Below are 253,650 nucleotides of genomic sequence, written 5' to 3'. Positions count from 1 at the left end.
TGGATAATAGTACTGGTTTCTTTGGAATAAGCACAAAGTCAATGAAAGTGCAAGTTACATTTGTATCTTATTTCTTTTTTGTTTTCCATAATAGGCTTGACTAAATGGAATTCACAGTAATGTTTTCCTCATGGGCAGTGACTAAATGTTTATACCACTGAGGAAAATGACTTTCTTTTGTTTTCATTATGCTCATCAACAACAGACTTCCATCCAGTTGGAATATGCATTATGGAGGGGAACCAAGAAGACGTCATGTCGCAAGGTGAATGAACCACAAGGCAAAGGTGATTTGAGGAGGACCGGACACACGGGACACAGCTATTGAAGTCAATGGTCATTTTATTCAATTCACTATCAGTAGCAACCATTTTTGTGAAATTCCTATATTTTATTCACAGAGACTGAAGATAAAGGTCTGTAACATGGAGGCACTTCAATGACGGGGCTCTGACATGTGACTTTGGCTCACAACATCTTGTAGCATGTATCCACCATGGACTTCCAGAACAATAGGCAGCCCAACATACAATACAAATTGTAAATTCTTTAAGTACACATTGGTAAATTGACACCCCCCCCCCACACACACACACACACACACTCACATCCATATACACACACAGCTTAGAATTGGTTCAGAAATGGTGCTTCTCTAAGTCTACATATGGCAGGGTACTGGGACTGGACTGGCAAAGCCCGTGCACAGCTGCTTGGAGAGGGCTTCTTGGTGTTTTTGTGTCCGTGTCCTCTCCCTCTCACACACACACACACACACACTCACACTGGGTGCATCCTGGTAACACACAGCTCCTGATTGGTGTTCCATCCGTGTTTTCCCTTATTGACTTATTTATATATTTATTAGGCATCACGGGAAGAGGATTTTGGCTGGCGGAGGGAGCGCAGGAATGGCGTCGGACAGACAGTGTGACCCAGGGCTCAGGTGGCAGCTGTGCTACGACTTCTCTGCCAGGTCATGGTGGATGGTAGGGATACTCCCTGTCTATCTCTATTGCTTTCTCCATCACTCTCGCTTTCTTCTCTCTCCATTGACCATCTCTTCATTAAATTAAAAAAATGTATTTAATTAAAATGACATTTGGGTGGAGGTTGTTGCTCAGGTATAGGGCATAGAAAATGTTTTGTTACTGTGGGTATCTACTTTTAAAATGGCAAGTTGATGGTCAGGAATCAATTGATTGAATGTTTGATGAAGTGATTTCTGGTGAGAGGATGTATTGTTGTGCGAGGGTCTGGTTGACTTGGGTGAAAGTATTCCTGTAGAGAAGTTGGAGTCGCCTGCATCAATTGATATTGGAATGATGGTGTAGTCATCAAAATCCTGATGACAATTGTGATCATTTTTTGTTTTCAATAATGCTTTTTCTTTGGGCTACTTTAAATGGTAAAAATCTCAGTTGTGTGTGTGTGTGTGTGTGTGTGTGTGTGTGTGTGTGTGTGTGTGTGTGTGTGTGTGTGTGTGTGTGTGTGTGTGTGTGTGTGTGTGTGTGTGTGTGTGTGTGTGTGTGTGTGTGTGTACAAAATGAGGCTGCTGCCCTGAACTCTACTTTCATTGCTAGTTTTTGTAAGTGAAAGTTGGTAGATGCTTAACGCCACTCACACAATTATTTAACATAATTCGGTGCCAGATTCAATATTTCAATTGCCGTGGAATAAAGACTCTGACTGTTATTAAATACAATCTTATCTCTGTTGCTATCCTATTACTCTCAGAATATTGAAACTTCAAATGTTTTGAAAATGCTTGTTACTTTTGGCTTGCATACATTTATCATATCATATCACCTACTGAATAATAAATGATCTCATATTTGAGATTAAAGATAATACCAATGGATGTAGTTTCAAACTGTACTTCATACTTGTACTTAATATTCAGTGTTTTCCCCACAAGTCTTTGAATAAAAATGGACAGATTACTGTTTCTAATAAGGATTGATTGGAGGTATAATTAACAACAAGCATAACGTAATGATTTTAGGTCATATTTTTGCGTCCACATAGCCTACATTTTTCACCCATATAGATCATATATCCTGCTTTATACACATACAAAACAACTAGAACAATTTTTGCATCCTCAGGTTCAGAACCAGATGCCAGCCACCAATCATTTGACCCCTTACATCAGACCCCTTTATATTAAATAGTACATATTGATAGCATTGATCATTCTGTACCACTCTTGTTTGCATTGTATTGATTGTCCTTTGCATGTTGGTACACAGCGCAGAGGTGTCCTGAGGCCTGACACAGTTAGAAAACCCCAGGCTTCCCTGCAGTGCCAGCCTGCTGCGCTCACTGCTATGTAGGGCACCACAGGGCCTGCTGCCTTGCTGAGAGGGGGAGAAGGAGGAGGAGAGAAGGATAGGAAGGCCAGCCAGAACTGGGGCCCCTCGTAGGGGGGTGGCAGGGGATGAGGCGACTGCAGGGTGCTGGGGCACAGGGGTGGGCAAGGCTAGGTTATTATGGCTGGCAAAGGAACTTTCTCTCACCCTGTGGAGAATCACCAGGCCCTGCTAACCGGAACGTACGTGTCAGCAGATCTAGTATTGTTCTAGCACTCTTACTATCATTGCTAGGGCCTGATTCTGTTTCTTCATTAGTTGCGTTTCATGACTGCTCATACGTATGTATATAAGTCTGTAATAGACTGTTCCTTACTGTATCATTCCATTGAAACCTCACACTCAAATGTGCTTAAACACATTACAATGTCACATTACAATGTCTGTGTCTGTCTGACTGTCTCACTTTCTCCCCTGTTCCTCGACCTGTCTGTCTGACTGTCTCACTTTCTCTGCTGTTCCTCAACCTGTCTGTCTGACTGTCTCACTTTCTCCCCTGTTCCTCAACCTGTCTGTCTGACTGTCTCACTTTCTCCCCTGTTCCTCAACCTGTCTGTCTGACTGTCTCACTTTCTCTCACTTTCTCCTGTTTGACTGTCTGACTTTCTCCCCTGTTCCTCAACCTGTCTGTCTGACTGTCTCACTTTCTCCCCTGTTCCTCAACCTGTCTGTCTGACTGTCTCACTTTCTCCCCTGTTCCTCAACCTGTCTGTCTGACTGTCTCACTTTCTCTCACTTTCTCCTGTTTGACTGTCTGACTTTCTCCCCTGCTCCTCAAGCTGTCTGTCCTCTTCCTCTCCAGACAACTACCCCGCCGGTGCCCTTATCCCTCTGTCTGTCTGTCTGACTTTCTCCCCTGTTCCTCAACCTGTCTGTCTGTCTGACTTTCTCCCCTGCTCCTCAAGCTGTCTGTCCTCTTCCTCTCCAGACAACTACCCCGCCGGTGCCCTTATCCCTCTGTCTGTCTGACTTTCTCCCCTGTTCCTCAAGCTGTCTGTCTGTCTGACTTTCTCCCCTGCTCCTCAAGCTGTCTGTCCTCTTCCTCTCCAGACAACTACCCCGCCGGTGCCCTTATCCCTTTGTCTGTCTCACTTTCTCCCCTGCTCCTCAAGCTGTCTGTCCTCTTCCTCTCCAGACAACTACCCCGCCGGTGCCCTTATCCCTCTGTCTGTCTCTTCCACTTTATTTTCACCCAGATGACCCTGCCTCTGCCCCTTTCCTTCTGTCTGTCTATCTGTCTGGCTCTCTCTACCCAGATGCCCCGGCCACTGCCTGGCGTTCTCTGTGTCTCCCTCTCCCACTGCACAGATGCCTGGCTTGGCCTGCAACAGCTGTCTCGCCATGTGCTGCTACCAAGTGTTGCCGCCGACAGTGGGGGGGTGGGGGGTGAGTCATGAATATTCATATTCTCTTGGATCCACTCTACCAAACAGAGCCTGCCACTGCTAAGGAGGCTCTACCCATCGATGGGGGGGGGGGGGGGGGGGGGGGCGACTGCAGGGAGGAAAGAAGGAGGGATTGAGATAGAGAGGGAGAGGGTACTGGACCAGACTGTATGGCCCGGTTCCATAAAACAACGCTCTCCTCTCAGAGGTGTGAAAGAGTGAACACAGGAAGCAGAGGGATGGAGCGAGGGATGGGGGCAAGAAGAAAGAGGGGAATGGGTATCACAAAATGGAGAAGAATGCAGACAATTACATTGGTAGAAGCCACAATCTATTTGCAATATTAAAGCTGATCCATCTGCTAATTTATTTATTTATTTTTAAATCACAATATGGAGAAAGAAAGAAGTTAGAGATTTTAGGAATAATATGAAATTACTTTTTTGTTCAATTGCGGTCAAATATGAATTGTGCTTTCAAGGCATCCTTACTGTACAGTTCTAGGATAGAATTGTAGCTACATCATTGTTTTCTTGTAGTAGCTGAAACCCACCCTAATCTAAATAGACTAGAATATTGGCAGTTGCTGTTCTCAAGTGAATGGATGTACATAATGACAATGATTTCTTCATCTTTTATTAATAATATGAATCCATATTTGAAATTATGTTTAATACAAACGTAGATACCAAGAGATACGTTTAGATAAGAATAAGGAAACGTTGACACAACGACATCCGCTAGGAAAAGCAAATGGATGCTTGTGCAAGCAGAGGGTGGACTGGAATGGAGAGTTAAATCAATAAATCAATTTAAAACCAAGGGATGGACAGAATAGCAGATGAAGTGGATAATTAGAGAAAGGGAACGAAAAGAAGCTTTGGAGAATATAGCGCGAAAAGGAGAGCTGGAGAGAGGTATGGAGAGATAGCAGATGAAGATAGACAGTAGGGGTGGGGGGCAGCCGATCTGAGAGGGCCAGTCTCTAGTGGGTCTCACTCCCTCTTTCATGGAGAGCCAGGAAAACAGATTATACCAGTGCTGGTCTCTCCTGGGGGAGGACAACCCTACTCTCCCAGAACCCCCTTCCTTTAAACCCCCTTGCAGCTACTCCTCTCCATGGTACTGGCTGGAGCCAGACCTGAGTAAATCACAGAGATGAAGAAGTGTATTTCCAATGAGGCTCTGAGATGTGGAGCCACACATGTACTCAAATGACAAAAAATGACATAATTTAACGTCTTTCCACACAGGAATGAGATGTTGGTGGCTTGGTTTTGCTTGCAGTTCATCAGCCTGAGAAAACACTGCATTGTTTCCCGCTCTGTGTGGAGAGATAACCTAGCGGATCTAAACGTATACACACTGAACACTTGACCTTGTTTAAGAAAAAGTCTTTGTGTTCCCTTTCAGTGGCTTTGAAGAACTGAAGCTTTAACTGAAAGAGTGGGAGCTGGCACAGAGAGAAGTGTGTATCATCATTTACTTTATTCTTGTCATGATTAACAGCATATCACCAAGCACTTCACTCATGCACACATGTGCAAACAATACACACACATCCAAAAGCCATACACTCATGCAAACATTTACTTTTCTCATAAAAACATGCATGCGCACGCACGCACACACGCACACACACACACACACACACACACACACACACACACACACACACACACACACACACACTTAGGCAGAGTTAATAAGGACCTCTAAACCCTCCTTGCTGGTGGATGATAAGCAGTATGCTAGTAGCCCTGCCCTCCTGAGACATGCCTTCCTCTAGCGGTGCCGTGTAGGAGCCTGATAAGGCTGGGGAGTGTGGGATAGCCAGGGACCAGGGACAGCTCCACTCCAGCAACCTGCAGCAGCCACCCTGGCCCCAGGGCCAGCCAATCACAGCCCTCTGTCACATGCTATTTATCTCACCGCTGGGTACCTGGAGGTGGACTCTATACCTGGACTGGTTAGCTGTCTGCCTTTGTTACATACAGGGCTGTGGTAATAGGCCTAATGCATTGTGTGTGTGTGTGTGTGTGTGTGTGTGTGTGTGTGTGTGTGTGTGTGTGTGTGTGTGTGTGTGTGTGTGTGTGTGTGTGTGTGTGTGTGTGTGTGTGTGTGTGTGTGTGTGTGTGTGTGTGTGTGTGTGTGTGTGTGTGTGTGTAGATATGTGTTCTCGTATACAGATGTTTTAACTCCCTCTATCTCCTCTGTGGTTTCAGAGGCTTGATAGTCCCACTCCAACAGAAACTCATTAGGGGTGCAGTGTTAATTAAGCAGTGAAACTTTAAAACTGACATACTTTCAAAGCACCTTTTTAATTTAAAAGTCCTTTTCTAGATGAAATGTACAATCTGCTGGGACACAGAAATGTACACCTTTAAGATGAAATATCCTTTGAAAAAGCAATTTTGTTCAGGAGATTGATGGTAAGGCCTACCTAGATGTTCAAGATGCAACTTATTATATGTCTTTGAAGCTATAACCAATTTATGTTCTGACATTTAGATCATGAAAGAACTATACCCACATGAGGGTATACGGTCTGCTAACAGCAGGCTGTTCAAACAGTATTGCGCACAGGTTATAGGTCCGGTTGCCTACGCTTGCTTTGCCGTGAGCTATGACAGACAGACTGAGGATAGGGTATGCATGAGAGATAACTGTTGCATTGCTGTTTTAAAGAACTGTGTGGGAATAGGTGAAGCGAGTGTGCGTAAACAGCCATTTTTTGTCCTTCTGTATGGGAAGTTACGGGCCTACAGTACCTTTTGGGGGAGAAACAGAGGCGGTGAATTAGGCTGCCGGTCTGCCGCCCTTTCAGCCAGTGCCTGTTCGCAATGCCAATGTCAGCATTCCTAGACACGCCGTTGCCTAGTGGAACTTTTGTTTCACAGTTTTTGTAGAGCTCAAGCCGAGAATACTGGGCAAACTGTAGAGAAATAGAAGGGAATCGAAGTAAAGTCCCTGGATAGTGCAGCGAGAAGGAATTGAATAATGGAATTGGGAAATAAGGGCTTACACTTTACAACGCTGCCTGAAAATCCATTTTCATTTTAATGAGAATCAGATAGCCTATAGTTGTAGCTCATGCAACCTCAAGAGAAACACTGTTTCGTTTTAATTTTAGGCCGGGAATGGATTGTGAATAATAGTTTGACGCATTTGGGCTCCATCAGAAACACATTTTCATTTCTCGGCCGTGGCTGTGCAACGAGAACAGTGGCTCTTTAGTTTTTGGCCTGTGCTCACTATAGGCCTACAGTACTACGACTCATCATGCACGCTGTGACCTTCTTTGTGTTGGGCCTAAATCTTTTGTAATTGTTGTTAGAAATGATAAACTACTTTAGAACATGCTTAAAAACTCTTAAATCACAACTCTTCATTTCTATACACAGACATGTGGGTTCGCGGGGCAGGTGAGAGTGCGGAGAGCAGGCTTTATCACTCCGACATGAAAGGTTGAGTAATAAAACGAAGCAGATGCATCAGGCCCAGACCCTACTTCAAGGTTTGGCCGGATTGGTTAAAAACTTGTTCATGTTCATTTGAGTTGATGTAGGTCTATTTATTTCGCCAGAAATAGAAGTCTACCTATGTATTTCTTATTTATTTATTTTGACTTAATTATTCTATTAACCGAAAACTTTTGGATGAGTTTTTGTTATGCACTCATTAGTGTGCCGGCATGAGTCTATCTGCTCTGCAAGTCATATAGTGAACACAGTAAATTTGTTGTTAATAACATATAAAGCTTATTTGTATTATTCTATATCAGTGTGCAAAAATGCTGTTTTTATATTTTGAATAATTTCACAGGCAGGGAAGTGAAGATTGACATTAAGCTATATGAGAAATCAGACAACAATGGTTTGTCTTCAACAGAAATAAATAATTTTCTGATATTACATTGCTGCCTATGTATAATCGTTTAGATAAGCAGGCTTATCACGAATTCAGATTGCAGAGGCATTGAGAGCCTACATGTGTAGGGTGACACAGACAACTATAGATGAGGAAGATGTGGGAAATCAGGATTGGATATGCAGCTGATACAATGCTTAGCTTTACTAAGTTGCTTATCCTATAGGCTATATCATAAACGAATAAAGTGCTAAATTAAAAAATATATACAATTGGTAAAATAATAGAGAAGTGTAATTTGCTGTTATATGCTACACTTCCGGATGAAGTAGTGGCTGCCTGGTATCGATGCTGTGTGTTTGCCGACAGCATCGTCAGACAGAGAAATGCATGGTCAGGCACTAATATGTAGCCTACTCCCTTATTTTTTTCTGAACTATACTGAACCTTCTTGTCCAAGCGAATACCAAGGTTAGGATGATGATCATAGGCTTGACGTCTTGTGTGATGTTTGCACAATGACAAAAGGCTGAGAATAGCCATTATGTCACAAACAGGCCTAGTCAATATGACATGTTTTTCTTTACACATTTGATTGTATAGAGATATAGGTCTACTTGTATCATATCTTCTGCCTTATACAATATGTCTTATTCTTTAGGCCCAGAACAAAATAATCATTAGTCTGAAAGTTAACTGCCTAAACTGATAATTGGCACAAGTTTTGAAACAAATTATAGCACCCATTAATTTAAATAAACGTTTTTCTTTTTATAAAAAAAGTTCCTAAAAATAATAACTTTGAAGCAGATAATAATGAAAAAATCTTTAGGCCTAATATCAATACAGCTTAGTTAAATGTGACAGACATGTTTTAACACGTATTCTGTTGCAAACCACACTAATATGTAGATGTAGACCTATGACATAAAACATTCAAAGAATAAAACAAATGTGTATTTTTGTGTTTTTTCCTCAATGCTTAAATGACATTAAAATGACTATGGCAACATACATCCCGAAATTAATATCACTAAAGCTAACCTGCGGGTCTCACCTGAATTCTGGAGGATTTTAGATTATAGTTTGAATTGGATGCAGCCTATTATTGGACTTGGAAACTATCTGTTGAAGTATCTAAAATGTCATGCAAATCAACCACTTTTTAAATCCATGAATACACTTTTAAAATAGCCAGACTGTGTCATTGGGGGGGATACGCTGCATTTATTAATGTAATCCATTTCCGTCTAAAGCAGAATTATATTATGGTAAATGTATTTTCTCGTAGAAATTAAACAAGTGTCATTCTGATCTTGCCATGTCCAGTCTCGTTAGAATGAAATCTTATTTGTTTTCTTTAAAAGTTACTGTATTCAAGCAATTGCAGGCTTCTGACATTATATGGCAGAGCATCATTGAGTCTGTGAAATTACAATGCAGGAATTTCGACTGGGGAGGCAATAAATTAGTACTTCCCAGGATGATTAGTGGTGATAATAACAATAATTGAATACATATATTTATTTTAATCAGTGTCTAATAATAGCCTAAAATTAATATTACAGCAATTGAAATAATATTGGTATTATGGTTTTCTTTCTTATTTCTGTTGTTGCTGTATCTTTATCATCATCATCATTATCATCAACAACATCTGCATTTCTCCAGCTATTAGATTCTCCTGAAGTTATAAACCTGCAGGAGCCATAATACGCTCTGACACTAAATAACAGCTTGTGTTTCTCATGGGTCTTTCTAAATATAAGGTCATAAACTTATATTGTGGAAGAGGAGATGAACAACCAGTTAGCATATTGGAATCCCTTGGGCACGCTCATACTTTGTGGCATCACAACACTTGCATATTCTTACCTTAAAGGTCAACGCAGAAATGTGTTGGAATAAAGGAATATTCTATTAAAGTCAAGTCCTATTGAATGTCAAATGAATTTCATTGGCCAGTATTGTTTGATATGAATAACATCACAGTGATTTGAACAGGGTACAAAATCCGTGCACCTGTCCGGGTCTTGCTCTAGGCTGAGGATACATTAAGAAATAATAGTTTGCTTAGTTGGCTAAATGTGGATGAATTCTGTAGAACATTTAGTGGAAGTAATTCTGCAGCCTACAAAACTGGTGGTAAATCCCCGTTTAATCTCGTCCTTCACTGCAAGTCTGAGAAAGTTATTCCAAACCTGCTCTGTTCTTACTAAAACGCACAAACAGGACCGTGACGGCCATACATGAGCTATATTATTATGTTGAAAAAAATGTCCGTTTGTATTAATCTAGACTACAAAATATTTTCCTATAGCCTACAGTGACCTAATAACAGCTAGGCCGTTACTGTCAAATTCTCATCGTTGTATATCTGGCATGACCAGCCTAAATATCCATATAAAAACCTAAGAAACATCCCTGCACGCAGTGTGCACTGATTACATCTTTGTTTTGGATAATGATTAAATGTTATCTAGGCCTAATACCGTTAAGAGAGGTTTGTAACTTATAGCTTATATCATTGACCAATGTTTAAATGATTTGGATTTTATCATACCACCTCCCCCTCTGCTCTCCCTCCCTCCCTGCGTTCCCGCTCTGCCTCTACACTGTAGCCGGTGAGTGGTAATCCCCTGCCGTCAACGGTTTACTCTGAGCCCGTATTTAATTCCTCTAAACCCCCAGCTGCCGTCCTGGTTACTCACTGAGCACGACAGACTGTGAACCGCTCCGTTTATTAATAATTCACCAGCCCTCCGCTTCTCCGGCCGCGATCCACTGCTGCGCCTCCGCGCGCTCTGGACCACCACTTCACTTTTTCTGGGTTTATTACACTTTAACAGCCGTTAACGCCAACTATTTAATACACTCGTCATATGTAGAGGGATTAGCGTATACATATGCGCGTTCTCGTGAAGTCGCCTGGCATAGTGGTATGATCAAGTATCACCTCTCTCCCAAACTTGCAACATCCATGGTGCCAGATCTGGTACTAGTTGTTGTCTCCTTTTTATCTCGAGTAAATATGGGCATTGAAGAAAAGGTGAAGAAGAACCAAAGGGAATTCCATTTTTGTATTGTTTTTTATTAGGAGGACCAGAGGATGAAGATAACACAGAGTTCCATTGAGGCACACAGAAGCAACAGCTGATTTGTGAGCGCGTAAGTAGAGTCTACTTACTGCCGGTTCCTTGCAAAGAGAGACCTCTGCTCTGTTACTTGGGAGCTGACGATACGCTAGCATCGTGCACGGATTTGCCTCACTGGGTATTCGGTGAACAGAGCGGACGGAAGGGATGGCGCACTGACAGGCGAACAGAGCAAGTCCTCACAGCCCCGACAACCGCCGCCCGTGTTTTCATGGAAGTCCCACGCGTGAATAGCGGACATAAACACCCCGAATGAAGCTGGGAAGTGGTTGACTTGGATAAGCCGTCTCCCTTCTCTTTCCCTGTTGGAGGAGAACAGTAAAACTACAATTTAAAAAATGTTCACCAGGCCACAGGCCGTCCCGTATTAGGGTTATTTTGCTTCCGGTATCAGAAGAAACGAGTCGTTTTCTCTCTCCCACACTTTTTTTGGAAGCTGAACTTTTTTAGAGTTGAAAATGGGTATTTGAGACTGTTGGCACATTTCCCTGCTCCACAATGGTACGTGCTGTGTAAATCAATAATTTGCTCTTTTATGTATCTGAAAGCTTGTTATCATCTTAATGTTTTTGTTTAAACAGGAAAAACATCACTCTAGTACATCAAAAACTATTAATGATTACCCCAAAGTTATCTTGTGAGTGGTTTAAGGAGTAATACCGTACTTTAAAGTTAACTTTGCACTACCCAATCTCATATTGATATTGTATAGGATTTTATGGTAAAACATATATGGAAGTGGGTTATATTTGAACAAGGATAACGCTGATAATTTATCTTCCTTTATCCTCCACTCAGCTACATTCCCGGGGCAGTTGAGCTGCTTCCAGTCGTTGCAGCTCGTGGTCATGCTGTCGCCCCCTTATTGACAAGCAGAGCAGGGCACTCCACCAATCAAGCGCCTACTTTGATGTATCTATATTCCACACAAAGTCAAGGCAGCGTTGCACAATCCAAACGTGAAAGAAATTGAATAAGCAGTAACATAAAAGCCGAGTTCCCCTAATGTGAATTGTCAACGGACGCATTTACTTTTTGGTTTACAAGTGCATTTTGGCTACAGTTTATAGGGGACGTTCCTCTAAGAGTTGGACTTTATTTCTGAAATCAATGTTAGTTGTGGAAGATAATTGGCGAGACTGCTTTCCTCTCGTGCTCTGTTGCTAAATATTATCTACCGGTATAACTTCTTACCGACTGCTGCGTATTTACGCATAGCTGTAAAGGCTATTCACTGAATTCAGGGCAGTAAGGAGAGCACAAGGCCATTCTAATAACAACTAGGCCCACCAAGTCCACAGCACTGGTCATTGTGATGCTGCTTGTGATTGCATGTTATGATATTGTAATGGAGAGTTTAGCTCAGTAGAGGTTAATTTCCTCTATGACTTGAAACATTTAACATGAGTTTCTTGAGAACAGATAATATTGCTGCGCTATAAGTAGGCCTAAACCAAAACAAAGTTTGATACAATCTTTACATGGTAAAGCAGTGGAGTGAATCATGTCTCTAAGACTGTCAAGTCAAACTATCTGACTCCGGATTAAATGTAAGCACAAAGGACATCTATTCTGGTCCTTTATTTGTTTAGTGTATTTTCCCAAAGTAGTCCAGTTGTGGGATATTGGGTAGAAGTGGACTGCTATTAGGTTCTAAATTAGTCATGGAAAGTGTTATTTAATGAGTTATAACTTAGCTGTCAGGTTCTTGATCTTTAGTTTGATCTCTTGGCATAGGATCAGTTCAGTTGGCCATTTTGTGTGCATTGCCTATTGAGGAACCACTGACATATACAACCTTGAAGTTACTGATAGATTCCTACAATTCTATTTGCACATGAATATGGAAAATGATTTGTATGAATAATTATGTGTTTACTTGCAAACTGAAATGGCACTAGTCCAAGTAGTTCAACAGTAACTTAATATAAAAACAAAATTCAGGACAGGCCTCACATGGGATTATGTTTATTTGTTGTTTGTTTTTTATGAAAAGCTAGACAGAATTTCTGCCCAACATATTCTACACATGTAAACACGCATAATCGGTATTTAAGGATGCTAATGGCAATCTTTCAAACTCACCCTGTTCATTGAGTCCTTCACTTATCAAATATATTGTAGTTTAGGAGTGCATAAACATATGCATGTATTGAAGAATAACATATGCTTTATATGCTTCACAAATTAATGTATGCTCTCTTTTCTAAGTATTCTATAATGCCATTAACTCTATTGACTTCAAGCACTAAAAGTTGTCTTTTTTGGAGTGCTCCATGGTCTGGCCCAGGGTCAGGATGTGTGTGATTTGTATGAGGAGGAGTACTGTATCATAATCTCAAGGAGCTGTGTAAATTGTTAGGTAATTGTATATCCCACTCTGTAGATGTTGATGTGTATGTACAGAGGGAGCAGCTCACCACAAGATGATCAAACAGGCGGTTTCCAGGCCATATGTTTTCTGCAGCTCTTGGCTGTCGCTGCCAGTGATGTCATCTCTCAATGTGTATATGGGTCCTCCTTCGCCCTTTTGTGAGCTGTGGTGTAGAGGCTACCATATCCTTATTGGCGTTGCAATCCAGATGAATGCTAGGGTTTGTCTTTGTTAAATAAACACTTGGGAGGTGGTGATGGCATGCATATATGTCATATTAACCCCTGGTTGTGATCCTATAAAGGGTGCAGAGAGTTGTCTCTCAGTTCTGATCCGAGGTCAGTTTCTCATTTCATTTTATAGGTTTGGTGTCATGTAAGGTCATCTTAGATTAGCAGTTAGGGTAGACTCAAATCAAATCACATTTTATTGGTCACATACTGTACACGTGTTTAGCAGATGTTATTGCAGGTGTATGTGCTAGTGAAGCCATAACCTATGAGGACTATGTACATAGACTATGAACATGGATCAAGTTTTGGTAGCTGTCCATATGCTGCAGAAGTTGTGTTGCATTTTGAGCCATCCTGATTCTTCAGAATGAGGCCCCCTGTTTTAGAATGCCAGCCTCAGCCCTTAAAGGCATCTTGCAGTGCCCACTACAGAGAGAAGAAGATGTCCACATCACACCCATTTTTACATTTTAGTCATTTCGGAGATATTCTTATCCAGAGCAACTTACAGGAGCAATTAGGGTTAAGTGCCTTGCTCAAGGGCACATCAACAGACTATTCACCTATTTTTCACCTAGTCATTTTAGGGATTCAAACCAGCGACCTTTTGGTTACTGGCCCAATGCTCTTAACTGCTAGTCAACCTGCTAGGCTACCTGCCACCCCTCCCTAACCTGTTGTCCCGCTCCCTTGGGCACACATTAAATATGCATTCTAATGTATTTTTAGAGTCAGACCAAATTGAGATGACTGTGAGCAGGTCATCTACATGGTATTCAAAATACTGCCTCAAATGTTAAATATAGTCCAGACTCAACCTTAGTATTATGACCAATGCAGACTGCACACCAACACTTAATGAGTCATTTCATTCTATTTAGTTAGGAACTGTTTTACCGTGTTTTCTGCCCTCCTAGTTTAATTTGAAAGAATGTCCCAACGATAGATGTCTCTGCCTGCTCTCCAGTTGAGGGTCTCTAATGAAGAATTAGAGCCAACTCTATTATTCATTCAACTGAGCTCACAGGCTATTTATCAGTCGAGTTGTATTTGCATATTTAATATTTCTACGTTTCTTCTGCATTTAGAACCAGGTTGAGCAAACATAATAGACTTGCACCAAATACATTATCCACACCTCAGACTTAAAATGGAATGCAAGAGAAAGAACCAAAGGCAAACCCCAAACAGCCCTGCAACAATAAGCAATCTCCAATCCTACACACACCCTTCTAATTATTACCCCCCCCCCCCCCCCCCCACTCCTCACCTCCTGAGATGCAGGTGTAAAATATCAAATTTTTCCAGAATTTTTCCCCGAGGGGGCTCTGGCGTGGACTCACACAACGTACATTTCTCCTTTCATATTTCTCCCCCACATGTTTTAACAAACAAGTTCCCCCTCCCTGTCCTCTATTTGATCTGCACAGGTTTGTTAGCTTGTTAGTGAGTATACAATGAAGCCCCATGCAGCCACTGAGTGGGACTGGGAGGATATCAGTGATGCTGTAGAAAACTAACTGGCACTATTGATGACAATGTCCAGTAGGGATGAGGAGTGATAACGATGATGATAACTGTCTGATCAATAATGGAGATGACTGTTCTTATGGATTGTTGTGAGGCCAGAAAGACTGGTTTGGAAATTAGTACGGGAAGTTAGGTGCATTTACAATGTGTGTGTGTGTCTGTGTGAGTCTGTGAGAGAGAGAGAGAGAGAGAGAGAGAGAGAGAGAGAGTATATGTTTTAATTTATCCTGTGCCATGAAAAGATGCCAAGTGGGGCAACCCCCATACATCCATAATTATTGGCACCCTTGATCAAGATGAGCAAAAATGACTGTATAAAATAAATAATACAAATACTGAGCAATATTGTATACTAATACAATTGCTCAGAGAAAGATGTTAAAAAAACAAGTTATTACAAAAAATCTGAAAAAGATAGGGATTAAAATGATTGGATTCCTTGTTTTCAATACTCTAGAACCCTTCCCCTGTTTTCAATACTCTAGAACCCTTCCCATTTTATCAATACTCTAGAACCCTTCCCCTGTTTTCAATACTCTAGCACCCTTCCCCTGTGAGGATAGCCACACTGAGCCTTTTCCTAAAACGTTTTATGAGACGGAGAATACGTTGGTAGGGATCTTAGACCATTCCTCCATACATAATCTTTCCAGATCCTTGATATCTTTCATCTGCTCTTATGGACTGCCCTCTTCAATTCAAACCACAGGTTTCCAATGGGGTTCAAGTCCAAACACTGAGATGGCCATTACAATGTCATGTCATCTGACCATAGAACCGGTTCTAATCCAAGTGCCGATGGCGTTTATCAATCTCCAGGCGGTGTTACCCATTGGCCAAAACCTGGTTGAATCAACGTTGTTTCCATGTCATTTAAACAAAATAATTAAATGTGATTGAGTTGAATCAATGTGGAAAACTGATTGGATTTGCAAAAAGTCATCAATTTAAGGGAATTTCATATTTTTTCCTACAATTTTGAGATTTTTATTACTAAATATCTTTCTCTGAGTAATTAGTATAAAATAATATAATTTCCAAATTTTTTTGACCATGCAACATAGCTCAGGGTGCCAATAGTTATGGACCTGACTGTATATAATTTTGATGAGAGAGACTGTGTGTCTGCGGCATGGAAAAGAAAGCATTTCTGCCTTTGTTTTAGCTGCTGGTCAAACCCACACAGTTGCATTGAGCATTCAGTGTTCACCAAACATGGGAATGTTAAGAGATCAAATCTCAATCAATTGCATTTGATGAACATTTGAATTCTGTAAAACAGCACATCTAGGTCACTCAATCACAGACATCAAATCATTTTTTGTAGCTTTTTAAGTGTTAATTAAGTGAGGCCTTGATACTATTTTCGCTCAAGGCTGGCCATATGGACCAGGCATATGTTACATATATATAGAAAAAGGGTGGCATATATAATTGACAACATGCTCCATAAAAACACAGAGAAAAGGGAAAAGGGGGCCAGTGCTACAGGGAGCTACATCAAACAATCAGTGCCGCCTCAAACAAATGATGCCCCTTTTCAAGTGTGAAGGCAATCCATGCAGCAGAGAGGGAGAGAGAGGTTTAACTCTGCTATCCCTTCATCCTTCCACCCCTTCATTCCTCCCTCCTTTCAGCAAACCACTGGTCAATCCAACTGCTTTTAGTACTGACTGTAACACCCTCAGGCCTGAGAATAAGCCTCTTTCTCTGATGAAGAGACCGGTATCATTATCACAGCAATAGCCAATATGTGGCAAGCAGAACTACTACTGTAAATGCCTTTGTTAGGACGATATGCCTATGTCCATTAGAAGAGTAAAGGACATACTACAGATGAACCTTGGTCTTCAACAACCTTTGAAGAGCTGAGAAACAGCATTTCTTGTAATGGAACAACTATTTTATGGTTTCACTCTGTTCTCCTCCATATATATTAATGATGGCCGGTACGAACATGGTTGTTGAAGCCGAACGTCATGAATCGTCTAATTTACATTTTCGGTTCTTTTGGATGACTTGCACTCACATTTCTTATTCGGAAATCTAACTTGAAGAGTAAACATACAAAAGTAAGCAATGGATTTGCATTAAATGATTAGTTTATACAGCGTACACAAACACACCAACACATACACACACAGGCACACACACAGGCACAGATGCCCCTTCAGTGTTAAAAGGGAAAGGGAAAAGACAAGAGTGCTAACCTCTCATTGGGTGGGATATGAATAGCCTGTGTTTCTAGCCACAGCTTGGTTAGCCAAAGTCTGGGACTTATTATAGTGTTGTGTGTTTATGCATGTGTCTGTGTGTGTAAATATTCCTTCCAGTATTGTTCCTATGTGTGTGTGTATGTGTGTGTGTGTGTGTGTGTGTGTGTGTGTGTGTGTGTGTGTGTGTGTGTGTGTGTGTGTGTGTGTGTGTGTGTGTGTTTTTGTGTATATAGTGTATGTTTACCAGGTACAAGTTAAGAGTAGCATGCATTCAGAGTTGGCTTCGAACAGTGTTTGTTCCTGTTTTGTGAAACTTGAGAAATCAGGATTTAAGGTTCTGGAAAATAGGGTTTATCCCTAGCTCTCCATACCAAGGTTTCCTCCCAGCTATGTTGTCTGGGCTGGCCTGCCTCAATTGACGGCAGAATTGGAATGGATGCTCATTCAGCGCTCAAGGCCCAGCTGGTGTGTTCCACAGCATACAAATGAACTGTGCTGAAAGGAAACAACACTTAGAAAAATACCTTTGCTGCATCGATCAGTGAATGTATGCCCCGTGTGAATGTTTTGTGCTGAATCAGTCACCGCTGTGGGAGAAGTCACCAGGTGACAACCAGGGACAGGAAATGCCATTGTGTCAGTGTGTATTGTGTGGTGTGTTCCAAAAGCAGCTGAAACGGTCTGGTCTCCATTCTGGTTCTAGCACCGGAGTTCAGGCCTGCATCATATATGAGTTGGCTAGTGCACATTATGAATCATGCTTTGTGTGTGAGTAGAAGAGGGGTAGGGATTTACCATTAGAGGTTCTGTACAGGATGCTGATGTTGCTTGACTAAACTGTAATTGGCACATAATATCTGACCAATAATAATAACAATAGTAATAATTATATTTATAAGAACAATAATAATAATAATAATAATAATAATAATAATAATAATTAATACACAATAGCAATAATATTATAATAATGTTATTATTATTCAAATTAAAATGATGTTGTGTTGTGTGCTGTATTTGTTAAGGAGTTGTTTAAAGGATGGTAAATGCATTGATACTATGAATGATTGTTGTGTTACGTTTCAGGCCACCGAAACCTTTCTGGTGAATGAAGACCCCTCCAGAGGTCCTGGGATGCCTGAATGCTTTGTAGTATCAGATTCCTACAGGGTATGCATTATTATTGTTATTATTATGATTATTTAATGTGTTATTTGAGTCATTAGTCATTATTCTGACTGATGGTCTGCTTTCATGCTCTTGGTAATTACACCACAATCATAATGTCACTCACAGCTCCCTCTCCTCAGCTGCAAACCATTACAATCATTATTTCCACACACACTTTAAGAAAAGGGCCTTGCAACTCCGCCGAAGCGCCCTTCCCTCGTGGGAAAGAAAATTATAACGATAATGTGCAGCATGCAGAGTTGTATAAAATGAAAAAAGGACAAAAAAAAACTAGAAAAAAACATGCAGCTTTAAAAATTCCACCCAGCGAGCGCATTGGATTTACAGAGATCGGCCTGAAATGAAATGGTAATAAAAAGAGAATTGCGGGATCGGGGGAGTGGGAGTCTGTGGATGACTGAAAATGTGATTGTTAATGAGGTGGGAGCCAGTTTTCTACTCTTTGTTTCCAGCTAAAGCCTTTTGCCAAGTTATAGAGAATCTGGGTTGCTACAGTGTATTGTGTGTCCCGGGGTACAGAAATGAGCCATAATGGGAGGTAATTGAGTATCATGGTTGGTGGAGAAGTTGGAGAGGGGAGAAGCATTAATATGACCATATTAGATATCAGGGCCAGTGAGTTCAAGGCCATCCAGAGAAGGGTATCTGTACTCACCTCCTCATAGGGAGGTTATGCCCCACACATCGCATGGCTACCATGACACATCACCACTCCAGCTACCTCAGATTCCTCTGTCTGTCCATTTTGTCTTCATATATGAGGGAGTCATTGGTTGGGATCCTAATCTTAGAGCACAAACTTTGAACCCTGTGAATTCTGTGCGTAACTTCTGAGTCGTATATTTGAGTTGTTCCATAGATTTTGTGTGTTCGTGGTATACAAAACAACCCTTGCAGATGCTGCTACAGTTCTTCATTATAACAGCAAATCCATGATTGACTTTACCACAATGAGTGTTGTAGCACAGCAAATATGTATATTCCAGCGTGTGAAAAGGAGAGACTCAACAACCATAGCATATGGCTCTACCATGTGTTACTTAATGAGCGATTTACTCCCATAGACCACTAAATGTGGGGCTCATTTAAGGAGCGATGCTGGATGAGTGTTTGCGTGTGTTGCAGTCAACTCAACTCTATAAAGGAGGAAAACAGTTTTTGATCCCCTTCGAACCCACTCTCTGTAACCTTTCACTTTTGTGGTCCTGTGTGCTTTTTATGACTTCAGAGAGAGAAAGATAGAGAGAGAGAACATCCATGAATACACTGAGTTAGACAGAGACTACAACTTGGGAACAGGATTCATTCCACCTGCTGTTACACAACTGCCCAAATTATATGTATGTTTGTCACTCTGAAAGTTAGTGTTTATCAGAATAATTTTGGTATATAATTTTTAAAATATCAAGGTAACGTTTGTCATTTCAGTTATTTCATATTCACGTATGGAATCAACCGGTATGGAATGCTGTGAGCATGACCTTGTGTGGTGAGAAGGGGAGGTTACAGTTATGTGGTCTGCACAAACCCCTGACCACACACTTTCCCCTCCCTCCCTCCCTCCCTCCCTCCCTCCCTCCCTCCCTCCCTCCCTCCCTCCCTCCCTCCCTCCCTCCCTCCCTCCCTCCCTCCCTCCCTCCCTCCCTATATCTCTCTATATCCCTCCCTCCCTCTCTGTCTCTCTCTATATCTCTCCATATCCCTCCCTCCCTCAGTCTCTGGCTCCCCTGGTTGTGTGCAGTATAATTGGCCACACAGAGCCCAGATCTCTTTGTTTCTCCTGCAGAGGCTTGCGGTGTAAATGCACAAGCAGTAGGCCTCATAAATCTGAGGGACTCCAGTGGTCTGATCAAAATTTCAGCTCCACAATGACTTTACCCCCACAACACTATACCACACTTAGGACCTGGTCCAAAACTTGTTTTATTACTTTGTGAAAAGCGTGTGTGTGTGTGTGTGTGTGTGTGTGTGTGTGTGTGTGTGTGTGTGTGTGTGTGTGTGTGTGTAATGTAAACATATGTTTCCCATGCCAATAAAGCCCTTTGAATTTAATTGAAGTGAGAAAAAGACTTTGTCTGTGAGAGGGTACATGCCTCTGTAAATTGTTCTCAGTATGACCAATATTCTGTGTTTTCTAATACACTCCTCCTTCCTTGGGACACTATCTTGTTTTGGTAGCATACAGTATGTTCTTGTCAAGCAGTCCTCAGGTTGGGCTGTTTTTCAGTTTCAAGTCAACTTCATTGTAGTAAATGTCCCAAGCCAGAGCAACAGTGTGGCTCTGCTGTTTCAACTGCAGTCACCATTACAGGTTTCAGTCTGGATCGGATGTCTGATAGTGTTCTATACACTCTGCAATGAAATGTCTTACTTGTACATCGGGCTGGAAGTGTGCACTGAAATTCAGTCAACATGCTGAAAGTGCCTTTGTATCAGGGGTAACACATAGAACACAAAACGTGCAGAACACTGACAAATATTTTTTACATTTGTTTCACAAACTAATTTATGCAGAGGCAGTGTAACTGTAGTGTAATAACAATGTCATACTATTGTAGGTATACCCATTCATTTTCATAGCTAGAGTAAAATGTACATGGGTCTAGATAAAATGAATCCCAACCAAGACCCCAGTTTCGTTCATTTCCAATCTCATTAAATGTTTCCTCTACCTTCTCTTTCTCAGATGGAAAACAAATGACATTTCCAATATTTTAAGTCAACCTCTTAATATCAAGTCATTATTTATCAACATTATATGTCTTTATGGTCGGCCATAGGCCCCATATGAAGCTTCACCTTTGACCTTAAAGCAATCATATTCTTATGATTGCATGGACTTTACTAACTGGTACGCCTAATAAGCCTATAATAATATTTCATAGAAAACACATCAAAACAAAATCACATCGTAGCTATAGCAAATGTTTAGCTCATTGCAAAATACAATGCTCAGACTGGAGGACCTTCTGTAAAACATTTTACCTTCTCGTTTAGGATATAGTCTACTCTACACGTCGTACTGATAAAACGCTGGATATTACGCATTCGGCGTTCCTATTCATTTAACCCTCGTAATAACATATTTGTTACCCTAAAGAAAAAGAGCGGTGTATTGTCATTATGCATGGTTACTGAGTATGAGCTGAAACGACCGGATTAAACAGAAGTTTGCCGCCGCATGATTTACGAAGTTGGGAGATTCATGTTAATGATATTATGTTGTATAGCAAACACCGTCGCCCCTGATCAATCCCCACCCAAAATATCCGTGCGCACGAAAGGAGAATCGGTGGAAGAGGGTGGGAGACAAAACTTTTTTCCCCCAAAAGTTTGTGTAAGCTTTCACTTTCAGCCTTCTAGGCGGGGTTACAGTACAGCATGGAGTGAGCGAAACAGGACGGCGAGCGATTGCAATGCAGCACTACAGCGAACTTCCATCCAACTTAAATAAGCTCTCCAATTTTCATTTCTAAAAATAACCATGTACTCCCCGTACTGCTTGACACAGGTAAATGCCATTATTTCATTGTTATTGCTTAGTATACAGTCGGTGTTGCGGGTTAGATTAGTGCTCCCACCATTTGCAACTATGTAATAGTTTAATTTGAGCGTATTTGTTATTCTCTGTTCCTTTCTGATAGCATTTACCTTGTATCTCTGACACTTTTCCTTCTTAGATGGCATTTCTTCGCAGGGCTTTCTTATGCGTTTCATTACACATGGTTTTGTAGAGAAAATGGCGCTCCTCCCGAATCTATTTAATATAAAAGGAGGGGAGAAGTGGAGGAGGAAGGAGTGAAATGTAGAAAACTGGACTTGAAGTTTAGTGTTACATGTGATGGATGGTCTTACATTGACATTTTCCAAAATGTTGATCTCGCAAACGCTTGGCAGTGAGAGAGGCTACATGTGGAAGCGTGGCCGTCAAAAAGCTTTATCCGCTAACGGTTGAATCTGTGACAGTCGAGGACTTTAGGTCGGTGTGTGCTGCCGCCAGTTCTACAGTAGCCTACACTTGTCAACCGTGCTCGATTCTGATTAACATAACGTACCTATTTAGTGAAAGTAAATGTTCGGGAATATAATGTTTAGACTATTTTACGCACGAGTATCTCACTGCATATATGCGCCATAAGGATTATTTTCAAGGTTCTGGTCATGCCCAGTTGATATTAACCTATTTTAGCGACTCTGGTCCACTGTACCTAGCACAAATGCTGTATTTAATCTGCTATTATAAACTCTTGACCATTTCTGTTCATAGTAAAACAACCATCCCAAAATGTACAGCCAATAAATATTCCATAACTTTGAATAAGAAACCTACCTCTGATGTTTTACTCTGTGCTGCTTTCCCCTAAATGTATAACCTACTTTCAACTATACAGTGGATGTCCAGACCCCACAACCTGGTATATTTGGTATACATACACCATGCATTGTAAAGTTCACTCATATTCAATAGGGAATTACTCTTGTACTTCCACATGCAATATTCCACATTTCTGAGGACAGTTGGGCAGATAGCTTATGAGTTGAACAGTTTATTGGCACTAATTGGTAATTGATAAGGTCCTACCCAAATAAAATGTACTTTTGTAAAGCAATATAGAATCTCTTGCTATATAATATAACTAAATACATTATTGTTCAATATGCTCATTAAATGTCAAATCTGTTTTGATATATTGTATTTGTTAAAACTGGAGAGTTGATCAGGTAACAGTTTCAGAATCTACATCTACTTTTTTTAAATCAATACTTTTTGGAAAATATATATAAAGCTTCTCTTTTTCTATTTTATGAAATTATAGTCTATTTGTCCTGGAGAAAAGAGAGTGTTGACAAGTATTGTAGTGCCTGAGATGTGGTCAATGGATTGTAACAAAACAGTGCATTGCACAGTCATAAGATAACTTAAACAGTTAGTTATTTAGTTTATGGATGTGTTTACTTTGAAAACATCATGTGTATTAGTAATAGTCCTATAACTTCTCTGTCAAATGAACAGTGATTTAAGGTCAGGCTCGATTCTAAAATGACCAAATGTCACACATCATTGCTTAACTTTTTTTGACTCACCAAGAACCCTAACTCTATGAGGTTCAGTAACTATTCATTTATGACTTATGTGCAATATCATTACTCTTGAAACTGGAATTTTCCTTAGCTTAACAAAGTAACTTGGAGGGAAGCACCAGAGAAAGCTCTGCTTGAAGTTGTACTGTCAACAGTATATGTTCACAGATAAATGTGACATACAACAGGGGTTTTTGAGCCCACTGACTGAAATATTTAACATATTTTAGCAATATAATCCACATAATATAAACCTACAAAGTTCCTTGGCCTAAACTGAATCGTGAGGCACCCATCATTTAACTCTGCATCAATATATTCTGGTTCAGCAAAAACATTTTAGTGGTCTGCTTTTATTCTTTCTATGCATTTCTGTGTAGATGTTTTGTTAGTTTATGGATTCTTTAAAAAGCCATGCCTTTTTCTGGGTCCAAAATAGAATGGTTGTTGATATTATCTGCAATTCTATGACTCTCCTAACCAGTGGCATAACTGTTGTAAATCTATTCCTATAAAGCAAACTTGTTTATCCCTTGGTTTCACTGGACAGTAGACTGCCAAGGCCTGTGTGATGTGTAATTCATTCCTGATTTTACAGTGTTTTATTAAAACAATTTTACTTCCATGCCTCTGACTCCTGTTACAGAGGCAGAGAGGGTGTTTTTCTCAGTTGCAGGCACGGCCAGTAGTCTGTTTTCATTTAAAACTGTAGAATGATCATATGTTGTTCTCTGTTCTATTCCCTGATTGACAGAAGCAAGACAAAGCTAATTTTAATACTTTTTTAGAAGTGGATATTTATTGGAAGAGAGTGTCTTGTACTTTTTTAGGCCACACGGGTCTAAATGAAATTTTACTGAGAAAGAAAATAGGCCCACATATTTAGACATTATGGAATGGGACTTTATCAGATGCACAGAGAGGAATCTCTATGTAGGCTCGAATTTTTCTCTCCAACAGTTTAGCATTGAGATTTTGGTAGGCCTATACACATATAGCTTAATTTGCTAATGCATATTTATTTCCAGGGTTTCTGGAATTTATAAATGTAATATTTTTACTAAAGCGGCAGTATGAAAAGAAAATTAAGCTTGCATAGAGCCAGAGATTTTTTTGTTGTCCGTTAATTAAAATGAATTGGCAACATAACTGACTGCACATTCCGCACGTGCTGCACATTTGCAGAAGAAGGCCTATATATTAAATAATTTGGACTGGATAAACTATATCATTATATTATTTAAAGTTATACATTGACTGTATAGAGTTTGGTATGTTCATGCATTTTAGGGAGATATTCAACAAGAGAACAGCTTTGTGCATTGCACTCGTCCAGCGTGCGTGGAGCTTGCGCCTCTCTGCCCAGCCCAAGCCTCCTGTATTCCCTTCACTTCTGATGTGCCTCTTGTCTGCAGATGTAAACTCACATTTTTGTTTATTTAATTAAGGTTAATAATTAAAAAACGAGTGTGGACCTCGGATATGACAACACAATATAAACAATCGAATAAATGATTAACAGTGGTAAAAAGCCTTTCTGGAGAGTGGCGAGATGGATGGGGTGGAATAGAGGCAAATTATGGAAAGCATTCAGAGGTCCAGATAGACTTTATTCGTGTGTTGTTTCTAGTGGGCATACATGTTTTATGATGTTATAAACATTACAATGTAAGCCCATACCAAAGTTATCTACAGTAGGTATGGAAATAGACTATACCAAATTCACCGTGTTGTGTGCCTGGCTGATATAGGCTATTGACTGAGTTTTTAGATAGCGTTGCCTTTTCCAGTCTTGCAGCACTACACTCTTAGAATAAAGGGTGCTATCTAGAACCTAAAAGGGTTATTCGGCTGTCGAGAACCCTTTGAAGAACCCTTCTGATTCCAGGTACCAGCCCCTTGAGTTGCATTTAGAACCCTTTCCACAGAGGATTCTACATGGAACCCAAAATAGTTTTACCTGGAACAAAAAAAAGATTATCCTATGGGGACACCCGAATAATCCTTTTGGGAACCCTTTTTTTGTAAGAGTGTAGGGCTTTTTCATTTATGTCATAGGTACGATTAATCAAACCAGATTAGATCAGTAAAGCAGAATTCAACACTTTTCTTCTCTACACAGTGGAGTATCCGTGATATTGAAAAATACACATGACATTGTTATTGTTGTTGTTGTTGTTATAGTCATTGTTAGGCATAGCCTATTATTTGGCTATAACACGGAAGCATGGCATGCTTGGCTTGTTTCCATAAAGCCACCAGGTCATAACCATTTTCTTTTCGCATTTGCCTAAGCCACTTCATGCTAATGATTTTGTTTATGCTCACAAGTTTATACAATAAATGAAATGTGATCACCCTATACTATTCTTACTCGTACGACATTTTAACATCCTCTTCTCTTTGCTCTCCTGCTCGCGGGACGGTGACCCCTGCGCGGGAATGCTTTTCACACCTCTTAACACCCTCGCGACACTAAAGTATTGCACTACTCACCTTCTAAACAATCCATTAGTGGTAAGTGTTGCCCTATTATTTATTTTAAGGCATATATATTTTAATGTGTGTTATATACATTTTATTAGGCATTGTTACCATATGTTGTTGTAGCCCATATTACTTTTTTTTTAAATACTAAAAATAAAAAAACGTTCGTTTAACTTAATCTCATTGAAAGGAAGCATCATTTGCTAAATGTATTTCCCACACGTTCGGACTTTGTTGAAAAGCAGTCAATGTATAGGCACAAGGTCCAAAAATATATTGGCCTGTTTTTTTAGACAACTCACTGCTAGTCAATCACTTTTGCCTTCGGCCTAAAGTCCTACTAAGTTGTTTAAAAAGCTTAACATACATAAACCAAAAGTTAACTGCGGAGAAAGAACAAGATGGCTATTTAATACAGTTTCGTTATGGGCCTAATTTCTGCAGTTTGTAGCCCCGCAGCACCGATTGGCTGAAAGTAGCCTACTAGCCGTCTATTCAAGCAGATAGGCCTAATGTTTAGCAAAAGTAAGTCACATAATTTCAGGATGTCATCTAAAATTTGCAAACTTGTTGCCTTGAAAATGTATCTTGCTTTTCCCATTTTCATGCAATTAACCCTTGAGTGGCAAACCCAAAATGTTTTATCATAAACCCATTATTTGCATGCATATTTGAGACAGAAAGACTAAACAGATATTTGTAATATTTTGAAACAATTTAGTCCTAAGGAACATATTTCTTGTTGCAAGTCATCTTTGTATTGCAGATCATTAAATAATTCACCTTTGTCTTAATTACCTTCATGCCTGCATTTGTGGCTTAATCAACTGCCCTTAATGATCCTAAATTAGGTTAGGCCTAAATGAGTATGTATTACTGTGTGTTGCTGCATGAAGAGAGACACATATAATCTATGTCATTATCAGTTGTTATCAGGCATGGTGTTTTGAGTTTAAACATATTCCACTGAAACCTCCATGTAGACATTTTGTGAGGTGGCCTTCCAAACTCTCCTCACCCATCCCCTTCCTCTCCTCTCCTCTCCTCTCCTCTCCTCTCCTCTCCTCTCCTCTCCTCTCCTCTCCTCTCCTCTCCTCTCCTCTCCTCTCCTCTCCTCTCCTCTCCTCTCCTCTCCTCTCCTCTCCTCTCCTCTCCTCTCCTCTCCTCTCCTCTCCTCTCCTCTCCTGTCCTGTCCTCCACTCCCTCCTACTCTCCTCACCCGTCTCCTTCCAACCTCTCCTCACTCCTCCCCTCCTCCAACCTCTCCTCACTCCTCCCCTCCTCTAACCTCTCCTCACCCCTCCCCCCCACCCCCCTCCTGTCCTCTCCCCTCTCTCTCCCCAGGCCTGGAAAATGAGTTGGAACAGCTGTTCAGGGGATTAAAATCTGATGGAACCACAGTCTGAATAAACAGAAATGTTGGATTTTTTGAAGTAAAGATACACACTCATACAAACAGCCCCATGCACTCCCCAACCACACACACACACACACACACACACACACACACACACACACACACACACACACACACACCAGAACCTTCCGTCCTACGTCCGAATGCGATTAGGCCACTGTGTGGTTATCACTGGATCAGGATCCACATTTTTTAGGCTGAATGGCAATGATGTTTTATACTGATGTTTAAGAGGCACTCGGACAGCACTGACTGTGGTTAATCTATGGGGCAAAAACAAATACCCAAAGTGTAGTGCTCCAAAACACAGAATTTCAGTGGGAGGAAAAGTAGGCTTTCATGACTTTTATAGAATTTCAATGGCGGATATTTTGAATTATAATATTACTGTGCTTGAGTTCAGTTGTGCGGAGAGCAAGCCCCCTGCCCTGCAGTAAAGCCAATCAGGATGATGCAATGAATGTATGTAGTCTGATAGTGCTTTTCTGATTGGTGTGGAATATAGCCATTGGAGTGAGCCAGTAGAATAATAACCCCTGTGTTCCAGACAGCCCAAGTCAGTAATGAATTTAATGGATATGTGAACATTATTATGTTCTCCTCCTCTATCCCTTGTTGAAGGTTGGAGTTACGGTGAAACCGGAGTCCCCCAATGGCCTTGTAGGTGTCTCGTGGCAGCGGGTGGCTCTTTTCCCATCATGTAATGGGGACACCGGCAGGCCACAATGCCAGACGCTCACAAGGACACTGTGTTCCCTTTACTTATTAATTCCTACCAGGCCACCACCACCACCGGCGGCCTCAAGTCTCCTTTGGTGGTTGGTTGGTGGTTGGTGGAGTTGGCAAATTCAAACAGCCATAAACAATGAGGTGGCAAAGCCCTGGTCTCTGTAATCACAGATATGGGCTGGCTGGTGGCTGGTGCTGTTATCTATTCCTCAGGGAGGAGGTACTGTGTCCTGGACCTAGAGATGCCCCGACTTGTTAACATTTAATGAACATATCAAGAATATTTAAAGGACATATCAAGGTTTTGTTGATAAATGTTTTTGGAACATTTTCCATCAGACTTTGTAAGTCCATGATGGGGGCACTGTTGTATCTCCAAAAAATGTCTGTCTATTTTATGTAGAATTCAGTACACTGTGTGATGGGGAAGACAAAGACTGGATGAATTGGATGTATTTTGGCAAGAGGGAATATAGATTTGAATTAAGTACCATGTAGTTTTTATCTCAAGCTGCATGCAGAAAAGGCCAAACCAACTGAGTCTCATTCAGTATCTGCACAGCTGTCCTAGCATCCGTGGAGAATGGATTCCTATTGCTATTGCCATGGGAGTCTCCAGCCAAGAAGAATAGGAGGATATCCAGTGTGTGTGCAGAGAGAGTGGTGTGTGTGTGTGTGCGCGCGCATGCATGCGCCGCACTGCCGTCTCCACCCTCCTGCCTTTCCCTTCGCTCATGTCACCCCTGGCATGGATTATGCTTTGGCAGAACCCTGGCAATGCCTTTAGCCCCAGTGCGGTTCCGTGGTCGCTGATATGTTGTGCTGTTGCCATGGCTACAGAACGCACACACACACACACACACACACACACACAAGCACAAATGACATAATTGAGCTAGAATATACATAGGCACACACAAATACGTCTGTACAATATGGGAGAGAGAAGGGGCTAAAGTGAAAATGTGGCTTTCCCATACAAATCAACAGAGGGAAGGAGGGAAGGATCCCAGCTCTGTAGGAGCTGTGGGCAATAAGGCAGCTTCATGGGATGGACTGACACGTTGGTACAGTGTGTGCTTTCCATGATTAGTCATGAATCTAAAGAGTGGAGCACCTATTATCACCTATTATCACCTATTATCTAATATTTAGACCTTTTTAACTGTCTGACAACTAGTTTGTCTGGAAGTGAGAGGATATGGTGAGGTTGGTGGTATTTGTGTAAGAGAGGGTGTGGCTGCTTGGGTTTGCAGAGATAGGCATGCCATGGTGTGTTTTGACAGTTAAAAAGGTCTACAGTATGTTGGTCTTATTTCCTTTGCCATTTATTTCTCACCATGCAACATTCTCTCTGTTCTCTACCCATCCCTTGTGGAGTGTTAGTGTGGGAGAGATGATAAGTCCTAGTGTTTTTTCCTGATGGGCCCTATCTCAGAGGGCATCGGTGAGATATGCAGACCTCACCCACTAGCACTCTGTTACACTCCACTAGGTCTGCAGTGGGGTGTAATGGCAGTGTTTGAATTGAAAAGTGCCACACAATTCAGAATTGAGGGGATTGTATGGAGCTTAACAACATGGAGGGAGTCTGTTCTAGACAGAAATGTAGACTCCTGTGTCCCAAGTCTATCAGTAGTAATGCTGTAATGGATTTATAAGTGATTTATAAAAGCTGGTGGATGTGCTCTTAATATCAAATACCTCAACATGTTTTGGGTTTGTTTGTTTCATACGGAGCATAAACTTCACATCAAGTGTGTGATTGGTAATATGAGAAAGAGCATGAAGATCCATTGTTTTGGCATGTCACAGGTCTCTGCTGCTGCTCATTGACACCCCACTGAAGGTCACTGCAGTATGAGCCTGTTGTTTGTTATGGAGGTGGGGACAGCAGTCTGGTCTCTGACCTCAACTCCCACTGATCTAAATATATAGACCCCTCATTACATTGCTGCTGGATTCATCTGTATGAAATCTGAGATCTATCTGCCCCTCTTCCTCCCTCTTGCTCGCTCTCTCTCCCTACCAGACACAAACACACTCATAACCAAGCATGCACAAGCTCACACAAATATGGCACAATCTTACCTCTGAATCAGTAATATCTCCACATCTATTTCAACACACCCATCCAAAACACACACGTACAGTATGCGAGTGAAAACCGACACACATACATGCACATTCAAACCCTCTCAGGCTTTATGCATTATGCATTAATGGACACATACACCGGCAAACACACACGCTCAAACACTTCCCACACCTGCACACACTTAAGCACGAGGCGCAGGTGTGCATTCTTGACTCTCCCTTGTCAGTCTGGTGCCGACCGTCAAAATTACAGCCAGCACCACTAGACCAGAGTGATGATTGGGGAGGTGGTGTTGGTGGGGTGGAGGGGGGCTGTTGTGTTGCCAGCGTACCATGTGTGCCAGCTCCTCGACTGACTCCTAACCCATATGGCACTTCACTCCCTAACCTCCCCCAAATCTGACTGTGGAAACATACTGCATTAGCACTTCTCCCTGCACCTGGCTGTGGCTGAAGAGACAATTATGTACATTAGCAGACAACTGCAAAATACCTCATCTCACAACAATGAATGTGGGGAGTGGTGGTGGTTGGGCGAGGGGGGAAGTTTAGGGTAGTTGTAAAGTGAAGACGTCACCCAATGACGTCACATATTGTTCTCATGTAATGTTGCCATTTTGCAACTCTTTCTGATGATCAGGTGAATCAAGGTGAAAGTTGATTTGTGGGTTTTGGCTCAATTAATGACACTACTTTAATCGTGTTTCCTGTTTGTTATACCTCATTGAGTTAGTGTGTTGAAATAGAATCGGTTTTGTTTTTCTAGCCTAGGGTGTGATGAATGCAGCCGTGAGTTGGAACCTGATAACTCTGATCCTGGATAAGATTACCAATCTGAAAATTATCACTTTATAACTAAAAGTGTACATCGAAGTAAACAATATATTTTGCTTACATATTTTAATCAGGAATGAGAATGATCTACACCGGGTTAAATGGAGCATTTAATGGGTTAAACTTGGAGGGAAGAAGTTTTCCTGTCTTGGGGACGGGTGGTGGAGCATTGCCGTTTGGATGCTAACAAATCCTCAAGTCAAGCTGTAACAAAAGCACTTGTAACCTTATTTCAAGTGCTGAAAAAAAAACACAAGGTAAAAGGAAAATTAGAAGTTGGAGAGACAGGGATCATAAACAACAATATCAGTATCTTAGGCTGGCAAGGCTGCACATCTGTTGGTCTCAGTTTCTCCTTTCTTTCTTTCTTTCTTTCTTTCTTTCTTTCTTTCTTTCTTTTTTCTTTCTCTCTCTTTCCTTCTCTCTCTAGCTCTGTCTGTCTGTCTGTCTGTCTGTCTGTCTGTCTGTCTGTCTGTCTGTCTGTCTGGTCTGTCTGTCTGTCTGTCTGTCACTGTCTCTGTCTCTGTCTCTGTCTCTGTCTCTGTCTCACTCTCTATCTCGCTCTCGCTCTCTCTGTCTGTTTCTCTGTCACTCTGTCTGTGCTGTTTGGCCACCCGGTCCAGCGAGGATTCGCTATTGCCCTGGGAACAAAGCACTGCAGCTCTCTCCTCAGAGCAGGAAGTTGGGCCCTGGCCAGTGGTGGAAAATCTATACGCATAATATAACATATCTTTACCTTACATGAACTCTGAGGAGGACTAGCAGCTATGAGCAAACACAGCAAGGGTGTGTGTGTGTGTGTGTGTCCTGAGATTCTTGTGAGGGTCTGCTGGCTGTGGCTATAGGCCATACTGAGAGTAGTGTGGAGAGCAGGGCAGAGCCCTTGGTAGTAGTCAAACACAAATAACTGCTGCTACTCAATGTGGAAAAGGTATCCACAGTACTCTGAACTGAACTTCACTGTTGGGGCTTTGAAAATGACTTCAAGCCAGAGTGTTGCTTTGGACATGGAAACCTTTCAATTTGAGTGGAAAATGTTACCCCCTTCAGTGAATTTTTTGTATTTTTTAAATGTGCAATACTTTAAGGTTTACGTTAAGTAGGCTACAGCCAGACATTCACGTCACATGAAGTTTATTTCTGTCAAAAATACAGATTGTATGTAACAACAATGCATGAAGAAAAACAAGGTCAAGCCTACATATGTCACCACCAGGTTCAATGGGGGACTTCATGACATCACTGTTGAAGCTCAAGGAACTGTGTCCCAACTCGCACAATGTTTTCACAAAGTGGGGAAAAGCTTCTCCTTCAAACATATGCAGGAGTTTAGAACACCAGCGTTGCTTTGCTCCTTGATCAGCCCTTTCCCATACTTAATAAGACGTCTGCTTGTTTGAGGTATCATTTCTTTTAAAGCACTTTCTCATGTGACCACTCACGATCTGAATGGAGAAACAATGTGCTCTTGTCATGGTCTCAGTTTTTAGTGCTTTGTTGAAAAGAGAATGAGGAAAAAACTACAACCCCTGTCTAAAGTGTCAAGTTTATGTCAGTCTTTTTGGCACAGGATGTCTCGAGAATAACCTTGTAAAACCCAAACACATATCATTATCGTCATCAGTTAAGTTACTTTTTGCCATCTGCAGCATATTATGGGGACTGTCAAGTCTAGACATGATGGACCATCAAATGGTGTTGAATATCTACATCAAATCCCTACACGTTTGTTTTCATTTGTCATGTCATGTCTTTTCCATTACCCAAATAAGGATAGTTCCCGACTTGGAGTTAGGACTCTTGTGGGGACCGCAATTCCCTGTATGTCCCGGTCATGCTACTAAAATGTATGATAAAGTAGGAATGGCTTAGGCGGGTGCAGATGTGTACATTATAGTGGGGTTTTAAGTTAGAGATTTATGTTCATCATCTTTAGACTAGACGGAAGAGCTCCTGACCTAAAGACATGTCTGTAGTTGATCTGCTTTGTAGGATGTGCTTGAGTTAACTGTGTGTGTGTTTGACTGTGTAACCGGGGTCAATGTGCTGCTAACAGCCTAGCTTCCTCCGACTGCCCCATACTGGGTTCGAACCAGTGATCCTCTGCTTCACAACACACGTGACCGCCATTGACAATGCTCCAAAGGGTTGAGCCACTCAAAAGGTTCCAATTGAATGGCTCCTTCCGCGACATTTCAAGCTAGCCGTGGAGTGAGCTTACAGCACGTCCTTAAAGCCACTACATTTCAAGCTAGCCGTGGAGTGAGCTTACAGCACGTCCTTAAAGCCGCGACATTTCAAGCTAGCCGTGGAGTGAGCTTACAGCACGTCCTTAAAGCCACTACATTTCAAGCTAGCCGTGGAGTGAGCTTACAGCACGTTCTTAAAGCCACTACATTTCAAGCTAGCCGTGGAGTGAGCTTACAGCACGTTCTTAAAGCCGCTACATTTCAAGCTAGCCGTGGAGTGAGCTTACAGCATGTTCTTAAAGCCGCGACATTTCAAGCTAGCCGTGGAGTGAGCTTACAGCACGTCCTTAAAGCCACTACATTTCAAGCTAGCCGTGGAGTGAGCTTACAGCACGTTCTTAAAGCCACTACATTTCAAGCTAGCCGTGGAGTGAGCTTACAGCACGTTCTTAAAGCCGCTACATTTCAAGCTAGCCGTGGAGTGAGCTTACAGCACGTTCTTAAAGCCGCTACATTTCAAGCTAGCCGTGGAGTGAGCTTACAGCACGTTCTTAAAGCCGCTACATTTCAAGCTAGCCGTGGAGTGAGCTTACAGCAAGTTCTTAAAGCCGCGACATTTCAAGCTAGCCGTGGAGTGAGCTTACAGCACGTTCTTAAAGCCGCTACATTTACATAGAACATGTTTGAGCCTGTGTGATTAAAGTATATGTTTCAGTGAGCATTCAAGGGCAATGTGCATCCATCTTTAAAATCTAAAACATTTGCAGCAGCAACTGCTCGAAGTAAAAATAATCATGGAGAAGAGAGTCTGTGTTTGGGAAATACAGTAGGTCGGTTAGCGCTCCAAGCCATTCTTTTAACCAATGTGATTTGTTAGATCCCCCCCCCCCCTCCCCCATCAATCAATACGGTGCATATTTACTGTAACTGAGCTCTATGTATATTTGAGAAAGACTCTTCATAGCCATGGCTGGTTGTATTCTCTCCTTGGAAGCGGAGTGTGATTACAACAGACAATATAAGCGTATTGTATTTCCTAGGGGACAGGAAGGAATGTGAATGCATCATAACCATATTACTCTAGTTAGGAACTGTTTCTGTTGCCAAGTCAGTGGATACATGGGATACCCTCCCTAACAGTGGCTCTGCACAGACAGAACCCAACCCAACTCCAACCAAAAACAGCCACCAGAAAGATGTCTGCCTCCTCCGAATCCATCTGACATTTTTTGTTGTGAGAGAGAGAAGCATGTCGCTGGTGGGACTTTGGCCGGTACAATCCCTCCACTGTTAAAACAATGCCGCAGTTGTCTTCCATAACCTAATTACTCCCTCCAGGGGGAGAAAGGCAACAGCACAAAATCCCAGAGTTAGGGGTTCTGATCTCCACTCTGAAAGAAAAGGCCTCATTCATTTCCCTCCACCACACAGACGGTCTGTTTTTCATTGGTCTAGGATTGGGTTGAGTTTAATAGTTTAATTACAAACTATCATGATATTGGAGTATAAAAGCTCTGTTTTATTTGGAGTCTGCTCCGTGATCTCTTATGAGAATGAGGAGCACTTTCTGTATTACGCCTGGTAAAACTAGTTGGGGTTTTGATTGAGGTCATTTTAACACATCTGACCTCTTGTCCTATGCCCATAATGTGTTGGAGCTGGAGATTAATCAGGATATCACTGTTATCATTCTCTTGTTGATACAGGCATACAGATACTGTAAAGGCACACAGAACTAACATGTATTTTAGGTGCAACTTTTCTGTACAGCAGGCTAGGGAAAAAATAAAACATTGTTCCCTCTTTGTTTTTCATCACCTCCATCATGTACTAGCACTGGAAGGTTGCTGAAACGTTATTACAGTAATTGAACACAAGGAAGTCTCTACAGGAAGAAGGGAAAGGGATGTGGGCAGTAGCATTTACCAATAGGAAAACAGTGTTCATGCCTCTCACTCCCCACAACATCACCCACCTCCTATTTTATTTATTTGTTTATGCGGACTGAGAAAATCAGAGCTGCCATTGTATGACACATGGCAAGTTTACCATTGGATAGCCTTTTTTGTCAATGTTTATTGCTAACTTAGTCTGCTTAAGGAAGTCTCTGCATTTGGTTATCTGGGGCTTTTCCTTCTACTATGTGGCACAGGCTTATAAACACAGAATAAATGAGTCATCATCTTTACATTCATTGACCAGAAGCCTTTATGAGGATTTCTTTGGTTGACATTGGCATGAATACAATTCATCTGTATATTAGTTCAGCCCTACACAAATTGAGTTTAGTAACATTAGCTTTTTTGCTTAAGTTTTATTTGTTGTCAGTTGGTTCATGTAAATATAAGGGGTATGCTCTGATGCAGTGAGCGCCTGCACAGTATGTCCATGTAGGCCTACTCTATGAACAGGCCACACAAGAAGACCAGACAGTGGTGCGTCTCTGTGAGTGTTTCTGTTAGCCTGAGTTGCTTTCCTGTGTGTGTGTGGCTGTGTCCGGCGTGTGTGGACCCCGGCCCTCATTGTCGGCATCCTCAACGTTCTTCCGCTCTAGAGGGGACGGCAGCAGAGGAAGCTTAACTTTGCTGACATGAAGGAGGCTCTTCCTTCAGTCTCTCTACTGGTTGATTAACCCTCTCTGTCTACCTGTCTGGGACTAACCACTGGGACTAACCATGAAGCACGTCTGGGGTTCTTATCTCATGTTTGGTTCACTGCAACAACGACAATGATGACGATAGTACCATTATTACACAGTTACCATTTTTTTCAGATATATAGACATTATGCTTGAACGTAAATCGCATTAATGCACTTTCTTGAACCTCAAAGAGAACATTATTTATTTATTGATTTACATCTATGAAACAAGAAACAAACAAGTACCTGTCTTGTCTATTAAAATAGCTTCCATACTTTCTCCTGGATGATGAAAGGGAATTGAGTCATTATCACGTCAATGACTGCTAGATAATGGTACCTGTGGGTTATGTGAAGTGGCTCTATTTAATATCATCACATGAATCATTTTCATCTCTTCCCTCCCTCTCTCTCTCCTCCATTTTAACCTCTCTCTCTCTCTCTCTCTCTCTCTTTCTCTCCTTTCTTTCTTTCTTTCTTTCTTTCTTTCTTTCTTTCTTTCTTTCTTTCTTTCTTTCTTTCTTTCTTTCTTTCTCTCTCTCTCTCTCTCTCTCTCTCACACTCACACACACACACACACACACACACACACACACACACACACACACACACACACACACTTTCTCTCTTTCTCTGTCTTAGCAGAGGCAGTCCTTTATTGGACCTATTGCAGACACACCTACAGGAGTGTCCATGAGCTGCACCTCTATTAAACATACCCCCATTTGTGTAATTTGCCCTCAGCAGCAGTAAAACAAAGTACAGGGTGTTTTGGCCTTACTCAAGAACCGTGCAGGTGTGACTGACTGCAGATCAGCAGGCCTCATGGAGGACTCGGAAGCAAGAGTCTAATTGCTGGTTCTCAGTTTCCTCATGTGAGAGAGAATGGTAGAGAGATAGAAACATAGAGACAGAGGGGGGAGAGAAGGGCACAGACATGGAGGGTGAGACAGTGGGGGTTGTGAGTTTGGGATGGTGGCAAAGCATTTGCATAAAGGACAGGGCAGTGTGCCCGGCTGTGGAAAGGGTTGGCATCACGCCTCACCGACTGGCAGAGGGAAGACTGAAGAGAGAGAGAAAAAAATGAGAGATGGAGAAAGACAGGGGGGGGGGGGGGGTACATTTAGTCAATAGTGCATCCCTTGTTCAGAAAGAGGAGGGCCCTGGCTGTTGGCAGGAGAGCTGGATAAATCTCTAGTTTGATTGTGTGCTAGATTGCCCCTTTATTTCTTTGATTGCAAAGCGTTCAACACTCTGCAAGAGTAGTGTGCTTCCCTGTTTGTGCATGTGTGAGTTTTTTGTTCAAGCCATGATTGTCTCCTCGCATGTTTCTCAGTCTATACTTATATGTAATCAGTACATCTTGCAATTTAGAGTGGCTTGTAAAATGCTAACTCTTCCTAACCCTAAAGCACATTATTAGTAAGCTGTATTATCCTCCATGGGTTCACAGCAGACCCTGGTCCAGACAGTTCTACTGCCTTACCCATACCTAGCCAATGCAATACTAAATGCTAATTTACTGCATAGGCATTAATATATCCTCAAGACAAATGGACCACAGAACAGAGAAGGAGACCGAGCCATTTGCTGGTGGCCTCTTCCTGCCCTCCAATCAAAATACACCCAGTCAAAAGTGGACTCCGCCCCCACAGACAACACTCCACGGGTCTGGCTCAATCAGAGAGGACCCCAGAGTCACAATGCTGCAGCCGCACTGGCTGCACTACTGATGATGTCATAATAGTAGAGCGTGAAAGGGACGATTATCTAGCATGGGCTTGTTATTTCTGTCCCTGGGTATGACTAGCTTGTTACCCATAAAGCCTGTAGTTACGACGGAGACTGTAATGATGCGTCATACTGTACTCTCGGGGCATATGTGTTTTTTAATTACTAGACATCCCTTTGATTTCTCATCCTGCACTGTTTGAAAGTGGAATAAAGCCCTTTAGCTTAGTTAAGCAGCAAGTTAACACATGAATGTGAGATCCCTCTTTTCATGTAGTGTTGAGATTCTGAATCAAAAGGACATGTAGTGGGTTCTTTTTAGACTGTGGAACGTTGTTCAGATCTCTGAGCTCTGGAATGAGTCACAATGCTCATACAAATTAAAGTTCTCCCAACTACATGAATTGGGCCATAGAGATAACAAACAGTAGGCAATGTGCTATGAATTAAATCAGGCCCTATCAAGTTAAAAAAATACTTTAGATTTCTGAAAACAACATTGCTTTTTGTGACGGACATATTCAGTGAGCTGCCAAGTAAATTGTCATTAGCCATATATTTTAGCCTCGCAGACCATCGTTTGTGGGATTGTTACCAGGGTTTAAGGAGATGAATTGAGATTTAATTGGTGAATGGAACTGTGGACGTTATTTTCTGTGATGAATACATTTCAATTTTAATTCACAACGCCAGAACTGATTGCTAAACAGTCCTTCCTTTAGTGTAATCATGTCCTCCAGAGGTTCAGTGTTTCTTAATGGAGGTCGACAGACGCTGGGTAGCTGCGGCCCATCGACGGCTCTCTGAGGAGATAAACATGTTATCTGGTGCAGAGTCAGCCAGCCTGTCACAGCACGGCGAGCCGCCAGCACCGTCACTGAAAGCAGGGCGGTGGTTTCCCTATTCAACTAAACATTCTTTCTAGACAGCGGCGTGGGGCTAGGGGGAAGAGGAGGGACGGGAGAGGAGGGGGGGAGGGCATGTGATGAGGTTCAAGTGGAAACCTCAAGTGCTACTACTGCTACCCTCATGAAGGCAGACCTTGTGGTGATAGGCCTTGTCCTCTGTACAGTAGCCTTCTCACCTGTTTTAAAGGGTCTACTCACTAGTATGACATCATTAGCCATCATCAGTATTGTTCTCTATGTAAACATACTCATGTGTTGCTAAATTTGTTTAAAATATTTTCCTGCACACCCTGTCAATAATATCCCATCGTTTCTCTGGAACACGAAACAAGTTTCAGCCTGCGTTATAACTAAAGGCAGAATAATATCAATTTGATATCTCTGTACACCATTACAAAAACAAAATGGTTTAGATCATTGGGTTCACCTGGATCTCAATGTTTTCAGAAAGGTTTCAGGTCTTGACATGGCACACAAACGTTTTAATGTTAATTCAGGCCGGTGCTGTTTGCTTAATGATCCTTGGCTTGATTTGTTCTTTAAAGTTCAAGATAAATCTTCTGGGGAGTCTATTGGAACCATACCTCGATATCTAACACCGCCTCATGAGTACTCCAGTCAACTATGTGGTAGTGCAGTGTGATATAGATGTCAGTGGTACTGTGGAGTGGGATGGGGAGAGGAGAGGTGGTGGTAGTACTAGCCCCTGCAGCAGCGTGGCGTGGCTGTGAGGTGACAACCCTGCGTGGGGCTGGAATGTGCCGTTCGTGCCTCCCTCTGATGGCTCCCCGGCCAACCCTGGGCCTGTGAGCACGCAGCACCACAAATTGCTTGCAGATTTTTCACACATAGTAACGCGCTGGTTTGTAAACTGAGATAATTACAACGAACGCTAGCGCTGCGCTTCAAAAGCCTTTACACATCACTTGCTTGCCCACAGAGAGAGTAAGATTGTGGGGAGGGTTTTGCTTTTTTTCCCTTTAGGTCGAATTTTCACTCTCTCCTTATTTTTCTGGTTTAATGGTTAACATAATTGTTTACGCTGATTACAATGGAGAGTTACGAGGCTGGCACTGTACTCTCACTGTAGCCTACACTAATCACAATGGAAAACACTGGAGGTAAATGGGGGGCTCAGTAGAGCTTTAGCCTATGTCCTCAATCCCGACAGAAATAGATTTTAACCCAGATGCGACAGCTGATAGTGAGGTATTGGGAGGTGAATGGATGGCACTGGTACTTACAGACATGAATGTGTTAAAAAAGAGGGTTGACAGGACTTCGGAGGAGATCAACAGGAAAGTAGGGGTGTGGGTGCGTGGGAGAACGTGCTGACTGACAGTGTGCCAGTGTCACTGTTGGCATATGCAGCCTTTGTCCCTTACTCACCTGCACCCTCAGAGCCATGTAGAGACTGAACCCAAGGAGGGCATGCCAACGGGGGAAGGGGCAGACCAGACTGACACGCTTACCTGTGGCAGATGCCAGGCAAGGACACACACCTACTACCCACTGTGAATGGCAAAGCCTGTATGAATGGCAACTTGAGTGTATATGCCACTTTATTTATATGACGTTCATGTCTGTGGATGTGTTGGTCATTTAGGGTCTATATGTTACATGTAAGTAACGGCCCTAATGGGCCGTTCTGGCTCTGACAAGGCTTACTTACTTACTACTTAGGTTACATGTACATATTTGCACATAAGTCTGTGCACATAATTTGGATGTCCCTGAAGTGATGGTGTGTTAGTACACTGGCATGCCTACTTGCCTGGGCTGGCATGGCATCCCCCTGCGGCCATGTGTCTCTCACTCACCCAGGAGCTGCTGCATGTGTCTGCCTGGCCTGGCTGACTAAGCCTCCACTGCCGCCCACCCTACCTCTTCTACTCTGTGTGGCCCGGCAGGGTCAGGGTCTGCCAGCATCCAGGGTCAGGGACACTCAGCTGGTCAGGGGAGGACAGCAGTGAGCCACACCAGGCCCACATCTCTCTAATGAAGAGACAGGCTCTCAGGTTATCCAGACAGACCATGGCATAATTGGTCTAATGAGATGAGAATGAGGCCTGTGCTGCTCAGGTATCTTTCTACCATGGTTAATGGATTGTCTGGTTGTCTGACGGAAGACTAAGTTGTTGTTTGTATGGTCAGAAACATTTCATTTTCATTTTTATGCATCATCATTGATCCTAGACAATTGTATTCTGTTGTAAAACGTGTAATACTGCAATGCATCTATTATCAAAATATAGACCTATTCGCCTAATGTTGTTAATGCATTCAGTTGAATTGTACATTTTTGAAAATGATTTAGAAATGTCATATACAAATGCATTTTGGGCAGTATTTTAGGGTCCGCCACTCCTTCGTCAGACGCAATTATCCTTGGAAAGCCTATTCATTTTAAGCAAGACCATTGTGAAATGATGGCATAGAACACAGTAACGGAAAGTTGATGATTGCATTTTTACCACAATGTTTTATAGAGATTGCAATCAATTTCCTTTACTCTGCTATTGACCTATCCCACTGTGCAAAATCTGGTTGAAAATCTGGTTGAATCAACGTTGTTTCTACGTCCTTTCAATAAAATAATGAATTCAATGTGATGACGTTGAATCAACGTGGAAAACTGATTGGATTTGCAAAAAGTAATCAACGTAAGGGAATTTCATATTTTTTACACCCAACTTTTACCCTATATTTTTTGGGGGTTTAATAGAGAACTCACGTACTCAACCAAATGTAATTTAAAATTAGACGTTGAACTGACGTCTGTGGCCAGTGGGATGGGCCTGCCTGAAGTATGAGACAACCGCATATCTTATCTGGCCTTGACCTTAGTCAAGTGTCCATTTAAAATGTCGGATAATGAGCCCGATATTGCTATTGGAAACACAGATACACTGTTTAATTTCATTGTTTGATTACCTTTATGAATTTGTATTATTCACATGTCGCTAACGCAGGATCACTGATAGGCTACATGCCCCTTCTGTAAATGCTTTTAATGTAGAGTCCCTCCCCGTCGTCAACTCTGCTAATGGCCATCTCTAAAGTAGCAGAGGTGTTCATTGGAGACCTCTCCATACCACTCTCAAGTTGTGAGAGAAAAACAAACGTTGTGTTTCAAGTGGATGATTCACCATATAGGTATCCAACAAGTAATGACAATGACACCACTCGTCTGTCCTCAAAGTTAGAGAATAGGCTGCTGCAAACTGTTTGTGCTCACCTCTGCTCTGCGTACAGGGACTCGCACGCCCTGTGGAACAAATCACCCCTTGACATCGCTGTCCATGTTTCCCTAAAGCCAACGAATAAAACCCCTTCTGTATCCGATGCACACAAATGGCATCCAAGTAGGCCTACTAAATGTTTTAAACGAAAAATGGATGGTTGTCAAACGCGTAAATTCGCAAAGGTTTAATTTCACTGTAGTTTACTCAACGTTGTGCTGCCTGCACTCACTCTATTCGTTTTCAAAGAACGTTTCATTGCTGTCTTGGTGTAGGTTTGCACTAAATCAGACAATACAAAAAAAACGTCTTAACGGCTTAAAGGCTTATTTGAAACTTTTTCAATTGACACTTTTTGTTGGAGTTAATTGGAAAGGAGTGCTTAGAGGAGATGTGAGTGTTTTGCTCCCTTTCCCCTAGTTTTGGATATATTGTGTCAAGAACTTTTACAAGAAGTTCAGATAATGATTATACAAAAGCAAATTCCACATTATGTCGCTGAACAAATTCTTTAAATGTTTATGCTAATGAAGTTTCTCTTCAGGTCCGTACAAAATTGGGTGAAAATGGGGTGTAAACCTCATTTACATTTGTATTGAAGTTCTGTTATTCTGTTATTGTTAATATTTTGTCACCATAGATTATGCTCATTTGCACACACTGTATATAGACTTTTCTATTGTGTTATTGATTGTATGTTTATTTATTCCATGTGTTGTTTGTGTCGCACTGCTTTGCTTTATCTTGGCCAGGTCGCAGTTGAAAATGAGGACTTGTTCTCAACTGGCCTACCTGGTTAAATAAAAGTGAAAAAAAATGCTTAACTCATAAAAAATTGCGGATTTGAAGATAACAGCGGAAAAAAGGTTTAGATTTTGAAAAGTGATATGAGTATAAATGATATATTTTAGTTAGGCTATAAAGGAGTACATTCTGGGATTTTAAAGGTGTTAGTTGTTTTTTTCGATTATTAGCCTTTATCTTTTAAATTTCCCGCTGTATGAAGAAATCAAAATCGAAAACATTTGTTGAAAACATAAGGACTCTTTTTATTATTTTACAACAAATGATTTCATTACCTCCATATTCATTACCTCCATACCTCCATATCATATCCCTAAACCTAAAGGTTTTTCTCTGCCAGTGAATTTGCTGACTATGTTCATATCAACGAAAGTCGCACACTTGGTCTAGACATAGGCCTATACATTTCCTAAGCATTTATACTTATGAATTTCCGTATCAAAATTAAATCAAATCAAATGTTATTGGTCGCCTAGACATATTTAGCAGATGTATTGCAAGTGTAGCGAAATGCTTGTGTTACTAGCTCCAACAGTGCAGTACTATCTAACAATTCACAATACACACAAATCTAAAAGTAAAATAATGGAATTTAGAAATATCTAAATTTTAAGAACAGCAATGTCGGAGTGGCATTGACGAGAATACAGTAGAATACAGTAAATACATATGCAATGAGTAAAACAGTATGTAAACATTATTAAAGTGACCAGTGTTCCATTATTAAAGTGACCAGTAGAGTACAGGTGCTGGCGTTCCTCAAAATAAGTGAAATGTATAAGCAACACACGTTGAAACAACTTTCTGGATTAAACTTCGGAATACTTATCCAAAGTAGGCCTACTGATGTATGAAGAAAATAGACAAGAAATTGGAAAAACTGACACATAGTCCTGACCTAACTAAAACATCATAGAAACTCCCAATCCATGCAGAAAGCCTATATTCTGTCTGAAATAAAACCAGGCATATGGTTTTTTTTTTAATGAAAAAAATGTACCCTAATTTATACAGCAGTCTAATTTATCCAATCCTGAGTTCAATGTTTCCTGATTTTCCATATAGACTTGTGTAGACCTTCTTTTAAAATGCCAGTGAAAGAGTTAATCTGCACTTGGCAGGTCTCCTTCTGTCATCCAGACGCAAAAAGAATCGAGAAATACAAGTCCAAAAGTGTTTCTCCATGGATGTAGTCACGTTGAACATTTTCTGTTATGTTAATATAATACACATTGTTTTATTTGTTTAACTGAAACACTTTATTTTTGTATAAATTGCATGTTTAACTTGTATGAGGCAACAGGTAGAGTTGCCTATAACACGTGCTATGTGAGTGCAGACTCTTCGCCTCTGCTAAAATATTATATTCGCACAACTTGGAACTAAAGTTTTTGAGTAGGTTAATGGGCTACATTTGGTGTCTATGCTATTGATTAACATGTTTTATGTCAGGTTTTTGAATAGGGCTAAATATATAGGCAATTGCTCTCCCATGAAAGGGCACATGTCCCAATCAATATTCTCTTGAATTAACAAATCAACACATTTCAACTGGCCTATAAGCACACTGAAGTATTTGCATACACTATTCCCAACACTTACAGGGGTAAATATAGTTTACTAATGAGTTTGGCCATTCAAGAGATTTTCCATCCGTGAATTAATCACTTTCTATACAGCCTAGGCAAGGCCTAGGCCTATACATATTTATGCAACCAATTGTATTGTAAAATTTAGTCGATTTTAGCCTGCCAGTTTGGATTTTTAGCTACATTTATTTGTAGGTGCTTGGGTTTATTCTGCTATTATTAATTGAAACTGGATTTTACTGACGGTGACAAAGTGGCACAAATGGCTCGCTGGCGGGAGTGCCAAAAAGTCTTTCCAACTCCTTCATTTCCATCGTCCTCTTGGCAGACTCCAATGATGATGTCTTCACTCTTTAAGCATTAATATTGTAAGTGCCGCGTGAGGAAAAAACAGTGGCAGCATATTTAATTGTCTTGGCCAAAGTCTCAACTTCACTACTTTTAATGAGTTTGAAATGTTTTTCAATGGGCTAGATCATCATATTTTGAAATGTAGTCTACTGTGAATATGTGAAATCACTATAGTGGCATTTGGCCTATATCATACCATGGCCTGTCCGCTTGTTGTAACACAAGGCATCGTGGTGTGGTTAGTTAAGAGTTCACACTAGTCTGTAGGCCTGATGTTTTTCGCGGTCTTTTAGGAACAGTCACGAGGAAGCAGGTCTAGGTGGGGTCAAGTCTTCGTTGGATGAGAGCGTGCGCACAGCATGTTTCTGCTTCCTGTCAGTCCAGACATGTTATTGGAAATGATGACAAATAAATGAAATGAGAGACACAAAGGTAGCCATTTGAGACACTGGTTGAAAATAGCGATAAAAATGTCAGGGCTTGCTCAAGCAATTCAGCAGGTAGCCTGAGAGGAGCCATTTAGACGTTATTTGATTGAGTAAATAAATTTAGGCCAATCATGTAAATGAACGAAAATGCCTGTATGATAACACATTTAGCAATAATTGATATCCATAGACTGTACCTTGGCTCATTGGAGAATGTAACATGGTGCCAATGTGAAGGAAGAGGCCTATGCCCTAAGGTTTCAAATGGGTACAATTGCCCTTATTTTAGTGCCCCATAAACGTAATACTTCCAGATCAACTGTAATGTCAATACAATTGTAAAGCACAAGTTCTCCCCTTTCCAACAAAATCAATTACATGACCTAAACACTGCCTGTTTCTGCATAATTCAAGCAGGCAATGAGAGCGTGATAATGAGAAGAAGAGATGTTGTGTGGGAAAATTGCTTTTTTTCACTCGATCTGTCCAACTTATCACCTTATCTCCTCTAAAATGAAAATAAAACACTATAAAGAGTTTATATAATGTGTCATTGCATACCTATTTGAAGGTTTGTGTCGAATTTGAATCGGGTTTTTAGGGCGGTGCTAAAGTGATCTTAGAAGTAAACAGGGGCTTTGATGATTGCATGCAATGAAAACGCAAAAAAATACCCTTACCCGTCACTGTCCATTTCTGGTTTTTAAAGGATGAGAGAAGTGCTACACCTGGTGGAGAGAGATTGTAAGACAGAAATAGTTGCTTTATGCGTGTTGTAAATTACGACATGACATGTCTAGATGTAATGAAAGGTCAGTTTTTTCAACTTTTCTCCAATACTATAGAGTAGAGGTCGACCGATTAATCAGATTTCAAGTTTTCATAACAATCGGAAATCTGTATTTTTGGGCGTCGATTTTTTATTATTATTATTATTTTTTTTAATATACCTTTATTTAACCAATCTTGCAACCTTAGAGTTAACTTGTCCAACGCAATAACGACCTGCCTCTCTCTCGTTGCACACAACAAGGAGTTGTTACGCGAATGCAGTAAGCCAAGGTAAGTGGCTAGCTAGCATTAAAGTTATCTTATAAAAAACAATCAATCATAATCACTAGTTAACTACACATGGTTGATGATATTACTAGATATTATCTAGCGTGTCCTGCGTTGCATATAATCTGACTGAGCATACAAGCATACAAGTATCTAAGTATCTGACTGAGTGGTGGTAGGCAGAAGCAGGTGCATAAACTTTCATTCAAACAGCACTTTCGTGCGTTTTGCCAGCAGCTCTTCGTTGTGCGTCAAGCATTGCGCTGTTTATGACTTCAAGCCTATCAACTCCTGAGATGAGGCTGGTGTAACTGAAGTAAAATGGCTAGCTAGTTAACGCGCAAATAGCGTTTCAAACATCACTCGCTCTGAGCCTTCTAGTAGTTGTTCCCCTTGCTCTGTATGGGTAGCGCTGCTTCGATGGTGGCTGTTGTCGTTGTGTTGCTGGTTCGAGCCCAGGGAGGAGCGAGGAGAGGGACGGAAGCAATACTGTTACACTAGTAATACTAAAGTGCCTATAAGAACATCCAATAGTCAAAGGTTAATGAAATACAAATGGTATAGAGGGAAATAGTCCTATAATTCATATAATAACTACAACCTAAAGCTTCTTACCTGGGAATATTGAAGACTCATGTTAAAAGGAACCACCAGCTTTCATATGTTCTCATGTTCTGAGCAAGGAACTGAAATGTTAGCTTTCTTACATAGCACATACTGCACTTTTACTTTCTTCTCCAACACTTTGTTTTCGCATTATTTAAACCAAATTGAACATGTTTCATTATTTACTTGAGGCAAAATTGATTTTATTGATGTATTATATTAAGTAAAAATAAGTGTTCATTCAGTATTGTTGTAATTGTCATTATTACAAATACATTTAAAAAATCATCCGATTAATCGGTATTGGCTTTTTTTGGTCCTCCAATAATCGGTATTGGTATCGGCGTTGAAGAATCATAATCGGTCGACCTCTACTATAGAGCCATTACCATGTCGATCAACGCTTGAACAGAAACCTAGTTCGCCCCCGATTTTGAAGTCAACACAGTCGCTACAGTCCCATTAGTTTCCTTTGTAGCCTCGTTTGAATGTTGCGGTTGCGCACATTTGTATGGAATGGGGTGAGTTGGCAATTTCTCGCATGGAATAGCCTTCATTTCTCAGAACAAGAATAGACTGATGAGTTTCAGAAGAAAGGTCTTTGTTTCTGGCCTTTTTGAGCCTGTAATCGGGAGTTGTTGAGAGTAGTCTTCTCTTTTCACCAACAGCCGCAACCAGCCATAGAAATATAATCCATATATGGCTGTTCTCATTCAAGTCAGGACTGGAAGCCATTGCTAATTTATCCATGAGTTTAACAGTCAAATTGCCAGAGTAAGAGGTTCCGAAACCCTTCTATGTCTATGGCCACAATGCAGCAAGCTGCATATTTGGCACGCATGCTGCACAAACTGCGACCTTCCCGATTGTAGACATACAGAAAACTGCCAAAATAATGGAAATGCTTGAGTAAATGAGGGATACAAAGTATATGTTATGGTGTGCAGTGCATTTTCCTGGCATGGTTTAGGTCCACTTGTAGAATCTATCCCAAAGCGCATTGAAACTGTTCTGGCAACTCTTTGTGGCCTAACAACCTTTTAAGACATGTTATGTTGGTGTTTCCTTTATTTTGGCAGTTACCTGTATGTGCTTGTGATAACACTTTATACACTGCTATTTTTTTTAGAAACTATTGATCCTCTGTGGCTAAATTATGCTCTCTGGTGTATTTTGAATATTGAGAGTGGACCCAGCCCCTGACTCATACACTTGACCAGTCACATGTATTTATTATGCAGTTTATTTGTATTTTTTTTAACTAATCAGTTACCCAATCAAGTCAGGGCCCCCCAGTTACCCACGTGAGCCCCCTACGTGCTGTGATTGATTTACTTTGAAGATATACCATAAATCACCAACACAGATTTGCGCTGCCTACTTTATTAAGAGTCTGAAAATAGGACTTGCTTATTTTTTATAGAGAGGTGAGGTAGGCTGCAGTTTTCAAAATTCCGCTACTAAAGAGAGAAATGCATTGGGAGCAGTGGCTGGCTGGCATAATTGATTATTGAATAACAAAACAAGAGATGGAGATACTGAAGATATGTAGGAAAGGAATATAGCTAATTACTGAGGGTTTATTTGTTGTTGTATGTGGGTAGGTAGGAAGGAGATCATCATTGAAACAGAGCACTGCTGACAATGAAGGTGGTACACCTTAAAGGACAAGTGCAGTAAAAAAATAATCAGTGTTTTAGATATATTTCCACAATATGTGGAATAATACTGTGGAATTGTGAAAATAATGATAATGCCCTTTTAAGTGTAAGAACTGTTTGGTGAGATAGAGTTTTGGCCTGCAATGTGACATCACCTGGCGGTAAATTAGTTAATAGTCCAATAACAAAACCACTAGGCACAGACGTCAACTCAACGTCTATTCCACGTTGGTTCAACATAATTTCATTCAAATAGAATGGCAACAATGTTGATTCAATCAGTGTGTGCCCAGTGTGAAGACAGTTACAAACCTCTCTGCCAATAATAGCTAGTTTTCAGTTTTCCGCTCCTCACTTAGACCACTCGCAGGCAGCCCTAGCAAAATTATTGCATGAGAAATTGCTCTTTGCTAAGAAGCAATTGAAAAATATATATTTTTACCATTTTAATTGAAAACAATCACAGTAATGTACTTTATATAATATTGAGATAAAAACAGCTTCATTGGACCTTGAAAACCACATCACAGTTTTGAATGTGGGATATTTGCATGATTGAATTGTATCTGCTGTAGTGCTTCATAGGATGATTATGGTTTTTAACAAACATTTGCAGGTAGTCTAATTTGCTTAGGTCCCTGTACTGGAAACCACTCCTTTCTTTCATGAAGGTCTAAACCGTTATTGTCTTGGTTTCCAGATAGTGTCTCATCTTTTGTTCTCCCTGTATCAATATCCTGTTATTTGTGTGTGTGTGTGAGTCTTTGTATTTTATGCACGTATGCAGGTACATTTGCTCACCACTCTCTCTCTGTCCCTCTCTCTTGCTCTTTCTCTCTCTCGCTCTGTCTCTCTCTCTCTCTCTCTCTCTCTCTCTCTCTCTCTCTCTCGCACACAGACTCAGACACAGACTCACACACACTCACCCTATAAAGTATGTGTATCTTCAATTGAAATGTTCCTCTTATTTTAATGTCAGTTGTCTGTTTTTTGTTAGATGCTCATCGTGTTCTGCAACAATGGGTATTAGAGAAAGCAACAGAAATTGAACAGAAACCCAGGGATATATTGTCCTTTATTGTGCATTGTGAATGTTGATGGGTGTGAGCCAGACCATCTTGAAGCCAACTACTAAATGCTGGTGTGATTCTGTCTTCATCGTTCTAAGATTAAGCAGAAATAGTGCATGATACTGCAGCATATTAACTAGAGATTAGATTATATCGGTAGTACAGAGTGAGCGTGCACTAATACAAATGTGTTTTACATCATCTTTGTTGCAAATGGTGGACCAGAAATAGAGACGTTCTTCCATTTTACGGCAATTACGAACCCTGCAAACTCAACCCAAAGAACAATAAGACATCCACTTATTCAGACCGTTACAGATGCCTCTGCAAACTGTCCAGCAATTGTAGAAGAAAGAGATGCATCATGGAGGCAAGGCACTCATTATTAGTCACAAACATTGACGACACAGCCATTGGAGGCTTTTGAGAAATCAAGCTCAATGATTTATCTGCAGACTCTCCTGTTTTTGGACTGGTGTTGATGAGATTGGGCTGAAAGCGCCATAGCGACAGTTGTACCGGAACAGTACCCATTTCCCACAATTGTATTTCTCGTTTGCCTATTCGATATGTTGGTGTTCCTCCTTTTACCCTCCGTAAGACATGCAGTGTACTGTATATGCTTTGGTTTTAAAGCACCCAGCGTTACATTGATGCATCTTCTCTCAGGGTGGGAAAAAGGGTGGGTTTGTTTCCCCCTCTTTGTTCCTGTGGTAAATCCAAGACCAGCTGCCGGTTGTGGGGTCTGGTGGGATTTTGGAGCTGTGTGTTTTCTCTTGCCATCCTGTGCCAAGGTGGCATTACGCAAGCAGAAAGAGAGGGTGGGGGTAGTGAGATGAGGCAATGGCGGCCATACTGGAGATGGAAGCAGACTGAAGGTAGCTAGGATTGGTGTACGAGAAATACATGTCCCCTGAACTTTGCCTATGTGTCAGATAGGAACTTGGCGATTTGGCAAAGTGTGCACTGTCGGACAGGACTGCGTACACTCTTTCTCTCCCGCTCTCCCTCTCTCGCTCTCCCTCTCTCATTCTCTCTCCGGCTCTCTCCCTCTCTTTGCCACTAACCCCCCCTCCTTTCTCCTTTCCCTCCCTTTCAGCTCTTGAAGCTAACGCATTGGCTGGGCTACAGGCATCTTGTTGCCAAATAGGTGGGCCCTACTCGTGTTGGCAAAGACTCAAGCAATGGTTAGGGAAAGAACGCGGAGAGGACGAGAGACGGCGAGAGAGAAACAGAGAGAGAAAGAGAGAGAGTTGGAGAGAAAAGGGGAAAAAAGAAGCAGCACTCGGCTTTGCCAGCGGTCGTACGCGCTCGTCCAACATTGATTCGGTTCTCTCCTTTTTTTCCTATTCTGTGCTCTGCACTCCCCAGCCCCCCCGCCTGTGTGTGTCTCTCTGAGTCGTACACGGGGCCCACAGATCTGAGCAAACACCACTACCAATTACGCTTTGCCAAGGATTTTTTTTTGCTTTATTTCCTCCTTTTTTGGGGGGGAAGCGCAAAAGAAGAGTGTTTATTTTAAGTGTGTCTATTCCAGTTGTTATATTTAGATAATTTTTGTTCTTAAATACCATTCACCATTTCTTTTTATTTTTTTAACTATATTTCCATTATTTCTCAATGTTAGTTTTCTTCTCTTTAAATTGGGGTATTTTGTCTTTCCGTCCCAGATTTAACCAGCGATCCTTTGCGGCATTACGCTGTGACCCCCAGAACACCCGGGGGGGTATCTTGTTTTGTTTAACTTTGTTCCACTGCTTACTGTGGACAACTGGAGATTCCTGAGATCTTCTGCTAATTATCTTTTTTACCCTCAAGTATTTTCATCTGCACATTTTTTACACCCTGTCAAACCAGCACTTGCTGTACATTTGTGAGTGCGGGGAAAAAAGTGGTGTTGGAGAATTCTTTTTCATTTTGAACGTTGTGCCAAATTTATGATGAGAGTGCAAAATGGTAACTACCAGACCGTCTGTCTTCCTATTGCAGTGTGTTTTTGTGGTAATTTCTGTCCTCTTTCAATTTGTTGTTGAAATGTGAGTCTGGTTAGACTTCTTTTGCATGGCAGCAGGAGAGATAGGACATGGTATGGCAGATCTTTTAGCAGCACATTTTAACAGTGGTCTTGTGGCGGCTAAGATTGGCGGTGAACGACCGGTGTGTGGCAACCCTGGCACAGGAACACTATGGCGAGATCTAGGCATTGTCGCTGAGCGATGTGTAGTGAAGGTATTATGGTATAGCTGAATAACTTCTCCTTCACAGTGGATGTAAAAAAAAAAAGAAGAGTTTGCTCACTTTGGCTTGAATTTTTTAAATCTCGTTTGTCTTTTAAATTTAAATGAATCTGTTATTACAGTTTAATATAGTTTTTAAATGTGCTTTCAGGTTATATTTTTTTGTAAGAAGGACAGGACCAGTAATTTACTATTTGCATTGTAATTGTATGTATGTACCTACATTATTATTACATTTTGGATATGATTATTATGATTATGATTATTATTATTATTATTATTAGCATTATTATGTCAGTTAGTGGTATTGTTGGTAATGCTAGCCCTGTCTAAGTAAGTCGTTTCTGAACTGTATCCCCTCTATTGGCAGTGCATTAAAATTCTATCAAAACAGGAATTATTTTGGGGTAAAATGTCAGTAAATTGCCTCATCGCTCTTCTATCTTCAATAACTGATCTTCAGCTGCTTGCATGACACCATATTGCATGAGAATAACAGAGCACCCTCTCTCTCTCTCTGTCTCTCTCTCCCTCTGTTAGGATGAATTTCATCCCTTCATCGAGGCCCTTCTCCCCCATGTCCGTGCCTTCTCCTACACCTGGTTCAACCTGCAGGCACGCAAACGCAAGTACTTCAAGAAGCACGAGAAGAGGATGACAAAGGATGAAGAACGCGCAGTGAAGGACGAGCTGCTGGGTGAGAAGCCCGAGATCAAGCAGAAGTGGGCGTCGCGGCTGTTGGCCAAGCTCCGAAAGGACATCCGGCCCGAGTTTCGTGAGGACTTTGTGCTCACCATCACAGGCAAGAAGCCCCCCTGTTGTGTTCTCTCCAACCCCGACCAGAAGGGCAAGATCCGCCGTATCGACTGTCTCCGCCAGGCCGACAAGGTGTGGCGGCTGGACCTGGTGATGGTCATCCTGTTCAAGGGCAGCCCCCTGGAGAGCACGGACGGAGAGCGGCTGGTCAAGTCGCCCCAGTGCTCCAACCACGGCCTGTGCGTCCAGCCCCACCACATCGGCGTGTCCGTCAAGGAGCTCGACCTCTACCTGGCCTACTTCGTCCACTCACCAGGTCAGTTGGTGAACGCCTTACAGCTTTCTCTGTCTATTTCTCACACACACACACACACACACACACACACACACACACACACACACACACACACACACACACACACACACACATACACACACAGGTCAGTTTGTAAAGCCTTTTGCAGCCACACCCTAAGCCTTGCCAAACCCTGCTCCTCCCCGTGCACCACTAGACCAAATGCCTGTGATGAATAAAGAGAATCGCCTCCAAATGTAACGCCTTATCAACATTACAATTATAATACAGCACATTACAGAACACATTTGACACCACTGACACACCGTTTAGTTTGTGTGTTGTTTTTGAGTTGTGTATGTGTCTTTAAATGTGTGCTTATCCAGAGATAAAGTCTGTGCTGGTAAATTTGTTCAGGTGCTTGTGTGCAAATTTGTCTGAATTTAAATATGCATGTTTAGGGGTGTGTTGTCTGTAAACAAACACATCTGCAAATGTGTTTGTCTCTGCGTGTGCTAATGTGCACAGTAATTGTCTGGCTATAAATGAGTGTCTTTAAGGCTGTTTCGTGTGTGTGTGTGTGTGTGTGCGGTGTGTGTGGCGTGTGTGTCGTATGTGGTGTGTGTGGTGTGGTGTGGTGTGTGTGTGTGTGTGTCAGTAGCAGTCTGTCGTGTGTCTGTGGGCTGAAGAGCGTGGTGACAGCTGGCCCAGTCCCAGGTTGTTTGGGAGGCAGGCGATTGAGGCAGGGAGAGCCGCCCCGTCTCCAGCCTCAGCCTCCCGCGCTCTACTCTCTCTGGCACCGCAGCCCACCTCACAGTCAGCCCTGCTTCGGTCGCTTCGTCAATACACACTCGCTCCCGCTCTCTCACACACACTCTTATAGCTTATACACGGAGACTCCCATACACTAATGCAAACAAACACACACACACACATGCACACTGCATACAGAGACAACCCTTCTCTATATTAGCTCGTCAGTTTGGTTTAGTTTGTTTATGCACTTTTTTTTTGTCCAAATTCAACACAGGTGTTTCCTCAACAAACTTTATATGATACTCTATAAGCAGTCCTTTTTCATCAGTTACTTGTATGGAACATGTGGATACTTACTTTGGAATGGAAAATGTAATGTTGAAATAGAGGAGACCCCGGTGTCACTGAAATGTATAGAATATACTGAATTTTACGTTTAGTCTGGTGGATACACAGAGCCCCCCATGTCGGAGGTCAAGTGTTCCGCAGAATTTTAAAGATGAATTTGTCGTTTATTATATATTAGCTGTATAGATAGCTTGTCTTGGGTATCACATAAATAATGCCACACTTTGTTTTGTAAATTATCTTAAATAATAATAGTAATAATAATATTATTTTTTCAATAATACATTTGAACCTGTCTCTGATTACACAAGTTAATTTATCTTTTTCTATTCCATGACTTTGATCATGAGAAAAGCAATAAGGACTGCATGAAATAGTTTTGAGTCTTGACATAGCACATTTTTCATGTATATGAAGTAACCTTGCAATTTCTGTCTGACAATACATTTGCTCTTTGAAGATTTTGCTTTTGGCGTTCGTCTTTGTCTATAACTGAACAGTCCACTGAGATCGTGCTGAAACAAATCTTCCATTTGTTTTCTGTGTTTCCTATTGTCGGTTAGCAATGAAACACTCAAGTGAAAAGTGTTGTCAGGTATGCTGTGGGTGTAGTTAGTTGATTGACTCACGTATGGGCTGATGGAACCCTCACGTACATAGAACCCTCTCCTGCGTTGGTTATCCATTAGTATAAGGCTAAAGAAACGTATTGTCTTACACCAGGCAAGCGTACAGTTACAGAGCCCTAATTCTGCTTCTTGGCACCGTGATGCTGCAGGCCTCTGTGACAGAGTACCCCATGCCGTGTTCTTTTCAGCACAGTGTGTAACTCAGCGTCAGTTAGCTGGGCCTCTGTGAGCTCGTCTTCCTGTTTCACAATGTGCTGCCGCTAACCCAGGCTCAGATTAGCTCCCTGTGAAGCCGCCCCTTAGAGCTTAGCTCTTTTACCCTGTGCCAGTATTCACCAGTCATCCCGATACTGTTTTACCCTTCAGTGTGTTTGTGTGTGTGTGTGTGTGTGTGTGTGTGTGTGTGTGTGTGTGTGTGTGTGTGTGTATGTATATCTGTGTGTGTGTGTGTGTGTGTGTGTGTGTGTGTGTGTGTGTGTGTGTGTGTGTGTGTGTGTGTGTGTGTGTGTGTGTGTGTGTGTGTGTGTGTGTGTGTGTGTGTGTATGTATATCTGTGTGTGTGTGTGTGTGTGTGTGTGTGTGTGTGTGTGTGTGTGTGTGTGTGTGTGTGTGTGTGTGTGTGTGTGTGTGTGTGTGTGTGTGTGTGTGTGTGTGTGTGTGTTTACGTATGTCAAGATTAATTTATTTTCTGAAACTTAAATGGTTGCTGCAGTTCGGCTAAATTAAATATACTATTCCTTCACTTCCCACTGGGCACAGATGTCAGTTCAACGTCTAGTTTTGGTTTACATTTGGTTGAGTTGTCAGCTAACGTGAATTCAACTGACTTTTTTTCCCACAGTGTCATTGGATTTTGGTTAAAAGATGGGTAAAATAGGAAATTCCCTTACATTGATGATTTTTTGCCAATGCAATCAGTTTTCCACTTTGATTTAACGTCATCACATAGAATATTTTGGTTAAATGATGTGGATACAACGTCAATTATTGTACCTTTGTGCCTCTGTACAGGGTGGTATTCCATCATAAATCATTGTTTTTTGTTACCTTTTGTTGAAATCGTTGTTTCCCTGCATCTTTGTTCACACTCATGTCAGAGAATAGAAAGTGTTTTAAAAGCTGGGTCTAAGCTGCCCTTGTTGGCAAATGCACAAGTCTTTCAGGCCTCCTCACTTCTACAGAGACGGCATAGAACTGTCGGCTGACAGCCATAGGCTCCACCTGGTTCTCCTGCCCATAAGCTTCACCACCGTAACACCTCAACAGCAGCCCACACTCCCTCCACTGTACACTGCAAGAATAAAAAGTACCATCTTAAAAAGCATGAACCAGTAGAGCCTCTGAAGGAGCTGGGGTTAAAAGTCCACTGAGTGTAAGGGAGAGAGGGGGAACAGTGAGTGGTTCCATTCTAACCTTTGGAGTGGCAGCGTTACCGTTTTATTCTTAGCTCCCAGGGTGTCTGTGTCTTTCAGAAGGTATCAGAGTCCAGGCCTTATCAGTGCATCTGAGCCATCGGTGTGCTGCAGTTCTCCTGCCCACTGATGTCACCGTCGCCAGCTGCAGGTTTTTCCACCGCAGTATGAGTGACAGGAGACTCCTCTCCTCCTCTGCAGTAGTGCTTTTGTCCAATTATAGACTTAGGCCTTATGGGCGGGGCAGTGAGGGCTAGCTATTATTGATCAAAGCAGCTTACACTGCCGCTCCACAGCTGCAAGACCCCTTATCAAAAGTATTTTAGACAAATACCTGGCTGTTCACCCAACGTAATGCTATTGCATTTAACCTGTAAGAGTCAGTCACCCAGGACTGGTTGTCCTGAGGTAATTCCTGATGCTGCTGATGATAATGGTTCAGGGATGTGGAGGAATGGGCTGAGCTCATCTTTGATCAGATGTTGAATAAAGCACAGCTCAGCCAGTCAGGCCCTGCCAAGGCCCAGCTCAGGTCACTGCGCGATGGGAAAAGTTCATGTTTTTGTGCGGTGTGTTCCATATTTGTCAGTCTGATGAATCGCCGCTGTTCCAGTATTAGTCATGTTTGGAGCGTGCTCCCTCTCATACGGCTCTCATTACTGCTCTGTTATGATAAAAATATGTTTCTGAGTGCACCCCTAATCTGTCCACCATGCTAGGAGAGATCTTGTCCAGGGATGTGCATTGTTGGGTCGCTGACCTATGCCAGCTCCACGGTGCGGAAAAATCTGGCGCTGACCCGCCGGGACTACGAGCCCATCTCCATCTCCCAGACTCTCCATCTCGCAAACCACGGGAGAGAACAGAGAGAATGATTTAACCAAACCGAACAAAGAGAGTGAGAGCCTTGGAGACCAACAGAGACTTAAGACTTAACACCCTGTCAACCTTATCTATCGTACAGATTTAATATGATTTGCACAATATCCTGAGCTTTAAAATGAGATAATGGTATTATCAGATGTTTCGAATGAATATGATGTTGCCAAATATGACGCAGTATTTTATTTCACAAAAAAATACAGCCAGCCCTTTGCGTCTTTGTCTTTGTCTATTATGAAGGCAGGCCTGGGAAGGTTTGAGGGTTGTGGATGGGCGTTGGTCCTATGTTCTCTGATTCTGCTGTTGCACCATTCTGTCTCATTCTGTCTCTGTCCCTGTGCCCAGACACAGAGAGAGTGTGGATGGGACCACACAGTCATGTGGATCCTTTAAGTCTGGGTACGTCATGCTTTGGCCAAGAGTGTTTGTCTCTCAGATATAGGGTGATGAAGGAAAAGCGGTGGACGTTAAAAGTATTTTAAAAAGAACCATGAGTTTTACAGGAAAAAATATCTGCTCTTTTCCTTGGCCGATAAACAAACTGAACTGCAGACTTCTGGAAGAAGAACAGAACTGTGTTCCTCCAATGTTCTGGCATGGGTCTGTAACCCGGGCCGACAGAGAAATACTGAGAACCGGCGTGACGGGGGCCACATTCATCTCGTGTGAAAAACACCCTGTGAACGCTCTCAATGGAAAGTTTATATGCTGTTGTCATTTGAATAAATGCACCAATAATGTTTGAACGTCGGCGAGCCACTCATGACATAACAGTGTCATTGACACAGTGGCGTTTTTAATATGCAAAGGGTGCAGGGATCTCAAACAGCCTAGCTTGGCCCGTCTTCAGGGCCCTAGTTTTCCCAGTTCCCTTTTTGTGTGTGTGTGAGGAGCGCAGAGTGTATGGAATCCCTGGTAAACAGATTATTCGAGGGTGATAGGAAGTCTGAGGAATAGATGAAAAGACTCAACCCGTTAGGCGGTTAGGATTGCAGGGACACTGTGCGCTCCTTAACCACTTTTACCCATAATTCCTCCATAATCACAGTGCATTTACTGGCTTGTTAGTACACGGGCATACTTTATCACAGTATCCGATTTTCTTTATAAAAACAATACATTCACAGTGTCACTGTTTCCTTTAGGCATCTTGGTTTTAGCTGTCCCAAGAAAAATGGTGTTTATTTTTTAAATTTCGTATTACAAATAATTCATTATTTTTTCAAAAATGTTATCTACAGTGACTGAGGATTTTAACGGTATACCCTTTTGGTCACATTTTTTTAATTTTATTTTCTCTTAATTATGATTTTGTGCTTATCATTTTATTTTTACAGATATAAAATGGACACATATTTACCGGAAATACTTTAAAAAACAGTTATCGTAGTTAAATAACACATTATAGCAAGCACAGCATCATGGGCACGGAAACATATATAATTGTTTAGTTGTCTCAGCCCTCCTTAAAATATGATTTTGTTCATCTTCATCTGAATGAAAAGAGGGGCTACAAGGAGGATGAGCTGGGATGTTTGTTTTTGTATTCTTTGTATAGTTTTTTGTCTCTACTGCTGTGTCGTCTCACTGCTTGATTTCTTATAGCCTTTTTGTACAGACGCCAGGCATGAAATCTGTCTGTCCCCAAAAACATATACCCACGCAGGAGGGGTGGACTGGCCTTCCTCAGCTCCCTGTGCCGCGGAGCGAGGGAGCGAGAGAAGGGATGAGAGCTGCCCGCCCAGTTCCCAGCCAGATTCTGATCCGCTCGCGCTCGGCCCAGTAGAGCAGAGCCGGGGAAAGGCTGCCCTGTAATTGGGACAGCTCTTTCCGTACGGAACCCGGGACAGTGGAGGCACAGACAGTCTGGGAATACTGATACGGAATCTCTATGTTATTTACTCCCTATCAAATTCTGCCATTTAAATAGAGTAGCAACATAGTTTCCCCAAAAAATGATTTATGAGAACTCTAAATACTTCATTCTATATCTATTATTATGATCTATTGTATTATTGTTAGTGGTATTATTAGTAGTAATTGTGGCCGTAGTGACATCACTCAATCTAATGTAATGTAAAAGAATAGCTCTAAATACAGATGATGCAAAATGCCATGGTGAAAACAAAGAGAGGCAGGGCAGAACTCAGTGTGGCTGGTTGGCAGCGTTTGGCACCCAAAGCTGCAGCTCTGTTTGGAAGGTGCCAGCTTTTCAAACTGCCGCACAGCCTCTGCCAGCCTCTCCTTCTGATCCTTTCTTTCTCTCGTTTTTAACCTTTTTTCAATGGTTTCGATGAACACTTCCCCCCCTTCGCGGCCTCATCTCCCTCCGCCATGTCTGTGGCTTTTTTAGCGAGCCGAGGAAAATATCAGCGCTAAAATGTAGATGATATAGTATATTATTTTATATTTATTGACCTCTTTATGTTTCATAATATATTAATCACCATTTTATCAAACAGTGATACATTGTGAGAATATTTTCATATTACTTTTTAGTGTTGATACTTTCAGTGTGATTGTGCTGTAAGGGATACATACTGGTCCAAAACAAAATGGAGGCTCATTCTCAGATCTTGCCCAATGAGAAAGGAGATTGACTTCATGCTAAATAACAAAATGGTATTTACTAAGTAACAACAGTAAACTGCATAGTAAACACGCTGTAAAAATAAATCTATATTCAAAATAACATAAAATAGTCATTCTTTATAGATTATTTTCCCAGCTGCTATAGTATTTTTTCACATCTCGCAGCTGAACAGGGAGAGAGAAGATGTCTTGTGAGGGGGCGTGATGAGGGTTTGACAGGCACACCAAAAAAAAATAATCACAATTGACGTGTGTTTGCATCTGCAAGCGAGCCTCAAATCCGTTTGGGCAGAGACCTGGGCCTTCATTTGGTCTGAATGATGGGAGAGCGTAAAATGATGGTTGTGGGGGTGGCTGGAATGACTCAATAATGATCAGAAAATTAGGCCCATTATTGACTTAGAGTAAACAGGCCTCTCTAAGTGTGAAAGGGCCCATTCAGCAAGGACCAGGAGCACTGCTTCTTTCTTCCTTTTATGGATCCACCCACGGCCTCAAGAGCCCCTCTTTTGTTCATTGAAATAACAGGGAAGTGAGGGAGAGAGAGGTAAGGGCATCACTCCCTTTGGAGGACATGGTATGGGGGCACTAACATACAGTAACAATACAGCTATGTCTGTGTATTTAGGCATTCTACATATGGATATAGCCTACAAGTGCAGTATGTATTGTAGAAACTGTAACTGCATGTAAAGTTTTTAATAGTTGGACATGCTAATGCTACAATTACATTCCTAGCCCTGCAGACAAACACAGTTCTGTTTTAGTACAATATTAACCGCCATTCAGGGATATCATGATGTTTAATGCTGTCTGTGTTGATGAGCTGAGATTCCCTGGCGGTCTCAGACCCTCTCTGGTTCCGCATCACTTAAAGGCGTGTGCGTCGTCAGAGCTCTGCCACGCCAGCTGACAGCCAGGGGACGCAGGGTGTAAACTAGGTGCTAATGCGTCTTTTTGCCTGTTTGTCAGTGCAAATGTTTTAATTAATGGGAATTGAATAAATAAATAAACTCGCTACGCCTCTGAGCAGCTGAAAAACAAACAGGCCTTTGCCGAACCAACAGAGAGAAGGAGACATGGCCACTTTGAAACAGCACTTTTGATCATATCAAAACAATAATAGTATTTCCACTAGTTTTTTACTCTCTATATGAATTAGTTAATAAACAATTGCCATTCTTTTAGATACAGTAATTTAGTCATGATAGCATTGTGAGACTTGCTACTCAAAACTTACTTCTAAAACTCAAATGAGGAGAAAAGTCTTCAGAAATGCTTCATGCTGATACTATACAGTTGTGTACAGTTATGAATGGGCAACATTTGACCAAGTGGCAACTGTCTATTTAATTTAGACTGCTCAGTTTCTGAACATAACTGTTATGATAATTATTTTCTCAGAAATGTAATCATTGTGGGAGAATAGTATACAATAAAACACATGCACACGCACACACACCTTTTATTATTTAGTTGAGTCTGTGGAGGAAGATTCATGCTATTCTACTGGGTTCTGCTGCCCAGTCCAGTCATTCCCTCCTTAAAGAGGAAGCAGGGCTCAGCTCGACTCGGCTCTGGGCTCCGGCACAAAATCACAAAATCAGCTGACACTTTCACTTCATTATGCCGTCTGTTTGCTTTTCATATGGACTGGAGGCTCCATTTCACAGGCATAATTTGGGATGGTAACATTCTCATTATAACCGTCAACTGTCAACACTTCTGCACTCACCTATAATTTCAGACTCATTTGAATTCTTATTGGCAGTTCCAATGCATGCATTTCATAAAATAATAAAAAAACAACATGTTTCTTTCACAAGCAGTAAGAAACTATGGAGAAGATTAAAGCAGGAAGTAGCACGTTTATGAGATTGCTCAGGTTTGTTTGGCCGTGCATATTGGTGTATTTACTTATGAGCTTTCACATTTTGAAAGTCACCTCATTGTGTTTTGGGCTATTTAGTGTCTGAGGCTGGTGCCTGGCCTTTTGATGCACACAAACATACCTGTGCTTTGAGTAATTGACCAGAAAGCCCCTGCAAGGGGTTGCCATGGCACCTACCCCTGTTCCCTGCATACCTTTGCTGGGCGGTATCCAAGGTGCTTCTAGGACAGCTCCTATTGGCACACAGAGTGTGGTGCTGGGCTGTTGCTGTGGCCCTCTGACCCGTAACGTAGGCAACCGCAGGGCACAGAGCTGCCAGAGGAATCCACTCCGATCTGTTTCACCCTATAGACAGAGCATTACTAACTTGGATAGGTCTGAATTCAAGCAGAAATGCCAATACAGGAATACATACTCAAAGAGAAGATTCACTCCATCTTGGTCTCCTTTAGTCAAACCTATCTGAGGGATCTCTGAGACCCTGGTTCAGAGATTAGCTTCAGTGGGCCTGTTTACAGACCTACGTTTGTTAATTGAATAACTTCTAAAGGTGCAGTAGTGGTGCAGTAGTGACTATCCTTGGTGTCCCATCCTGTGCACACAGGAAGTGTCTCCGTGTTTTGATGGCCCAGTTATGAGATTAGTTCAAATGGAGGGCCTATGAGAGAGCCTCTTCTCATGGGGCAGAGCTACTGTAGCGTTCAGAGCCATCCTTTGAAAATATTGTTATACTTCATAAACATGAGGCTACATCTCTTTCCCTTTCATTTTTCAAACGCAATCTATTTTGCCCTTCAAAACAACCAAGAGATCCCCAAAGATCTCAACTCCTATGAGTGAGTCTATGTATGTTTATGTGTATGTGTGTATGTGTGTGTGTGTGTGTGTGTGTGTGTGTGTGTGCGCATCTTTGTGCATGCGCACATGTGTGCAATAGTGGCAGAGCGAGCGACAACAAACGGCATCCGTAGCACAGCATATGTGTGCCTTCTTCTCTCCACAGTCTCCCAGTGCTCCCACTCACCCACCCAGCACCTGAACCCCAGTTTACACCTGGTGCCACACACACACACCACAACACACACACATAGCAGTGCACATATGTGACCTTACAGTCCCTGGGTAGGCCCAGGACCTGGGATTCACCTCACTGCTCATACTGGGTGCCCCTGCCCTGAGTGGAGGGTGTACAGAATGGTTACAACAGGCCCTGACTTGGTCCCCTCCACCGGTCCTAGACTGGGTGCAATCTGTCACCACACTGGGCTGGGAAACTTGGATTTGTTGATTTAGGTCCAATAACATATGGTATGTTTTGTCAGAATTCACTTTGAATTCGAATGGCCTTAGGGATGGTGTTCAAAAAATGGTCAAGCCAGGGATTCTTGACGTGAGATGTTTGCAGATCTCTTTGCCTTATAGTTTTTTTGTGCTAACATGCGCTAGTTGCTGTATGATCTGACTCAGACCACCCTGCTCCAGAGTTGTACTCAAGTTTCCATTATACTACTTTGTTTAATATGATTGAGGCTCTCCTCCAGCAACCCAAACCTACAGGGGAGCACCCAAACGGAATTACCTGAGCCTGAGTCCCTCTGCACATGCTCCTTAGCAGCACAGGCGGAGATTTAGAGGGTAATCCAAGCCGCTGTGTTTATTTTAAGAGCTGATGATTTAGAGACTGACATTAAAAGGAGAGGGCAAACAATTTAAGAGACATTGTGAATGGAAGAGAGGAGTAGGTGTGGGCCGGAGAATCAGGACTTCTCTCTCGCTCTCACTCTCTCTCCTGGCTCTGCTGTAAAAAAGCAGAGATGACAGTGAATTAGAGCAATCTGGCCTCCATTCTGCGGTTAGATTTTTATCTGTGGTTTTGGCCCCAGAGAATACAGAGTCGATGCTTACTTTATTTGCTTGTACTTTTATTGTTGTTTCTGCTCCTTTCATCAGAGTTTATTTTATCTTCTGCTCTGGCTGCGGAATGGGTTCTAGCGAGAGCCGATTCACGCTGGTTCAGGAGTGACCTGGTGGAATATTCCATACCTCGGTCAGAGCTTTCTCTTTTACATGCAGCAGATACTCTACAAATGCTTCGGCCAATTTTGGTTGCCTGGTTACCCAGACTCATTACTCTGGCCAAACGTTTGTTTCTTCTCCTCTGAATTTGACTCCCTCCCGGGCCCTTATAGCAGGGGTATTCAGCTCTGACCCTACAAGGTCCGGAGCCTACTGGTTTTCTGTTTTACCTGATAATTAATTGCACCCACCTGGTGTCCCAGGTCTAAATCAGTCCCTGACTAGAGGGGAACAATGAAAAGACACAGTGGAACTGGCTTCGAGGTCCAGAGTTGAGTTTGAGGGCCTTACAGAATGCGAATACATTCGAACCGTCTGATTGGTCCCAGAAACCACTGGGTTGGGCCAGAGCCAGAACACACATGGATAAAGCGATGAGTTGAAAATTCATCATTGGCTTTGATACTGTGGGTAGAGTCGATCCAGTCGCTATTTGTATTTGAATTCATTAAGGACCCCCATGGTGGCATGTCTTGGCATGTCTTGTAGGTTATGCATGGGTGTCCGAGCTGTGAGCTAGTAGTTTAAACAAAAGCTGATGACATTGTTTTGTACAACGCCCCATGTGACCAAGAACGACTTCAATGATGGCAGATTCAGACTGAAGTATGTACAGTAGCGATCGATATAGCAGCCGAAGCATTCTGTGTGAGTCATCAGGCAAAAATGTTGGGTCTCATTCTGACCGTTGGAAGACCTGTTTTGATCTTTGGGCAGGAACTCAAATCCACAACCCTGGCAGCCTCATAGGGAAATCCTTCTGATAAGAGACATGATTAACCTAACAATTTGAAGCCCTAGGTTCCTCACAGAGAGGACTCCTGTCTGGGCTCTCTGACTCAGATACCTACGTCACACTCCAATCTCCTAGTTACATTCTATTCTGCTCAGCCAAATTACAGTGCATAATATGGTGTGGATTATGTCAAATCGGTTGACATTGATTGAAGACATCTGCTTTGACATCATGTTTAAACCATCTTGGTTAGACACATTTGATATGTTTTCCAAAACCCACATTAGAAAAAGAAGGCTCTATTCACACATCTCTTTTCAGGGGCTTTCTATGTGTGATATTATATAGCCTAATGCAAAACAAACAGTTCCAAATTACACACATTATTTTCCCATACTGAATCTTCCAAGGCGTTAATCAAATAAACCTTTCTTTCTCTCTTTCTCTCTTTCTTTTAACCAGTCTCTCTCTCTCTCTCTCTCTCTCTCTCTCTCTCTCTCTCTCTCTCATCTAATTTTTTCTTTCAGTGAAGTTGTCCTGGCCAGAACTCTAACTGAAATGGCCTTTAGTACAGAGGCTCTTTTGTGGTGGACTAGCTGTTTGTGAAAAATACCAGGGTTTTTCTCTGCGCCTCAGGTCCGTAGCTGTGTTTCTTTTCGGTCTGGTCCGGTAACACTCATGTCCTACACACACTGGGGGCTAAACCTTCAGATTTGATTTTGGTTTGGTTTGGCTTCGAATGTCTTTCCGCTTATTTTAGATTTTTTTTAAACTTCCCTTGTTTTCCCTTGGCGTTGTGTAGCTTGAACGCCAGCTCTGAGCCTCTCCCCACTCGCCCTGATACATGCAGGCCAGCTGCACCGGACGCGGCTGTGTTGTCTGTGACATTTCGTGAGAGGACATCTGCTCACAGCCCAATCCCTGGCCTCTGAGCCGCCCCATCTCACTTAGCATGCTAACCGTTGTGTCCGCTCTAACATGAGCTCACCAAGGACAGGGAGACGGCGAGAGTGCAATGTAGAATAATCGATGAGATGCGCTGGACACATTTTTTCACTAAGAAATTATGCAACGATGCTTTGACGGCGGGTGTGAGGAGCATGTTATGCATATAGTATGCATACTGGTTGTGTATTATTTTGAAATCTGTGTGTATGTTGACAAAATGGCATCCAATAAATTGGGTCATTTTTCAGCCTTGACACATGGGCACGTGTGTCTCACACACAAATACACAAACACGCACATGCACAAACACACGCGCACACACACACACACACACACACACACACACACACACACACACACACACACACACACACACACACACACACACACACACACACAGACAATCGTTGGTTTTACTATCGAAGTGGGGATTTAAAAATGTTTTCCCATTCACAATACTATTTTCCCTAACATTAACCCTAACCTTACCCCAAACCCCTAACCCTAAAACTAAACCTAACCCTAACTCCTAACCCTAACCCAAATTCTAACCCCGAACCTATCCCCTAAGTTTAAAATAGCGTTTTTCCTTTTGGGGACCGACGAAATGTCCCCACCTTTTTTCTATCTTGTTTTACTATCCTTGTGAGGACTAGTAAAGTTAGACCACACACACACACACACACACACACACACACACACACACACACACACACACACACACACACACACACACACACACACACACACACACACACACACACACACACACACACACACACACACACACACACACACACACACACTCCCTCATGTGTTCTGCAAGCCCTGTCATTACTGCTGTCTTGATGCGGTCAGTGGGTGGCACAGAGGCCTCTCATTATTGTCATTTTATGACAACTTTCACTCTCTCTCAGCAGCACTCCCTCCCTCTCTCATTTCAGCTCCCTATCTTTCTCTCCCCCCTCTGCAGCACAGCCCTCCCTCCCTCTCTCCCAGCCCTCTGGAAACCCACATCCATTTCTCTGGCTGCTGGAATGGGAGAGTGTTTGTTTTTAGTGTGTAAACCATACTGAGACATATCCCCAGGGCCGGTCTCATTTGAAGTGTTTTGGCGAGGGGGCAGACAATTTGGTCTCGATTGCAAAAGTATGAAACGGGAGATTGAGCCACGGCATTGTTCCGCACTTTGACAGCGGCTGACAGTTATTGTGTTTAGTTTTGAATAACGGGGGTAGCTCTGATGTGACCCCGTGCCCCAGTGATGTGTGTATTCAGCGGGAGGCTGGTGTTGTACCATACGTTAACAACGACTAAAGACTCTGTGTCATTAGTGACGTGTCTATGTGGGGAGAGAAGACACCCTCCACCAGTCCCTCGCTGTTTAGCTCCGAGGATTTATTACATTACCTCCGGTTTATTATACACTGTCATTTATTATCTTACCGACTGCAGTTGAATAAACTAGCCGGATTGAATTGCGACTTTCACACCTTCTCAGAGAGCTATGGGGTGACAGGGTTTATGGTGCTGTTACAGAGGAGTCTCTGTTAACGCCAGGGATTGAGGGAGAGAGGGAGAGTGGAGCGCGAGACAGAGTTAGGAACGGCGGGGCCAAGATACTGTAGAGAGAATGTTGGAAAGGAGAGTGAGTGACAGAGTGAGTGAATGTGTGTGGGAGTGTGAGGGATTGATTTAGAGATAGCGTGTTATGGTGAGCAACATAAAGAAAAATAGAGAGTTACATAAAGAGAGAGAGAGAGGAATGGAGAGAAAGAGCGAGAGAGAAGGAAAGAGAGAGTGTTTAGAGGAAGGCCCTGGGGCAGTGGGGGAGTGAGAGCAGGCTGGTTTACCTGAGGACAGGCGGCAGATAAATCCAGTTTGAGCTCAGCCCCTGGGGCCTCACTGTTCCCGGGGTGTGAAAAGATCCTCTCTCCTTCTCCACCCCTCTCCTCCTCCTTTTACTGACACAGGTGTGTTTTAGGAGGGGAGGTGTTTTAGGTGGGATGGGGTGAGGGGTCTGGGTCATCCAGGTGAGATAAGGGCGGAAAATTAGGGAGGAAATGGGAGGTGGCACTGTGACAGGGAGCTGGAGGAGGGCTCACATGAACATGGACCATCAACATAGCAGACTGTACCATGTACCCGTTGGGCCTCAGGGATTAGACTTCCTTTATTCAGTTCCAGTGTCCAGTGGACTGTGTAGCTGTAGCACCGCTAGAGAAAGAGTATGGGAGTAAGATGTAGTAACTTCCTCTCTTGCTTTCCCTCTCCTGTCCCTGTGCCGCTTGGGCCCAGCCTGTTAGCATGAGGCTATAATTAGCACTTCTAACGTTGTTAGCCTCTAATTTCATTTCGTAGGAGAAGCCCCATGACTGAGTCTGCTGGTGATGCAGAGTTGACTCAAAGTCACAGAGTTTCCCTATGTGGCTGCTTCCAGGTTCGACCAGGGCCGTAAGTTCATGTGCATGTTCCGCTGGCTAATTAGGATAAAGCCACAGTGGGGTAAATGCTCCTTTAGTCAGAGCCTGACCTCCCCCAGGCTTTAGCAGTGTGAAAGCACGGCCTGTGCCCTCCCTCAATGGGAATTGTTCTTCAGTTTAATTATTTTTCACACACTCTCCTCCAGGCCTGCAGTCAGGAAAAATCTCCAGGCCTTGTGATGGGATTCCCTGCTTGTAATGGGTGAATAGGTTCAAAGCATAAACCAACCAGGCTGAGTGTGTGTAAGTTTAGGTGTAACGTATTATCTCTGCTTTTTGTTCTGTGCGTCTGATAGTAGGGAAACTCTGAGATCATGTCAGGTGGTGTTGAGAAGAATTCTGAGGTCAAGTAGACAGTGAGGAGGCTCATAGCAGGACTTCAGAGGCAAATCAAATTAGGAATCAGTCAGGACCATTCAGAGAGCCATGAAGAGCTTTTAAGACTGTGCAGGAGCCAATCAAAGAGTGAGAAGCACATTTTGGAATTAGGCTGGACCAATCTGAGGTGGAGGCCAGGTGCAGAGGCTGTCATGGTCCATCTGTGCTCCTCAGCGCGGTGGGTCTCCTGAGGTCACGGAGCTGAAAATCACAAAGACATGTGGAATGCTGAAGCCTCGCCAACACAAACACGCATTAGGCCCGGCCGACCAGGTCCCATGGACCGTCTCTCAGGGGCAACGCTGCACATTGGGCCGTCCAGTCTCCAGCCCAACTGAGCGCTGTTCCCCTGACGAAGGAGAAGGAGGACAGGTAGGGAGGTTTAGGGAACTGGTTGCACAATCACTCTGAGAGGAAGACACTAGAGGCCACCTTCAACCTGAAAATAGTATGTTCACCTTCCCTGAGTCTATCTTCTCAGGTGAAGTTGAGGAAAAGAGAAATGCGCAGTTCTATGAAGAAGATGTAGCGTTTTATTATGGGATATTAAAGGAGCACAGGGGGCTGTGAGCTGGTCTATTTGACTTAACCATAAAATGGTCTTTTAAATTTGGTCTCTTTTACAAAATCCTAATGGTAATGATTATGGTATTAAACAAATAAACAAAGGGTTTATCCTGGCTGGACCAGTGCTGAGGTGCATTTTCTTCCTATATTCGTAACAGAGGCCATTTTGGTCCAGCAGAACTCTGTTGGCTGCAACAATAGGAAGGGAGCAGTTAGGGTTTCACTTGCGGAGAAAAAAAGGATTGTTGAATTATGGGTAAAGACAGCTGAGGCTAACCAGGTTTGGTTGTAGGGTAAAGTGGGGGGCTTATTGAAAAACAAAAGTCTATGACTCAGACACGCACTCAAAGAGAAATTTAGGCTGCAGGCTTTTCCCCCCACCAAAATTCAATGAAAACACATGGAGTCAAATTATATAAAAAAGAACACCTTCAAAAACATAAAACCCAGGGTTCATTACGGCCAAGAAAATGTTCCACGTATCCTCAGTGTTAATGCCAGAAGAGGAGGGGGGAGGGGATCCATCCTCACATTTGCTATCAATTTAGGGCACTGAAAATAAGCACCAGGTTTCTCTGGAGCCGAATGGAGGAGGAATGTTTTCTCTATATAAAAAAAATGAAATGGGGAGGGAGGGAGAGAGTGAGAACGGGAGAGGGGTTGAAGGGAGAGAGAGGGGGTGAAGGGAGCGAGAGCGAGAGAAGACGAGAGTGGGAGGGAGGGAGGGAGGGAGGGAGGGAGGGAGGGAGGGAGGGAGGGAGGGAGGGAGGGAGGGAGGGAGGGAGGGAGGGAGGGAGGGAGGGAGGGAGGGAGAGATATGAGGCGAGAGCGTATAGCAGTGTAATAATAGCAACCTGGGTAAATGAGAGGGCGCTGGCTGATTTGACCTCAAAGTGACCTGGGTCTGGGCTCAGTCAAGCCTCTCTCCACCTGCTGACCACACATGGCTACAGAGGATCACTCCTGTAGCTATAGTTAACACACAAACAGGCCAAATGTATACATGTCTTCTTAAATTGTATAGACGCTATGCACACCTACTAACACTACTTCCCAACTGCATGACAACAGGAGATATTCCCTGTGATGTCTCTGCGTATTTGATGAAGAGGATGTATTTTGAGAAGACCATTTTTGATTTGAATGACATGCTCCCCTCCAGTAGGTTAGGTATTTTAAGGTTGCCTCCATTGTAATATCTTAGAATGTGCTGTAATTCCTAAAGGATATTTTTGGTCTTATACTGTGTGGTGATGCTGTAATGTTACATGATCGACCTCACCTGATCAGAACTGCATGTCAGCAAACAAAATGGACAAAGACACTGACTCCTCTCACACAAACTCCTCCATCCAAATGTTTCTTCCCGGGACAACATGTTGCTCCTGTGTTGGAGAAACAGACGAAAGAAGAGGCCTGGAGAAAAAGCAGGAGGGAGAGCAGAGAAGGAAAGGGAGAATGTGAGAAGGAGGGAGGGAGAGTAAGAGAGAGACCAGATGTGTCTTTTGTTTAGATTTGAACAGGGTGGAAAGGAAGGGTGTAGGAGTTAGGGCTGAGTGGTGGAGGGGGATTGGAGGAGTGTTATGAAACCAAACCATTCATAGTTGAGCGGCTGCATGTAGGAAGGAGGCTGTACAGTACGGTATGCATGTGATTACCTACCAGCAAACCACATTCATTATCCTAATTGCTACAATGGTGCCGGCGGTCGGGACTGAGAGGAGCGACCGAGAGTGAGCCACGCTGTTAACATTTGTTAGCCTCATTGACTCAAGAATTCACTGTCTCTGTCATTTTAGGCAGTGCAGAGTGGTGGTGGTATTATCATACTAGCCTGTGGCAGTATAACAATGAAAAGGGATAGGGATTGTAAGGCCATTTTTCCAATGGAATACTGTAGATGTTTTTTTCATGTGGGATCTGTACAGTTGGAGCTAAGCAGATGAACGTGCTGACGGTTTTAGCTTAGCACATGTGTGATCGTGAGCAGACAGAGACACACAAAACGCAAGCTGTTTTCCACCAAATTGAAATCAAACCCATTAGGAAATGGTGCCAATTGTGACCACCCTTATGGTGTATTGTACAGTCGTTTATGAAACACTGTTGGCCATCACCAAATGAGGTCCTAAGTTGCTGAAATCTCTCCATCCCCCTCACTCTCCAGCTGTGTTTGTGTGTTTGTTTACTCTATCTGTCCTTAATCTGGATTTGTGTCAGATTCTTTATGAGATAAGATAATTTCAGTAATATGATTGTGATAAACAGTCCTGGGCTCTCTAGCTCCACCTCTGCATATTGTGGCTTTCCTCTCCCTTAACTACATGCATCATGTGTTTCTACGTTTTGGCCAGAGGAGCTGTGTTCTTCAAACAGTGGAGAAAGCCCTGATCAGGACACAGTCTGTTAGTAGGTGGTTGGCAGGAACTCTCTCTCTCTCTCTCTCTCTGGTTGTAGTGTGGTGTAGGGCAAGGGGACTCCTGGGAAGACAAGCCATCCTCTCTGCCTGTCCAAGGTGGCTGCTGCTGAGGCAGCCAAAGTAAATGACTCTCTTCCTTGGACGACTGTTGACTGTAGGGGAGGAAATTCTCTCTGTGTGTGAGTGTGTATGAGTGCAGACTCCATACATGTGTGTGTATGTGTGTGTGTGTTTGTATGTTGTATTGGATGAGTACCCTTTGTATAATAATATATGTGTGTATGTGTGTGTGTGTTTGTATGTTGTATTGGATGAGTACCCTTTGTATAATAATCTGTGTGTGTGTGTGTGTGTGTGTGTGTGTGTTTGTATATTTTACTGGATGAGTACCCTTTGTATAATAATCTGTGTGTGTGTGTGTGTGTGTGTGTGTGTGTGTGTGTGTGTGCGTGTGTGTGTTTGTGTGTGTGTTTGTATGTTGTACTGGATGAGTACCCTTTGTATAATAATATATGTGTGTATGTGTGTGTGTGTTTGTATGTTGTATTGGATGAGTACCCTTTGTATAATAATCTGTGTGTGTGTGTGTGTGTGTGTGTGTGTGTGTGTGTGTGTGTGTGTGTGTGTGTGTGTGTGTGTGTGTGTGTGTGTGTGTTTGTATATTTTACTGGATGAGTACCCTTTGTATAATAATCTGTGTGTGTGTGTGTGTGTGTGTGTGTGTGTGTGTGTGCGTGTGTTTGTGTGTGTGTTTGTATGTTGTACTGGATGAGTACCCTTTGTATAATAATCTGTGTGTTTGTGTATGTTGTACTGGATGAGTACCTTTTGTATAATAATCTGTGTGTGTGTGTGTGTGTGTTTGTATGTTGTACTGGATGAGTACCCTTTGTATAACAATCTGTGTGTTTGTGTATGTTGTACTGGATGAGTACCCTTTGTATAATAATCTGTGTGTGTGTGTGTGTGTTTGTATGTTGTACTGGATGAGTACCCTTTGTATAATAATCTGTCTGTGTGTGTGTGTGTGTGTGTGTGTGTTTGTATGTTGTACTGGATGAGTACCCTTTGTATAATTATCTGTCTGTGTGTGTGTGTGTGTGTGTGTGTGTGTGTGTGTGTGTGTGTGTGTGTGTGTGTGTTTGTGTTTGTATGTTTTACTGGATGAGTACCCTTTGTATAATAATCTGTGTGTGTGTGTGTGTGTGTGTGTGTGTTTGTATGTTTTACTGGATGAGTACCCTTTGTATAATAATATGTGTGTGTGTGTGTGTGTGTGTGTGTGTGTGTGTGTTTGTGTTTGTGTGTGTGTTTGTATGTTTTACTGGATGAGTACCCTTTGTATAATAATATGTGTGTGTGTGTGTGTGTGTGTGTGTGTGTGTGTGTGTGTGTGTGTGTGTGTGTGTGTGTGTGTGTGTGTGTGTGTGTGTGTGTGTGTGTGTGTGTTTGTGTGTGTGTTTGTATGTTGTACTGGATGAGTACCCTTTGTATAATAATCTGTGTGTTTGTGGATGTTGTACTGGATGAGTACCCTTTGTATAATAATCTGTGTGTGTGTGTGTGTGTGTGTGTGTGTTTGTGTGTTGTACTGGATGAGTACCCTTTGTATAATTATCTGTGTGTATAGCGAAGCTTATTTATTGTGGTTGGTCTTTTTACGAGGGCCAGGAATAGCAGTAATGCTATGAGAGGAATGGGGGCTAGCGCGGCACAGCGGCGCTGCGTCAGGTCGCATCGCTGGAGGTCGCATCGCTCATGGATGATATCAAATTACCTCATCACATCCTCATTGGCTACACACACCCAGCCCCCCACATTTTCTTGGGGTCACCACAAACACACAGGATTGAACCAGACCACACACAAGGGGAAAGGCTGGGAGAGAGGAGAGGGACAGAGAGCCAGACAGGGCTTGTAGTTGGATATTTTACAGCGAGCGTGTCGACTGGGGAGGAGGAACAGAAGAGTGGAAAGATGAGGTTATGGATGAATGTGGGGTCTGGACAGCTCTAGTGGTCATGGGGAGAGCACCCAGAGAGAAGGAAGGAGAGAGATATAGAGTGAGAGAGTGGGTAGAATGAGGGAGAATGAGAGAGAGAGAGACTTATCTCAGAGGAGAGAGTGGTAACTGGAGATGAGGAGCTTAGCAAGTCTCTGTTGAACCCATGTTAAATGGAGAGGAAATAAATTGATGAATGGAAGAATAGATAGATAGATGGATGGAGGGATGAAAGGCTTTGGTCTGTGGTGGCCTGTTTGTCTGTGGTGGCTGTATCTGTGGTGGCTGTGTCTGTGTCTAGGTTACATGAACATGAGAGAGAGAGAGAGAGAGAGAGAGAGAGAGAGAGAGTGTGTGTGTGGCCACCTCAATGCCACACGGTCTATTTGACATGTTTTAGTTGACTAACAGGCACACACATGAAGAGCCTCATTCAATAACAGGCTAAATGTTTTTGTGTGTCCTTGTGTCTGTCTGTGTGTGTGATCCTATGCATCTCTGTCTCTCAATTCAATTCAATTAAAGGGGCTTTATTGGCATGGGAAACATGTGTTAACATTGCCAAAGCAAGTGAGGTAGATAATATATAAAAGTGAAATAAACAATAAAAATGAACAGTAAACATTACACATACAGAAGTTTCAAAGCAATAAAGACATCACAAATGTCATATTACAGTGCCTTGCGAAAGTATTCGGCCCCCTTGAACTTTGCGACCTTTTGCCACATTTCAGGCTTCAAACATAAAGATATAAAACTGTATTTTTTTGTGAAGAATCAACAACATGTGGGACACAATCATGAAGTGGAACGACATTTATTGGATATTTCAAACTTTTTTAACAAATCAAAAACTGAAAAATTGGGCGTGCAAAATTATTCAGCCCCTTTACTTTCAGTGCAGCAAACTCTCTCCAGAAGTTCAGTGAGGATCTCTGAATGATCCAATGTTGACCTAAAAGACTAATGACGATAAATACAATCCACCTGTGTGTAATCAAGTCTCCGTATAAATGCACCTGCACTGTGATAGTCTCAGAGGTCCGTTAAAAGCGCAGAGAGCATCATGAAGAACAAGGAACACACCAGGCAGGTCCGAGATACTGTTGTGAAGAAGTTTAAAGCCGGATTTGGATACAAAAAGATTTCCCAAGCTTTAAACATCCCAAGGAGCACTGTGCAAGCGAAAATATTGAAATGGAAGGAGTATCAGACCACTGCAAATCTACCAAGACCTGGCCGTCCCTCTAAACTTTCAGCTCATACAAGGAGAAGACTGATCAGAGATGCAGCCAAGAGGCCCATGATCACTCTGGATGAACTGCAGAGATCTACAGCTGAGGTGGGAGACTCTGTCCATAGGACAACAATCAGTCGTATATTGCACAAATCTGGCCTTTATGGAAGAGTGGCAAGAAGAAAGCCATTTCTTAAAGATATCCATAAAAAGTGTCGTTTAAAGTTTGCCACAAGCCACCTGGGAGACACACCAAACATGTGGAAGAAGGTGCTCTGGTCAGATGAAACCAAAATTGAACTTTTTGGCAACAATGCAAAACGTTATGTTTGGCGTAAAAGCAACACAGCTCATCACCCTGAACACACCATCCCCACTGTCAAACATGGTGGTGGCAGCATCATGGTTTGGGCCTGCTTTTCTTCAGCAGGGACAGGGAAGATGGTTAAAATTGATGGGAAGATGGATGGAGCCAAATACAGGACCATTCTGGAAGAAAACCTGATGGAGTCTGCAAAAGACCTGAGACTGGGACGGAGATTTGTCTTCCAACAAGACAATGATCCAAAACATAAAGCAAAATCTACAATGGAATGGTTCAAAAATAAACATATCCAGGTGTTAGAATGGCCAAGTCAAAGTCTAGACCTGAATCCAATCGAGAATCTGTGGAAAGAACTGAAAACTGCTGTTCACAAATGCTCTCCATCCAACCTCACTGAGCTCGAGCTGTTTTGCAAGGAGGAATGGGAAAAAAAATTCAGTCTCTCGATGTGCAAAACTGATAGAGACATACCCCAAGCGACTTACAGCTGTAATCGCAGCAAAAGGTGGCGCTACAAAGTATTAACTTAAGGGGGCTGAATAATTTTGCACGCCCAATTTTTCAGTTTTTGATTTGTTAAAAAAGTTTGAAATATCCAATAAATGTCGTTCCACTTCATGATTGTGTCCCACTTGTTGTTGATTCTTCACAAAAAAAGACAGTTTTATATCTTTATGTTTGAAGCCTGAAATGTGGCAAAAGGTCGCAAAGTTCAAGGGGGCCGAATACTTTCGCAAGGCACTGTATATATATATATACAGTGTTGTAACAATGTACAAATGGTTAAAGTACACAAGGGAAAATAAATAAGCATAAATATGGGTTGTATTTCCAATGGTGTTTGTTCTTCACTGGTTGCCCTTTTCTTGTGGCAACAGGTCACAAATCTTGCTGCTGTGATGGCACACTGTGGAATTTCACCCAGTAGATATGGGAGTTTATCCAAATTGGGTTTGTTTTCGAATTCTTTGTTGATCTGTGTAATCTGAGGGAAATATGTGTCTCTAAAATGGTCATACACTGGGCAGGAGGTTAGGAAGTGCAGCTCAGTTTCCACCTCATTTTGTGGGCAGTGTGCACATAGCCTTTCTTCTCTTGAGAGCCAGGTTTGCCTACGGCGGCCTTTCTCAATAGCAAGGCTATGCTCACTGAGTCTGTACATAGTCAAAGATTTCCTTAAGTTTGGGTCAGTCACAGTGGTCAGGTATTCTGCCATTGTGTACTTTCTGTTTAGGGCCAAATAGCATTCTAGTTTGCTCAGTTTATTTTGTTAATTATTTCCAATGTGTCAAGGAATTATCTTTTTGTTTTCTCATGATTTGGTTGGGTCTAATTGTGCTGCTGTCCTGGGGCTCTGTGGGGTGTGTTTGTGTTTGTGAACAGAGCCCCAGGACCAGCTTGCTTAGGGGACTCTTCTCCAGGTTCAACTCTCTGTAGGTGATGGCTTTGTTATGGAAGGTTTGGGAATCGCTTCCTTTTAGGTGGTTATAGAATTTAACGTCTCTTTTCTGGATTTTGATAATTAGTGGGTATCGGTCTAATTCTGCTCTGCATGCATTATTTGGTGTTCTACGTTGTACACAGAGGATATTTTTGCAGGATTCTGCATGCAGATACTCAATTTGGTGTTTGTCCCATTTTGTGAAGTCTTGGTTAGTGAGCGGACCCCAGACCTCACAACCATAAAGGGCAATGGGCTCTATGACTGATTCAAGTATTTTTAGCCAGATCCTAATTGGTATGTTGAATTTTATGTTCCTTTTGATGGCATAGAATGCCATTCTTGCCTTGTCTCTCAGATCGTTCACAGCTTTGTGGAAGTTACCTGTGGCGCTGATGTTTAGGCCAAGGTATGTATAGTTTTTTGTGTGCTCTAGGGCAATGGTGTCTAGATGGAATTTGTATTTGTGGTCCTGGCGACTGGACCTTTTTTGGAACACCATTATTTTGGTCTTACTGAGATTTACTGTCAGGGCCCAGGTCTGGCAGAATCTGTGCAGAATATCTAGGTGCTGCTGTAGGCCCTCCTTGGTCTCTCTCTCTCTCTCTCTCTCTCTCTCTCTCTGTGGCACGGGGGCTCTCTGGCGGGCTGTGTTTGAAGTGGCTTCTTGGGAGCCTGTGGAGCGTGCTGAAGGTCAGGGGTTACAACAACTGTGCCTCCCAGACCCCCCTACCCCCTCCTCTTCCCCAAACCCCCTCAGCCCCGCTTTCATGTCACACACAGCCACAGATCACTTCCAGATCCCCCCGACAGGATAAGGGGTAAAACACTATTGCTTTTTGCTGCCTGCTGTTCTGATTAGTTGAGATATGAGACCCCTTCATTTGTATGTGGCGTGATGAAAAGTCACAACACATGTTTTTATGCCCTTAAAGGCCACACACACACACACCGTCTGTCAACTGGCCATTGTGTCTCTGTCTTGGTGTATTCCGTAAGTATGTGTGTATGGTGTATGGTCTTAGTAGGAATCTGGTCTACCACAGAGAAATCTGTCATTTGCTCAGTGAGGTGTGAAATTGTAACGTTGTTTGCATTCACTTGTCTGGAGCTCAGATATTTCTGATAGTTTAAGCATCCCTCGCCCCTTTTCCTCCTGTCTATCTCACTCTCCCCTTTTCTCCCCCTTTCCTCCTGTCTATCTCACTCTCACCCTTTCCTCCTGTCTATCTCACTCTCCCCTTTCCTCCTGTCTATCTCACTCTCCCCTTTCCTCCTGTCTATCTCACTCTCCCCATTTCCTCCTGTCTATCTCACTCTCCCCTTTTCCTCCTGTCTATCTCACTCTCCCCTTTTCCTCCTGTCTATCTCACTCTCCCCTTTTCCACCTGTCTATCTCACTCTCCCCTTTTCCTCCTGTCTATCTCACTCTCCCCCTTTCCTCCTTTCTATCTCACTCTCCCCCTTTCCTCCTAGTCTCTCAGTCTCTCAAGCGTTGGTGTCTCCTTCCCATATCACCATTCCCCCTCTGTAACATATGTTTCCAGTGAGGGGTAGGTATGTTAAACTCTTTACAATTAATTAGTGTTTCCAAGCTATCAGGACCCCCCCTCCTATCCCAGAGAGCCAGTAGATCACCCAGGGAGAATTAAAGAGGAAGTGAGGTCAGTGGCCCTCTGTCAGGACTCATCAGCTCCCACGTCACCTGACAGGGGCCACGCCACCCCTCAGCTTAGCTTTACCCCAGGAGCACTAGCAGCTTCATGTCATATGGTACTTAGTCACGCTTCTCTTAGTCCCCTGAGTTAATGGTGGCTCGCGACGCGTGGGCTTTCCTCAGTGGGTGTGCTGCTGTGGTATCTGTGTGTGTGTGTGTGTGTGTGTGTGTCTGTCTGTCTGTCTGTCTGTCTGTCTGTCTGTCTGTCTGTCTGTCTGTCTGTCTGTCTGTCTGTCTGTCTGTCTGTCTGTCTGTCTGTCTGTCTGTCTGTTTGTAAACTTTTGATCCTCTACCCTTGACTAGTCATCCAGGCACTGATTTAAAGAATGCTTCAAAATAACATCAAATACAGCTCCAAGCACCTGTTTTATAGAAGCCCAGGATACACTACACTACTGCAGCCAGTGTGACATTAACCACAGTCCCTCTCTCTTTTCTCTCCTTCCATGTTGCTGCCGTGACTTCACTGGCTCTTCACTACTGCAGGTAAGAGACCCTTGCTTTCCACACTAGTGCACTGAGACACCCCCCCTTCCCCCTGTTTCCATCCATAGTTCCCATGTTGAGAGACCATTGTTAATTACGGTAATTAGCTAACTAATTAATTCATTGTTATGACCATTGCATTGTTAATGTTGGGATAAAAGTAAAACAAACAAATACATGACTGGTATCAGTTCAGTTCAACACCTGAAAGTACAGTGCCTTGCGAAAGTATTCGGCCCCCTTGAACTTTGCCACCTTTTGCCACATTTCAGGCTTCAAACATAAAGATATAAAACTGTATTTTTTTGTGAAGAATCAACAACAAGTGGGACACAATCATGAAGTGGAACGACATTTATTGGATATTTCAAACTTTTTTAACAAATCAAAAACTGAAAAATTGGGCGTGCAAAATTATTCAGCCCCCTTAAGTTAATACTTTGTAGCGCCACCTTTTGCTGCGATTACAGCTGTAAGTCGCTTGCGGTATGTCTCTATCAGTTTTGCACATCGAGAGACTGACATTTTTTCCCATTCCTCCTTGCAAAACACTTCGAGCTCAGTGAGGTTGGATGGAGAGCATTTGTGAACAGCAGTTTTCAGTTCTTTCCACAGATTCTCGATTGGATTCAGGTCTGGACTTTGACTTGGCCATTCTAACACCTGGATATGTTTGTTTTTTAACCATTCCATTGTAGATTTTGCTTTATGTTTTGGATCATTGTCTTGTTGGAAGACAAATCTCCGTCCCAGTCTCAGGTCTTTTGCAGACTCCATCAGGTTTTCTTCCAGAATGGTCCTGTATTTGGCTCCATCCATCTTCCCATCAATTTTAACCATCTTCCCTGTCCCTGCTGAAGAAAAGCAGGCCCAAACCATGATGCTGCCACCACCATGTTTGACAGTGGGGATGGTGTGTTCAGCTGTGTTGCTTTTACGCCAAACATAACGTTTTGCATTGTTGCCAAAAAGTTCAATTTTGGTTTCATCTGACCAGAGCACCTTCTTCCACATGTTTGGTGTGTCTCCCAGGTGGCTTGTGGCAAACTTTAAACAACACTTTTTATGGATATCTTTAAGAAATGGCTTTCTTCTTGCCACTCTTCCATAAAGGCCAGATTTGTGCAATATACGACTGATTGTTGTCCTATGGACAGAGTCTCCCACCTCAGCTGTAGATCTCTACAGTTCATCCAGAGTGATCATGGGCCTCTTGGCTGCATCTCTGATCAGTCTTCTCCTTGTATGAGCTGAAAGTTTAGAGGGATGGCCAGGTCTTGGTAGATTTGCAGTGGTCTGATACTCCTTCCATTTCAATATTATCGCTTGCACAGTGCTCCTTGGGATGTTTAAAGCTTGGGAAATCTTTTTGTATCCAAATCCGGCTTTAAACTTCTTCACAACAGTATCTCGGACCTGCCTGGTGTGTTCCTTGTTCTTCATGATGCTCTCTGCGCTTTTAACGGACCTCTGAGACTATCACAGTGCAGGTGCATTTATACGGAGACTTGATTACACACAGGTGGATTGTATTTATCATCATTAGTCATTTAGGTCAACATTGGATCATTCAGAGATCCTCACTGAACTTCTGGAGAGAGTTTGCTGCACTGAAAGTAAAGGGGCTGAATAATTTTGCACGCCCAATTTTTCAGTTTTTGATTTGTTAAAAAAGTTTGAAATATCCAATAAATGTCATTCCAGTTCATGATTGTGTCCCACTTGTTGTTGATTCTTCACACAAAAATATAGTTTTATATCTTTATGTTTGAAGCCTGAAATGTGGCAAAAGGTCGCAAAGTTCAAGGGGGCCGAATACTTTCGCAAGGCACTGTAAGTACGTTTCAGAGGTAAGCATTATGAATGGGCATCAGACCTGGGGATTCCAGTATAGCTTCAACACAGAACACACACTTATCCTGTCACTGAAGTCACAGGTAAAGAGTGCTAATGAACACACAGACAAACAAATCTGCCTTTTCTGTACTGTACCTGTTCTCACCTCCTGTGTTAGTGTGTGTAGAGGGAAACATTTGATCTTAGTGTACTGTTGAGTGTGTGGCTCCTTCTCTCCCTCGCGCCCCTCCTCCCTCTGTCACTCTTCATAACATTCACGTGTCCTCCTCCTCCTCGTCAGCCCAGCTCTGTGCATGTTTACCTCCAGCTCTCTACCAGATGGTTTCTGTTAAGACTGTACGTTTGACAGCTAGGGTTTTTTATAATATTATTTGAAGTAGTAAGGATTGCTTAGACCTAAAGGAATGAAGAAGGACAAGTGGGGGGTAAAAGGAAATTAAAAGAGGGGTTGAATAAAATCCCCAAATGTATTAAAAACAATTTTTCCATCACTTTTCGAACCCAAGATTCTGATGCTTTGGTTGGGTTCTCTGTGTTTTAAATTTTTTTCTAAATAAGGGACATATAATGTAATATTGATTTAAATCACATCTGTTAGGGTGATTTCATCCACCCCCTCTCCCTCTGCTCCACGTCTCCTGGAAAGGACCAGGGGCTCGGGCTGCCAGAAATAATTGCTTGTTTGCTGCTATTTACTTAAAATCTGTCAAAGCCGGAGAGAGAGGCACAGAAGCTGGCAGCCGTGGCCCTACGCAGCGCAGTCGTTGTCTCCTGGTAGCGGTCCTGCCCGCTGACTGAGCTCTGTCTGTGTGCCTGTGGGTGTGTGTTTGTTTGTGCATGTGTGTGCCTGTGGGTGTAGGTGCGTGTGTGCAAGTGTGTGTGTACGCGTGTGTTTGTTCCTGTGTGTGCCGTACACACATTCTTCCCTGGCTGACAGCAGTAAATGATACCTGCCCATTAGTAAACTGAACAATGTGGTCCTCGTCATGTGTTTGTCCGGAGGGTGTTGTGTCTGTCTGTTAGTGTTTGAGATAGTCTGGAGGTGACCTCCTTTGAGCACTGTGTTTAATCCAGTGTCATTGCTGTTTAATTTCCACTGTGCTGCTGGTCTGCTCTTTAGTAGCATTAGAGTGATTATGGTGTTGCTGTTTACAGGGCAGAGTCTGGAGTCTGGCTGAGCTGCTGCTCTCTGCCATTGCACTGTTCCCTCCCTCCCTCCCCCCAAAGAATCACAAACAATAAACCCTCTGTTACTTTTAACCTCACGTGTTTTCCTTTCTCCTTCTCACTCCCTCCCTCATGCTGTCTCTCTCTCTCACACGGCTGGTCTTACAACATTATGGTTTGTTTGGGTTCTGTCCTCTGTCTGTTCCCTCTCTCAGGCCTTTGGGTCTTCTGAGCTTGTGTCATACTCTAGGACAAAGGCACGCACACACACACACACACACACACACACACACACACACACACACACACACACACACACACACACACACACACACACACACACACACACACACACACACACACACACACACACACACACACACACACACAAACTGTCAAATGTAACTCAGTCACCACCACTATACTCCTATCATGAATGACTCATTCAACTACATCAGAACTAAACCACTATACTCTTATCATTAATTACTCATCCAACTACATCAGAACTAATACCACTAATGACGATGATGATTAGTATCTAATAACAAAAGCTGTGAGTGTGTGGGAGAGGAGAGCCGTGTGTGTTACAATGGCCTGGCACGAACACTTCATGGTGGGGCTGGGCAGCAGCAGCGGCGATGGGACAGTAAACAGATGTTGCACTAATCTTCCCCTAATGACATTTGTCCCTCACTCCTCTGTCTTTATGGGAGAGCGGCACACTAGTGACTCCACAGCAGAGGGACACGATGTGTGGCCCAGACACAGGCTGAGAGGAGAGGACAGGGACAGCAGGATTGTAGTTGACCATATGATTACCTTAGGTTCGTTAGGTTCAGATCAGGGTATTACACCAGACTACACATATGACATACTGTATTTCAATGATAAATATGAAGTTAATAACTTCAAATGAATGTATTGTTTACATTTACTGCACATTACATTTTCATAAATTAATAGCACATTTAACATCACCTCAGGTGCAGTTTCCAGTGATGTTTTCAGTTCCAACCAATATTGAAGTGGGTTTGCCCTGGAAATAGAGACATAAGGATGAACACAGTTTGGCTGGTAGTAGAGAGACAGTGTAACCTGGCCGTGCACCTAGTAGAGGTGAGGTGGCCTCTGTCACAGACCACCCTGCTGGCGTGTGGGGACACCTGCTGGCATGTGGGGACACCTGCTGCTCTACATTATTGTTATTAGTATTACACCCAGCCAGTAAGGCCCCTTGTTGTTGTTGTTGTAGAGAAATCTTCAGATATATTGGTGCTTGGTTCCCTGTATTATATGCACACACACACTCACACACGTATCACCAGCCATGTCAGGCTGGATTATATGTGGGGGACAAGGCTCATTCTTATAGCTTCACTGCTGGGCAGTGTTTGCACAGAATGCTAGCATATGGGCAGTGTTTGCACAGAATGCTAGCATATGTGTAACTTCCTTACTTTATTGAACTTAGACCACAGCCTGAAACTCCCTGCAGTTCCACACAGAGCTGCAGAAGACCCAGAATGGCCCAAAGTAGAAAAAAAGCGGGGTTACTTGGTGCCTTCTCCAAAGAATTACCTCACTTAAGCCATTAGGAGCTGCGAGCGGAATGAAAAGCAGACTTGTAGCTCTGCTGTGGAGGAGGAGTGCAAAGAGAGAAGGAGAGATGAGAGAAAGAGAGAGAGATGTGGAGAGAAAGAAGAGACGAGAGAGAGAGAGCTTTTGAAATACTTTTATACATTTTTATTTAACCAGATGGGTCGATCGAGAACCAGCACTCATTTACTGTAATTTCCTTGAAATTACTAGGAAACAACGTTGATTCAACCGGTGTGTGCCCAGTGGGGGGCCAGTGGGTTCTGTGGTCTGTGTGTCCTCAGGGCTCCAGCGTTGGAGATGGATGGAGGTGCTGCAGGGACACCAGAGGCCCACTGTGGCCCCAGATAATCTCCTCTCCATGCACTGTTTTACACCCCATTGCCCTGGAAGAGAGAGTTTCGCTCCACTAACACACTCGTCCAATACTTGCTCTCTGGGATGGGGTAGTGGAGGGATGGGGAGGTTAGCAAAACAAGCTCCACATCCTTTAACTCCCTAAATTAACTCCCTAAATTAAGCAAATAAACCAAGTAATAAACTGCAGCGGACACTGCGTAAGCAGAAGTAATGCCTTCTGTGAAGATGAGATTCCCCATGATGTTGTTAATGATACAGTAGGTCTGTTCTATAGATTCCCCATGATGTTGTTAATGATACAGTAGGTCTGTTCTATAGATTCCCCATGATGTTGTTAATGAGACAGTAGGTCTGTTCTATAGATTCCCCATGATGTTGTTAATGATACAGTAGGTCTGTTCTGTAGATTCCCCATGATGTTGTTAATGATACAGTAGGTCTGTTCTGTAGATTCCCCATTATGTTGTTAATGATACAGTAGGTCTGTTCTGTAGATTCCCCATTATGTTGTTAATGATACAGTAGGTCTGTTCTGTAGATTCCCCATGATGTTGTTAATGATACAGTAGGTCTGTTCTGTAGATTCCCCATGATGTTGTTAATGATACAGTAGGTCTGTTCTGTAGATTCCCCATGATGTTGTTAATGATACAGTAGGTCTGTTCTGTAGATTCCCCATTATGTTGTTAATGATACAGTAGGTATGTTCTGTAGATTCCCCATGATGTTGTTAATGAGACAGTAGGTATGTTCTGTAGATTCCCCATTATGTTGTTAATGATACAGTAGGTATGTTCTGTAGATTCCCCATTATGTTGTTAATGATACAGTAGGTATGTTCTGTAGATTCCCCATTATGTTGTTAATGATACAGTAGGTCTGTTCTGTAGATTCCCCATTATGTTGTTAATGATACAGTAGGTATGTTCTGTAGATTCCCCATGATGTTGTTAATGATACAGTAGGTCAGTTCTGTAGATTCCCCATGATGTTGTTAATGTCCTATAGACATGAATACTGTAGTTTTACTGAAGGATTGTCTTGCTCGCATGTACACACACACACACACACACACACACACACACACACACACACACACACACACACACACACACACACACACACACACACACACATACTCCTTTGCCTTCGACTTGTCACTGTGTCTTAAATCTGTTTCCGCTTCATTCTGGATGTGAGGCGACAAGAGGAGGCCCGCTCTATAGACAAAAAGGGGCTGAAAATAACTGCTATTTGTTTGCATATATCAGACAGGCTTAAAAGGCACCCGCTCCTCAACTCCCTCTCAGAGCAGGAGAAGGATGAAATATCCCCCCACTCTGTGAGATAACTAACCCGTGGGAGGTGAGCTAGGTACAGTAAGCCGTGAAAGGGGGAAATGAATGGCATAAATGCCTGTTTAAAACACATGTGAGGAGTAGATACATTAGAATAAGCCCACTTTCCTTCAAAACCTCTCCATGAAATATGTGTTCCTTTTCATTATACAGGAGATATGTGTTTACACCTCGTCAAACTCCATAACTACGGTAACATACTGCACATTATCTGTGTCAATGTGTGGGCACTATTGTGTAATGATAACGACAGTGGGTGTTGAGTTCCATAATGTATTGTTAAGGTTGACTGTTGTGGTGGATACAGTGGGGCAAAAAAGTATTTAGTCAGCCACCAATTGTGCAAGTTCTCCCACTTAAAAAGATGAGAGAGGTAATTTTGATGTAATGATGTAATTTTCATCATAGGTACACTTCAACTATGACAGACAAAATGAGAAGAAAAAATCCAGAAAATCACATTGTAGGATATTTAATGAATTTATTTGCAAATTATGGTGGAAAATAAGTATTTGGTCAATAACAAAAGTTAATCTCAATACTTTGTTATATACCCTTTGTTGGCAATGACAGAGGTCAAACGTTTTCTGTAAGACTTCACAAGGTTTTCACACACTGTTGCTGGTATTTTGGCCCATTCCTCCATGCAGATCTCCTCTAGAGCAGTGATGTTTTGGGGCTGTTGCTGGGCAACACGGACTTTCAACTCCCCCCAAAGATTTTCTATGGGGTTGAGATCTGGAGACTGGCTAGACCACTCCAGGACCTTGAAATGCTTCTTATGAAGCCACTCCTTCGTTGCCCGGGCGGTGTGTTTGGGATCATTGTTATGCTGAAAGACCCAGCCATGTTTCATCTTCAATGCCCTTGCTGATGGAAGGAGGTTTTCACTCAAAATCTCACGATACATGGCCCCATTCATTCTTTCCTTTACACGGATCAGTCGTCCTGGTCCCTTTGTAGAAAAACAGCCCCAAAGCATGATGTTTCCACCCCCATGCTTCACAGTAGGTATGGTGTTCTTTGGTGCAACTCAGCATTCTTTGTCCTCCAAACACGACGAGTTGAGTTTTTACCAAAAAGTTATATTTTGGTTTCATCTGACCATATGACTTTCTCCCAATCTTCTTCTGGATTATCCAAATGCTCTCTAGCAAACTTCAGATGAGCCTGGACATGTACTGGCTTAAGCAGGGGGACACGTCTGGCACTGCAGGATTTGAGTCCCTGGCGGCGTAGTGTGTTACTGATGGTAGGCTTTGTTACTTTGGTCCCAGCTCTCTGCAGGTCATTCACTAGGTCCCCCCGTGTGGTTCTGGGATTTTTGCTCACCGTTCTTGTGATCATTTTGACCCCACGGGGTGAGATCTTGCATGGAGCCCCAGATCGAGGGAGATAATCAGTGGTCTTGTATGTCTTCCATTTCCTAATAATTGCTCCCAAAGTTGATTTCTTCAAACCAAGCTGCTTACCTATTGCAGATTCAGTCTTCCCAGCCTGGTGCAGGTCTACAATTTTGTTTCTGGTGTCCTTTGACAGCTCTTTGGTCTTGGCCATAGTGGAGTTTGGAGTGTGACTGTTTGAGGTTGTGGACAGGTGTATTTTATACTGATAACAAGTTCAAACAGGTGCCATTAATACAGGTAGCGAGTGGAGGACAGAGGATCCTCTTAAAGAAGAAGTTACAGGTCTGTGAGAGCCAGAAATCTTGCTTGTTTGTAGGTGACCAAATACTTATTTTCCACCATAATTTGCAAATAAATTCATTAAAAATCCTACAATGTGATTTTCTGGATTTTTTTTCTCATTTTGTCTGTCATAGTTGAAGTGTACCTATGATGAAAATTACAGGCTTCTCTCATCGTTTTAAGTGGGAGAACTTGCACAATTGGTGGCTGACTGAATACTTTTTTGCCCTACTGTATGTGTGTAGGACAACATGTTGACCACAATAGTATTAAACATACCAATATGTCCCAATGAACACACCCGAGCACATGCAATGCGTATACACACACACACACACACACACACACACACACACACACACACACACACTCACACTGCAAACTAACACACGCTGTGGTGTCCTGTGCCTGTGTGGCCCAGTGCTGGGATGCAGAGTGAAGCAGGAAATGTGTGAGCCGTGAAGGCATGTGTTTATGCTGGCTGCAGCCGGACATCGCCAGCCAGAGGGAAAACAGACACTAGCAGCGCTCTCCCCTTCTCCTTTCTCCCTAGTCCTTCTAGTCAGAGATGACCTGTTCCCTTTTTCTCTTCTCCCTTCTCTCTTAGAAATAATTCTTATTTCTTCATTGTCTTCACAAAATAGAGGCCATCTGGTTATATAGATGAAGCTAATAAAGCTGCAGTTGCATGGCCATGACACATTAGTGACTGTGTAGTAATTACAGCCATTGTTTTGTTTTTGTAGGAAGTGAACTTGACTCTTTTGGCCACCTCACTCACTGGTGTTGGCCACCACCCTGCATTAACAACAACACACTTCCATGGTGTCTCGCTAAACAGTTGAATGGGTTTCAGCGTTTCTCCGCTGTAACACGCAGCAATAAACATGACCTGCTGTTTCCCAACACATCTTCTGTGTAGTGATTTTACCCAGGGCCAGTGATGGTGTGAGATGTGTCTGGGTGGTAGAGCTCAGCAGAGTGTGTAGAGGGGAGGGGAGGAGAAGAGAGGCAGTGTGAGAAAGGCATGGAGGGGGGCAGCGTGGTGGTGGGACTGGGGGGCGGCGTGGGCCAGCTGGAAGTGTGCAGTCAGCACAATGTGGTTTTCCAGTTCAGCTCAGTCTGGGAAAATCCATTGCTCTGTTTCTCGTTTAGCCACTAAAGGAACGGCGCTCTTAGACACCCGGCGAGGGAGCGAAAGAGAGAAAAAGAGAGAGGGAGGAGATAGAGAGAGAGAGAGAGAGAGAGAGAGAAAGGCAGCGATGAGGTTATTCTATTTGATTCTGTGTTTTAATGAAACAGTTTATAAGCTGCTGGCAGAACAAAGTGTTGTCGTTCAGTAAAGAAAGGAGGAGGGGCTTGAGGGGCCTATTAGAGGTAATGACGCTGATTGAACGGTTTGATGGTCATCTAAGTTGAATGAAAGAACAGACCGTCAGGATACAACTGGAAAGCCCCCAGTAGTCTACTTCATCCTAAGCACATGCACGTTTTGACCCAAGTACTCCCTTGTTCTTCTCAGAATCACTAACACACTGCTTTTCTTATTGAGTACGTCAAAGTGAGGCGCCTCTCATCCACTGCCATCTTGCTCTAATAGCGTACACCCATAGCAGTCAGTGGGAAGTTGGTCCATACACCGGATCCCTTTGGGGGTCAGCTGGAGAGGAGACAGTCTGCGGACATGCAGTGGTGGTCTAAATATGGTCTGTATGGTCAATGTCAGTGGGGTCTGTGGGGCTAAGTCTCACTGAGCGTGTGGATCTGTGTGATTGAGTGATTGAGTGCTTAGTGTTTGAGCTGACAGCCTCAACATGTTAATCCTCCACCACTCCACACAGCAGCTCTTCCACAGCAGAGTAGGGGACAGCTAGGAGGATTTCAGTAGTGATTCGTCAAAAAGCTCCTTAATGATTTAATCAGTTGAGATTCATTTGCTGTAATACTCAGGGTCTGTACACACTCAGGGCTGATGTGAGAGTCGTGATTATGGCGTTGGATTAAAGGCAGGGTTGTGCTTTTCTGATTGGGGGCAGGGTCTGTGGTGGAGGTCACCAAGGCTTGTTTGGAATTAGATGATCCTTTGGGTCTGAGAGGGGATCCAGGATCCACTCTGGCCCAGGCCCTCTTGCACGCAATGTTATGAATTACCTTCAGTTTTTGGAAAGGCAAATACCCACTTGCTGTGATTTAGGGTGTTGATGTTCGAAAAGTACAAATGTACAAAAAAACTGATAATCTCATATAGCTCAGTCACACCCCTGCCTCATATTATCTCTCTCCTCTCTCGCTCTCTCCTCTCGCTCTCTCTCAATCTCTCTCTCTCTCTCTCTCTCTCTCTCTCTCTCTCTCTCTATATATATATATATATATATCATATCACTCTCTCTTCCTCCCTCTCTCTCTCTCTCTCTCTCTCTCTCTCTCTCTCTCTCTCTCTATATATATATATATATATATATCTCATATCTCTCTCTTTCTCTCTCTCTCATATATATATATATATCTCATATCTCTCTCTCTCCCTCCCTCCCTCTCTCTCTCTCTCTTTCTCTCTCTCTCTCTCTCTCGCTCTCTATATATATATATATATATATATATATATCTCATATCTCCCTCCCTCTCTCTATATATATATATATATCTCTCTCTCATATCTCTCTCTCTCCCTCCCTCTCTCTCTCCCTCTCTCTCTCTCTCTCTCTCTCTCTCTATATATATATATATATATATATATATATATATATATATCCCTCTCGCTCTCTCTCTCTATATATATATATCTCATATCTCCCCCCCCTCTCTCTCTATATGTGTATATCTCATATCTCTCTCTCTCTCTCTCTCTATATATATATATATATATATATGTATATATACAGTGCCTTGCGAAAGTATTCGGCCCCCTTGAACTTTGCGACCTTTTGCCACATTTCAGGCTTCAAACATAAAGATATAAAACTGTATTTTTTTGTGAAGAATCAACAACAAGTGGGACACAATCATGAAGTGGAACGACATTTATTGGATATTTCAAACTTTTTTAACAAATCAAAAACTGAAAAATTGGGCGTGCAAAATTATTCAGCCCCTTTACTTTCAGTGCATCAAACTCTCTCCAGAAGTTCAGTGAGGATCTCTGAATGATCCAATGTTGACCTAAATGACTAATGATGATAAATACAATCCACCTGTGTGTAATCAAGTCTCCGTATAAATGCACCTGCACTGTGATAGTCTCAGAGGTCCGTTAAAAGCGCAGAGAGCATCATGAAGAACAAGGAACACACCAGGCAGGTCCGAGATACTGTTGTGAAGAAGTTTAAAGCCGGATTTGGATACAAAAAGATTTCCCAAGCTTTAAACATCCCAAGGAGCACTGTGCAAGCGATAATATTGAAATGGAAGGAGTATCAGACCACTGCAAATCTACCAAGACCTGGCCGTCCCTCTAAACTTTCAGCTCATACAAGGAGAAGACTGATCAGAGATGCAGCCAAGAGGCCCATGATCACTCTGGATGAACTGCAGAGATCTACAGCTGAGGTGGGAGACTCTGTCCATAGGACAACAATCAGTCGTATATTGCACAAATCTGGCCTTTATGGAAGAGTGGCAAGAAGAAAGCCATTTCTTAAAGATATCCATAAAAAGTGTCATTTAAAGTTTGCCACAAGCCACCTGGGAGACACACCAAACATGTGGAAGAAGGTGCTCTGGTCAGATGAAACCAAAATTGAACTTTTTGGCAACAATGCAAAACGTTATGTTTGGCGTAAAAGCAACACAGCTGAACACACCATCCCCACTGTCAAACATGGTGGTGGCAGCATCATGGTTTGGGCCTGCTTTTCTTCAGCAGGGACAGGGAAGATGGTTAATATTGATGGGAAGATGGATGGAGCCAAATACAGGACCATTCTGGAAGAAAACCTGATGGAGTCTGCAAAAGACCGGAGACTGGGACGGAGATTTGTCTTCCAACAAGACAATGATCCAAAACATAAAGCAAAATCTACAATGGAATGGTTCAATAATAAACATATCCAGGTGTTAGAATGACCAAGTCAAAGTCCAGACCTGAATCCAATCGAGAATCTGTGGAAAGAACTGAAAACTGCTGTTCACAAATGCTCTCCATCCAACCTCACTGAGCTCGAGCTGTTTTGCAAGGAGGAATGGGAAAAAATGTCAGTCTCTCGATGTGCAAAACTGATAGAGACATACCCCAAGTGACTTACAGCTGTAATCGCAGCAAAAGGTGGCGCTACAAAGTATTAACTTAAGGGGGCTGAATAATTTTGCACGCCCAATTTTTCAGTTTTTGATTTGTTAAAAAAGTTTGAAATATCCAATAAATGTCGTTCCACTTCATGATTGTGTCCCACTTGTTGTAGATTCTTCACAAAAAAATACAGTTTTATATCTTTATGTTTGAAGCCTGAAATGTGGCAAAAGGTCGCAAAGTTCAAGGGGGCCGAATACTTTCGCAAGGCACTGTATATATATATATACACTGCTCAAAAAAAATAAAGGGAACACTTAAACAACACAATGTAACTCCAAGTCAATCACACTTCTGTGAAATCAAACTGTCCACTTAGGAAGCAACACTGATTGACAATAAATTTCACATGCTGTTGTGCAAATGGAATAGACAACAGGTGGAAATTATAGGCAATTAGCAAGACACCCCCAATAAAGGAGTGGTTCTGCAGGTGGTGACCACAGAGAACGTTCTGCTTCCTGCAACATCCTCCAGCATGACCGGTTTGGCGGTGGGTCAGTCATGGTGTGGGGTGGCATTTCTTTGGGGGGCCGCACAGCCCTCCATGTGCTCGCCAGAGGTAGCCTGACTGCCATTAGGTACCGAGATGAGATCCTCAGACCCCTTGTGAGACCATATGCTGGTGCGGTTGGCCATGGGTTCCTCCTAATGCAAGACAATGCTAGACCTCATGTGGCTGGAGTGTGTCAGCAGTTCCTGCAAGAGGAAGGCATTGATGCTATGGACTGGTCCGCCCGTTCCCCAGAACTGAATCCAATTGAGCACATCTGGGACATCATGTCTCGCTCCATCCACCAACGCCACGTTGCACCACAGACTGTCCAGGAGTTGGCGGATGCTTTAGTCCAGGTCTGGGAGGAGATCCCTCAGGAGACCATCCGCCACCTCATCAGGAGCATGCCCAGGCGTTGTAGGCAGGTCATACAGGCACGTGGAGGCCACACACACTACTGAGCCTAATTTTGACTTGTTTTAAGGACATTACATCAAAGCTGGATCAGCCTGTGGTGTGGTTTTCCACTTTAATTTTGAGTGTGACTCCAAATCCAGACCTCCATGGGTTGATAAATTTGATTTCCATTGATCATTTTTGTGTGATTTTGTTGTCAGCACATTCAACTACAGTGGGGCAAAAAAGTATTTAGCCAGCCACCAATTGTGCAAGTTCTCCCACTTAAAAAGATGAGAGAGGCCTGTAATTTTCATCATAGGTACACTTAAACTATGACAGACAAAATGAGAGAAAAAAAATCCAGAAAATCACATTGTAGGATTTTTAATTAATTTATTTGCAAATTATGGTGGAAAATAAGTATTTGGTCACCTACAAACATGCAAGATTTCTGGCTCTCACAGACCTGTAACTTCTTCTTTAAGATGCTCCTCTGTCCTCCACTCGCTATCTGTATTAATGGCACCTGTTTGAACTTGTTATCAGTATAAAAGACACCTGTCCACAACCTCAAACAGTCACACTCCAAACTCCACTATGGCCAAGACCAAAGAGCTGTCAAAGGACACCAGAAACAAAATTGTAGACCTGCACCAGGCTGGGAAGACTGAATCTGCAATAGGTAAGCAGCTTGGTTTGAAGAAATCAACTGTGGGAGCAATTATTAGGAAATGGAAAACATACAAGACCACTGATAATCTCCCTCGATCTGGGGCTCCACGCAAGATCTCACCCCGTGGGGTCAAAATGATCACAAGAACGGTGAGCAAAAATCCCAGAACCACACGGGGGGACAAAGTAACTAAGTAACTAAGCCTACCATCAGTAACGCACTACGCCGCCAGGGACTCAAATCCTGCAGTGCCAGACGTGTCCCCCTGCTTAAGCCAGTACATGTCCAGGCCCGTCTGAAGTTTGCTAGAGAGCATTTGGATGATCCAGAAGAAGATTGGGAGAATGTCATGTGGTCAGATGAAACCAAAATATAACTTTTTGGTAAAAACTCAACTCGTCGTGTTTGGAGGACAAAGAATGCTGAGTTGCATCCAAAGAACACCATACCTAGTGTGAAGCATGGGGGTGGAAACATCATGCTTTGGGGCTGTTTTTCTACAAAGGGACCAGGACGATTGATCCGTGTAAAGGAAAGAATGAATGGGGCCATGTATTGTGAGATTTTGAGTGAAAACCTCCTTCCATCAGCAAGGGCATTGAAGATGAAACGTGGCTGGGTCTTTCAGCATGACAATGATCCCAAACACATCGCCCGGGCAACGAAGGAGTGGCTTCGTAAGAAGCATTTCAAGGTCCTGGAGTGGCCTAGCCAGTCTCCAGATCTCAACCCCATAGAAAATCTTTGGAGGGAGTTGAAAGTCTGTGTTGCCCAGCAACAGCCCCAAAACATCACTGCTCTAGAGGAGATCTGCATGGAGGAATGGGCCAAAATACCAGCAACAGTGTGTGAAAACCTTGTTAAGACTTACAGAAAACATTTGACCTCTGTCATTGCCAACAAAGGGTATATAACAAATTATTGAGATAAACTTTTGTTATTGACCAAATACTTATTTTCCACCATAATTTGCAAATAAATACATTAAAAATCCTACGATGTGATTTTCTGGATTTTTTTCTCTCATTTTGTCTGTCATAGTTGAAGTGTACCTATGATGAAAATTACAGGCCTCTCTCATCTTTTTAAGTGGGAGAACTTGCACAATTGGTGGCTGACTAAATACTTTTTTGCCCCACTATATGTAAAGAAAAAAGTATTTACTAAGAATATTTCATTCATTCAAATCTAGAATGTGTTATTTTAGTGTTCCCTTTATTTTTTTGAGCAGTGTATATATATATATATCATATCTCTCTCCCTCCCCCTCTCTCTCTATATATATCATATATATATATACCTATATCATATCTCTCTCTCTCACTCTACGTATCTCTCTCTCTCTCCCTCCCTCCCCCTCTCTCTCTATATATATATGAACATATATCTCATCTCTCTCTCTCTCCCCCCCCCCTCTCTCTCTCTCTCTCTCTCTATATATATATATATATATATATATATATTAATATCATATCTCTCTCTCGCTCTATGTATCTCTCTCGCTCTCTCATATATATATATATAAATATATATATCTCGCTTTCTTGTTCTATTACAAACACACACACCGACTCATTGGATCAGCTGGTTGCTCTCTGATAGCTGGTCAATAATCTGTTCTGACCCCATGTCCTGTCACTCTGAACTCTAAGCCATAGGTCTTAAAGGGCCTCTGTCTCTCTCTGTGTCTGACCCCAGGTCTTAAATGTGCTCATCTCCCTGGGGCTTTTGTCTCTCTCTGTCTCTGACCCCAGGTCTTAAAGGTGCCTCACTTCCTGGGGCCTCTGTCTCTCTCTGTCTCTGACCCCAGGGCTTAAATGTGCTCATCTCCCTGGGTCCTCTGTCTCTTTCTGTCTCTGACCCCAGATCTTAAATGTGCTCATCTCTCTGGGGCCTCCGTCTCTCTCTGTCTCTGACCCCAGGTCTTAAAGTTGCTCATCTTCCTGGGGCCTCTGTCTCTCTCTGTCTCTGACCCCAGGTCTTACATGTTCTCATCTCCCTGGGGCCTCTGTCTCTCTCTGTCTCTGACCCCAAGTCTTAAAGGTTCTCATCTCCATGGGGCCTCTGTCTCTCTCTGCCTCTGACCCCAGATCTTAAAGGTTCTCATCTCCCTGGGGCCTCTGTCTCTCTTTGTCACTGACCCCAGGTCTTAAAGGTTCTCATCTCCCTGAGGCCTCTGTCTCTCTGTCTCTGACCCTCCTTGGGGCCTCTGGATCTCAGCCAACTCTCAGAAATACAGACTGCTTTGGCCTGGATCATCAATACCCCCAGTTTACTATGTTAGCAGTACGTGGTAAATGTTTCAGTCAACTCCTATGGAAAGTCTTGCTTCAGTGTTGGCTGTGTAAAACCACCTGTGAAGTGTGTTTTTCCTGTCTTCCCCTCTGCCCACACACTACCAATCTTTGATCCTGTTGGTCAGGATAAATGTTCCCTGCCCTGTGTTGCCATTGGACTGATTTATATATGTTGAATGTAAAGGGGCCCTGCTGACATAGAAGAGAAGAGTGTACCGTTTGAGTCTCATTCACCACTATTCTAACGTTGATCAAGTGAACGGTACAGAGATTTGGAAATGATGGCCAAAAACATTCATTGAGGTGTGAGAGAAGAAGAGGTGAAGAAAGAAGAGAAGAAGGGAGGAAGAGCCTGCATGGAAAGATCCAGCTTCTCATATCGCGCCAATTAAAGGAACATTCAGGAGCCGGTTTCTGCTGAAAGCATTTCCAGACCTTCCTCTCTCTTTTTTTCCATTTCATCTTACGATCCCAGTGGGGTGACTATCGGTGAGGTATTTCCTGCAGTAAGTTTTCTTCAAGCTCTCTCTCACCCTGTCCTGGGAGCTGTGAACCGGCGCAGGCGCCCAGACTGCTATAGGAACAGTCTCCAGCCTAGAGAAACACAAGCTCTCTTCACTCACGTCCTGAACCCTCCTCTCCACAACCAGACAGAGACACAGCCAGTCCTCTCATTCCGCCACGCTAGAGAAGGACCATGAGATGTGGTGTGGTCCTCATTGGTTTGGAGATTGGGAAGTGTATGATTTATTCAGTTCCAAATGAATAGATCCTCTAGTCTCTTGCTCTGGCTCTCTGTCTAGTGCTGCATGGGAGGAATCACTTCAGCTAAAATCATCTTCCCCTGCTGTGAGACTTTTGTTGACATGAGTACAATATGTGAAAAACATACTGTACTTGCCTTAATGCCAGTACTTGCTTGTAATTTGTGATGTGAAATCCCCCCTACATTCTCCCATCTCCACTTTTCATTCAGCAAGTCTGTCAAAAGAACCCAGTTGACCTATGGCCCCCATGGGTTGATGAATGCTCCAGATGCATGGAGATCTCCCAATGAAACCGTTTTTCCACGGCTCATAAAGGCATAAAGGGATAACAGGAAGTGAATTGGAGAGCGGAGGACAGCGGGACTCTTACCATTGAATTGATCTAAGTGCAGATCCCTAGCGGCCCCAACATAGAGCCAGGGGGGACACCAGGTTTTTGTGTTTTAGTAGCACTGGCTGATATGTTGGATCCATCTCCCTCCATATGTCCTGAAAGTGCCTCTGGTTTCCACTCTCTCTGGGAAGAGGACCACCAGCCTCCCTGTTCACCTTGGTCACAGGCTCGGCCTCTGCGAGGAAGGACAACTGATTAGCTATCAGTCATTTGTACTCAACAGTTATTTATTTATTTTATTTATTTTACCTTTATTTAACCAGGTAGGCAAGTTGAGAACAAGTTCTCATTTACAATTGCGACCTGGCCAAGATAAAGCAAAGCAGTCGGACAGATACAACAACACAGAGTTACACATGGAGTAAAACAAACATACAGTCAATAATAAAGTATAAACAAGTCTATATACAATGTGAGCAAATGAGGTGAGAAGGGAGGTAAAGGCAAAAAAGGCCTTGGTGGCAAGGTAAATACAATATAGCAAGTAAAACACTGGAATGGTAGTTTTGCAATGGAAGAATGTGCAAAGTAGAAATAAAAATAATGGGGTGCAAAGGAGCAAAATAAATAAATAAATTAAATACAGTTGGGAAAGAGGTAGTTGATAGGGCTAAATTATAGGTGGGCTATGTACAGGTGCAGTAATCTGTGAGCTGCTCTGACAGTTGGTGCTTAAAGCTAGTGAGGGAGATAAGTGTTTCCAGTTTCAGAGATTTTTGTAGTTCGTTCCAGTCATTGGCAGCAGAGAACTGGAAAGAGAGGCGGCCAAAGAAAGAATTGGTTTTGGGGGTGACTAGAGAGATATACCTGCTGGAGCGTGTGCTACAGGTGGGAGATGCTATGGTGACCAGCGAGCTGAGATAAGGGGGGACTTTACCTAGCAGGGTCTTGTAGATGACATGGAGCCAGTGGGTTTGGCGACGAGTATGAAGCGAGGGCCAGCCAACGAGAGCGTACAGGTCGCAATGGTGGGTAGTATATGGGGCTTTGGTGACAAAACGGATTGCACTGTGATAGACTGCATCCAATTTGTTGAGTAGGGTATTGGAGGCTATTTTGTAAATTACATCGCCAAAGTCGAGGATTGGTAGGATGGTCAGTTTTACAAGGGTATGTTTGGCAGCATGACTGAAGGATGCTTTGTTGCGAAATAGGAAGCCAATTCTAGATTTAACTTTGGATTGGAGATGTTTGATATGGGTCTGGAAGGAGAGTTTACAGTCTAACCAGACACCTAAGTATTTGTAGTTGTCCACGTATTCTAAGTCAGAGCCGTCCAGAGTAGTGATGTTGGACAGGCGGGTAGGTGCAGGTAGCGATCGGTTGAAGAGCATGCATTTAGTTTTACTTGTATTTAAGAGCAATTGGAGGCCACGGAAGGAGAGTTGTATGGCATTGAAGCTTGCCTGGAGGGTTGTTAACACAGTGTCCAAAGAAGGGCCGGAAGTATACAGAATGGTGTCGTCTGCGTAGAGGTGGATCAGAGACTCACCAGCAGCAAGAGCGACCTCATTGATGTATACAGAGAAGAGAGTCGGTCCAAGAATTGAACCCTGTGGCACCCCCATAGAGACTGCCAGAGGTCCGGACAACAGACCCTCCGATTTGACACACTGAACTCTATCAGAGAAGTAGTTGGTGAACCAGGCGAGGCAATCATTTGAGAAACCAAAGCTGTTGAGTCTGCCGATGAGGATGTGGTGATTGACAGAGTCGAAAGCCTTGGCCAGATCAATGAATACGGCTGCACAGTAATGTTTCTTATCGATGGCGGTTAAGATATCGTTTAGGACCTTGAGCGTGGCTGAGGTGCACCCATGACCAGCTCTGAAACCAGATTGCATAGCAGAGAAGGTATGGTGAGATTCAAAATGGTCGGTAATCTGTTTGTTGACTTGGCTTTCGAAGACCTTAGAAAGGCATGGTAGGATAGATATAGGTCTGTAGCAGTTTGGGTCAAGAGTGTCCCCCCCTTTGAAGAGGGGGATGACCGCAGCTGCTTTCCAATCTTTGGGAATCTCAGACGACACGAAAGAGAGGTTGAACAGGCTAGTAATAGGGGTGGCAACAATTTTGGCAGATAATTTTAGAAAGAAAGGGTCCAGATTGTCTAGCCCGGCTGATTTGTAGGGGTCTAGATTTTGCAGCTCTTTCAGAACATCAGCTGAATGGATTTGGGAGAAGGAGAAATGGGGAAGGCTTGGGCGAGTTGCTGTTGGGGGTGCAGTGCTGTTGACAGGGGTAGGAGTAGCCAGGTGGAAAGCATGGCCAGCAGTAGAAAAATGCTTATTGAAATTTTCAATTATGGTGGATTTATCAGTGGTGACAGTGTTTCCTATCTTCAGTGCAGTGGGCAGCTGGGAGGAGGTGTTCTTATTCTCCATGGACTTTACAGTGTCCCAGAACTTTTTTGAGTTAGTGTTGCAAGAAGCAAATTTCTGCTTGAAAAAGCTAGCCTTGGCTTTTCTAACTGCCTGTGTATAATGGTTTCTAGCTTCCCTGAACAGCTGCATATCACAGGGGCTGTTCGATGCTAATGCAGAACGCCATAGGATGTTTTTGTGTTGGTTAAGGGCAGTCAGGTCTGGGGAGAACCAAGGGCTATATCTGTTCCTGGTTCTAAATTTCTTGAATGGGGCATGTTTATTTAAGATGGTTAGGAAGGCATTTAAAAAAAATATCCAGGCATCCTCTACTGACGGGATGAGGTCAATATCCTTCCAGGATACCCCGGCCAGGTCGATTAGAAAGGCCTGCTCGCTGAAGTGTTTCAGGGTGCGTTTTACAGTGATGAGAGGAGGTTGTTTGACCGCTGACCCATTACGGATGCAGGCAATGAGGCAGTGATCGCTGAGATCTTGGTTGAAGACAGCAGAGGTGTATTTAGAGGGGAAGTTGGTTAGGATGATATCTATGAGGGTGCCCGTGTTTAAGGCTTTGGGGAGGTACCTGGTAGGTTCATTGATAATTTGTGTGAGATTGAGGGCATCAAGTTTAGATTGTAGGATGGCTGGGGTGTTAAGCATGTTCCAGTTTAGGTCGCCTAGCAGCACGAGCTCTGAAGATAGATGGGGGACAATCAGTTCACATATGGTGTCCAGAGCACAGCTGGGGGCAGAGGGTGGTCTATAGCAGGCGGCAACGGTGAGAGACTTGTTTTTAGAGAGGTGGATTTTTAAAAGTAGTTGTTTGGGTACAGACCTGGATAGTAGGACAGAACTCTGCAGTTAACTTACCAGGGCCGTTGGTTTCAGCCCCGCCACTCCTCCCCAGCCAGAGAGAGGTAGAAAAAAAGACACTATTAGACTGGAGCCCATCCTGTGTTTACATGAGATGGGAAACAGCTATGGACTTTTTTCTCCTTTCTTTTTCAGCTCCAGCATTTTTGTGTAGGTGTGGTGAGAAGACCACATCTGCAGTTTTGAGCGGCGGGATTTGAAACTCAAGCAAAATATACAGGAGGGTTCTTTTCATCAAGAGCGCTTCCACAAACAGAAAAGAGAAAGATTCAGAGAGATGACCATTAGTCTGATCTTTCCTTAATTCCACTGGAAGATAAGTGAAATCACATGTTGGCTGTGGTTGAGGAAAAACAGAGAAAGGAGAAAGGAAGGAAAGATCTATTGAAGAGCACGATGAGGAGGAAGATAAGATTGATGAGGGGGAAGTAGAAGGTTTGATAGGTAGTCGGGATTGGGGACAATGCAGAGTCCATTTAATTTAATTGCATCATCATCGTCATCCCAGCATGCATGTACCTGCCGATTCTTTGCTCATAGACTGTACACTCTTAGAAAAAAAAGGTGCTATCTAGAACCTAAAGGGGTTATTTGGCCATCCCCGTAGGATAACCTTTTGAAGAACTTGCTCCCAGGTAAAACTATTTTGGTTACAGGTAAAACCCTTTTGAATTCCATGTAGAACGCTTTACACAGAGGGTTCTACATGGAACCCAAAAGTTCTAGCTGGATCCAAAATAGTTTTACCTGGGAGCAAAAAGGGTTCTCCCATGGGGACAGCCAAATAACTTTTGGAACCCTTTTTTCTAAGTGTGTAGCATCCCTCTCTGTTCATTTTATTGGTGGTCTGTCCCCAGCCACAGTGGAGCCAACCACCACCCGTTACATATCCACAGACGCCTCTACAGCGGTTTTACACGACCACTCCAGCTATCAAACCAGTGCATATGATGATCACTCCTTTCGCCGTCCTTTTGTTGATTGGCCACTCCTTGGACGGCAGCCAATGGGAGCGATAGGGTGGTCCAGGCCACAGTGAGAGGAATGATAAGTTAACCAACCACAGTGAGTGGCAGCCCGTGTGCCGCCCTGCTCTCCTCTTTGCCCATCCTTGAGCATGCCCTGCAGGCGGCCCTCTACTCCAGAGCCAGCAGTAGTACGGCTCCTGGTGCCAGTGGTAATGAAGTCCTGATTTGATTATGATGTGTAATGGGCATAGCAACAGACTGTGGCCGGCTTAGTTTGGGCTCCCCTTACAGAACTAGAGCCCTGATGTTCTGTTGTTACACTGAGGTCTCGGATCACACACAAACCACAAATCCACCCACACACACACACACGCACACCCACCCACCCACCCACCCACACACACACACACACACACACACACACACACACACACACACACACACACACACACACACACACACACACACACACACACACACATGCACAACCATCCTCTTTCACAAGTGGTGTATCAAGCAGTTTGAAATGGTTTTAGCTGTAGACTACACACTCCATCCTCTAGTGTTCACACCATGAAATGGCTGTGTGTTAGTGTGTGGTATTGTGTTGAGTGTATGCTCATGTCTCTTGTGTGGACATCCAGTATGTTTGTGTTTTGGCCCAGAGGGTCAAGCTTAGACCGTTGATGACCGTTGTAATGGACTGTTGATAAATCCAGACAAGGTTTTCTTGGATTTCCTTTCTCCTCCATGGTTTGGCCAGCAGGGCGTGTCCTGGGCCGTATCCTGGGCCGTATCCTGGGCCGTGTCCTGGGCCGTGTCTATATGTGGAGGGAAAGTGGGTCACCAACACTAGATCCAAACCTGGGAGGCTGGTGAGAGGAGCTATTGGAGGACAGGCTCATTGTAATGGCTGGAATGGAATAAATGGATCAAACGCATCAAACATATGGAAGCCATTGCAGCCAGTAAACACATGGAGTGATGAGCCAATGAGCCCGTCCTCCTATAGCTCCTCCCACCAGCCTCCACTGCTCCAAACACACTGAGAACTACAGAGGAACAACAGGGACAAACCTGTTGTGTCTTTCTCTCTCCCCTTCATCAACTCTCCTCTCTTCAACTGCCCCCTCCTACCTTCTTTCTCTCCTCCCATCCCCATTTCTCGCAAGTCCATTTAGTCTGTTTTTCTTTCCCCTCCGTATGTTCTGTTTTTTTCCTTTTGCAATTACAGTAATATGTAACATCAGGCGTGGTGAGATTTAGGGCTTTACCTTACATAACCCATGGATTTAGCTGCAGGGTTTTAAGGCTTCTCTGAGCCGCTGAGCTTGGGGCAATTGGGCCTCTTTCAAATATTTTCAAATGGCTGAAATCCCCAAAGGGCCCATGAGCATGAGGGATAGGAAGGCTTTGAGGGCCATGATACAGAGGCCATGATTATATTGTATTACCGCCTAGCCTGATCCATTTGCCCCGCTGCACTCCAAAATAGAGTACGCGGCATCACCTCCATAGTAACACACACACACACACACACACACACACACACACACACACACACACACACACACAGACATAAGCAGTAAGCAGCAGTGATTGATGAGCGGCGGTGAGCGAGTCTAGCTAGCCTAGCGTTTCTACAGCCCATCTCCATCCACGTTCTCTACACTTTTCATAGACACTTTTAAAAATACATTGGCCCTGATCCTGGTAAATACATTCCACATAACTTAAACATTGTGCTAAAAGCATTTCTCTCTCTTTCTCTTAAACACTCACATACACTCACACACACTTTTGCCCAGAGAGTGCCGAGGGTGTACAGTTGTATGTGTGTGTAGAGTAGGCCTACATATGTGTGTTTCACAAGTGTACAGCTCTTGGCAACTTTTTTATTCATTCAATTTAATTTGATATGACTTTATATTCAACTGAAGTTGGGAAGGGGGGTTCGGGCTTGGCTCTGGATCACCACGCCAACCAAAGCCTGTTTTTATTCCTCCGCTAGGGAGTCCAAACCGGACAGGCCGTAAATTTGAAATAATGAACCACCCGAGCAAACGTGGTGAATCGAGTATGGAGGGAAGGGCACCAAGGAGAGGAACACAGCTGAAGCTGATGGAGAGAGAGGACTGGAGGGATAGAGAGAGAGAGATGAAGGACATGTCAGGGTGTTGTGCGGGGATGGTGGGGAGGAGATAGAGGGGGGAGATACTCAGAACTGCATGGGCGTTATAGGGGATGTAATGTTATGTCACAGGGGGGTTAGTGTTATTTAGCAGGAAAAAGCCTTCGTCTTCAGGGGAATTTTAATTTCTGAGATGCGAGGTCCTGAGCTGGGGGAAGTTTTAAGATGTAAAGCTGTAGGGATTACGTCTGTAAGAGGGGAGGACAGGAGGGGAGAGAGACAGGGAGCGAGGATGAGGCCACATGGGTTGCCCTCAGAGATGACCCCGGTCAGCGGGGCTCTCAGCCGGTCAACACGGGGCTTTGGACAGGGGAAAGTTGTGTCTTCTTACTTACAGTACACGCCATGGGAAGATGATGTGGAGATTAGAACAGCAGGATCACTGGGCAGCAGCAGCAGAGCTAGGCAGGCCAGAGCATCTTGAGCCACTGCTGACAGAGCCAGGAATATACTGCAGTAGAACACATAGGTAATATACTGTAGTAGAACACATAGGTAATATACTGTAGTAGAACACATAAGGAATATACTGTAGTAGAACACATAGGGAATATACTACAGTAGAACACATAGGTAATATACTGTAGTAGAACACATAAGGAATATACTGCAGTAGAACACATAGGTAATATAATGTAGTAGAACACATAGGGAATATACTGCAGTAGAACACATAGGTAATATACTGCAGTAGAACACATAGGTAATATACTGTAGTAGAACACATAGGGGATATACTGCAGTAGAACACATAGGGAATATACTGTAGTAGAACACAGGGAATATACTGTAGTAGAACACATAGGGAATATACTGTAGTAGAACACATAGGGAATATACTGTAGTAGAACACATAGGGAATATACTGTAGTAGAACACATAAGGAATATACTGTAGTAGAACACATAGGGAATATACTGCAGCAGAACACATAGGGAATATACTGTAGTAGAACACAGGGAATATACTGTAGTAGATCACATAGGGAATATACTGTAGTAGAACACATAGGGAATATACTGCAGCAGAACACATAGGGAATATACTGTAGTAGAACACATAAGGAATATACTGTAGTAGAACACATAGGGAATATACTGTAGTAGAACACATAGGTAATATACTGTAGTAGAACACATAAGGAATATACTGTAGTAGAACACATAGGGAATATACTGTAGTAGGACACATAGGGAATATACTGTAGTAGAACACATAAAGAATATACTGTAGTAGAATACATAGGGAATATACTGTTGTAGAATGCATAGGGAATATACTGTAGTAGAACACATAGGGAATATACTGTAGTAGAACACATAAGGAATATACTGTAGTAGAACACATATGTAATATACTGTAGAAGAACACATAGGGAATATACTATAGTAGAATACATAGGGAATATACTATAGTAGAACACATAGGGAAGATACTGTAGTAGAACACATAGGGAATATACTGTAGTAGAACACATAGGGAATATACTGTAGTAGAACACATAGGGAATATACTATAGTAGATCACATAGGGAATATACTGTAGTAGAACACATAGGGAATATACTGCAGCAGAACACATAGGGAATATACTGTAATAGAACACATAAGGAATATACTGAAGTAGAACACATAGGGAATATACTGTAGTAGAACACATAGGTAATATACTGTAGTAGAACACATAAGGAATATACTGTAGTAGAACACATAGGGAATATACTGTTGTAGGACACATAGGGAATATACTGTAGTAGAACACATAGGGAATATACTGTAGTAGAACACATAGGGAATATACTGTAGTAGAACACATAGGTAATATACTGTAGTAGAACACATAGGGAATATACTGTTGTAGGACACATAGGGAATATACTATAGTAGAACACATAGGGAAGATACTGTAGTAGAACACATAGGGAATATACTGTAGTAGAACACATAGGGAATATACTGTAGTAGAACACATAGGGAATATACTGTAGTAGAACACATAGGTAATATACTGTAGTAGAACACATAGGGAATATACTGTTGTAGGACACATAGGGAATATACTGTAGTAGAACACATAAGGAATATACTGTAGTAGAATACATAGGGAATATACTGTAGTAGAACACATAGGGAATATACTGTAGTAGAACACATAGGGAATATACTGTAGTAGATCACATAGGGAATATACTGTAGTAGAACACATAGGGAATATACTGTAGTAGAACACATAGGGAATATACTGTAGTAGAACACATAGGGAATATACTGTAGTAGAACACAAGGAATATACTGTAGTAGAATACATAGGGAATATACTGTAGTAGAATACATAGGGAATATACTGTAGTAGAATACATAGGGAATATGCTGTAGTAGAATACAGTAGAATGCAGTTTGTACAGTATTAGTGTGATTCAGTGAAAGTGCTATACACTATGCAGGTATCACATTACATACAACGCACAGCCTAGTTTTCTCACTTTTTGGAGCGCTTGGGATGTGTTTTTGTTCTGGTTCTCTATCAAGATTTCTCTCTCCTTCTCTTCCCTCCCTCAAGCCCAATCCCTCCTACAGTTTTTTTCCTGATTTGATTTTTTTCATTTTTACTGTTCTTCCTGTGTTTTAACAGGCTTTTGTAGGTCTGCAGCTGCAAAAGAGAACGAGAGCAATGGAGGGAAAGGGGTAGTTAGAGAGGCAGAGAGAAAGAGAGAGAGGTTGAGGAGGAGGGAAAAGGGAGGAAGCAGGAATCGAATCATGAAATGAGGACCACATTTCCATACCGACTTGAAATGTGGACTTTTCATTTTTTATAGTAGTGGTGCGCTCTCTTTCTCTCTCTCATTCTCTCTCTCATTCTCTCTCTCTTTCTCTCTCTCTCTCTCTCTCCTCTCTCCTTTCTCTCTCCTCTCTCCGTTCTCTCTGTCATATTGAAGCGCTCTATGCAGCTGTTAGTCAGTAGTTTTCTGTTTGTTTGTCTCTTACTCCCTTCCCTCTGGCTCTCCCTCTCTCTGCCATTAGCTCATGTAAACTTTGCTTTTCGTCATGCTTTTTTCCAGAGAGGAGTGCCTCTGCTTTTCATTAAAGTCAAAAAAGCAGATCCCCTTTCACCATGCAGAGCAGACGCCATTTTACCTTGCCTCTCTCCCCCTCATCTGAGAGCCACGGTGTCCTGAGCCGTTTGTTTTGTCCACGCGGCCCTGAGCAAACTTTCCCCCGCCAGTGTTTGTTGAGCTTTCCTGCATGAGTGTCTTGAATTGATAGGGGTCCCTCTGTGTTGTGGCCATTACGACACACACTCTCTCTCCTCGTATGATAACATAGCCGACCGCACGGAGGCCCAGACCCCATCCAGCTCCCATCCAGCTCCCATCCAGCTCCCATCAGGCGCTGCAGCGCCCGCCACATGTGTTTACTGTGTGCATTCCACAGCATGAGAGAACGCTGCCCAGAAATGTCCCACAGAAACACCAGGCAGGCTGGCACCCTCTGGCTGGGCTCTCTACAGGGAAGGTCCCTGAGTGGTGAAAAATACGACAAGCCATGCAGCTCTGACTGAGGAGGCTCTCTGTGTGATCCCAATGTAACAGAGTGGCAGGTGAACTCTTTATGCCCCTCTAGGTCCCCTTTACTTCTCCTAACAATCCCTCACTAGTGAAATACAAAAGACATGATTTTGCCGACTATTGTGTGGAAAGCTTTCCTTTGCTGTGCCCTGTTATGCAGTGTAGTGCCGTCCTGTGCAGACTAGTGCTGTGCTGTGCCTCAACTCCACTGACAGTAGACAGTGTGGACACTCTGACAGCCAAGATTGAGACCAAACACGGGCTCATGGGAAGGCATGTTGAGACCTCGGGTGACTGAAGGCAGGGCTGGCTGTCACATGTTATTTTGAGGCCTCAAAACAAACAAACACACACACGCTATGGGTCCCTGGTGATTGTGCACAGTGTGGACCTGGCACAGGTTGTGTGTAGCGCTCCATTGCACTTGCTCCTGACCTGAATACACAGACAGCTCCAGGAGCCCCCCAGGGTCCACCAGGCTCATCCGGGCCACAGGAAGTATAGCAAGAGACCAGGCAGAATGGAGTTATTTCATCTCCTCTGGATTCTCTTGGTTCCTTTAACTGCCTCTCCCTTCCTCTCTCCCTTATTGTCATCTACCGTCATTTTGTCTGCTCCCTCCCTCCTGCCTTCCCTCTCTTTCTCTTTCCTTCCCTCCTGCTTTCTCAAACTTCCCCCATCTCTCCCTCTCTCTCCTCATATAAAGCTGTTTTTCATAAACCCCTGGCTGCAGCAAAGATCCCAGAGGCGTAGTGTGAAACACTAGACTTTTCTGAGCTGTTGCCAGACAGATGCTGGCTCCTCAGGTCCTCACTAGCAGTTCCTTCATGCTTCTCCATTTGACATTTAGGGTTAGCCTAGCTCTGCCCTACCCTGCCCCGCCCTGCCCTGCCCCGCCCTGCCCTGCCCCGCCCAGCCCTGCCCCACCCTCCCCTGCCCCGCCCTGCCCTGCCCCGTCCTGCCCTGCCCCGCCCTGCCCCGCCCCGCCCTGCCCTCTCACTGGTACAGTACTGTTTCTCCCTCCTACAAAGGAAAACTATGGGATCCCTCTTTTGTTATACGAGAGAGGCTCTCTAATCTTTCGTTCACAGCTTTTCTTCCCTTCTCTTTGTCTCCATCTCCCTCTTTCTCTCTACAGTTGAAACATGGTAGAACATGTCTGATTTGAAGATGAAGTGGTTCAAGAGATGATGATGGTGATGATTGATAATGATTTGTTATACGTATTATAGTGTTAGTGGATTGTCATTGAAAATCTCTTATTATTGAGGTGATTTTCTGAGACCGAGGGAAGCAGGATGGTATTACAGTCTTATCTTGGTTAATAAGTTAATAGATGGATTGATAGATGGAATAAATCTCCAATTATTGGCTTTACAATGAGAGCAGTTGAGTGCTTCCATAAGCTGAATGATATGAACTAAGCCTTGCAGCAGTACTTCATGTCACATCACTTACTCATTCAGCTATGCATACAGTATACCCACACACAGGCCCCACTCAGTCACCATTGTTGTTATGTCAGCAACATAGCTTATCGAAATCCTACTCAGCTTTGGGCCTGTGCTCTCTGGCTGAAACCTGGGACTTGACTGTAACCCCTGTCCCAGCACCATTGGCCCTGATCCTGGGCAACAGCTTCATGTGAGGGCAGTAGGCCTGGACACCTGTCTGTGTGTGCAGCACTAGGCTAGGTGTCCTGGCTGGCCCACATAGCATTTAACCCTGAAGGAAGTCCAGACAGATTGTTTATTCACCTTATCTGCTGTGCATGAGATAAAGCCAGTATTAACACAGATAGCAGGAGCGTGCGCAACACACACCCTCCCGCTGACTCAAAGTCAATGACCCTGAGGTCGGGTCAGTTAAGGACAGACAGACAAATGGCGGCTGGGCCCATGACTCGCAGACAGCTGGTGGTCAGAGGTTGATTCTCTATCGGTGCCCTCATTTGTCTGATTGTTGTTTCTCATGGGCTCATCTGTTTCTCGGTTGGCGCTCAATTTTTTCACAGGAAGGTTGATTTCGCTCCCTCCGTCGTGTTTGCTGGGAAAAGCCCTTTATGACGGGGACTTGAGTTCCCTGGATCAGCCTTCAGTGTTTGGCCGCTGTTTGTTACTGCTGTGTGTGTGTGTGTGTGTGTGTGTGTGTGTGTGTGTGTGTGTGTGTGTGTGTGTGTGTGTGTGTGTGTGTGTGTGTGTGTGTGTGTGTGTGTGTGTGTGTGTGTGTGTGTGTGTGTGTGTGTGTGTGTGTGTGTGTGAGTGAGTGAGTGAGTGAGTGAGTGAGTGAGTGAGTGAGTGAGATAAGGGGCTGTCACAGGCCTCTCTCCTACAATGAGCTGGCATCGACTCACGAAAGCTGCACCAAGCTCCCTAATTCAACACACTCATACAAATTGACATAAACACACACAGTCATACACTCTGCAGGGCAAGAGAGAGGAGATGAGAGGAGACACACACATTCACACAAACACACTTTGGCACTCAATATGTAGATAAGCGTACACAGACAGATTCATACACATACATACAGACGCACGCCTTTGGCATCATCTAGACAGGATGTGGATTTTTACATGTCCATTCATCACTCTTCTAATTCATTAGTCAGAAAGAGCATTTATGCAGCGCACACATTATTTTTACAGGCATTTATGTGTTTGTGTGGAGTTTTACTGCCCTCGTTAAACACGTCCTCCAAGCCCAGATAGATTTGGGAGCATTTATTTGCATAGTGCACAAACCCGAAATAAATCGTTAAATATTTTTGGCCTGGTGTCTCACTGGATTAAACTAACGCCCACTGGTGTAAATAGTGTGATATAACAGGCTCTTAGAACGTGAATCGAGGGTTATAATCTCATGTTATAACCTACATGGCGTGGTAGACAACCTGGCAGATGACTGCTGTTATGGTCTCTCTGGCAGAGCTGCACTGAGGAGCCCAACACCTCACCACATAATGTCCCTCTGGCAGAGCTGCACTGTGAGGCCCACATTGTGTTATCCAAACATTTTCACAAAGGCTAACAGACATATGCCCCTGCTGGAAGAGAATGGAATATTCAATTCTAGTACTTTCCTCATGCTTGTTGTTGTTCCTACTGGTAAGACTTTGCCCTGTGCCCGAGGGTAGACTGGCACAAGATGGCGCTGGAACTGCTGGCCAAAAGTTCGCAAGTTCACACTCTAAATGCTCTCTGTGTGATCCCCCCCCCACCCCCCCCCACCCCCCGCCAATCCATACACACACACACACACACGCACACACACACACGCACGCACGCACACACACACACACACACACACACACACACACACACACACACACACACACACACACACACACACACACACACACACACACACACACACACACACACACACACACACAGCCTGAGTGGCAGGTCAGTCTCTGTGTTCTCTTCTTGATTGATAGGCCCAGATCAGAGCACACCGCTTCATGCATGTGGCCCCAGACACAGAGTCAGAGTTGGCAGATTATGACCCTAACACCGGGCCTGGCCCTGTCTCCTGGTTGCTGTGTGTGTGTGTTTTCCTCCTCTCCTCTCCCCTGCAGAGAGAGTTTTGATCATGATACAGCCATGGCTGTACTCCCTAGGAGCTTCTCTTCACGGGTGCCCACTGAACACTAAACCCACTCTCCTCTCCTCTCTCCTCCCCTCCCCCCACTCTCTGCCAACAAGTCTCTCTTTCTTTCTCATTCCTTTTATTCTCTCTGCTCTCCTTTTTCTTGGCAAGGCCTGGTGTTCCCACAGCTCTCGCGACCCCCCTAGCCCCCCTTCTCTCTCTCTCTCTCTCTCTCTCTCTCTCTCTCTCTCTCTCTCTCTCTCTCTCTCTCTCTCTCCTCTCTCTGTCTCACTCTCACTCTCACTCTCACTCTCTCCCTGGCACAGAGGGGCATCACATGACCCTCACTCCCACTAGCAGACCCACACACAGGCTGTGCCCACACACACCACTTCCCTGTAAACCACACTTTCTCATGTCTATTATATAGGCCTGCTGCTTCCCTTCTCAATACATTCCACTGGGTCACACACTCATACAGTATGTCCATGTAGATTCTGTACACTGTCTATAGGTCTGTGTGTGTCCCCTCCCCCTATTGCTCCTGTTTTCACAGAATGCAGTCACATATTTACCTCTCTTAGCAGATTTCTTTAGCATGTGTTCTGTGCCCACTGCCCAATGCCAGTAAGTGACATCTGGTGGCCAAACACAGTCATTACACTTTACCTTATAGTAACAGTATGTGAAAGGAAACAAGGGGATCTCAGAAAGTCAGGGTCATTTGAATCAACACAGAGGTCTATTTATCTGTCATATCAAATTAAAACCAATACATCAATCAATCAAGTTAAATGGTCTATGCTGCTCTGTGAATTACTGTCACACTGTGTATCTGGCTCTGTACACCATGGTTGATCAGCAGAGGGACAGATAAAAGATGAAAGCGTCAGAGAGAGAATAGGGAGCGGGTTATACATGGGCAGGACGCCAGCCCCTTTCCTCTACCCTCACCACCCCCCTCTGCACTCTCCCATGGTTGAGTCCCCTTAGGCCTCACTCACCCCCTCTCGCCCCCTGGCTCCCCCTGCTCTGTGTGGTGTTGGCACGGTGTGGGTGCAGGCGGCACACAGACGGGCACGCAGATGGGCACCGGGCTACACAGGGCAGCCTCCCCACACCTGCTCCTCATTGGCACAGGGCTGGGGCCGCCACGCAGAGCACACACACATACACACACACACATGCACACACACTCACAGGCACACACACACAGGCACACACACAGGCACACACACAGGCACGCAAACTCACATGTACTCAGTGCTACACTCACTCACGCACACTCACACAATTTACATGATTATCTCCTACTATACACACATGAGGAGGAAGTATGATGCATATTTTATACACATTAAGATACAATCTCATATAAATATTCATGTACAGTAGATATATTTATATTCTTACCTACACCAAAACGGATACATTGTACACCCTCGCAATTAATCACACGGCAACATGCTGTGCTGGCACACAGAGTTACACTCCCAATATTCACCTTCTCCCATTTGCAGTACATACTATTCTCAGCTGTGTTTCATTTGCCCTAATACTGATCTAATACTGAAGTCCTGTAATATATCGGAATCTATCTACACTGGCTAATGTCTCCTCTGAACCTGATGCCCTCTTTGCCCCATGGGGCTTAAACTCAAAGGATCCACCACGGGTGTCCAATGACAATGCCTGCCGAAATATGAGGTGAGAAAGGGGGGGAGGAGGGGGTGTGTGTGGGGGCGGGGGTCAGATGATGATGTATGGTTTTATAAGATAGGAAATGAATAAATAAGTGGGGATTTTTTTTAAATAACGTCCAATAAAAGAGCTGAGTGAACATCTGTGTGGGATAGCCTGGGGGATTGGGAGGGGTTGGAACATTTTAAGCGCATTAAGGATTAAAAAAAAGGTCAGAATGTTTAGCAACATACCGATAAACCTCTTAAGAGAAACCCAATTGGGGAGGCTGTGGGGGCTCTTTATCCAGGGGTGGGGGTGGAGGACGGGGGGATGGGGAGGCTGCGGGGGCTTTGCCATTCTTCTGTGCGGGGAGGGGAGACTATGTACACACACACATAAACACACGTGTAGCCTATGTACGTTCATGCACTCGAAACCCCATGTGCACGCCCACTATCATGAAGTGAAAAGGACTGCTTCTGGATATCAACATTTTTGGGATATCGACACGATATACAAGCTTGCATGTATACATATTTGGTCAAATACCTTTACTCCACATATATCTTTTACGCTAAAAAAACATATAGATCATATACTGTAAACCTACGTGCTGCTCAAACACATAATCCTACTACTGGTATGTGTTTACATGGCGATTAAGGAAGTGTGCTCACACCATGCTAGCAAAGATGTTTAGGTCTCTGGGAGCCATAGCTAAACCTAACGACCCAGACTCACACTGTGGTATTGACCTATTCTAGCTGTATTTGATGTTCGGATTTAGGGAGTGTGTGTGTGTGGTGTGTGTGTACATGTTTTACTATACTTTTTTGTACCAGAAGTCCTCACAAGTATAATAAACCAACACAAATTCAGAGAATTGAGGACATTTTGCCAGTCCTCACCAGTAAAAAAAGCTAATTTAGGCTTAGGGTTAGTATTTAGATTTAGGGTTATTGTTAAGGTTAGTGGTTAGTTTTATGGTTAGGAGTTAGGGTTAAGGTTATGTTTAGGGTTAGGGGTTAGGGAAAATAGGATTTTGAATGGGAATCAATTGTTGGTCCCCAGAAAAGTCCTTAGTATAGTAAGACATACATTAGCTGTGTGTGTGTGTGGGTGTGGGTGTGGGTGTGGGTGTGGGTGCATGCGTGAGTGCGTGTGTGTGTGTGTTCGTCAGTATGTGTATGCATGCATGTGTGTGTGTGAGGAATTCCAGCCGGGCTGCTCCTCTCGTGTCCGGCCTGAGATATATGGGTCCACCACATCTGGGTTCCCACATGCGGCCAGAGCCACGCCGGCCCACACAGTTTACCGTCAATGACAGGGTTAGGGCCTGGACGCGAAAAAACCCCAGTGTGATGGTGCTCATAGAGAGAGAGGGAGAGAGAGAGAGAGGGAGAGAGAGAGAGAGAGAGAGAGAGAGAGAGAGAGAGAGAGACTGTGGAGTGTTTGTCTAAAGGCCTCTCGCAGGCGTAGGAAGAGGGCCCTATCATTTCACTCTGAATGGAACCATGGCGCTCTATCCTTAAATGACACAGCACCCGGGGTGGGAGAGGCATGGCCCTCGGCCACTGGGAGAACACACACACGAGCTGGCCTCAGATGAGGAGTTGTTGAAAGAGAGAGAGACTGCTGTTTGCCAGCATGCTGATTGTTTAGATTCAGACGCACTATCCTGATTTACTCATGGCCTTCTGTTCTGTAGCCTGCAGCTTTGTTGCTCACTGTTGCACTCTATTACAGAGAGCATTATCAGCCTTAGTTGTAGTACTTACTTGTAGTTAGCATGTTAGCTTTACACTTCACAACAGCATATGACAGTAGCACGTTACTGTTGATATTTATACTTTGCATGCCTCCTCTGTGCAGTACCATGTCACACCAACCATTCATCAGCTATTCCCAGCCGTCACCACACACACACACACACACACAATGGCAGTGAGCCACATCTGGCCAGCTGTTATGTATGTGTACCTACTTCCTGTCCTCCATCTGGCTATAATATTTGTGTGTGTGTGTGTGTGTGTGTGTGTGTGTGTGTGTGTGTGTGTGTGTGTGTGTGTGTGTGTGTGTGTGTGTGTGTTCATTTTTTCATTTGAACCGGGCCACTGTGTGGCAGACAGAAGCAGAGGGCAGCCGGGTCAACCGAGTCTAATCCAGGACTGTCCTCCCAGAGAGGGAGAACGTGAGAGGGGGAGAGATGGGCAGAGAGAGAGTGTGAGAGAGAGAGGGAGCGAGAGAGGTCATAGAGAGAGCAGAAATATCTGAGTCAGAGACAGTAACAGCAGTCAGAAACAAAGCAGAGAGAAGAGAAAATAAATAAATACAGAGAAAAAGAGATGGAATCCAGGACTGTTATTGTACTTTAGAAGGAGAGAGAGAAAGGGAGAGAGGTGAAGAGAGACAGAAGAGAAGAGATGGAGCTGAGCCCTGGCTCAGAGCACAGTAGCCTGCTGAGAGGCCATCCACACTCCTGTCGTCAAGTTTGACTGTGGAACCATTGGCTTTATCTCTGCCATTTGACTCAATGTTGATCTTTCACTGTGCCATGTAAAATCCCCTTCCAGTTGATGCACATTACATTAAAACATGCTGTTTGCTCATGTGTGCCTGTAATGCATAAACAAATGCTCTAAGCCGGCTGGTAAGTAGGCAAAAAGTGCCTATTTGTATGTACGAGCGCATTCATTTATGAATATGCGCATGGCAAATTAGTCTATTAGACCTGGCACAGTGAGAGTGTGTTTATCATATATTGTTGTGTGTCTTTATGATGCATCCAAATCACAGGTGTGTTTGATTAGTATAATAATGACACCTACTGTATGCTGGGTCCTGCTGAAAGCATGTAGGCCCATAGAAATCAGAATGAATAGAAGGGCCTTGGAACCCTCTAACCCTGGCAATTTGACTGATGAACTCATGGGTACGCTCGCAATGGCTGCTTGGTATTGTGATGCAATCATTTCCATGGTAATGTAGAATGGTCTTTTAAATTATGTTAACTGATGTGGCTCATGCAATGTAATGTATTTTTTGTAATGTCAGTTGAGCTGATTCAACAAATCACAGCACAGATTGATGGGTACACTTCCTGCTTTTATTTTCTGCTTTGCTCCTATGGGTACACTTGCAATGACCGTTAGTCCACCCATTATGTCATCATTGTCTTGAATGGGGACACCCATTCTATTCATTCTACTTCTGTGTGTAGGCCTACGTTCAGTGATAGGGGTATAGTGGGGTATAGTGTTTTAAATGTATTTAGAGTGTTGTAGCCAGAATGTCAGTACACTGAGTGTACAAAACATTAGGAACACCTTCCTAATATTGAGTTGCACCCACTTTTGCCCTCAGAACAGCCTCAATTTGTCAGGGTATGGACTCTACAAGGTGGTGAAAGATGTCCACAGGGATGCTGGCCCATGTTGACTCCAATGCTTCCCACAGTTGTGTCAAGTTGACTGGATGTCCTTTGGGTGGTGGACCATTCTTGATACACACGGGAAACTGTTGAGTGTGAAAAACCCAGCAGTGTTACAGTTGTTGACACAAACCGGTGGGCCTGGCACCTACTACCATACTCCGTTCAAAGGCACTTAAATATTTTGTCTTGCCCATTCACCCTCTGAATGGCACACATACACAATCCATGTATCAAGGCTTAAAAATCCTCCTTTAACCTGTCTCCTCCCCTTCATCTACACTGATTGAAGTGGGGTTAACAAGTGACATCAATAAGGGATCATAGCTTTCACCATCACCTTTCACCCAGGTCTTTCTAATGTTTTGTACACTTAGTGTATATGTACTGTATGATGAGAAGACATAGTGACAAATGTATGTAGTGTGTATGAATGTGATGGGAGTGAGTCTGTTAATGTGTATGTACTGTATGTCTGTTTAATAGAGTGTGTGTGATGCATTATCTCTCCAGGATGTGTACAGGGGCCCTTGGGGCGACTGTGTGCTGGAGATAAGGGTGAGCAGTGTAGGGCTGGTGTGTGTGTAACCCTGGGAATGGTGGCGTGGTGATAAGCGGCGTGGTGGCAGTGATTCTCCTCCCAGCCCTGTTGGCTTGTAGAGCAGCAGCACTAATAATGGGCAGCCTCTCCATTGTCTCAGAGCATCTCCTCTCTGTTTGATGAGCTCTCCCCTGTTCATCCCCTGTTCATCCCTTCATCATCCTCCCGTTGTTCCTCTCCAGCACCCTGGGCCCTCCAACACACTCAGATCCAGCACCAGGAAACTAACCCTGCTAATGTGTCATGCAGTAGGATTGGAGGTTCATATACTGTAGGCTACAGTAGACAGCAGCTATTAGAATTTAACTGAAGCTGTTAACACTCCACCAGACCACCAGGGGGCCTCAGTTAGATTAGACTGGTGATCTAACAATGGTCTGATTTAAGGACTGTTTTTCCTGACCACATGACCTGACAAGGAAAAACTCTTACCTATGGACCATAACAAGGACCCAGGGTTTTCCCTGGCCAGGTGAGTAGTCAGGAAACCCCCTGGCCCCAGTCTGATTGGGTGTATGGTCCCCGGGGGGCCCGCCGGTGTAGAGTTGTATTGATCACAGCTGGTATGTCTGGGGAGAATGAATGAGGCAGATCTGGGCTGTCAGGTTCTATCAGAGTCAGTGTGACTGCTGTAACTGCTCACCCTCTCATTAACCACCTGAATGGAGGGGTATCCCTACTGTTGTTATGATGACCCAGACTCTTTTTTTTTTACTGTTTCAAAAAAGAAGGTTCAAGTTCAATTGCATATTAAGATGTTTTTACATAGTGGGAGTATGCCCACATTAGGTTGTATTATTTTCTAAATGGCCTCAACAGACTTAGATGATCCCCTCATACACCATCCGACAGTTGAAATGTTGGCTTGCACTCTAGTTCACCTTATTTACCTCTTACAGGAATGTAATAATGGTCTCTGTCTGGATGTTTTCCTTATATTTCCTCCTATTTTCCTTGATGATTTGTCAACGCGGCTCTGCTGCAGTCGTCCAGTCTAGCTTTTCATTTAGCAGCTTGCAGAGGTCCAGCAGCACGGCAGACAATGACTGGAGACAAACACCCCGGTGGTTTTATTTTCACTCCATCTGCAGTGTATATCCTCTGTAGATCTTTTATCTTTCATACCACTGGGTCTGTGTGGGTCTGTGTGAGAGTGTGTGTGCTAGTGAGTGTGGGTGCGCCATCAACTAGCAGGAATGTATTGGTACCGCCAAAGCTAAGATGGCTGCCAAATGCTAAAATGGCTGCCAGGATTCCACAGAGCGACAGCGTGAGTGAGGGAGAAGCAGAGAGAGTAGAGAGAAAAAGCGAGCGAGGGACTGAGACTCCATTCAGGGAGAGGGAAAAAGAGACTCCTTTTAGACCAAAGTGATATGGCGATTCTGTCCTTTTGTTTTGGTTTTCTAGTCTTTAGCGGTGGGGTGAATGGTGCGGCAGTTTGCTGGCACGTTCCGCAGGACTAGCCTCCCCAAGATGAGGATGCTGAGGGGCTTAGATGGAGCGGAGGGAGGGAGGGGCCTAGTAGTAGGGGTAATGGGGATACTTGGCCCACACTGCCTTAAACCCTACAGTGCTGTGGGGGTAATTGGCTTGAATGGTATATATGATCCAACCATAAAGCTCTTCAAGGTTGCATTACGCAGCAGAGAAAGAATGGCACCAAGCGGGGCCAAACCAAACTAGCACAGGCCTCTCTGTGCACAGTCGTTAAGGTAAAGAGCTGAGTGAGACGCAGTCCCAATGACGCCTCGCGGACCCGGGCTTCACATTTACACTCCTCAGCTTACACTAGTCATCAGTGTGGAGGGAGAGAGAGGCTGCAAGCTGGGGTTACATGGGAACTTCACCTGCCACACTGTGCCAACGGCCTGCACTCAAACAGGACTCTGTGTGTGTGTGTGTGTGTGTGTGTGTGTGTGTGTGTGTGTGTGTGTGTGTGTGTGTGTGTGTGTGTGTGTGTGTGTGTGTGTGTGTGTGTGTGTGTGTGTGTGTGTGTGTGTGTGTGTGTTCATTGTGGCTCCCTGGGATTGAGAGAGAGGGATGCTGAAGAAGAGAGTGGGGAGAGTAAGGGAGAGAGAGAAAAAAGAGAAAAGGAAGGAGTGCCAGAGATACAATGGGGCAAGAAATGTCACAAACACACAGTTGTTTCATCTCTCAAACTGGAACACCAAACCATTCCTCTTTGATACTTGATGCTCTCTGGAGAGAGTATTAGTAGTGATTCCTCTACTGTGAATGGCTCTGGAAAGTAAAGTCTTTGGTGTTTGATTTGCCATTTCATGACTCTAATGTTAAACCTTTAATCTAAGACCCAATTCTGCCTCTGGAAAGAAGGGGTTTTAAAATACCTTCCAAAGTGTTCCTATGCTGTCCTCCGCCCACTGCCCCCTCACCTTGGGTACCGTCCAGGCATCTGTCTCCTGCCTAACCTCCACCTCTCTCCACCATCTCTCTCTCTGTCTCTCTCTCTCTCTGTCTCTCTTCCACAGAATCCGGACAATCAGACAGCTCAAACCAGCAAGGAGACACAGACATCAAGCCACCGCCCAATGGTGAGTTCACAGTGTGAACATACACAGTCATTTATACATGCAGATGCATGTTTAAACGCTTACACACACACACACACACACACACACACACACACACACACACACACACACACACACACACACACACACACACACACACACACACACACACACACACACACACACACACACACACACACACACACACACACACACACACACACGCACACATACATACACACACACTAACACAGGCCAGTATAGAGTGTATAGTGTGTCCCAGTGGAGTTGGGCCTGGGTTTATTATAGTAAGGTGAGCTGATGTTGCTGGGCCTGGCTGTGAGTGTGGCATCCCACTCATAAATCACCCTGACGTTATTGGAAGATGGGAACCACATGGCCGTGCTGCCGACTGGAGCTCTGACCTCATACAGCCGGCCCCGCTGCGGTTAACCCAGGCTGAGGCAGGCTGAGGAGAGGGTGTGGAGTAGGAGCACCACTAACCATGGAGAACCTGGACATCCTACACTCTTAGAAAAAAGGTGCTATCTAGAACCTTAAAGGGTTCTTCGGCTGTCCCCGTAGCAGAACCCTTTGAATAACCTTTTTTTATTGCCGGTAGAACCCTTTTGGTACCAGGTAGAACCCTTTCTACAGAGGGTTCAACTGTACATGGAACTCAAAAGGGTTCTAGCTGGTACCAATAAGGGTTGGTGTATGGGTATAATACACATTATATGGGTGTGTATACACAATCCTTTACACCCGGCCAGGGACTTATAGACTGAGTGGACACTATAGACTCTACACTACACACAGCATTGTCTCTTAGTCATGCTCCTGGGGAGCCAACTGGGCACATTTTGACCTAGCACTACACACCTGATTCCACTAACTAAAGGTTTGATGATGAGTTTATTAGTGGAATCAGGTGTGTAGTGCTAGTTCCCCAGGAGCAGGAAACACTACACTATAGCCTTAGATAGAGAGCCTTGGTCACTCTATACACTGCCCACTGCCAGGGCCTGTACACACAACATACACTAGGGCTCTTAGAAAATTTAAACACACAAATACAATCCAAAATCTATAGCAGTAATGACATCATACATGTTGCAACAAGCTCTAACATACTGGATGCCCACTGGACACCATGTAAACAGTGTGTGTGTATGCATGGTGTGTATACAGCTTACACAGGGCACAATCTGTGGAGCACATTAAGGCCTCCTGCTGGACAGTGTTTTGACACGCTTGACTTGAAGCAGTCATGACGTGAGTACCTGTCCATAGGGCTTTTGATAAGTGTGTGATATGTCCAACCATAGCCATTTCCTATCTTATAGAAAACACATGCTAGTGCCTTCTACTGTGGTTTATCTGTTTTTCTATGCTCCCTCTGTGTGTGTGTGTGTGTGTGTGTGTGTGTGTGTGTGTGTGTGTGTGTGCGTGCGTGCGTGCGTGTGAGCGTGTGTCCTAGCATCTTCTCATCACCCTCATTGCTCTCATCTCTGTTTTCCCAGGGCATTTGAGTTTCCAGGACTGCTTTGTGACTTCAGGGGTGTGGAACGTGGCCGAGCTGGTCCGAGTGTCACAGAGTGAGTCACTGCCTCTCCTCTCTGTCACTCTCACTGTCACTCTCACTACACATTCACCAGTACACACAAACCTCAAGGTTCTCACATGCATTTTCTTACTATACTCTCTGTTTGAAGAGTTGTGTAAGAGTCGCATGTATCTGTGTGTATGCTTCAGCTCCAGTGGCCACAGCGTCCGGCCCCAACTTCTCCCTGGCCGACCTGGAGAGTCCTGGCTACTACAATATCAACCAGGTGGCCCTGGGACGCCGCTCCATCACTTCCACCCCCTCCACCAGGTACACACACACACATTACCTGATTATTTTGTAGCCTACTAATACTAGCTTCTGTACGCTTCATTCTATGCTGTCTAACCTTTGTGAATGCTTTCCTCACTCTGCTATGATTGCGTGATGGGACTTTTCTTCTCCTTCCTCTCTCTCCCCTCTCTTCTCTGTGAAACTTTCTTCATCTGGTGTTTTTTACACCTATCTGTCAAACTGTCTGTCTGTTTTCTCGGTCTCTTTTTTCCCCCTTTCCTCACTCACTCTCTCTCTCCTTCTCTCTCTCTTCCCTATCTCTCTCTTCTATCTCTCTCTTTCCTATCTCTCTCTCCTATTTCTCTCTCTCCTTCTCTCTGTCTCACTGTTTCTCTCTCTCTCCTTCTATCTCTCTGTCTCACTGTTTCTCTCGCTCTCCTTCTCTCTGTCTCACTGTTTCTCTCTCTCTCACGCTGCAGGACTGAAATGGAGCTTTATGCAAGTCTCCCACGGAGGTAGTTATATTCACTCCACTATATTTCCCCTGACACTACTTTAATATAGACACATTCAGCCAGGCGGACAGCCAAAAACACATACAATTCTTTATTTGGATCCACTTATGAAACATTGTGCATTTATTAAGGACCTATGTTTTTACAGGTCTCGTATGGACTTGAATCCAAGGAACACTCTCACTCACTGTACACACACTTACGCTCTACAATACTTTAGTCTAAGCCAGGGGTAGGCAACCCTGTTCCTGGAGTGCCACAGGTACTGCAGGATTTTGTTCCAACTAGGCACCACACTTGACCAACTGAGCTAATTGATCAGCTCGGTGATTGTCTAAATTCAACACACCTGGTCTTCCAGGTGGGTTAAATCAAAAGCAGTACCAGAGTTGTCTACCCCGGTCTAGGTACACAGTCTAATCTGAGGGACTGTAACAAACATTGCCATGTTCAGATAAAGGATGGTGAATAAAGCTTCTAGCCGCACTTATCTGTCTCTCAGCAGACTGTACTTTGTCTCCCAAGTAAATAATATTCCTGCCTCCACACCCATTAAGTCCCTTTCTCTCTCCCTCTCTCCAGCTCCAACAAGCGCAAGTCCATTGACGACAGTGAGATGGAGAGCCCGGTGGACGATGTCTTCTACTCGGGCCGCTCCCCTGCGGCCGGCAGCAGCTCCCAGTCCAGTGGCTGGCCCAACGATGTGGACGCAGGTTAGATGCCCCCATAACCCCCCCACCCCATCTAACACCCCCCCTGCTGTGTTTTATGGCACTGTATCCCCCTACTGTCTGTCAGACCTGTTTTCCTCCCTCTACCCTCACTCCTCTCCTCTCCTTCCCTCACCCTCCCCCTCCTATCCACCTGCTCTGTAGGCCTGTGTTTACACCTTTTCTAAATACTTTCAATGTGCTCTGCAGTAGTATGTAGTAGTATACCAGTGTGTCTGGTGCTCGGCTCTGTGCTCAGTAAAAAAAGTATTAGATTCAGGCTCCTAGATTGTATTTCTTTAACCTTTATTTAACCAGGCAAGTCAATTAAGAACAAATTGTTATTTACTATGACGGCCTAGCAAGAGGCAAAAGGCCTCCAGTGGACGTCATGTTCTGTGGTTAGAGGTTCTTTGACTGGGTGATGTGTGTGTGATGTGACATGTGAGTCACAGAGCCTGCTGACAGACTTGACTTGTTAAAATTATTATTTTATTTAATTGAACGTATTCAACTAGGCAAGTCAGTTAAGGACAAATTCTTATTTACAATGATGGCCTACACGGACGTCCCCCTATAGGACTCCCAATCACTGCCGGTTGTGATACAGTCTAGACTTAAGCCTCTATGAAAAGCTTTGTATTAAAGATATAATGTGGATAGCTTTTGGCATAATATTTTCCAAGAAAATATCTCTACAACCCCCCCTTTCTTGAAATCACAAATTCTCTCAAAGTTGTGACTCTACACAGACTCCCATAGACGCTCTACCCTCTAAGCTGCACCCTCCAAACCTCCCTGTCTCCTTATGGTTTTACCCTCCAACTCCTCTGTTCTATAATAGATCATGTTCATGAATTCATGTAAGGTATGCATCCCTTTCCATCCCCAGCCCTCACAGAAGCCTCCTATTCTAATGGTAGCCATTGGGAAAGGTGGAGGGAGAGCAGTGAATGTATTTGTAAAATGTGTCTGCCTTAATGTGGCCTCTATATGGACGCAGTTCATTTACAAACACGTTATAACTACATAATATTCCTAATTGTGCCACTGTTCTTATTTCATTACATGTCGATCATTCTGTACTTAGCTCTCATGTCATCAACTGCGTGGATTGTGGTTAACGTTCCACCCTGCTAATTACCCCTCCTCCGTTGTTAACTGTGCCCTTCTCTCCTGTTTGGACTTCCAGTGCAGCACCATTTGGCCAGTGTGCAAGAGAGGAAGATAAAGCATGAAAACGATGGCGTGCAGTTTCCTTACCATGGTTAGAAAACATTGCACTCATATATATGTATTATAATCTATAATGTACATTAACTCATGCTGTCCTCAACTTGTACTGTATGCATCTCTCTGTCTCTCTGCTTGTCTATTTTTCCATACTTCCTAGCGAGTGTTCTCTCCATCCCTCTCTCTGTCCCTCTCGCCATCCCTCTCTCCATCCCTCTCCTCTCTGCTGCTATTGGGTTGTTCTCGTTTCTCTCCCAGATATCTGTTGTGGTTTGTGGAAGTACCAAAGCCTTTTGGTAACCCAGTAGCTTCACCAAGTCTATTACTACCTCTCAAACACTGTGTCCACTTGCTCAAGGTAGAGGGCTTGATTAGGGTTGTATATTTTCTGATTCAGGCTGCCAAAAAACTGTAACCTATTGTGCATTTATTTAATTGATTTCAATGTTTAATTGATTTTAATGTTTAATTGATTTCAATTAATTTTTTGCACTCTTTTTGCATTCGCTCATTCAAAATTCAAATTTCAGTTAATTTACATTGCAGAAGAGTTTTGGATTGCAGTCATTTAGTAATTTAGTCAGCAACACATGCATCAGTGGTATAGCCCTGTGAGAGTGGGTAGAGATTCCAGAGTGAGGCCCTGTCTCCTGTTGAGTTGCTGTGAGATGCTTCACCCAGTCAGTTACTGAGGCGGTGCTGTTCTGCCCCCCCCCCCCCCCCCACCTGTCATAGCCTCCTCCAACAGGCAGGACAGGAAGAGGAATACAACACAAACAAACAAGACTAAATGCACTCAGGTGTGCCGTCAAGGCACACGGCACCGTCTGTCTCTAAAATATTCCACATACACACACACAAACGTGTACAAACACACACAAACGTGTACAAACACACACACACACACACACACACAATCTGGAGAGTAGCAGCGTTCCGGTCCAGATGGTACTTCCATGTGTCTACAGCAATGGGAGCTACTGGGTTACAGCAGACATCTGTTCTGGTGGTGGTGGTGGTGGTGTAGGGGGAGGAGGGGGGAAGAGGGGGAGAGGGTCTCAGCTCCCCTCCAAAGGTGATTCACTACCTGAATGGAAGGCTCTGAGGCATATGAGGTGATCATGTAATTCATCATTACTTTTGCTGTCTCCTGCTCTGCTGTCTCCGGTGCCTGCTGAGGGGACATTGATACGCCTCTATGCATTTTCATTGGTTGTTTCCTTCTCCTCTCTCACTTCATTGCAAGCTCAGCCCATCACTGTACTGTAGTCATCGTATTGGTCTGAGATAGCTTGTGGAAGGAGATATGTGTAGTAGGGAACATTGTGTTTTTGATGATGTGTATGTGTGTTGATGGGAGTGAGCGGTATGTATATGTGTTTGTATGTCTGTGTTCCTCTTTCTGGTTGTGGGGCGGGGGGGGGGTCACGGTCCTCTGACAGTTAGGTTTTTTTTGTGGCAGCCAGCTTGTTAGCGTGACGAGGCTGAAGGGTCATGGGAGCAGTTGATTGGCTGCCAGTCTGCCCAAGCCGTGTGCCAGGAGTTGGTCTGAGAAATAGCGCAGAACAATCGATCGTGCTCGCTCACGCATACAAACGAGTGCAAGGAAACACACAGGCACACACACACACTCACTCAGAGAGAAACAGAAACTGGAAGAGAGAGATCAGAGTAACTTCTGTTAACTCTAACATGCAAATCTTTCCTTGGGCATCTTGGCCTTGTTCTCCAGCCCAGCTCTTCACCCAGACGTCACATTTGTTACGATAACTAAATGAAATCACAGAGTGCCCAATCCCCCTTTAGCCTTGGTGGTTATATTCAGCATGTCCACCCTGAACATTTGTCTCATATAGCCAGTAGCGGTTCACTGGGTGAGACACATTCCTATTTTAATGTCCCAATCCTCTTAAAGTGCCTGAGTGCCATGCTGTGTTTTTATCATCATTAATACCATGCCACCAAATGGATCATCACACTCCCCACTCCCACTTGGTGTCACACATTCCTGCCTAGCAGAACATACGTGCCCGCCTACCCATTTCTATACTTACCAATGCCCACGCAGGCCCAGCTGCAACGCTGCAGTCAGAAGCATTGTGGGTAATTGTTGTGATCAAATGTTTCCCGAAGTAACACTTCAAAAACGTATTTCAGAACGGTTGCCTCGTTAGAGTTTATATGCTCAGCTTGTAAAAGCTATTTCAGCATCTCCCGAGGCCGTACTGAAACTATCCCCTTTTTATTTCATGTGTTTGTTTTATTTGTGTGAATATGTGTCGTTTAGTCGTTTATGGGACTTCTTGCTAGTCAGGGTTTTTTTCTGTTTGTGAATTTGTTAAAAATGATTTTTGTGTGCGTGCGTGTGTGTATGCACATAATGTCACAAACTGTGCAGTATATGTTTGTGACTCAGGGCATGCATGTAGAAAAATGTGTGTTTGAGTGCAAAATTATTTTTATTTCTTAATTTGTTAATTATTCTCTCCAATACTTGATTTCATTCTTTGAGTATCGTGGCTCCCTGAGGTCAAACACACCACTTGGCAATGGTCACAAACCCTACAATTCTAAATTGCCTGTTCCGATTACCATACATCAAAATAATTTCCCTCAAACCCTGCCTCACGAGGCCTTGATCATAAAACAGTCTCTTTACTCTGCAGCTCTTACACATTTGGCCATGTTTCTGGGCCAGTTGGTAAGCCTGGCCTATCATTAGTGTGCCTGTTTTTACCAAACTGGGGAATAGTTCATAGTCCTGAAGCCTCAACTGACATTTATAGAAGTAGGAGGACACATTGATAAGTTGTTAAATATATGTGCAGGCTATGCCGTCACTCTTCCACTCCCTTACTTTCTCTCACTCTCTCTCCCCTTTTCCATCCATCCTTCATTGGCATTGGGCCGTCTGCTTGCCACCCTGACTGAACAGCTTGTGTGTGTGTGTTCTGTATCTACCATATCTGTAGGAGATGCATTAACACAAGGCAGCCGAGTCTCCCTCCCACCAGCCCAGAGTTACATACAACTGACAGACTGACTTACAAGCAGTAGGCCACTAAATTAAAGGACATATTGATATATTTGTTGGCAGGCTGCAGCTACAATATATCTGAATATAGCTACACACAATCAATGTGCCACTTAAACACATTCTGGCCAGTCAATGTGCCACAGAAACACATTCTGGCCAGTCAATGTGCCACAGAAACACATTCTGGCCAGTCAATGTGCCACAGAAACAAATTCTGGCCAGTCAATGTGCCACAGAAACACATTCTGGCCTAGCTGTGATGCAGTCCAAAATCACACTCCTTGTAAACAGGCACGTTAACAAGTGCAGTCTGTAGGGTGTGTGGGAGGGAGGATGTATTCACAGTGTTGTCATATAGCTGGAGGTCCTGCTGTCTATAGGGATGCTGGGTGCTGAGATCACTGCTGGTGTGGGATGGTGGTGGGATGTTGTGGTTTTTTATTTGATTTTCCTATACCCTGAGACAAGCCCTACCAATGGTGAGTTTGGGAACTGGATGCTTGCTCATGGACTCCACGCAGAGGACCAGTTACCAGTTACCAGAGTAGAATGCCAGCGATCAGAATCCTGTCTTTCGCTCATATACTCCAATGGTGGCAGCAATTATAATGCCATTGCATTTCCCAGCTCTCTCTCTCCCCTCTGACACTGTGCCCCAAGCCTTCCTCTGAACCCCCCCCCCACCCACCCCACCCTGCGCCACTTCAAAACAACTCCCTCCCCCCTGGACCCCCACTTTACTCTACCCTGGTTCTGATATGCTACAGCACAGAGACCGTACACTAACCGAGAGATATGGAGAGAGAGAGAGGTTGATCCATCGGTGTAATCAATCAATTGATTTTAGTAGATCACAATTATAAAACCCATTACATTTTTTTAAGTAGAAGTCTTGAGTCTAAATTTAAGTCTTCAGTTAATTTGATTTGATAGAGCAAATAGCCGCCTGTTCATTAAACCCAAGTCTCTGTTCTGCCATTTTGTTGATCCCATTTTTGCCAGGACTCTCCTCGCCTGGTTCTCTTAAGAAGCCGGGGAAATTCGATTTCAGCGCCCTGTCGCAGCAGACGAGGTCGCCTCGCATGGCGTTCACCCACCACCCGCTGCCAATGCTGGCGGGAGTGAGACCAGGTGAGACCCCCCTGACAGCCCTCCCAACCCCCTGCCCATCCCCCATCCCCTGACCCAGACCCAGTGGAGGGGTGGCAGTGAGTGGTGTCCATAGGGGAAGGCTCTGCTGTCCCACCCTGTGAGGAACAACGGCAGTAGAGTTATGTTTTTGAAAGAAACCTGAGGCACAGAATATACAGTGCATTCGGAAAGTATTCAGACCCCTTGACTTTTTCCACATTTTGTTACATTACAGCCTTATTCTAAAATGGATTCAATTGTTTTTCCCCCCTCAACAATCTACACACAATACCCCATGATGACAAATAAACAACTGTTTTTTAGAAATGTTTGCACATGTAAAAAAACTGAAATATCACGTTAACATAAGTATTCAAACCCTTTACTCAGTACTTTGTTGAATCAAGTCTTCTTGGGTATGACGCTACAAGCTTGGTACACCTGTATTTGGGGAGTTTCTCCCATCCTCTGCAGATCTTCTCAAGCTCTGTCAGGTTGGATGGGGAGCGTGGCTGCACAGCTATTTTTAGGTCTCTCCAGAGATGTCCGATCGGCTTCAAGTCCAGGCTCTGGCTGGGCCACTCAAGGACATTCAGAGCCTTGTCCCGAAGCCATTCCCGCGTTGTCTTGGCTGTGTGATTAGGGTTGTTGTCCTGTTGGAACGCGTACTTTCACCCCAGTCTGAGGTCCTGAGCACTCTGGAGCAAGGTTTTCATCAAGGATCTCTCTGTACTTTGCTCCGTTCATCTTTACCTCAATCCTGACTAGTCTCCCAGTCCCTGCCACTGAAAAACATCCCCACAGAATGATGCTGCTACCACCATGCTTCACCGTAGGGATGGTGTCAGGTTTCCTCCAGACGTGACGCTTGGCATTCAGGCCAAAGAGTTCAATCTGGGTTTAATCAGACCAGAGAATCTTATTTCTCAGCTGGCTGTCATGTGCCTTATACTGAGGAGTGGCTTCCGTCTGGCCACTCTACCATAAAGACTTGATTGGTGGAGTGCTGCAGAGATGGCTGTCCTTCTGGAAGTTTCTCCCATCTCTACAGAGGACTTTTGGAGCTCTGTCAGAGTAACCATTGGGTTCTCGCTCACCTCCCGGACCAAGGCCCTTCTCCGCCGATTGCTCAGATTGGCGTGGCAGCCAGCTCTAGGAAGAGTCTTGGTGGTTCCAAACTTCTTCCATTTAAGAATGATGGAGGCCACTGTGTTCTTGGCGACATTCAATGCTGCAGAAATGTTTTGGTACCCTTCCATAGATCTGTGCCTCGACACAATCCTGTCTCGGAGCTCTATGGACAATTCCTTCGACCTCATGGCTTGATTTTTGCTCTGACATGCACTGTCAACTGTGGGACCTTTTATAGACAGGTGTGTGCCTTTCCAAATCATGTCCAATCAATTGAATTTACCACAGGTGGACTCCAATCAAGATGTAGAAATATCTCAAGGATGATCAATGGAAACAGGATGCACCTGAGCTCAATTTCGAGTCTCATAGCAAAGGATCGCAGCAAAACCTCAGGTTTTAAAAAATACATTTTTTAACTGTTTTTCTTTCTTCATTATGGGGTATTGTGTGTAGATTGAAGAGGAAAATAAGGCTGTAACATAACAAAATGTGGAAAAGGGGAAGGGGTCTGAATACTTTCCGAATGCAAATTAGGCTAGAGTATAACATACAGTTGTTCCTTCCTGCTCCCTGTAAAGAGATCAGTCTCTGTCAGTCTGTGGTTGGGTGCTTAGGTGACTGGGTGAAGAGCCTCCATTCTGTACCTCCATTTCTCTGACCACCACCTTCCCTGATCACCACCTCCCCGAGCCACACTGCCCCAACCCACAACTATAGTCTTACAACCGGTACATGTAGTTAGTTCACGAAGTGCACATGATTCATTGGCTTCAGAACATTATTATACAGAGCCTGATAGAAACTTGGTGTACAGCCCTAACATTCTCATGAGTCCTGTATTTTTAGAGAAGACATTTGTTCTTGTTCTGTTGAGTATTTCTCCTGGCTCACGGCTGACAATGTCTTGCCATTTTCCCTTAAAATGCTTTATGCTTATGCCGTTCACCATCAATTATTATAAGTCATCTATCTCTTTCTTCTCCTCTCTTTCTTTTCTCTTTCTCTCTCTGACTGAGACGCCTATGGTCGGGGAACCCAGGGAGTGTGTGAAGAGCTTACTGTTATTGTATCTGGCAGTGGAACAGAGTCATTGTGTGAGCCAGTGGTTATTTCAACCCCCTGGGGTCATCGACAAAGATCTCATGATAAAATCAGATATCAACAGTTGCCACAGGGCTGTATAACTGGGACATTTGCATTCTCAATCGTATCATCACTATGAACCAGCAGTTCTGAAGTCATTTCTCAAGAGCTCAAAGCAAGTCATTGTGAAGGGTGAACAGTTCACCATAGATAATGAGTATCTGAACTTATCTGAACTCCCAACTCAAAGATAAAAGTTCCTAAATTGATCAGAAGCAGTGAGGTTGACCACCATGTAATGACATCTACCTCAGAGATGCTGAGATTGCCTCCTACACTCTTAGAAAAAAGGGTTCCAAAAGGGTTCATCACCTGTACCCATAGGAGAACCCTTTTTGGTTCCAGAGAGAACCCTTTTTGGTTCCACGCAGACCCCTCTATTGAAAGGGTCCTACATGGTTATCCAATGGGGACAGGATAACCATGGGGACAGGATAACCATGGGGACAGGATAACAATGGGGACAGGATAACCATGGGGACAGGATAACAATGGGGACAGGATAACCATGGGGACAGGATAACCATGGGGACAGGATAACCATGGGGACAGGATAACAATGGGGACAGGATAACCATGGGGACAGGATAACCATGGGGACAGGATAACCATGGGGACAGGATAACCATGGGGACAGGATAACCATGGGGACAGGATAACCATGGGGACAGGATAACCATGGGGACAGGATAACCATGGGGACAGGATAACCATGGGGACAGGATAACCATGGGGACAGGATAACCATTGGGACAGGATAACAATGGGGACAGGATAACCATGGGGACAGGATAACCATGGGGACAGGATAACCATGGGGACAGGATAACAATGGGGACAGGATAACCATGGGGACAGGATAACCAAAAGTATCCTATGGGGACAGCCGAAGAAGCCTTTTAGATAGCACCTTTTTTTCTAAGAGTGTACTCTGCCTCTGGAGCAGTTAGGCAACGCTCCCTTGACAATACTGAAAGGAGCACATGTATTTTGTCTCTTCAACAAACTAGTTATGTATGTCATTCCCATGCCTGTGTGAAAGTGTTTACTGCGTTGTTGTTGTTGTTTTGTGCCGTAGATCCAGGCGGTATGGGGGTGGGGGGGTTGGGGTATAGCTCCCCCCCCCCCCCCAGAGAGCTTGGCCCTAGCCCAGTCTCTAATGGGATTAAGGGGGACTAAGGGAGCGGGGATACGGCTCCACTGGGGTAGCATGGAGCCTGGCAGGGAGCGATGTGCTGCTTGGCTGGGGGGCACAGGGCCCTGTCTGGGGGTAACACACTGGAGTTGGCAGCCTCACGCGGGCAGCTGGAGGCCCTGCCGGGTGGGGCAACACTGAAGGGGGTAGACTGGCACATCAGAAGAAAAAGGGAGAGGGTGCGCCCCTCTAATACAAATCAAGGAGATTTGGTAATGGATATACATCTGACAGAGAGGGCTTTGTGTCCCATTCAAACGTTCATTCACACCTCAGTCTCCATATTCAGCTCAGCTGGGTGACTTAAAGCGAGATATTTTCTCACCCTCTCATGCAGGCACAAAAGAGAGCTTCTGTATTCCCTTACAGACGCAGCAACACAGGGACATTTAACCCCCCCCTCACCCCCCCCACCCCCCACCTGCACACAACCAAATAGATATCATCCATGTGTAGACCACTAACACATGCACATAAACTCACACGTACAGTGTGAACATAAAGATTAGTCTTGTCATAGAGGATCGTTGGAAAGCAGCTTGCCTATTTAAATGCCAAATTGCTGTGGCGCCTGTGAATCACACCCACAAAACAGCACACAGACGCACAGGCATTAAGACATTCTAATTTAAGACGATGCTCAATGATCTCTTTGTGCTTTTTATTTTTTTGTGTGGTTTGGGGACTGCTTTTGTAATGTAGACCATTGCGTTTGTGTGCTTGTTTATGTGTAAGCATTTCCTGTAAAGCCTCATTCTTTCTTGTAATACATTTTCACCCTCAATCTAATATGATTTAATGAAATGAAACTCCTATTTGGACCGATGTCACTCAATGTTCCTGTCCCTTGGTCTTAAGATGTGGCCCCTGTTGACTGTTAAACTAAAAGCCCAGTGAGTGTTCACTGCTGAACTGCATGTCTCGCTGTTAATCTCTGTTGATCTCTTATTCACTCTCCCTCATTTCATCTATCTAACTAACGTATGCCTCTTCTCAGGGAGCCCCCGTGCCTCAGCCTCTGCCCTGCACTTCCCCTCCCCCTCCATCATCCAGCAGTCCAGCCCGTACTTCACCCACCCCACCATTCGCTACCACCACCATCCTGGACAGGACCCCCTGAAGGAATTTGTGCAGTTTGTCTGCGCTGATGGTTCGGGACAGTCTGGCGGCCAGGTAAGGTTTGATGTAAGAGGAGAGTTCAGGGGCTGAGTGACACCAACCACTTGTACACAAATATAATCACACATGGGCACAACAAAAGACAAATGAAGGCAGTAAGAATAGAATTCTACGATCTAATGTGTGGCCATGCAAACGACACAAGCATGACTAAATGAAGTGGTGATTATTAACACTGTATAGATATGTACTGTGTTTCCCTGTGTAAACACTACACTGAGTACAGTACTGAGATAGAGACCACAGGTTTGTTTGTGTTTCATCACTGCGGACACCATTTGCTGTTAAGTATAGATACAGTATGATGATAGAGGAGTGAAACTATAACAGTGAAAAACATGAAAACCTTTAAGTTATGTAGTATGCAAGGTAAGGAAACAGGGTTGACTTTCTGATTCTTTCTTTTTTTTTTACTTTAACCAATTGCCAAACTTTTGCACCAGTGAGGAGAGAAAGCAAAATACTACTATTGACAATTTCCTGTTGGTCCAGGGTTTTCTGTACTTAATCTTTTTTCCTTGTCCTGTGCTCTTCCAGACCCTAAGGTTCCCTTTTTTCTTTTGCTCCGCCCACCCCCTCAGATTATGTAATCATCAGCACGAAAGCCTACAATCACAGCACATTTCAATCGAGCATACATGTTCTGTCTTCCGTTTTTATTGTAATTATTATTTTGCGTGTTGTTGGTGTCATGTTTTCTTAGTGGAGTATTTTTCCCATGTTTTGATTTGTTGCCATGTTATGGACAAACCCCACCACCAATTGTGCTCTCACCCCACTCACCCCTCCACCATGGACCACCCCAGAACTCCCCTCTGCTCCAAATCCCCTATCAACCCTTGTGGTGATTATTATTTTGTACACCTCCATAAATGACGCAATGCACATACATCATTCGTTTGGCTGTTGTTTCCAACACCCCCACCTCTCCCACCACCCATCATGGATATTTTTTGGACCTGGTCTCTGGAGCTGCGTCCTCTCATGCCGTGTGCGGGTTGTCACATGTCGCCCTCCTGACCCTGTTTGTGTTGTCCGCAGCCAAACGGGAGCGGCCAGAGCAAAATGCCAGGCTCCTTCTTGCTGCCTCCACCTCCCCCAGTGGCCCGCCCAGTGCCCCTCCCCATGTCCGACTCTAAATCCAGCAGCACGCCTCCCGACGGCGGACTGACCTCGCCCACATCTCCGTGTAAGTGACCCCACAGACCAAGTCAGAACCAAAACCAAAATCACCCAATAATTATTTATTTTTTACTGGAGCTGCCCCTCCTCTGTATCTTAGGGCCCCCATCCTCTGCCCACTCCCATAGTAAATACCCCCCCCCCCCAGCTCACCTCTCACCTCCTTCACCGTCTGGGATCATACTGACCCTAGAGTTATGACAGAAGCCTGTCACCATTCTCCTCTGATGACCCTTTTGTGGTGTCCTCCAGGGCTCTATATTAGGCCCATCCTCTTTCTCTTAGAACACCCATCCTGAGCCCTGCCTTGAATGACACTAACCCTTCCTCGATACCCCTGTGCCTCTGCGCTCACAGATGTTAATGCAGAAGATTGCCATCCTGGTTTTCCTCCATTTATATGTTTTATTTAACTCATTTGGCCAGCCCCCGAGATGTCATTTGAGATCGGAAGTAGTCTAAAATAGAAATAGAGTTTTCATTTCCTTTTTGTCAATTGCTCACTCTAAATTGCTCACTCTCACTCTTTTTTTTTTTACTAGTGGCACATATTTAGGGCAGTTTATGTGGACTCCAAAACATCATGCTCCAGTTATTCTGCCATTTCCCCCAAAAATATCCAAACATGAAAATAATATTTAGAGTTATATTTTACTTTTTAGTTGAATTGATATATATTTTTTTTTATCTGAGTTGGTGGTGTTGTTGCTTTGAAGGTCAGACTTGGAGTTCTGCTTATGTATGTGCAGTTTTAGACTGAAGGGGTGTGTCCATTAGAAGGGTGTGTCTAGCTATGGGGCGTGTCTGCCAAAACGCTTCTCACCTATGACAGGAGGGGCACTGGACGGAGCACTTTTTTTTCTTTTTTTTTCCTTCTCTTTTTTATATTTCAGATTTTTGTATTATTGTGTTTTGTTTTATACATTTTTTTCAACCCCCTCAATCAATGTCTCAAAGTCTTTTATGTATTTTATCTATGTTACTGATTCTCAAACACGAGGGTTCCAAAAGGGTTCTGCATCTGTCCCCATAAAAGGACACTTTTTGGTTTCAGCTAGAACCCTTTTGGGTTCCATGTAGATCCCTCTCTGGAAAGGGTTCTACTCCATGTAGAAAAGATTTCTACCTGGAAACAAAAGGGCTTCTTAAAAGGGTTCTCAGCAGAAAAAGCCTTTTTGGTTCCAGATAGCACCTTTTTTTCTCAAAGTGTACTTAACGTTTGTGTATGCTGCTAAATAATACAGACTTACATACACTACACACACACTACACACACACTACACACACACTACAGCAATTTTCCAGTATCAGATTCTTCACATGTTAGAAGGGTTTGTAATAACAACCTTTGTGTTGCAGTCCATATTGACCTCAAACTTCCCTTAATTTGCTTCAACCCCAATGGGACCAGGGTTATAGTTTGGAGATGTCCGGCTCAGTTCAGTAGCCCTACTCTATGATGCTTAGGGGGACTTACAGTAACAATTATGTGTGTGATGTCAGGTTGAGAGCTTAAAGCAGTATTTTCATTTCAGTATTTACTGAAATTGTTATGAAACTTAAGTACGATGCTCCGTAATTTTCTTTTATTGATCACAGGCTGTGGTTTGACCATTTCTCCTTTCTGTGTCTGTCTGCAGCTTACTCCACGTCAGGGGCCCCAGCTCCCAACAGGTTTGTCAGCATCGGATCACGGGACAACAACTTTCTGAACATCCCGCAGCAGACACAGGTGAGCAAACAGCTTTAGGGCTCGATTCAATCCATGACTACAGTCTCCGCTAACTCAGGAACATTGCCTTTACATTTCTATCGTGCTGTAGCACAGCTCTTCAGCGTTACCATGACTACAGTCTCCGCTAACGCAGGAACATTGCCTTTACATTTCTATCGTGCTGTAGCACAGCTCTTCAGCGTTACCATGACTACAGTCTCCGCTAACGCAGGAACATTGCCTTTACATTTCTATCGTGCTGTAGCACAGCTCTTCAGCGTTACCATGACTACAGTCTCCGCTAACGCAGGAACATTGCCTTTACATTTCTATCGTGCTGTAGCACAGCTCTTCAGCGTTACCATGACTACAGTCTCCGCTAACGCAGGAACATTTCCTTTACATTTCTATCGTGCTGTAGCACAGCTCTTCAGCGTTACCATGACTACAGTCTCCGCTAACGCAGGAACATTGCCTTTACATTTCTATCGTGCTGTAGCACAGCTCTTCAGCGTTACCATGACTACAGTCTCCGCTAACGCAGGAACATTGCCTTTACATTTCTATCGTGCCGTAGCACAGCTCTTCAGCGTTACCATGACTACAGTCTCCGCTAACGCAGGAACATTGCCTTTACATTTCTATCGTGCCGTAGCACAGCTCTTCAGCGTTACCATGACTACAGTCTCCGCTAACGCAGGAACATTGCCTTTACATTTCTATCGTGCTGTAGCACAGCTCTTCAGCGTTACCATGACTACAGTCTCCGCTAACGCAGGAACATTGCCTTTACATTTCTATCGTGCTGTAGCACAGCTCTTCAGCGTTACCATGACTACAGTCTCCGCTAACTCAGGAACATTGCCTTTACATTTCTATCGTGCTGTAGGACAGCTCTTCAGCGCTACGGATTTAATCAAGCCCTTACTCTCATCAACACTAGTACCAACACTACCAAACTTCTGCATTAGCACATTAGCACTTTCTGCTGCTTTCCACAGTGTGTGAGTATGTGTTTCCGTGCGTGTTTTCATGTGGTGTGCATGCGTGTATGTGTATTTTTTGTGTGTAGGAAACCTGTCTGTTTTCATTGAGATTATCGGCCCAACTCAGGAAACTTACTTAGGTGAATGGATACATGCCAAAATATTTCTTATTCCCAAACTGCCTAACTACTCCCTAAATCTCACTGGTGTATTTCCCCTCCCTCTCCTCATCCCATGATTTGTTGTGAATGTGTGTTTTACCGTGTGTATGTTTTACCGTGTGTGTGGTTTACCGTGTGTGTTAAACTGACCTCTCACTGTTTATTTGGCCCATCTGGAGCCTGCCCCTCAGGCAGCGGGCTCTCTCTCTCCACCGCACTGCCTCTCGCTCATATGCCTCCTCCATTACCCACTGCACTTTTCTCATTAGTGTCCAACCACACCCGCCCCGAGCCAGCTCTGCTCCACACTCCTCCCCACCACATGGAAACCATCTGAAGCCCTCTGCTGCTCTCACCCTCCCTCCCTACACTCCCTTGCTTCACTCCCTCTATGCTCTCCCTCAGCTCACTCTCTCTCTCCCTCCTACCGCCCCTCTTCTTCCCTCTCTCTCTCCAGCTTCGTAACATGCCCTGTTTGACTAACCCACCCCGCTCATGAGGCTCACCTTACACCACCGTGCTAACCCTACGCCATTTTGTCCCTTCTTTACCCTCTCTTTCTGAACAAACTGAGAACTACACACACACACACACACACACGTACACACACACACACACACACACACACACGTGCGCACACACACACACACACACACACACACACACACACACACACATACACTTCCTGTGTAGCCCTCCAGTGCTCTGTGCTATTGAGTATATTGTGTTTACAGTATGGTTTTAGTTTGCACTGGAGAAATGAAATTGTATAGGGAGCTTTAATTGGTTGCATATGTAGCTCAGAAATGACATTGTTAGCATAATGCTCTATCAAAACATTAATAATGTGCAAAGGCCTTGTGAAAAGTCTGTTTGCTGTGACTGCAGGGCCTGAATAGAACTCTCACTCCCAGAGCATAGATATTTGGTCTCCAAGTGCCCTCTGATGGCAGCAAGGGGGTTCTACGGCCGGAGGAGAGAGGAAACAGGAGAATGAGGGAGGGAGAAAAATAATGAAAGAGGGGGAGAGGGAGAGTTTCAGCACAGCCCTCCTCAGAGAAGTCACGTCCCGACTGTCTGGTTGCCCGCAGCAACCAGACATGATGTCATAGCCACTTGAACTTGAGAGGGGATGCTGGGGGGAGGAAGGCGTGGGTAAGGAAAGAGGGTGGTCACTACTGCCAAGGATTCCAGAGAGAGTTTTAGAGGGAGATAGATGGAGAGAGAGAGACAGAGAGATAGTGTAACTGACAGGGGAAGAGTTACGAAGCCCGTAGGCTGCTGGGACAGAGCCTGCGGCAAGAGGGGGGAGGAGGGAGGGCAAGAGGCAGGAGTGGGGGGGTATTCAGGCGACCTGTTAGAGTCAAACAAACAAACTGCACCTCCCCGGAGGCCCAGAGTTTCCAAGGCTCCAGAATGTTGGCCAGTGTTGAATGGTGCCAGATCCCGGCCGGCGACCCAGTTCTGCTCTCTTTTCACACTGAGCGGGAGAAACTCAATCTGAATACAGGGAGCGCCAGCCATCTCTCCCCCCGCTGCCTGTGGACTCCAGTCCAGTCAAGAATAACAACAGCCTTTAGCAGCAGAGCCACACCATACTCTCACAGCACTATAGTACAGTACACTACACTACAGTACAGCCATGGACAGTCAGTCAATATAGCTGAGAGTATTTCCTCAACATGACAAGGGGCTGACAACTGTTGACCAATGTTAGTGTAAGGAATGTGTGGGGGCCTCTAGTGGTCAATTGTGGAACTTAGTGTTTACTTATTTTCAATGGTACACATTTTAACTTAAAACTTCTTCAGGATCGGTAGGTCCCCCACGGGACGGTTGAGCTAACGTAGGTTAATGCGATTAGCATGAGCTTGTCAGTAACAAGAACATTTCCCAGGACATAGACATATCTGATATTGGCAGAAAGCTTAAATTATTGTTAATCTAATTGCACTGTCCAATTTACAGTAGCTATTACAGTGAAAGAATACCATGCTATTGTTTGAGGAAAGTGCACAGTTATGAACTTGAAAAGTTATTAATAAACCAATTAGTCACATTTTGGGCAGTCATGATACACAATTTTGAACAGAAATGCAATGGTTCATTGGATCCGTCTAAAACTTTGCACATACACTGCTGCCATCAAGTGCCCAAAATCTAAATTGCGCCTGGGCTGGAATAATACATTATGGCCTTTCTCTTGCATTTCAAAGATAATGGTACAAACAAATACAAAAAAAACGGTTGTTTTTTTTCTTTGTATTTTCTTTTACCAGATCTAATGTTATATTCTCCTACATTCATTTCATATTTCCACAAACCTCAAAGTGTTTAATTTCAAATGGTATCAAGAATATGCATATCCTTGCTTCAATGCCTGAGCTACAGGCAGATAAGATTTGGGTATGTCATTTTAAGCGAAAATTGAAAAAAGGGGCGGATCCTGTTAACAATGTCCTCTTTTTTTTCTATTTAACAGTCTTGGTTCCTCTGACATGACCTGTCTGCAAACCAGCGTCTAGAATCTTTCATTACAATTGGGAATTGAAACATGGAAAACAGAAAAATAACCCACAGGAAATTGCCCAACGATCCTTATGTCTCACATAAAAAGTAAAGCAACCCAGGAAATCTTAGCATGATACTAGTAGAGGAACTCTGGACCCAATTACCTAAACAGAGGGACCCCCCCCCCCCCCCCCCATTTTTAAGACGGGAGGATCATAGGATTTGGGAGAGGCAGAGGACAAGTCATCATCTCTCAAAACCACCGAACCAGCAAAACACGGCAACACAAAAAGAGGAACCTGAAGAGAAAAAAGGTCACCTTCTACTTCGGAACAAGGACACATTGTGCAATGGCTGGGAAAAGCAACTGTTCAACAGTCAAAAAAACGGATGTAGGAGTGGGGATTGAAATTGAAGGGAACATCCAATCACTCTCTTGAAGGCACAAAACACGCCATAATTTAAATGAGGTACACTCCCCACTGTCAAATCACCCACAAAACAAACCCATTAGGTTCCAGTGAAATATGTAGCAGTCCATGCTAATGTGATGTCTCCCTGTCACTCAACACACTGTCAATTGACCAATATTTCCCAGTCTTATAACCATTGACCTAATCAGCCCCATTACTAACAAGACAGAAACCATGCCAAAACATATCCTAAAGGTTGCACTACAAGCTGAATTAACACAAATCTCATGTCCACTATTACACCTACATGGCATGGGGGAAAAACAGGCTTACCTATGATTGTATTGTTATTATTAATGAAAGAGAAAAAAACATGATATGAAAAGTCTCAGCCTACAGTTCAGCAACACAAGGCCTCCACTCTAACCAGCATCCCAGCAGAAGAACCCAAACCCAAGTAAAGCAAAATGCAATTGCCCAGTTCACTCTTGCAAAACTACAACTGCGACAATAATCAAGTGCTAAGTATACCCACTTTCATTTGAATGATGAATGCCATTTGTAACACACATATATACACACACACACCGGGCCCAAGTGGTGTTATTACGTCTATTACACATGCTATTCACACGTTTCCAGTACACTCTTTTTGCCCCTTGTTGTAGACACAGAACCCAACACACATACTTAGTTAAAAATACAGGCCTCTGCTTTAACACCCAGAACTACACAGCTGTAGTAGTAATATTCCCTTTTGCACAGAATTGTTTTATTTTTTGTTTCTTCTCTTATTGGACTTGTCCCTCTGAATTTGTCCGCTTTAAAAAATGTGTTTGAATGACAGCACCTTATTGAGAAATACAGCGGGTGGGAGCGAGACTTCGAGTGGTATTGCCAGGAAGGGTGATTCTGTCAGTGTTCAGTACCATGTAGTGAAACAGTGACATTAGGTTGCTGAGGGCCCAAAGTCCACCTCCCTCCCATCTCCCTGAAGTTGACCCTTTTTGTTTACACTCCCAGACTGCCCCTGTTCCAAGAGCAGAGAGCCACGCTGCGGAGCAAAATGATGTGACATGTTTGTTCCCATGTTTGGGGAGGAGAGCCTAGGATGAAGTCAGAGGCCATATTGAGATGGTCTGGCAGGGTGCTATGGTCGCCTCTTTTCCCTGACACGATCTCAGCTCCCCATCCTATCCAGCATGTTCGTTCTGTTCAATCAGCCCTTATAGATCAAACTGCCCTAAAGATACCTTACCAGCCAAAAGTTCAACCTTTTGAAATCAAGAGGGACAAATTAAATGAACACACTTAGCACAGCTCCACTTGACAAACTCACACACTCACATGCAAACTTACAGTATAAGTAGCAGTTACAACCACCCAGCCCAGGCCAGATTGACTGTAAAGGGAAGTCTTAACATAGGGAAATCTCTGAGGAAACCTTTTGTTTTTAATCATTCACTTTTTATTTGAATTCCTAACATTACTAAGATTCAGTTCAACATCAGCTCAAATCACCAACCTCACAAAATAACTGGACTGCCTGGCCATGTACTTCACTGCAGGGAAACAATGTTGCCAGATGGCAACCATCTCATCAGCTTGATAGAGAACTAGCACTGCTGAATAAGAATTATGATGGCTATGGTGATTTCTTTTCTAATCTATGGAAGTGCCTCTGTATTCCCATTATGCAATTTGTTAAACATGAATTCAGGTTCTTTTTCTCACATATAAGCTAATAGTGAATGGTGGTGAAATGCTATGTCTGGGGAGAAAAACAGTGACAGCTCACTGAATAATTGCAATCATCTTTATATATACACACATATATATTTATAGATATATACATTTTTTTATTTGCAAAATAAGCTCTGTGGCAGTCTAGTTATTTTTTGAAGCATGGCACAGTCAATTGATGCATCTTAAATATCTGATTAGAGCAAAAGTACCAGTCCCTACACCCACACCTACATCTAATAGCAAAAAGTTTCCATGGCAAATACTATAGATACATGATTTATATAGCAAACAATAAAGTGACATTGTAGTCAAGGAAAATAACAGATTAGATTTTGGTTATTCTTTCTTGTTTGGGAAGTATTGTTGAAAAAAATGTATGTATGTTGATTGAGCCATGTGCAATGCCTTGGGTAGATAAATTGTGTTTGTCTGTTAGAGATTGTTTGAGGGTGTCACGAGAAAAGAGAGGCTAAACCCTCTATTTTTTTTGTTTTAAGTCCACTAGCTCCGGGACTCTAAACACGAGGGCAAACAAAAAAAATCCCAGTCTTTGTAAATTGAAAATGAGTTTTATTTTTTTTCCTTATTCATTTAAAAAAATGTATTTGTAATGATTTGTTTTCTAAATCTGGGAGGGCTGAAGGAACAATTTAGCAAAACAAAAATATATATCACTAAATGAAACTGGTGCTTTTTACGAAATAAAGTACATTCAAACTCTATTATACATAAATAGTAATAAACAAAATTAAGTGTTATCATAAAGCACATTTTAGGAAACATGCATTATTCTATTTCTCTTTTTGTATTTACCAAGGGGGGAGGGGTTCATTATATGAAAAGGTTGTGACAAAAGGCATTTTTCTTCAACCTTTATCCCATAGCAGGAAGAGGACCGTTCTGTTTAGTTTGATTAGATGGTTATCCTGACAATGGGATGATGAACTAGTGGGAAAGGCCTGATGTAATGGACATCTGGGCCATGTCAGTATCACCAGAGAACTGACTAAAACATGACCTATTTAACACATAAATTGCAACTTGCATCCAATTTTCTAAACTGTGGACATGTTTAAAACTGGCCAACCAAAGTAATCAAGTTTGGGACACAGACAAGATCTTCCCCATTTTGGGAGATGCATCAGATATGGAATCCATTTTTCTAAGTGTTAGCTCAACCACAAAGTGATTAACAGCGTTTGGAGAGATGGGAGGTGTAATGTGAAATACATTTTGGTAGGTTTAGTTGATTAGTAGACTCCTATCTCAAACCCAAACAAGAGGTGAGAGAGTATAAGGTGTATTTTGAGCACAGAAAGGATGAGAGCAGGTTTAAATCAAAGAAGTGAACCCTTCCCCCTTCCACTCCCAATCCGCAGTGTAAATGATTCTAAATATTTGTTTGGTGATGTAGTGTTAGAATCAGAGCATCTTAAAGGTTGTCCCTAAAAAGTGCCTTTTGTTCACAGACTCCATCTTGTAATCCTGAGTGCCCGTCTCAAAAAAGTCCCCTCCTTCATATTTCTTCTATATCCTCTCCTTCAAGCTTTTCAAAGCAGTATATATAGTACTAAAGGAAATTGGTGTGATTTAGTTATTTTTATTGTTGAATAATTAAGAAAAGCAAAAAAAAAAAAATCTGTCTTGCTTGTCTTCCTGTATCTTGTCTTCTGTCTCTCTTGGACACTGGAGTAGTCTGTAGCTGCGTTACCCTCCTTATCCCTCCCCAAACCCCTTTTCTCTGAATGGAGGGGTAAAAAAAAAGCTAAACTTTGTCTGAGCAGAATGCAGTTAGCTCACATGTTATTCTTGTCTGTATGCTTCACATTGTATACCATACCGATCTCTTCAGCTTCTCCATTGAACAGCTAATGTAAGTGAACAAGTTACACCGGGTGGGCTCTTGGGGTGTGGCGAGGAGAGGGTCTGTGAGGGTGCCTAGTTTTTCACTGGGATGTATTTGATAACATATCACAACGTGGAGATAAAATACACATAGGAATGTCCCTCTGAATGGGCAAGGGAGCTGCATGGCAACTGGGGTAGAATAGGCAGGTTTTTAATTCTTGTTTTTATCAATTATTTTTTTTACAGAATTTGGATTTTCATATCTTATGCAGCAATGCTACATTGAGACCATTTAATGATGCACCTTTCTAGTGGTTGTATGAGACCAGCTATTAAAACAAGTGAAAAAAGTACCTGAAATGACTAAGCACCTAAATAACAGAATGGTTCCAGCCCAGGTAGACTGGCAGGCTCAGATCCACAATCAAGAGAACCATTACACCCATTTACTAGAACCCCAAATGAACAGTGAGAACAATTACAGACTAAAGTCATATGGTTCTATACACTGTATGTGACATGTGGTACAGTTAAAGCACCTTGAAATTCCACCAGCAAAATCAAGAGTGGGCTTGATAGAGGGCCTACTCGTTTCCTACAAGAATATGCATGTTTTTATTGTAAGTGATTGCAGCCAGCAGCAGTATTAGCCTTGACAAGTAAAGCGGCAGTCGAGAAGCCAGAGTGACAGGTTTCAGTGTGTGCTTTGCTTGGGCAGAACATTGGACCCTACCTATCTTGCCCTGCAGCACCAGAGAGCTGTCTCTCCCTGGCCCTCCATTTTTTTTTTTTCCCCTTTGGGTTTATTTTTAAAAGTGTGTAGGGCCGTGTTTCGTGTTGTGTAGAGTGAACCCCCAGCTGGCCTTGCCCCCCACCCCCTAAGCTCCCACCGCACCCCTCAGTGCAGCTTCCCTCCCTCAGGAATACACCTCCCAGAGCCCATGGTGAAATGCATGTGTTAATTACAGTTTCTTTTCCATAATAATAAAAACAGTTTGAAAAGAGCAACACTTGAATAAAAGGATGTTCTTGACTGTAACTCACCTGTTTCTGTCTGCTTATTTTCAGATTGCTGTTTGATTGGTTAGGTGATTTGCCTGTGCTGGGGATGAGAACCCTAGAGTTGCATCATGTTATAGAGTGGGGTAAGAGGCCAAAATAGTTTCACTGCTTATCAGAAAATCTACTTACCAATACTGATAATGAAGGGTCAAGTCCACAGGAGTAGCACTACTCATTCCCACATGATACCGAAATGCCTGGACTTGAACTGGAGTGTGTATAAATTACATTTCCTGTAATACTGTGTATTCCATAAGATCAAGTTGAGTTTCATTTCATTTGGCCTCAGTCATTGTCAAGACCAAGAATGTGATGCATACGGGAGTGTTTGGCATGAAATAAAACATAAGAAGCAATGATATATTGATGTTTAATGAAGCTGAGCATTGAAGCGGATCATGTTGATGCTGTAAAATGCCAGTGTCAGTAAAAGCCATGTTCACAAAAACAGATGCAGTCAAACATATTGTCATGATCACTATTCCTTTAAAATAAGTTGAGATTGAAAACTTTGTTCACATGTGTATTTGTTTCAAAGGTCCAATAAATAAATCAAAACTGAAATGTTTCACTTAAGTCAAAAATGGCCTGAACTAAATGCACAATGAATTTGGTTTGAGTGTAATTGATCCTACTTGTGGCATGTTGAAGGTGCCTGCAGGGTAAAAATAGCCATTCAACCAGTTTTGAAAAGAGAAAACAGGAAATTCTGTGCAAGGGAGTCAATACATTTGAATGCATCTGTTCAATCCAAACTCATAAAAGCTTGTCTCTTCATAGACCCATTAAACTCCTGCCATGTTAAGTTAAAGAGAAAACATACCTTGATAAAAGTGAGTATTGATAAAACCACACATTTCTTGGTACCCTCCGTTCCCTCAGAAAACTCACAATAGCAACATCTCAAAACACTGAGAATCCTTAGTGTAATAAGGCATGTGTCAACCAAGCCTCATGTTTTACTATCTCAGTTGGAAACAGGTGGTTAAAGCTAGGCGATAGCCGGTTTAAACTTCAGATTCACCTCATCACTAAAGACTGTTGAATAGTCTGAATAGGCTCATTCAGGCTGTGGATGATGACAATGATTGGCTATGACTGGGTCCTGGTTTAATAAAGACTTTATACGGACAACCTTCATGTGGACCCTTGTTCTTACTGGACATTTTGGGCTCTATTCAATCCGTAGTGCTGAATATCCGCTTTATAGCGCTATTGACAATTTAAAGGCAATGTTCCCACAGTCGCCGAGACTGCATTCATGGTAAATGCTGCATATGTCGGCTCAACAGGGAATTACTCTTACATTTTTACACGATACGGGCTGAATCCAGCCCTTAGTGTCTCAAGACCAGCTGGTCCCGTTGTATTTGAGCTGCCCTTCGTGTGTACTATTAATCAGATCCTATGAGAAAGGTGGTGTGTCTACTCCTCAGCCTTGGGAAAGAGGTAATTGAGTAACTTCAGCATCCCAGGACTGGTCCCTGCCATCTCTCTCTTCCCCCCCTTCAGAGGATTATATGTAAAGGTAAGGTCAGAGTTGGTCAGCTCATCAGAGACGTAACACTAGAGAGGACTGTGCACCTTTCAGCAAAACTTAATTTTCAGACACATATCCACACAGTAATGTACCTGTACCTGTGAGCATACACACATCCATTTGTCATTTTGGTTGTTCTATACCACTCGATTTACTCAGGATGTTGAGCATTTCCACACCCAGAGAGATCATGGATATCTGAGTGAAAACTAAAAGCGCTAGCTTTGAGGTGTAGTGAGGGGACCCCATATATAACATAGCCTGGCCACTGGTGAAATGTACTTGCCTATATGACAATATCATGGGATGAGAAATGTGTTTTGCTATGTGGTTGGTTTTTGAATGGCAAAGGAAATGTGAGGGACTGGTGCAATCAAGTGAACAGACCACAAGCGGACTCTTCATGACCGTCAGTTTAGTTTCTCTTTCCCCTCTTGCCTCAATACACCAACATTGTAGAAGTGCATCAAGGAGAATGTGCTTCCATTACAACCAGCTACAGCATTAACAAGCTTAGATATGCATATCAATGACTTTGCACCTTAATTGAATGGCATCCACCTGTACACACACACACACACACACACACACACACACAGAGACATGTACACACACTCCGCAAAGCCTTCAGCCCCCTCCTTCCCATTCCCAAAGCTCTTCTAAAATCTCAATATACATCTATCTGCCCTAAACAAATCCCACACATTCCATTGGAATTCAAGTGGATCTCATTATTCCTCTTTCACCCTTAGATCAACATATACTTTGTGTAGCTTGTAAGACCCCCCCCCCCCAAACTAATAACTCTCCCTCCCCCTCTGAAATGACCTGAAGATCGTTGCTCTACAGTGGGGTGCAGTCCTTGTGCTGGGCTGGAGAGGAGGGCAGGCCAGCGCCTCTCATTCATCCTCAAAGCCCTGGTTCAGGAGGAAGTTGGCCGCTAGGTTCTCGTTCTTTTCACAGGCAAAGTAGGCCTGGATCACCAGCGCCTCGGGGAAACCCAACGCTTTTAACTGAGACAGGAGAGAGAAAAAAACATAACATTTCATTACTATTTCTCACCAGAAAGGTCACAATGTATGCATTTCTTAGCTAGTCTTCTTGTCAGTTGAAGCCATCTTATGCCCTAAACAGTGCATTGAGAGGTCTTTAGCTCCCCTCACCCTCTCGATGGCTTCTTTCTCCTGAGGTGTGACCTGAATGTAGTTGACTGGAGCTCCCTCCTCCACTGCAGCACCCAGGTCCCCCACCTCAGGCACGTCTCCTACCTCCCCCGCCGGCTCATTCAGCATCTGGATGAACAGCTCCTGGTACTGGCTGATTTGCTGTTGTTGATTTTTATCAATAGGGAAAGATAGGTAGACAGCAATCAGCAACAGGCAGAACATACATTGTGAAATCACAAAACATGGGAGGTGTCACTATAGGGAGTGTGTGACGCAAGCTAGTATGAGTGGTGGTGCCATCAGTGTGTGTAGTGCATGGTGTATGTGTGTTACCTGTAGGAGCTGTGGGTTCTCCCGGCCCAGCTGTTGGAGCAGAGCTGGCAGCAGTGAGGGGTTCTGCTGGATCACCTGCCTCATGCTCTGGAACTGAGGCTGGGAACGCAGGAACTCCAGAGGGTTTTCTCCTGCAACACAAACAGAATATTTACAGAAGAGAACCCGTTGATACATACAGTAGATATAGATTACAACACTTACTAGGGAAAATGCACATAAACCATGCCCATCTTTCCAACAATCTCATCTGATATGCAGTGCATTTGGAAAGTATTCAGACCCCTTGAGTTTTTCCACATGTTGTGTTACAGCCATATTCTAAAATTGATCAAATGTTTTCCTCATCACTCTCCACACAATACCCCACAGGTTTTAGAATTTTTCTGCAAATGTTTTATTTATTTCAGACCCTTTGCTATGAGACTTGAAATTGAGCTCAGGTGAATCCACTTTACATTGATCATCCTTGAGATTTTTCTACAATTTGATTGGAAAGACCTGTCTAGATAAGGTCCCACAGATGGCAGTGCATGTCAGAGTAAAAACCAAGCCATGAGGTCAAAGGAACTGTCCGTAGAGCTCCAAGACAGGATTGTGTCGAGGCACAGATCTGGGGAAAAGTACCAAACAAGTTCTGCAGCATTGAAGGTCCCCAAGAACACAGTGTCCTCCATTCTTAAATGGAAGAAGTTTGGAACCACCAAGACTCTTCCTAGAGCTGGCCGCCCGGTCAAACTGGGCAATAGGAGGAGAAGGGCCTTGGTCAGGGAGGTGACTAAGAAACCGATGGTCACTGACAGAGCTCCAGAGTTCCTCTGTGGAGATGGGAGAATCTTCCAGAAGTACAACCATCTCTGCAGCACGCCACCAATCAGGCATTTGTGGTAGAGTGGCCAGACGGAAGCCACAACTCAGTAAAAGGCACATGACAGCCCACTTGGAGTTTGCCAAAAGGCACCTAAAGGACTCTCAGACCATGAGAAACAAGATTCTCTGGTCTGATGAAATGAAGATTGAACTCTTTGGCCTGAATGCCAAGTGTCACATCTGGAGGAAACCTGGCACCATCCCTACGGTGAAGCATGGTGGTGACAGCATCATGCCGTGGGGGTGTTTTTCGGTGGCAGGGACTGGGAGACTAGTAAAGATCAAGAGAAAGATGAACAGAGCAAAGTAGAGAGATCCTTGATGAAGAGCCTTTAAACAGCTTGGAAAATTCCAGAAAATGATGTCATGGCTTTAGAAGCTTCTGATAGGCTAATTGACATAATTTGAGTCAATTGGAGGTGGGACCACGCAGCCGTCATACCGCTCAGGAAGGAGACGCGTTCTGTCTCCTAAAGATGAATGTACTTTGGTGCGAAAAGGAAAGGACCTTGTGAAGATGCTGGAGGAAACCGGTACAAAAGTATCTATATCCACAGTAAAAAGAGTCCCCTATATCAACATAACCTGAAAGGCTGCTCATCAAGGAAGAAGCCACTGCTCCAAAACCCCCATAAAAAAAACAGACTATGGTTTGCAACTGCACATGGGGACAAAGATCGTACTTTTTGGAGAAATGTCCTCTGGTCTGATGAAACAAAAAAAGAACTGTTTGGCCATAATGACCATCGTTATGTTTGGAGGAAAAAGGTGGAGGTTTGCAAGCCAAAGAACACCATCCCAACCGTGAAGCACAGGGGTGGCAGCATCATGATGTGGGGGTGCTTTGTTGCAGGACAGACTGGTGCACTTCACAAAAAAAGATGGCATCATTAGAAGGAAAATTATGTGGATATATTGAAGCAACATCTCAAGACATCAGTTAGGAAGTTAACGCTTGGTCACAAATGGGTCTTCCAAATGGACAATGACCCCAAGCATACTTCCACAGTTGTGGCAAAATGGCTTAAGGACAACAACGTCAAGGTATTGGAGTGGCCATCACAAAGCCCTGACCTCAATCTCATAGAAAATGTGTGGGCAGATCTTAAAAAGTGTGTGCGAGTATGGAGGCCTACCAACCTGATTCAGTTACACCAGCTCTGTCAGGAGGAATGGGTCAAAATTCACCCAACTTATTGTGGGAAGCTTGTGGAAGGATACCCGAAACGTTTGACACAAGTGAAACAATTTAAAGGCAATGGTACCAAATACTAATTGAGTGTATGTAAACTTCTTACCCACTGGGAATGTGATGAAAGAAATAAAAGCTGAAATAAATCTCTACTATTATTTGGATAATTCACATTCTTAAAATAAAGTGGTGATCCTAACTGACCTGAAACAGGGAACTTTACTAGGATTAAATGTCAGGAATTGTGAAAAACGGAGTTTAAATGTATTTGGCTAAGGTGTATGTAAACTTCCGACTTCAACTGTATATAAATGTGATCTTTTTATTGTATTTATTAAAATCCTGTTTTTGCTTGCTATTGTGGGGTATTGTGTGTAGATCGATCAGGGGGAAAAAAACATTTAATCCATTTCAGAATAAGGCTGTAACGTAACAAATCATGGAAAAAGTCAAGGGGTCTAAAAACAGTTCCAGAATGAACTGTACAGTAGATGTAATACTATAGCAGAGATATAGGCAGATGGACTCACCCTCAGCTACAGTAGGGGTCTCTGTGCCTGTGCGGGCAGATGCAGGAAGCTGTGCTGGGGGATTAGTCTCTTGGACCGGACTGCTAGGAATGCCCTGGAAACACACAGCAGCAAATACTCAGCACATTGTACATGCTGCTATGTTAAAGTTTCATCAAATATGGTGCCATGCTGTACAGTGTAATTTTACATTCATGGTATTTTTTGGGGCTATTGTTCAGTGTCATTTTGCAGAGTCATGGTGTATGGTGCCTGGTTGCACAGTATTGTGTATCCTAGGTAGTTGTGTGGTGTGTTGACGGCTCTCACAGTGAGGAGGTACTCCACGGCCCGATGGGGGTTGTTGAAGCTGGCCCGGAGAGCAGCTACCACTCTCTCCCTCTCATAGCCCATAGACATGATCTCTGTCAGCATGGTCTCATACTCCGCTCCTGTCACTGACCAAAAGAAACAAGTTGATAACTATTTACCCGAGTTACAATGGACAATATTTACACACATAAACACACAGCTGCTAGAAGGCATCTTACAAATTCCCATGCCCATACTACATGCTATCATCAATCTAGCAACACAGCAGATACATTCCACACTGACACATTAATCACATAGCCAGGTCGAAGTCCATCACTCACCCAAGGCAGAGGAGGCATCTCCCCCCTGAACCTCCACACTGAGGTCTGAGCTGCAAACAGAACGACAGGGTCAAAAATCCAGTCAACCCATTCAGTGGTATATTGTGGCCGTAAATAATATATGCCATTTAGCAGACGCTTTTATCCAAAGCGACTTAGTCATGTGTGCATACATTTTACGTATGGGTTGTCCCGGGAAATGAACCCACTATCCTTGAGTTGCAAACCCCATGCTCTACCAACTGAGCTACAGGGACTATTCAGTAAGATGAAAAAACTACAAAATGTTGCAGATAGAAATGTAATAAATGTTGCATGATGTTTAGGTCATATTTGTCCTACACAAAATGTGTCTATGCAAAGAGTTCTGTAACGCTCCACCCTCCTGAACAGACCTCAAGCTTACTTTATTACTCTCTCCAATTTGGCAGACTGTCTAAGTTAATATCAGTTATACGGCTGTCTTCTGTCTGCCTACCTGGCTGGAGCTGGGGGCTCTGCGACTGTAGGTGTGGGCTCCTCTGGGGGGATAGGGATGGCTGCAGGGGCCGGGCCCGCAGATGACGAGGACCCAGAGTCCTGGACAGGGGCCTTGGGTGCCTCTGAGGAAGGTGTTGAAGCAGCTGTGGCAGACTTTGCCTAGATCCAGAGGAGATATAAACAGGCTATTACTGTTATCTATGTAGACAATCATGTAACCCCAAAACATGCTGATGCAGCTCATTAAGAGTCCAAGTAAAATGGATTAGGGAAATGTACCTTAGATACCATAACTACAACAAAATTCTTCTCGTCAATTTTGTAGTCTTTAATAGGTGTGTCATCTTGCAGGATTTTGCCAGCATATATGAGCTTCTGTCCAGACACTGGGAAGTTATCTTTTCCCCTCTCTGCTTCTATCTTCTCCTTCAGTGCCTTCACCTGTAGAAACCAAAAAGAAGCTGTTCAGCCTTGCTTTAATTGTTAAACACATTGCGACCTAAAAGTTGCTCGCTAACATTGACTGTTTGAATTGCCCAACTATTTACATTGCGGTTTACCTATCATGATGTAACTTAGCTAGCTAGCTATTTCCACTCTTTATGACCCAGCTAGTAAATGTCTGCTAGAATATTGCTAATTAATCATCCAACTGGACATGCATCACCAATAACTAAAATAGATAACGTAGCTAGATAGCTAGTAATATGGCTGTCTAGCTAACGCTAGATAGTTAGCTAAAGCTAACGTGATGAGGGATAACTAACGTTAGCTAGTCATGTAGCAAGCTAACTGATGTTTTAGCGGATAATAACTTACATAGCTAGCTAATAATGAGACTCAACATTGGGTTAGCAAATTGATACACATTAGCTTGCAAGCTAACTAGCTAAGAACTAGCTAGTTAGCTAATGCTAGGGGTGTCAATAACATCTAGCTAGCTAGCATTAGCCTATGTTAGTTGTATTATCCGAATTGATAACAATCTGGGACCAATTAATTTGGTCTTTCGTGCAAATAACAAAAAAGATAGTTAGCCAAGCGGGCTAGATAAAACACACACAGCTGGCATTATTATGAACAAATGGGCACTTACCGTTTGATCTGGGTCTATGTCAATTTGAATGGTCTGCTGTTGCAGTGTTTTTAACGTGATTTGCATTGTTGCGGTAGCTAACGCGGTTTCCCCTTTGCGCTTCAATTGCAGCTGTGTTTTAAAATATTCAAAAGTAAAACAGAAATTACATTAAACCCCAAATATAACCACAAGTTCAAGCAAGATAATATTTATCCATGACCATGAGATGTGTCCATGAGCACTCAGCAAATCGCCATCTTTGATGACACCAAACTCAGAAGTAGGTGCAGTGTAACGGTTTGCTGCCCAACTTGCAGCATCGAGCGCTCTATGAGTCTGATAGCTACAACCACTAACTGGTCAATCATATGAATATCCCGGTGTAATCACACACCTGCAGTGCCAGTTTATCCAGGTGGTAGTAGGATCTACAATCTACTCTGCGAGAACAAATGATGCTTTGCATTTATGTCATGATCTGTTGACAGTTGTGACAGGTGCGGTGGAGACCAACTGGGTTTACAGAACAACAAATATACAATAAATGTACTAACGTTAGTATTTTAGTTTAGTTTACAGTCACTATGCAGAGTGGCACCTTTTTTAATGAGGTACGGTCAGAGATTAATAGATCCATCTGTGTTAAGGTCCTCCTAACAGTATACGCTGATGAAGACAGCTTGTCGGTCGGAACGTTGGATATTAGGTTATTAAATGATTGAGTCTGCGCTAGAGTGTGCAGCTCTCCCTTTCTTTTTTCAAAGGTCCTCCTAACAACCATTGCAAAGCCACGTTCGATCTGTATCAGATCAGCGTCAACTGAAGTGAAATAGGCATTTTACTTTCCATAATAAAATGTTACTCTAAAGTATCTTAAGAAGATAGAGGCTAATAAATATGTTTTATGTTTGCTGTATATTGTACAGGCTGTAAATGTGTCTGTACATTTGTCTATTGCTGGCAGCACCAATTCTTTGAGTCAAATTCTGTGAATGTAGGCCACTTGGCCAATAAAAGTTATTTTGATTCTGATAGACAGTAACGTTACTTCGAATGTCCTAGCCTCTTCCCAATAAAAAAAACGTGTATTGGCAAGAACCTAGTTATTTTGTATATTTTATGAAATAAGAATAACTCTGAATAGACGGTCATTTCATTTTGTAAATTATTTTTCAACATTTTGGTGTGTGTGTGTGATTTGTTGGCTATTTACGCTGGTAACGCGTAGTCAGGCGCATCATAATTTGGTTTATGACATCACAATGTGAAATAGGCAACATATTTTGATGTTCTGCAAAATAAGGCATTGTCTACAAATACACTGAAATGGGATGTTTGTGTTGCTGTAAAAAGGTATATGTCTATTCTGGGCTTGAATTGATCTAATTCTGTTACAATTTAGAGTATATTCTATTCTTTTCAGCTATTCCTAGTTGTTTCATTGTCTAATTATGTGTCCCAAATGGCAGGATTTGGGACAGAGGGTGTAATTGTATGGTTACAATGGTTTTATTTTTATAAACATGTATTTTTGCTATTTGTTAGTCTATGATACAGAATTCAATATGAGTTCTATATTTTATGGTCAGATCATGTGGTTTGGTTTTACCTTTGCTGCAAGTTAAAATGTAACAAGCTCTGTGAAGCAAAAAATATATTTTAATATACATTTTTATGTACTACAGTGCCTTGCGAAAGTATTCGGCCCCCTTGAACTTTGCGACCTTTTGCCACATTTCAGGCTTCAAACATAAAGATATAAAACTGTATTTTTTTGTGAAGAATCAACAACAAGTGGGACACAATCATGAAGTGGAACGACATTTATTGGATATTTCAAACTTTTTTAACAAATCAAAAACTGAAAAATTGGGCGTGCAAAATTATTCAGCCCCCTTAAGTTAATACTTTGTAGCACCACCTTTTGCTGCGATTACAGCTGTAAGTCGCTTGGGGTATGTCTCTATCAGTTTTGCACATCGAGAGACTGACATTTTTTCCCATTCCTCCTTGCAAAACAGCTCGAGCTCAGTGAGGTTGGATGGAGAGCATTTGTGAACAGCAGTTTTCAGTTCTTTCCACAGATTCTCGATTGGATTCAGGTCTGGACTTTGACTTGGCCATTCTAACACCTGGATATGTTTATTTTTGAACCATTCCATTGTAGATTTTGCTTTATGTTTTGGATCATTGTCTTGTTGGAAGACAAATCTCCGTCCCAGTCTCAGGTCTTTTGCAGACTCCATCAGGTGTTCTTCCAGAATGGTCCTGTATTGGCTCCATCCATCTTCCCATCAATTTTAACCATCTTCCCTGTCCCTGCTGAAGAAAAGCAGGCCCAAACCATGATGCTGCCACCACCATGTTTGACAGTGGGGATGGTGTGTTCAGGGTGATGAGCTGTGTTGCTTTTACGCCAAACATAACGTTTTGCATTGTTGCCAAAAAGTTCAATTTTGGTTTCATCTGACCAGAGCACCTTCTTCCACATGTTTGGTGTGTCTCCCAGGTGGCTTGTGGCAAACTTTAAACTACACTTTTTATGGATATCTTTAAGAAATGGCTTTCTTCTTGCCACCCCTCCATAAAGGCCAGATTTGTGCAATATACGACTGATTGTTGTCCTATGGACAGAGTCTCCCACCTCAGCTGTAGATCTCTGCAGTTCATCCAGAGTGATCATGGGCCTCTTGGCTGCATCTCTGATCAGTCTTCTCCTTGTATGAGCTGAAAGTTTAGAGGGACGGCCAGGTCTTGGTAGATTTGCAGTGGTCTGATACTCCTTCCATTTCAATATTATCGCTTGCACAGTGCTCCTTGGGATGTTTAAAGCTTGGGAAATCTTTTTGTATCCAAATCCGGCTTTAAACTTCTTCACAACAGTATCTCGGACCTGCCTGGTGTGTTCCTTGTTCTTCATGATGCTCCCTGCGCTTGTAACGGACCTCTGAGACTATCACAGTGCAGGTGCATTTATACGGAGACTTGATTACACACAGGTGGATTGTATTTATCATCATTAGTCATTTAGGTCAACATTGGATCATTCAGAGATCCTCACTGAACTTCTGGAGAGAGTTTGCTGCACTGAAAGTAAAGGGGCTGAATAATTTTGCACGCCCAATTTTTCAGTTTTTGATTTGTTAAAAAAGTTTGAAATATTCAATAAATGTCGTTCCACTTCATGATTGTGTCCCACTTGTTGTTGATTCTTCACAAAAAAATACAGTTTTATATCTTTATGTTTGAAGCCTGAAATGTGGCAAAAGGTCGCAAAGTTCAAGGGGGCCAAATACTTTTGCAAGGCTCTGTATATTAGCTATATAATGTTTCTCCAAACAGAAAAAGAAGTGCAGAGTTCGCCTCGGGATTGGGAGCAGCTGCCCATCGCCGTTCCCAATCCCACCCAAACTGACACCATCAGATGCCAGCATGGTAACTGCATCAGTTTGGAAAAATTGGGAGAAGAACGTAAAGGATCACCACCAACTTGATTCTTCCTTTCCCTCTTTTTTCCATTTGAAACCGTCTACAACATCTCTGACGCCCCTCGACCCCTTGTCTGGCCGAACACCAATTGGCACTCCATCCCCCTCTCCCCCCTCACCCCCCTCACCCCCCGGATCCCCTGCCAGATCCCCTTCCACTCTCTCCAAGTTCTTCAGCCTCTCTTCCCTCTCCTCTCTCCACATGTCATCTCTCTCTTCCTCTTCCTCTTCTTCTTCTTCTTCAGAGGAAGGATCACAGACCTCCTCCCATTTTAGTGCTTCCTGTGTTCTCCTGGCTGTCTCAACTCAGTCATCCTCCTCTGCCACTCCCCCCAGTCCTGCCTGCCCTTCCTCCCCAACCCACGTCTCCTCCCCTGCCCCCCAGTCCTCCTCTCCAAACCCCCTTGACCACCATGGAGAGACCAACAAAGACAATGAGACTGCCAGGTACTGCAACCTGATATCAAATTTCATGCCAACCAACACCATTGAATTGAAATGAAAAAGCCAATATAATATAGCTAACCTAATGCATGTGTCTGTGTGTCTTTACAGAGAAATTATGAGTTCCGAGGTCAAAGAGGTGGGGGCAGTTGTTCCACAGACAAAGAGAATGGTACCCCAATTTGCTGGCATCACAGGTCTGTAAACGGGTGCCATTTGTTGGTGCTATTCTTCTCAATTCATCTTTGACAAATCTTCTCTTTTACCGCTGTCCGTCTCTTGTCTCTCTCTGCAGAGGCCTCCATTGACCTGAGGGCTTCCTCTGTCTCCTTGGAGAGGTAAGTACTGTAGACAATTGCCACCTTCATCTCACTCGACTCTACATAAGAGTTGTCACTCACACTATGACATGGTAACGAATATCTGTATGCCTGTACATTAAAACAGTGTTCAAACAGACAGATTGGTGTTGAGCTACAGCTACTAAGGCCTCTAACCTGTCTCTCTTCCTCCAGGCCATTGGTTAGGTCTCGGGACACCATGGCCCGCCTCCGCAACCTGTTCAGTAAGAGTAGCACCCAGCTGGGGGAGCAGAGCTGCACAGGCGAGGGTGAAGACAACACCAAGCTCCTCGGGTAAAAGACACACACACACACACACCTACTCTTATCTCTGAGCTCCTCTTTTTGTTTACAATAATTCTGTGTGGTACTCAGAGTTATCTTGCATTCATGCCTTACAAATCCATTCATTAGTTTACCTTTGGTCCACAGTTCAGATATTAGTGCGGTACTGATGGCTTCTTTCCCACAGGTTGCCTAATATTGGCAACACCTGCTTCATGAACTCTGCTCTGCAGTGCCTGCTGGGGCTGCCAGCATTTTGCAGAGACATCCTGAGACAGCAGGACACCTGGAGTTCCTACCCCTCCTCTAAACTGCTATGGTATACAGCCTCGCTCTCACCCTCCTGTCCCACCTGTACACACACTGACCCACCCACCTAGACGCTTATAGTTACAGTACACAGTCCCGCCTCAATGTATGTATCAGTGGAGGCTGCTGAGGGGAGGACGACTCGTAATGATGTCTGAAATGGAGCAAATGGAATGGCATCAAACACACGGAAACCATATGTTTGATGTATTTGATAGCATTCCACTGATTCCGCTCCAGCCATTACCACGAACCCTTCCTCCCCAATTAAGGTGCCATCAACCTCCTGTGGTATGTATGTATGTATGTATGTATGTATGTATGTATGTATGTATGTATGTATGTATGTATGTACTGGATGTATACTAAATAAAAAATATAAATGCAACATGCAACAATTTCAAATATTTTACTCAGTTACAGATCGTATAAGGAAATCAGTCTATTGAAATAAATTCATTCGGCCATAATCTATGGATTTCACAACTGAGCAAGGGCGCAGCCATGGGTGGGGCTGGGAGGGCATAGGCCCACCCACTGGGGGGGCTAGGCCCAGCCAATCAGAATGAGATTTCCCCACAAAAGGGCTATATTACAGACAGAAATACTCCTCAGCACCTCCCCAGACGATCCCGCAGGTGAAGAAGCCAGATGTGGCAGTTCTGGGCTTGTGTGGTTACACGTGGTCTGCAGTTGTGAGACCGGTTGGATGTACTGCCAAATTCTCTAAAACCATGTTGGAGGCAGCTTATGGTATAGAAATGAACATTCAATTCTCTGGCGGACATTTCTGCAGTCAGCATGCCAATTGCACGCTCCCTCAAAACCTGAGATGTCTGTGGTATTGTGTTGTGTGACAAAACTGCACATTTTAGAGTGGCCTTTTATTGTTCTCAGCACAAGGTGCACCTGTGTAATGATCATGCTGTTTAATCAGCTTCTTGGCAACGGATAAATTCACACTAACAGGTGTGAAATTTGTGCACAAAATTTGAGAGAAATTAGGTTTTTGTGCATATGGAAAATGTATGGGATCTTTTATTTCAGCTCATGAAGCTTGGGACCAACACTTCACGAGTTGCATTTATATTTTTGTTCAGTATGTATGTTTGTGTGTGTGTGTGTGTGTGTGTGTGTGTGTGTGTGTGTGTGTGTGTGTGTGTGTGTGTGTGTGTGTGTGTGTGTGTGTGTGTGTGTGTGTGTGTGTGTGTGTGTGTGTGTGTGTGTGTGTGTGTGTATGTATGTATGTATGTATACTCTCTTTCGTACACTCAGTGCCTCATATGATTTTTAAGATAAAACCACACCCAACTCAGCTACTGATTAACACCAGAGGTGATTTCCTGTCACAATCAGGAATCAGCTAAAGTAGAAGTACAGAGCAAATCTGTGGCCAAGGTGAGAGAGTGAAACCTGAATGCATGCTCTTTGTCTCCCTCCACAGCTGCTTTGCCAAGTTACATCAGGCCAGGCTTTCTGGAGGCACTGTTAATGCTAAGAAAAAGGAAAAGAAGAAAATCCTTCAAACAGTCAAGCGCTGTCTTTCCGTTGTCAATGAGGACTATGAGGAAGACTATGAACAGGTAAGATATTATATGCTAAAAGACTTACTTAACAATAAACCTGGGACACGTGAAAGTATTTTTCCTCAGCTCTGTTTCAGTTGTGGTTGTTGATGTATTTTCTGTTTCTTTCCCATTCTTCTCTTAGGATGCCCATGAATGTGTGGTGCTCCTCCTCTTTCAGCTGAAGGAGGAGGGTATGGCATTAAAGGGCTCACCAGAGCCATACACCTGCCCCGTGAAGCAGTTAGAATTCAAGCTGAAGACTTCCCGTACCTGCACCAGGTAACAGCTGTCATTTGTATATGGTGTACCTTGATGTCTTCATCACATTTGTGAGGAGGTTTAATGTCAGCATAACATGCAGGATACAGAGGTAAAGCATTAAGATAGTGTGTAGAGGGATCAAAAGGTTTGTGTTGGATAGCTGATGCATTTCTCTCCGTACTTCTGAAGTTGTGGAGTTATAGTGTATGGTCAGGAGGATTACAATCACTTGTCCCTGAGCCTGAGCCATTACCTGCCACACAGCCTGGACCTCTACTTTAAGGTCAGCACTTAGCTTCAACCAAGAGTTAGTATGTCAAGGAACACTATCATTAATGTCATAATGTTCATAATTGTATTGTTATGCTTTGTCACCTAGCCATCTGCGTTAGAGTGTGCATGCAGGGTGTGCTCAGGCAGCATGGCATCTGTGACTAGCCACTTCCTCACGATGCCCCGGTGAGTCCTCCCATCATCATCTCAGATTACAATTGACAGTCCTGATCTAACTCACCAAACTGGGTTATTGATTTGAGTACAAGACTGATTCCTTTGTCTGTGTGAATGCCTGTCTGTTCATCCCGTCTTTGTGAATGTCTGTCTGTCTGTCTGTCTGTCTGTCTGTCTGTCTGTCTGTCTGTCTGTCTGTGTGTGTGTGTGTGTGTGTGTAAATGCCTGCCTGTCCGTCTGTCTCTGAGCAGGGTCCTAATGCTTCATATTAAGCGGTTTACTGCAGGCAACTGGGAGCCAGAGAAGGTGGACGATCCCATGTCCATCCCTGCAGAACTGACCCTCCCAGCCCTATGTGGGGAGACAGCCCCTGTCCAGCATGGAGCCAGGTTGGTTTACACTCTGTTTTGGGACATTGCACATTGAGCAGCCAACACACACCAGGATTTTCACACACTAGATATTGATTTTCATTGCCATCGATTACACAGGGCAAGCTCCCTGGGGAAAAACAACATGGACAACACATCTGCAAACTCCCCGAAAGGCACCCTTGATAAACCAGGTAGGACATTGTGTTACTGACATCATGCAGAACAAATGGAGTCAATCACAACAATGAGTCACACTCTCATGAAACAGGACTGTTGAGGAAAGCAAGTCGGAAGCTGAAGTTAAGAGTATATATGTTGATAGGTTTCCGCTTCACTTTTTGGTTTGTATTTACACTATATTTGATATACCCCCACCAGCTTCAATTTCCTCTGACCAGCTAGAGAAACCAGCTGACAGTGAGAAGGGGCAGCAGGCAGTGGTGAGGAGAGAGAGAGAAATAAATAAATAACAGATAATTAGATCCAGTTGAGATAGTTTGGGGGCGGGTCAAGATAAGGCAGTTATAGAAGGCACCCCTATCCTGTAGACAAAATAACAATCCTATTATTAAATGTGTTTTCTTACAGAGACACCAGCCAGACAATATCTACAAATTGTCAAGTGTGATCTCACATCTGGGAGACAACATGTATACAGGTATGCAGGCACTCAGGTATGCACGCACGCACACGCATACATAATTCTGAAAGCTTAATGTACACTCTATTCTGTCTCCCTTGTTCCCCAGGCCACTACATCAGTGATGTTTTGGACAGCCGTGGCAGTGGGTGGCTCTGCCTGGATGATGCACGTGTCTTGAGGACAGATGAGGCCACTGTGCTGAGGGCGAGGGCACAGACTGCCTACATCCTGTTCTATGTCTGCAGGTAAGGCTCTAGCCCACACATTTGAGAAGAATGCCACAAATGGAGTCAATCACAACAATGAGTCATCAAGAAAAAAAAAAGTGTTTACCAAAGCTAGAAAGATGATTAATTGAACACACATTAAGAGTTGAATGTGTAATCTTTAATGTGTAATCTTTAACCTGCAATCCCTCTATATGTGTTATTTTCCAGACATTGTATGTACATGTAAGATCTCCCTGTCATTTCTCATTGTAGTGGAGCAGGGGAAGGAGACCAGGCCCCTCAGGACCAGGAGAACCCATCATAAAACTCAGGGAGATGCACAGAGCCCAGGGACCACCTGGAGTAACACCTACCACAATACCAAGAAACATCAGATTCATCAAATTAGGCTGCCCTACACCACCATCAAGCTGCCCTAGACCACCATCAAGCTGCCATAGATCACCATCAGGCTGCCCTACACCACCATCAAGCTGCCCTACACCACCATCAAGCTGCCCTACACCACCATCAAGCTGCCCTACACCACCATCAAGCTGCCCTACACCACCATCAGGCTGCCCTACACCACCATCAAGCTGCCCTACACCACCATCAAGCTGCCCTACACCACCATCAAGCTGCCCTACACCACCATCAAGCTGCCCTACACCACCATCAGGCTGCCCTACACCACCATCAAGCTGCCCTAGACCACCATCAAGCTGCCCTACACCACCATCAAGCTGCCCTACACCACCATCAGGCTGCCCTACACCACCATCAAGCTGCCCTAGACCACCATCAAGCTGCCCTACACCACCATCAAGCTGCCCCAGACCACCATCAAGCTGCCCTACACCACCATCAGGCTGCCCTACACCACCATCAAGCTGCCCTAGACCACCATCAGGCTGCCCTACACCACCATCAAGCTGCCCCAGACCACCAGGGAATAAAGCTGCATGAGACCACCACCAGGCTGCCCCAGACCACCAGGGAATAAAGCTGCCTTAGACCACCAGGGAATAAAGCTGCCTTAGACCACCATCAAGCTACCCTAGACCACCAAGGAATAATTCTGCTCTAAACCACCAGGACATCAGGCTTCACTACACCACCAGGACATCAGGCTGCCCTAGACCACCAGGCTGCCCTAGACCACCTGGACATCAGGCTGCCCTAGACCACCTGGACATCAGGCTGCCCTAGACCACCAGAGGAAACAGACTACACCACAAAGCATGTACCCATTGTAGGCCATCTACTGTATGTTTACAATTATATAAATATAAAACATCTCACTGACCTAGTGCAATTTATTTTCCTTTACTGTACATGGTAGTGAATAAATGTACCTACAGTGCATTCAGAAAGTATTCAGACCCCTTTTCCACATTTTGTTAAGTTACAGCCTTATTCTAAAATTGATTAAATTGTTTTTTTTCTTCTCATCAATCTATACACAATACCCCATAATAACAGAAAAAAAAGGATTTTTAGATTTTTTTGCAAATTTATATAGAAAACAAAAATCTGAAATATCACATTTACATAAGTAGTCAGAACTTTTACTCAGTACTTTGTTGAAGCACCTTTGGCAGTGATTACAGCCTGGAGTCTTCTTGGGAATGATGCTACAAGCTTGGCACTCCTGCATTTGGGGAGTTTCTCCCAGTCTTCTCTGGAGATCCTCTCAAGCTCTGTCAGGTTGGATGGGGAGCGTCACTGCACAGCTATTTTTAGGTCTCTCCAGAGATGTTAGATTGGGTTCAAGTCTGGGCTCTGGCTGGGCCACTCAAGGACATTCAGAGACTTGTCCCCAAGCAACTCCTGCATTGTCTTGGCTGTGTGCTTATGGTCATTGTCCTGTTGGAAGGTGACCGCTTCACCCCAGTCTGAGATCCTGCATGCTCTGGAGCTGGTTTTCATCAAGGATCTCTCTGTACTTTGTGCCGTTCATCTTTCCCTCGATCCTGACTAGTCTCCAAGACCCTCCTTCAGAAAAACATCCCTACAGCATGATGCTACCACCACCATTCTTCACCGTAGAAATGGTGCCAGGTTTCCTCCAGATGTGACGCTTGGCATTCAGGCCTAAGAGTTCAATCTTGGTTTCATCAGACAAGAGAATCTTGTTTCTCATCTGAGAGTCGTTAGGTGGCTTTTGGCAAACTCCAAGCATGCTGTCATGTGCCTTTTACTGAGAAATGGCTTCCGTCTGGCCACTCTACCATAAAGGCCTGATTGGTGGAGTGCTGCAGAGATGGTTGTCCTTCTGGAAGTTTCTCTAATCTCCACAGAGGAACTCTGGAGCTCTGTCAGAGTGACCACCAGGTTCTTGTTAATCTCCCTGACCAAGGCTCTTCTCGCCCCGATTGCTCAGTTTGGCTGGGTGGTCAAACTGTCTTTGGTTTTTGTTCTGACATGAAATGCCACTGCAGAACCTTATATTGACAGGTGTGTGTGCCTTTCCAAATCATGTACAATCATGTACAAGTATTTTTGTTTTTAATGTTGTATACATTTGCTAGAATTTCTAAAAACCTGTTTTCGCTTTGTCATTATGGGGTATTGTGTGTAGATTGATAAGGATTTTACATTTTTTTGTCCATTTTGAATAAGGCTGTAACGTATACTGTGGAAAAAGTCAAGGGGTCTGAATACTTTCCGAATGCACTGTACAAGAGGCAATCCCTAGTGGAAAAAGTTAATATTACAATAATACTGTGTGTCTGTGCACAGTCTATAGTTTACGCGCTCCCTCAGGGCTTCAATGTAACCACCAATGAAGTAATGGAACAATGTATGGCAATGTAACATGGACCATACGTCACATATCAGTTTGGAAGACAGTCTTTCCCACAACTATTGTGGGAAAGACTAAGAGGACATCAACGTGTTGCACAAGAATTACAGAATAAATAAAATACTTTTCTATAATGGATATGTTTATTGGTCTTTTACAACAATAACAAAAAAAGGCTAGGAATACAAGAAATAAAAGGAGATGATGAATACCTGGTCGTCAACAGCCAGTCCACTAATAATAACAACCTTCAGGATGTTAAAGCTTTGAACCCATTGAAATCCTACTTTCTGAAGGCTTCATAAATCATTCTGTTATAACACTGGTTCACACCAACGTGATGGGAGAGGTGCTTATGGTATAATATGACACTAAAGCTATGAAACTGATTCAAACACCCCCCCCCCATGTCTTTATTGAAAAGTGTCTTTCAAAAGAAACAGATAAACCTTTTTCGCCCAATTTGTTATGGTTTAAAATAATTAATTAAGGCCTCATATGTATTTACTAATTTACAAAATGGTAATTTATGTTTAACAATCAAGGCATCAAAAAGTGTGCATATTCAAATTGATCGATTTCTCTACCCTGAACCACTGAATTAAAACCAACGCTCTAACACTCAATAAAAATGAATTACCCTTCTGTAAATCATGCTAATATTATTCAGCCATTTGTAATGCAATGATATTATGGTGACAAGAGATGCCAAAGAGACCTTATGCATTTTGAGTTAAGCATGTTGTACATGGTACAGAAAACACAACTGAATGGGCAGAATTATACATAGCAATATTGCAGTATGTCAAGCACACATTTGGGTTGTCTTCCTAAAAAAAAGGGCCTTTGCTCCAAGTCTGACAAACCTAATTCCACACATTATCGTACACCACTTAAAGTAGATTGATATGTCAAATATAAAATGGTGGGTTATTGGACAAGGTTATATTGGTCAAGTTAACAGGGTCTTTTGCTGGTCATATATATAGGGGGAATGCTGAGGCAACATGGCGTGGTACAATCTTATTTACTACAAACCTGCTACCAAAGAGTTAGTCACATAGTTATTTTTATAGTAAACTAAGTGGATTGCAGTATCTCTATGACAGTGGTGGTTTTGATGAAGAAAAAATAAATCGGTGTGATCGTCATTTGGGCTACCATTTAAAAATAATTCCCTCGCTTATGCTGTGCTTTGTTTTACATATCCTGGTCCAATACTGTACAATCATCAAAGACACATGTTTTTACAGACTTGTGTGCTGTCGTCCACCTGTGTGCCAGTAAACCAGCTGAAATGACAGTGGTTAATTCTAGCTAGAGGGCTGTTTGATTCTAATGGCTGTTCCAGGGAAGTAGCTTAACATAATTATGGTAAACTCCTGTTATTTGATTTCGAGTGCCTATGCACACTCAGACGCCTATGCAATTTAAATGCACTTTTATCTGCAATTGATGTTAAAAACGAATCCAAGGCTTGATGTGCGGTATATTCATATGGAGGAGGTGATGGATTTGCTTGGCCCTGCAGCTTGCCATAGAGGGGTAAGGCAGAGTAGTGGGGTCCACTGCTGGTGTCTGGGGTTAAGAGGACAGGGGGAAGGTTTGTGGGGGCGGAGGCCATGCTGCGTGTGGGCTGGAGGGAGAGCTTCTACTCTGGTTGGGGAGCTGCTGGCGTCTCGTTGGCATTGGCGTCCGTGGTCTTGTTTTCCACCTCGTCGTCGGATAGGAGGTCGAGTGATGTTCCCTCCACCTGCAGCTGACGCCTGCCCGAGCGGCTGGAGGAGAAACTGATGGGGCCTCCACGCCTGCAGGGGACAGATGGGGCCAGAAGAGTTGGAGAGGTATTAGTAACGAGGACCACAATTTGGCCAATATACACAACTGATTGTGTGAAAAATATAATCTTAGAGTTTGTGTGTGTGTGTGGGGCTCTAAATACCTGAGGCGGCTCTTGAGTGTGTTGACCTCGCGGCTGAGACCCTCGCTGGCCTCAGTTGCATCGTCCAGCTCCCTCTGCAGCTTCCTGCGGTAGGCGTTGGCACGTGTGGCCTCCTCCTCAGCCTCCTCAAGCTGCCTCTTCAGCTGCTTCATGCGAGAGTTGGCCTTCTCCATCTGACTCAGCCAGGAGTCACAACAGACATCAACAATGATGAACAGTCAATACTAATACTTACAATACTCAGCAGTCCTATGGTCCAGTGGTTACTGGAAAGAACCTACTGTTGGAAAGACTGCATTCCTAAATCTTCACACCTATCCAATCCTGTCCCACCTTTGCAAGTTGTACTGAATTGGATAGAATTCCTTCTTTAGCTGTGTACATCTTAAAAATGCACTATGCAGAATTCGCCTCATTTCTGTTTGAGTCAAAACAAGCAGTCATTGTGTAGAGAATCCATAACCAAAAAAATAGATATTTTCAGCTGTTGTACAAAACCGAAAGTAAAAGACGCAAAAACTAAACTTAAGAACAGGAAGCATAGAAATAGAGCACATAGAACAAACCTATCGCTTCTTAGACTTGTTTTCAATGAGAATTAAATATATTGTAGCTTTAAGATCTGGGACGTCCAAACATCCGTGACAAGCTCCTCACCTGTTCCTTGTACTGGTCGGAATGGCGGCGCTCGTCCTCCACCTGCATGCACACCTCCTTCAGCTTCTTCTCTGTCCGTCTCACAAGCTTATTGGCCGCTGCTCGCTCCCTGATAGGAGGACAGAGGAATGAGGTCATAGGACAGTTAGAGCACCACAGGAAACGCAATATAACAAAGGTTGTCAGTCATAGATCTTCAAGTGCATCTCTTAAGATTGCTTTTGACTCATTACATTGATCACATTAACATTAAGATCACATTCAAGAACCTCTCTGCCAACGGGCTGAGCCTGTTCTAAAGCCCTCATGAACTCCTCCTGAGTCTTGGTCTCCTATTTCACCCTGTCTAATAAGGTTTGGAGTTGTTATAAGAGAGTTGCTGTGTTTCTCACTTAGCCTCCTGCTCCAGCTGCTCCTCCAGCTGCAGTATCTTGGCCTCCAGGGCAGTGATGGAGGCCTTGAACCGGCTCTTCACAGAGCCCTCCAGCTCACCCAGCTTGGCCCGCAAGTCCTTGTTCTGCCTCTCCAGCTGCTGGCGCGCATTCTCACTCTTCTGGGCCAAGCTGCGCTCTGCCACAAGCTCCAGGGTCAGGGTGTCCACCTGGGGGAGGAGAGAGGTGGAGAGAGGAAAACAGGGAATGAAGGAGAGAGGGGAAAGTGAGAGAGAGATAAGAGTACTTTTTATGGTAGGGGCTGAATAATGGATTGTTCCCTAAAAGTCAGAGGAACAAGGGTAATATGATTACAATGATCAAGTCTGCATGAAAATGTTTCCTCCTGGCTCATACCTGCATGGTGGTCTTGCGGAAGCGGTCGTTAAGCAGCTCCATGTTGCCCTGTTCCTCCTCTAGTTCCTCCTCCAGCTGAGCAATGCGAGCCTCCAGCCTCCTTTTCTCATCCATCAAGGCAGACTTGCCCGAGGTGCTGTTGGAGATCTCGTCCGCTAGCTCATCCCGTTCCTGCTCTGCGTGGCGCCGCGCCCTCTCTGACGCCGCCAGGTCCTACAGGGCAGAGGTCACACAGAGGTCAAACACAGGTCAACATTTCTCACAGTAAGATGAGCCAGTCTAGACTACAGGAAACAACAGACCAAAACACAGAGTTATGATGGGAGCAATACTACAGCCCACTGTACCTCATGCAGCTGGAGAACCTCGGCCTCCAGGCTCTTCAGCTTCTTCTCGTTCTCCTTGGATTGGGAGAATATTTCGTCCCGAGAGGCCCGGGCGTCCTCCAACTCCCTCTGGTAGTCTTTCATCTGGGACTGAGGGAGAAAGTGGAGATAGATCAAATCCCATTATTGACCAAAATAATAAATTGTATATTTTTTTATTTGTCTTGTCTGTTCTACAGACGGTGTGAGTTTATTACCTGCAATTTGCGTAGCTGCTTGATGGCTTCGTCACGGGCCTTGTTGGCGCCCTCTATCTGTCCCACCATGTCCATCAGGTCCATCTCCAGCTTCTTCTTAGCAGCCATGGCCAGGGCTCTCTGCTTCCTCTCATTCTCCAGCTCTGCCTCCATCTCACGCACCTGAGGAGACCAGGACAGACCAGGTCAGAGGAGGGGAAGGTGTACATTCTCTGAGAGTATGACAACATATTGTTCCTGGAATTTTTTCACACAATTCTTGTTTGTATGGAAGTAATGTGTCCTCTTTGCACCTGTTTGACAAGCGCCCTTTTCTTCTCGTCGTTCTGGTCGTCTCGCCCCTGCAGGTCTCTCTCGTACTGGGCCTTCATGGCCTGCATGTTGACCTCCAGACGCAGCTTGGCGTCCTCCGTGGCCTGCAGCTCGTCCTCCAGCTCTTCCAGCTGAGTCCTCATCTCCTCCAGCTGCTGATCCAGAGTCCTCTTGGACTTCTCCAACTCATGGACCTGGACAGTGGTAGAGAAGATACTTTGAGGTGATGATATTTGGAATGAACTGGCTTTTAAAGTTTAGGTTAAACCTAGTTTATTTCTGTAGGATGCAGAGCAGTCCATCTGAAAACAACAGATGCAAACCATTCTGCCCTCAGCTGAACAAAACACAGGTATTCAGTGCAACACTCACGTTCTTGCCCACGTCGTCCTTGGAGCTCATCAGGTCCTCCATCTCACTCCTCAGCTGCTTGTTGAGTCTCTCAAACTCCTCCTTGGCCTCCAGAGCCTCATCCAGAGCCCGGGCCAGAGACAGGGACTTGGTCTCCTTCTCCCTGGCCTCCGCCTCAGCCTTGTCCCTCTCCTCAGCGTAGCGTGCAGAGATGTTCTTCTCCTCAGCCAGCAGCTACAACACAGGGTAAAAACTGACTTACAGAGGGAAAATGTCCACCATCTATCTACACAATGCCATTCCATACTGTGCTCTAAGACCAAGCCAATTTAGCTACCATTATGGATGGCTTAGAGTGATCAGTCAAACCTGGTCAAACTTCTTCTGCTTCTTCTCCAGGTTGGAGACGATGGTTCTCTGGTGGTCCAGATCCACCATGAGGTCGTCCAGCTCCTGCTGCAGGCGGGTCTTGGTCTTCTCCATCTTCTCAAAGGCAATGCCCTTCTCCTCCAGCCTCAGGGTGGCCAGCTCCATGTCCTTCTGCAGCTTCCTCTTCACCTCCTCCAGACCCTCCACCATCCCCACGTCATCCTCCAGCTTCTTTTTAGTCTCAACCAGCTACACATACATAAAGTTGATAATGATATGATGCTCACTGAAGGATGGCTACAGTAGGTGGTAGCTTGTTATGGTGATATCATCTGTGTTGCAGTTAATGTGTAATATTATTTGAATAGATACAATTAAGCTGTAAGGCGCTGTATTGACCTGGGCCTGCAGTGTGCACAGCTGTTTCTCCAGGTTTCTGCGCGCCACCTCGTCCTCTTCCTGCTGCTCCTGCAGGGTGCTCTTCTCCTCCTCCAGCTGGCGGATACGACTGCTCATGTTCAGCTTCTGACGTGTCTCTTCCTGGAGAAGCTCCTACACAGATAGACAGACACAGAGACAGAGACAGACAGACAGACAGACACCATCCCATATCCCAAAGATGAGACATTGACATGGAAACAGAATGCTACCTCCTCTTAATGTAATGTGGCAAAAAACAATTTTTCAAGCAACAATTTTGATAGGACTGTCTGGGAGTGGGGAGGGGAAAACTGAAAACTAGCTGCTATTAGCAAATCGGTTTGGATCTCTCTTTGTTATTGGTCTATTAAATCAGTTTACCGCATGGCGATGTCACCATGGAAAGCCGAAACTCCCACGCATGCAAACCTGCTGATTAGAAGGACTTGCTGGTTGAAAATACAATTTATGCAATTATCAGGAAATAACACTGATCAAATTTGGTCAGTGTTAGTTTCATCAGCTGTTGTACAATATGATATAAAAGACAGGACTTTTTTTTTTGTCTGCACTGGGCCTTAAAGATACACATAATGTGTTCTTCTCCGATGAGAGGTTGTCCAGTCTAGCTCACCTGTGTGTCCTGCAAAGCACTCTCCAGGACAGTGGTGTCTTTAACCAGCTTGATTCCCTTCCTCTCTGCATCTTCCAGCAGAGCAGACACACTATCCAGCTCCGTCTGCACACACAGCAAACAGCCCAGTTGAGAGACCATCACCAGCAGAGGTTAACGTGTGTGTGTGTGCTGCAAATGGCCCTCTCTCACCTGTAGTTTGTGGGAGCGGTCGGCCAGCTCTCCCTTGCCCTTCTCTCCCTCTGTGACCCGGGCCATGAACTCCTGGAGCTGGGCCTCCAGCTTCTTCTTCTTGTGTTCTGACTCCGTCTTGGCCTGCTGCAGCCCCTTTACCTCACTGACCAGCACCTTGTTGGCACTCTCTGTGCTCTGCTTGTTCTTCTCCAGGTTGACCTTGAACTGGACACAGACCAAGATACATTACAATAGGACTCATGCTCAGACAACACAAAACATTTAAAACAGAGGAAGTACTACCTCCACTACCTCATCCAAGTTTTCTCTGACTAAACATGACCATGCGGTTGTTGTGAAGCCACCCACCCTTTTGGCCTGCTCTAGCTGCTCAGACACCTCCTCCAGGGCCGTGGAGTGTCTCTGTCTCATCTCCTGGATCTGGGCCTCGTGGTTCTTGGTCTCCTCGTCAATGGCCTTCTTCAGCTCCGTCACCTCCTGCTCACGCTTGGTCCTGAGCTCCTGCTGGGCTGCGGTGGTGTCCAGGGTGTCCTCTAGCTCAGTCTTTAAGGCCTCCAGCTCCTCACTCAGATCTCTCTTGAGCTTCTCAGCCTTGTTCCTGGAGACCTTTTCTGATTCCAGGTCTTCCTGCAGCTCTGCCAACTGGGCCTGTAGCTCCCGTACCTGCTTCAGGGCGTTGTTCTTCTGGGTCACCTCCTCGTCTCCCCTGACACACACATTTTAAATTCTTTATTAGGATGCAAAATATAACATTGTCGTACAAGTACAAAGGACCCCAAATAGCCATAGGCCTATGCTTGGACAGTTTAACTAAGTTGCTATGCATGTATTTTCCACTGGTTGGCAGTATCAGACAATATATCCTGAAATAAACACAGATAAACACCTTGTTTGTCACTACCATTGAGTATGTGAGTTAATCCTGAAAGAGCAGAGTCTTTTTAATGGCCAGTGTTCAACACACACTAGACGTGGGGCCAACATTTACACATTCCAACCCAGTGAGATCTGCTGAATAAATAGCTGCTGGGTGGTCTGGTCAGCACCGTATCATGACGAGAGGGCATAAAAATGGTAAATGCTCATAGGGTTTTAATAGTCAGATTACAAGATTACCGGTGCAAATCTGGCCAACTGTAGACCTACTATTGTTAAATATGGCATATAAAAGACAGGTGTTGAGACAATTAAAATAGGAGGGAATTTGATGACGGCGCTATACAGCTATGTGATAATTACTTCAGTCAGAAAATCAGACTTCCTCGCAGTCAAACACCTTCCAATGGCAAAATACATCTGAACTATATCTCCAGGTGGCTTCCATCCAGCTTTGGGCCCTCCCTCCCTCCGTCCGTCTCACCTGGCCTGTGTCTGTCTCACCGTCCGTCCGTCAGTCTGTCCGTCCGTCAGTCTGTCTCACCTGGCCTGTATAGCCTGCAGCTCCTCCTCCTTCTTAGCCAGCTGCACCTTGAGCTCCTCTATCTGGGCCTGCAGCTCAGCTATCTGGTCCTGCAGGTCTGTGGTCTCTCCATCCAGCTTCCTCTTGGCCTTCTCCAGCTCCTGACGAGTCTTCTCCTCCTTCTTCAAACGCTCTGAAGGGAGAAGGGAAGGAGACAGATGGTGTTAAAGTGTCTGGACTCACTACCTATAACTAGTGAGACTTTGTAGGTAAGAGGACACCTACCTTCCAGGTCCACCATCATCACCTCCTGCTTGTTCTTTGTCTTGCCCAGGTTCTTGGCCTTCTCCTCCTCCTCAGTCAGCTGGGACATCATCTCATTGACACGGTCATCCAGGAGCTTCTTCTCCTGAAGGGGGAAAGAGGAGTCCGGTTGTTTATAATGATAGTAAAGTCCAGCAGCATAATGTTAGTAAGGTCCAATATTTCTCAACATTAGACTGCCTTTCATCTCTACTCACCTTCAGGAACTTGGAGTTCTGGTCCTCCAGGAGCAAGATGTCCTCCTCAAATTTCTTCATCTTGGCCTCGGCTGTCACCTTCTCCAACTGCAGCTTCTGCCTGGCAGCCTCCTCCTCATCCAACTGCTCCTCCAGGTCCTTAAATGTAAAAAAATCACAGCATTTATTAAGAAGGTAGAAATGTTTTGGGTCCACAGAAAATATATTTTCTGTCATAAAATACGTGCAACCACTTCCATGTTCAATCTTCTCAAGCTTCCACTCTGCAGTCTCCATGTCTCATCAGTACCTGGATGTGAGACTGCATCTTCTTCTTCTCACTTTGCAGGCCCTGGGTCCTCTCCTCCTCCTCCTCCACTCTAGACTCCAGGTCATGAAGGATCTCCTCCAGCTCCTGCTTCTTAGCGGCCAGACGAGCTCTCATCTCCTCAGCCTCGGCAAACAGCTCCGTCTCGGCCTGCAGCTGCTCCGCTAGGATGTTCTTCTCCTCAATCAGCTACACAATGCAAACATGGGCATAATGGAATGAATGGTACAATGCGGAATTGAAGATCATAAAGGGATGATCCTTAGGGTCTACACTCTTAGAAAAACGTGTTCCAAAAGGGTTCTTTGGCTGTCCACCTAGGATAACCCTTTTGGGTTTCAGGTAGAAACCCTTTTGTGTTCCAGGTAAAACCCTCTGTGGAAACGGTTCTACATGGAACTCAAACAGGTTTTTACCTGGAACCAAAAAGGGTTATTCAAAGGGTTCTCCTATGGGAACAGCCAAATAACAATTTTACGTTCTAGATAGCACCTTTTTTTCTAAGAGTGTAGTCCACTGTAGTTGGTGTGGACTGGACACTGACCTGTGAGTGCTTTCTCTCCATCTCCACCAGTTCTCCCTCCACCTTGGTCTGCTTCTCCTTCACCTTGACAAGCTCATCGTCCTTGGCCTGCATCTCCTCCTCCTGCCTGGTCACCTGCAGCAGGGGCTTCACCTGGGGGACAGAACACAGACCTGGGGTCAGCCACTGTTCAAACGTAGATGACTAGGAGCCTTATCATATAGCTATATAGAGAGACGTGACAATGCTGGTGTTACAAAGACAGATTAGCCATATACAGTAGATATAGTGTACTGTAATGGAGACATGCCCACCTTGGTAAAGAGTCTCCACCACTGCCAATGCTTCAGCTTCAGGTAGGCAGAACAGTTCCTCTGAAGCACCTTCAGACAATTCAGTTGCTGCTGCTTCTTAACAAACGCCCTGTCAGGAGAGAGAGGGGAGACGTGGTCAGACATACTGACCAAGAAGGTCAAAGGAAACATATATCTGTGGCATCTTTCTGTCCTAAGAAGTGTTCTAGTGGTCACGAAAAGGAAGGAATTGAGGAAAGGTAAGGCCATTGCATATATAGAACTCACTTGCGGGCCAGGTATCCCCGGCAGACAGACTGGAAGTAGATGATGATGTCCGTGATCTTCAGGTCTCTCTCCTCCTCCAGGTGGGCCAAGACTCCAGCCCTGAAGAAGATCTTACTCTGCCCAATCCTGAACAGGTTAGGATCCAACTCCAAGGCTCGGATCTGGAGTGAAAATGGGTCATAGATTTAAATCCAGGGAATGAAGGTCAAATCATAATAAACAGTGTCATTTAAGCGATGCCCTATAAATACTAAGGAAGAATCATGTCATGGGTGTTTATGAAGTCGATATACATTTAACATGCTTACCGTGCTCTAGCTTGTAAAAGGACAAAGAGCCTCTCCCAAGTATTCAATGTGCACAGTAAAATAGTGACACACAAATCCTCACCATTCTCTCACAGGCTTGCTTGCCATCCATGAAGCCCTTGGGGATGGCGTTGGGGGTGAGGATCTCATACCTGGCAACAGAGTGGACATGAATGTGTAAAGGCCCTGGGTCATTACACCACACCTCAATGTTGACTAGGACCAGGGTGTGAGGAGAGACGTGAGAGGCCTCAGATCTTACAGAAGCCTCACTGTTCAGAAATAGAACAGCTCCATGAGATAATCAAAGCACAACACCCAAGCCAATGGGAAACCAATGCCACTTTGTCCTGTATAATCTCTCTCTCAAAAGTAAACACAGGAACTTATCAATTGGGTTGAAATACATAAAGAGTCTGTATGAGGTGCGTGTACAGTGAGTACAGTACCTCTGTCTGAACTCCTGGAAGACAATACGGTTGGGGAAGCCCTGTCTGCAGATACGGATCCCCTCCAGAACACCATTACACCTCAGCTGGTCCAGAACCAGGTGGGGATCTAGCTTACCAGCCTTTTGGGAGGGACGGGCATTGAAGTGAGAGGTCAGGGAGAGATACAGTACAGTACCAAACTTCATGCAAATAAGATTATTCTAAACTAAGAGCAACTAAATGCTGTTACTGTTCATTTAGCTTTGACAATTTCATCCAGAAAATGTTTTATAGGGAAACAATGTTACTTCAAATATACTTGTGTAATATTATGCAAAATGCCATTCTACAATTAGGATTGCATGGGACTAGACTAACTACTTGAACACATTCACACCAAAACAACCAGTGTTTATATCCTCTTCTCCATCCATACCATCCATTTATGACAGTCATTTGTGGTTGCGGTGCAGAAACAAGCGTGTCTAGTCTAAATCCCCTGGAATACATTAGGGAATACTTAACAGGCCCACATAGCCCATAACTCTCCACTCTGCTATTGTTTCAATTCCAGCCTTCCATCTGAGCTGTTGTTTATGGAGGCAGAGAGCCCACTGAGGCCTGGTAGCAGAGTGTGTCTCCAGGGGTTCTGGTGGGTGGTGTGGGGACTGTAGTCTGGGCTACAGTGGTTCTGGTGGATGGTTGTGGAGGGGCTGTAGTCTGGGCTACAGGGGTTCTGGTGGGTGGTGTGGGGGTTGTAGTCTGGGCTACAGTGGTTCTGGTGGGTGGTGTGGGGGTTGTAGTCTGGGCTACAGTGGTTCTGGTGGGTGGTGTGGGGGCTGTAGTCTGGGCTACAGTGGTTCTGGTGGGTGGTGTGGGGGCTGTAGTCTGGGATACAGGGGTTCTGGTGGGTGGTGGAGGGGTTGTAGTCTGGGCTACAAGGGTTCTGGTGGGTGGTGTGGGGGTTGTAGTCTGGGCAACAGTGGTTCTGGTGGGTGGTGGAGGGGTTGTAGTCTGGGCAACAGTGGTTCTGGTGGGTGGTGTGGGGGTTGTAGTCTGGGCAACAGTGGTTCTGGCGGGTGGTGTGGGGGTTGTAGTCTGGGCAACAGTGGTTCTGGCGGGTGGTGGAGGGGTTGTAGTCTGGGCTACAGGGGTTCTGGTGGGTGGTGGAGGGGTTGTAGTCTGGGCTACAAGGGTTCTGGTGGGTGGTGTGGGGGTTGTAGTCTGGGCTACAAGGGTTCTGGTGGGTGGTGTGGGGGTTGTAGTCTGGGCTACAGGTTCTGGTGGGAGGTGTGGGGGTTGTAGTCTGGGCTACAGTGGTTCTGGTGGGTGGTGTGGGGGCAGTAGTCTGGGCTACAGGGGTTCTGGTGGGTGGTGTGGTGTGGGGGCTGTAGTCTGGGCTACAGTGGTTCTGGTGGGTGGTGTGGGGGCTGTAGTCTGGGATACAGGGGTTCTGGTGGGTGGTGTGGGGGCTGTAGTCTGGGCTACAGTGGTTCTGGTGGGTGGTGTGGGGGCTGTAGTCTGGGCTACAAGGGTTCTGGTGGGTGGTGTGGGGGCTGTAGTCTGGGATACAGGGGTTCTGGTGGGTGGTGTGGGGGCTGTAGTCTGGGCTACAAGGGTTCTGGTGGGTGGTGTGGGGGCTGTAGTCTGGGATACAGTGGTTCTGGTGGGTGGTGTGGGGGTTGTAGTCTGGGCTACAGTGGTTCTGGTGGGTGGTGTGGGGGCTGTAGTCTGGGCTACAGTGGTTCTGGTGGGTGGTGTGGGGGCTGTAGTCTGGGCTACAGGGGTTCTGGTGGGTGGTGTGGGGGTTGTAGTCTGGGCTACAAGGGTTCTGGTGGGTGGTGTGGGGGTTGTAGTCTGGGCTACAGTGGTTCTGGTGGGTGGTGTGGGGGTTGTAGTCTGGGCTACAGTGGTTCTGGTGGGTGGTGTGGGGGCTGTAGTCTGGGCTACAGGGGTTCTGGTGGGTGGTGTGGGGGTTGTAGTCTGGGCTACAAGGGTTCTGGTGGGTGGTGTGGGGGTTGTAGTCTGGGCTACAAGGGTTCTGGTGGGTGGTGTGGGGGTTGTAGTCTGGGCTACAAGGGTTCTGGTGGGTGGTGTGGGGGTTGTAGTCTGGGCTACAGTGGTTCTGATGGGTGGTGTGGGGGCTGTAGTCTGGGCAACAGTGGTTCTGGTGGGTGGTGGAGGGGTTGTAGTCTGGGCTACAGTGGTTCTGGTGGGTGGTGTGGGGGCTGTAGTCTGGGCAACAGTGGTTCTGGTGGGTGGTGTGGGGGCTGTAGTCTGGGCTACAGGGGTTCTGGTGGGTGGTGTGGGGGCTGTAGTCTGGGCTACAGTGGTTCTGGTGGGTGGTGTGGGGGCTGTAGTCTGGGCTACAGTGGTTCTGGTGGGTGGTGTGGGGGCTGTAGTCTGGGCTACAGTGGTACTGGTGGGTGGTGTGGGGGCTGTAGTCTGGGTTACAGGGGTACTGGTGGGTGGTGTGGGGGCTGTAGTCTGGGCTACAGGGGTACTGGTGGGTGGTGTGGGGGCTGTAGTCTGGGCTGCAGTGGTTCTGGTGGGTGGTGTGGGGGCTGTAGTCTGGGCTACAGGGGTTCTGGTGGGTGGTGTGGGGGTTGTAGTCTGGGCTACAAGGGTTCTGGTGGGTGGTGTGGGGGTTGTAGTCTGGGCTACAAGGGTTCTGGTGGGTGGTGTGGGGGCTGTAGTCTGGGCTACAGTGGTTCTGGTGGGTGGTGTGGGGGCTGTAGTCTGGGCTACAGTGGTTCTGGTGGGTGGTGGAGGGGCTGTAGTCTGGGCTACAGTGGTACTGGTGGGTGGTGTGGGGGCTGTAGTCTGGGCTACAGTGGGCAGAGGGGGGAGGGACTGGTGGTCAGTGGTGGGGGGGTGCTGTTCATTGCTCACCCTCTTCTCGTGGTTGGGGATGATGCAGCGGACAAAGTTGGGGTTGGTGTTCCTCAGTGTGGCCATGAGCTTGGTGAGAGACTCCTTGTAGAGCTGGCCCACCGTGCGGAACATGCCCTTCTTGGTCTTATAGGCTGCGCCGAAGGCCGTCTCGTTCATCCCTGCTACCTGGTCCAGACCCACGATACGGTCCACTGACAGAAGAAAGACGGAGAGGAGAGTAGGGCAGAGTTAGATGGGTAGACGCTGGTAGAGGGGTGACTGGTGCGTGAACTAAACATATATACTGTATAATCAAGCAGCAAAGGACTAGAGGCATGACCAGGACAAATGAGGGCTTCTAAGCGCATCAACATGTAAACAACATGACTGACAGCCAGAGTGGGTGGGATGGGCGGTTGGCCCTAGCATGACTACATGTTCATTAAAAGCAGACAAAGGAAACAAGACTGAACCAAGCTATTGCAAAACCTAATCCAACTTAACTCAAAACATGTTCATAATACAGCTGTTTTTCCAAGAACAGCACAGCCATTTTATTTGACATTTCCACCCCCACCGTTACATAAACTGCAGTCAATTGGTTTTATTTGAATGTAATTAGACTAGCTAGATCAGTGGTTGTTCTTGCCATGGAATACAGAGAAATAATATCAACAATACCATCTTGTTTGCATATTCAGATAGCATCAATATATGAGGCAATGTTCTTTGCAGAGATCAAGGAGAACGGAAGGGAAGAGATGTTATTATTCAATGTGGTGTGTGGCAGCTCACCTTCCTTTAGAGACCAGTTGGCTGTCTCCATTTCAGGCAGAAAACAACCTCCGGGCTAAAAAAGGCATTCCTCAGAGTATTACTAATATAGTGCCTTTGGAAAGTATTCAGACCCCTTGACTTTACAGCCTTATTTGAAAATATATTAAAGTTTTTTCCCCCTCATCAATCTACACAATACCCCATAATAACAAAGCAAAAACAGGTTTTTAAAAATGTTTGCTAATTCATAAAAAAATTAAAAACTGAAATATTACATTTACATAAGTATTCAGACCCTTTACCCAGTACTTTGTTGAAGCACCTTTGGCAGCAATTACAGTATCGAGTCTTCTTGGGTATGACGCTACAAGCTTGGCACACCTGTATTTGGGGACTTTCTCACATTCTTCTCTGCAGATCCTCCCAAGCTCTGTCAGGTTGGATGGTGGGTGTCGTTGCACAGCTATTTTCAGGTCTCTCCAGAGATGTTAGATCTGGTTCAAGTCCGGACTCTGGCTGGGCCACTCAAGGACATTCAGAGACCTGTCCCCAAGCCACTCCTGCGTGGTCTTGGCTGTGTGCTTAGGGTGATTGTCCTGTTGGAAGGTGAACCGTTGCCCCAGTCTGAAGTCCTGAGCGCTCTGGAGCAGGTTTTCATTTAGGATCTCTGTATTTTGCGCCTTTCATCTTTGCCTCGGTCGTTCCGCTGAAAAACATACGCACAGCACGACGTTGCCACCACCACGCTTCACCGTAGGGATGTTGCCAGGTTTCCTCCAGATGTGACGCTTGGCATTCAGGTCAAAGAGATGAATCTTGGTTACATCAGACCAGAGAATCTTGTTTCTCATGGTCTGAGAGTCTTTAGGTGGCTTTTGGCAAACTCCAAGTGGATAGTCATGTGCCTTTTACTGAGGAGTGGCTTCCGTCTGGCCACTCTACCATAAAGTACTGGTGGAGTGCTGCAGATATGGCTGTCCTTCTGGAAGGTTCTCTCATATCCACAGAAGTACTCTAGATCTCTGTCAGAGGGACCATTGGGTTCTTGGTCACCTCCCTGACCAAGGCACTCTCCCACCGATTGCTCAGTTTGGCCGGGCAGCCAGCTCTAGGAAGAGTCTTGGTTGTTCCTGTCACACCCTGGTCAAAGTATTTTGTGTTTATCTTTATTTATTTGGTCAGGCCAGGGTGTGGCATGGGTTTTTGTATGTGGTGTGTATGTATGGGGATTGTAGCTAGTGGGGTGTTCTAGCTAAGTCTATGGCTGTCTGAAGTGGTTCTCAATCAGAGGCAGGTGTTTATCGTTGTCTCTGATTGGGAACCATATTTAGGCAGCCATATTCTTTGAGTTTGTCGTGGGTGATTGTCCTTAGTGTCCTGATGTCATTGTTCTGTGTTAGGTTACACAAGTATAGGCTGTTTCGGTTTTCGTTAAGTTTATTGTTTTGGTAGTGTTTGTGTTTAGTGTGTTACTTCATTAAACATGGATTGCAATAGACACGCCGCATTTTGGTCCGACACTCCTTCACATACAGAAAACCGTTACAGTTCCAAACATCTTCAATTTAAGAATGATGGAGACCACTGTCTTCCTGGGGACCTTCAATGCTGCAGAATGTTTTGGTACCCTTCACCAGATCTGTGTCTCGACACAATCCTGTCTCGGAGCTCTACATATAATTCCTTCGACCTCATGACTTGGTTTTTGCTCTGAGATGCACTGTCATTTGTGGGACCTTATATATACACTGGTGTGTGCCTTTTCAAATCATGTCCAATCAATTGAATTTACCACAGGTGGACTCCAATCAAGTTGTAGAAACATCTCAAAGATAATCAATGGAAACAGGATGCACTGAGCTCAATTTCGAGTCTCATAGCAAAGGGTCTGAATACTTATGTAAAAAAGGTATTTCTGGGCCTCCCGGGTGGCGCAGTGGTTAAGGGCGCTGTACTGCAGCGCCAGCTGTGCCACCAGAGACTCTGGGTTTGCGCCCAGGCTCTGTCACAACCGGCCGCAACCGGGAGGTCCGTGGGGCGACGCACAATTGGCCTAGCGTCATCCAGGTCAGGGAGGGTTTGGCCGGTAGGGATATCTTTGTCTCATCGCGCACCAATGACTCCTGTGGCGGGACGGGCGCAGTGCACGCTAACCAAGGTTGCCAGGTGTTTCCTCCGACACATTGGTGCGGCTGGCTTCCGGGTTGGATGCGCGCTGTGTTAAGAAGCAGTGCGGCTTGGTTGGGTTGTGTATCGGAGGATGCATAGACTTTCAACCTTCATCTCTCCCGAGCCCGTACGGGAGTTGTAGTGATGAGACAAGATAGTAGCTACTAACAATTGGATACCACGAAATTGGGGAGAAAAAAGGGGTAAAATTTAAATAAATAATATAATATAAAATATACACACAAGAAAAGGCATTTCTGTTTTCAATTTTTAATAAACATTTAAAAAAACGTTTTGCTTTGTCATTATGGGTTATTGTGTGTAGATTACTGGGGGGAAAAATTGCCTTTAAATTTTTAACTTGGATGAAACGTTTCGGGTAGCCTTCCACAAGCTTCCCACAATAAGTTGGGTGAATTTTGGCCCATTCCTCCTGACAGAGCTGGTGTAACTGAGTCAGTTTTGTAGACCTCCTTGCTCGCACACATTTTATCAGTTCTGCCCACAAATTTTCAAATGGGATTGAAGTCAGGGCTTTGTGATGACCACTCCAATACCTTGACTTTGCTGTCCATTTTGCCACAACTTTGGAAGTATGCTTGGGGTCATTGTCCATTTGGAAGACCTATTTGCGACCAAGCTTTAACTTCCTGACTGATGTCTTGAGATGTTGCTTCAATATATCCACATAATTTTCCTTCCTCGTGATGCCATCTATTTTGTGAAGTGCACCAGTCACTCCTGCAGCAAAGCACCCCCACAACATGATGCTGCCACCCCCATATGCGGTTTTGGAGCAGTGGCTTCTTCCTTGCTGAGCGGCCTTTCAGGTTATGTTGATATAGGACTTGTTTTACTGTGCATATAGATACTTTTGTACTGGTTTCCTCCAGCATCTTCACAAGGTCCTTTGCTGTTGTTCTGGGATTGATTTGCACTTTTCGCACCAAAGTACGTTCATCTCTAGGAGACAGAACGCGTCTCCTTCCTGAGCGGTATGATGGCTGCGTGGTCCCATTGTAACGGATTTCCTCCTCTTCGTCTGAGGAGGAGTAAGGATCGGACCAAAACGCAGCGTGGTAAGTGTCCATATTGATTTATTAAAAACCACAAAATAATAAACGTGAAATATACAAAACCGAAACAGTACCGTGTCACACGGAAACAAACACCCTCAAACCAAAAGTGAAACCCTGGCTACCTAAGTATGATTCTCAATCAGAGACAACTAACGACACCTGCCTCTGATTGAGAACCATACCAGGCCGAACACAAAAACCAACATAGAAAAACAAACATAGACTGCCCACCCCAACTCACGCCCTGACCATACTAAAACAAATAATAAAATAACAGAACTATGGTCAGAACGTGACACCCATGGTGTTTATACCTGCGTACTATTGTTTGTATAGATGAACCAGACTTGTGGAGGTCTACAATTTTCTTTCTGATGTCTTGGCTGATATCTTTTGATTTTCCCATGAGGTCAAGCAAAGAGGTACTGAGGTTGAAGGTAGGCCTTGAAATACATCTACAGGTACACCTCCAATTGACTCAAATTATGTAAATTAGCCTATCAGAAGCTTCTAAAGCAATGACATAATTTTCTGGAATTTTCCAAGCTGTTTAAAGGCACAGTCAACTTAGTGTATGTATACTTCTGACCCACTGGAATTATGATACAGTGAATTATAAGTGAAATAATCTGTCTGTAAACAATTGTTGAAAAATTATTTGTGTCATGCACAAAGTAGATGTCCTAACCAACTTGCTAAAACTATAGATTGTTAACAAGAAATTTGTGGAGTGGTTGAAAAATGAGTTGTAATGACTCCAACCTAAGCATATGTAAACTTCCGACTTCAACTGTATATATACTGTACTGAAATATCTTTCAGAAATCCTGTTGGGGTCAGGCAGTATTTCCCTTGGCAGGGATGCATCATGCCTCTTTGATGTGATTTTAGAGGCTTATTAGGAAACCATGGTTTCACAGTGTAGTCGGCTGTCCTTAAATGTGGCATGGTAAAAGCTTCATTGGCATGGTAAAAGCTTCATTGGCATGGTAAAAGCTTCATTGGCATGGTAAGCTTCATTGGCATGGTAAGCTTCATTGGCATGGTAAGCTTTATTAGCCTTATTATGAAAGAATCTGGACATATGCATACACATTCTTCATAGATGGTGCAAAGGATAAAGTCATCAGATGAAAAGGGCCCTGATCCATTTGGAGAACCAGAACCAGGCTTCTAAGCATAGGGCAATGGTCAAGACTGACAACTGATTGGAACAGGAACAGAGCTGAATCATTACAACTTTTTGAATCATACTCTCCCCTTAACTCGCTAAGTGACTGCTCGGATTTACTTCAATATCCAAGGGTGACAGAAGTTTAAGTGACACCGACTGATGAATCTTTTCTCCTTCAGTCATTCCACATCAGCTTCACCGATATCTACAGGGTGATATTTTAGCGAAGCTTCATTTCACAATCTATCTTTTTAAATGAAAGATTATGGAAATCAGATCAGTGATCCCGCATGCAGGTTAAGGTTGCTAAAAAATGTACCCTCAAAAAACAGGCTTAGCCCATGCCAAAGGGATTATGAATTCCAGCAAAGTCAGTGTGATCTGTAGCTAAAATATCCTGTGAAAGAGGTGGTGGAGGAAGTCGGTCTATATCCATCACTCTCCAGTCAGCTCCAAGCCTTACTGACGTCAGTTTACAGGTGAGTGTTGAATACATTAAACAGCCATGGCCCTGGCAATGTCCAGGCTTTTTCTCATACATTTACTCCACACCAGCAGATGTCTCCATGCTAGTATTCTTCAAGGTCCTACCTACGATGGCTCTTCCAAACAAATTATAACAATCCTGGTGCTTCCTTGTGCAGGTATTTCAAATAAACAATCTGAGCTGAGATTTGACAGAGACAGAATGGCACCAGAGAAACCAGCATCGCTGAAAGGTACTGTCTTGGTTAGCAACAGTGCATTACGGGTCATGCAAAGCCTAGAGGCGGTGGGTGCATCTAAGGGTGCAGAGTGCAGACGTGAGCGAGCAGGAAGAGCCCTACAGAGCAGCAGCAACGTGTGCATTCACCTGGAGGCTCAAGGAGACCAGAGGCCTTGTCATAGAAACAGGCTCTCTGAAAGGTCTGAATGTCTACAGCTCAGAAACAGAGAGAGGGGAGGATGTGAGGGAAAACTCAGCTTTACATAAACATCCATGCAGACACAGATTTATTCTTATTATGTTACTGCATACACACTCACACAAACAATGATTAGTTGTGTACATTGTAAAGGACAGAGACATATTGCTGTTACTGGTCTAGTAGAATATTCCATGCACAAAAACAAAGCAATTCAGTCATTTTCTTTCTATTAGTTGTTTCTGTATACATTGTAGATGTCCAATGACTCATAATGAAACTCAATCGCTTTTTAAAACAAGTGGATGTGCCAAATGGGGAAATAAAAGGCGGGAGGAGATTTACGAGCGGATATTTCAAGTTACCTCACAAATGCACAATGTTTTGGCTGACAATACTCATCACAGAGAAGCGAGCAGCTGAATATGAACCAGACAAGAAGTCGAATGGATGAGAGCGCGTACAAATACTCCCTCCATAGCCACTGTCCTAAGTTCCAGGTTTTAAGGGGATTCTTCAATACGGTCACTGAACAACCAAGACTCAAACAAAGTGACAACTACATGGTCCAAACAGGAAGAGAGTATGGGACACTCACCGTCCTTCCACAGTTCAGAAACAAACTTGTCAGTGGACTGGTTGAGCAGCGTGGCCACGTTGTCGTTCAGAGGGTCCATGTTCTTCATCAGCCACTCGTCAGCCTTGTAGTCCACCTGAGGAGAGACAGACAGACGTAAGCTAAACAGGCTATGTGTACCGGTACATCGTGTTAAATAGCTTCCAATTATTAGGTCTCACTGACTTTCATGTCTGATCAAATTAAATAGATACCTGGTCAAGAGAAAATGAGTTTATGCGCTGTATACCAAACCTATTTATTAAGTCTTAACATGCGTGAGGACTACTGGTGCTGTGAACAAAATGTACATCTGAACTTTGTGTGACAAATTTAATAAGAAAATGGATGAAGATGATATGAACTTTATTTCATGTGGAGTCTGGCCTGGAACGTACACAGGCCCTCTCCAGATGGGAGACCACACTGAGGTGAAAGTTGAAAAATCTGTGATTACGTAACAGTGTAAAATCGGTCTCACACCAATGTGAACCAGATGTGGAGATTGGGAGCACAACTGGGCTTTTGTGCTAAGGCAATTACCTGTTAACTAGAGCTTTAGTGGAGACATGTCTGCTGCCTCAAAGGCAGCACTTTAACATTGACTGGTTACAACGTCATTCAGAAAGAAAACATGTTTCTCAAGACATTATGGAGCTGAACAATCATTCTAATTTCAAAAACACTGCTTCATCTTTCCAACACTCCAAACCCTAACCAGGCAAAGCAACAAAAATGTGAAAGGCAAATCAGTTTCTTCGAATGAATGAGGCCCTCGCCAGAAAAAGGGAGCTCATATGGCAGAAATACCTTGCTTTCAGCAATCAATGAAACGATATGAGAGGACGAGCTGAGGAGAGGAAGTCATTTCAGTGTATTGAGACCAAGGCTCTGCGTGGACGTACCCTGCCAGCGTAGTGAATGATGCAGAAGTCGGCTTTGTCCTTCAGCTGCCGGGGTTTCTGGAACTTGGGGTGGGTGCCCTGCTCCTGGAGCACCTTGTCTACAAACGTCTTATCAGTGGCCTTGGGGAACCAGCACTCCTCATCCAACAGGGCCAGAACTCCTGGAGGGTTGGTCTGCAGACAGAGAGAAAGGAGAAGAATCTGATGAAGTTCCTCAGACATAATCTTGAGTAAAATACACCTATATGTGTAAAGATGAAAAGCTGACCGGTCTCTCAATCAGGTCGATGCAGGGCTGCAGGTCAAGGCCGAAGTCGATGAAGCTCCACTCGATTCCCTCCCTCTGGTACTCCTCCTGCTCCAGGATGAACATGGTGTGGTTGAACAGCTGCTGCAGCTTCTCGTTGGTGTAGTTGATGCACATCTGCTCAAATGAGTTCAGCTAGAGGAGGGATATGGGGAGAGAAAGAGATGTGAGAGTTGAGTATTACAGATCAATAAGACAAGACAGTCCCTCTTGGACATGATTATATGCCTGCAACAAGAGATGAATGATCTTGAAAATAAATTTACCTCAAAGATCTCAAAGCCAGCGATGTCCAGGATGCCGATGAAGGAGGCTCCCTGTCTCTTGGTCCTGTCCAGGGCCTTGTTGATGCGGTGGACGAGCCAGCGAAACAGACGCTCATATGTGGCCTTGGCCAGGGCTTCCACTGCAAAGTCAGCCTGAGGAGAGAACCAGAGAGCGATAGACGACAGTCTGCTGGGTACCAGTCTGTATCTACTTAACCCAACTTCATGGACCTGCATAGATTGGTGTTAGTGAATGCAGAAACAGTTAGGAGTGTACAACTGATGGGCACTGGAGAACAGCTCCTACCTGTTCTTTGGTCTGGGCCTTCTGGACGTAGTCTCGGCCCACTTTGATGCGGGGGGACAGAATGGCCCTGGTAAACTCCATCACATTCAGTCCCAACAGGTGGCACAGCTTCTGAGCCGCTGGGAGGGAAGACAGGACATTGGGTTACTAGTGACCCATCAGTGTTGCCCCTGGAAATGGGCACAGACAGAGCCTTCTATACAGTACAAATAGAGAGCTTTGTGTCAATTCAAAACAGTTGGGGAAATGTCAGACAGGAATATGTAATGAAAGACCTCAGTAAAGCACTACCGCTACATTTCACCCCAGCTACCCAAGGATATGGCCACAGTCTGATGTATGATTCATCAGTTAAAATCACCAAGGATAAATCTCAGCAGAGACACATCCATTTTCCTAATGACAACCAAACTGCATGGTTTACCGTTATCAACTGACCATTAATGCAGAGCAACGTGGCAGAAATAAATGAAAAATGACACATCTATTCCTACTAGCCATCTCCTTCTGAAGTAAAATAAGTCAAATACAGACACGCAGCATGAGCCCCGGGGTATAACATACCTGATATGGACTGCTACAATGTGCCTGCATGTCTTTATATTAACAAAATCCGGACTGTCACTGCAGGAGTTCTGAGGAATCTGACCTCAGTTCAGTGAAGTGTCTCTGCGCTGCCAGACTTCATACTGTACTAAGGACAGACATCTGGAGCTGCTGACGCTTTGCTATCCTTGTCTCAGCCACAACGGTGAAGGATGACTCTACTCTGCTAGTGTTGTGATTCCAGCTGACTCACACTAAGACCCAATACTGATTTCAGCAGAATTTTAATGAAGCTGTTCTGCAGTAAATTATGTGGCCCAAGTGAGTGGACTGTTTTTGAGGCTGAGCAGCATATTGTGGGAGGATGATCAATGTTTAAGACTTGCAGCCCAGAGAGTAAGCTCACTGTAAACTGGGACAATGTATTTTCAGCTGTGTGGTGAGAAATGGTTCAACTTAAGCTGGATGATTTCAAAGTGCTGGAGTGTTGGTTGGATTATGTATGGCCTCTGAGGGTATAGCATTACCTGTGTTCTCAGGCATGGAGGCCTGGTCTGTGTTCCTCTCCTTCTTGAAGACAACGTTACCAAACTGTAGTACTGCAGACACCACCTTCAGCATGCCTGCAACCACAAGGGAGAGTAAATCAGACAAGAGGAAAGACATTGATACTACATGCATGGTCTAGGGTGTGTATACTCACATACAATCTCCTCATGGGAGAAGCTCATGATGTGCATGGCATCCATGGTCTCCTGGAAGTTGTCCTTGTCCTGCTGGCCAGGGATGGTAATGTTGCCATTGGACAGGAAGCGGTAGTTGTTGAAGCCCTCCAGGAGCAGGTCAGCTGAGAGGACAGGGGTAGGGGGAGACAAATCAAAAACCAGTACTATAACAGAACAGCCAGGACTTATAACATGAGATGAAATAATGAAATGGCATATACAATATTGAACGAGCCATTTCTGGCACAGAACATTGAAAAACTGAAAATAATAGACATAGTTGTGATTCTTCTTGCAGAAGACACTATTGACAACCATTATAATTGGAATGGTGTATAAGATACTGACTTTTGAGGTGCTCCCCGGCTCCTGCCAGAAGCTGGTAGAAGACATGGAAGGTCCTCTCGTCTTTGGCCTGGCGAACGGCCCTGGACTTCTCCAGGAGGTCTGGTAGTCAGGGAGTCAAGGTCCAAAGGAGCAATGCCATCATTCCTGTGCTGGTAAATGGCTTACTGGTTATTGTGCCATGTCTAGCAGAATCTTCTCAAACATACAATGGATTGGTATGAATTGCTCCTTCTTGCTATACTTGTATGTTATACTGTAAAATAATAAGTATTCATTTCTGTTAACGCCAATCTCAATAGACTTTAATATGTTAAATGCGGTCCCAATCTAGAGATACTGGGCATAATTTGCTGGCCCTAAAATTGTAAAGTCATGTGTTTCTGATCACTTGTGTCTGAGTACAGGGTGTTTTGTCTAAAGAACAACCATTTTGGGCTTCAGGCAAGAGCTCAACTGTGCACATCACTGGACCTTAGTTTTACAGGAGACTGAAATGCCCACTGAGTGGGTTGCTATTTAGTCAGTGTTTCCAGAAACCTTGAGTACCACCATCTCAGAAAGTGAAATGCCTGTATAGCACACACCACACTGCTTTATAAATCATACTTTCTGCAACGCCAAATCTTGCACAACATGCTATTCTTGAGGGACACAAATTTGACATTTCTCACAAGCATAACGACCAGATATAATTCAATTTTAGAAAACGAAAACCAGTATTCTCCAAAGTCAACCTAAACATGAATAAACAACGGCTGTGTATGAATATATCTAGCTCTAAGAACCTAAGTCTATCCACTATCTGATGAGCACTCTGCATTGAAGTGTGGCACAAATCCCAGAGCCCCTTGAGCCAAACCCTGACTATGTATGTACATCTGCAGACTCCTACATCCTCTCCCCCTTCACTTCCCAGTCTCCCATCTTTGAGGATACAGGTCTCGATATTGGCCCCAACAATGTAGCCGGTCACGTCAAAGTTGACTCTGATGAACTTGCCCTGTAGGGAGGGATACAAAATGTGTAAGGCAGCAGTTCTAAACATTGTGTGACATTGTAGGCCTCTGTGAGCCCAAAAGTCCCCACTAAGTCAACAGTATCACTTCTGCAGACATAATGTCAGGTCTGGTCGGAAGTGGGGATACACTGTGAGTGTGTACAGTGGGGCAAAAAAGTATTTGATCAGCCACCAATTGTGCAAGTTCTCCCACTTAAAAAGATGAGAGAGGCCTGTAATTTTCTTCATAGGTACACTTCAACTATGACAGACAAAATGAGAAAAAAAATCCAGAAAATCAGATTGTAGGATTTTTTATTAATTTATTTGCAAATTATGGTGGAAAATAAGTATTTGGTCACCTACAAACAAGCAAGATTTCTGGCTCTCACAGACCTGTAACTTCTTCTTTAAGAGACTCCTCTGTCCTCCAATCGTTACCTGTATTAATGGCACCTGTTTGAACTTGTTATCAGTATAAAAGAAACCTGTCCACAACCAAATTTGCTAGAGAGCATTTGGATGATCCAGAAGAAGATTGGGAGAATGTCATATGGTCAGATGAAACCAAAATATAACTTTTTGGTAAAAACTCAACTTGTCGTGTTTGGAGGACAAAGAATGCTGAGTTACATCCAAAGAACACCATACCTACTGTGAAGCATGGGGGTGGAAACATCATGCTTTGGGGCTGTTTTTCTGCAAAGGGACCAGGATGACTGATCCGTGTAAAGGAAAGAAGGAATGGGGCCATGTATCGTGAGATTTTGAGTGAAAACCTCCTTCCATCAGCAAGGGCATTGAAGATGAAACTTTGCTGGGTCTTTCAGCATGACAATGATCCCAAACACACCGCCCGGGCAACGAAGGAGTGGCTTCGTAAGAAGCATTTCAAGGTCCTGGAGTGGCCTAGCCAGTCTCCAGATCTCAACGCCATAGAAAATCTTTGGAGGGAGTTGAAAGTCCGTGTTGCCCAGCAACAGCCCCAAAACATCACTGCTCTAGAGGGGATCTGCATGGAGGAATGGGCCAAAATACCAGCAACAGTGTGTGAAAACCTTGTGAAGACTTACAGAAAACGTTTGACCTCTGTCATTGCCAACAAAGGGTATATACAGTGCCTTGCGAAAGTATTCGGCCCCCTTGAACTTTGCGACCTTTTGCCACATTTCAGGCTTCAAACATATTTTTTTGTGAAGAATCAACAACAAGTGGGACACAATCATGAAGTGGAACGACATTTATTGGATATTTCAAACTTTTTTAACAAATCAAAAACTGAAAAATTGGGCGTGCAAAATTATTCAGCCCCCTTAAGTTAATACTTTGTAGCGCCACCTTTTGCTGCGATTACAGCTGTAAGTTGCTTGGGGTATGTCTCTATCAGTTTTGCACATCGAGAGACTGAATTTTTTTCCCATTCCTCCTTGCAAAACAGCTCGAGCTCAGTGAGGTTGAATGGAGAGCATTTGTGAACAGCAGTTTTCAGTTCTTTCCACAGATTCTCGATTGGATTCAGGTCTGGACTTTGACTTGGCCATTCTAACACCTGGATATGTTTATTTTTGAACCATTCCATTGTAGATTTTGCTTTATGTTTTGGATCATTGTCTTGTTGGAAGACAAATCTCCGTCCCAGTCTCAGGTCTTTTGCAGACTCCATCAGGTTTTCTTCCAGAATGGTCCTGTATTTGGCTCCATCCATCTTCCCATCAATTTTAACCATCTTCCCTGTCCCTGCTGAAGAAAAGCAGGCCCAAACCATGATGCTGCCACCACCATGTTTGACAGTGGGGATGGTGTGTTCAGCTGTGTTGCTTTTACGCCAAACATAACGTTTTGCATTGTTGCCAAAAAGTTCAATTTTGGTTTCATCTGACCAGAGCACCTTCTTCCACATGTTTGGTGTGTCTCCCAGGTGGCTTGTGGCAAACTTTAAACAACACTTTTTATGGATATCTTTAAGAAATGGCTTTCTTCTTGCCACTCTTCCATAAAGGCCAGATTTGTGCAATATACGACTGATTGTTGTCCTATGGACAGAGTCTCCCACCTCAGCTGTAGATCTCTGCAGTTCATCCAGAGTGATCATGGGCCTCTTGGCTGCATCTCTGATCAGTCTTCTCCTTGTATGAGCTGAAAGTTTAGAGGGACGGCCAGGTCTTGGTAGATTTGCAGTGGTCTGATACTCCTTCCATTTCAATATTATCGCTTGCACAGTGCTCCTTGGGATGTTTAAAGCTTGGTAAATCTTTTTGTATCCAAATCCGGCTTTAAACTTCTTCACAACAGTATCTCGGACCTGCCTGGTGTGTTCCTTGTTCTTCATGATGCTCTCTGCGCTTTTAACGGACCTCTGAGACTATCACAGTGCAGGTGCATTTATACGGAGACTTGATTACACACAGGTGGATTGTATTTATCATCATTAGTCATTTAGGTCAACATTGGATCATTCAGAGATCCTCACTGAACTTCTGGAGAGAGTTTGCTGCACTGAAAGAAAAAGGGGCTGAATAATTTTGCACGCCCAATTTTTCAGTTTTTGATTTGTTAAAAAAGTTTGAAATATCCAATAAATGTCGTTCCACTTCATGATTGTGTCCCACTTGTTGTTGATTCTTCACAAAAAAATACAGTTTTATATCTTTATGTTTGAAGCCTGAAATGTGGCAAAGTCACAAAGTTCAAGGGGGCCGAATACTTTCGCAAGGCACTGTAACAAAGTATTGAGATAAACTTTTATTATTGAACAAATACTTATTTTCCACCATTATTGGCAAATAAATTCATTAAAAATCCTACAATGTGATTTTCTGGATTTTTTTTCTCATTTTGTCTGTCTTAGTTGAAGTTTACCTATGATGAAAATTACAGGCTTCTCTCATCTTTTTAAGTGGGAGAACTTGCACAATTGGTGGCTGACTAAATACTTTTTTGCCCCACTGTATGTGTTGTCAGTTCTGGTCGGAAGTGGGGATACACTGTGTGTGTGTGTGTGTGTGTGTGTGTGTGTGTGTGTGTGTGTGTGTGTGTGTGTGTGTGTGTGTGTGTATGGCAGGATTATGGAACATGGAAAAAGCATTGTCGTGCTCTTTAGTAGACAGTGTTCTCCTTCATACACTATTTTACTGTATTCTGGAGAGGCAGGTCCTACAATGCCTATTTACACCGTCTACAAATGTGTAAATAAAACACAGTAAAGCTGTCACATTCAAGACTATTTGTATCCAAGTGTAGCTTTTTGAACTTACGAAACGTGACGAGTTGTCGTTTTTCACCGTCTTGGCATTGCCAAAGGATTCAAGGATGGGGTTGGCTTGCAGAAGCTGCCGTTCCAGCTCGCCCTGTAAAGGGAGGGAGAAACTGAGTGATATAGAGCCAGTTAATACCGCCACCACCTAAACCAGCCATGAACCGCTAATGAAAGGTGTATTAAATCGGTATGGACAAGTGCCATTGCTTTCACCACAGGGTGGACATGGGAAGTAAAAAGAGTGTGAGAATGGAACCTCTGTTATGCAGTAGACATCTGCTATATTTCTACTGAATGAATAACCCATTAAAAGTATGATGTCAGTAAGATGACATTGTACCCAATTATTTCATACAATGTTGAGAAACACTAAATGTAAACCATATGGTTCAGCTCATCTGCAAAACGGAAGATTCAGTGCACTCTTGACTGAGGCTTTCTTTAATAATGCATTCCTCAATATCAATACCAGTCTTTGGAGAGAAAAATACATTTTTGTTTGACTGAACACAAAATGGTGCAGCACTAGAATCCTCCTCAAAGGGCCTGATCATAATGCTCTTAAATCAGATGTGGCGGTCATGTTATACTCATATTAACATCTAAATATTATTCAGTTTATAATATTAGACAGTTTAATAATATTATGTCAAAACATACACCAACTGATCAATTCGAGCTAATGAGCAGAGCGAATACAAGCCTACTGTATGAATCGTGTAGACAGAGGTTTATATGCTGTTTATATGCTGCTGGTCATGTCCATCACAGGTTGGAGGGCATAGCCAACCTCAGGGCATAGCCAACTACAGGGAATAGCCGGCCACAGGGCATAGCCGGCCACAGGGCATAGCCGGCCACAGGGCATAGCCGGCCACAGGGCATAGCCGACCACAGGGCATAGCCGACCACAGGGCATAGCCGACCACAGGGCATAGCCGACACAGGGCATAGCCGACCACAGGGCATAGCCGACCACAGGGCATAGCCGACCACAGGGCATAGCCAACCACAGGGCATAGCCAACCACAGGGCATAGCCAACTGTCTCACAGGGTTTGAGAGGCCACTAGTCTACTTCTTCCCCACATACAGAGAGAACAGAGGGTAAAAAGCAGCACTGCCTGCAGTAACTAAAGTGAGACATTGTGGGGTGGTGAGAGCATTCCTGTGGTTGTGACGATGCTCACATGCACCCTCCACTTCTGGGAGGCACTGCTGTGACGGGGCGGTGGCTACTTCCCAAATCCTCGAGCGGTGGGGGCATTCCACCATCCCGCACCTCACCCCCTTTACCCACTTTAACCAGGGCGCTGGCTGTGTGGGCACCACAGAAATAGCACTGCAACCAGCCAGCCTGTACCGCCCTGGTTTCTCTTCGGGGATGGGACACTGGGGCCAGGTTTTTGTTGAGCCGGTGGGCCAGAGTTTTCTGTGATTTTAAAGGTTGGGGGGTAGCGCTGCCCAGCCCAGCACAGATATGTGGGACAGGCTCAGCCTACATACGGGTGAGTGAGAGAGTGGTGCAGAGAGAAGTAGGGCTGCTGCCAGAAGGACTGGGGTCTGGCCCACTTAAACATACTGCAGCCTCTACCGTGTAGATGTGTCGCAGCCAACCCTGAAGCACATCCTATAACTCAGGTTTCTAGAGTTTGAGAAACACACTACAGAGCATACATACACTAAACCCCTGGTTCCAGACATGACACATTATTAACATAATGTTGTCTGAATAGTTAAACATGTCCACATAAGAGAAGGGAGCATCACCGGGGTAGATTGTGTTTAATTAGCTCAATGACTCCACATATATCATTTCCAGTGGAATGAGACTGGAGTCGGGGTGCCTGGCGGGGCAGAACAGGACGTGAGGACTACTTTTCTTTCAGGAGCTCAACTCAGGGTGGAAATCAGATCTAAACTGTACAGATCACATGGGGGTATTGAGTTCCTCCTCCCACTGTCTGGATCAGAGTCAGAGAGCTGCTCCAGTCAAACCACTCTCTCCTGATGGCTGGACGCTAGGGAAGGGTGATGTGGACATTTTCACTCCCTCTCTTATCCTTTACCTACTACACTGCACAATACCTCCCTAATGCACACACATTGTATCAGATCAATGCAATACTTCCACAGCTCTGCCCCACTGAAAAATCCCCAAGCTCCTGGCTACTGGGTGTCTGGGGCCCACTCTTCTATCAGAGCTGCTACTTGGCCCCCAGCCTCCCCTCTCCTCCCTCCCATCATCCCCTCGCTCCACATTCCTCTGGCCTGTGCTCATAGGGATCCTAACTGGACACAGAGGTAGCGTGGTGTGGGAGGGCAGTGGGCTGTAGTGGACTGGTGTATTCTGGCACATGGACCCAGGTACAGAGTTACAGCCAGGATAACGCCACACATCAACACTACATACACACAACCTGGGTGAGTGTAATTTTTTTAGGGGGTGTTTAATCTTAGCAGCATCTGCTTCAGCAACGCATAGCTTTACAGAGGGGGAAAAAAAGGTTTTGGGAAAGACAAATAGCTCCTGGGCAAACTGAGTGGGGGGACAATGTGGGCCAGTAAATATCTAATTTACACTCAGAAGTATCCACAGTGGAGTATTCAGTTGGAAAGAATGCTGTAAAGTTAGAAGTCTCTGTGGGGGAACAGTGGATCATGAATCAAGCTGAAAAATGATGCGGTGTATTAGTCCCAGGTGAGCCTCCATTGTTACTGAAGCATGCCCATGTTATGCAGCAGAGAGACAATAGTAGCTTAATTTCATTCCCAAAGATGTCCAAGTGAGGATTGAGATGGGGATAGGAAGGTCACAGCATTCCCACATCACTGACCCAACATGTGCTTATTGATTAGGAACAATCAAAAGAAACAGCTACTCACAGACTGTACTGTAGGACAGGAATCCACTGAGTGTGAATGAGCAGTCAGGTGTTATTATGGACACAAACAGTATTAGTGTGGCCGTGGGCATTAACAGTGCATTAAAGGTATTTGAAGCTATGCCAAAGGCTTTCTGAGCTAATCAAATGAAAAGCTAGCATGAATAAAGGAGAATGGTTGAGATATTAGAGGGCTGTTGTGGAAGAGGGTTTGGAGAGCCACAGTCTGATGTGATTTCACAGTTCACACCAAATCCTCTCATTGCCATGGACATTCAAAGTGGGAATAACAAAGATAAATATGACTGAAACCTAAACACAGAAAGCACATGCATATGGGGTTAATTATTTTAAGGTCACTGCAAATGAACAGTCACTGTTTTTCAAATGACAAAATATTTCTTTCACTTTTTAAGGCTTACTGTATGTTGACACTGTTGGGCATGTCCTTTAAATAAACCTAAAACAACTGATAAAACACAATGTAATACGAGTCTGCCGGTTTGATAGCAGACTTAAACGTTTTGCCAGCACAAACAAATACCACATATACTGTAGCCAGCAGAGATACGTTCATGGGAAAAGACAGTACAGTTTGATTTCGGGAAGGGCATGCAAAAACATCCAAACGGAGCACAAGTGTTTTAGAAAGTGGGGAAACACTTGCCTGGAGCTTGTTCAACGCTTTAGTGGATTCGGGCTGTTTGTTTCAGGTAATAAACAAAGGGAAGGGTTAGACCTGGAGGTGCTTATGTCAAACACAAGCCATAAGCAGTGAACCTACTGGTGGCTAACATTATACTGCTAACATTATCCTGCTAACATTATCCTGCTAACATTTGTCTCTGACAGAGTGGCACTGAGCACCACAGAGCTGGAGCGGAGACCGTTCAGGTTAAGATGGTACACAACAACAAACTGATTAGACTCTACTGGAGGAGCTGCGTTAGCCATTAGCATCAGGGGTCATTAAACTAGAACACATTGTTTAGAAGTAAGTTGAGTACACACTGTGGTAAAGCCTCGGCCTTTGGGTCCGGCATGGACACGTTGGAGGGTTTAACAGGAGGAGTTCAGGAAGGGAACAGGGAAGGAGGGAATGGTAACACTCACAGGAATGTTGTGGTCTTTGCGTCCTTTGTGTGACGAGGCGACGTGGGCCAGGTACTGGATGACCTTTTTGGTGTTTTCTGTCTTGCCGGCACCCGACTCGCCTCTGTGTGAGGAGGAGAAAGACAGGACCAATACATATCATATACAATACATAGGAAGAGAGGATGGGGGGAGAGAGAGGAGGGGGTGGAGGGATGAGGGAGAGCAAAGAAACTGGTCTAATCTACTACCAAGCAGGCCTCATAAAATAAATAACATTTCAGCACTGTTGAACACTTCCAGCAAATAGTTGCATAACCCTTTGTCTACTGTTATGAATGTGCCTTTGGTTGCTAGACAGAGCCAAGCTTCCTGGAAGGCTTCCACATATATTCTCAACCAAATACAGTCAAAACACATAAACGACCCAGCCCAGCCCATAGGCTCATCATGTCAGATGGGGTGGCTCTGCTCAGCCCTGGGACATACTATAGACTAGAGAGAGTCTGATACTGTTGTTTGTTTTCCCTGCTCTGCTCTGTCTGATTTTAACTCCAGGGTCCTGTGGTTGGGTGGGCAGGTCTCCAGGGTTTCTAGGCTCTGCTTTTGGCCCGGCTCTAATGACAGGGATGTCCACAGCTCCGCCAGGACCCAACTCTCACTCCCCTCCAGACCCAGCCACATACCCGTGGCTTTACCATAGCCAGCTATTAGCTCTCCACACAGAATGCTGGCTTAATGGATAAATGGCCAGAGTGCAACTCAATGCGAGTCTCCTCCTCTACACTTTGTAAATGGGTGGTGTGGGGGTATAGTGTAATATATGTTAATCAAATGCCATTTCAGATTCATTTGATGTCACATTACAATTGTGAGAACAGTGAGATGTTTTAGGTTGAAACGACAACATCAGATTTGGGCATGGGACATACTTTTCTTCATTCCAAGCAGACTGGCTTTCTGTATTAGTCACTCTTCTTATTCAAGCACAAGGTAGCCAGGTCATCAGTGTGTGAGGCCTGTGACTCTTGCATCAGTGGGTCACACTCTTAAGGTGAGAGATTCCACAGGTCTTTGACCCACTTTCTGTTCTGTAAACCAAATTACTTACTCATGTGGACTGGCATGTAAACCAGTTCTCACTGGTTTTCAATGACAGGAAGACTGGATTCTCTCTCAGATAGTACAACAGAGTAGGTTTCTGGCCAGACATGACAACTTTATAAGATGGTGTAAGATTGGTGTGCTTATTGCTGTGATAATGGGTCGGTCTAAATGAGATCATTGGCATATAGCACTCAAGAACTCGGGAAGTAGCATCCTGGCCAACAGGGGGTGTAATTGTTTGAAGACTGTGTACCAAACCACACTCATAACTCCTTCTACTCTGCACAAAGTTGCTCAAAGGCCAACTTAGTTCCATAACTACATCATAAAGCTTTTTAGATCTAGTCCCTAATTGAAAACCAGCAGGATGGCAGGACCTTTCTAATCACTTCAGTATAACTCCCATTCTGACCAACTAACAGATGCTAATGCTGCTCACTTCACTCCCACATACTGTAGGCTTGTTCTGCCTTCTTCCCCAAGTCTAAGAGCTCGACTGTAAATCTGAAAGGAGTGACTGGGATGCAACTCTGCATGGAGGAAATCACCAAAATTGAACTCAAGGACAAGACGGGGTACGTCACTGCGATCCTACTGAAGGTGCAGCCACATCAGTCTCAGCGCCAGACAGGTTACTTTTCCATCCCATAAAGCCACTGAGTCTCCTCTGGAATCGGCCCACCTTAAAAAAACAACCTCTACCCTCTGAGTCCTCTTTGAGAGATGGTGTCAGAGCAGGACTTGGCAGGCTGAGGCGATCAGTTTACCTTATTGGGCAGTTTAATGAGGTAATGTTTCAGGAGCAGGACAGCTAGCATACTGACGGAGCAGAGCAGAGGCCTCAGAACATCCTCAGGCGTCATCAGAGGTGCATTAGCATGATGCAGTTTAGATAAAGGTTTGGGATGATAATATACCTCGGATGTGGAACACTGAAATATACACATAACTATTTTTGATATGTTAAATTTAGTCAATGTCATTACCCCCATTTGATTACCTCGACTAACCTGTAGCCCTGCACATTGACTAGGTACCCCCTGTGTTATGCCCTCGTTATTGTTATGTAATCTTATTGTGTTACTTTTTATTTCATACTTGATTTGATTTGAAAAGCAAGCTGTTTTCAATCATGTAAAATGTTTCAGTGAAATGTGAGTGAAAAGGATGTCAATAGAAATGATCCCAACAGAGTAGTAGGATACTCACGTGCAAAGGATTGATTGGTCTTCACGATCTGTGGGGGAAAAAAACAAAAAGACTGAGTCAGAATCAGCCTATTCCACTACAGATAATGTGCACACACACATAGGCCATTTTATGACATCCAGACAAGAAATGAACACCCCCCCACCATGCAGTGTTTATGTCAACAGGAGTCCCCTGGCCTGCAGTGACAGTGTGGTCCTGTTCTGCCCCAGCAGACACTGAGGAGTGTGATCAGATCAGCCTTATAGCCCATTCATAAAGACTCTAGCTGTATGAGAAACAGTCATGCTGTGTCAGGGTCAGATCTTAACACGTCTTTCATTTCAAAAGAGATTTTAATCCATAGCAGATTGGACATGCCTAGTCCTAAACTCTGAGGGCAGCCATGTAGACTACAAATCCTAGGATCCACAGAGGACTGCTCTGACACCCTGGCTCTGTGGTTGAGGAGGTGCTTGATATTATCAAATCATACCCTAATTTCATCCATATATTGAAAAACAAGATATTCAATATGACAGAACTACTAAAGTTGAACACCCAGTTGCAGCGAATTCCCAGATGAAAGCCGCCAATTTGGCAAGCGTCTTCCTCCATGCTGCAAGGCAAGTGTTTAATCCAGTAAACACAAGCAACAAACGAGGTTAAAGAGTACTGGGCCTAAGTCTCAGATGTAGCTGGATATCACTGAGTGTATGCAGGTGCTCTGAAACTATTCAATAATAATAATAATGTTTCTATAACCTTTTATTCTGCCGACGGAGGTATGATAAGATCCTTACCTAGCTACAATTGGGGGCTACTAAATGAAATCCATATTCCATTTAATTTGGAATGGCAAGCCAGACAAAATTAAACAGGCCTATAGATATAATGAATATGAATTCAGCGGGCTCTCACCAAAGGATTCAGTCAGGTATACTTTATTCAGATTACAACCTCTCACTTGAAAATGAAATAATCTCCAAAATATCACTATTTTATTGAATTAAAATGTTACACCCTTTTCATGGTATCCAATTGTTAGTAGTTACTATATTGTCTCATCGCTACAACTCCCGTACGAGCTCGGGAAAGAAGAAGGTCGAAAGCCATGCGTCCTCCGAAACACAACCCAACCAAGCCGCACTGCTTCTTAACACAGCGTGCATCCAACCCGGAAGCCAGCCGCACCAATGTGTTGGAGGAAACACCGTGCACCTGACGACCTGTTAGCGTGCACTGTGCCCGGCCCGCCAGAGGAGGCGCTAGTGCGCGATGAGACAACCGGCCAAACCCTCCCTAACCCCAATTTCAGTTTAATCCACCAGAAAAGACAGAACAAATATTACATCCAATATTATGGTTCAACTCAAATATACTAATTGATTTAAAAAAACTATAGAACAAAAAAAAAGTTACGATCTTTGTAAATGATAAATAAATATAAAATTTAAGGACCAAAAAAATGCATTGACTGCTGTGCCAAATAGATTGCAAAATAGTTCATGCCACTTGGTTTATGTACTGATACACAAAATGACGCTGGATTCAAAAAAGGTTTTTCAATTTAAATTATTATACAAAATTCTTGCAACCAATAGAATGTTATATATATGGAGGATACAACCGTCCCAGCTCCGCAGATTTTGCTACAAAGAGATAGAATCATTAAATAATTTGTTCAGGTTCTATCCATATGTAGCTTGTTTTTGGTCGCAGTTTGGTCGCAGTTTTTTGGTCGCAGTTTCAGGAATGGCTGAAGAACTGCAACATTTACTAAATCTGCAAATAGCACTGCTGGGTGATTTAAAAGTCATAGTCAATCCACCAATAATATAATAATACTCTTAGCAAAAATGTTTATCTTTAATTGACAATATGTAAAATCTATGAGAATAGAAAGGTTCAGAACTTTTGTGAAACATCACAGCTGAAAAATATATGGCAAATAGACATCAAAACTGGATGGTGTTCAGAGATGGATGGGAGGGGTTGAGGGGAGCTGAAGGGTGGGACTAAAAATAACAAGATAACTAAATGTAAAATATACTGTGTCAGTAAAATGTATAAAGGTTCAGAATCTTAGTGAAACAGCACAGTTGAAAAATACATAGCAAATAGATATCAAAACTGGATGGTCTTCAGAGATAGATGGGAGGGTTTTGGTATTGGATAGGACTAAAACCAAACAAAAGATAACTATTGTAAAATATACTGTGTCTGTAAAATGTATAGTACAGTGCCTTGCGAAAGTATTCGGCCCCCTTGAACTTTGCGACCTTTTGCCACATTTCAGGCTTCAAACATAAAGATATAAAACTGTATTTTTTTGTGAAGAATCAACAACAAGTGGGACACAATCATGAAGTGGAACGACATTTATTGGATATTTCAAACTTTTTTAACAAATCAAAAACTGAAAAATTGGGCGTGCAAAATTATTCAGCACCCTTAAGTTAATACTTTGTAGCGCAACCTTTTGCTGCGATTACAGCTGTAAGTCGCTTGGGGTATGTCTCTATCAGTTTTGCACATCGAGAGACTGACATTTTTTCCCATTCCTCCTTGCAAAACAGCTCGAGCTCAGTGAGGTTGGATGGAGAGCATTTGTGAACAGCAGTTTTCAGTTCTTTCCACAGATTCTCGATTGGATTCAGGTCTGGACTTTGACTTGGCCATTCTAACACCTGGATATGTTTATTTTTGAACCATTCCATTGTAGATTTTGCTTTATGTTTTGGATCATTGTCTTGTTGGAAGACAAATCTCCGTCCCAGTCTCAGGTCTTTTGCAGACTCCATCAGGTTTTCTTCCAGAATGGTCCTGTATTTGGCTCCATCCATCTTCCCATCAATTTGAACCATCTTCCCTGTCCCTGCTGAAGAAAAGCAGGCCCAAACCATGATGCTGCCACCACCATGTTTGACAGTGGGGATGGTGTGTTCAGGGTGATGAGCTGTGTTGCTTTTACGCCAAACATAACGTTTTGCATTGTTGCCAAAAAGTTCAATTTTGGTTTCATCTGACCAGAGCACCTTCTTCCACATGTTTGGTGTGTCTCCCAGGTGGCTTGTGGCAAACTTTAAATGACACTTTTTATGGATATCTTTAAGAAATGGCTTTCTTCTTGCCACTCTTCCATAAAGGCCAGATTTGTGCAATATACGACTGATTGTTGTCCTATGGACAGAGTCTCCCACCTCAGCTGTAGATCTCTGCAGTTCATCCAGAGTGATCATGGGCTGCATGGGCTCTTGGCTGCATCTCTGATCAGTCTTCTCCTTGTATGAGCTGAAAGTTTAGAGGGACGGCCAGGTCTTGGTAGATTTGCAGTGGTCTGATACTCCTTCCATTTCAATATTATCGCTTGCACAGTGCTCCTTGGGATGTTTAAAGCTTGGGAAATCTTTTTGTATCCAAATCCGGCTTTAAACTTCTTCACAACAGTATCTCGGACCTGCCTGGTGTGTTCCTTGTTCTTCATGATGCTCTCTGCGCTTTTGACGGACCTCTGAGACTATCACAGTGCAGGTGCATTTATACGGAGACTTGATCACACACAGGTGGATTGTATTTATCATCATTAGTCATTTAGGTCAACATTGGATCATTCAGAGATCCTCACTGAACTTCTGGAGAGAGTTTGCTGCACTGAAAGTAAAGGGGCTGAATAATTTTGCACGCCCAATTTTTCAGTTTTTGATTTGTTAAAAAAGTTTGAAATATCCAATAAATGTCGTTCCACTTCATGATTGTGTCCCACTTGTTGTTGATTCTTCACAAAACAGGTCGCAAAGTTCAAGGGGGACGAATACTTTCGCAAGGCACTGTATGTATAAGCTGGAAGTAGAAGCCAAAGTGTTGTTGTCCATTAGTTTACTACAATTAGGGGAGGGGTGATAGGGTTAGGAAAAATAATAATAATAATAATAATATAGGGGATTGGAAATTATGCAGACAATTACATTGATGTAAGCCAAAATCTATCTTCAAAATTAAAGCTGATCCACCTGATCTAAAAGTCAATGTTCAAACAGCCTAGACCAGGGCTCTCCAACCCTGTTCCTGGAGAGATACCCTCCTGTAGGCTTTTATCTCCAACCCTGTTCCTGGAGAGATACCCTCCTGTAGGCTTTTATCTCCAACCCTGTTCCTGGAGAGATACCCTCCTGTAGGCTTTTATCTCCAACCCTGTTCCTGGAGAGATACCCTCCTGTAGATTTTATCTCCAACCCTGTTCCTGGAGAGCCAGCGACTTCTAGGATTTTGCTCCAACCGTAATCAAGCGCACCTGATTCTAATAATTAGCTGGTTGATAAGCTGAATCAGCGAGGTTACAAATGGGGTTGGAGTCTAAACCTACAGGATGGTAGCTCTCCAGGAACAGGGTTGGAGACTCCTGGGTTAAAAGCATAGATAGAGACAGATGCTAGATAGATCAGTGGTCTGCCAGATAAATACCTGCTGCAGCTGCTGTCCTCATGATTCTCCTTCTGCCTCTCATTATTCACCCCCTCAGCCCACTCATGACTCAGCATCTATTCATCTACTCTAACAAGAACCTGCTCTGTGGACTGGACAGTAACTCAACTCTCTTTTTTTCTCCATAGATTGACTCTGATGAAGCTCTTTAGTGGGTGTTGTGGAGGCATGCCAGTTTATCGGAGTGGCTATCAACCCCAAAAATGTAATGGAACAGGACCTGTCGGAATGATGTGACAGGCACTCTCCCAACCCCAGAATGTATGGGAAATGAAATCACAAAGTTATTTGGGGATAGGTGACATAGCTGACATGACACAGTGACACCAGAAGGTATATCATCCGGAGGGATATAACACACGGAGTCAACACAATGAGGGTCTCTGGGTAGGAAGCTATTTGAGTCCAGATGGAAACATCTTGTAAATTGGACAAACATCATAGCCACTGAGGCACCTCTGTGTTTGGATAACCTTTTCTCCTAAAATGCAGACAACGTTCTGACGCTGTAAGGATGGAGTCCTCGACATTCATGGGAAGAAAGACAGAGGTTGTTTCATTTCCTGTGGAAATCTTCCAAACATACCTTAAATTCCTAAACATCAACATCACTGGGAGGAATGCCCCCTCCACTAATACCACCCTCTTACCACCTCCATCAATATCTAACCAGTATTGCTGTGCTCTCCAATCTCTGAATGGGTTTGATTTCACAGTCCCGCTGCTGTAGGTTACACTGATAAAGTTGTCTTGTCACGTTAAAATGTGTCTGTGTAGCCCCGGCATTACAGACAACCACGATGTGAGTGGTCTCTGTCACCAGCAGAGAATATCCCCTACACTGTCTGCTGAACCAGCAGCCTGCCTGACGCCCCTAAATCTACCCACCCTGGGGATGACGCTTTGAGCCAGGGAGAGAGTGGGAAAGGGGTGAAGTGAGGACACACTGATTCTTTGTGTGCATGTGCATCATGAATCCACTGCAATTCTTTAAAGAGAAAGGCATGTTGTAAACGGTGAAAACTGACATGACAGCTACAGTGGATGGTTATAGATGAAACAGTCAGAGCACTCTCAGAAGGGGTCAGAGGGACACAAGCTTACTGTGTATGTGTTGGTGACAACTCTGGTCCTATTGCAACCCCTTCCCTCTCTGTGTCTCTGGCATAGCTCTGTCCTAACTCCCTAAAAGCTCATTGTGCCTCAGCTCCATTCAGACTCACCCTGGTAGCCCATGGTATGAGGTGTTGTCAGTGTCAGGTGGCTTGTGGAGGTCTGGGCGTGACTCAGCCACACTGAAGGTCACCATTGGATACCCTTTAAGGTCACTGTGTTTACCTGACCAGCCCCATGTCCCTCTGACTAGACTGGACAGCCACAGAGGGCAGCTGTCACTGCTGGACCCTGCGTCATGGGTACATTGCGCCCCAGCCCAAGCCCATATTTGATCAGAAGATAAAGAGCTTACATGGTTTTATTAAGCCCACAGATCCGTGACTGTGACCTCATGACAGATTTGAACAATGAGTCCCAGGAACAAATATAACTCTACGGATGATCATCTTTAAACTCAAATGATGGTTGGAATGATAAATCATTCATGTCGGTCACCTTTCATCAGAGAACTGACTGGCTACCTGAATGTCTACCAGGTGTTATAGGCACGACCTTTTGTTATGTCACTATAGTGTGAACTGCAGCTGGCGACTAGTCACACTGATAAATGACCATATCGTTGAGCGCTCCTATTTCTCTGGCCTGTGGTGCTCTTTTTTTCCTCCCAGAGACACACTGTCTGTTTATATTCATACCTGTCTATTGCTCTATTACAGACAACCTTTCCACTGCCTCAGCCAACCCCAAAAGCTATTGCTCTCCAAATTGTACGCGTCTGATGAGAATAGCAAAACAGGAGGGATGATCGATGGGTTGCTGAGTAGAAGTGGCCAGGTTCCTGACGACACACCAGACTCCAGAGCTCCAGTTTGATTACTCTCCCTCTCCGTGACAGAGCTTTTCACTGGGTTTTCATGAGAATAACTTTCTATTTAACTCCGATGGTTATCATCCACGTCCTGTTGATTTTCAACCAGACCTTGTAGCTGTGATCGCTTTGAATCGAAGCACCCAACACCGAGCTACATCAACTCAGATATACATGATCAGAATATGATTCACATCAGAGACCAATCGCGTTTTTCAAAATGGCAGCTGAACGTCGGTAGTCAGAAATACTGATGACCTCAGCCATTGATTCATCGATCCAGTCACTGCTATAAAATGGTGTGCTGGTCTCTACCTACTTCCTCTGTTTTCACTTGTTCTAATACTCTCTCCTTGTCACCTGCTTTACTCCCTCTCCACTGACGAAGGGTTAGGCCTTCAAACTGTCATTTAGCATCTTTAATTCTCTTCTAAAGCCTAAATAAATAAATAAACAAGATAGTGACTTAAATGACCCGTCTCTGTGGGCCATTTATCAAAAGGCATTTCACAATCAGAAACCTGAGGATTCATCACAGGCAGAGCACAGAGCCAGACACCCAATAAGCTGAAGTCATTCTGTAATACATATCAAAGCCTAATTCTCTATGGCTCATATGATCTCCACGTTCTCAGAAAGCACACTAGCTAACGGTCATTATGTGAATGTGGAAAGTTAGCTTTATTACACAGGGTAGATACTTCATACCTACCAGGAAATCATTCATTTAGAAGGCATTGTGTTGTTATACTCACTATGGGGCTAATAATGATATTATCCATATCATATGAAAGAGAAATGTATTGGCTCCATACATTCATATCAATTCAAACCCATTGGCTGGTGAAGTGAGCCAGTCTCTCCTCCATTCTCTTGTTCCCATGCACAGAGGGCTGTCTGACTGTATCCATCTGTTCTGCCCATATACGCTCTTCCCTGGCCGTTTCCTAGATGACCAGTTTCACATACCCTGGGCGGGGCCAATGAAAATTGTTCTACCAATTTCACACTCTATTGGCTCATCTCTCTCCCTCTGTCCTGACTGTTGCTCTCATCTCTTATTCTCTCCATCCTCTGACAGAGTCCTTCTCTCCCTCTCCCTCTGCAGCCATGGCACAGAGACAAAGTATTATTCAGAAATAAAACAAAAGCGCTTTTGCGACTCACAGGTAGTCGCAGCTAGTCTCCTGCCATCAATTCAGAGTGAACAGTTCACTATAACCAGGGGAGAACCTATACCCCTACCAACGAAATACAACAGTTCAGATAATGATTGCGTAGACACAAACATGTCCTTGGCCTTGTTGTCTGCTGCTCCATACAGCATGCAACAACTACGGGAATGAAAGAGATGGAAGGTGGCACACATAAACACCACATCTCGGTCTACATAGACAAACAACCCTCTCCTCGTCTCCCCCCTGGGCCACGCAGCAGGAGACAGACTGGGGATCCGTTTTCCACTAATCATTTATCCCCCAGACGGATTAATGTACTCATTCCACACATTCCAGACCCCCCCTCAGGCCACCCCTTTTACCCCCTCAACCTCTCCCCTCCTCCCTCAACTAGCCCCCTGATCTCTCAACATTCCCATCTATTCCCCAAAACATGTCCAAGCCTCCCTAATCTTGAAAGGTAGGAGCACAGTGGAGCCCAAGTATGGATTGTAGTCTACTCCATTCCACTCTTCCTGCTGGACCACTCCAAAATCAAACAAGTCAAGGAGGCAGAGAAGAGAATGGTTTTATTCTGACTTCATGGGGTCTGTAGTTAGTGAAATATGATCACAGACCAGGGGAGGCAGGGTGAGAGCTGGTATGAGAAAACAGCCTCACCGCCACTTCAACTGGATACTACACTCTTTTTCCACATCCTTCTTCCTGTTCTCTAAATTAGCTTCATAAAAGAAGTCATAAAACCCCAACAAACGCAGTGCTAATTCTAGAGCCATGGTTCTAGAAATCCTGAGTGATGGCCAGTATTCCCCATAACCTCGAAGGGTATAGCACTACCCAGGCCTACCCACACACACACACACACACCATAGTAGAGCAGAGGCATGGATCATCTACTAGGACTAGTCATTACAGCAGTAGCAATAGAAAGAGCTGTGGCCTGTTTACTCATATAGAGCAGTCAGGATGGATTCCAGGGGTACTTAAAGCCGGAGGAAGAAAAGACTGAGTGTCTGTGTGAGAGAGAGTGAGGTCCCTGCCATGTCTGGGGTTTCTCACTGCTGTATTGTCAATGCTGCGACGCAGGGAGCCTAGCCCAATCTCAATACCCCCTCCACACACACACACACACACACACACACACACACCCCCGCCAGCCTACATTCTCAGACGGGTGAACTGGTAAACACACAATTAGATCTGGCCAGTCCTCTCTGTACCTGCTCTGTGTAACTGTCACCTCTGGGCTTCTGAGCTGTTATGATAACCCACACTAACACTGTGGAGTGCTGCTGCTGAGAGGACTGGGCCAGAGAGAGAGGCCGACATGCACAGTTCATTAAAGCAGTCACAACACAGTATGACTCTTCCTTGGTCTGAGGGGGATTCTGGTCATATATCCTGGCGGTAATGAAGAGCTCGTCAAGCCTGATGAATGTTGTAATGGAGACTGGGATTTTTTCTCTCATTTTTTAAATGTATTTGACCAGGTTTTGTCTCATTAAAATACCTACAAAGTGATACTTTCAGACCAGTTTGACACAAAGCTGAGTGTGTCAGATCAGAAGAAGACCCTCCAGTTCTGCCAGCTAGCAGTGCATTGTGGGCTGCAGTCAGTAATCAGTTATGACTGTTGGAATTCGGATGCCCATGGTTCCCCTCACCATCAACGCTGGGGTCCTGGGGCGAGGGCATTCCTGTGTGGTCACAGAGGGTGGCCAGGCTTCCTGGCCCACAGCAACTGGTAGGGGTAAAGGGGAGGAGGTGAGGGGGCAGAGGAGAGGGGGGGGGGCTGTAGACTGCACCCTTCAAGGCCATGGAAACCCACTGACAGTAATACATAGAGAGCAGCCAGTGCATGGTGGGACAGACTTGGCAATGCAGTGGGAAAGGTAGCATGGCGTCAGTCGACTCGGATACACAGATGAGGGCATTTTAGATGTGGCATTGTAGGCCCGAAGGCAATGTGTTGCAGTGACTACTGTAGCTACAATAAATAGCTTCCCATCCTATGAGAGAGACTACTTTTTTGGTTTGCCTCAATTACAGTGGAAATTGAGATCATTGACAGGAATGGAATAAGGGTCAGATAGAAGGTGATGACTGTTCCCTATTTAGTGGATATGACAGGGGATGGTTTGTGAAGTGACCAGTGGGACTAGAGGGAGAGAGATCCTGCACATTAAAGAAAGGAAGTCATTGTCCTCCCTCACACCTAGCGAGGCTTCCTTCCTCCCACACCTGTTGACCCCCACAGAGGGTATCAGCCACACACACACACACCACACTCTGCTCATACCTCACAAAGCACATTTTCCACATGCTTCTGACGCGAGGGTGAAATGAGAAACACCTGTAAATGTGTAACAGCAGTAACAGAGGCCCATCATGGGGTTCTAATGTTGCCCCGCTGCTAGTGTCAACATCCTAGGGCTTATTGGAAACTGGAATATAATGTCTCTATTCCACTGAATTCAGCACGAGCTGCTCTGAGAGGGGATATAGAGGTACAGGAGAGTGGAATGAGAAGTCGTTGTTTCAATTCAAAGGAGGAGTAGAGACGTATTACTGTTCACTGGAGGGTTAGGTGGGTCAGACAAAGTAGAAACCCATTGCCCTGACAGACAACCAGCAGCACCAAAATAGCAGGAGACACACACTCATGTTCTCAATGCTTAGGCTAGTCACAATGGAGAGGGGGAGCCACCCAGTAATACTCCTGGGACAGTCCCTGTTCAGATCCAATCCCTACGTCTGATACAGTCCCTGTTCAGATCCAATCCCTACGTCTGATACAGTCCCTGTTCAGATCCAATCCCTACGTCTGATACAGTCCTTGTTCAGATCCAATCCCTACGTCTGATACAGTCCTTGTTCAGATCCAATCCCTACGTCTGATACAGTCCTTGTTCAGATCCAATCCCTACGTCTGATACAGCTCATCCCTGTTTGGACCCATTCACTAACACAACAGAAAGCCATCACTGATTTAAACACGGATGCACCTCATGCTGTTTAGAATGCAGTCACCTATAAAACAGACTGTTATTCATCCAAGCTCTTACCTACAGAGAGCCCAGTCTGGCAGAGCCCCAGCCTACAGTCATCACTGTGAGAACTACAGAATGACTCAAACCTGTCTCCACTCTTAAATATGCTGAAAACAGGTTGAGTCCGAGCATAGAACACCTGCTGCCATTGGGGGTAATACTGTACACCCAGGTAGTTGATCTGAATTCCTTGAATTGCAGATATTCCAAGGGATTTATTCCAGTGTACCATGAGGCAATCATGCAGTCCAGTCCTGTCCATACATATCCACATTCTAAGTGTGTAGTCACTGCTACATTCTCCAGACAGTGATTCAAACACTCCCTGCTTCCACAGAAATCCTCCATGTCAGAATGTATCACATTACCAAGTGACCTGGTTGTCAGTGTTCATCTGCCAACTTTCCATTCATGTCACTTTCAAATAGACATCTCCCATGCTCTCATTTTATGGAGCATTTTTACATTCAGGCACTGCTGCTACTTATCCAGACAATCCAGGCAGTTTTCCACATTTACCCTCACCCCAGAGGTCCACTAAATGTGTGTTTGTTGGGAAGAGTTGGTTGTATACTGTTCTACATGTCCCTCTTTTCCCAACCACAGAGGCTGGTGGCAGCTCCAGGGAGGGAGGGAGTGAGTGAGGGGCAGCAGCTTCAGGTAACCTCATCTCCTTGGCTCAGAATGCAGCTATCCCAGCTATGTGTGACCAATGAAAACACTTCTAGACAGTTGACGGTGGTTCTCGCTCTTCACCCACCCACCCAGCAACATGTCTCCAGTGGTGCCCTGCATGCCCAGACCGCGGGTGGATTAGTGGCATTGTGTGGCCACCCAAGACACAGGCCCCAGTAAAAAATTGGACTGACCTGCAGCGCTGGGGAAGCTGCCGTTATAACTGAGGTGGTTGAGCTTCCCTCTCTACCCTTCCAAAAACATGTTTCCATGTGATCTTATGGGAAGTTAATATGATAACATGACAACATGTGATAACATGAAACTACACTTGAAACCATGTGATCACGTGAAGTTTTCCAAAATACCTCTAACATAAACAGCAATAAAGCACCTATTTATAACAATTTATTTCCTAACAGGACTGTCATTCATAGCCATGCATGTATGTTGAGAAAACTCCCCACATCGTCAAGTGCTTTCATGGGGTCTCCATTCAACCCCGGTCTGTAATCTCAGACTCTGCTCCCTCCCACCAGTGAAACCTCTAAAAACCAGTGAACTGAGGAGAACATGTTCATGTCTCTGGTTTATTAAGGGTGCATTCTTTCCCCATATTGCAGAGACTCAACAGTTCATGGCTGTCTGAGATCAGAGATCTATGACAAGAGCCCGCCAACAGAAATACAATTTTATACTGAATGAACTCCACAGCTGTCTGCCATTAGGGGAGCATCTGCCAACATGTGTCTATATGAGTGGGATAGTGTGTGTGTACACTGCCATTTGTCTGAAACTCTAGTACATCCACCAAAGAACACAGAGTTATTTTCACTACAGAGAGAGGGTCCCTAACAGACACACCCCTATCTTCCCTGGGGTCCCCCCTTCTACCATACCCCCGTCCCGCCTGGCCCTTCACACCTGTGCTGTCACTCAGACCTGACCTCTTCCCTGCAGTCAACCCTCTCTGCCCCAACACAAGGCCCCCTTCTCCCAGGGAAGAGCCCTGTCGGTCCGAGCCTCCCCATACTGCACCCTGGCCCCTTCTCCAGGCAACACAAAGCCCCCATTGTGAGCCACAATACAGGCCCCCCCATTTCTCTCTCGTCTGCTTTGGAGTGCAGGAGCACGTCCAGACCTACATGTCAGCAGCAGGGCATGCTTCGGACGAGGGGGTCAGAGCAGAGAGAGGGAGCCTCGTCTGTAGCAGTTCCTGAGACTAAAACGTGTCGGAGAGAGAGAGAGTGTCAAACACAAACAAACGACCTGAGGAAAGGGCTACATCCCATAATAAGCACCTAGAACTATTCAAGTTCTGCTCCTGCTGACAGCTTAGGTGCAGTGAGGCCTCGGTACGGTTCGGTTGACTAACCCCCTGACTGAAGCCAGAGGACCAGAGACAGGGACGCTGTTACTGTAAATAAGGAGAGAAGAGAATGGGACTGGAGAGAGAGAGAGAGAGAGAGAGGGTGATTGGTTGAGGCAGAAGAGAGACTGGTGAATGGTCCTTCCATAGCAATGCTAGAGCCGTAGTCTGGGCTGAAGTCAGAACACAGACATTCCACACACTTGTCCTCCTGTGTTCTCCTCACAAAGGAGGAAAAGGAAGGAACCACGTTGGGGAAAGAGAGCGCACAAAGCCACCCGGTCGTATTTTTCAGTTAACAGTGCCATAACTGAAAGGGTCCCAGAAAAGCCCTGGCAGGATGAGTGGAATTTTTCCTACAATGTCCTCCGAGCCAGAACATTTTGGAGAGAAGGGGAAAAAAAGACAGAACAAAATAAGGAATGAAAGAAAATAAGAGTGGAAATTAGATTTTCTTCTCCTCTCAGGAACTGGACAGAGAGCCATTATAGAACAGTGGGGGATACTTAACAGCCTGAAATGGCTTTTGAAACATCAATAGAGGCAGTCTTTCCACTCACAAATGAAATGATCTGTATAACACACTGTAAGCACTACACAGATCAATAGTTATTTAACTGTGCAAGATACAAGATACTGTCAATATAAGGTCAGCTACTCAGAAAGTGAGCTGACACACTGTAACTCCTCTGTGTGATGTACCAGTGCGGGAATGTTATTTTGGTCACACTCATATCCATAGTGAGGCATCCCTCTTCAGGCAGCCGGACAGTCTGCACTCCGCAGTGATCTGAGGCCCATGACACTACCACAATGACTCAGTACTTAGCATGCTGCGGATCGCTAAGACAAGGGATGACCTCATTCCACAGTAGACCCCTAGGGAGTGTACACAATGACCACTATGTGGCAGGACTGGGGACAGTGGGGCAATGAGGGGGGTAGATTTGACATGGGGCCCCATTTCAAACACCTCTCATGTTGAAACTGAAAGGCAGGCTGGCCACAATGGGTGAGTGCTCTGTGCAGGGATTTTGCCTATATTTAGTTCAAGGAAAGTATGATGAGGGAGGGGGTGATTGGTCACAAGGGTTTCATGGCTATCACTGGTTAAGACACAATAATGTATGTGTGGATGGGGGTGGGGGTCACAAAAGGAAGTGAGTGACGAGACATTGGGTGAGGTGGGGGGACAGAGGTGTTGGAGTTGGACTAACCAGTAAAGCACTTGACCTACTGTATACGTGTGGCCACTGGCCAATATCATAGCACAAATGCTCATTAGAACTAAGAAGCAGGAAGGATTACTGCTCATCGCTTCAAACTGGCTAAAAAAAACTACAGACACAGACAGTAACAGTCAAAAGTTAGGACACACCTACTCAATCCAGGGTTTTTCTGGATTTTTTTATATTTTCTACATTGTAGAATAATAGTGAAGACATCAAAACTAGGAAATCATGTAATAACCCCCCCAAAAAGTGGTAAAAAAAAATATTCAAAGTTTTATTTTATTTATTTATTTAACCTTTATTTAACCAGGTAGGCCAGTTGGGAACAAGTTCTCATTTACAACTGCGACCTGGCCAAGATAAAGCAAAGTAGTTTGACACATACAACAACACAGAGTTACACATGGAATAAACAAACGTACAGTCAAAAATACAGTAGAAAAAAAATATATATATACAGTGTGTGCAAATGAGGTAAGATAAGTGAGGTAAGGCAATAAAATAGGCCATAGTGGCGAGGTAATTACGATATAGCAATTAAACACTGGAGTGATAGATGTGCAGAAGATGAATGTGCAAGTAGGGATACTGGGGTGCAAAGGAGCTAAATAAATACAGTATGTAGTTGTCCACATATTCTAGGTCAGAACTGTGCAGAGTAGTGATGCTGGACGGGCGGGCAGGTGCGGGCAGTGATCGGTTGAAGAGCATGCATTTAGTTTTACTTGCATTTAAGAGCAGTTGGAGGCCACGGAAGGAGAGTTGTATGGCATTGAAGCTTGTCTGGAGGTTAGTTAACACAGTGTCCAAAGAAGGGCCAGAAGTATACAGACTGGTGTCGTCTGCGTAGAGGAGGATCAGAGAATCACCAGCAGCAAGAGCGACATCATTGATGTATACAGAGAAGAGAGTCGGCCCGAGAATTGAACCCTGTGGCACCCCCATAGAGACTGCCAGAGGTCCGGACAACAAGGCCTCCAATTTGACACACTGAACTCTATCAGAGAAGTAGTTGGTGAACCAGGCGAGGCAGTCATTTGAGAAACCAAGGCTGTTGAGTCTGCCGATAAGAATGTGGTGTTTGACATGGTCGAAAGCCTTGGCCAGTATTGTCTCTTATCGATGGCAGTTATGATATAGTTTAGGACCTTGAGCATGGCTGAGGTGCACCCATGACCAGCTCTTGGCATTCTCTCAACCAGCTTCTAGGAGGTAGTCACCTAGAATGCATTTCATTTAACACGTGTGCCATGTTAAAAGTTAATTTGTGGAATTTCTTTCCTTCTTAATGCTTATGAGCCAATCAGTTGTGTTGTGACAAGGTAGGGGTGGTACACAGAAGATTGCCCTATTTGGTAAAATATCAAGTCCATCTTATGGCAAGAACAGCTCAAATAAGCAAAGAGAAATTTCAAGAACTTTGAAAGTTTCTTCAAGTGCAGTCACAAAAACCATCACGTGCTATGATGAAACTGGCTCTCATGTGGACCGCCACATTAAAGGCAGACCAAGACGATTGTGACATTCATGGTCGAATTGCTGCAAAGATACCACTACTAAAGGACACCAATATGAAGAAGAGACTTGCTTGGGCCAAGAAACATGAGCAATGGACAAATTTGTACTTTGGTTTGATGAGTCCAAATTTGAGATTTCTGGTTCAACCGCTGTGTCTCGACGCAGAGTAGGTGACCAAATTATCTCCGCATGTGTGGTTCCCACCTTGAAGCATGGAGGAGGAGGTGTGATGGTGATGGGGGTGCTTTGCTGGTGACATTGTCGTGATTTATTTACAATTCAAGGCACACTTAACCAGCATGGCTACCACAATAGTGGTACTATCATTTGACAACAAGAAGGAGAGGGATGGAGTGCTGCATCAGATGACTTTGCCTCCACAATCATCTGACCTCAACCCAATTGAGATGGTTTGGGGGGCCTCCCGGGTGGCGCAGTGCTAACAGAGGATATCCTTGTCTCATCACGCACTAGCAACTCCTGTGGCGGGCCGAGTGCAGTGCACGCTAACCAGGTTGCCAGGTGCACAGTGTTTCCTCCGACACATTGGTGCGGCTGGCTTCCTGGTTGGATGTGCACTGTGTTAAGAAGCAGTGCAGCTTGGTTGGGTTGTGATTCGGAGGACGCATGGCTTTTGACCTTCGTCTCTCCCGAGCCCGTACGGGAGTTGTAGCGATGAGACAAGATATTAACTACTAACAATTGGATACCACAAAATTGGGGAGAAAAGGGGGTAAAAATGGTTTGGGATGAGTTGGACCGCAGAGAAAAGGAAAAGCAGCCAACAAGTGCTCAGTATATGTGGGAACTGACTGGGAATAAGACTGTTGGAAAAGCATTCCAGGTGAAGCTGGAGGAAATAATGCCAAAAGTGTGCAAAGTTATCATCAAGGGAAAGGGTGGCTACTTTGAAGAATCTAAAATATATTTTATTTCCCAGTTTTCATGTCTTCACTATTATTCTACAATGTAGAAAATAGTAAAAATAAAGAAAACTGTCTAGATTCTAACACAGGGACGTGGCTGCTAAGGGGGCCTGAGTCCAGCACCCTTCCCGTTACAAAGAGAATAGCTCAGTTTCTTCCTGAAGATAGCTGAGGAGGCAAAACTAGGCAAAACCAGACCCACTGAGAGACTGTACTGTTCAGAAGGCTGACGTTACTCTGAACTCATTGAAACTGAACACACACTGTATCTATTGAAAAGTGTCCCTTTCCAAGGAGCCAGAGATAGATGGAATTTCTCACTGAAGGAAGAAGATTAACAGTGAGTCGTGCATTTCCCTAGGATCACAGGTTGAGTTAATATCATCCTAAGTCTTGATCCTGGGCTCACACTCTCCAAATCCCTCAGTCAGTGGCCATCAATGTTAACAGGCTGAACTTTCACCTCTAATTAAACTGGCTTTTATCTGCAAAGGAGCCAGTGAGGTCCTGGTCCCTACCTGGGATACAGGACAGTTGGCAGGGCAGTGGACGGGCCTTAACACACTGCAGGTGGCCATTAAGGAAGGCTAATTATGTGCGCCAAGTGTTTTTTTTTAACTTAACGCAAACAAATACATGCCATGCTCTGAAATTGAGTCATTCATGTTTTGCAGACAATGTACATAACTTGCAGATAGACAGTACTCTGTGGTTTGTAAAACTACAAGCCTATTGTTGAGCTTTTACACATTACGTAGTCTATAAGTGGTACAGTATAGTCTGTCTGTCTTAGTAGATCCACATCAATAAGTAGTCTGTCAGACCCCTATGGCTAGCATAGGCAGGGGGGCAGCTCAACCATGACTAACGATACCACTGCCTCCCTGACTCTGGAACCTCACACACTAATCTCCTGGATTATGCAGCAAAACCCACAACTCAGCAGGGCACCTGCCAGTCACACTTTATGCACGTTGCGTCGCAGCAAAAGAGAGAGACGGAACGAGACCACTGAGGAAGGAGTTATACCTTCCAAACACTGCACAAAACAGAGTGAGAGAGGAGGTTTACCTTGGAGCATGCAGCGGTATGCTGACTCTGAAATGGCGTAGATGTGTGGTGGCATCTCATGACGCTTCTTCCCTCTGTACATCTCTATGATGTTCTCTGAGTAGATGGGCAAGTTTTTGTAGGGGTTTATCACCACACAGAACAGCCCAGAGTAAGTCTATGGGGGGGGGGGGGGGGGAGAGAGAAACAAAACACAAATACAGTAAATCGACAAAATAAGAGTAAGTTATGAATGCAGATTTTATCTCTAGAAGAGGTTAATATGGGACCGAAGGTTTTTCCAAGATGAGTATCCATTGTACTGTGATCTAGGGGGATAAACACTTGTTAGTCTGAGAAGTGATCAACTCTCTCCATGTGGTTGAACTCAATCATCATACATAATTCAAAATAATTACTCAATCATAAGTTTCTAACTCTAGTGGCTCTGAAGTGGTCTGCAAAATGTCAGTGCAATTGAGCGGTCATCCTTATGCTACATTTTGGTCCCTTACGTCACTATAGTGGGCAGACTGAGCATGCAGTGGCATAGAGGCAATAGTAGAAAACAGATAAAGTGAGAGAAATAGTTGTGGGAAATGCAGTCAAATGGTAGACTAGCTTATCATGAACTATCCAGTTGAATGTAAGATCTGGCAGCTCCTTACAGTGATGCCTCCCCATTAAACAGTCTGAACTCCACGCCATAGTGAGTGCCTCCTTATCAGCCCTGTGGCTAATGTTCTGAGAAATGACAGAGGCTTTGGTGGGATATTAGCTCATTCTCATGTGACTGGGGCTTGACATTCTCACTAGAGAGTGGAATGATCACATTGCAAATGCATTTATGCGGAGACTTGATTACACACAGGTGGATTGTATTTATCATCATTAGTCATTTAGGTCAACATTGGATCATTCAGAGATCCTCACTGAACTTCTGGAGAGAGTTTGCTGCACTGAAAGTAAAGGGGCTGAATAATTTTGCACGCCCAATTTTTCAGTTTTTGATTTGTTAAAAAAGTTTGAAATATCCAATAAATGTCGTTCCACTTCATGATTGTGTCCCACTTGTTGTTGATTCTTCACAAAAAAATAGTTTTATATCTTTATGTTTGAAGCCTGAAATGTGGCAAAAGGTCGCAAAGTTCAAGGGGGCCGAATACTTTTGCAAGGCACTGTATTTGTCAATAACAGCTGCTGGTGCGCAATGTCAAATATTAAAGAAGTCTCGAGGTATTACTCGCCTGAGGTAGAGTACTTTATGATAAGCTGTAGACCACACTATCTACGAAGAGAGTTCTCATCTATATTATTCATAGCCGTCTATTTACCACCGTCCAAACGATGCTGGCACTAAGACCGCACTCAACCAGCTGTATAAGGCCATAAGCAAACAAGAAAATGCTCATCCAGAAGTGGAGCTCCTAGTGGCCGGGGACTTTAATGCAGACAAACTTAAATCAGTTTAACCTAATTTCTACCAGCATGTCACATGTGCAAACAGAGAGAAAAAAAAAAAAAAAGTCAAAATCAGTCATCGGCTTCCTCAATAAGTGCATCGACGACGTCATCCCCACAGTGACCGTACGTACATATCCCAACCAGAAGCCATGTATTACAGGCAACATCCGCACTGAACTAAAGGCTAGAGCTGCCGCTTTCAAGGAGCTAGACACTAATCTGGATGCTTATAAGAAATCCTGCTATGTCCCCAGACGAAACATCAAAAAAGCAAAGCGTCAATATAAGATTATATTGAATCTTATTACACCAGCTCTGACGCTCGTCAGATGTGGCAGGGCTTGAAAACTATTACGGACTACAAAGGGAAACCCAGCTGCGAGCTGCCTAGTGACACGAACTAAATGACTTTTATGCTCGCGTCGAGGCAAGCAACACTGAAGCATGCATGAGAGCACCAGCTGTTCTGGATGACCATGTGATAACTCTCTTGGTAGCTGATGTGAGCAAGACCTTTAAACAGGTCAACATTCACAAAGCCCCGGGGCCAGACTGATTAACAGGACATGTACTCAAAGCATGCAAGGACCAACTGGCAAGTGTCTTCACTGACATTTTCAACCTCTCCCTGACCGAGTCTGTAATACTGACATGTTTCAAGCAGACCACCATAGCCCCTGTGACGAAGGAAGTGAAGGTAACCTGCCTAAATGATTACCGCCCCGTAGTACCCACGTCAGTAGCCATGAAGTGCTTTGAAAGGCTGGTCATAGCTCACGTCAACATCAGCCTCCCAGATACCCTAGACCCACTCCAATTTGCTTTCTGAAAAGATTTGGCATGGGTCCCCAGATCCTCAAAAAGTTCTATAGCTGCACCATCGAGATCATCCTGACCAGTTGCATCACCACCTGGTATGGTAACTGCTCGGCATCTGACCGAAAGGCAGAGGGTAGTGCGTAAGGTCCAGTACATCACTGGGGCCAAGCTTCCTGCCATCCAGGATCTCTATACTAGGCGGCGTCAGAGTTAGACTCCAGTCACTCAAGTCATAGACTGTTCTCTCTGCTACCGCAAAGCAAGCACCACTGGAACGCCAAGTCTAGGACCAAAAGGCTCCTTAACAGCTTCTACCCCCAAGCCATAAGACTGCTGAACAACTAATCAAATGGCCACCAGATTATTTACATTGATCCCCCATTTGTGTTGTACACTGCTGCTACTCACTGTTTATTATCTATGCATAGTCACTTCACCCCTACCTACATGTACAAATTACCTCAACTAACCTGTACCCCCGCACACTGACTCGGTACCGGAACCCCCTGCATATAGTCTCGTTATAGTTATTGTGTTACTTTTTATTATTATTTACATTTGTTTATGTGGTAAATATTTTCTTAGCTCTATCTTGAACTGCACTGTTGGTTAAGGGACTGTAAGTAAGCATTATACTTTAAGGTCTACAGTGTAATGCTTGGGACAAATAAAGTTTGATTTGATATGGCATAAGGACATTTCCATGGAAAAGGACCCATGAGCACCAACTTGCTAAGTTCATAGGAGCACATCAATTGGGTGTCAAATGAAAGCTAAGAGTCTATATTTTTGTGAAATTAAGACATTCATTTTTCAACCATTTTCGATACAAACAAATTGGAATAAGCTAAGACTTTGATTTCTGGTCAAACAGATGGAAAAGGTGCCAACTAATATCAACACTTATATTTCATTTTGGAGAAATTGTTCTGCCTTCTGTAAGAAACATTGCCTTGTGCCTTGGAATTCCGTTACAAAACCCCCCACATATCTTTAAGATAGGTTCTCCTTTCTCTCCGTCATGAGGAGGGAGGATAATGAATGTTAGTTAGTGTTTTCCATGATTTTTTTGTCATTAATTATTAAGTGATTAAAACTAGAATTTCCGTTACCAAAATCTGTAACGGAATTTCAGAAATCGGTAATGCAATTTCTGGAATTGAATTGGCTAAAATGGGAAATCATAGTAGTCACAAACCACAGTTGGGTTCACAAGTTTGGACAGCACAGTACTGTACAGCACAGTAAAGAAAAGTAGCATATAGTTCAGTACACTACAGCAGAGTAGACTATAATGTACTGTACTCTATTGTACTGTACTGTTCTGTGTTGTACTTTGCTCTACTGTGCTGTATTTTGATGTCCAAACTTAGATGTCTATTCAAATGCGGTCTTGTTTGGGGGCAGAGCTCATTAAAATAAATGGGCAGTGTTTAGAATAATATCCAAATACGCAAAGGAGGATTATATTTATGTGTGTATGTACCTCACCATGAAGAGAATGACATTCATGTCCATAATTATGCATTTCTGTATAGTACATACTGTATCAGGGACCCATGATGAAATTCCATTACCACCATTCCGTTACTGGGTGTAGATCCACTTCAATAACAAAATTAGATTTTTTCAAACTCAATGTGTAATGTCTTAGCTGACACCCCATTCTTTCTGCATACATCATTGAATCTTACATTTTGAGCAGAGATATAACAGGGTTTTTGAAAAATGTGGAAACATGAAAATGTTACCAAAATTCGGTTATCAAACAGAGTTTTATGGTTTCTTAAATTAATGGTTTTTGTTTGGCATACATTTTAAGTGAAAGATCAGTGCAATTCTGTTACCGCCCTTATCACACACGTCAAGTACAATACAATGGGGGGGAGAGAGAGAATGCAGAGCAGAATTAGGACGAGACCGGCTGACAATCAAAATCCAGAAAAGAGACCTTAAATTCGCAATTCTCAAATCTTCTACAAAACAAACCCATCACCTACAGAGAGGTTAACCTAGAGAAATGTCCCCTAAGCAAGCTGGTCCTGGGGCTCTGTTCACAAACAGACCCCACAAAGCCCCAGGACGGCAACACAATTAGACCCAACCAAATCATGAGTAAACAAAAAGATAATTACTTGACACATTGGAAAAAAACGTACTAAAAAACAGAGCAAACTGGAATACTATTTGGCCCTAAACAGAGAGTATACAGTGGCAGAATACCTGACCACTATGACTGACCCAAACTTAAGGAAAGCTTTGACTATGTACAGACTCCGTAAGCATTGCTATTGAGAGAGGGCGCCGTAGGCAGACGTGGCATGGGTCCTCAAAAAGTTCTACAGCTGCACCATCAAGAGCATCCTGACTCGTTGCATCACAGCTTGGTATGGCAACTACTCGGCATCCAACCGCAAGGCTCTACAGAGGGTAGTGCCCAGTACATCTAAGACAGGGGTTAATTGGCATGGCCAAAGCAAGTGAATTAGATAATAAACAAAAGAGAAATAAACAATCAGAAATTAACAGTGAATATTACACTCACAAAATATTAAGCATTTCGTGACACTCACATTAACATCTGCTAACCATGTGTATGTGACAAATAACATTTGATTTGACATCTATACCAGGCGGTGTCAGAGGAAGGATCTAAAAAATTGTACTCCAGCCACCCTAGTCATAGGGTTAGGGCAAGCGGTACCGGAGGGCCAAGTCTAGATCCAAAAGGCTCCTTAACAGCTTCTACCCCCAAGCCATAAGACTGCTGAACGGTTCATCAAATGGCCACCTGGATTATTTGCAGTGACACCCGTTTTTTTTTTTTTAACATTGCTGCCACTCACTGTTTATTATCTATGCAAAGTCACTTTACCACTGCCTACATGTAGATATTACCTCGACTAACCTGTACCCCCACACATTGACTCGGTACTATACCCTCGTTATTGTTATTTTATTGTGTTACTTTCTTTTTACTTTAGTTTATTTAGTCAATCTTTTCTTAACTCTTATTTTTCTCAAAACTGCATTGTTGGTTAAGGGCTTGTAAGTAAACATTTCACCTGTTGTATTCGGCGCATGTGACAAATACAATTTGATTCGAGGTGGAAGCTGAGCTGCCAAATGTATGACCATATTAGAGAATCATATTTCCCTCAGATTACACAGACCCACAAGGAATTTGAAAGCAAATCAAATTTTGATAAACTCCCATATCTATTAGGTGAAATACCACAGTGTGCCATCACAGCCGCAAGATTCGTGACCTGTTGCCACAACAAAAGGACAACCAGTGAAGAACAAACACCGTCATAAATACAACCCATATTTATGTTTACTTATTTTCCCTTTTGTACTTTAATTGTACATAGCTATAATATTTTGTGAGTGTAATGTTCACTGTTTATGTATCTTGTTTATTATCCATTTCACATGCCAATGAACCCCTTTGGGGAGCGGGAGAGTAAGTTCATAGAACACACAGAGGTATCTACAACACACCAAACATGACTGACGGAGCCTCTGTTTAAAAGGCTTCTAATTGTTTCAAGAACTCTCATTTCATGCCTGAGGCCCAGTGGCTCCGTTCACCTCTTCCAAGGGGTCTGGATAAGGCAATGGGCAGAGGTGACCACAATAGAAATATAACAATAAATAATTATATTTTTATGAGATCACCAAAAATATATGGCTTACTTGACCTTATCCAAAACCTCGGGGGTGAAGCCCATGGGTTGTCTATTTGTGAGCCACAAGATGCAACCCTGTCTAACAATCAGGAGTCAGCCAAGCAATTAAGGCAGAAGGATAATGACTCAGCAGCTTAGCCACCGACAAGCGGCCCTGGAGAGCATGCTCATGATGTAAGAAGAGCCCAGTCAGCCTTTTCAGGGGAATGCCTTGCCAAACACTGACAATGACATAGGGAGAGGAAGAGACAGAAACAGAGAGAGAGTAGGCTGTAAGGAGATAGAGGGGAAAGGAAGGAGAGAGAGGTGGTCTCAGTTCATCGGAGCTGGTCTGTGAGGCAGCTGAGCTGACAAGAATCCCTGTTGGTAGAGAAGCAGGGCATAATGATTCTATCAGCCTCCTCTCACTCCTAAACCTTAGGGGAGGTGAATAGGAAAAGCCAGCCCTCTGTAACTCTAACTTGAAGCTCCATTTTGTAGCTAATTAAAAATGGATTCCCTTGATCTGAAAGCAGGAGCTATTAATAGTGTGGCGGTGCCTCTGTTACGTGCAGGACCCAGGCAGTTGGCTAGGCAGAGCTACCTGGCTGCACCCACAGCAATAATCTCAGGGCCTACTGTAGCATCCCACCAGACTACAGCAGGGTCGAGATGGTTAGACACCAGACCAGGATGAAACAACAATGTTTATCTTGTTTATTCCTGATAATAACTCTATAATAACATAATCAACAGTATTGATTTAAAATAACACTTTCCTATCATACTGATTATGCTTACTTTCAGGTTAAATGTGAGTGTGTGTCAATATCGAGTTAACACTGTCAACATTGCAGGAGAGTTTTTGCGTTTAGTTTTGCCATTACTCTGGGTAGACCTACAATACCTTATGGATGCATAATTTGTCTCCAGTCACAAATTCAGTTACGTTGCATAACACAAATAAATGCATTCTGCAGTACAGTCTACTCAGGAGGCCTCTCTTTCTCCCTCTCACCAAAATGTGAATCCCCCTCCCCTCACCTCCCCACTCTCCCTCCCTCTCAGGAGGGGTTGGAGGCAGCAGCCTCTTCAGCGGAGGACGGAGTGGTAGGCCAGGCCTGCTGCTGGAGGGAGTGGGTCAGGTTTAGCCTGCTCTCCATGCACCATGCTCCAGGGAAGGGGATATTTCCACTGTGAAATCGGATCCGGGGATGCAGTGGCTTAGTAACAGCTGAGAAACCCACAGGCAACAGCAGACATAACAGTCGCTTGCATCTGCCATTTGGAATTAATAGCACCCCGACTGCAGCAAGGTGAGGACGGCCTAGTCCATTGATCTGAGGAGAATGACCTTGACAGTGCATATACATTAAAGCTAATAACCCTTCAAAGTATCCTTTGAAATAGGATCAATACTCTTTGCGCAGACATATTGAATGAAAATGAGTGTCAAGCTAATAGCAGGGTGTTCAACTATCTTGATTTGATAATGTAATGGGCTTTTAACATAATCATATTAATAATACCTGGGGAAACTGAAAGAAAGATAGCTATGCCTTAGGTGGAATTGTGGCATATACTGTAAATGCATGGCACTAACGTTACATAGCTCTTAACCCATGCCCTTAACCACCAGCTTAAACACAAAGCTACTCAGAAATTCTCAAAACAGAAGATTTTTTATAAAATAAAGAAACTGTTGCTCACTCTTTCTGGATAATTTAATTCAAAAATAACCACTGATGACTGCATGATGATCCATGAAAAGCCTGGTGCTGGTTTGGTATCCATGGAGTGTGTGTGTGTTTATGTGTGTGTGTGTGTGTGTGTGTGTATGTATGTGTGTATGTGTGTGTGTGTGTGTGTGTGTGTGTGTGTTTGCCAAGTTCATGATAACACCTAAGATGTTTACATGCAAAATAGTTCTCCATGGAACAATGGCAATGCCATGACAACAACAAAAGACTCAAGATATGACTATGTGGGAGGCCTGAACACAATGCCACTCTTGAGAGGGGGTTAATGTACCCTTTATGCATGCACATAGCGAGTGAAAGCTTGTTCTTGAACCTCAATAAAGAAACATATCAGCCAAACAAGAATGACAAGACAGCTAATTAGTGGGGGTTTTCCATTAGTGATACCACCTACATCCTGTCAACCAAGAAGGAGCTGGCCTCCACAAGTACAGAAGCTCAGCCAAGACTGCAATAAATTTATTCAATGTTTGGACAATCAAACATTTGAAACACCTAAAGAAGTGCAGGAATATGGTTATTGGCATTGGGCAGAGCATTAGGACCGAGAAAAGAGAAATCGTAAATTAGAGAGTGAGTGCAGGAAAGGAGACAGGACAGTCAGACACATTGCAATGAAGTGGGCGGGAGACAGACGGACGCTGTTTTCATGAAAGAATGCTGATGCTTTCTGACAGCTGGGGATTATATGCTGACACAAAGGCCTGGTTGTAGCGTCGCTAGCTAGCGTTCCGGTTAGCCTGTTACCCACTGGACTGGCTCAACTCCCTGACTTCACATGGAGCCAAGGCTACGCCACCAAGCCATACTGGGGCCTCACTGAGGGACTGACCACAACGCACAGAGCCACATTACCCAGGGGGCTCCCTCTGCACGCCTACCCTAGCTCAGACACACAAAGCCTGGGGCAGCAGCGTACAGCGCAGCTGGGGATGGGTTATGCCCCACTGTGGGGGGAGGTCACCTCCTGGGGCTGGGGCACTCTCCCACTGACACAAACATGTTCTTCATTTATGTCACGCCTACTCCCTTCCCGCTCTCCGGCGCTCATTAAAAATCCTACAATGTGATTTTCTGGATATTTTTTCCTCATTTTGTCTGTCATAGTTGAAGTGTCCCTATGATGAAAATTACAGGCCTCTCTCATCTTTTTAAGTCAAAGAAATTGCACAATTTCAATTGACGGATTTCCTTATTTGAACTGTAACTCAGTAAAAACTTTGAAATTGTTGCATGTTGCGTTTATATTTTTGTTCAGTGTAGTTTAATTTTCACTACAGCCATTATTCAACAACACACAGATGAAGAGAGCCTTCAAGAAACATGGAGAAACATAAAGCTACTATCTAGTGGAATTCGTCATCAAGCCTGGTAAAGAAGATAAATCAAAAAGACTGCAGTTCCTCCAGAATCCCCGTCACCATGACTTAGGTGATAACCAATCCACATTCTATTCCTGGAACGCATGTCACTAAATGGGTCAAGATGACGAGGATACACTGTATATAGGACATCATTAACTAGACCCATCTGCACTGAAACATAGCTGCAGATAACTCCACAAACAATGAAAGCATGCAATTTAAACCAATGCAAACTCGGACGTTGGATTTTATTGCACGTGTGCTTAGATAAAAAAAAAGTTTACGGACTACAGAATGGAAAATAGTGATGGGATACCAACAGCAAGAGGTAGCTTTAAAATCTCCCTAAATGAGTGACATCATATACATCACTGACACTATCTATCATCTAATGGAATTCTGGGATTGTAGGAGGTCTTTTCTACAGACGGCTTATGTGTGAGAGGACAAAGGCTCCCGACCATAAAGATGAACCAGACCTAATGCAGCCGGTCTGGGCCATAGAGCACAGCAGCAACTGTGACAGGAGGTGGGCCAGTGCCTCTCCCAGTCTGCCACCCTGCCCTGGGGCTCCACAGTCAACACACAGGGCCAAATGTGTTGGCTTTAATACCCAGGGACCCCACTGAGATGAGAGAGCCCCACAGACAGCTCAGAGATCAAACAGGGCAACCACGAGGAATGGGGTCATACAAACAAACTGACCCACCAATGTTTATGGTAGAAATGTCACCTACAAAGGTGAAAGTAAAGAAGATGGCAGATAATATAGATACAGAGAGAGAACTTACCATCGGTCTGAACTATCTGGAAACGGTTATAGAGTATGATCAGTCTTTGTGTGTTTTTTAAACTTCAATCAAGCCACAAGACAGTGGTGTATCCAAATACCCATACTAAATAGTATGCGAAAAAAACGAAAGTGTTATAGTATATGCAATTTCTAAAATAGTACTCCAAATGAGTCATCTCATTGCGTTAACTGATTGCGTTAACTCCCGCCATTCGCTCATTTTGGTACAGCAGTCAATTTATCTGATTATCAGCTGTTGTCAGACACGTGAGTCAGAAAAGACAAGTGAATTCTACTAGATCAAACGTAAAAATCAGTATGCAGTTTATGTGTGTAGTACTTATTCAGACACAGACCCTGTTTCCTCAGAGTTCCCCAGAGGTTAGGTTCTGTAGGTGAGCCAGGCCCTCTCAACATTATCAAGAGACCAATACATGGGATTCTGTGGTCTGGGTCTCATTTAAGATATGCGTCGCCAGAGTTGCTGAAAAACAGCTAAAATATTGAACTATTGAGCAATGTCTGTTGTGTGCATTATGTGTGAGTATGGTTGAATTTGCTTTCTAGGTGAATAGATGTATAATAAGAATACACTCAGAAAAAAAGGTGCTATCTAGAGAAGCTAACAGGGTTTTCAGGCTGACCCCATAGGAGAACCCCTATGTAGAACCCTTTTTCGTTCCAGGTAGAACCCTTTCCACAGAGGGTTCTACATTGAACTCAAAAGGGTTCTACCTGGAACCAAAAAGGGTTATCCTAACCCTTTTGCAACCCTTTTTTCTAACAGTGTACAACAACACAACCACTCACATAGATGAGGCCAGAGTAGTAGCGGTCCTTGAGGTTGTGCAGCACCGAGGCCTCATTCAGGCAGGTGAGCTCGGCCATGTCTTCCACCTTGCTGAACTTGGGCGGGTTCATCTTCTGGATGTCGTCCTTATTGACAACGGCCTTCTTGCCATTCTCGGACAGTTCCACCACCACCTCCTCTCCCCGCTCCTCCTTGATGCTGGCCGCCTCAAAACCATGACGCTCTGAAGGGATCCACACCACCTTCTTGGCTGTCCAGTCGGCCTGTGTGGCCGGGTTGTAGACCACAGCGCGATCCACAAACAGGTACCGCTCCGGGTCCTCCAGCCCACTTCGATGAGCCATTTTGGGGGTACCAGACAAAGAGTGCCACCTGGAAGAGGCAGAGACAGGCAGAAACTCAGTATAACAACATGTTTGTCATGAAATGTTAAGCACTCTCAGGCATGCCACTTATCAAGGTTGCATTCCTTTGTGACATTACAGCTACCCCCTTTTCAAGCCTAGATGTAGCCAGCAGATCCGACCCGCTTGCTTACAGTTGCACTGGGGTCGGACAGCATTCCTGTGTAGATTAAGACACCGTGAAGCCGGCACGAATATGGCTCGGAAAACGCACCTCAATCCAAGGATGAGAAAAGCATTGCACTCTGAGAATTGTCCCATTATCCCAACTGTTACACCGAGAAGACTGAACTACTGCTAGTTTTTACGGAAAGCTGTCCTTTTCGTCCTCATGCTAGGTAGAAGAAGCCACAGCAGCCATTTTGGAAGGTGTGTTTCTCGAGCCATATCGCACATCGGCTCTGCGAGATATCAAGGGTTTCCCAAACTTGGTCCTGGGCCACCCCCGGGGGCACATTTTGTTTTTTTGCTGTAGCACTCACAGCCGATTCAAATAATCAAAGCTTGATGATGAGTTGGATATTTGAATCAGCTGTGAATTTGGGAAAACCTGTCTTAAACTATATAGGAATGCGGTCTGACCCTAGCGCAGCTTTAAGCAAGCTGTCAGATCTGCTGGCTAGCCTAGGTGGGGACATTTTACTCACCTGTATCTTATTTTCAGGAGGTTATGAAGGGTTATGAAGGGAGGCACAGTGCAAAGTTGCATAATTTTACATGCTTACAAAAATGGATGAGATGAGTCTACTCTGCTGCACAGCACTAGGCCTAGCAATGGATAACAAATGGTAGCTAGGTAGCCTAAGTGCTTTCCAGAGCAGCCCAGAATTCTCGCAGGTTCCCCACTCTCTGAGGGCTTGACAGAAAGCTGATCAAATCAAATGTATTTATAAAACCCTTCTTACATCAGCTGATATCTCAAAGTGCTGTACAGAAACCCAGCCTAAAACCCCAAACAGCAAGCAATGCAAAGGTGTAGAAGCATGGTGCCTAGGAAAAACACCCTAGAAAGGCCAGAACCTAGGAAGAAACCTAGAGAGGAACCAGGCTATGAGGGGTGGCCAAGTCCTCTTCCGGCAGGGTCAGATAATAATAATCACAGTGATGTTTCCAGTTTTCAGGGATACAGTATTCAACATAAATGTAGGGACTATTTTTAAGGATGCTACATTATGGTACAGGTTACCCAACGTCCTCATTGTTTCTTTATTTCTCACAGGTTATACTTTAAACGTTTTGAAAGCTAACTGCAGTACGACAAAAGTGTGTTTCTTGTGTATGATATTGGTTTCCGCCACACTGTATCAGATATTGGACAGAGGACACAGATGTTTGTTACATTGTATCTGTACACGCCAAATAGGCCTACAGCATCATTGCTTTTTACAGCAGAATTTATCACACGTTCCTCATCCAAGTAGACGTGTGCAGCCAAACATTGAAAGCAATTCCTCACCTTCAGGTGGAGTATTCATCGTGTTGAACAAATGCATTCAGAATAAAGTAAGTGCCAAACAGAACCCACTTTTTAAAAACGTTTTTGTTGTTGATTTGCCTGACAGGCTGCCTACATTGACTCGTTTAATAACGCGCGTCTTACGCTGACTTGACTAGAGCCATCTCGCGCGCTGGTGTAACGGTGTTGTGAATGGGACGCAATCTGTCCACACATGACAATCAACATGGACAATAAACATGTATTTATTAGAGCAGCAGTTCCCCGAACAACCTATATCGCTATTATAGATCACATAGATTCAGATAGCTGCACGTTATCTGACATTTACGATCACTTTGATAACAGAAACCATCTGAAATCATGCAGAGAGCTCTACTGGTCAAGGGAGTCAATTTTGGTGTAGCAACAACTCCAAAGTCCTAATTTCTATTTTATTCAATTAAAATCTTCAATAAATATAACGCAATATATGCCTTTAACATATTTTAATTCAACGTATCTGGGTAATCAATAGTTCTGAACATAATATAACGACATCATTGCAAGTATTTCCACAGTTGCGCTATGTAGCCTAAATCCATCTAGCCGGACAGTCTTCAAGCTGCTAATGTAACTATGCAGAATACAATTATTCCTAAAAGAGCTGGTAATTTACCTGGTGGTGAGAGAAGAAACGAGGACAACGGTTCACACGAATAGACCGACCTCCCTCTTTAATATCACTTTATGGAACAACACAACTGATATTCAGGCATCTATCTAGGATTTGGTTTGCACCAAAGACACTGCCCCTATGGTGGGTCCCCTCAACCGAACAGATCTGACAGCTGTTACTCCGCCCACGATGGGTTGTGCAGACATAGATATTGACCAATAGATCAGCTCCTCCGAATTCAATAGCTCATTGTGATGCTTTACGTGCTATATTTTCTAAAGTGTTGATATCCTCTGAAAAACAGACGTCTAATGATAAACAAATACAAATCATGTTTTATTCTGAAGCCACATGAGGTGAATATAATATCAAGCTGTGAAAGTCTATACACGGCACACACCTACTTGATGCGGCTAAAACACAATTGGATTCGCACGCTGCAGTCTCTGCTACCCTCGCCTCCTATTGGCTAAAAACAGAGAAAACCCAACTATTTTTAGAGGAATTATTTCTGGTCCATCGTTTCACCTGTTCCCTGACACCATTTTCAACCGGACCCTCGACATTAAAAAAAAAGTTTACTAATACATTTTCTTTCAATTAAATCATTATGCTCAGTGCACGAAATAATAATGCACGTCTTTGTTCCTTCAGTCATTAACACGCTGTTGATGCAATGTTCATTTTGTATGTTCGTTAGGTATCGCATGGAGAGATATTTGACATGGTACAAATGTTACAATAAACTGCCACAGTAACTGGTTAGATATCATGCATGATATGCGACACCCCCATCTTGTGTCCAAAGTGGTGGGGCTTCTTTGTACCATTATCTTCCTGGAAATATAGGTCATTGTCTATTTTTTCCCTGTTTATGTCACCTGCATTGCAAATATACATTCAAAATATTGAATGAAATATTTAATAAAAATTCACAATGTTATATTATAATATCAGGATTCCATTCATGTTGAACAAGCTTTATTATCAAATTGTGAATACAACTCACTGAAAATGGTCTTGATTTTACATAAACATTTTATTACAAATGGAAAGATTGATTAGTAAATTGAACAAGTCATTGGTAATTAAATAGCCTGTCTCGGTGATGTGGTGGTTGTAGAGGCACCTGTTAATAATCAGATGTTTTATATCAAGGAGAAAATGACATGCTTTCTGACAATATGTACAGTATTGTGTTATTCTACTGACACCTTTAACGTCCACCTCTCCATGCTGCTCCGCCACGGTTTTTTCCTCCTCCTCCCCCTCTGCCACCTCCTCTCCCCCCCCCTCCGCCACCACCAGCGCCGCCTCTTACTTTCTTCCTCACACCGCTGGACTGCTCTGTGTCATCCCCCTCTTCTCCTCTGGGCCGCTTCCTCTTTTCTCCTTGTTCCTTCATTTCCTGAGAGGGAAAGAGGTTATCGTGACTGACTTTAGAGCTCTTACAATGGATGACGACACTGCTGAAAAGACACTGATTGAGACTCACAATTCTGGCGAATCGCTGTGCCTCGCTCACTCTCTCCACCAGCATCATCACTTCCTCCTCCTGCGTGGGGAAGGCAGGCAGCTTCTTGCCAATCAGAGTTTCGATTCGCTGGAACAGCTCCACATCATACCTGAGAGGTTAATATGTCAATCAGAGGAAAATATTTGGACGAAGTCACCAATTTCAATAGGATTGGTTGAGATCGAGCATAAAGGTGGCCCTTACTGTGTGACAAATGTGATGGATTTTCCAGACCGTCCTGCTCTGGCGGTACGCCCCACTCTGTGGATGTAGTCCTGAGCGCACACACACACAATTAAACACCACTAAACTAGCTCAGTTGGGTCATAATTTGTGATAACATTGAAGAGACTGCACAGACCGGGGAGAAACATCCACACAAGCAAGATTGATACCTTTGAGTGGGTTGGGATGTCGTAGTTAATAACACAGTCTACATGTGGAATGTCCAGTCCTCTTGATGCCACGTCCGTCGCCAGCAACACAGAGCGAGACTTAGACTTGAACTTGTTCAGCGACCCCAGACGTTTGTTCTGACCAACAGAGAAAGACATTTATACTTTCTTACATGCAGATTTCTCTGATGTGTAAAACATTTGGAAGTGTTAGTATGATATGTGGAGTATGGTGGTAGACAGTAGTGTGTTTGGATAAGGGGGGGTACCTGACTCATCTGCCCATGCAGGGGGATGGCAGTGATGCCCAAGTTCCTGAGCAGCAGTGCCACACGCTGGGCATTGTTACACGTACTGCAGAAGATCATGAAGGAGTTCCCAGCCAGCTCGTTGATGATGGACACCAGGTAACAATCCTGGAGACACAGCCAGTTAACTTACAATCCAACACTAACCATACACAGCTTCTGACTTCTCAGAGACAAATGACCTTGATACCATTAGAACATCAAACTTCAAGTACCTTGTATTTGGAGGGTATGAAGACATAGTACTGCTGAAGTTTTTCTACTGTTGAGTATTTGGTGTTAACGGCACATTTAACTGGATCCTTCAGAGCTGCTCTCTGCAGCTTGGCGACCTTGGTAAATATAGAAGACATAGAAGGGTTAGTGTGACAGGCCAGGTGTTAGGGATACTCTGACAAGTCTCAAATGAAAAGCTAAAAGGAATAGATAAAAGGGGCTATTACGTGGTTACCTTTTTGGTCATGGTGGCAGAAAAGAGAAACGTGCGTCTGTCTCTGGGAATAACCTTTAGGATCTTGTCCACCTCAGTCTCAAAGTCCATGTTGAGGATCCGGTCTGCCTCATCCATCACCAGGAACTTCAGCGCTCGCAGCGAGAAGCCTTTGGTGTTCTCTAAGTGGTCTATCAACCGCCCGGGGGTGGCTGTTATGACATGCACGGTGAATACACAGTTAGTATCAACCAGAAATGCACTTAAAAGATGGTACCATATTATGCAACTGAAAGGGGTAGGTTGGATTAAGTTATTTTCTCACCAATGACAATGTGAGGTTTCTTGGCCAGGACCAGGGATTGGGACATCATGTCAATTCCTCCAACGATAACAGCTGAAACAGAAAAAAAGACGAGTTAAAACAACAGTCACATGACACTTGAGTTCCTTCACATATATGTTTCTACTCCTTCCAATGCCCACGTACCGGTCTTGACTCCGATGCTGGAGCCCAGGGCCTCAAACTGTTCTGCTATCTGGAAAGCCAGCTCTCTGGTGGGGGTGAGTATGAGTGTATGCAGCCTCTGAGCGGAAGCGAGGAGTGACTGCAGGATGGGCAGAGCAAACGCACCTGTCTTCCCTGAGCCAGTCTCTGCCAAGCCAATTACATCCTTTCCTGAGAGAGGAGAGAAGAAAGTGCATTGTGAGTGTACAAACAGACATGAGACCTTCCCCCGAGAGGACAGGTCTTTACCAACCATTTTATACATGGCACAAACAAGAACATTCACCCCCTTCCATCCAACTGAACTCACCTTGTAAGGCTACAGGTATGGCCTCGACCTGGATCTTTGTAGGAGTCTTCCATCCCAACTGTTCACAAGCTTCGCACAGCACTTCAGTTACACCCTATATTAAACAGATGCATGCCATTGCAGAAATATGTAAACATATAATATACAGAATATACAAAATATGGAGTTTATGTTACACATCTACACACATCGCATGGCTGAATGCGCGCCCCATTTTTAAATGTCTGTCAATGACATCACATCATCTCAAAGCTGTACCTAGCTATCATCAGTAGGATGCTGAACTGTATGTTGGTGGTTGAAAGACAGTTAACTTGCTAACTTATCAGCGGTAGGTTGGTTTGTTGATGTGCTGTTTTAACTAAGGTTAGCTCGCTTCCAAGCCGGCAAGCTTATACACCATTTCAATTTAGCTAGCTAACGTTACTCACCAGATCCTTGAAGGTCTTCAATTGTTCATCATTTTCAGCGATATTAACGTTACTGTTATCATCATTACTCGAATCTCCATCCTTTGCGTCATCTGTTTTTATCCCAACAATTTTCTTCGAGTCGTCCGCCATGCTTGTTTGCCAACGTGCCGTCTACGCTAAAGTGCGCATGTACGGAAATGGATAAGATTTCATGCTAGGATTTCTGGGACTTGATGTTCCCCGTTGAATTCATAAATCGTTCAAATTAATTGCAATGTTTAGACCACATTCAGTTGTCAAACGTTGCAGATAGAAATGCCATGAATAGAGCTGATGTGATTCCTTAGCCTAGTTCTTCCATCTGAATGTTCCAAAACGTTGCATCGTGCTGAACGAGCCTGTTCATCATGGTGGTTTATTAATTTCTAGTCTGACTTATGAAAAGATACTTAAAAAAAAAAGATTGGACTGAAAATAGTTAATTGAGTTTAAGTATTTATTTAGTTGCAGGTCTAACCATTTCAGACAAGCATATGCACACTAATTTGGATTTTCCTACAAACACCCCCTTTCTTTCTTTGAAATCCATCACGTTTCTCAGTTCAACAATAAAATAAACATTTGACAGTCATAAAAAAACACTAGCTTTTTCACAAAGATTGAGCCAAATTATCATAGCCATGTACAGTAAGTTGGTAGGGAGGAGATTCTAGTCTCATTGTGAAAAACAAAGCCTTTCTGCTTCATTTAGAGGAACCAATGTGTTTCTGAACAGCATCTGCTTGATGGTATCACTAACACTTTCTTCATGGCCCCTACTGTTCATTCTTTCTCAACACACCCACCCTTTTCACCCCGCAGCCCTTGTCAATCTCAGAGGAGTCCTTCCATCTCCCTCATGAAGGCCTCATACATCTGGTCTTTGGTCTTCATGTTGGGCTGAGAGACTGGGCCCATCTGAGTAGGGTTGGCCGACCCCATGGGGGCAGCCATCGACTGCTGCTTCTGGCCTCCCACCCTTTCATCTCTTCTTCCTCTCTTTTCCATAGGCCCTCCTCCGCTCCCGGCCCCTTTATCTCTGCGCACCCTCAGCGCCGTGGGCACGAAGCGGGTGACCTCTGTCTTGGGGTTGATGATCTGGGGTTTGGCTGAGATGGTGGCTCCGCCACTCCCCTGGCCTGTTGCCAGATTGCTGCCTCCGGCTGAGATAGAGGTGATGTTGGCCCGCTTCTCGATGGTTGGTGCATGGTGGTGGCTGGTGGGGTTTGCGCCCGACGGCAGGGCACTTGTCCCCGGGGGAGGGGGCATCTGCATCCCTGGGCGCATGGACATAGGCATTGAGGGAGGGGGCAGCATGGAGGCATTGGGGTTGCTCTGGGAGCCATCCGGGTTGGAGCCGGGTTTCTGGCGGTGGACGATGCTGGGGGGAGCACTGAGGACGTTGGAGTTAAGCGGCGGGGGGAAAAGAGAAAGGGGAGGGGCGAGTTGGCGTGGGGGGCCAGATCGTGGTGGAGGGGGGATGCCTACAGAAAGGGAGAAGAGAGGAGATTAGAGTGGGGGGAAATCCTGCTTTATTCCCATGCTTTGCTGCCCAAAAAACATTTTACATTAATTTTAGCTTGAGGTATGTGCCATGTTGACATATATTTTTATTACTGTTAACTTTGGGTACTACTGCATAACTGTAGTTATGTTTAAAAAATGTATGTTTTGACAATATTCCGTGTTTAAGGAGAAGGGATAAAGTCGCGAAATTCCAATAAAAGGCACAAAAATACATCCACACATACCTGGGGGAGCTGGGGGAGGCAGTCTGGGTGGGGGTCCCCGGGGTGGAGGACCAGGAGGGAGACCTGGAGGGGGGCCTGGGGGAGGGCCAGGGGGACGACCTGGAGGGGGGCCTGGGGGCAGTAGCCGGGGCATCGGTCCCCTTGGACCACCTAGCATACCAGGCGGCCTCAAAAACGGGGGAGCACCTTAGGATGACAAACAAGACATATCATATGACATATCACATCATAGTGCTTTGTTTTAGTAATTTGATAGTAATGAAGCAACGTCATACAAGATGACACTGTACTCCAATCATTACTACACATAAAACCAACTAACCTGGAGGAGGGCCGGGAGGCAGGCCAGAGGGCGGACCAGGAGGCCTCATTGGAGGAGCTGGGGGTGGTCCCAACGGTGGAGGCCCTGTTCCTGGTGGACCCTGCATGTGTAGAGGTGGTTGCTGTCCTCCCATTGGTCCAGAGGGTGGTGGCATGCGCTGATTGGGTATAAGATGAGATTGGTTGTCGCCTGGTGGTCCCCTATCCTCGATGTCGGAGTCGTCAGAGTCAGTATACTCCTCCTCAACTTCCTCTTCCTCCTCTTCGTCTTCAGGGATGGACTGCCCTGTAGACAAATAATAAAGGGGATGAGTGAAAAAGGGATGAAGGAAGAAATTATAACCTAGTTCCCATGGAGAAATCATCCTCCATTCAAACCTCTAAATTACATCATTCTCCAAAATAGTGTCAACAATCCAATCATTCATCTGCATCATCAAGTCCTGCTGAAGTGTGGTAGTGGTGTTGTGTGAAGACTGAAGGAGATACATTACCTGCCATCCTAAGCATCATAGCCTGCAGAGGAGTGATGGCCTTTTTCTTCTTCACAATCCTCTTCTTCTTGCTCTTCTCCCTGGGTGCTGAGAGGGGGATGTCTGCAAACCGCACACTGCGTCCTGCAAAACATATCACACAACCTTGTGTAAAACGCCATATCTGTGTTATCATTCTTTAAACTACAACACCAAGTAGTGCACAGACTTGAAGACCGAACCCAACACACTTGGGGTGATCAAGAAAGCACATATGCGGACAAGGCTCTGCCTCTCACCTGCATGTCTGTCCCCTCTGTCCTCCTCTCTGCCCTTCTCTCTATCGTCCTCCATCATCCTCTTGTCAACCTCGCCTCCGTCATCCCTCTCTCCTTCACTGTCCTCTTCAGAGTCGCTGTCGTCTTCCTCCCCATCGTCTCCATCGCTCTCGCTCCCACTGTCCCTCTCTCCTCCCATCAGCATAGTGTCCATGGCTTTCTCCATGTCAGAGGCCTGGTTGGACGGATCTGGTTGTAGGCAGAGAAAGGTGGATTTGGATGAGAAAGTAGAATGAAGCATATTTATTCCTCCCGATCCCATGTGCAAACAAGCAGTAGTGAGGTGTGTGTGCAGTACCTGCGTCTGCTGCGAACTGGGCCCTGCGTGAGGCGTACATTGCCAGGACCTGAGACGGTGGGGGGCCAGGTGGGGGACCCGGGGGTTTCCTACCAGGGGGTAACCGAGGGACGCCTGCCACCGCTGCAGACATGGAGGCACTGATCCCCTTACTGAGAGAGAAAGAGAGAGTGAGAGAGTGTTTACAGAGCAGCTGGTAGGGTTGTGGTATGGTCCATAGGAATGATACTGACAGCACTGTAAATTCAGGGGAGTGCCCACCTAAACGAGGAGCCCTTCTTCAGGATGGAGGGAGGCTGGGCCCCAGGCAGGGGGATGTCCTGGATCAGGATGCTGGAGGGGGCGTGGGGCATCTCTGGGAGTGGGATGCTATCCACCTCCACCAGTTCAGCATTCTAGTTGACAGAGCGAGGAAGAGAAAGTGTGAGTAGTGAACAGCAAAAATGATGACATGATCTCAGCACTGCTCGGTTTATCTGTGCAATTCATACATGTTCATCAGCATAGCATACACACCTTGACTGAGTCGAAGTAGAGTGACAGCTTGCCACGATTGCTCTCATAGTCCAGCTCCAGTTTGCGTAGCTCTTTGTAAGTGTCGGGGTTCTCTCTTTCGTACAAACGTACGATGCGCTCAAACGTCTCCCGTAGCTTCTTCCTCTTGTCCCTCAGCACCTTCTCATTCAGCAGTGGCTGCTGCACAGGGTTGAACTCTGGCACAGGAAAAAACAGATAGAGAATGGATGTGAACAGGAGAAAAGAAAATGATAAGCAAGATATTTTTGGAAGACAAATAACAAAACGCACAACCTTGTTTAAAACCTGTTTGCAATGGCTCACCCATTTCATCCAGCTTCTCCATGTCTTTGATGATCTGTCTGGGGTCCTTCATCTTCAGTACAGCTGTTCTCACCATCATCCTCTGCTTCTTGTTCTGTGGCGCAGCAAAGAAGAACACAGTGAGATTTATAGACAGACTACAAAGTCAACCTGTCATTGACATTCAACTTGTCAGCCAAGGTCTTACCTTCTTCAGCTCCCGTTTCCTGGCCTCCTTCCCTGAAGAGGAAAAGGCACCGCATTAAGTTTGATGTAGAACCTGTTACCTTACAGCTCTTCTACATTGATGCCTTTACTATTGTTCATAGAGCATGTGGTCATGCTCAAGGTGAGGTGAACGTATGATGTGAGCGGTCACATGACGACGGAAAGGGTATGACGTTACTTACTAGCCTGGTCGGTGGGGTTCATGAACTTCCCACTCTTGGTGGAGGAGGTCGAACGTCGCCCCATGGTGATGGTGCGTCTCCTTCACCCTGCCAGGGAAGATACAGTATCAACTTATTGCAATCTGGAGAAAATCTATAAGTTATACTTCTAAGATAGCTGCTGGGATGGTGTAAATAAATCTAGGCTGTATTACACACTGCAATGTATATTCCAACCATGAGCCCCAGCCTGCTCTGCTCTTGCTGAACAAAAACTTTTTTTGTGTGATTCCTAACCAATGGCTGCGCTGTGTAGACCTACAGTGGCAGTTCAGAGGGAGAGTTTTTGGGCTTCTTCCCCCCAAAAAATGCACTCTTGCGCATGAACAGTGTTTCCCAACCCTGGTCCTTGAGTACCTCCAATAGTACACATTTCTATTGTAACCCTGGACAAGCATACCCGATTCAACTTGTCAACTAATCATCAAGCCCTCAATGATGTGTGTTTGTCAAGGGCCACAACGAAACAATGTACTGTTGGGAGTATTAGAGGACCAGGGTTGGGAAACACTGCTATAGCCTATCTTCAGTTAAGTTTGAGAAGGAGAGCGCAAAGATGAAAAGGAAGGCTGGAGGTCAACTTTATAGCTTGCTACTACTATATGGGGTTCTTGCCCATGATGTAGGCCTATTTATCAGAGTTATTGACCTCACAATAAGCCAGATTCGAGTAACTTACATTGTGGTGCTGAAATGAAGCAATCAATCGGAAATGGACAGCTCATGGTGCTGAAAGCAGGCAAATTCAAATAGGCATAATTCATTTCAACAGTCTACTAACAAGAGGGCTTTGTGTTGGAGCCTATTAAAAAAAATAAGAGGTAGGCCCACCTGGTTGGCAGACTAACTTAGGCTATAGGCTGCTATGTCAATAGATTTGTTGGTTAATTCCACCATCCACTCTTTAAATAACAGCACTTCACTGACAAGGAGGCTAAGTTAAAACCAAGACTCAAATTGATGGGGTATGAGATGGTATGCCATAGGCCTGCTTTTTATTAAAGAAAATTGCAAAAAAGAAAAAACAGATCTGATTATATAAAGTGATCTATAACAGCGCTTTGGTCCGTGATGCTTTATGCTAGAAACAAGCTGTAAAATATCCAGGAAAGACATGATTCCGATGCATATGGGGATATCATTGTTTCTAGCATAAAGACAAAAAATGTCCTTTGCTTGGGAAGTAATCGTATTCTGTCACTACCAATTGATTAAGTTATTCACTTTCTATACAATATAAGTGTGTACAATGTATAATGTTTAAACCCAGACAGCTTTTAGGTAAACGCTTGTGACCTTCTCTCGTTGGGTTGAGCTACAGAAGAAGAGTAGCGAGCAGTTAAAGCTGCCATTTTTCTGCGTCGGTCTACTCTGCCTGGGGTGATAAATTAGGCCTAACTTTGGAAAGCACCATGCTCAGATTCCTAATGAGGTCTCAGATTTTATTATTTGCAAACAGGGGCAGTTTCATTGCAAACAATACATTTATTTGGCATTGGATTAATATGATGAGATGAACAAACAGGCATATGTTCATTCTTTTTGGAAAATGGTACGGTATTAAACAAATATTCATATTTAAGGCTCTGGTCTGTCCAATAAGTGAGGGTAAACGGTAGACATGTTCTCTGCTATCCACTTTGTTTTAATTATTATTTTAGGTATAGGGGAGGGTCACTCGTTTTTTGCGTTCAGGGAGGGTTTAGGTAAAATATATTTTGCTCTAGGGAGGACCATCCATTTTCATTTCAGAGAGGTCCTTTTTATAAATAACTTTCACTCTCTTGCTGCGATTAAACCAATAATCAATTGCCTTTTGACATTGTGCTGGGAAACATACTTGTACATACAAGTTCGTCTCCCAGCACAATGTCACAAAACAATTATCGTTTGAATAGCAGCTAGTCAGAAGTATACGTTAACTAGTCCAAACTAACAACTAACGTTAGGTAAATTAGCTAGCAAAGCTGTACCAGTTCTAATGTTAGCTAGCCATAGATAATGCAAATACTCGCCAATATTAATTTGCTGAAATGTTAAATAGTTAGCTAGCTAGCACATTTTGTAACCAACGGTAGCTATATCACCAAAGTCTGCAGGTTTCACATCAGCATAACGTTAGCTAGCTAAATTAGCCAGTCAACTAGCTCGATGAACAGGTAACGAAAAAGCTAACTTGAATTGACTCTACCTTTATCCACGTGAAAACTGTGGGCAGTGCGCCTTTCCCCTCTCTTACTTTCCAATCGGGTGAATTGTCAACTATAAATGCCGTTGCCTGTATCAAACTAATGTATGTGATACCCTTTTAGATCACCCTGACATAAACGCTTCTGGCTAATTGATGCCGTCCACCATGTTTTGATTGCCGCGAGCTAGGGCGGAAGTCTCGTGTGAGATAAACCGGAAACACCAAAAAAGAAGGTCAAACTAAATACGCTCAACCCCCCCAGTGGCTGACCTAGTAGACTGCAGTTTTGCACTCAAAGTCTTTGCTTCATGTCTGCAGTTTTGTGGTGAACCTGCTACCTTTGCTACTGCTACTGTTACGAATAGCCTACGCTTCAACCAAGTTCTCTTGCAGGTGAGTGAGTGCCTTTTGCATTTTATTATACATTATTTTGTGGGTAGAATGGCCAGGTTAAACTAATATTAAGGCAAGATGACCTTACATACAGTTGAAGTTGGACGTTTACATACACCTTAGTCAAATACATTTAAACTTAGTTTTTCACAATTCCTGACATTTAATCGTAGTAAAAATGCCCTGTTTTAGGTCAGTTAGGATCACCACTTTATTTTAAGAATGTGAAATGTCAGAATAATGGTAGAGAGAATGATTTATTTCAGCTTTTATTTCTTTAATCACATTCCCAGTGGGTCAGAAGTTTACATACGCTCAATTAGTATTTGGTAGCATTGCCTTTACATTGTTTAACTTGGGTCAAACGTTTTGGGTAGCCTTCCACAAGCTTCCCACAATAAGTTGGGTGAATTTTGGCCCATTCCTCCTGACAGAGCTGGTGTGACTGAGTCAGGTTTGTAGACCTCCTTGTTCACACACGCTTTTTCAGTTCTGCCCACACATTTTCTATACGATTGAGGTCAGGGCTTTGGGATGGCCACTCCAATACCTTGACTTTGTTGTCCTTAAGCCATTTTGCCACAACTTTGGAAGTATGCTTGGGGTCATTGTCCACTTGGAAGTCCTATTTGCGACCAAGCTTTAACTTCCTGACTGATGTCTTGTGATGTTGCTTCAATATATCCACATAATTTTCCTTCGTCATGATGCCATCTATTTTGTGAAGTGCACCAGTCCCTCCTGTAGCAAAGCACCCCCACAACATGATGCTGCCACCTCCGTGCTTAAGGGTTGAGATGGTGTTATTTGGCTTGCAAGCCTCCCCCTTTTTCCTCCAAACAAAACAATGGTCTTTATGGCCAAACAGTTTTATTTTAGTTTTATCAGACCTGAGGACATTTCTCCAAAAAGTATGATCTTTGTCCCCATGTGCAGTTGCAAACCGTAGTCTGGATTTTTTATGCCGGTTTTGGAGCAGTGGCTTCTACCTTGCTGAGGGACATTTCAGGCTATGTTGATATAGGACTTGTTTTACTGTGGATATAGATACTTTTGTAACTGTTTCCTCCAGCATCTTCACAAGGTCCTTTGCTGTTGTTCTGGGATTGATTTGCACTTTTCGCACCAAAGTACGTTCATCTCTAGGAAACAGAACGCGTCTCCTTCCTGAGCGGTATGACGGCTGCGTGGTCCCATGGTGTATATACTTGTGTACTATTGTTTGTACAGATGAACGTGGTACGTTCAGGAGTTTGGACATTTCTCCCAAGGCTTCTGGAGGTCTACCATTTGTTTTCTGAGGTCTTGGCTGATTTCTTTAGATTTTCCCATGATGTCAAGCAAAGAGGCACTGAGTTTGAAGGTAAGCATTGAAATACATCCACAGGTACACCTCCAATTGACTCCAATGATGTCAATTAGCCTATCAGAAGCTTCTAATGCCATGACATCATTTTCTGGAATTGTCCAAGCTGTTTAAAGGCACAGTCAACTTAGTGTATGTAAACTTCTGACCAACTGGAATTGTGATACAGTGAAATATAAGTGAAATAATCTGTCTGTAAACAATTGTTGGAAAAATGACTTGTGTCATGCACAAAGTAGATGTCCTAACCGACTTGCCAAAGCTATAAACTACAAGTTTTATTGACGCCAAACAAAGTGTTTGTAAACTTCCGACTTCAACTGTGAATGCGAACATTGGCAGTGATGACCAAGTTAAATGCCCCAGCATTGGGAACATTTATGCAATTGAACAGGTAGATAGATATGTTTGTTCATGCAATATAAAATGCAATGTAGTCTAAATGTTTTCAGCTGTCATAGATGTTTTATATTCATGAAGGTGCTGAAGATCTGTACATGCAACTTTGCTCTTTCAATATTTCAATAAACAAAGTCAGTAATGTCAAGCCAATGGAACTTTTTGCTCCACTATTGTTGCTCCACTATAGTTGTATCAAGGTCTTTACCAGCCTTTGATACCACAGAGGTCATTTCTTCAGGTCTCCATTAGTGTGTAACCTAATCTGTTTCTCATTTGTTCCCTTTAAGGAAATTACAGATCTCACACAATGTATCATGTTATAACATTGTTAAAATATTGTTATGTAATATGAAATAATTTTATGAAAGACACATTGTTTAGATATTTTTGTTGACCATGCTACACTACAGAATATTACCAAATAGTTATCTTGATAACTTCCCATTGTCCTCTTTCTCTCTTTCTCTCTCGCTCTCCCTCTAACACCGTATCAATTTATACTTCATTTGTTTAGATTTATTCAGATGTTTCACCCTCAGAACATTACACCTACTTCTCTCCAAAAAGCCTTGCAGAATGGAAGTTGGTTTGTGGAGTGGGTTGACATCTAGTATGGGATTGGTCCATATAATTCGGTGTAGGCAGCAATGATCCCAGCTGTGTCCATCAGGTTCTCACACCAGTAGTTAAGCTCACACACCTCCCTCAGACTGGGAATGAAGGGGTTGGGCAGTTTACATAAAATAAGAGGAAGAGGTGAAAGAAGAAAGGGGGGAAAAAAACAACATAGATGAAAATCTAGATATTATCCAGTGTGAAGAAATAGGCTTACCGTATATAATTAACATTTCACTCCATAACAACAGGAAATTCCCTGAATATTTGTGCACATTTCATCTTAAATGAATCTTAAATGAAGTGGAAATGATGCTTGTTCCCATACAAACATCGATTAACATCAAAACACATACACTGAGTGAACAAAACATTAAGAACACCTGCTCTTTCCATGATATAGACTGACCAGGTGAATCCAGGTGAGAGCTATGATCCCTTATTGATGTCACTTGTTAAAGCCACTTCAGTCAGTGTAGATGAAGAGGAGGATACAGGTTAAAGAGGGATTTGTAAGCCTTGAGACAATTGAGACATGGATTGTGTATGTGTGAAATTCAGAGACTGAATGGGCAAGACAAGGGATTTAAGTGCCTTTGAACAGGGTACGGTAGTAAGTGCCAGGCACACCGGTCTGTGTCAAGAACGGCAACACTGTTGGGTTTTTTACACTCAATAGTTTCCAGTGTTTATTAAGAATGGTCCACCACCCAAATTACATCCAGTCAACTTCACACAACTTATGACACCTTGTAGAAAAACAACCTTGTGTGCCAGGCTAACAGATGACAGACAGGGGACAACAGAACAGTACTGTACCTCTCCAGCTGAGTCAGGGACAAGTCTGCAAGGGCAGTGCCGACTCTCTTCTGTCGCACCAAAGTGGAGGCCAGGTCCTTCTTAACAAACACACCTGTAAGGTCATAGAACATATTCACTTTTTAAAACGAGAGAAATATAAACAAGTGTAATCCCACTGCACTTAGAATAACCATGTTCAGTGCATCTACGACTGGTCATCAACATTACAGTACACACAATCAGACCCCTGCCATTCTGGTACTAATTATCCTAGTGGTGTTTCTTACCCACTCTTTTCCCACTAGCAGGCTTTGAGGCAGTTGGGGTAGAGGAGTTTATGTAGACAGGAAACACTATTGTACATGATTAATCATCTCGATCTGAAAACACAACTACAACATTATAAATTGTTTACATGTTTTATTTATTCTTTAACATTTATATGAAGTTTAATTATTTATTTGATTATTTTCCTTATTCCATTTATGCTGAAATCCTAAAAAGAGTTCCACATTTTGCACAGGTGCAAAACCTTGACTAACGCTGTCGCTCTATCTCTGCGCTTACCTCCAATAGAGTGGCACACACATGCCAGAGCACAGAGGACACGGATGGCCAATCTTTCTCTTTGCTGTTGGTTCACGATCTGGACGATCAACAAGTATGAGATTTAGACTGTTCTGTCTTGCTTGTCTCTCTCACCAGTACATGAACACACACTCAGTTTATAGTTATGACCCTCACAATATCTTGAGTTGTGATTGGTTGAGGAATCATGTATCATACACCCACAAGCAACAGCAAATGTACACTGGCACCTTGAACAGACACACACACACACACACACACACATACACACACCCTGAATTCTCAAATAATTGTTGCATATATTCTAAACATTCGAAAAAACATTCTACATTTATGCTTCATCATATTTTTTGGTGAGGTCATGCTTTAAATGATTTTTTGATTTTTTTAAACCCCATGAAAAAATAGTGTGACACCTTTTATACTTAACTTAAGATATGTACATGTCTCTAATAATTCCCACACCTACAGTGGGGGCCGAAATGTACACCCTTGATGAAGATGAAATTAATAATTATTTTACTGAGTTAAATTGTATGCTCCAAAAATGTGGAAATTAAATAATTATTTTACTGAGTTAAATGGTATGCTCCAAAAATGTAGAAATTAAATAATTATATTACTGAGTTAAATTGTATGCTCCAAAAATGTGGAAATTAAATAATTATATTACTGAGTTAAATTGTATGCTCCAAAAATGTAGAAATTAAATAATTATATTACTGAGTTAAATTGTATGCTCCAAAAATTTTGAAATTGTATTATTTTATACTAATACACAGTGGTGGAAAACGTACCTAATCGTAATACTTGAGTACAAGTAGAGATATCTTAATAGAAAATGACTAAAGTAAAAGTGAAAGATATCCAGTAAAATACTACAAATACAAAAGTATTTGGTTTTAAATATACTTAAGTATCAAAAGTACATGTAATTGCTAAAAAATATACCTAAGTATCAAAAGTAAAGTATGAATAATTTCACATTCCTTATATTATGAAGCAAACCACACGGCACTATTTAGATTTGTTTTTTTTATGGATAGCTAGGGGCACACTCCAACACTCAGACATAATTTACAAACATAGCATGTGTGTTTAGTGAGTCTGCCAGATCAGATGCAGTAGGGATGACCAGGGTGGTTCTCCTGATAAGTGTGTGAATTGGACAATTTTCCTGTCCTGCTAAGCATTTGAAATGTAACAAGTACTTTAGGATGTCAGGGAAAATGTATGGAGTAAAAAGTACATTATTTTCCTTAGGAATGTAGTAAAAGTTGTCAAAAATGTAAATAGTAAAGTAAAGTACAGATACCCAAAACAACTACTTAAGTAGTACTTTAAAGTATTTTTACTTAAGTACTTTACACCACTACTAATACAATTCTTCAGAGAAAGAGATTTTGTTTAACAAGTAATACTTTTTTTCTCAAAAAGATAGGGGTCAAAACTATTGACATCCCTGTTTTCAGTACCTTTCAATACATCACCTTGCTAGGATAATGGCAATGAGGCATTTTTTAATGAGTTGGAAAAACATATTGGGAGGGATCTTAGACCATTCCTCCATACATAATCCTTCCAGATCCTTGATATCCTTCATCTGTGCTTATAGATTGCCAGCAGCATACCACCCTGCATACCACTGCTGGCTTGCTTCTGATGCTAAGCAGGGTTGGTCCTGGTCAGTTCCTGGATGAGAGACCAGATGCTGCTGGAAATGGTGTTGGAGGGCCAGTAGCAGGCAGTCTTTCCTCTTGTCTAAAAATAAAATATCCCAATGCCCCAGGGCACTGCCCTGTGTAGGGTGCCGTCTTTCGGATGGGACGTTAAACGGGTGTCCTGACTCTCTGAGGTCATTAAAGATCCCATGGCACTTATCGTAAGAGTAGGGGTGTTAACCTTGGTGTCCAGGCTAAATTCCCAATCTGGCCCTCAAACCATCACGGTCACCTAATAATCCACAGTTAACAATTGGCTCATTCATCCCCCTCCTCTCCCCTGTAACTATTCCCCAGGTTGTTGCTGCAAATGAGAACGTGTTCTCAGTCAACTTACCTGGTAAAATAATGGATAAAAAAATAAAGATTGCCCTCTTCTTTTCAAATTACAGGGTTTCTATGGATTTCAAGTCTTGAGAATGAGAGGACCATTCCAAAATGTTGATTTTGTAGCCAATTAACCATTTCTTTGTGGATGTTGATGTGTGCTTGGGGTTATTGTCTTGCTGGAAGATCCACTTGCTGCCAAGTTTCAACCTCCTGGCAGAGGCAACCAGTTTTTGGCTAAAACGTCTATGTACTGGGTAAAGTTCATGATGACGTTGACCTCAGCAAGGGCCCCAGGACCAGTGGAAGCAAAATAGCACCATAACATTCAAGATCCACCACCCTATTTTACAAAGAGCTCTATTTTCATGTCATCTGACCATAGCACTGACTCCAATACAAGTGCCAATGCTGTTTAGCAAACTCCAGGCGTTTACATTTGTAGGATGACATGAAAATAGAGAATGAAAATGTCCCTTTTTTTTTGTTGCATACAATATAGCTCAATATTTGAATTATTTATTTTATACAGTCATTTTTGCTCATCTTTATCAAGGGTGTCAATAATTTCGGACCCCACTGTATAAAGACAACACTCCTTTAAATGTGCAGTACCACCAGACAACCTCAAGAGGTCCGAGTTTTACAGCATGCCCACACGACATCATATTCAAACCACTAACTAACTACTGGTTGATAAAACCATATGATACTAATCGAACAAGAAGAGAAACCGACATCCGTCATTTTGTGACAGACTTTTGATCAGAGGTTTTGCTTTTTTTATAACAAACCACAGTGATTTCCTATATGAAGAAACTGAAAGCAATTTTTAGATTGATTGTTGATTGTACATTCATTCACCAGTAATACACATATTATGGTATATCCAGTGCCTGTATGGAGCATTGATAGGCATATAAAAACTAAAACACATAAATTGTTCAACTACTGAAGTAGAACAAAATTCTATTCTATTCAGCTCCATTCTATTCTGCTCAATTATTTTCTATTCTGCTTCATTCGATTCTATTCTGCTCCATTATATTCTATTCTGCTCCATTATATTCTATTACTTGTTGCCTTTTCCCCACTCATGTTCAACTTCTTAAGTAGCACTTTATTGCTTGACAGCATTGCAGAATGTAGAGACCTCACCCTTAAGGGGTGTGTAAAGACCTTATTGAAAGACCTCACCCTTATGGGAAATGTCCCTCTATATTTTGCTCTCTCAGTTTCTTTCCAAGTCGGACTTCTGGGCCTTGACAATGTGGGGTGTAATTTCAGCGTCTGGGTCAGTGCTGATGTCGTTCCTCCACGTAGAGACAAAGTTCAGAAATCTATCCTAGCAAAGCCTTCATTATGAACATTTTGGTTCTGCGGAATCACAAAAAAACATCAATGTGACTGCCCGTTCGTGGGCAGTGGTGGAAAAAGTACCCAATTGTCACACTTGAGTAAAAGTTTAGATACCTTAATAGAAAGTTACTCAAGTAAAAGTGAAAGTCACCCAGTAAAATAACCTCTTGAGTAAAAGTCTAAAAGTATCTGGTTTTAAATGTACTTAAGTATCAAAAGTCAATCGAATTGCTAAAATATACTTAAGTATCAAAAGTAAAATTATAAATAATTGTAAATTCCTTATAATAAGCAAAGCGGAAGGCACCATGTTCTTATTTTTTAAATGTACGGATAGTCAGGGGCACACTCCAAATCTCAGACATTATTTACAAAAGATGCATTTGTGTTTAGTGAGTCCGCCAGACCATAGGCAGTAGGGATGGCCATGTGTTCTCTTGATAAGTGCGTGAATTTCACGCATTGAAAATGTAGGGAGGACTTTGGGTTCTCAGGGAAAATGTATGGAGTAAAAATAACAATATTTTCTACAGGAATATAGTGAGGTAAAATTAAATAATATAAATAATATAAAATAATATAAATAGTAAAGTACAGATACCCCCAAAAAATGACTTAAGCAGTACTTGAAAATATTTTTACTTAATTACTTTTGTTGGAGGAAATTATAGTTGAAATGATTAATAATGTATACATTTAAATTATAACCATTTATTCTAATACTATTATGTTATGGTATGAAATGTATGGGTTCTTGGTTAAGCTGTTACTGAAAATGTAAGTAAAACGAATTAATTGTCTGTACCTTGCGGGAAGTTTAAGGGAGATGATATATCTTTTCTGACAGATAAGAATGGTCCTTGATATTCCATTAGTGGAGGAGAAGATATATTTTAGACAGATTGGAATGTTTGGTTTATGAGGGGAGTAGAAGACATCTACAGACCTGAAAACACTGCGCTAATTGTGTGGATCGGAGAGGGTGTGGGAAACTGATGATGTCATTTTATGTTGTCTCTTTAAAATGTAAGGTTCTTTGTATTTTGCTTCAGTACTCTCTTTTTCTGATTTGTTGCTACCACACTGGTCAAACTGGGACAGCTATTAGCGTTCACACATCTGCTCCCTATTCAAAATCATATTCAACTGAAATTTGGCAACACGTGGAACCAAATGAGGTGGAATTCTATAGCCCACAAGTAAGGTTACTAAGCCCCTCTGAGGAATATCGTGACACCATAGGATTTAGACAATGAATGTAAGAAACTCTTCAAAAACACTTTTTAATACATATAAATACATATGGGTTAGACAGAGACGGTTGTCTTAGTGTGAATGGAAAAAGGGAACAATGGAGGTGGGTGTGAAACTAATCTTCACAAACACAGATTTCTGAAAGCAGTTATTCTTTGAGGGTGTGGTGATTGTGAGTAGGCTATAAAGTTATACAATAAATGGAGCTTGAATTATATAAATGCGCAAGATTATTGGATCACTATATACGTAATTGATTTACTGATATGTTTTCATATATTTGTCACATCTCTGTTACTGTTACATCACCGAACCAATATCCTGTTACGTAATGTCAGAGTGTGTTGAATGAGCGTACAATAAATCAATAGCAGGAATAATTGCTATGATAAGATGGACAGGGACTCAGAATCCACGGGTCCCCGTTGTGCCTGGATTCCTGGCTCCAAAATATCTCTGATAGGCCAGCTGGTAACCATAGTGATGGGCAAAGAAGCGACAGGGAGAGTAGTCCTCACATGTCTCTGTGCGTCTCTCCGCTGGAGACTTCATTGTTCTGAAACACAGACACAAGTCAACTACAATCACAGTCAACCATTATGAAACACAGATAAACAAAGAACACAGAGGCCTACAGTGCCTTCAGAAAGTATTCATATTCCTTGACTTTTTACACATTTTGTTGTGTTACAGCCAGAATTCTAAATGGTTTAAATTGATATTTTTTCTAAAAACATGTTTTTAGAAATGTTAGCAAATGTATTGATATTTAAATACAAAAATAACCATTTACATAAGCATTCACACCCTTGAGCCAATATATGTTAGAATCAGCTTTGGCAGCGATTACAGCCGTGAGTCTTTCTGGGTAAGTCTCTAACATGCTGACCAGATCGGACTCGTCGTGCGCGAGCGTGCGCGAATTTGTCAGAGTAGAGGACCTTGTGCAGTTCAGGTAAAATAACAACTCAATGTTTATATCCCAGGACAAATTAGCTAGCAACAGCAAGCTAGCTAAATAGTACAAATTAGCTAGCAAGTGCAAGCTAACTAGCTAAATTGCCATACATGTTTAATGCTTTTCGACCTGTCCCCAAATTAATGTAATTGTTTCAGAGTTTGTTTTGATATTTTAACCTGCGTGTCGTGATCGCGTTTGGTGTAGGGGGACAAAATAAATGTATTCACAATAGCGCACGATGGCGCACACGCACAGCCTGTTTGAGTTCCGTGTAAGAGCTTTGCACACCTGGATTGTACAATATTTGCCCATTATTCTTTTCAAAATTCTTCAAGCTCTGTCAAAAGAGTTATTGATCATTGCTAGACAACCATTTTCAAGTCTGGCCATAGATTTTCCAGCAGATTTAAGACAAAACTGTAACTTCGGTCACTCAGGAACATTCACGGTCTTCTTGGTAAGCAACTCCCGTGTAGATTTGGCCTTGTGTTTTAGGTTGTTGTCCTGCTGAAAGGTGAATTAATCTCTCAGTGTCTGGTGGAAAGCAGACTGAACCAGGTTTTCCTCTAGGATTTTTTTTCCTGTACTTAGCTCCATTCCGTAAATGTTTTATCCTGAAAAACTCCCCAGTCCTTAATGATTACATGCATACCCATAACATGATGCAGCCACCACTATACTTGAAAATACAGAGAGTGGTACTCAGTAATGTGTTGTATTGGATTTGCCCCCAAAATAACACTATGTATTCATGACAAACAGTTAATTGCTTTGTTTTGCAGTTTTACTTTAGTGCCTTGCAAACAGGATGCATGTTGTGGAATATTTGTGTTCTGTACAGACTTCCTTCTTTTCGCTTTGTCAATTAGGTTAGTATTGTGGAGTAACTACAATGTTGTTGATCCATCCTCAGTTACTCCTATCACAGCCATTAAACCCTGTAACTGTTTTAAAGTTAATATTGGCCTAATGGTGAAATCCTTGAGCGGTTTCCTTCCAATCCGGCAACTGAGTTAGGAAGGACGCCTGTATCTTTTGTGGTGACTGGGTGTATTGATACACCATCCAAAGTGTAATTAATAACCACCATGCTCAAAGGGATATTGAATGTGTGATTTAAAAAAAACAAAAAAAACTACCAATAGGTGCCCTTCTTTGTGAGGCATTGGAAAACCTCCCTGATCTTTGTGGTTTAATCTGTCCTTGAAATTCATTGCTCGACTGAGGGACCTTACAGATAATTGTATGTGTGAGGTGAGGAGATGAGGTAGTCATTCAAAAATCATGTTAAAACCTATTATCGTACACAGAGTGAGTGCATGAAACTTATTATGTGGCTTTTCTTAGCACATTTTTTACTTACTTATTTAGGCTTAACATAACAAGGGGTTGAATAGTTATTGATTCAGCTTTGACATTATGGGGTATTGTGTGTGGTACCTCCTGTAAGTGCTGCCTCTTGATGGAGTGTTGTAGGCACTTCCCCTCTGTGGACTCTGTGGGTTGATGAATGAGTTTGCTCGGTATGGACTGACAAACACATCTGGAATGTAATGGAATTAAATTAAACCATTTTATTAGAAGAAATTACCCCCATCTCAACAGGGGCGGGCATACAGATTTCAGTGGCAAAATCATATTGAATTCACTGAATGGCCTAGTTGGTCTGGAATTCTAAATCAGATGAAATAATATTAATAAATGTACAAATACAGTGTTTTTATAATACATCAAATGTGTGGGAATGTTTTACTGCCATAAGAATCTGAAGGTCGATCACCTTCAAAGGATTCTGTGCTTTCTTGAGAATCTGTGGAAAAGAAGGGGAAAGTTATCCGTGACTTATCACTGTAGATCACCAGGTTTACTAAAAAGATTCTGAATTGACGTAGCGTTGACTTGTAGAAATGTACCGTAGCAGACGCAGAGAGAGATGGTGACAGACAGGGCCACACACTGGAGGAGAGTCCTCATCCTCACTCTGGCGGTCTGTCGGTCTCTTGGTCTGCTGGAGAGAAGACATGTTAAAATGTGTCATAATACCACCACCACGAGAGAAAGAAGGCATGGAGGGAGCGCATGACGTTACTGTACGTTAGGGACTGTGACAGCTGTAAAACAAGTGAACTGATGGTAAAGAGTCTACATGGGTCTGCAGCCATAAATCCATTGACTACACACTATTTCTCAATGTCAACAAAAATAATAATATCTAGGCCTATACATTTATGTATTTCCAGAGTAGAGGGCAAACAAACAAATTCCCAAAACCAATGTTATTTTTGTATGACTGGATTTTAGGGTCCCTTGTGATGTACAGACAGGAAAGTACAGAGTTTCTATGGGCATACAGTGCTGTGAAAAAGTATTTACCCCCTTTCTCATTTTCTCTAATATTTCTGATACTGAATGTTATCAGGTCTTCAACCAAAACCTAATATTAGATAAAGGCAACCTGAGTGAACAAATAACAAAACAGTTACATACTTATTTAATTTATTTCATAAATAAAGTTATGCAACACCCAATGCCCCTGTGTAAAAAAAGTAATTGCCCCCATACACTGAACAACTGGTTGTGCCACTTTGAGCTGCAATGACTCCCACCGAACGCTTCCTGTAGTTGTTGATCAGTCTCTCACATCGCAGTGGATGAATTTTGGCCCACTCTTCCATGCAGAACTGCTTTAACTCAGCAACATTAATGGGTTTTCAAGCATAAACTGCCCGTTTTAAGTCCTGCCACAACATCTCAATTGGAATTAGGTCTGGACTTTGACTTGGCCATTCCAAAACTTCAAATTCGTTGCTTTTTAGCCATTTTCATGTAGACTTGATTGTGTGTTTTGGATCAGTGTCTTGCTGCATGACCCAGCTGTGCTTCAGCTTCAGCTCACAGACGGGTGGCCTGACATTCTCCTGTAGAATTCTCTGATACAGAGCAGAATTTATAGTTCCTTCTATTAAGGCAAGTCGTCCAGGTCCTGAGGCAGCAAAGCATCCCTGAACCAGCACACTACCACCACCATGCTTGACCGTTGGTATGAGGTTCTTACTGTGGAATGCAGTGTTTGGTTTTCGCCAGGCAAAATGGCACCCATGTCGTCCAAAATGTTATACATTTGACTCATCTGTCCATAGAACATTCTTCCAAGATTCTTGATGATCATCCAGGTGCTTCCAGGTGTTTTTTTGGAAAACCTGAGTCAACGTTTTGGATGGGTCCCATCTGTTGAAGATCTGAAACGAGGACTTGAAACGAGCAGTTCATGCTTGAAAACCATTTTATTAGAATTGAAGCCCTGTTTAAGCCGGGGGGTTCTAAGCTAATTTATGAATTGTTTTAAGATGACCATACCAAGGATGAGAAAAACAGTCATAGTGCTGGCAGCAATGGAGCAGTGACACACACACACACCTAATCTTAACCAAAAAACCTAACCTTAACCCTAAACCTAATCCTAGCTCCTAACCCTAAAACTAACCCTAGCTCCTAACCCTAACCCTAAACATAATTCTAAACCTATCACTAATTTTAACCTTAACCCTAAACCCCCTAGAAATAGCATTTGACCGTGTGGGGACCAACAAAATGTCTCCAGTTGGTCAAATGTTCGTTAATTTACTATTCTTCTGGGGACTTCTGGTCCCCACAAGTATAGTTAAACACGTCCACACACACACACACACACACACACACACACACACACACACACACACACACACACACACACACACACGCACACACAGTGACCTTGCCACGTTTTTGACACCTGTACAAATAGTCAACAAGACCCCAACCTTGCGAACAAAAACCCCCACATTCACCCACATCCATGTGCCCCATGGCAGACCCTCTCTGTCGCCTCCTGTGTTTACAGGGTAGGATGACAACCTGGTACAACGCCCCTCCTTTACATACCCAATGGCACATGTCACCCCCCAGGCATGGGGCACAGCTGGCCCACAGGGAGGGAGCTCACAGACCTTACAGGCAAAAGGGTTACGAGGATATCAATGAGTGTGTGTGTGTGTGTGTTAGTGAGGTGCTGACAGCATCGTCTGCAGCCTTTTATGCGCGTATGAAGCCTGACGAACACACAGTAGGCCCTGAGACCCCCCCCCCCCCCCCCCCCCCCCAGGCCAGAATGTGCTCACCTCACTGGGAAAAAAACTTTACCATGCAGGATGCTACTAACCCACAGAACTGCACCACCAGGCTAACCACCATCACTCAGCACTCAGTAGCACATCAAATAAACTGAAGGCTGTACCCATGCATCTCACTGTATCACTATTTTTAATGGATCAAAGTCTGTATGTTTTGTTATTTACAGTTAATTTTAGGCTGCAAAAAGTGACAGCCAATATTTACACCTAAACATGAACCTCCTTTATCGGATTTGATTTCTGTTGGAGTTAAATCAAAGTTACCAATATCAAATGTAGATCTTGTTTTTAATATATTGTGGATAGTATATTGTTATGTAGCTATGAGATAGTTGTACTTACCCTAAGAAGATAGTTATGGTGTCAACTCTCTGGTAAAGTCTCTTTCAGAATCCCTCTCTCTCTCTCTGGGGATATTTCTTTATTCTGTTTAGCAAGGCTTTTATACTTTTATACCTCTTCTCCCCCCACCCGTCTGTTTCCCCCTACTCCCTCTTTCTCAGCCTTCCCTCTCTCTTTCTCCTCCCTTCTTCTTTCTATCAGCCCATTCCACCTCCTCAATCAGACCACACTTAACTCTCTCTCTCCCTCTCTCTTCTATAAACATACTCACACGTTCGCTGAAAAACAGATTATGGAAAGGTGGAGTGGAATGAAGCAAAACAGACAGGGTGTAAACAGAGAACGAGAGCGGGATGGAGGAGAGGAATAGAGAGGGAGGCCAGTAGCGGAGTTACCTGCTCTATCACAGCTACCTGACAATATTTACTGCTGTTTACCAACATGACAGCATGGTATGAAAAGAGCAAGTAGCATACAAACTCCACACGGACTGACTCCACTATTTATCATCAACACTTCACAAGAATGTCATGTAGAACTTTCACTGTAGTGCCAGTCCTTGTCCTTTCATGTTTTTGACTGCCAAAACAGTGTTCTTAACTGCATAGTGGGGTGATGCATTTACTATACTAATCATATATCTAGGGCTATTTGAGTATAGTTCTACAGTTGTATGTAATGACCTCTTTAGATTTCGGCTCAGATGAGAATACAAATCCCTTATGCAATCTCACTTAAGGTTCCCTTATGCAATCTCACTTAAGGTTTCCTTATGTAACCTCACTTAAGGTTTCCTTATGTAACCTCACTTAAGTTGGAATGTTCTAGGAATAACTCAGTGAAACCAGACCTGCCCAAAGGGAAACAAACAGAAGGTGAAGAGCCAGGCGGATACAGTGCCTTCAGAAAGTATTCACACCCCTTGACTTTTCCCACATTTGATTGTGTTACAGCCTGAATTTTAAAATGTATCAAATGTAGATTTTTTATGTCAGTGGCCTACACACCATACGCATGATGTCAAAGTGGAATTATGTTTTTCGAAAAAGTTTACAAATCAATTAAAAAAACTAGCTGAAATGTCTTGAGTCAATAACTACACCTAAATAGGTTCAGGAATAAAAATGTGCTTAACAAGTCATGTAATAAGTTGTATGGACTCACTCTGTGAGCAATAATAGTGTTTAACATGGTTTTTGAATGACTACCTCATCTCTTCATCTCACACATACAATTATCTGTAAAGGTCCCTCAGTCGAGCAGGGAATTTCAAACACCGGTTCAACCACAAAGACCAGGGATGTTTTTTCCAATGCCTCACAAAGAAGGGCACATATTTGTGAATATCCCTTTGAGCATGGTGAAGTTATTAATTACACATTGGATGGTGTATCCATACACCCAGTCACTACAAAGATACGGGCATCCTTCCTAACTCAGGTGCCGGAGGGGAAGGAAACCGTCCAGGGATTTCACCATGAGGCCAATGGTAACTTTAAAACAGTTACAGAGTGGTAGTGATAGGAGAAAACTGAGGATGGATCAACAACATTGTAGTTACTCCACAATACTAACCTAATTGACAAAGTGAAAAGAAGGAAGCTTGTACAGGACACAAATATTCCAAAACATGCATCCTGTTTGCAAGACAATGTGGCACATTACTGAGTACCACTCTCCATATTTTCAAGCATAGTGATGGCTGCATCATGTTATGGTTATGCTTCTAATTGTTCAGAACTGGGGAGTTTTTCAGGATAAAAAATAAACAGAACGGAGTTAAGCACATGCAAAATCCAAGAAGAAAACCTGGTTCAGTCTGCTTTCCAACAATTCACCTTTCAGAAAGACAATAACCTAAAACAAGCCAAATCTACACTGGAGTTGCTTACCAAGAAGATAGTGAATGTTCCGGATTTGACTTAATTCTACTTGAATATCTATGGCAAGACCTGAAATGGTTGTCTAGCAATGATGAACAACCAATTTGACAGAGCTTGAAACAGTTTGAAAATAAATTTGGGCAAACGTTGCACAATCCAGGCATGGAAATCTCTTATTAGGGTTTTCACATCTTTAAAATAACCTATCTCAGTCCTCTTTAAAGTGAACTCTGGGGTAAAAAAAAAGCTAGATCTCAGTTCTCGTTGTATTCACACTGCCCTTGCCTTTGAATGAGGACTCAGCTGCCTGTTCACTGCCTGTTCACCCCGCTACCATCCAGAAGGCGAGGTCAATACAGGTGCATCAAAGCTGGGACTGAGAGACTGGGACCGAGAGACTGAAAAACAGCTTCTATCTCAAGGCCATCAGACTGCTAAACAGCCATCACTAACTCAGAGAGGCTGCTGCATACATACAGACTCAAATCACTGGCCACTTTAATAAATGGATCACTAGTCACTTTAAACGATGCCACTTCAATAATGTTTACTTATATTACATTACTCATCTAATATGTATATACTGTATCTTGTACCATCTATTTAATCTTGCCTATGCCGCTCGGCCATCGCTCATCCATATATTTATATGTACATAGTCTTATTTCATCCCTTTAGATTTGTGTGTATTAGGTAGTTGTTGGAGAATTGTTAGATTACTTGTTAGATATTACTGCACTGTCGGAACTAGAAGCACAAACATATTTCGCTACACTTGCATTAACATCTGCTAACCATGTGTATGTGACCAATAACATTAGATTTTAACTATTTTGCCTGTTCACGTCACCTATTTTGTGATCCAAATCCTCTTTGCATTCTCATTGCTATGTTTAGAAAGGAACCAAGATCTTTTTCCAACATTCCCTCAATGCACTGTGCAGGATAAGCCATTCCATCAGAATGTGTTATCGGACAGCTAGATATACTCTACCATATACCTACTTTCATTTTGGAAGCTAATAGATTGCATATAATTAAAAGGTGAGACATAATAAGTGTAATCAGAAGATACTATTAATATGCAAAAATTATTGGTAACAGAATAAATAGCAGAATAATACATGCAGATTAAATAAGGCTATAATTAAAAATGTACACGCAATGTAGGCTACTGTCCCTTTAAGAGCTAGAATAGATTTTATACCCTATGTTTTTGTCTTCTTACACAATTCAAACCCCACAATCGAACAAACAGTTTATGAAGCTCTCTTAACCTACAGATCACATAGTCAAAACAAATAATCTGAACTAAAAACTCCACACATATTTTGGAATGTCTGTGTATCCTTGACAATCGCTAAGCAATATCCAAAAAGAGAATACGTTTTTTCCGCGCATCATTATTATTTTTTTTTGTCGCACCAATGTGAGTGTCTATGGCATGGTAGGTTAGTGTGTGGTGCGGGAATAATTACAAGCGAACCTGTGGAGTTTTGTGTTCACATTTCCCTAAAAAAAGGAACCGGACCACGGAATTCAAGCGAACCAAACTCAGACCAACACTCGAGGTGGTCTCAGTTCGGTTCTCTTCAGGGGATCATTTGAGTGGTCTGAGTTCCTTTGGAGTGTTTGCACTGCACACAAAGTT

General features: G+C 43.7%; 8 protein-coding genes across 60 annotated transcripts; 2 read left to right on the top strand and 6 right to left on the bottom strand.

Annotated features, from left to right (window-relative positions):
* The first annotated feature begins 10,222 nt into the window (after positions 1–10,222).
* Positions 10,223–141,721, top strand: nfixa (nuclear factor I/Xa). 50 transcript variants are annotated; one of them, XM_036938511.2, is made up of 15 exons: positions 10,242–11,283; positions 18,222–18,305; positions 25,890–25,925; positions 52,028–52,559; positions 116,963–117,025; positions 118,528–118,602; positions 118,760–118,880; positions 119,324–119,359; positions 119,942–120,072; positions 121,262–121,336; positions 125,342–125,470; positions 129,940–130,115; positions 131,163–131,310; positions 132,944–133,035; positions 136,647–141,721. In XM_036938511.2, exons 1-15 carry the CDS (start codon positions 11,281–11,283, stop codon positions 136,659–136,661), a joined length of 1,716 nt encoding a protein of 571 aa, XP_036794406.1. In that variant the 5' UTR covers positions 10,242–11,280; the 3' UTR covers positions 136,662–141,721. The 50 variants fall into 50 exon arrangements, with proteins under 50 accessions (XP_090049706.1, XP_090049719.1, XP_090049725.1 ...); XM_036938512.2 differs by lacking the exon at positions 25,890–25,925 and having other exon boundaries at positions 10,240–11,283; XM_090193561.1 differs by lacking the exon at positions 119,324–119,359.
* A 376-nt stretch (positions 141,722–142,097) lies between these two features.
* LOC110538316 (lysine-specific demethylase RAD23A) lies at positions 142,098–150,009 on the bottom strand. Of its 2 annotated transcripts, none has more exons than XM_021625052.3 (9): positions 149,587–150,009; positions 148,770–148,931; positions 148,489–148,649; positions 148,011–148,060; positions 147,685–147,812; positions 147,376–147,469; positions 144,784–144,914; positions 144,448–144,609; positions 142,098–144,297 (listed from the first exon to the last, which is right to left on the bottom strand). In XM_021625052.3, exons 1-9 carry the CDS (start codon positions 149,650–149,652, stop codon positions 144,184–144,186), a joined length of 1,068 nt encoding a protein of 355 aa, XP_021480727.2. In that variant the 5' UTR covers positions 149,653–150,009; the 3' UTR covers positions 142,098–144,183. The 2 variants fall into 2 exon arrangements, with proteins under 2 accessions (XP_021480727.2, XP_021480728.2); XM_021625053.3 differs by having other exon boundaries at positions 147,685–147,806; positions 149,587–149,934.
* A 2,860-nt stretch (positions 150,010–152,869) lies between these two features.
* On the top strand, positions 152,870–158,393 carry LOC110538317 (ubiquitin carboxyl-terminal hydrolase 26). Its single transcript, XM_090191403.1, has 15 exons — positions 152,870–153,503; positions 153,612–153,697; positions 153,796–153,838; positions 154,016–154,135; positions 154,314–154,445; positions 155,880–156,018; positions 156,146–156,282; positions 156,454–156,547; positions 156,644–156,723; positions 156,966–157,103; positions 157,206–157,279; positions 157,467–157,528; positions 157,677–157,746; positions 157,838–157,976; positions 158,214–158,393. Exons 1-15 carry the CDS (start codon positions 153,001–153,003, stop codon positions 158,263–158,265), a joined length of 1,869 nt encoding a protein of 622 aa, XP_090047529.1. The 5' UTR covers positions 152,870–153,000; the 3' UTR covers positions 158,266–158,393.
* A 2,480-nt stretch (positions 158,394–160,873) lies between these two features.
* On the bottom strand, positions 160,874–225,726 carry LOC110538962 (myosin-10). Of its 2 annotated transcripts, XM_036938505.2 has the most exons (40): positions 225,260–225,674; positions 222,741–223,113; positions 212,081–212,237; positions 194,614–194,641; positions 192,319–192,421; positions 191,873–191,905; positions 188,320–188,412; positions 185,005–185,068; positions 184,069–184,167; positions 183,699–183,842; positions 183,523–183,618; positions 182,450–182,568; positions 182,143–182,295; positions 181,838–182,011; positions 181,570–181,743; positions 180,647–180,761; positions 173,963–174,156; positions 171,089–171,210; positions 170,722–170,791; positions 170,332–170,492; positions 170,065–170,173; positions 169,772–169,903; positions 169,210–169,416; positions 168,921–169,058; positions 168,685–168,808; positions 168,421–168,592; positions 167,349–167,706; positions 166,998–167,204; positions 166,806–166,910; positions 166,151–166,303; positions 165,752–166,000; positions 165,404–165,616; positions 165,013–165,225; positions 164,720–164,881; positions 164,484–164,612; positions 164,137–164,349; positions 163,741–163,949; positions 163,349–163,457; positions 162,692–162,864; positions 160,874–162,557 (listed from the first exon to the last, which is right to left on the bottom strand). In XM_036938505.2, the coding sequence occupies exons 2-40, from the start codon at positions 223,083–223,085 to the stop codon at positions 162,401–162,403; spliced, it is 5,976 nt and encodes a 1,991-aa protein (XP_036794400.2). In that variant the 5' UTR covers positions 223,086–223,113; positions 225,260–225,674; the 3' UTR covers positions 160,874–162,400. The 2 variants fall into 2 exon arrangements, with proteins under 2 accessions (XP_036794400.2, XP_036794402.1); XM_036938507.2 differs by lacking the exon at positions 191,873–191,905 and having other exon boundaries at positions 225,260–225,726.
* A 497-nt stretch (positions 225,727–226,223) lies between these two features.
* Positions 226,224–229,294, bottom strand: LOC110538319 (putative ATP-dependent RNA helicase DDX47). Its single transcript, XM_021625057.3, has 11 exons — positions 229,158–229,294; positions 228,727–228,820; positions 228,399–228,587; positions 228,234–228,305; positions 227,930–228,120; positions 227,694–227,810; positions 227,440–227,586; positions 227,171–227,308; positions 226,980–227,050; positions 226,755–226,884; positions 226,224–226,667 (listed from the first exon to the last, which is right to left on the bottom strand). Exons 1-11 carry the CDS (start codon positions 229,287–229,289, stop codon positions 226,476–226,478), a joined length of 1,473 nt encoding a protein of 490 aa, XP_021480732.1. The 5' UTR covers positions 229,290–229,294; the 3' UTR covers positions 226,224–226,475.
* A 327-nt stretch (positions 229,295–229,621) lies between these two features.
* On the bottom strand, positions 229,622–236,027 carry LOC110538318 (WW domain-binding protein 11). Its single transcript, XM_021625055.3, has 12 exons — positions 235,819–236,027; positions 233,589–233,675; positions 233,387–233,418; positions 233,200–233,293; positions 232,876–233,072; positions 232,621–232,754; positions 232,360–232,511; positions 232,023–232,250; positions 231,745–231,867; positions 231,252–231,536; positions 230,930–231,115; positions 229,622–230,662 (listed from the first exon to the last, which is right to left on the bottom strand). Exons 2-12 carry the CDS (start codon positions 233,650–233,652, stop codon positions 230,013–230,015), a joined length of 2,145 nt encoding a protein of 714 aa, XP_021480730.2. The 5' UTR covers positions 233,653–233,675; positions 235,819–236,027; the 3' UTR covers positions 229,622–230,012.
* A 2,510-nt stretch (positions 236,028–238,537) lies between these two features.
* LOC118937824 (osteocalcin 1-like) lies at positions 238,538–239,550 on the bottom strand. The gene is made up of 2 exons (XM_036939526.2): positions 239,414–239,550; positions 238,538–238,689 (listed from the first exon to the last, which is right to left on the bottom strand). Exons 1-2 carry the CDS (start codon positions 239,524–239,526, stop codon positions 238,587–238,589), a joined length of 216 nt encoding a protein of 71 aa, XP_036795421.2. The 5' UTR covers positions 239,527–239,550; the 3' UTR covers positions 238,538–238,586.
* Positions 239,551–244,659: 5,109 nt separating this feature from the next.
* LOC100136171 (matrix Gla protein) lies at positions 244,660–250,225 on the bottom strand. Of its 2 annotated transcripts, none has more exons than XM_036936678.2 (5): positions 250,117–250,225; positions 247,519–247,613; positions 247,386–247,415; positions 247,046–247,148; positions 244,660–245,200 (listed from the first exon to the last, which is right to left on the bottom strand). In XM_036936678.2, the coding sequence occupies exons 2-5, from the start codon at positions 247,577–247,579 to the stop codon at positions 245,050–245,052; spliced, it is 345 nt and encodes a 114-aa protein (XP_036792573.1). In that variant the 5' UTR covers positions 247,580–247,613; positions 250,117–250,225; the 3' UTR covers positions 244,660–245,049.
* Between the last annotated feature and the right edge of the window lie 3,425 nt (positions 250,226–253,650).

This window comes from Oncorhynchus mykiss, chromosome 12 (genome assembly GCF_057628025.1).
Source record: "Oncorhynchus mykiss isolate SJ-2025 chromosome 12, ASM5762802v1, whole genome shotgun sequence".
Lineage (NCBI taxonomy): Eukaryota > Metazoa > Chordata > Actinopteri > Salmoniformes > Salmonidae > Oncorhynchus > Oncorhynchus mykiss.
This window is presented reverse-complemented; position numbering and strand designations above follow the sequence as displayed.

What these genes read in the sequence shown, in the direction of transcription:
- LOC110538318 (XM_021625055.3), bottom strand. Translation starts at nt 233,652, where the DNA reads ATGGGGCGACGTTCGACCTCCTCCACCAAGAGTGGGAAGTTCATGAAC. An exon ending in TCTACTTCGACTCAGTCAAG is followed by an intron (nt 232,755 to 232,875) that starts GTGTGTATGCTA and finishes TCTGTCAACTAG; the next exon opens with AATGCTGAACTGGTGGAGGT. An exon ending in CAGAGGGGACAGACATGCAG is followed by an intron (nt 231,868 to 232,022) that starts GTGAGAGGCAGA and finishes TATGTTTTGCAG; the next exon opens with GACGCAGTGTGCGGTTTGCA.
- LOC110538962 (XM_036938505.2), bottom strand. Translation starts at nt 223,085, where the DNA reads ATGGCTCATCGAAGTGGGCTGGAGGACCCGGAGCGGTACCTGTTTGTG. An exon ending in TTCCAGGAGTTCAGACAGAG is followed by an intron (nt 170,792 to 171,088) that starts GTACTGTACTCA and finishes CTCTGTTGCCAG; the next exon opens with GTATGAGATCCTCACCCCCA. An exon ending in AAAGGGCGCTTGTCAAACAG is followed by an intron (nt 164,882 to 165,012) that starts GTGCAAAGAGGA and finishes TGGTCTCCTCAG; the next exon opens with GTGCGTGAGATGGAGGCAGA.
- LOC118937824 (XM_036939526.2), bottom strand. Translation starts at nt 239,526, where the DNA reads ATGTTCTATGACCTTACAGGTGTGTTTGTTAAGAAGGACCTGGCCTCC. An exon ending in TCCCTGACTCAGCTGGAGAG is followed by an intron (nt 238,690 to 239,413) that starts GTACAGTACTGT and finishes CTTCATTCCCAG; the next exon opens with TCTGAGGGAGGTGTGTGAGC.
- LOC100136171 (XM_036936678.2), bottom strand. Translation starts at nt 247,579, where the DNA reads ATGAGGACTCTCCTCCAGTGTGTGGCCCTGTCTGTCACCATCTCTCTC. An exon ending in CTCTCTCTGCGTCTGCTACG is followed by an intron (nt 247,416 to 247,518) that starts GTACATTTCTAC and finishes TCTTTTCCACAG; the next exon opens with ATTCTCAAGAAAGCACAGAA. An exon ending in AAGCACAGAATCCTTTGAAG is followed by an intron (nt 247,149 to 247,385) that starts GTGATCGACCTT and finishes ATTACATTCCAG; the next exon opens with ATGTGTTTGTCAGTCCATAC.
- LOC110538317 (XM_090191403.1), top strand. Translation starts at nt 153,001, where the DNA reads ATGGTAACTGCATCAGTTTGGAAAAATTGGGAGAAGAACGTAAAGGAT. An exon ending in ACTTCCCGTACCTGCACCAG is followed by an intron (nt 156,283 to 156,453) that starts GTAACAGCTGTC and finishes GTACTTCTGAAG; the next exon opens with TTGTGGAGTTATAGTGTATG. An exon ending in AGAAGGGGCAGCAGGCAGTG is followed by an intron (nt 157,529 to 157,676) that starts GTGAGGAGAGAG and finishes GTTTTCTTACAG; the next exon opens with AGACACCAGCCAGACAATAT.
- nfixa (XM_036938511.2), top strand. An exon ending in TATGCAAGTCTCCCACGGAG is followed by an intron (nt 119,360 to 119,941) that starts GTAGTTATATTC and finishes CCCTCTCTCCAG; the next exon opens with CTCCAACAAGCGCAAGTCCA. An exon ending in CGGGACAGTCTGGCGGCCAG is followed by an intron (nt 130,116 to 131,162) that starts GTAAGGTTTGAT and finishes TGTTGTCCGCAG; the next exon opens with CCAAACGGGAGCGGCCAGAG.
- LOC110538316 (XM_021625052.3), bottom strand. Translation starts at nt 149,652, where the DNA reads ATGCAAATCACGTTAAAAACACTGCAACAGCAGACCATTCAAATTGAC. An exon ending in ACATAGACCCAGATCAAACG is followed by an intron (nt 148,932 to 149,586) that starts GTAAGTGCCCAT and finishes TGGTTTCTACAG; the next exon opens with GTGAAGGCACTGAAGGAGAA. An exon ending in TTGTAGTTATGGTATCTAAG is followed by an intron (nt 148,650 to 148,769) that starts GTACATTTCCCT and finishes CTCTGGATCTAG; the next exon opens with GCAAAGTCTGCCACAGCTGC.
- LOC110538319 (XM_021625057.3), bottom strand. Translation starts at nt 229,289, where the DNA reads ATGGCGGACGACTCGAAGAAAATTGTTGGGATAAAAACAGATGACGCA. An exon ending in CTGCCACCATGACCAAAAAG is followed by an intron (nt 227,811 to 227,929) that starts GTAACCACGTAA and finishes ATATTTACCAAG; the next exon opens with GTCGCCAAGCTGCAGAGAGC. An exon ending in CACAGCGATTCGCCAGAATT is followed by an intron (nt 226,668 to 226,754) that starts GTGAGTCTCAAT and finishes TTTCCCTCTCAG; the next exon opens with GAAATGAAGGAACAAGGAGA.